This window comes from Hyperoodon ampullatus (assembly GCF_949752795.1).
Source record: "Hyperoodon ampullatus genome assembly, chromosome: 2".
NCBI classification, from domain to species: domain Eukaryota; kingdom Metazoa; phylum Chordata; class Mammalia; order Artiodactyla; family Ziphiidae; genus Hyperoodon; species Hyperoodon ampullatus.
In genome coordinates, this window is record NC_136915.1 from 89,267,595 (window position 1) to 89,515,261 (window position 247,667).

Here is a 247,667-nt window from a genome sequence, read left to right on the forward strand (position 1 = left end):
TTACCAGTTTCTTCAAAAACTAAATGCAACTATCATACTATCATAGAGAAATTGCACTCTTAGGCATTTAACTCAGAGAAATTGAAGACTCACATTCACATTAAACCTGTGCATGAATGTTTGTAGCAGTTTTGTTCATAATAGCCCCAAACTGGAAATAACACATGGCACTTTGTGCACTGAAATTATACACTTGGGCATTTTAGTTATTTGTTCCATGTCCTTCTCTCCAACTAAAAATTGACATGTTTGAGAGGTCCTATCTACCTGTGAGATATAGTATAGAGTATGAAAGGATGACAACTCTGGAACCAGACCGTGTGGGTCAGATCCTAATGTGGTAGCTGACTGGACTTGTGAAATTATTTGATTTCTCTGTGTCTTTATTTCCTCACCTGTTCCTGGCACATAGTAAGCTCTCACCACATACACTTGGCTTTTGGCACTTGGCCCAGAGCCTGAGAAAGAGTAAGTGCTTTAATAAACGTTTTTTGAATGAATGAATAAGACAGTGAATGAATGAATGATCACGGTCTTAAAATATTTTCCCCACAACTGTTTAAACTGTTGCCCTTTCACTATTACTATAAATCTAATCAAGGCCTTTATCATGTCTTCTTATACTAATATAATAAACTTCGGCATAATAAATGAGATCATGTTTAAGATACTTAGCCCAATACCTGACACAAAATCAATACTCAATAATTATAGCCATAATTAGGTTACTAAAGAACTGTGGAATCCTTCACAATTTTACTACAGGGAATCATTCTCTACTTGTTCTAAGAATAAAGTAAATCTCTTAGCATAACATTTAAGGCCTTACAATCTGATTTTAACCTAGTTTCATGTACCAACAAAGTGCTCAATAAATAATAGCTATAATTATATTTACTATCTTTCTCACTAGGTTATTTACCACATTCTAGAGTCAAATCCCACCAAATTTCTATTTCCTGAAGAAGCCATAGCTCTATCTGAAATGTATTTTCTCTCTTCCTTATCTGACAAATATTTTCTCTTTAGTAAAGCTTCCATGCCATCATCTATCTCTACCCAAACCCCACCCATCCATCTATCCATACCCCATCCAATGTCTAAACCTGTCTTCAAGCATTCATTTATTATTTATCTTTTTACACCCGGGGGCCAGCACAGTGCCTGGCACACAGTAATGCTTATTAATGTTTGGTAAATTGGATTGAGGAAGAGAGGGAAAAGTGCTAAAGCCACCAGTTTTCCAAACTCCTGAAACCTGCACTGGTTTCTTTGGAATGGAAGCATGATAACTGAGTGCCATGTGCAATGTTTGGTAAAGTGCTTCAGTTTCTAAGAAGGAGGCTGTTTACTTTTAAGATGTCATAAAAAGTTGCCACATGAATCTCCTAGGAAACCCTGAGGGTGTGTCTCTAAGAAGTGTATCTAAGCTGAGTGTGAAAGGAGGCCGCGCGGTTCTGACCCCTTCTCTCCCTCATTCTCTGCCCCCCACCCCATCCAGGAGCAGTCCTCCAGGCACCGTAGCCCATGCTGTCAAAGCTCTCAAGCACACATATCTGGGTCCACATTCCCACTGTGTCCTTTCCACCTCTTTTAGCAACCTTCCCATCAAAAATTCCAATTCCTAGGGTCCTAGTCTCAGCTATTTTAAATGATACTAATACCTTGATGACTAACAACTCACAGTTTTTCCTCAACATATATCCGTGTCACATCATTTGAGCACTTGAATATTTTGAGGTAATTCCTGGTTTGATTTCACAAATCCCAGCCAGGAATTTTACCTCTTCCTTCAAATTACTGCCACCAAATAGACAGTGCCAGTGATGAGAATATAAGCTTTACAGAACACTGAGCCCAACTTTGTATAAACGTGACTTCATTTCAAAAATTAAGGACATCTACCTAAAAATTATATTCATTATATAATTGAATCAAATAATTCTGAGAGCAAAAATACCACTTTTGAGGTATATGAATCTACCAAACACTTTTATTTACTTAATTTTCTGTGTAGTAAAACTTTCTGACAAGATTTTGGAAAATGTTTCTAAATAGATTTTTCCAACAGATTTTTTTCCACACCTTTAATGAGCTAGTTCTTTTTGTAAATTAACAATTAGTCTCTGACCAAAATTGGTCTACAAAGAATTAGTGCTCTTTCCCCAGCTGGTTTTTACCTTTAATCACTGTTTCACACTGACTCCTTATTTTACTAAATCTTCATCTCTCCACTACTCAGGTAATAGAAATATAACTGAATTTTAAAATCTACGCCTTTGTTTTCTCTTTCCTTATATAATCTATATCATATCCGATCATATAAACACATTTTCTAATTGCAACCTCAGCTAGCTCCACAGATCCCCCCACCTTTTAACATAGAACTTCCAGCCCCAGGCAAACTCCATGTTCCCAAACTCCCACCCACCTAAGGCTGATGATCTACAGGTAACTGGGGTTTCTGAGATGATCTATGGAGGCTTGTAAAACAATGCTTCTCTCCTACTTGGGTTAATCTCTAAGGTTAGGAATCTTCAGAGGTGTTCCTCAAACTTCAATGTTTATATTTCAGTGAAACAAATTTTTCTATTTTTACTTATTCTCTTTCCCTGTCAAAAGACAAACAATACACTTTTATGTTCAGAATCATTTTTCATCTTCAATGTCTAATGCTTTATGGCTCAGCCAAGCATAGTGTCTGGCTCTTTTTGCTTTTAGAATGAAGTTTCCACCCAGACCTGTTCAGCCCGTACAAACAGTTCTGTGAACTGCCCCAGTGTCACATCAGACATCAGCCACAGTGCCTGAGCCCTGAAAGGAGCAAAGCCCAGGTTCAAGTGATTCCCCACTAGGGGAATTAAAACTAGGGCAAAAATGTGTTGTATTAGACCCTCTTATAGATTCTTTCTGTTTAAAAGAGAACATCTGAAAATGATAACACCTTAACCTAAATAAACAAACGCCTTAGAGCAAAACTTCCAACAAGAAGGCAACAGGTCAGGAGATATTTTTAGAGATTTCTGTCAAATCATACTCTAAACAGGATCACAGAGGTAGCCTCCCCCCATCCCCAAAACAAACAAAAAAAAAATCCAGGCCTTTCTTGCTCACACACAGGATGGCACTTGATGCACATTCCAACCTACCAGACAGCCTCTAGCCCTGGGTCCTAAGTAGCCCAGACTGTATTCTTTCCCATCTCTGAAAAACTCAGGTATGTACACTCAGACATGGCCAGCTGCCACCAAAGAGAGAAGCTTCACATAGGTTTATTGTGGGAATTTTCAGATCCAAAAACAACCTGACATTTAAGTTCTGCCACTAATTAAAACCCACTGTTTTTCAGGGGGTTACCTCAAGTTTCTTTCATTTCCATCCAAGCTTTCTTTTTGAAATAAGTCATTTCCCACCTGACTGTTTTTGTTTTCTATCTGTGCAGATTTGTGAAAAATATTTCCTCTAGATTTATTTTAGGTTTAAAGCCAGCTAAGGCTGCTCTCTATCCTACTGTGGGAAGGCTTCTTCTCAAAGCGTATAGACAGTGGTTGGTCATGCAGCTGTTACACTGAGCATCTGCTCAATGTGGGGGAGGGAGAAATGGGGGTATTGACAGTTATAGAGCGTTATACTGGGTTCTTTACACAGACGGGAAAGCCTCACGACTTTCTTTGAGCCTAAGTAGTATTGCCTTCATATCACAGATGGAGAAATCGAGGCACCAAGAGGCAAAGTAATATGCTTAAGGTCATACAGCTCTTACTGCACAGAGACTGGGTTTAAGCCCAGGTCTGTCAAACTCCAGATCCTATTCCTTTTCCCTATACCAAAAGCCTTCCATGAATCAGAAAGAGAGTTCCACAGATGGTTCTCTCTGCACCAGGCAGGGCCCTGCCTTTAAATTTAGCGTTTCATTTCCCAACATACTTTTTTTTTTTTTTTTTTGCGGTACGCGGGCCTCTCACCGCTGCGGCCTCTCCCGCCGCGGAGCACAGGCTCCGGACGCGCAGGCCCAGCGGCCATGGCTCACGGGTCCAGCCTCTCCGCAACACGAGGGATCCTCCCGGACCCGGGCGCGAACCCGCGACCCCTGCATCGGTAGGCGGACTCCCAATCCCTGCACCACCAGGGAAACCCTCCCAACACACCTTTTAATGAACGTTCTGGTGTTCACCATGATACGGGAATATTTCTGCCTTGTCTTTGTCTCCAAATAGATGTCTCCATTATTTTGTCTCATTTGTGTATTTTTTGTATCTCAGAGGTGCACAGTCCTAGAATTAGTGCATACTTTCTTACAAAGTCCTAGGCTGTAAATGTACTGTCTTTCCTATAGACTACTCATTAGGATGAAATTACTTGGGAACATTTAGCCAAATTACAGTATTACTGAGGTATGAAATTAAGCTGAAAGGTTTAAATCTGCAATCTCAAAAACTCTTGCTTCTTGTTTATAGGGTTACCTTCTTCTGTTAGTTGTAAAAGTTTTTTGATATAAGATGATTTTAGCACGACTGATTGGAAAAATGGTGAGCCGTAAAATCTATAACAGTTTGATAAGCTGCAGTGAAATAGACAACTAATGTTAATATAAATTGGTAAATACCAATCAGACATATTAGGTGAAGGTTACACAGAGTCAAATATTTGTATAGAACATGCCTAGAACTCCAAGTGTTTAACTTTCCCTTTAAAATACTCGCCTGAATTTTGATTTGTGTGGGAAGCTTTACTAAAGAATTCTACAAAGAAATACTTAACAAGTGAGGTCAGCTTAGTTCAATATCTGTGAAAAGAATGAAATGTGTATACAAGAATATAAATCCTTGAGTCAACACCACCAAAAGAAAACACAGCAGCTATGTGTAAATGAAACTAGATGATTTCGAAATCCTAAAGAAATTTGCAACATTATTACCTGGTTACAATAGCCGACATGAGCATCCTGCATATAAAGGGCAAAGTGGCCAAGGTCTTGATTGCATGCCACCTGCTTTGGGTTGATCCTCATTTAAAGGATTGAGCTCTATAAGCAAATAAAATGATTTAAATTCCACTTTTAAATATTTTCTCTCTTTTCCTTACACTCAGAGCAGATCTGTGGTATATCAGCACACCCGTTCTCAGTAAAAACAGGCTCCAATTTTTTCAGTCCTGTCCTTTAGAAAATGTTTAACCATTTGTTTATAAACATAGTACAAATGCTATAATGTCTAAAATTATTTTAAACTGTTTAGTGTATTATATATGTCATTCCTTAATAATTCTAGGATGTTATTTCAATCGAAATGTTTTAGCACATACCCCTCTATAGTTGCCAGATAACATTGCAGTATAAATCTTTCTAAAGCTTTGCAACTTGCAGGCATTGGTTCATTTGCTGCTTTGGCAGAGCTAACAAACATTCTCTAATTTTATTATTCCATTTCCTTTTCAATGATCCAATGCCTTTTATATTTTTTCATTTTTATATTATGATACAGAAATTCAACTGACATTCAGCATGTACTTAATTCTAACCTTGAAAAATCCATAAAGCAAGTAAATGATGAGACTGACAAGCATTCTGTACCTTACCATGAATTCTGACTTTCTTTGGAAGGCAGCAGAGAGGGATATATACCAAATCAGTACAAGAAAACCATGACAAATTAACTGATGATAGTGAGAATTTTCCAGTTTTTTAAAAGGTATCAACCTTTAACAATGTAAGACTGTAATAAACTTCGAATAAAAGCTGAAAGCATTTTCCTATCTCTATCCATTATAAACTCGGACTATATCCGGTCTGGGGAACTTGACCTTTACGCTACCACAAAGTGTAATCTCTAGCGGCCAATCCTCAAACAAGCATGGTGGACTCCTAATAATGAACAGGAAATCCGGCATTCAACTTGGTGCCCAAACCCCTGCCCAGATCTCTAATATTCATTAACCTTGAGTCCAAGCACCATTTAGGAAACTTCCGTCCCACTGGAAATTTTGAGATAACCCAGAACTGGGAAGAACGTTGTGAGAGAACCCAACAGACAACTCTGAAGAGGAAATCAGTTTCACAATTGAACTATCAAACTCAGGCAAATTGAGACGAGTGACAGCTTTAACAGAGGAGAAATATCAAGAGAAAATCCCAGTGAGAAGAGGAATAAGTGTGCCATGGGAAGGCAAGCAGAAAGTGGAAAAGGGGAGTAAGAAACTAAAAGGAAAACGAGGTGAACAAGGCCAAATCCGAGAACTTTGTAGGAGGTAGGAGGGCAGGGAATCCTGTCTCCCAACTTTCAGAAAGCCATTTCTCACCCCAGCTTTCTCACACACACGTGCACACAAACACACACCACACACTCTAAGAAGGTTAGATTACCAAAGAGGGTTGATTACAATAATCCACACTGAGATGCTCGGCTAAGCACAGAAAAGTGGCAAGAAAAGATCCTTGCCCTGCCCAGTGAGGCCGGGTGGGTGGTGGAGATGGGGAGATCAGGACAAAGGGATGAACTGGTAGGGGAGCTTGAAAGGGTACCAGAATGCCGTCAGCATCTTCTTATCTAGCATCTGCCTCATAAGCATGTGGCTCAACATAACTGTAGGAGGGAAAGCTGTGTGCAGGTGAAGACGTCTGTTTGGGGCAGTGCTGTTCCCCTCCCCTCCTCCAGTTTATATCAAGAGAGATAGGCTAATAGAGATCTCTCTTTCTAAAGCCTTACTCAGACTTTTAAGCAAATCTGCCAAGTACTTATTAATATTGCTTTGGTAACATAAAAGCTACAGTTGATATACTCCCAATTTATCCTAAATGAGGAGGGTGTCAGCACCCTCCTACCTGAGGAAAAAATGACAGCCAAACTATAGTTCAATAACCTCCCACCAATAAATGCAGATTTTAATGCAAATTAGGGGAAAACTTCCTTAGAAAACACAATCAAAAATAAAATAGATTGCCTTTCATGAGACAGAGATCTTCACTACTTCTTCGAGCAGAATCTGGTAAATCATGAGAGAAGATTCATGAATCAGGCAGTTCAATGAAATCAAGTGTATGTATGTGCGCGTGCTCACGCACAAGTGCCCAGAGAAAGAAAGATAGAAACGTGGCAAAATGTTAGCAATTATTGAATCTAGGTGGAAAATATAAGAATCTTTACTGTGTTTTCACCTTTTCTGTATGTTTAAAAATTTTATAATAAAACGTTGAGAAAAAAAAACCTATGCAAACTTATATGCATAACCTGAGCATTCCCAGTCAAATTATTATATTATACCATAAGTGTTGTTTTGTGACCTTTTTCACCAAGTGTAACATGGATATTCCTCCATATCAATCAATGTATGTGTATAGTATTATTTGCAAAAGTAGTCCATTGTATGGCTTTGCTTTAACTTTTTAAAACTAATTCTCAATTACAGATATTTAGGTGGTTTCCATTTGTTGTTATGTTAAATAAAGCAGCAATGTACATTTTACATACACGTCTTTGCTTGTATGTGATTATTTCTTTATCTAATCCCCGAAAGTAGAAATACAGAGTCAAAGAATGCACATTTTTACATTTTGAGACAGTGGTTGCAAGATTACTCTTCATACAATTTGTACCATTATATATTCCCTCCCACAGTGCATGAGAGGGCCCGTTTCCTCACAGTCTTGCCTAACGCTGGTTATTACCAATTTTTAAAAATATTTTCTATTGATAAGATGGTAAGCATTCTTTTTTTTTTTGCGGTACGCGGGCCTCTAACTATTGTGGCCTCTCCCGTTGCGGAGCACAGGCTCCGGACGTGCAGGCTCAGCAGCCATGGCTCACGGGCTCAGCTGCTCTGCGGCATGTGGGATCTTCCCGGACCGGGGCACAAACCCGTGTCCCCTGCATCGGCAGGCGGACTCTCAACCACTGCGCCACCAGGGAGGCCCCTAAGCATTCTTTTAATCTGCATTTATGTCATCATTGGTGACTTTAAATTTTATTTCATATGTTTATTGGCCATTTGTAATTTTCTTTTGTTTTTCTCCTGGGGTATCCACAATTTCCTTATTGATTTTATAAACCTCTTTTATTATACTGATTCTATAAACCTCATATAATAAAGCCATGTATTTTTGTCTTTCAACTTTGCTTATAGTGTGACTTCCCTGGTGGTCCAGTGGGTAAGACCCCGTGCACCCAGTGCAGGGGGCCTAGGTTCAATCGCTGGTTGGGGAACTAGATCCCACATGCATGCTGCAACTAAGAAGTCCGCATGCCGCAACTAAAGATCCTGCGTGCTGCAACTAAGACCTGGCACAACCAAAATAAATAAATAAATAACTTTGCTTATAGTGCTTTCTATCATGGAGCTATTTTCACGTAACCAATCTATGAATTTTCCTTTGGATTTGGCTTTAGATGTCACTTTTAGGGAATGTCCTTCCCTATGCCTAGATTATGAAAATCTTTCCTATATGTTTTCCACTATCATTATGCTTTTTCTTTTTACATTTAAATTATAATCTATTTGGAATTTAAATTGACATTAAATAGCCAGACTTTTTGTTTTGTTCTGGTTTTCCCCAAACTGAGTAGAATAAGTACTTTTCTTCATGACTCCATGTCTTTCCCAAGTGTCATTCACCAGTACCTCAGGATTATTAATTCTGCATCCTAATTCAATTTACTCTCTACTCCCAAGTTTCTTACCAATTATAGCCATTAGAATTCAGAAAGTACTACTGACACAGATATTCATGCAGTGATATTTCAGGACATACATACACATTTCTGAAGTTCTGAAAAATCACTTTAAAACCACACAAGTCCCCCTAAAGTATCAGCTTTCCTGCCACCCCACTGGCAGGAAATGTGCTAAGGGTCTCAGCTCAATTAAGAAGTGAGTGAAGTAAAACGTAACATTTCTAGCAGTCTTGAGAGTTTATCAAAGTCTCCAGGTCACAGAGAAGGACTGAATTTTCTCCCAGGCCACTGTTTCTTCACTTGCTCTACACATGTGACAAGTCAGAGTGTAGCATTTTCTTACAAAGGCTTTTCAGGTATCCTTTGATCATAGATCTGACGTTAGAAAGACAGGGAAACCTGAAGCCAACGGTAAAGAAAAGGAATCTGTCCCACTGTTTTTATTCATGTTTATCTATAAAGGTTTCCTTCTCACTCAGAGATAACTGTGAGTCTGGAGTCTCTCCGTGTGTTTGGCAGAAATGAGGTGAGAAGAGGCATGTTTCTTTTTCTACAGAATAAAGTAGAAGGCCCTTTCCTTTTTTTTTTTTTTCATAAAATGGTTAATGAAGTACTATAAAAATAGATTTCCATGAATCAGGCAGAATAAACTCAATGTGTTTGCTATTTCCAAATCAAAATGTCTCCGTTTTCTCTCTCATCTGAAGCCAATAATCACAGTGTTTCACATCAATGAATTTGTTTTCTTTTGAACCAGCTACTTTAAGCCTAAGATTAAAAATTGCTCTGTGAGTGTTAATCACAATTTTATTTCATCTCTTCCAAGCAGGTCATAACCTGTCCCTCCAACAATACCACCCTCTCCACCAGTTTCTCTGGGGAAACGGACATCATTCTTGCATATGCTAGTCTTTTTTTTCATTTTTTCCCAGTCACTGGAATAAGGGTGAAGTCATCTGGTTAAACAGGTTTATTTTTTCCCAATCAAGAAAAATCAGGCCAGCCCCTTCTGTAAGATAACACTGTGAGAGCTGTGGTCATTTAGAGATCTATTACTGAGCATGTGACCTATGAAACAACCAGAAGGCACTAGAAATGTTGCCCCATTCTACTCACCTGTTCGATGATGTAAGCAAGTACTAAGTCTGTGAAACTTAAGTGCTTACCTTCTATAGTCTAGTTGCATTCATGAAGTTCACCATTTGAGGATAGGAAAATTAGCATAAAATAGAATATCTATGATTATTTTTTGAAATGTAAGCTATCAGCCAGTCCACCACTCCCTCTGCACCTGAACTGTTTTTCTCACTTTGGGTTTTGCCTAAACAGTGTCGGTCCAGATCATACTGAAATATTGGCAGAGCTACACAAGACAGTTGGGAGGTACCATACCTTTTGAAAAGGTATGATTTAGTCATGTGGAATCCACCCTGTTTCAGGTAGGGAGCTTGCAAGCATCGGCATGACTCCTTGTGCTGGTCTGCCAGACTCTACTACTATGTTTTGAAAGCACTTCCTCCAACTGCTGCTGAATTGGCAGGGTAGACCTCGTGTGGATCAGTTTTTCCATTCTCTCAGTCCTACTTAAGCATGGTGATCTGTTGTCTGTCAACCTTCTATTCTAGACCAGGCCCTGCCCTTGGCCTGCTGAGAAATCTGGGAGCTGTTAGAAAAGAGAGAGCCCTGTTAATGGTGTGGACCATAAAGCCAGACATCTGAGCCTTCCCCACCTCTCCAGCCACATACCACTGGCTCTCAATCAGCCATAGGCAGGGGCAGAGCAGAGGGTATGTGATCATTTGGTTTGTGTAAACCATATTCCTTTACTGAATCCTCACTTGTCTCCTCACATATCCTGTGCACATGTGATATGTGCACAGGATATGTGATAGCCAGAATCCCTCTGTTCTTCATGAAGCTCAGGGATCATCTCTCTAGACCCAACTCAGAGCTATCAATGACATCTCATGAGCTGTCCTCTTGATCCATGCCAAAGAAGGAATATTATTTTAATCACCTTCCAAATAGAAAGTAAAATCACCCATTGTTTATTGAGCACCAGCTCTTTGCCCAGCATCATCTAGAACACTCAAGATAGTACAATTGTAGTATAAGGCATGATCCCTGTCTTCAAGCTACTTCAAATTCTATTAAAGAGACAAGACCACACCTGGAGCCATGTGAGAAAAACAAGTAGTGATAAATTAAATATTATGTTTTGGCCTTAGTAATATGGGATATGGAAATTTCAAGTAGAAGAGATATGAGTGAGATGAAAGTGTTGGGGAATACATCATGAAGGAAGTTGATCTCAAAAGATGAATTGATAGTATTTTGCTTTGTAGAGAAAATCAGGAAGTAGGAAAACCAAGTGCATCATAATGAAAAGCTTTTGATGTTTTCAAGGGATAATTGAATAGGGAGTGACTATTGCCAAAGAATATATTTTAATAACAGGAAGAGTTACCATGGGTGCTTACTATGTGTAAGGTACATAGGATATTGTCATATATGACATAATGTGTAATGGCATTTAATCTACACAATAAACTCAGATACTATTGTTAGTCTCATTTAAAAGACAATTTAACTAAATTTTAAGGTGGCTAAGTAGTTTGCTCAGCATCAGAGTAAGCAGCAGTGCTAAGATTCAAACAGTTCTACTGGACTCCAGAACCAAGACCTTGACCAGCTTCACCCAGACCTCATGCTGTACTATTATCACCCAGGAGAGGACAATGCTTGAACACTAGGTGGTCACAAAATTCCCAGTCAGAGCCCACGTTGCTCAAGGTTCCTAAAACCTCCATCCCTGAGTGATATTAGTTTAGAGTGATAAACTAAACTATGATAAACCCATGATAGCAGTCTGCCTAAGGAGAGCACCAGACTACTTGGCCATGTGTTTTCATAATAAACAGACTGCAGTGCCCTGTTGGTGAAGAATCTGGATGCTGGGGCCTACAAGGTTATAGTGCTCCTCCTTACAGTCCAAAGTAGTCCCAGAATTTTCAACCTAGCCTTACGTAATTGGAAATCAAAAAAATCCCTTGCCTTGTGTATGGACAACACTTACAGTCGTCTCCCCTGACCCCCAGGGATAAGCTCCAAGACCCCCAGGGGATGCCCAAAACCTCAGGTAGTACCAAACCCTAAATAGACTGTTTTTTCCTGTACATACATACCTATGACAAAGTTTAATTTATAAATTAAGTACACTAAGAGATTAACAACAGTAGCTAATAATAAAATAGAACAATTATAATAATATACTGTGATAAAAGTTATGTAAATGTGGTGTCTCTCTCTCTCTCTCTCTCTCTCTCAAAATATCTTACTGTACAAATATAATGCCTGTTCCATCTTAACTAAGCATTTATCACATTCTGCCGCCATAACTTTTGCAGTCTGAGCTGCAACAGGAAAACTAAATTTCTTTTTCCATCTTCACAATTTCACAGATAGAAGATTCATTCTTATTGTAGATCTCAGCAACCTCAAAGTCAAATTTTTTTCCTTTCCTTGTTAAGTCAAGAACTTTCCCCTTTTCACTTAAAGGAAGCACCTTCTGGCTTCTCTTTGGCATATCCAAATTGCCAGCATCCCTACTCTTGTAGTTTGGGGCCATATTTAAGTAAAGTAAGTGTTACTTGAACACAAGCACTGCGATACTGCGACAGTGAATCTGATAACCAAGACAGCTACTGAGTGACTAACAGCCAGATAACTTATACAGCTGGATACATCGGACCAAGGGGTAATTCACTTCCTGGGGAAGAAAGGAGTGGGACAGCATGAGGTTTCATCATGCAACTCAGAATGGCATGCAACTGTTTATTTCTGGAATTTTTCACTTAATATTTTCAGTCCATGATTGACCATAGGTAACTGAAACTGGGGAAAGCAAAGTTACAGATAAGTGGGGTAATTACTGTACTTAAGTCTCTACCACAACCTTACAGATTTTTTGGCCTGACTTAGAACAGATGCGAATACTTCAGGCCCACCTACTTGTGTCTAAGCCCAAAGATCTCTCAACAGCTCTACTATGGGGCAGAACCCTGGCACCATCCACTACCTAAGCCATCTTTTACATAAACTTCAGTAATGCCCACCATGAATCCATGTGAGTCTTCTCTTAATATCCAAGTCATAGTACAGTAATTTGTTCATTTATTCAATATATACTTATTAAGTGCCCACCATACACTAGTCCCTGTTCTGCCACACAAGTGGTAACAGAAAGGATTCTTTTTCATTTTTTCCCTTCTTGTCCTTCTTTATCCTCCTCCCTAGAGGTTAGTTGCCTAAACTAATAACATTAAAGTTATGCTATGAAAGGTGATCAGTATTTAGTAAGATTTATTGTTGGCTTGCAGGAGTAGCAATCTAATGACTACAAGGCTATATCTTAGGTTTCCTAGAGCTGAACCAAACATGTAACCCACTGGCCTCAAATATATCTTGATGGGAGCAGGATGGAGCCAGGAATGTTGGCAGAGGGATATAAAAGGAAGGTGGAGAATTGGGGGAACAGATAGAAGAGGAGATTTCCAGGGTCCACCTGTTTTAGTTATCTATTGCTACATAAAAATTTACCCCCAAAACTTTGTGACTTTAAACAATAATAATCAATTATTATCTCTCAGGGTTTCTGTGGATAAGTAACACACAGGGCACAGTAGGGAAATGGCTTGTTTCTATTCATGGTGTCTGAACCTCTCCCTCAAAGGTTGGGAGACTCAAAGGCCAGGGGATAGAACACCATCCTGTGGCTTTTCCATGTGGCCTTGTCTTCCTCACAACTGGTGGCTAGGTTCCATGAGCAAGTGTCCTGACAGAAAGATAGAGGAGAGAGAAAAAGGAAAGGCAGAAGCTGTATCTTTTTTATGAGATGGCCTCAGAAGTCACAAACATCACTTCTGTCATACTTGATCAGAACCTAGATTCACAGAATGGGGACCTAAGATCCACCTCTTGGGAGACCCATCTCTAGGTAGTGTAAGTCACACTATAAAAAGAGCATATGGAATTGAATAAACCTATTTGTATGACCATCTTTATAAAATACAATCTACAATACCACCTACAGGTAAATCTGAGTGGACTACTAGATGATACAATGTGTATGGTGACTACAAGTTTTTGCGCTCTCCCCTAAACTCTAATGATGTTGGGCATTTCTTGGCAGTAGACTGTACTAACACACCTTTCCACATGCTGTAGAATAGTGTTATTGTGCTGGATCTTCCTATTATCAACATCATTAAGCTGGAAACCAAGGTCCTCAGAATCCTCTCTCGTATGGTTCCAGAACAGAGTTGGCCAAAAGAGAAACTTGCGTGGGATTTGGTAGGCAGAACTGAAGCAGTGGTTATTACTCTGTGAAAGCCACTGAGGTGAGATGTAGTGATGGACAGAGTTACCCCACAGGTCCCAGCTTGCCTTTGCTCTCCTCCACCAGGCATCCAGGTCTTCTTCCTCTGCCTCGTGCCCACCACCAGGTATTTGGTTGTGGACCACAGAGGCAGCAGCTGTACAGATCAGCAGCTTTCCATAGACATTACACAAGTTCTCAGTCCTGCTTCAATGGCTGGACATACATAGATTCTCAGATTTTTTCCCTACAACGCCAACTTCTCCACCTGTGTAAGTGCCTTGAGAGGAAATCGTCACTTGTCTTATTCTCCAACTCCCTCTTTTTTTTTTTTTTTTTTTTGCGTTACGCGGGCCTCTTCACGGCCGCGGCCTCTCCCCTTGCGGAGCACAGGCTCCGGACGCACAGGCCCAGCGGCCATGGCCCACGGGCCCAGCTGCTCCGCGGCATGCGGGACCCTCCCGGATCGGGGCACAAACCCGCGTCCCCTGCATCGGCAGGCGGACTCCCAACCACTGCGCCACCAGGGAAGCCCCAACTCCCTCTTTTTGAAGTTCATTCCCTCAGCTCCTCTTACAGTTTTTTTTTAAGTCTAATTTCTACAATAAACCCCTGATTTGATAACACTCATAGTGGCTCTGTTTCTCTGCCTGGACCCTGACTAATACAGTTCATATGCTAAATTCATGGGAGTATCTAGGTCAGTGATAGCAGCAAATCCACATCCTTCCTGTTTAGATAATGTGAACACTGGAACACAGAAAGAGCCCAAGCCAAGAAGTGGAGGTGACATTAAGCCTAATAAACAGCCCTCTGGATAAGGCCGTCAGGTTCTGCACCTCTAGCTCCAGGACAGCCACAGGTAGAGAGAGGTAGTGCTCCTTTGGGGTTTTTTTTTGGGGGGGGAGGGGGTTCTGTTAATAATGCCTGCATTCTAGGACTTGAGGCCCTATAAAACTAGGAAATATATAGAATCATGAAGAGAGGAAGCGTTTCTTTTTTTAAAAATTTTTTTTATTAGTTTCTGCTTTATAACAAAGTGAATCAGTCATACATATACATCTGTTCCCATATCCCTTCCCTCATGCATCTCCCTCCCTCCCACCCTCCCCATCCCACCCCTCTAGGCGGTCACAAAGCACCGAGCTGATCTCCCTGTGCTCTGCGGCTGCTTCCCACTATCCATCTACCTTACGTTTGGTAGTGTATATATGTCCATGCCTCTCTTTCGCTTTGTCACGGCTTACCCTTCCCCCTCCCCATATCCTCAAGTCCATTCTCAAGTAGGTCTGTGTCTTTATTCCCGTTTTACCCCTAGGTTCTTCATGACATTTTTTTTTTAATTCCATATATATGTGTTAGCATATGGTATTTGTCTTTCTCTTTCTGACTTACTTCACTCTGTATGACACACTCTAGGTCTATCTACCTCATTACAAATAGTTCAGTTTCATTTCTTTTTATGGCTGAGTAATATTCCATTGTATATATGTGCCACATCTTCTTTATCCATTCATCCGATGATGGACACTTAGGTTGTTTCCATCTCCGGGCTATTGTGAATAGAGCTGCAATGAACATTTTGGTACATGTCTCTTTTTGAATTATGGTTTTCTCAGGGTTTATGCCTAGTAGTGGGATTGCTGGGTCATATGGTAGTTCTATTTGTAGTTTTTTAAGGAACCTCCATACTGTTCTCCATAGTGGCTGTACCAATTCACATTCCCACCAGCAGTGCAAGAGTGTTCCCTTTTCTCCACACCCTCTCCAGCATTTATTGTTTCTAGATTTCTTGATGATGGCCATTCTGACTGGTGTGAGATGATATCTCATTGTAGTTTTGATTTGCATTTCTCTGTAAGGCCAGAAACTATCAAACTCTTAGAGGAAAACATAGGCAGAACACTCTATGACATAAATCACAGCAAGATCCTTTTGGACCCATCTCCTAGAGAAATGGAAATAAAAGCAAAGATAAACAAATGGGACCTAATGAAACTTAAAAGCTTTTGAACAGCAAAGGAAACCATAAACAAGACCAAAAGACAACCCTCAGAATGGGAGAAAATATTTGCAAATGAAGCAACTGACAAAGGATTAATCTCCAAAATTTATAAACAGCTCATGCAGCTCAATAGCAAAAAAACAAACAACCCAATCCAAAAATGGGCAGAAGACTTAAATAGGCATTTCTCCAAAGAAGATATACAGACTGCCAACAAACACATGAAGGAAGCGTTTCTTGACAATGGACTAATCTACAACAACACTGTCACTCATCAGCTGTGAGTCCTGAAGGTCACAAAAGCCAAGCTTAGTTCACATGGTCTTCTAGTACCCAAGTAGAACAGCACACTCCAGACCTTAAGGGAATGACCTGCCTAACAAAACAAGGACAACAGTGAGTGTCTGTTAGAAAGAGCTTCCTCTATAATACAAAGAAAACAGAAACAGAAGGGCTTCTGTTCCCTTAGGAGAGGACATGCTTCCCTTAGTTTTCCTACCTTCCATATCTGGTTCCACTTCTTCAAGCTGTACCTCTTTGATCCCTGCCAGCAGGCATCAGCTAAGCTGCCACCTTCCAGACACCCACTGAGCACTCTGTACAACTATCCCTCTTTATGGGAATAGAGCAAGTGTCTACCACTCACTCAGACCTCAGTCCAGGACCAGAGGAGTTTGTGTCTTAGCCCTTCACCTATAGGAATAGAACTGCTTTTCTTCACTGCAAAACGTCATGTCAAAACCAAATGTCAAATAGATGGCTAGTGGGAAGCAGCCACATAGCACAGGGAGATCAGCTCAGTGCTTTGTGACCACCTAGAGGGATGGGACATGGAGGGTGAGAGGGAGACGCAAGAGGGAGGAGATATGGGGATATATGTATATGTATAGCTGATTCACTTTGTTATAAAGCAGAAACTAACACACCATTGTAAAGCAATTATACTACAATAAAGATGTTAAAAATAAAGTGCCTAATTAAGAACAACAACAACAAAAAAAAAAACCAAGACTCGGTTTTAGATTTCCTGAAAGAATGAGTAGAGCACCCAGGAAGGGGCTACATTAGTGAAACCCTAACACATTAAGCAATATGTTTTTCTAGCCCAGTCAGAGCTGTCGGGAGAAGTGAAGAGCCTTTTACACAACAACCTCAGCCTCCATGTCTTTTCCCCAAAGCCTCTTTGATTGCTTTTGGCTGCCAGGTTACTCTGTCTGCTTAGTTGGTTCTTGATATACTAGGTACTCAGTAGAATCTGAGTACCTAGGGGTATGCAATCAAAAAGAGATCTGACCATACTGTTATTTACAAAATTAGCTTAACAGCATCATCTTATCAACAATCAACAATGGGCTGAGTGCAGGTGGCATTTATTAAATGAAACTATTTATGAAAGTAATAGTGTATCTTAGAGTCAGTCCTGTCAGAGGAATTAGAACAAGAGAACATCAAGGACAAATCACAAGTATTCAAGCCTTCTACCATTAATGTGCTTCCACTGCCCTCCAGAACATCCTTCCAAGTCACATGTGATCTGAAGCAACTAACGTCAAAATCAGACAATATCACCTTGAAACCCTTGCTAACTGAATGCATTGGAAATCCAGTGCTACAACAATACATACTCAAATGATAAGTTAAATGAAAAATCTGCTTAAGTTTTCTTCATGTATGTAAAGCATCAAGTAGTGATTTTACACGACCAAAGATGAGATACAGACAGGAGAAGGAGAGAAATTCACAGACAAGAACAGTAGTTCTCAGCTGGGTGTGATCTTGACCCCAGGGTATATTTGACGAGATCTGAAGATATTTTTGGTCATCACAACTGGAAGGAAGGGGGATGCTGCCACTGGCATCTAGTTGATAGAGGCCAAGGATGCTGCTAAATATTTTACAATCCATACAACATCCCCCCTCCCACTAACAAATAATTATCTGGCCCAAAATATTAATAAGTCTTAGGTGGGAAAATCCTGGACTAGAGCCACCAAAAATCAACCTAAATTCTTTTCAGCAACCATGAATTTTAAATATAGTGTACCATTCATCTAAGTTCACACTTTGAGCCCCCTTCATCCTCCTTAAGCTCGTGTTCCAACCACAGCCAGTAGTGCTGAGGTTGCTAGATGAAACAAACATCATGGAAATGTCTAAAGTTTTTGAAAAGGTTATTGAGGCAATAGCATCCATTAAAATAAAGAGAGAAATTTTGAAATAAGTTCAGAGAAATAAAACAAGGGAGTGTGAAATGAATGTATTAAAATCTTAGAAATGACAAATATCACCATTGATATTTAAAAACTCAAACATGATAAAGTCTAGGCAGCACAGAAAAGTATTAAGTTAGCATATAATACTGGAAAACTCACCAAAATTCAGAATAGCACGATGAAAAGCCTTTTTTAATATGAAAGAGTAGTTAAAATACAAAGTACAAATTAACTAACAGTAGTTCCAGGAAGGGTATTAGAAGGAATGATGTTGATGCAATACTCAAAGACAGAGTAGATAAAATGGCTTAAAATATGAAGAAGATGATGAGTGCTCATTAAAAGAGCACTCTAGGGCTTCCCTGGTGGCGCAGTGGTTGAGGGTCCACCTGCCGATGCAGGGGACACGGGTTCGTGCCCCGGTCCAGGAAGATCCCACATGCCGCGGAGCGGCTGGGCCCGTGAGCCATGGCTGCTGAGCCTGCGCGTCCGGAGCCTGTGCTCCGCAACGGGAGAGGCCACAACAGTGAGAGGCCCAAGTACCGAAAAAAAAAAAAATCTAGGTAAAAGCAGAATAAACAAAGAGAAATCTGCACCTAGACACATCATCAGAGTAAATCAGCAGAATATCAATACGTAAAGAGAAATCTTTTAAGAACTACCAGGGGAAAGGAGAGGATACCTAAAAAGTAATGACAATAAACATGTTTCTTAATGTTTTTCATTGTCAGTAGATTTCTCATCAGTAGCAATAGATGCCAGAAAATAATGTAATGATACCCTCTAAAACCTTAGGGAAAATAATGCCTAACTTAAAATTCTATACTCAGCCAAAGTATCTTTCAAGTGTAGAAGCAAAATAAAAGTAATTTCAGACATAATAAGAATACCCATAGACTCTATATAAACAAGGATCGCTGTGTGTATAGAGAGACAAAGGTGTTTACATGTGTAATGTACATGTAAAATTATATATAATCACATATACTGTATAAAACACATATTCATTGCATGTATATATGTGTGTGTATATATATATATATATATATAATTTTAGCTTCTAAACCAGGAGAGGAACAAAAAGAGAGAGTATGTATAAAATTCTGTCACAAGAAGAAAGAAAGAAAGAAAGAAAGAAAGAAAGAAAGAAAGAAAGAAAGAAAGAAAGAAAGAAAGAAAATAGAGAAAGGGAAGGAAGGAGGGAGGGAGAGAGGGAGGGGCAAAGGGAAAGGATGATAACTAGAAAACACAACTGAGATAGTACAAAAAAATCCAAATGTACTGATAATCATAATAAATGTAAAAAAGAGTAAACCACCTATTAAATAACAGAGATTATCAAGAAAAAATATATAGTTTACAAGAAACACATTAAAATAAAAGTACACAGAAAGTTTGGAAATAAAGGACTGGAAAAGATATATCATGAGCATTCAACAGAATGCTCATGTTTCAAACATCAGTTTCAATTTCCTTCTCCGTAAAATAGCAATAATGATGTATCATAATGCTGGTCTCCCAAGATTGTTGTGAAGATTAGATGACATAATGTTCAAGTGTGTAGCACAGGCCTGATACATAATAAATACTCAAACTCTGTTGGATTTAAATCTCTCATCCTGAAACAGTGTGCTGAGAGCTCCCAAACCAGTTAAAGACTGTTCCTCCTCTTACAGACAGACGCCTTATCCTGGGAGCCAGCACCACCCTTTTCTGAGCTGGTGACATCAGCTTCTGGAGCACTTTATTATTTCCATACTGGGAAATTAGCAGCTTCGATTCAGGAATAAAGAGTCTGTATTAGGTATTAATGCCTACCAGGGTAAGGTATTCAGGGAATTTCACAGGTGCATCAGGAAGATACAGAGACTAAAATCAGAGCTCCAGCACCCTGGGATTCTGAAGGGAAATATGTGTGTTTTCTTTACATTACATTCTCATCAGTGTTTAATATTCCTGGAAAATGAGTACACTTGAAGAAATTACTTCCATGACTGAAAAAAGCTCTAAAAAGAGATCTGACCATACTGTTATTTACAAAATGGGGTAAAATCCTAAAATCCTGCTGGATGAAAAAATATAAAATGTAAAATATTATTATAGCTTTTAGAATTTTCAAACAGCAATACCTTAAATTCAAAACAGTGGCTTATAATTTAGCCTGTTTCAATTTATAATCTTCAGCATAACAGTCCCATAATAATAACATTCAGCTACCCTTGAAGGGCAAAATTTGACCACAAATATAAGGTGGAGTTTGGTTTTGACTTTAAATCATATGAAAGTTACACCTGCTTAGATAGAAGGGGTACCAGCCCTTTTGATAGCTTTTTCTATTTGTTGCTTTGTTTTTTCTTTCTTATCTTCTGAAAGGTTCCAAACCAGATACTTTCTTTCACTATCATGTTTAGCAAGAAAATATTTTCCAGCACTTTCTCCCAACCCAGTGTCTAAGCAGCTGCCACTCTGAATCAACACTTCCCAAAATCTTGGAGCTAGCGTGCAATGAGATGCTGGCTTTCATACCAAACCTACGTGAAAATTTTAGCAAGACGTCCTCTGCTTCTTTTTGATGCAACAAGGGGAAAAGATAACTTCCCTCCTGGGAACTGGGAAAAGAGTCAATAAAAATCAAAGGAAATCTTTTCAGTGGAAGGAAAAGGAACGCATCACATTTGTAATATCTTCTCTCTTGCTAGACCATAAGCTCCGTGAAGACAGAAACCATGGATAAGCTGGTAATAATAATAATACCTTCAACAGTAAAGTTCTGTAACAGACAGCAGAAAGCACTCTGGATGGTAAAAGAACAAAGAGATTTACTAGGAGGTATCAGGACCTTATAAAATTATTGGAAGTCAATAGATTCTAGACTTTTAGGAAGTCTAGACCCTCAGAATCATTTTTCCTCTGCAGGAAGCTACTAATGCAAGAAGCTGCTAACCACAGGACTACACTACCTCTGTGTCTCAGTCAGAGAAACACAGCCACTAAGAATGATGCAGAATATGGGAGTTCTTGTGGGGATTTTACCTTACACAATTGTGTGAATGTTTCAATGACTTTTTTTTTTTTTTTTTTTTTGCGGTACGCGGGCCTCTCACTGCTGTGGCCTCTCCCATTGTGGAGCACAGGCTCCGGACGCGCAGGCTCAGCGGCCATGGCTCACGGGCCCAGCCGCTCCGCGGCATGTGGGATCTTCCCGGACCGGGGCACGAACCTGTGTTCCCTGCATCGGCAGGTAGACTCTCAACCACTGCGCCACCAGGGAAGCCCGTCAATGACTTTTATATGATTATTGCTCCTATACCTGGTGTTGGAGACTGACCAGCAGGACAAGCAGAGCAAGCAATTAGGAAGGAAAGATGGATGTGAAGTAGAAGAAAACAAGGATAACCTAGAATCTAAGAATGAGATGGAGCCCACGAGAAAAACCAAAACCCACATTTGTCTCTTACCACTTCTAAGCCTCCATCTTCAATAGTAGGGTGTCTTGCAGGAGAAGCTGAAACCCTTTCACATACAAAGCTGGCCCAGGATTTGGAGAAGCTGATGGAGGGGATCTAGAGTTGCTTTGGGCTCAGCTACTGTCCCACACCAACAAGATGAACCAGCAAAAAACCACAACATACACAAACTGCAACAGTGCTACTGCTTCATTTCCACCTTCCAAATTTCATGCAAGATCACATAGCCATGCTAACCCAGAATTATGCAGGGAAGGGAATTCTGAGAAATGCAGTTCAATTTTAGTAAAGTTAACAGAGTACAAATCCACTACACTGTGCCATGAAATGGATGCCCTGTGCCTTCAGTTCAAAGTCAAGACTCAAACAGCTGCATCTGACAGAAAGACTCTAAATCATATATGGCTCCTAAGCTGCAAGGGAGTCTAGGCAATGCAGTTCTTCTAGCATTAAGGAGAGGCATACTAGAAGGAGATTGGAAGAGATGTTGAGCTAGCCAACACATAATGTCAGTTACAGTAACCAACATTTATTGAACCTTGTCTATGTGTTATGTACTTAATATTTTACACTTATTATTATAATTTATTATAAGGCATAAGACTTACATGGTAATGGAGGCTGAGAAGTCCTACTATCTGCCATCTGCAAGCTGGGTATGCAAGAAAGCCCATGGGGTAATCTGAAGGCCTGAGAGCCTGAGAGCTGGAGGACCAATGCTGTAGATTCCCATCTGAGTCTAAAGCCTGAGAACCAGAAGCAGAGAGGACAGGAGAAGATCGATGTCCCAGCTCAATCCATCAGGCAGAGAGTGAATTCAACCTTCCTCTGCCCTTTTGTTCTATTCAGAACATCAGTAGATTGGATGATGCCCACCCACATTGGGGAAGGCCATCTTCTTTACTCAGTTCACCAATTCAAATGTTAATCTTTTCTGGAAACACCCTCACAGACACTTCCAGAAATAATATTTAATCAGAGACTGGGCATCCTGTGGCCCAGTCAATTTGACACCATCACAGAGCCTGATCTGATAAGTGCCAATTAGCAAACCCAGATGGGATTCACTTGGACCAACCCTTCCTTCCCGATTTTTGTAATTGTTCACTTCCCTGACTCTACTGAGTCCCCTCCCATCCCTCTACCTATTCCCTCATTCTCCCTTTAAAATGCCCAGTTACCTCTTTATAAATCGAAGTTGAGTTCATTTCTGGACTCTTTTTCCCCATTGCAATCGTATGTCATTGATTAAAATCTGTCTTTACCGCTTTAACTAGCGCCTGGCTTTATCTTTGACAGTAGTTAAACACTAAAATAAAATGACTTTCAAAACTGCCACCTTAAGAAGAAGAATCATTCCAGTTTTTAAGGACTGTACAAGAAAATCTATGAAGGGCAAAAAGGAAAAGGAGAAGGAGATGATAAAGAAAGCCATACTGGTTATTTTGACTTTAAATTGTGTAACACCACTAAGCTTATAATGGAAATTTTGATGCTAATAAATGTGAATCTTTTTGAACTCCTCTGGAATGGAGAATATTAACATTGCCTCAGAAGTAAATACAGAGAACCACTGCAAGCCTTCCTTCCTACATTTATCCACTCAACAAATTCTACTGAGTACCTAGTATATCAAGAACCAACTAAGCAGACAGAGTAACCTGGCAGCCAAAAGCAATATAGAAATTAGAAGAACACAAGCCTAATAAAAGAAAACAAAAACAAAACTGGGTCATGCATAATTTATTATTTATTATTATATCTTATTAACATTTATTGAGAACCTAGTAAGTACCAGCACTGTGTTAAGTACATACATATATTATAGAAAGACATGCCCAACCCCAGATCATTTTATCAAATGAAACTATTTCAGCTTCTGAACATTCACTTCCTGTATTCTTTCACGTAGCTTCATACACTATTGTTTCTGTCTTATCAACTAGAAAAAGAACATGGCTGGTTAAATTGTTCCCTTTACTGTATATCAAGTCTGGTACCATTCTGATAAAACCTTGGGTTAATCTAAATTTATCTGACCTGGGAAAGCCCACTAGCACTGTCATCAAATTCAAAAGATGAAGAGCATGAACCCTCCATCCTCCATAGTTAGCTTTCTCAAGGCTATAAAATCTTCATTCTTCTTGCTGGACCATGTTCCTAGGAATGACACCATCGCTGCCAGTTTTCTGGAATGACCAGCTGCCCAGGCCCATTGGAGGCCAGGCAGCTGCACTAATCTCCTGCGGTTTCTAACGCCAGAGGGCCACGCTGGGGTATGGACCAGCTTTGCCATGCAGGATCCTCCACTCCCACAACTGTATCTCTGGCTGCCATTCTGAGGACCAGCAATTCTTTAAAGTTACTTTTCTGGTTGCCCTAAAGACTCTCTTCCCAATACCTTTTCTTTGTATTGGTTGAAAAGCATTGATATGAGGGATAAAACAAGAGGGCCACTTGCTCAGGTTCCTGGGCCTTCCAAGTTAACTAAGTTCTAAATCCAAACATGAGAATCTTAAGCAAAATCCAGCACAGAGGTCAACAGTCCTTACTGTATTGATCTTGCTGTCATGTTAGTAGGTACTATGACACAGAAAGCTTTTCAACATCACTACTTCCTTGTCTAATGGGGAAGAATTCCCTTGGAAATATCAAACAACACAATATTTGAATTAGTACTGCCAAAATGAGGACACTTAGCAATCTTTAGTGGCTTGGAGGAATTTGATTTACCTGAAGAATAAAAGTAGATTTAAATTTAAAAATTTTTTCTAAAGAAGAGTTGGTATCAGACTGCCAAGTCCTTGGAGACCAAGAGAAACATATTGAGGACTGCGGTCTGAAAAAGAGAGAATTCATAGAAGAAACTCTTGGGGATGAAGAAAACAGTGACTGCAGAGAAAAGATCAATCCAATCCTGCAGCTTCAAAGACGATAGCAAACCAAGGCGAATTCTGAGAGGGAAATATGAGAAACTTCATCATAAAAATGACTGAACTTGAAGACGTCAAGGGGAGGGGAAGCAGAGAAACTAGTTCAAAAGAAACTGAGCTTTTCTCCACAGAGAAAGCACACAGTTTTTTGGAGAGGTCCAAAATTTCACATGGAAAAGGTTAGTATTATTGTTTGTTCTTTCCTATCGCAGCAGCCTAGCTGGAAAGCAATAGAGTCAGCTAGAAAAACACAATGCAGGCTTCTGTGCTAGGGGAAGTGGAAAAAAAAAAAAGAGGTCCAAGGTTGCCTCCTTCTTACCCACTCTTGAGGCACATTTTCATACCATTGTTGGACTTTGCAGTTTTCCTCTGGTTGCCATGGCATCAGAGAGACAAATGCCTTGCTTCCATTTTAAAGCTGCATTCCCTTACAAACAAAATTGTTTCTATTTGAGAGTATTCTCACCCTCACACTCCATCAAAGCTGCTTTCAAAAGAATGTATCTTTTTAAAAATATGGATGAAAATTCATTGCATTCTTCTGATTAGGGAAGAAATATATAGTTCTTTTTTAAGAACTAGAAAATGCAGAAAAATATTTTTTAAATGAAGTTAAATGACCATATGAGATCTTCACCTACAGGTGACCAATGGCTCACATTTGGGCATATTTATTTCAGGTCTTTCCTCTATGTAGATATGTTTTTTATTTTATATATTCTGAAATTGCAACCCTATTAACATATACAGTTGTGCATGCTTCTTTTTCTTCCCTTTATATCCTATGGATGCACTCTTCTAAAGCAGGGTTATAAAATCCAGAGATGGTCTTACAGAGCTTTGGCATTTTTCTCATTTGCATCTTACATATTTTTATCTAAAGAAAAATTTAATGAGACAGCAGTCTCATTTACAATTAGCAATTATTTAGCCCATTCATTCTTGCAAAACAGGTCAAGATTACCAGGCTAGTCCCCTAAACCAGGAAACTGGACTCTGAAGGGTATAGAAACCCCAATGAAGAAGTGTGCTATAGTGGAAACTGTATCAGTTTTGAATCAAATAAACGTGGTTTCAAATCTAAACCCTGCAATTTAGTAGATGTATGACCTTGAACATGTTATTATAATTCCCTAAATCTCAATTTCCTTATCTCTAATAATTTGGATTGAAAAACTATGCAACCACAGGACTGCAGTAAGAATTAAATGAGATGAAATATGGGGGGAAATGCTTTACATCGTGCCTGACATAGAGTAGATGCCTGGTAAATATTGATACCCTTCTTTCAATGGCAACCTGAGACGAACTGAAAACTTTACTTCAGAATTACACCATTTCTGTAAGCAGTGGTGTTTATGTTGTTTGTTATATGAGTGATTAGTGATTCTATGTTGTTTTTCTACATTAACAAACATTCTTGGTTAACCCTGCCTCCATTCTTCTCTCAGTAGAAGTTATGCAATGTAAAAAGTTTTCTAATGAAACCTAAGAGTCAGGAAGAAGAGGAATGTTCATATTTCCAACAAGTTTCTTTTTCTGAGTTCCCAGCTCAGTAGAGGAAACGAGATAATCTGTGTACCACCAAAACCAAAAGAGAAAAAAAGACTTCCCCTGTTCACTGTTAAGAAAGCTCCTTAACTATTCTACCAGGACTCTCAGAATCAAGATTAAAAAGAAAAAGAAAAAAAAAAAGATGTTTCCACACGTTTCATATCAATAGAAGGATGTTGAAATTGTTCTGGTAAACAGAGTAAGGAAGCAAAAACCTCATTAGAACCTAACTGTTTTATAATTAACCTACTGAAAGCAGATGCGATCAGAAGTTTGCTCAAGAGATTTTTGAAGATTAAGAGATTAAATTAAACCAATTATTTACTAAACCTCCTGAAAATATATAGCAGGCACCAAAAAACGTTCTCATTTTTTAATATTGCTAGGATTGGTCTACGTCCTAATAAATAGTAAAAGTGTGATTATTTTTTTCTTTTGGATATTATATTTATTTATTTAGCATGTTTCAAAGTAACTAAAATGAAAACCACGTGTATAGGTAAATCAATGTAACATTGGAAACAAATAATTCATATCCCATATTTATATTCACTCTAAGTACAAACTACTACTACTAGAAGATTGATGATTAGATAGATAGATAGATAGCAAAATACTACTTCTGAACCATTTTTTAAAATTAGTATTTAGATATATATCTGCCCTAGGCTGCTGAGATACTCTGTAAGTTCCTGTAAGTCAGTGTCATTTTACAAATGAGGAAAACGCTACACAGAAGTTTTGTGATTTGGCTAATGATTTAAAGGCTTGAAAACCAAAAAAATACAAATTAAAGACTTGAAAATGAAAATTGATGTGTTTGGATTTTTTCCTGGGACGGCTATGAGTTATTGATAGTTTTTGACCATGAAGGTTATATCATCCCTAGGATGTTTTAGGAAGATAATTCAGAAAGTAGATTGCAGAATAAACTCAAGGAGGGAGAAATTAGTGACAGGAAGGTAAAATAGAAGACTAATGAAATTATTCAGCAAAAGAGTAATTTTAAAAAGAGTGTTATATGACAGGTTTGCTTCCACTAAAAATGGTTTTGTTTGTTTTGGTTTGGGTTTTGGATTTTTTGTTTTTTGTCTCCCCTATCCCATTAGAAATTCCTTTTCTATTGTCTCTTTTTCTTTAGAGGAAATCTGGCCACTGTCCCACCCCCTTCCTTCCCCAGTGCATTCTTGGAAACTCCTGCCTTGTGACATCTTATTACCACTTTAGATTCCAGCCTCTGGTTCTAAAAATTCTCTGTCTGTAACTAAAGGAGCAGATTTCATGATTGGGCATAATGTTTCATATTCACCCCTCCAACTTTTCCACTTGAAGTACACACAAGTTTGGGCCCCTCAGAGAAGCTGCCTCCATGTACAGCCATTGACTATAAGTCCTTCGTGAGATTACATCTCAGCAAAAGAGACAGAGAATGTCTGTCATCCAGCATTCCCAAATAAGTCTTGACTTTTAACCCACAGGATCCTTCAAACTGAGATGGGTTTCTTTGCAGTGAGAAATCACAAATCTACAAAAAGTGTTTCCTTTTAAAATACCATTCCTGAGGGTTTTGAGAGCTAAGGTAGGCTGGCTAGGCTTGGCAAGAGTAGAGTCTGTGATTTAAGTGCTGCATTTCAAGGCCCAGCCTTATTATGAAGGGAACAAGATTTCTCATTCTTTTGAGGTGAGCTGCCTGCCTAAGGGAATATAAGTTGGTTTTTTTTTTTTTTTCCTTTTTCACTATGAGAATATCTTTCTTCTTTGGGATACATGTTTTTACTTGAAATAAACTGACAAAATCGGAATCTTGATGATGGAAAAGGAAAATATAATGATGTTTATTTTTATGTGATCAATAAGTAAACCTTCACTGAACTAATTAAAAGCCAAGAAAATGCCACATATTTGACAAAGCTCGCTGACTTTTTTTTTTTTTTTTCAATTTGGCTGCGTTGGGTCTTCATTGTTGCGCGTGGCTTTCTCTAGTTGCAGTGAGTGGGGGCTACTCTATGTTGCGGTGCACGGGCTTCTTATCACGGTGGATTCTCTTGTTGCGGAGCTACTACTGTTCAGTAGTTGTGGCACACAGGCTCAGTAGTTGTGGCTCACGGGCTTAGTTGCTCCCCAGCATGTGGGATCTTCATGGACCAGGGCTCAAACCCACGTCCCCTGCATTGGCAGGCAGATTCTTAACCACTGCGCCACCAGGGAACCCCTGACTTTTTAAATTGAAAGATATTTTTAAGAATGTATCGGCTAACTCTTCATTTTGTATATGAAAAAGGGAAACAGCTCTCCACTTGGTAAGGGCATAATTCCTTGGTGAACAAAGTATACTAAACTAAAGTACATCCCCAAATTTATCTGATAAAAAATCTTTTAAAATACCTGGCAAATCATTCAGAGTTTAGGGATTATCCCATATGAAAAATATTCAATAGGAGTATTACTTTTGGACTAATATGGTTTCTATGTTACAGTATCCAGCTAGCATGTCATACTTATTAACTTCAATATAGGAGTTAAAAATATTTTTTAAACCTCTGGCACTTTCTCAAAGTGCTTATCAAATTATAGTTGAACACAGCCTTCCCTGGTGATCCAGTGGTTGAGACACCATGCTTCCAATGCAGGGGGTGTATGTTTGATCCCTGGTTGGGGTACTAAGATCCCACATACCATGTGGCCTAAATAAATAAATAAATAAATAAATTTTTTAAACTATATTTGAACTCACCTATTGTCTCTATCCTTCACTAAACTGTAAGCTTGGGGAGGACAAGGACAACGTCTGACTTGTTCATCATTATTATTTCACTTACCAGAGATTATAGCTTTCAGTAGCTCCTTGTTGAATAAATTAATTAAACAACCAATTAATCAATTAAGATTTTTAACATCAGGGTTATTTTTTAAGTAAACCTTTTAGTTTTTAATAATTTTAGGTTCACAGAAAAATTGCAAAGACAGTACAGAGAATTCCAGTATGTCCTTATCCAATTTCAGTTTGCCCTGATGTTATCATCTGACCGTGGTATATTTCTCAAAACTAAGAAGCTAGAATCGGTGCATTACTATGACATAAACTCCAGACTTTTGTCAGATTTCAATAAATTTTCCCATTATTGTTCTTTTTCTATTCCAGAACCTGATACAGGGTACCACATTGTATGTAGGCTGCATGTCACCTTAGTGTGACAGTTTCTCAGTCTTTCCTTATTTTTCATGACCTTGAGAGTTGTAAAGAGTACTGGTTATGTATTTTGTAGAGCATCCTTAGAATTAGTTTTGTCCAATGTTTTTCTCATGATTAGTTGGAGCTTATGGGTTTTTGGAAAGAAAACTGCAGAGGTGAAGCACCCTTCTCATTATATCATATCAAGGATACATGATATGCACGTGACAACACTGGTGATGTTAACCTTGGTCATGCAGTTGAGATAGTGTTTGCCAGACTTCTCCACAATAAAGTTACTATTCTTCCCATTCCCTACTCTGCCCTTTGGAAGTAAGTCAGTAAGTCCAACCACACTCAAAAAGTGGAGCAGGGAAGTACTACATAAATTATTTGGAATTCTTCTGTTAGGAAGATTTATCTCTTCTCCCTTATTTACTTTTTTATTCAATCTTTTATGTATATCACTATAAAGGTATGTATATTTTATATTTCATATTATAATCCTATATTATGATTTATTTTGCTACTCAAATTATTCTTGTTTGGACTATGGGCATTCCTTCAGTTTAGTTCCTTCGACATGCTCCATCCTTTAATTTTGAGAACATTTCCTTACTCTTTAGTACTACAAGATGCTCCAGGCTCATCTTGTATTTTCCCTAACCAGCCCTAGAGTCAACCATTTTTCCAAGGACCCCTAGTTGCTTTTATAGCAAAAAGATATTTAGAAATCAAGATCTGTGCACTGAGAGTGCTTGTTTCTCCTGAGATGTCATTGCTTCTAGAATCTCAGTGGACTCTGTCTCAGAGTCCACTGAGACAGAGCTAGGTGATATATGTATATGAACCTAGGTGATATATGTATATGAACCTAAACATACACACATCTAAAATTTTTTGGTATTAATCCATCTGTGTGTATATTAAGCCACATATGAGTTCATACTGATGTCTTCAACTCTAATCCAGTATAACAGGGCTCATTCTAGCTTTCCCCTCTTGCTTGCCTGTAAACTTCCACTGCAACAGTGAGAAACATGGTACCCACCATCCACCATCCATTTACTTATTTGTGCATTCCCATTGTAAATGTAAAGCAGTTTCATAATTATTAACTTATACTCCATGAGAAACAAATTTACCAACTAGAATACAGTGTTCATATATAGTTCTTTTGGTCTTCACCCTTACAGTTTTCAGTCAAAACACTGTTTTTCAACTTAGCTCTTTTCCTCCTACACCCTTTAGTGCAGTTATGTTGTACATTTATCCTATAGTTAGAATCACAGGCCAAAGTCTGCATTCCACCTTGGGATATCTAATATCTTCACTGACTTTTTTAGTTTGCATACATCTAGGTTCACTATATGTGATATGCACTTCTATAGATTGTGACAAATGCATAGAGTTATGTATCCACCATCTCAGTGCCATATGGGATAATTCTATTACCCTAAATTATATTTAGGGTAGAATAATAATAATTCAATTACCTGTGCATCCCCTTTGTGGCCAACCACTTCTAGACCAATGCCTGGCAACCCCTGATCTGTTTTGTCTCTGTAGTTTTACTCTTCCAGAATGTCATATGAATGGAATGATACAATATGAAGCCTTTGTGACCTGGTTTCTTTCACTTAGTAAAAGAAGATTCATTTTTCTGATGAAAGACATCTTGGTTAAATCCAATCTCTAGTGAATAGAAATAAAGCCTCTATAAACATTTATTTATAGGTTTGTGTTTGAATAGAGGTTTCAATTCAGTTGGGAAATACCTAGGAATGTGAATACAGAGTCATATTGTAAATCTGTTTCACTTTATGAGAAACTGCCAAACTGTCTTATAGGGACCTTTTAAAATAGTATAATACAGAATAAAAATAATTGTTAAACCAGTTCAGCTATAAAATTAGCTTGTAGCATTAATAGTTTATTATTGGGAAAGTGGCCAAGATGGTAGAGTAGGAAAACCCTTAGCTCACTTCCTCCCATGTGCACACCAAAATTACAACCATTTACAGAGCAACTATCAATGAGAGCAACCTGAAGATTAGCAGAAAAGATCTTTTACAACTAAGCTATAAAGAAGAAACTACAATGAGACGGATAGGAGGGGCAGAGACATGGTGTAATCAAGACCTGCAATCCCAGGTAGGCAACACAGAAAGGGAAGGAATAGCACAATCACAGAAGTCCTCCCCATGGAGGAAGGGGTCCAAGCCCCACACTGGGCTCCTCAGCCCAGGAGTCTTGCACTGGAAGAATGTCTGGCTTCGAAGGACAGCTGGGCTTGCTTTCAGGAGACCCAGAGGGCTATAGGAAACAGAGACTCCACTCTTAAAGAGTGCACACAAAATCTCACACACTCCAAGACCCAGGACAGAAACAGTAGTTTGAAAGGAGTCTGGCTCAGACCCACTTGCTAATCTTAAAAGAGCCTCCCAGAGAGGCAGGAAGCAACTGGGATTCACCCAGGGACCTAGATGATGATGACAGCCACTTGAGGGAGCTCAGTGTACCATAAGGACTCTGGGGCTAGCAAGCGCCACTTTGGGGTCCTCCCTCTAACTTATTAGCACTGCGATGTGGCCACCCCACCCACCAGCCAGTCAGCACTTGTCCTGGGACCCCCCCAAAGTGAAGCAGTCAGTCACATGGGGACAAAACCCCACCCACCAGCAGGCCAGCCCTATCCCCAGACCTGGCCTCACCCACCAGCAGGGGGAAGCAGCCTCAGAACCTCCCTGGCCCCAGCCCCACGCCAGAGAGATATGGTATATATATATATAATGGAATATTATAATATATATATCATGGAATATTATTCAGACATCAAAAAGAATGAAATCTTGCCATTTGCGAAAACATGTGGACCTAGGGGGGTATTATGCTAAATGAAATAAGTCAGACTGAGAAAGTCAAATACCATATGATTTCACTAATATGTAAGATCTAAAAAACAAAACAAACAAACATAACGAAACAGAAACAGAGTCACAGTTACAAAAAACAGTTACAAAAAACAAACAGGTAGTTGCCAGAAGGTAGAAGGGTGGGGGGAAGAAAAATAGGTGAAGGATATTAAGAGGTAAAAACTTCCAGTTAGAAAATAAATGAGTCATGGGCATGAAATGGACAGTGTGGGGAATACAGTCAATAATGATGTAATATTTTTGTATGGTGACAGACGGTAACTAGACTTATCGTGGTGATCATTTTGAAATGCATGGAAATACTGATTCACTAAGACGTGCACCAGGAACTAACATAGTGTTGTGGGTCAATTATACTTCAAAAACACAGACAAACTCATAGAAAGAGATCAGATTTGTGGTACCAGAAGTTGGGGGTGGGGAAGGGGGAACTGGATGAAGGTGGTCAACAGGTACAAACTTCCAGTTATAAGATAAATAAGTATACTAGGGATGTAATGTTCAATGTGATAAATATAATTACCACAGCTGTATGTAATATATGAAAGTTGTTGAGAGCAAACCCTGAGTTCTCATCATAGGGAAAAATTATTTTTTCTATTTCTTTACTTTGGTGTCTATAGAAGATGATGGATGTTCACTAAACTTACTGTGATAGTCATTTCATGATGTATATAAATCAAATCACTATGCTGTACACCTTAATTTACACAGCACTGTACACCAATATAGCTTAACAAAAGTGGAAAAATAGTTTATTACCATAATTTTAAAAACCATTCTAGTTAAAAGCTCATCTAAAAATGTCTACAACTACTGGTGACTGGAGGACCTCAAGCCAATTATGTGCAGCTAACATTATCTGTAAATAGTGTTGTATTACTTAAATATAAAAACTACCAGGTTAGGACTTCCGGGGAAGATGGCGGAGGAGTAAGACGCGGAGATCACCTTCCTCCCCACAGATACACCAGAGGTACATCTACATGTGGAACAACTCCTGCGGAGCACCTACTGAACGCTGGCAGAAGACCTCAGACCTCCCAAAAGGCAAGAAACTCCCCACGTACCTGGGTAGGGCAAAGCGGAGAGATTCCTGCACAGAGGAGAGGATCGGTGCAGACCAGCACTCACCAGCCCGAGAGGCTTTTCTGCTCGCCCGCCGGGGGGCGGGGCGGGGCTGGGAGTTGGGGCTCGGGCTTCGGTCGGAGCGCAGAGAGAGGACTGGGGTTGGCGGTGTGAACACAGCCTGAAGGGGCTAGTGCGCCACAGCTAGCCGGGAGGGAGTCCGGGGAAGAGTCTGGACCTGCCGAAGAGGCAAGAGAATTTTTCTTCCCTCTTTGTTTCCTGGTGCGAGGAGAGGGGATTAAGAGCGCTGCTTAAAGGAGCTCCAGAGACGGGCGCGAGCCACGGCTAAAAGCACGGACCCCAGAGACGGGCGTGGGATGCTGGGGCTGCTGCTGCTGCCGCCAAGAGGCCTGTGTGTGAGCGCAGGTCGCTGTCCACGCCCCCCTTCCAGGGAGCCTGTGCAGCCTGCCACTGCCGGGGTCCGGGGATCCAGGGACGGCTTACCCGGGAGAGCGCAAGGCATGCCTCGGGCTGGTGCAACGTCACGCTGGCCTCTGCCGCCACAGGCTCGCCCCGCACTCCGTGCCCCTCCCTCCCCACGGCCTGAGTGAGCCAGAGTCCCCTAAGCGGCTGTTCCTTTAACTCCGTCCTGTCTTAGCAAAGAACAGACGCCCTCCGGCAACCTACATGCAGAGGCGGGGCCAAATCCAAAGCTGAGACCCGGGAGCTGTGAGAACAAAGAAGAGAAAGGGAAATGTCTCCCAGCAGCCTCAGAAGCAGGGGATTAAAGCTCCACAATCAACTTGATGTACCCTGCATCTGTGGAATACCTGAATAGACAACGAGTCATCCCAGATTGAGGAGGTGGACTTTGAGAGCAAGATTTATGATTTTTTCCCCTTTTCCTCTTTTCGTGTGTGTGTATCTGTATGCTTCTGTGTGAGATTTCATCTGTATAGCTTTGCTTCCACCATTTGTCCTAGGGTTCTATCTGTCCGGGTTTTTTTTTAATTTTTTCTTAATAATTATTTTTTATTTTAATAACTTTATTACATTTTATCATACTTTATTTTATTTTACTTTATCTTCTTTCTTTCTTTTTGTCCTTCTTTCCCTCCTTCCTTCCCTCCTTCCTCCCTCCCTCCCTACCTCCCTACCTCTTTTCTTTCTTCCTTTCTTTCTTTCTTTCATTCTTTCTTTCTACTCCTACTAATTTTTCTTTCTACTTTTTCTCCCTTTTATTCTGAGCCATGTGGATGCAAGGCTCTTGCTGCTGAACACAGGAGGCAGTGCTGTGCCTCTCAGGTGGGAGAGCCAACCTCAGGACACTGGTCCACAAGAGACCTCCCAGCTCCACATAATATCAAATGGCAAAAATCTCCCAGAGATCTCCATCTCAACACCAGCACCCAGCTTCACTCAACGACCAGCAAGCTACAGTGCTGGACACCCTATGCCAAACAACTAGCAAGACAGGAACACAACCCCACCCATTAGCAGAGAGGCTGCCTAAAATCATAATAAGTCCACAGACACCACAAAACACACCACCAGACGTGGACCTGCCCAACAGAAAGGCAAAATCCAGCCTCATCCACACGAACACAGGCACTAGTCCCCTCCACCAGGAAGCCTACACAACCCACTGAACCAACCTTAGCCACTGGGGACAGACACCAAAAACAACAGGAACTACGAACCTGCAGATTGCAAAAAGGAGACCCCAAACACAGTAAGTTAAGCAAAATGAGAAGACAGAAAAACACACAGCAGGTGAACGAGCAAGATAAAAACCCACCAGACCTAATAAATGAAGAGGAAATAGGCAGTCTACCTGAAAAAGAATTCAGAATACTGATAGTAGAGATTATCCAAAATCATGGAAATAGAATAGAGAAAATGCAAGAAACATTTAACAAGGACCTAGAAGTACTAAAGATGAAACAAGCAATGATGAACAACACAATAAATGAAATTAAAAATACTCTAGATGGGATAAATAGCAGAATAACTGAGTGACGTGGAAGATAAAAGAGTGGAAATAACTACTGCAGAGCAGAGTAAAGAAAAAAGAATGAAAAGAACTGAGGACAGTCTCACAGACCTCTGGGACAACATTAAATGCACCAACATTCGAATTACAGGGGTTCCAGAAGAAGAAGAGAAAAAGAAAGGGACTGAGAAAATATTTGAACAGATTATAGTTGAAAACTTCCCTAATATGGGAAAGGAAAGAGTTAATCAAGTCCTGTAGGCACACAGATCCCATATAGAATAAATTCAAGGAGAAATATGCCAAGATACATATTAATCAAACTGTCAAAAATTAAATACAAAGAAAACATATTAAAAGCAGCAAGGGAAAAATAACACACAAGGGAATCCCCATTAGATTAACAGCTGATCTTTCAACAGAAAATCTGCAATACAGAAGGGACAGGCAGGACATATTTAAAGTAATGAAGGAGAAAAACCTGAAAACAAGATTACTCTACCCAGCAAGGATCTCATTCAGATTTGATGGAGAAATTAAAACCTTTACAGACAAGCAAAAGCTGAGAGAGTTCAGCACCACCAAACCAGCTTTACAACAAATGCTAAAGGAACTTCTCTAGGCAAGAAACACAACAGAAGGAAAAGACCTACAATAATGAACCCAAAACAATTAAGAAAATGGGAAGAGGAACATACATATTGATAATTACCTTAAATGTAAATGGATTAAATGCTCCCACCCAAAGACACAGATTGGCTGAATGGATACAAAAACAAGACCCATATATATGCTGTCTACTAGAGACCCACTTCAGACCTAGAGACACATACAGACTGAAAGTAAGGGGATGGAAAAAGATATTCCATGCAAATGGAAACCAAAAGAAAGCTGGAGTAGCAATTCTCATATCAGACAAAATAGACTTTAAACTAAAGACTATTAGAAGAGACAAAGAAGGACTCTACATAATGATCAAGGGATCGATCCAAGAAGAAGATATAACAATTGTAAATATTTATGCACCCAACATAGGAGCACCTCAATACATAAGGCAAATACTAACAGACATAAAAGGGGAAATCGACAGTAACACACTCATAGTAGGGGACTTTAACACCCCACTTTCACCAATGGACAGATCATCCAAAATGAAAATAAATCAGGAAACACAAGCTTTAAATGATACATTAAACAAGATGGACTTAATTGATATTTGTAGGGCATTCCATCCAAAGACAACAGAATACACATTTTTCTCAAGTGCTCATGGAACATTCTCCAGGATAGATCATATCTTGGGTCACAAATCAAGCCTTGGTAAATTTAAGAAAATTGAAATTTTATCAAGTATCCTTTCCAACCAAAATGCTATGAGACTAGATATCAATTACAGGAAAAGAGCTGTAAAAAATACAAACACATGGAGGCTAAACAATACACTACTTAATAATGCAGTGACCACTGAAGAAATCAAAGAGGAAATTAAAAAATACCTAGAAACAAATGACAGTGGAGACACGATGACCCAAAACCTTTGGGATGCAGCAAAAGCAGTTCTAAGAGGGAAGTTTATACCAATACAATCCAACCTTAAGAAACAGGAAACATCTCGAATAAACAACCTGACCTTGCACCTAAAGCAACTAGAGAAAGAGGAACAAAAATAACCCAAAGTTAGCAGAAGGAAAGAAATCATAAAACTCAGATTAGAAATAAATGAAAAAGAAGGAAACGATAGCAAAGATCAATAAAACTAAAAGCTGGTTCTTTGAGAAGATAAACAGAATTGATAAACCATTAGCCAGACTCATCAAGAAAAAAAGGGAGGAGACTCAAATCAATAGAATTAGAAATGAAAAAGGAGAAGTAACAACTGACACTGGAGAAATACAAAAGATCGTGAGAGACTACTACATGAAACTCTATGCCAATAAAATGGACAACCTGGAAGAAATGGACAAATTCTTAGAAAAGCACAACCTGCCAAGACTGAATCAGGAAGAAATAGAAAATATGAACAGACCAATCACAAGCACTGAAATTGAAACTGTGATTAAAAATCTTCCAACAAACAAAAGCCCAGGACCAGATGGCTTCACAGGTGAATTCTATCAAACATTTAGACAAGAGCTAACACCTATCCTTCTCAAACTCTTCCAAAAAACAGCAGAGGGAGGAACACTCCCAAACTCATCCTACGAGGCCACCATCACCTTGATACAAAAACCAGACAAGGATGTCACAAAGAAGGAAAACTACAGGCCATTATCACTGATGAACATAGATGCAAAAATCCTCAACAAAATACTAGCAAACAGAATCCAACAGCACATTAAAAGGATCATACACCATGATCAAGTGGGGTTTATTCCAGGAATGCAAGGATGCTTCAATATATGCAAATCAATCAATGTGATACACCATATTAACAAATTGAAGGAGAAAAACCATATGATCATCTCAATAGATGCAGAGAAAGCTTTCAACAAAATTCAACACGCATTTATGATAAAAACCCTACAGAAAGTAGGCATAGAAGGAACTTCCCTCAACATAATAAAGGCCATATATGACAAACCCACAGCCAACATCGTCCTCAATGGTGAAAAACTGAAAGCATTTCCACTAAGATCAGGAACAAGACAAGGTTGCCCACTCTCACCACTCTTATTCAACATAGTTTTGGAAGTTTTAGCCACAGCAATCAGAGAAGAAAAGGAAATAAAAGGAATCCAAATTCGAAAAGAAGAAGTAAAGCTGTCACTGTTTGCAGATGACATGATACTATACATAAGATTCCTAAAGATGCTACCAGAAAACTACTAGGGCTAATCAATGACTTTGGTAAAGTAGCAGGATACAAAATTAATGCACAGAAGTCTCTTGCATTCCTATACACTACTGATGAAAAATCTGAAAGAGAAATTAAGGAAACACTCCCATTTACCACTGCAACAAAAAGAATAAAATATCTAGGAATAAACCCACCTAAGGAGACAAAAGACCTGTATGCAGAAAATTATAAGACACTGATGAAAGAAATGAACGATGATACATACAGATGGAGAGATATACCATGTTCTTGGATTGGAAGAGTCAACATTGTGAAAATGACTCTACTACCCAAAGCAATCTACAGATTCAATGCAATCCTTATCAAACTACCACTGGCATTTGTCACAGAACTAGAACAAAAAATTTCAAAATTTGTATGGAAACACAAAGGTCCCCGAATAACCAAAGCAATCTTGAGAACGAAAAACGGATCTGGAGGAATCAGGCTACCTGACTTCAGACTATACTACAATGCTACAGTAATCAAGACAGTATGGTACTGGCACAGAGACAGGAATATAGATCAATGGAACAGGATAGAAAGCCCAGAGATAAACCCACACACATATGGTCACCTTATCTTTGATAAAGGAGGCAGGAATGTACAGTGGAGATAGGACAGCCTCTTCAATAAGTGGTGCTGGGAAAACTGGACAGGGACATGTAAAAGTATGAGATTAGATCACTCCCTAACACCATACTCAAAAATAAGCTCAAAATGGATTAAAGACCTAAATGTAAGCCCAGACACTATCAAACTCTTAGAGGAAAATATAGGCAGAACACTCTATGACATAAATCACAGCAAGATCCTTTTTGACACACCTCCTAGAGAAATGGAAATAAAAACAAAAATAAACAAATGGGACCTAATGAAACTTCAAAGCTTTTGCACAGCGAAAGAAACCCTAAACAAGACCAAAAGACAACCCTCAGAATGGGAGAAAATATTTGCAAATGAAGCAACTGACAAAGGATTAATCTCCAAAATTTATAAGCAGCTCATGCAGCTCAATAACAAAAAAACAAACAACCCAATCCAAAAATGGGCAGAAGACCTAAATAGACATTTCTCCAAAGAAGATATACAGACTGCCAACAAACACATGAAAGAATGCTCAACATCATTAATCATTAGAGAAATGCAAATCAAAACTATAGTGAGATATCATCTCACACCAGTAGAATGTACATCATCAAAAAATCTAGAAACAATAAATGCTGGAGAGGGTGTGGAGAAAAGGGAACACTCTTGCACTGCTGGTGGGAATGTGAATGGGTACAGCCACTATGGAGAACAGTATGGAGGTTCCTTAAAAAACTACAAATAGAACTACTATATGACACAGCAATCCCTCTGCTGGGCATATACCCTGAGTAAACCATAATTCAAAAAGAGTCATGTACCAAATTGTTCATTGCAGCTCTATTTACAATAGCCCAGAGGTGGAAACAACCTAAGTGTCCATCATCGGATGAATGGATAAAGAAGATGTGGCACATATATACAATGGAATATTACTCAGCCATAAAAAGAAATGAAATTGAGCTATTTGTAATGAGGTGTATAGACCTAGAGTCTGTCATACAGAGTAAAGTAAGTCAGAATGAGAAAGACAAATACCGTATGCTAACCCATATATATGGAATTTAAGGGGAAAAAAATGTCGCGAAGGACCTAGGGGTAAAACAGTAATAAAGACACAGACCTACTTGAGAATGGACTTGAGGATATGGGGAGGGGGAAGGGTAAGCTGTGACAAAGCGAGAGAGAGGCATGGACATATATACACTACCAAATGTAAGGTAGATAGCTAGTGGGAAGCAGCCCCATAGCACACGGAGATCAGATCGGTGCTTTGTGACCACCTGGAGGGGTGGGATAGGGAGGGTGGGAGGAAGGGAGACGCAAGAGGGAAGGGATATGGGAACAGATGTATATGTATAACTGATTCACTTTGTTGTAAAGCAGAAACGAATACACCATTGTGAATCAATTATACTCCAATAAAGTTGTAAAAAAAGAAAAAGAGCACATTGCTAGGCGATGGAGAGAAAATGCAGAATGATGGCACTCACAAGGTCTAGGGTCCCCTTTTCAAAGGATAAGAGGCTTTCCCCACCCCTGTTTATTCTTTTCCAGAAAAGCTTAGCCTCCTTTTTTTAAAAAATAAATTTATTTATTTATTTAAAACAAAAAAACAAAAAAACTACCAGGTTAAACGATCTTTGTCTTGAGTATGTTTGAAGCCAATGTAGCTAATTCATAAAGACAAACTAATTTCAGTTGAAGAATGTGGTAATTCTCTAGAAAGCTTATTAAAATTCTATAAATATTAATGAGCAGCTTGATTGTTCTACTTTAAAGCATCATACCTCTCAAAGATGAGAGCCCTAGACTATTAATTTTAAGAAAAACTAAAAGAAGATCTCAGAATTATCAATGAAGCCCTTCTTTTGTAGATCATATATCTTACATGGCACTTTTCCATTGACCTCCTGATTTATGTAAATTATTCCTAAAATATTTGGAAGTTATTCTTATATCATCCTCAATCTTCTTTAAGCCCAACCACACACTTTAAGATTTTTCTAAATCTGTTTGATGAAATATAAGCTAAGTTGTCATTTCTTCGAAAGGCAAGACTGTTTCTTTTGTTTATTTACTTTAACCTACAGCTCCAGAAAGTCCAAGGACAAGTAAGCAGGCATTTTCAAATACTCAGCTGTGTAATTTACATGCAACCTACATTTTGTCCTCTCCCTCAAAGGGAGAAGATGAAAAAAATAGTAGATTATCAATATAAATAAAACATATTGTCATGTTCCTATTACCTCCTTTGTTCATGAAGTCAACATGCAGTTTCTGAACAGCTGAGCTAATTATGGACTCCAATTCTAAATGTATTTATTAAAATACATTTCTCCCACTCTTGTCTTCTCCCACCAAGAAAATGACAAAATTGTAGACCTAACCACTCTAGAACTTGTCTGTGCCTATAAATTTTATGCAGACTAAAACTTTTAAAATTTTAATGGAACTTTGCCTTTCACCCCACAACCATATTAATGGGAATAATCTTTCAATCTTTATATCAAGCTATCTTCAATGTAGATCAATAAAAACAACTGAGAGAGGTCATTACTTCTCTGAGTTCAGGATCCAGGACCAATTTCAGAGGCGTGCAACCTTGTGCAATCACAAAGCCTCCACACTTACAGAGGCCCCACATTTGGTTTAATGCTCTGCTGTCTCTGTCTTGAAATTCTTAATGATTTTTGAATTATTAAGAGGCCCCTCATTTTCATTTTGCACTGAACCCTGAAAATTATGTAACCAGTCCTGTCAAAATCATATTTTAATCACTAATCAAGACACTGCAAGGGCATTCTTCAGAATTGTACATACTTTTTCCTTCTACCAGAATCTATCTTTAGGGTAGTAGTCTCCTGAATCAGCCAACTTGGTTCTGCAAAGACTACAGTTCTATAAATTCCTCTCTCCTTAGTCGTCAGGGATGAGGGTAGGGTAGGGGAAAAGTGGGGAGGGGTGTTAGAGTCAAAAAGCTTCTTTGCAGTGTTTATATTTAGACTGGACCTTTCTAATGGTCCAGATTAAGGAAGAGGCTTCTGATTTAAGGAGCTACATCTGGCAGTCTGTGGTGCGATGGATGAGATTTGGCATTAGTAGATTTTGGTGTGAATCTCATATTCACCGCTCAGCAGAAGTTATTTAAACACTAAGGCTCAGTTGGTTTTGTTCTGTTTTTTTAATAGTAGAGATAATGATAACTCTGTGAATTTTTGTAAAGTTAGAAAAAAACATGGTTTATACTCAATATTATTGTGGAACTATCCTGTCTATAATAATACACACCCTTGGGTGATTAAGACTTTAAAGACTCCTGTTTTTGGACCATTCTCTCTTCCGGGTTCTTTTCTACTTTGTCGTGTTGCCATCAAAATTCATCACACGTATTTATATCCTAGCTGAAAAACACAAAGGCATTGAGAATAGGTTCCAGCACAGAGGTTCTTTACACTTGGCAGACGTTTTATTAAATTGCTTGGAAATGAATAAAAACAGATAGGGAAGTGCATCAAAAACCACCTTTATTCACAATTTTTCAAGAATTGACCTAGCTGCCTCACCAAAGCCCTATAAATCTACACCTCTCCCACTTGCACTGATTGCTCTGAGTTTCTCCTTCTGCTCACTATTTAAGATAGTAGAAATAGAGGTTTTTTCAATCTAAGTTTTGCTTATAAATCTTTACTTCTCCTTGGGAAAAAATTAACTATATTTGAATTCATCATCTTTCCTGGGAATACTAAATAACATGGTTTACTCCATTTAAAATATATAAATTTTCAATGTCTGGATACTGAAAAAATCAGGTTAAAAAATGTTTCATGCTATTATCATCACCAAATGATGTAACTAAATTCCAAAAAGATGACTTCACAGAGGACATTCAATGTCAAAAGTGTCCAGAGCTATTTATAATTAAGTTTCAGTTGACGAAGTTCATAAGTAAACAATCTAGATGCTTTAACAAATTCCACCATCAAAACTTACCCTGCCACAGTTGCTTAAGCACTGAAACTTTGACTCAATGGCTTTCATTGTCTGTGCCTGGTTGTTGACATTGGCCCTTGAGAGGAAATTATATTAAACAACGGACTGGTGTGCCAAGGGGCACAGCCTTAGAGCCAACCCTCTCAACCTATCTCAAAAAGTTCAGTTCACTTAAAACCTGTTAGAAGATGTTTGTCCTGTAAGACTCTGATCAAGATTCTGAAGCTACAATAGGTTGTTTCAAACTACTTTGCAAATTTGTTCATTTCTAATATGACCGTGTATTAGTTCCAGGAAGAAACACATCAATCCTGTTACTTAAAAAACCTGTTTTCCATTAGAATTGTCATTGAATTTTAGACTTAGTACCTCTGGAATTATCTCATCCATCACCTTTATTTTACAGTCCAGAAAACAAAGACCAGAAAATTTAAGTGACTTGCTCAAATCTTGCAACATGTCAATTGCAGATTTGGAGCTAGAACTTGTCTTCTGATTCCTGGGACTAGTGTTCTTTTCATTAGGAAGTGAAGCCGCTCTAAAGTTTAATATACCTGCCTGTGTCCTTTGCTAAAAAACTGCCTCTTGCTCATTTGCATAAGAATCTACTCATGAAGCAAGAGCCTCAAATATAGATGACAATCTCAGATACAATAAGGATAAACATTCTTCCCCAGATGGGACCTTCAAGATGGTGGATGAGTAAGACATGGAGATCACGTTCCTCCACACAAATACATCAAAAATACAACTACATGTGGAACAACTTCTACAGAACACCTACAGAATGCTGGCAGAAGAGCTCAGACTTCCCAGAAGGGTCTTGGCGCTCCAGACTGGTGTCAGGCCTAAGGCTCTGAAGTTGGAGAGCCTAGTTCAGGACATTGGAGCACCAGAGACCTCCCAGCCCCGTTTAATATTAATTGGCAAGAGCTCTTCAAAAGATCTCAACACTAAGACCCAGCTCCACCCAATGGCCAGCAAGCTTTAGTGCTGGATACCCATGCCAAACAACTAGCAAGACAGGAACACAATGCCACCCATTAGCAGACAGGCTGCCTAAAATCATATTAAGTTCACACACACCCCAAAACTCACCACCGGACACAGCCCTGCCCACCAGAAAGACAAGATTCAACACCACACTCCAGAACACAGGCACCAATACCCTCCACCAGGAAGCCTTCACAAGCCACTGAACCAACCTCACCCACTGGGGGCAGACACCAAAAACAATAGGAACTATGAACCTGCAGGCTGCAAAAAGGAGACACCAAACACATTAAGCAAAATGGGAAGACAGAGAAATACACAGCAGATGAAGGAGCAAGTAAAAACCCACCAAAATGAAATAAATGAAGAGGAAATAGGTAGTCTACCTGAAAAAGAATTCAGAATAATGATAGTAAAGATGATACAAAATCTTGGAAATAGAATGGAGAAAATACAAGAAACAATTAACAAGGATCTAGAAGAACGAAAGAGCAAACAAACAGTGATGAACAACACAATAAATGAAATTAAAAATTCTCTAGAAGGGATCAATAGCAGAAAAACTGAGGCAGAAGAACGGATAAGTGACCTGGAAGATAAAATGGTGGAAATAACTACTGCAGAGCAGAATAAAGAAAAAAGAATGAAAAGAAATGAAGACAGTCTCAGAGACTTCTGGTACAATATTAAGTGCACCAACAATCGAATTATAGGGGTCTCAGAAGAAGAACAGAAAAAGGGACTGAGAAAATATTTGAAGAGATTATAGTTGAAAACTTCCATAACATGGGAAAGGAAACATTAAATCAAGTCCAGGAAGTGCAGAGAGTCCCATACAAGATAAATCCAAGGAGAAACATGCCAAGACACATATTAATCAAACTATCAAAAATTAAATACAAAGAAAAATATTAAAAGCAGCAAGGGAAAAGCAACAAATACCATACAAGGGAATCCTCATAAGGTTAACAGATGATTGTTCAGCAGAAACTCTGCAATCCAGAAGGGAGTGGCAGGACAGATTTAATGGGATGAAAGGGAAAAACCTACAACCAAGATTACTCTACCCAGCAAGGATCTCATTCAGATTCGATGGAGAAATTAAAACCTTTAGAGACAAGCAAAAGTTAAGAGAATTCAGCACTACCAAACCAGCTTTGCAACATATGCTAAAGGAACTTCTCTAGGTGGGAAACACAAGAGAAAGAAAAGACCAAGAAAAACAAACCCAAAACAATTAAGACAACAGTAATAGGAATATATATATCAATAATTACCTTAAATGTAAATGGATTAAATGCTCCAACCGAAAGAAACAGACTGGCTGAATGGATACAAAAACAAGACATGTATATATGCTGTCTACAAGACCCACTTAGGACCTAGGGACACATACAGACTGAAAGTGAGGGAATGGAAAAAGATATTCCATGCAAATGGAAATCAAAAGAAAGCTGGAGTAGCAATTTTCAAATCAGACAAAATAGACTTTAAAATAAGGACTATTACAGGGCTTCCCTGGTGGTGCAGTGGTTGAGAGTCCGCCTGCTGATGCAGAGGACACAGGTTCATGCCCCAGTCCGGGAAGATCCCACATGCCGTAGAGCAACTAGACCCGTGAGCCATGGCCACTGAGACTGCGCATCCGGAGCCTGTGCTCCACAACGGGAGAGGCCACAACAGTGAGAGGCCCGTGTACCACAAAAAAAATAAAATAAAATAAAGACTATTACAAGAGACAAAGAAGAACACTACATAATGATCAAGGGATCAATCCAAGAAGAAGATATAACAATTGTAAATATTTATGCATGCAACATAGGAGCAGCTCAATACATGCAGCAAATGCTAACAGCCATAAAAGGAGAAATTGACAGTAACACAACAATATTAGGGGACTTAACACCCCACTTTCACCAATGGACATCCAAAATGAAAATAAAAAAGGAAACACAAGCTTTAAATAAGTATAAAACAAGATGGAATTAATTGATATTTACAGTACATTCCATCCAAAAACAGCAGAATACACTTTCTTCACAACTGCTCATGGAACATTCTCCAGGATAGATCACATCTTAGGTCAAAAATCAGGTCTTGGTAAATTTAAGAAAATTGAAATCATAACAAGTATCTTTTCTGACCACAACACTATAAGACTAGATATGAATTACAGGAAAACAACTGTAAAAAATACAAACACATGGAGGCTACACAATATGCTACTACATAACCAAGAGATCACTGAAGAAATCATAGAGGAAATCAAAAAATACATAGAAACAAATGACAATGAAAACATGATGACCCAAAACCTATGGGATGCAGCAAAAGCAGTTCTAAGAGGGAAATTTATAGCAATACAATCCTACCTCAAGAAACAAGAAAAATCTCAAACAACCTAACCTTACACCTAAAGCAATTAGAGAAAGCAAAACAAAAAACAAACCCTCAAAGTTAGCAGAAGGAAAGAAATCATAAAGATCATATTAGAAATAAATGAAAAAGAAATGAAGGAAATGATAGCAAAGATCAATAAAACTAAAACCTGGTTCTTTGAGAATATAAACAAAATTGATAAACGACTAGCCAGCCTCATCAAGGAAAAAAGGGAGAAAATTCAAATCAAGAGAAATAGAAATGAAAAGGGGAAATAACAACTGACACTGCAGAAATACAAAGGATCATGAGAGATTACTACAAACAACTATATGATGATAAAATGGACAACCTAGAAGAAATGGACAAATTCTTAGAAAGATACAACCTTCCAAGACTGAACCAAGAAGAAATAGAAAATATAAACAGACCAATCACAAGCACTGAAATTGAAACTGTGATTAAAAATCTTCCAACAAACAAAAGCCCAGGACCAGATGGCTTCACGGGCAAATTCTATCAAACATTTAGAGAAGAGCTAACACCTATCCTTCTCAAACTCTTCCAAAGTAGAGCGGAGGGAGGAATACTCCCCAACTCATTCTACGAGGCCACCATCACCGTGATACCAAAACCAGACAAATATACCACAAAAAAAAGAAAACTACAGACCAATATCACTGATGAACATAGATGAAAAATCCTCAACAAAATACTAGCAAACAGAATCCAACAGCACATTAAAAGGATCATACACCATGATCAAGTGGGGTTTATCCCAGGAAGGTAAGGATGCTTCAATATATGCAAATCAATCAAGGTGATACAGCATAGTAACAAACTGAAGCATAAAAACCATCTGATAATCTCAATACATGCAGAAAAAGCTTTCAACAAAATTCAACACCTATTTATGATAAAAACCCTACAGAAAGTAGGCACAGAGGGAACTTACCTCAACATAATAAAGGCCATATATGACAAACCCACCGCCAACATCGTTCTCAATGGTGAAAAACTGAAACCATTTCCTCTAAGATCAGGACCAAGACAAGGTTGTACACTCTCACCACTATTATTCAACATAGTTTTGGAAGGTTTAGGCACAGCAATCAGAGAAGAAAAAGAAATAAAAAGAATGCAAATCGGAAAAGAAGTAAAGCTGTCACTGTTTGCAGATGACATGGTACTATATAGAGAGAATCCTAAAGATGCTACCAGAAAACTACTAGGGCTAATCAATGAATTTGGTCAAGTAGCAGGATACAAAATTAATGCACAGAAATCTCTTACATTCCTATACACTAATGATGAAAAATCTGAAAGAGAAATTAAGGAATCACTCCCACTTACCACTGCAACAAAAAGAATAAAATATCTAGGAATAAACCTACCTAAGGAGACAAAAGACCTGTATGCAGAAAATTATAAGACACTGATGAAAGAAATGAAAGGTGATACAAATAGATGGAGAGATATACCATGCTCCTGGATTGGAAGAATCAATATTGTGAAAATGACTCTACTACCCAAAGCAATCTACAGATTCAATGCAATCCCTATCAAACTACCACTGGCATTTTTCACAGAACTAGAACAAAAAATTTCACAAATTGTATGGAAACACAAAAGACCCAGAATAACCAAAGCAATCTTGAGAACAAAAAATGGAGCGGGAGGAATCAGGCTCCCTGACTTCAGACTATACTACAAAGCTACAGTAATCAAGACAGTATGGTACTGGCACAGAGACAAGGTAGAGAACAGGCAAGTGTAGCGGATTTGTACCATGTCAATTTAAGTAAATTTCCAAGAATTCCCTTCCCTACACAGCACAGATGAGTTTGCATGACATTTGAAAGGTGAAAAAGAAAGAGCAGTCATCTTCCTTTTGTGCTGTGAAGGTCAGTGCCAGGCTCAGGGCACTGCTGCAGCTGCTGGGCATTGTCCTTCTGTGCTGCCCCCCAGATTGGCAGCAGCCAAGCACACTTCTCCAACTCCTGCTAGATCTCCTTCTTCAGCTTCTCCAAATCCTGGGCCAGGTGCATGTTTAGCTCTGCGACAAAAGGTGCCAGCTTCTCTTGCAGTATATGCCCATCACCAAGGTTAAAGGCTTAGCGTCAGGAAGTCAGTGAGGATCTGTCTTTAGAACCATTTCATGCTTTCAGCCCTCCCCAACTGCCTGTCCTGCAAACTTTGGGTTCCATTACCAGACAAAGAAACAGAAACCTCATATAAATTGTGTCATCAACTCCCACAACTGCATAAGGTCAAATTTCTAAAATAAAACCCTTTATAGTGTGTGTGTGTGCTGATTTTTATATACTAAGGGATATAGAGGTAGATATAGATTATATAGACAAGAGAGAGACAGAGAGAGAGAGAATGGTTCTCTGATCAAACCCTAAGTGATACAGATTTAAGTACCTGGAAATGGGATGCTACTGCAACAAAATGTAAAACATGGGAGAGTGGCTTGAGATGAGGTGACATGTAGAAACTGGAAGGATCTTGAGAAAAATGTTAATGAGAGCCTAAGGGACTTGGAAGGTACTGCTAAATGAAAGCCTGATATGTTTCAAGGAGGCTTTCAATGAGGGTTTCAAAGAAAGTGAGTAAATGGATAAACTGTGGTTCATCCAGACAATGGAATATTATCCCACAGTTTTAGAAAATGAGTTATCAAACCATAGAAAGACATGGAGGAATCTTAAATGCATATTACTAAGTGAAAGAAGCTAAATCCAAAAAAGCTACATATGGTATGATTCCACGTGTATAACATTCTGGAAAAGGCAAAACTATGGAGAAGGTAAAAAGATCAGTGGTTGCCAGAAGTTAGAGGGAAAGGAGGGACACATAGACTAAGCACAGAGGACTTTGGGGCAGTGAAACTCCACTGACTGATACAATAGTGGTGGATAAATGTTATTATACACTTGTCAAAACCCACAGAATATACAACACCAAGAGTGAATCCTAATGTACACTATGAACTTTGACTAATAACATGTCAGTGTAGGTTCATCAATTGTAACAAATGTATCACATGGTGGAGGATGCTGATAGTGGGGAAGTGGTGCCTCTGTGGGGACAGTGGGGACATGGGAACTCTCTGTACTTTCTGTACAACTTTTCTGTGATCCTAAAATTGTTTAAAAAATAAAGTCCAGTTTAGAAAGAAGAAAAAAAAGAAAAGGAAAGGTGGAAAATGTTACTGAAAGCTGGGGAAAAGAGTATCTTTGTTATGGAGTGGCAGGAAATTTAGTAGTCTGCTGTCCACAGTGATGGGCAAAGTAGAAGATGTACCTGATGAACTAGATGATCTAGCTAAGGAGATTTCCAGGCAGGGTGCTAAAAGTGCCACCTTGCTTCTTTTTGCCCCTCATAGTAAAATGTAAAAGGAGAGATGAGCTGACAAACAACAGTTAAGTGTATAAAGAAGCCAAGACTTGCTGAGTTCAAAAATGAAACCTTCTCATTCTCAGCCCTGCCAAGCTTCTCAAATTAAGAACTGACTTCAGAACAAAGATCAAATACAGTGAAGAATGATAAGATCCTTTCTTAAGACCTTAGAAAGATCTAAGGTGGTACCTGAGAAAACTATTCAGTCAGACTTAGACCTTCTAAGGTCTAAGCCTCACAAATTCACTCCTTTAAACAAAAATCCCTCTAAGACCCTTCAAGGTGATGTCTCTCAGTAGCCTCACAGGAAGATCCAGGTGAAGAGAGGCCTGTCTTGAAAAGATATGTATGTGTTCCTTTTGTCTAACAGAGTGGATTATAAATTGATTCACTAAAAACCCACAAAATTTTAAAAAGAATTATGTCTTCTTGGATTTAAAGGACTGACACAGTACAAAATGAGGGCTTTGGATCCCTGAACTACTATGGGCAAGAAGCAGGTTGAGAAAACCACTCGGGTGCAAATACTGGCCATCTCTTATAAAAAAGGAAGGAAGACTCAGACAGTAAAATCAAGAGCCCAGAGTCTTGGAGAATCCTTCCCAGGCAGTAGAGTTGAGCACTCATCAAGGAATTGGCAATGTGTGCCTGGCTATCTGCCAAACTGCCATAGACCACTGGCTCTGTGTGTTTCCTGTTTTCTCCCCTTTTGAAGAGTTTGGATGCTACTATCCTGTGTTTTCTTAATGACTGTTGGGTACGGGGCACTGTAGGGGACAGAAACTTGTTCACAGGTTTCCAGATCTAGAGGAACAATGTTCAAGGTGTGCCCAGATATGACTTAGATGTTGCAGTTTTGGTCTTTGAGCTGATATTGCAATGGCATGAGTTTTGGGGGTCTTGTGGACTGGGATCAGTATATTTCTCTTTTTTTTCACATCTTTATTGGAGTATAATTGCTTTACAATGCTGTGTTAGTTTCTGCTGTACAACAAAGTGAATCAGCTATATGTATACATACATCCCCATATCTCCTCCATCTTGAGCCTCCCTCCCACCCTCCCTATCCCACCCCTCTAGGTCGTCACAAAGCATCGAGTTGATCTCCCTGTGCTATGCAGCAGCTTCCCACTAGCCATCAGTATATTTCCACTAGGGACCAGAAGGTGGACTATGGTGACCAGTCTCAAAGATGGCCTCTGATGATGCTCACCTCCACATATTCAGGCCTTGCATAGCCACCCCCATTATAAAGAATAATGTCTGTCCCTGTGTGACCACTACAATATGGCAGAAGTAACGGTGTGTGACTTCTAAGACTAGGTCATATAAAGCATTTCAGCTTCTATGGTGTTCTCTTCATTCATTTGCACTGGGGGAAGCCAACTGTCACAATGTAGGAGACCAGAATATGCCTCCCCAAAATATGCCTCTTTGCCATAAGAATTATTTGGGTAAACAGTAGACACAGGAGAAGCTCTAAAACAGAATAAAATTTATCCTTCTTTAAGAGAAGTTTATATTTTTAAAGAAAATCACAATTTGTAAAGACATCTCCCTATTTGTACCAGGAAGAAAAGGATACTCTAAATGGCAAAAGACTTGTCAGTGGAGAAGACACTTACATTTGCATAAAAACCTTACCCTTGCTTACTGTGCTTTTCCTTCCCTCCCATAACTTGCCTGCCCAACACCCTTTTTCTTTGTTTTAGCTGAAGATGGTGCATAAGCCCCAATCCTAACCACCTCTTTGAATTACTCACCCCTAAATTTCTCCCATGTATATATGAGATATTGAATGAGTTCAGAATAAGCCTTCCCCAAATGTGCCACTTTGGCATGTAGACTATTTTGAGCTGAAAGGAATCAAGACCCAGCAGACTCAAGAAAAAATTTACCTCTCCTTAACCACCTAAAAGAATTTAGATGGGGGCCTAACCCAGAAATAGAGTTATTACCAGAGGGAACTTCTTATCTGAATGACCTATCTAGATGGCAAGACAAACATCTAATTACCAAACACCTGCTTTTCTTATTGTCCTGTGAATTGGCCTCCTCCCCTTTGAAGCTCCAGGCCCCTATCCTGTTCCTTATCTCAAGAGGACATATTAGCCTCAAAGGCCAGACCTGCCCTTAGGTCTCATTGTCTTTGGGGGTCCCTGTATATATGTGATTAAATTTGTTTTTCTCCTATTAATCTCTCTTATGTCAATTTGATTTTTAGAACAGCCAAAGAACCTAGACAGGTAGGAGAAAAAAAATTTTCTCCCCAATAATATACATGTTAATAAACTTCTGTTTGTTTTTCTCTTGTTAATCTGTCTTTTGTTACAGGGGAACCAGCCTAGAACTTAGAAGCTGATAGCACATCTCTGATATGGCTTAGAACTTAGATGGAAAAGAGATTTTCCTCCTCTACAATACCATGAGGAAACTCAAGCAGCCCCATGGAGAGGCTCACGTGGAGAGGAACTGAGGTGCATGGGCGACAGCCATGTGACTAAACCATCTTCCAGCCCCTGTTAAACCCTCACATGATGGGAGCCACACCTGACATCTGATTGCAGTGTCATGAGATGCTCCTAAATTCCATAAAACAATGAGAAATAATAAATGATTACTTCATGGCATTACATTTTTGAGTGATTTGTTATGCAGCAATAGAGAAAAATACAGCAAAACTGGACATGAAGGAGATCAGCAGGGGAAAGACTTGAAGGTGATTGATAGCACACCTCTGGTGTGATGCTGACAACAGGGGCCAGGCTGCATGAGAAAACAAATGTTGCTTAGAAGGAAGGTCATGGTTTTCACCGAGAAGTTTAAAATGAAGACTAAGTATGCTAAGATATTCTGCCATCCCTAATAAAGGTACTGGAATGGCATAAATTCCTGCATTAGAAAAGTATGGTTGCATAACAGTTACTCACTTTAAAAAGACTTTATGAGCAAATATTCTTAATAATTTACATGTGTTTGGTCTTTGCACACTTACTTTCACATACCCTATCATGTTTCATTTTCACAGTAACCCGTCAGATAGCGACCATTAACTCCATTTTATAGATGAAGAAGCTGAGGCTTGAAAAAGTCACCTAAGGTCACAATCAGGAAATGGCAGAGCCAGGACTGAAATCCAGGTCTTCTGACTCAATGCATAGCTTTCCTCCCTTTGATCAAAGTTGCCACATGGAGAATACAAAAGAAATGTTAGTCCTGTAGTCCTATCCTCTCAGAATGTAAAGCTTTGTTAAAAAGAAAAGACATAAATATGCAAAGTAGGTAATTAATGATAACTAGCACTTTATTCTCGTGAAAACAAAGGAACAATGTGGATAGCAAAGGCAACAGGACTTTAGATAGGGAAGAGATTTGCTGGCACTAGAGAAAAACTTCACAAAGAGCAGGGGGTTTTAGTGGAGGAGTTTAATATGGATAGTGAGAGGGGAGAAGTTATTCCTTTTGAAGGTACAGAAGAAATCCTGAGCAAAGCTTCAAGTCGGAAGCACAGCATATTTCAGAAACAGAAATGAGACGACATGACTTACAATGGTTTTACTTAACAATTTTTCAACTTCATGATGGTGCAAAAGTGATACACATTCAGTAGAAGCCATATTTCAAATTGTGAAATCTTGATCTTTTCCCACGCTAGCCATATGCAGTAGATACTCCCTTCTGATGCTTGGCAGTCATCAAGCCACAGTTGCTGGTCAGCCCACGATCATGAGAATAAACAACCAACACACTTAACCACCATTCTGTACCCATACAACCATTCTGTTTCTCACTTTCAGTACCTTATTCAATAAATTTCATGATATATTAACATTTTACTATGAAATAGGTTTTGTGTTGGATTATTTATCTAAGGGTAGTCTAATATGAATGTTCTGAGTACATTTAAGGTAAACTAGGTTAAGCTATGATGTTTGGTAGCTTAGATGTATTAAATTCATTTTCAACTTACAGTATTTTAGTTGACGATGCATTTATCAGTACATAACCCCATCATAAATTGAGGAAGATCTGTACTTGTATTCAACAGAAGGTCCATGTTGGATCCCAAAAGAACAACTAGAGGTGAAGTACATTGGTGGCTGATGTGAGGAATTTAAGTTTGATGCCATATGTAATGGGAAGTCACTGGAGATTTCTGGACAAGGCAGTGACCCATAGAAATGGATATTTATAGAGATAAGACCCTCTTCCAGCCTCTGGCATAAATATAGTCACACTTCCTTTACCTTTCCAACTTGTTGCTAGAAACTGTATCTGCCCTAGCAGGAAGTCTAGCATCTCTCTCCTAAAAATGGCAACCCATCCTAACCCTGAATTGTCCAAGAATTCTAAGGGCTTTCACAATTCAATTCAGGGATCATTTGTTCTTCTAAATGCTAAGAGAAGAAGAGAATGAAAAAGCCCATTAGTCCACTAGCACCATAGCTTGGTTCACTGTCAGAGTCCCTGCACTATCTAAAAGACACTACCCACTGCTAAGGTGACATGTTTACTGGACCAGATCTCAGTCATGGCCGAGTCATAGTGCTTCCCCACCCTTACATCTCAAACTTATATTTCTTTAATCCTCACATGCTTAGCCATTGTCCCCAGAACAGAACCTTGTGCCAGGGCAACTAGATCCAAAGGGTCATCCACCACATGATTTTCAGAATCAATCTCCCCTCCTTTAACTCTTGGTCCATGTATTAAACCCAGAGCACTAGCCATTCAGCCCTTCCATTGAGGTGTTGCTAATAGGACTTAGCTCACTGGGTTGTTCTGAAAATTGTGAAGAATTCACACCATCTGGGGCAAAGCAAGTTCTCACTAATTGTTATTACCACTATTATTTTACATTCACAAATACATCTCAAAGGGTGGAAAACTTCTTAGAGATACAGGCTAAGCATATTGTTGCTTTCAAAATGATTTCTAGCTCTTGCTAGCACCTTAGAACCAGAATTTGGTCACTATCCCTTTCCCATAGCAAAAACTGAGCACTGTCAAGAGGCAAATATTCAGTCTAGGCAGTTATTAAAAGTGAGAATGGATGAATCAGGATTTCCAATCCACACTAAGCTACATGTGTTATAAATAGGCCTTTTCTGATGGAGTGAGCAAGTCAGGGCAAGGCAACTTTTGTCAAGAAAAAGAAAAGAATTGTGTTTTTAAAAAAAGTTCTAGTGTTGTAGAATGAGGGATGGAATCACAAAGGATAAAATACAACTAATATACTATATGTATTTTCTGTGCCGCCACTTTAACATACAAATCCCCTTTCTAACCCTGTGTTCTAAACTTCGCTCAAGTTCTGCCTGTTAGTGTACATCAGTGAAACTCTAAACTCCTAAAAGAGTATGGCAAGTATCTCTGCCATTAAGAACCATAAACGGGACTCGGATGAAGCAAATTTCCTCAAAGAAATCTTGATGGGTGAGCATTCAGGGCTACAATGCTGTGCTGTACACGCTGCCTTTCAAACAGGCCTCCTTTATTTGTAAAGTACCATCTCATCCCTAGCAGTAATGATTCAACAAGCCTACTTCCTGAGGATTAACCATTTGGGGGCGGGGAGGATTTTAGGAACTAGGGGATCCTTCTCCTCCTCCTCAGGAAATGCCAGGCCCTTTAACAGCTATGACCTAAGTGGATGCTGCCAAAGTCATTTCAGCTCTAATTAACCTCAACTCCCCACTTTTACCCTTGGGCTGAAACCATAGTTTAACTAAAAATCTATATTCCAAATTCTTTCCCCGCTGCCTTCCAATTTCATTCTGTATCACAGAGACAGCTCTATTTAGTGTTGAGAAACCTTAATCTAGATCATCACTTCTCTTTTATTAAGACTTTATTTGCCTTCATTGGGGCTCTTTAGTGACACATCACGACTATTTTCTTTATAATATTTCACCGGGTTTCAGTAATAAAGCTTCCTTAGTAATGAAGAAAACAATACTATAATCAAGCGTGACTGTGGCTATCTGCCAGTCCTACAGAAACAAAGAAGAAAGCTCTGGAAAAGAACATGAAACTTAATGAGTTTGCTCTGCAGGTAGTGTGCTGAATTCCCCTAAGCCCTCGCTCTGAGAGTATTTTCCTGCCTGTGTCGCGGGTGCCAGCACCTGTTCCTCTTTCCTCTCCCCCGTGGCTCCACAGGGCTCACTGTGGATTCATGTGTCTGAGGCTGTCTGTCCTCACACCCTCTGGGGACAGTGACTGACCAGCTACAAAGCAGGGATGACTGACAAGAGATGGAAGGCCCCCTGTTTCAGAAGGTGTTTAAATTCCAGGGGAATATCTGTGAGCTGAAAAGGAAATGCTGGGGGGCCAGCACCTGATAAGCAACTGATCACGCTCTCGATGTCATCATTATGGTGTGTCATCTAAGCGACAGGATTGGAATAGTTAGACTCCCTGGAACCAGAGGGTTAGATCCAGGCAAAATTACCTTGGCTTTTCATCAGGGTAATGACTGTAATCTTTTGCATTCCCCAGAGTGCTTTATAGTCAAGGATCTTAGAGTTTGTTAATAATTAATCTCAGCAGAGGCCAGTGTGTTTCGGGATGGACAATAACTCTCACTCACTTCTTTCTAGTCCATAGTGTGCTCTCACGTGGACTGCTTGCAAGGACTGAGACTAGAAAACTATCATAGTGCTAGCAATATTACACCTTTTAATAAATGATTCTATCGAGGACTCAGTGGTCCATGCTGAGTCCAAAAGTGGAGAAGCACATGCAGAGCGGCTGTGAAACAATGCCTTTACCAAGAGTGGGAAACACACCAGCATCTTTCCACCAAACTGCCCAGCAGTCCCAGTTAGGAGCTTGAAATCCAAGCACCTGGAAACTGGGCCTGAGACTGATCTGTCTTCTATGAAATGTGCTATTGGCAGAATACTAGTTTAGGTCCAAATAATATTCCTTAGAGAGAGAGATAACAAAACAAAAAGGATAATTCCACAAACATGGTAAAAATGGAAGTTTTCTCAAGAAAGTTTATAATCAGTAGTTTTCATTGTGCCCAGAAAAGAGAGGATCATAGAATCACAGGATTTTAGGGCAGGAAGAGATCTTGGATGTCATCTAGACCAATTTCCTTATTTTACCAAAACAAAACTGTAGACTAGATTTTTTCCCCCAGCAATCAGTCCGTTAAGAACAGGTTTCCACTGAAGGGGAAGGAGCCAGGTAGGGACAGGAAATAAGAATTTCCTGAGGAGGGCAGAGCTCTGTGGTATTGCCCATGACCAAACTGGCCATGAGGATTAAGATGCTGAAAGGGGAAATAAGAATGCTGGAAGGGCAAATACAGGAAAACCAAAACCAGCATCATTTCGTTTCCCAAATTCTACTAGACTGTCCTTGAATGTACCCTGGAAGGTTACAAACAAAAATGAGGATCCCAGGTCTCAAGTGAATTCAACAAATTATAATCCAATGTCAAATAAAATTGCCACATGCATTTCTGGGGTGCCTTGAAGGTACTCCATTGGGGTACTCCAATAGGGACTTCCCTGGTGGTCCAGTGGTAAAGAATCCACCTTACAATGCAGGGGACGTGGGTTCAATCCCTGGTCAGGGAACTAAGATCCCACATGCTGCAGGACAGCTAAGCCCGCGTGCCACAACTACTGAGCTCGTGCACCTCAACTAGAGAGCCCGCATGCTACAAACTACAGAGACCATGCACGCTGGAGCCCCCACGTCACAACTAGAGAAGAGAAAGCCGGTGCGCCACAACTAGAGAGAAGCCCACGCCACAATGATAGATCCCGCATGCCTCAACGAAGATTCCGTGTGCCGGAACTAAGACCCAACACAGCCAAAAATAAATTTAAAAAATAAAAAAATAAATAATAAATAAATAAATTTTTAAAAGTGGCAATAACAACATGCCTTTTGCCAAATATAGACCTTACCCTATGTTCCATCATAATAATGTTAAATAAGATATGAATGAATAGAAAATTAATGAAACTGTGAGGCAGAGTCCTACGAGCTTTCCACAGATTTCCTTACAAATTTCGGTTAATAAAATATATAACTAAAACTCTGTACTGTTTGACAATTAAAGACTGCCATTTCCCAAACTCTTTGACAATGCTGTAGTCTCACACTGCTTCTAAAAATTCCTTTCACAGTTGCCTCTATAGAAGTTTATGTACTGCACTATTCTTAGCTCTCAGCTAGGTCTCAGCAGTTGGAGAATTCCGGGGAGTCCTCAACGCCAAATTCCAGGACACAAAGCTAATATCATGGCTTCAAACTTCTCTTTTTAAAACGAATGATTTTAGGTTTTAGTTATCAAAAGAATGTTGTTTTTAAATATAATGTAGGCTAAAACAAATATTTTTCTATAGCAAACTCAAAATAGCAACCATTTCAATGAAACCTTATGACAGGAGTGGCAATGGGGGTGATAAATATAAGTAGGTATACTTATATATATATCTTTTAAAAATAAGTTTCAGATTTAATATATGATTCAAGTACCAAACTTTCAAAGAAAATTGATATTTCACACAGAGCAATCTGATTGTTAAATTTATTAGGCTATACTGGATGCATTTCTCTACTTCTCAGATTAATTCATTGATCAAATATTAATTGAGCACCTAAATGCTTATGAATAAAACAGACAAAAATCCCAGACTTCATGGAGCTCACATTGTAGTGGAAAGAGACAGACAGTAAAAAATAAACATTAAAAAACAGCAGGGCTTTCCTGGTGGCACAGTGGTTGAGAGCCCGCCTGCCGATTCAGGGGACACGGGTTCGTGCCCCTGTCCGGGAAGATCCCACATGCCGCGGAGCGGCTGGGCCCATGAGTCATGGCCGCTGAGCCTGCGCGTCCTGAGCCTGTGCTCCGCAACAGGAGAGGCCACAACAGTGAGAGGCCCGCGTACCGCAAAAACTAATAATAATTAATTAATTAAAATAAAAAACAGCAAATTATATATATATTGTATATTAGAAGGTGGCAAACACTATACAAAAACTAGAACAGGGTGAGACAACCAGGGTGGAGATGCTATACAATTTTATTTTTTATTTTTTATTTTTTTGCGGTACACGGGCCTCTCACTGTTGGGGCCTCTCCCGTTGCGGAGCACAGGCTCAGCGGCCATGGCTCACGGGCCCAGCCGCTCCGCGGCATGTGGAATCTTCCCGGACCGGGGCACGAACCTGTGTCCCCTGCATCGGCAGGCGGACTCTCAACCACTGCACCACCAGGGAAGCCCTATTTTTTTAATACAATTTTAAATAGGGTGACTCAGGTGTACATAATTGAGAAGGTGATGTTTGAAAGGTTTTCAGCAATTGACAGAGCTGGCCATGTGGGTTTCTAGGGGAAGATGATTCCAGGCAGAGGCCCAGGCAGAGGCCCATGCAAAGGTCCTGAGGTAGAGCACATCAGCTTTGTGAGTAGGAAGGGAAAAGCAATAGAAGACGAGGTCAGAGATTAATAGGGGTCCTTCGTGCAGGGTTGTGTAGGCTGTTACTAGTATTTTGGTTTTACACTGAGGGTTATATGTAGAAAAGTGACATGATCTAACTTAGGCTTTACAAGTATCAATCCTTGTTGAAACAAATGATAAGAAGCAAGGATGGAAGCAGGGAGACCAATTAGGGGGTGAGAGACAATAGTGGGCTTGTACCAGGGTGCTAATGATAGAGATGATAAGAATTGATCAGATAAAGCACAGAGTTTAAAAGTAGGGCAAATGAGATTTTCTGACTGGCTGTGGGGCAAGAGAGAAAGAGAAGATCAGAGGTACCTCTAGGAACTTGGTTCTGAGCAGTGAAAAGGGTGGTGTTGGCTTCAACTGAGATGGAGACAAGTGGAGAAGAAGTATTGCAGGCATGAGGATCAGACATTCCATTTTGGATATATTGTTTGTGATATTGATTAGCTCTTTTAGTGGAGATTTCAAGAAGGTGGTGGATAGAGGCAATTATTTCAAAGAGTTTTGCTGCAAAGGAAAGCAAAGAAGTAGAGTGGTAACTGGCAAGGATAGTGGAGTCAGTAGAAAGCTTTTGTTTTCATTATTTGTTTCAAGATAGAAAATATAATAAATAACATATTTGTATATTGGTAATAATGTTCCAAGAAAGTGAAAAATTGAGGAAGCAGGAGAAAGAGGGGAGAATTGTTGGGGCAATGATCTTTGGCTGGTAAAAGGTGGGATCTAGCACACAAGTAGAAAGATAGCTTTCACTCTAAGGAGAAACAATAGAAACAAGTGCAGAGGGTGGAGCTAAAGGATGTAGTTGCTGCAGATGGGTAAAAATGGGGGTTGGAGGCTGGAGAATTTTCTTTCAGTTGTGATTGAGGATGATGGAGGAGGTATTTGAGGTTTGAGGAGAGATGTGAAAAAAATTAGCTAGAAAACTGGGAGAGCCAATAGACTAGGGAAACCATTTCCAGGCAACATTAAGGATGAAGTATAAAGCAACAGAGGCCCACCTGAAGTAGACAGTCATCAATTTACAGTGGATAAATCTGTGCAAATTATATAGTGAGGCAAGGTTTTTTGTTTTTCTCTTGTCATGTTCTGATGGATTGGTGTAGGTGTGTAGTAGACAGACAGATGGATTTAGTGGCTTTTGCGAGGAAAAACACTGAAGCAAAAACAGGCAAGGGAATTGAGGGTATATGCACGAGGCTGACTATACTGATTGCAAATGGAATTCAAGCTTGGTCAAGAGTGAAGAGAGGACATCGAGAGGCTGACAGCGAAAAGGCAGTAAGATCAGTGGGTTGCAGATCTAAGTGGAATCAAATTGTTGGAATCATGGTTCTAGAAAGAGGGAGCTAGAAGATAGGAAGTAATGGTCATAGAGTGGGAAGAGATTATGGAGATATTGCAATTATGGGTAATGAAAAGATTCAGAATAATAATCTTTAGCCAGAAAAAAAAAATCATAATAGAGAAGAAAAATAGAATGTGACAGGAAGAAAATGAGAAAGGATTAAACCCAGAACTGTTGAAAGGATCTGCAGCTTTTCAGAAATGACTGCTAAACTGCTTCTTTGGAAATTTTGTGGGTGTGGAGAGAAAAGTGACAGGTGGCAGCCAGTATAAGAAAAAGGCACCGGGAAGACTTCATTTCTCAAAAAGAACTATCTGCAACCATCTCACTAGTTTGAAGCTTACTTGAGTTATAACGCTCCTCTTTTAAAATGCATTTCGTACCTTAGTCACCTACCCCTCAGTATGAATTACGATCATTAGACTGTTCTAATGCTCTCCTAGCTCTGGACTTAGAAATGGGGAAGTGGAAGTTCTGAGTAGAAAAATGAAAAGATGGACTAGAAACTTTGAATGATATTCACATCGACATTATTTTTAATAGCCAAAAAGTGAAAATAACTGAAATATCCTTCGACTGATGAATAGATAAATAAGATATGGTGTGTTCAGACAATGGAATATTATTTGGCCACAGAAAAGTCCTGATATATGCTACAACATGAATGAACCTGAAAAACATTTTGCTTAATAAAAGTCAGAAACAAAAGGCCATATATTGTACACTTCCATTTATTGGAAATGTTCAGAATAGGCAAATCTATACAGACAGAATGTATATTAGTGGTTGCCTACAGCTATGGGTACAAGAAGATTGGGGGTGATGGCAAAGGGGTATGGGTTTCTTTTTGAAGTAATAAAAATGTCCTAAAATTGATTGTGGTGATGGATGAACAACGCTGAATATACTAAAAATCCACTTTAATGGGTAAATTATATGGTATGCGAATTATATCTCCATAAAGCTGTTTTTGAAAAAAAAGAAATTTCAAGTGAGTTTGGGTGGGCTTTGGACAGCTGGAGGACAGCATTATAATAGACTACAGGGAAGAAAAATTTGGAAAACATTAAAAGGAGCTTTATCTTTCCTGGGATTTGACCTAGAGTGCTGTCATACACCATGGGGCCCTCTTAAATCAGCTCTGTTTCCAACTTGGGCCTTCCCAGCAGAGACATGGGCTGACCAAACACCTAGGAGAGTTTTCGGAGAACAGTGTTTAAAGTTCAGTCTCTAAATTCAAGCAGAAAAGGACTGAAAATCTTCATTCTGCTGCAGGTTGTGTGTGTGTGTGTGACTTCGGGCAAGTCTCCTCATCACTCTTGGTCTCAATTTCCAATGGAAATCATAAAACTACCTTTCTTCTAGTATTGTTGTAAGAAGTCAATGAGATAAGGATGGCATAACACTTACTGAAGTAGCTGGCACACAATGACTGCTTAATCATAATAATTCTAAAACTTAAGAAATATAGAGAGAGGTGGCTAGAGATTCCAACAGGTTTGAAGGTGTGTGCTCCAGCACTGCATTTACCCACTTCCAGGCCAGGCAAATTGGAAAGGATGGACATGTGTCCAAGAGAAGTATGTTTTCCCCCTTCCAGTACTTCCCCTTTGGCATATATTCCTGTCTCTGGGTGAACTGTGTCCTTGCTGTCAAGAAGAAATGGTAATGTTGCAGGGGCAGCTATATTTCCACCCAAATACTCAGGCCCAGTGCAAAAGAATTGCTTTATCATCACCTTTTATGAAAAAATCAGGCCCAATGTCATCAAATGGCTTTCATAAGCCTGTAAGAAAAATTCTCCAAAAATATATCTTATGAGCTTGACATTAAGAATTAAATAATATTCTTTTCCATTATGGTTTATGAGATAAACCATAATGGAAAAAAATATTAAAAAGAATATATATATGTATGTATAACTGAATCACTTTTGCTGTACAACAAAAATTAACACAACACTGTAAATCAACTATACTTCAATTTAAAAAATAAGAAAAAGAAAGAAAGAAAGGAAGGAAGGAAGGAAGGAAGAAAGAAAAAAAGAAAGAAAGAAAGGAAGGAAGGAAAGAAAGGAAGGAAGGAAGAAAGGAAGGAAGAAAAAGAATTAAATAAAAATTTACTGCCAGATGATTAAAACATTTTTGGAACTTGCAGATCTCATGTTTTCATGGGCAGACAGATTTCCAAATACATTTGAAACTGCAATTTATTGAGTGGTGTAATAAAAACAGGTATCATGGTCTATGGAGGCACATGTGAGTGAATAATTAGTTCTACAAATCCAGGTAGGCTTCAGAGAGGAAGAGTCCTTTCAGCAGGTCTTGGAAGGGTGAGAAGTTTCAAAGCTGGGGAAGAAAGGAAGGACAGAGTGACTTCATAGGTACATTTCATATGCAGGGACTAGTAAGTAAAATGGAAAGTATGGGAGCAGGTAGATGAGGACAGACTGCAAAGGGCTTTGACTGCTAGGCTGAGGTTCAGACTTTATACTGTAGTTAAAGGAGTCCAGTGAAGTAGTATGATATGATAAGGTCTATGCTTTGAAAGAGAACTGTGGAATGTAACTTAAAAAAAAAAAGATACATCCTTTACAATAGCAACAAAAATATACGGTGCCTAGGAATAAATCTAATAAAGATTTTTCCTAGTTGTCCTCCCGTATCCATTTTTCTTTCTTCCCTGGTAATAGTATCTCTAGCTGAGCACATGGCCAAACAGAATGAAGGCTACCTTCCAGCCTTCCCTGGACAAACAGAAAGTTGAGCGGAGAGGCACTGAAGACCCCAGGGGAAGAAGGATATCCCATGCATATGCCATCTCCCTCCTCCGAGCAAAGGCCAGGCCTTCTATCTGCACTCGGGATCCCAGACTCATCTTTCCAGCAACTTTTCTTCTTTAGCTATCCTTTCTTTCTCTTACAAAATTAATTGCTTACCCTCCATAGGATCATTCCCATTGGCTTACAAATATCTTCCAATATCTACAGTCATGAAAAACAAGAACTTTCTTCTCTCCATACCCACTTCCAGCCACTGCCCTATTTCCCTGCTCCCATAAATCACCAAATTTCTTGAATTTTAGATACATATTTACTCCAATTCCTCATTTTCCATTCTCTCTTTAGCCTATTCTGAACTGTCTTCTGAACTCATGATACTCAGAAGAAAGAAAGCTACCGGAGACTTCCATATTGCCAATTGTGTCATCTTCTAATTTAGCCCCAAAAGCAGCATTTCATGTAGTTGTCTCACTTCCTCATCTTGCACACTTTCTTGCCTTTCCTCCTACTTTTCTGGCTGTTCCTACTCAGCCTCCCTTGATTGCTTCTCCTCCTGTTCCTGGCCTCTCAGTATTGGATTTCCATAGAGCTCAGTCTTGGACATTTTCTTCTTTCTCTACAATCTCTCCCCAAAATGATCTCATCTATTCTTATGGCTTTAAATACTATCTATAAAATATGACGACTCCAAAACTGATTCTCCAGCCCAACCTCTTCTCTGAGATCCTATCTAGTAAATCCTGGTGTATCTACCTCCATGTGGATGTCTTAGATACTTCATATTTATCAAATTTAAAACCACACTCTTAATTTATACACAAAACAAAACAAAAACATACCTGTTTCTCTCTCATTCATTCTCTCTCACCAGGAGTCACTCAAGATAAAATTCTGGATGTTGTCTATGGTGGCCATGGGTGCACCAATCAGACCTCCCTTCAAGAAAACCTGTCTCACAGGGCACTCCTTCAGATCTGTCTCAAAGTTCACTCTGAGGCAATGCTTCCTCCTGGCTGTTCCCAGAATGACTAATGCAGTAGGAGAACTAGAGCCACGCAGTTTTTTGTTTTTTGGTTTTTTCTGCAGTACGCGGGCCTCTCACTGTTGTGGCCTCTCCCGTGGTGGAGCACAGGCTCTGGACGCGCAGGCTCACCGGCCATGGATCACGGGCCCAGCCACTCCACGGCATGTGGGATCTTCTCGGACCGGGGCACGAACCCGTGTCCCCTGCATCGGCAGGCAGACTCTCAACCACTGTGTCACCAGGGAAGCCCAGAGCCAGGCTGTTTTGATGTGGGACTCCTCTAACAAACAACCTTGACCCAGGAACTCTCCATCAGCCTACCTAAGATGCTTTCAAAATTGCACTGAGCTCTGAAGCTCCTTCTATAAAATCCTCTTTCCTTGCCACTCTCCTTTCACAGGTGGCAGACCTGCATCACAGTCCGAAGTCTCTCTGCCATGCTCCCTCTCTAAATATCTGTGAATGAATGAGTCATAAATGAACCATACAGTTAACTACCTGTGCCTCATTCAAATACTATCTTTCATAAACTTTTTAAAGGGTCTCTAAAGTTTTTCTGTTTTGGACCTATATTTTTACTTAATTCCTTAAGAGAGAAAGACCAGGACTGGGTGACCTCCAGGGCAAGCCTCTAGTGGAAATAAACTCATAGCTCTCATTCCTAATGGATGTCTTCTGAAGCATTACAGGAGGGGCCTTGAGGACAGCAACTGACTGATACCCACCAGCAAGGTAAGGCGTAATTGACCAGTACTTCAATATCTCAATATCTATCTACTGGGAGCTATCCGTCTTGAAACATCCACCCCAGGATCCAATTACCCATGTACCTAGTTAAAATGCATAAAGAACAATCAAATCAAGCAAGCTGATTTGACAATGAAGACATAGGGTGGGTTACATTTTCTGAGGAGGCTGGTGGCTCTACCATAGCTGGAATTACTAAATTACTTCTCTTTTCACATAGCTAAATTCTGAAAGGACTGAGATAACTTCTTTTGTCACTTCTTTGATTGAGAAGCCATCAAAAAGACATACCTCTCACACCAACAATGTTGGGATGGGTTTAACTACATAGAATTACTAAAAGAAAAGTGGTTTTTCATTGGAAAAAAAAATCTATTATTGTTCAAAAAAATATGCTCATAGCTAAAGTCTGGCTATTAAAGTCATGAGGCTATTTTTTTAACAAGTATCACCTGTTACCTGGAGGCAGTTTTTCTCTAGTTGTGAGATATTTATGGTAATTATTAAAAGGAAACAAACAAACTCTCCCCTATGGTCAATTTGCAAGCTTATTAAATGTTTCTATGACAACAGCAAAAAGGTTTGGCTAGTTGAGAAAGAGCAAATAAAAATCAAATAATTATTTGCTAAATCTCATAAATCCAGAACTATGAAAAGAGGAATCTAATTCAAAAAGATCCCTGAGTTTTCAACTTGGAACAATTCAAATACTATCTCCTCAGGGAGACCTTCCTTGACTGCTCAGTCTAAATTAGCTAAACGGCCTACCACTGCCACCACCCATAACCAGTAACTTTACTGAAATTCCTGCTTTGTTTTCTCTATGGCACTTAACACTATCTAAAACTGTGGTTACGTGTTTGCTTTTCTCATGTCTATTTTCACCACTGAAATCTAAGGCTCAGGAGAGCAGAGACAGTGTCTATCTGCTCAGAACCCTGTTGCCAGCCTCATGTACAATGCCCAAGTCATGGCAAATATACAATGAATACTGGCTGAGTGCATGAATACAACCATGCCACAACAGTCATTTCTCTAAGGTGTGTAGCATTGAAAAGTTTCACACTGTGAACAGGGTTTTAAATCACAGAAGACCTTCAGTAATCATTTGATTCCCATCAACATGTTTGAACCAAGATTTTGTCATTCCAAGTGATTTATCTTTCCAACCAACCACAGAGGCACCAACACAACACCAGCTGACACACAGGTGATATGCAGACTGTAATTCCCACAAAAGTCTTACTGATTTCAAGCTAGTGCCTCAGGTGAAGGGTTACTTCTTTTCATACATGAGTTGACCACTCAGTAAAACTTTAATGCTTAAGTTTACGTTCCATTTAGACTATGGGAAGTGTTTTCATCCCTAAATATATCATTCAGATTGACCTAAACACTTTGAGGGGCGGTAATTAATAAATATACCTAGACCCATTTGGTTATGTTCCACCTAAGAATAACAATTCTTAGGGAGGTTAAAGGGAGGAAGGAGAAAGGGAAAGGGACAGATGAAATTTATTTAGGTAGTGAGGATACAGGTAATAATCAAGAGCTCTGCACTTTTGGATGAGAGAAAGTAATACTGGCCATGATATGGGATTAATTATGCATGCTGCTTGAATCACAATGTTGGCTATAAGCTTCAAATGTGTTAGCACTCATTGGTTTGGTGGAAAGAACCAAGGGCTATTGGCAGAGACAGGAATAAAAGCTGCAGTAATATTTCTGTAAGAAGCAAGGACTGTCAACTATTATTCTAATACCTTACCAAAGTGACTTTAGAAAAATCTAGTCTCTTTTCAAAAATATTATCTCTGTAGAGTGTTGAATTTACATTTTGATATTGGAATAACCACTATGTACTAAAAGATCTTCCCCAGGCCATACCCATCCTAGAGAGCCAGGGAGACCATCAAGGATATAGTAGCCATTGCAATTATCTTTGATGCTGGAGCCCCCAGCCCATGAGAGCACTCCACTCCTAAAAGTCTAGGTCTTTCCCATCCCCTTGGATCCCTGAAGTAGAGAAACACTATACTGAAAAAAAGAAGGAAGGGAGGGAGGGAGGGAGGGAGGAAGGAACCAGAGGCAGTGGTTTGGGCTATGGTAAATACAAAACAAAAACAAAATTAACCGTGAATCAGCTAACATTTAGGACTTCTCTGTAGGAGTCAAATATTTCTCCTAAATAGAGAAGTCAGTGGGCTGCCATGTGATATCTATTCAATCAGCTAGAATATTTTGCTCTTTAGTATAATGAAACTTGTAAATAAAGCTAAACTCTGGATTGGTTCCCAAGGGGAAGATCATGCAGTTTGCTTTGGTGGAATGTCAAGACATAAGGGGAAAAAGTGATCATCAATAAACAAATGCACAGAACTGAATCACCAGATTCTTTTTTGTAGACAAACCCTCTTTATTTTGAGCCCTATGTTAGGAAGTCTCTTCTCCTCATTATAAATAACTTGGCATTTAGGGACTACCATTTGTACTGACGTATAAGAGCCTCTCTGTACATTTCACCCACTGTGTACCCATGGCATACCATTTGTTTGCATTTCATTTGTCAGCATATGCATTTGTACTTGGTAGATTTGTGGAAAGAGGGAGAAGACCCAGCAATCACACAAAACTTGATACAAAATTGAAAGTGTTTACATTGCACTGTTGGAAGTGAGCTGACTGCTTTCAATAGCTCCAGGAAACATAATACTTACTTCATTAGGCCATCATAAAATGCATTTCTGGCTTCTTCACACACACACAGATTTGGTAAATTCAAACAAAGGAAAATGGATCTGCCCACACCCCAAAATGATGTGATTTTTATTTCATTCATACCCATTTCTGAAAGGGATATGTAATTAAAAGAGGGAGATAAGAATACAGCCTGATAAAAATCAAATGTCAAATGGGCAAACCATAGTAAGTTAATAAAGCCTTGGACAAAATTAACCAGAGATAGTCATCTGGCTTGACTTTTCTTTCCCAACTGAATTACTATTCTTTCCCTATTCAGGGGCTGCCTTTAGAGGGCTGGTCACTATTGTGGTACCATATTGGCTTAGGATTTCATTTTTAACAATTCCAATGTCTATCAGGAACAGAGTGGACTGCTCTTTGGAATTTCACTTAGAAGGAAATTTTTAGCTAAATTATTAAATTTCTCTTCCAAAAATATTTTTATATTATCAGATTAAAATTAGATATAAATACATTGTAAATCAACATACTTCAATAATAAATTTTAAAATAAAATTAGCTATATACAAAGGAATATTTTTGTTGCTGAGATTTTTTTTTAAACAGTGGGTGTTGGACGACCGATGTGGGTATAAAGTGGCAGCTATCTTTGACACTATTTGGACTATACTCTAGAACTTCACATTTCACAGGAAATAAGGACTCTAATTAACCTCCAGCTCTAAGGGAGTTCCTGCAAATCTGTTTGTGGCAACTATATTTCTTGGAACTTAGTGTTCTCTTAAATTCTCACCCCACCTACACCACTGCATGACTGCATACTGCAATTCTCTTGGTCTTTGCCCTGGGCGGGCATTAAGCAATCTAACTCTTACAGTTAGAATCTCACCAGAGAGAAGAGGAGAGGGGAAAGGAGAGAGGAGAGAAGGGAGGTGGGGGGAGGAGAGGAAAGGATCTAATGATGACAGATCAAATCACAAAATAACGATTTTTCATACTATGCTAAAATAGAGTAAAAGTTCTAAATGAAAATGTTTGGGGTTTTTTTGGTTTTGTTTTGTTTAGGTTCTTTTTTAAAGCTCTAACGCATGCAATAATCGCTGGCCCTTACAAAACATCCATCTCTCCAAAGAGAGACCGATTAAATATTTTAGAAGTAAACTTTCAGTTGGCATCTTTCAAAACACTTATTTCTAAAAATCTTCAGGTTAGAATTGCTATTGTCTGGGATCCAATGTCATTAGGCTAAACCTCAGAGCCTTCACTCTCAATAGTAAAATGGACTGAAGGGTAGACACACTGACAGCTGGCTTATTTCTTGCTTTGCCACGTAAATCTTCTTTAACATAACGCTCGCACCCTAGCTTTCAGGGTGATGGCTCTACTAGGGGCCAATCTAATTGGATAAGCTTCTAGCATATTTCCATAATAACAAAGAATCAGACCAAGACTTCCAAGATTTCCACAGACAGTCGAATGGAAGGACTGCTGGACAGAAAATGCTAACATTTAATGAACTGGCTCCCTGCCCCAATCAATCAGTCCATCTAAGCCTCAGTTTCCCCATGTTGGAAATGAACCCATCTGATAGCTCCTTGGTTCACACAGAAGGATGAGACTCTGATCTTTCTCCTGAACAAGTCAATCACGATATTAGGTTATATGTGTAGAAAGATGCATTCAGCAAATGTGAAAGCACTGAAAAAAATAATAATGTGCCTGCAAGATTTAATAGACCTGTCTAAGAAACTGACTTGTACAATAACAAGTTAACTAAAAATAACAGTTGCCATTTATTAAGCAACTATTATGTTCCATTATCACCTTTACCTAAATATTCATTTGACTGGTCAAAAAATTTTATGAGAACTATAATTACTATCAGTTTATACCTGAAGAAACAGACTCTCTGAGACTGATTTTTCCAAGTTCACTCACCTAGTAAGTGGAAGAGTTGGAAAATAAGCCCATGTCTCTCTGATACAAAACCACCTATATTTATTAACTTTCTAATTAAGAAATCAAGATTTTGATATATGTGAATTAGTTAAGGACATTAACAAATATATATGTAGACAAACACATTTATATGTGTGTATATATGTATACATACATATAGTCTGTTTTTTGGGGGGTTTTTTAACGTATTTATTGGAGTATAATTGCTTTACAATGGTGTGTTAGTTTCTGCTGTATAACATAGTGAATCAGCCATACATATACATATATCCCCATATCTCCTCCCTCTTGCATCTCCCTCCCACCCTCCCTATCCCACCTCTTTAGGTGGACACAAAGCACTAAGCTGATCTCCCTGTGCTATGCAGCTGCTTCCCACTAGCTATCTATTTTACATTTGGTAGTGTATATATGTCCATGCCACTCTCTCACTTCATCCCAGCTTACCCTCACCCCTCCCCATGTCCTCAAGTCCATTGTCCTGCTCCTAGGTTCTTCAGAACCTTTTTTTTTAGATTCCATATATATGTGTTAGCATACGGTATTTGTTTTTCTCTTTCTGACTTACTTCACTCTGTATGACAGACTCTAGGTCCATCCACCTCACTACAAATAACTCAATTTCATTTCTTTTTATGGCTGAGTAATATTCCATTGTATATATGTGCCACATCTTCTTTATCCATTCATCTGTCAATGGACACTTAGGTTGCTTCCATGTCCTGGCTATTGTAAATAAATTTGCAGTGAACACTGTGGTACATGACTCTTTTTGAATTATGGTTTTCTCCGGGTATATGCCCAGTAGTGGGATTGCTGGGTCATACATACATATAGTCTTTGAATACCACATACCTTACATAATAAACTCAGGACTTATAAGCCTGTATGTGGACAGCTTGGTAAGTCAGTCATTCTATCATCTGCTAAGGAATGCGTATCTGGGGAGAATATTCAGTTTATCTAGGATGATCTAGAAAATCAGGGACTGTGACTGTACTGTTTCCCCTTTGCTTCCCCACCCTCCAACCTGACTCATTCTCTTGATTAATTAACTCCTAATTGTCCAAATCTAAAAGATTCAGACACTTGGCTCAGCTGTCATCTCTGCTAGGATGACTTAGTTGAACTCTGGTTTTCCCTCTGCCCTGAGTCTGACTTTAGTGACTAGCACTTTTCACACAGGGTTTACTTGTCTTCTATCTCCTGTCTTCTCCACTGAAAAGAGCTCATTGTCTTATTCATTTCTGTCTCTAGCACATAGCACAATGTCAGTTGCATAGTCAGATGTTTGACCAACGTGTGATGTATGGATAGATGAATGAACAAATGATCAGAACGCAGGGTACTTGGGCTCCCATGTAGTACTGACACCCCTTTACAATTCCATACCCAATTCCATAATTTCATTCCTGTGATGGCCAAACTGTTCCCTGAAACTTCTCAGGGAATACAGGTGTTTGAGATTTAAATATGAGAACCAGGAATCCCCAAGTCTAAATTCAAGAGTCTAGCAGAATTAAGGAATAAGTGACTCCTTTATGGGGAGGATAGCTCCTCAATGATCAGTTTCAACTTCTCTATTTGCATATATGATCCCAATACATATATAAGGTTATTTATTTTGCTATACCAACAAAACCTGAGATTCAAACTTAAGTAGAAAATAAAAAGGGAATGTGAAAATTTTAGTAAATACAAGGGGCCCCACTCAATATTTCTTTGTGCAAATCTAGGGCAAAAAAAATCCAACTACTCAAATGTTAAAACTTACAGTTACTCTTTAAACTAAAATCACAAATTTGAGGAGAAAAATACAAAATAATTTTTCAAAACAAGAAACAAAGAAAGTTCAAACTTTTCAAGTTTAAAAAGCAGCTGAGTACACACAGAGGCAAACTGGACAATTTAAATATCCAGTTGAGTATGTGTAGTATCGCATATTGTGGACACCATTCAAAATACTCGACTTCAGGAACATTCTTGATCCAAATATTTTAAATTTTGAATTGACTGACTGAAAACGAAAGCATCAAGTGAAGGTATCACAGTGGAACAGCATTTTTGAAAACACCCAAACCCCAAAACAATGCCAAGGGAAGGGCAGCTTCCTTACACTACTAACAAAGGCAGGAAAATGCATAAGGCAAACGGTCCTCACCAAATGCTCTAACTCAAAAAAAGTACATTTAAAGTTCAGCTTAGATGGTCCTTTCATCCTCTCTATGGTACACACTATACACGGGTATGAAAGCCACTAGGTTTGGAGTGAGTGGTGATTTGATAGAGGAGAATTCATTGTGCTCAGGCACCTATAGTCCTTGATCTTGCTGGAATGATAATTGTAGACTCCTTAGACTCTGAAGTTTTTCAGAGTTTTTGGTGAGGAAGATCACAAAGGTAAAGTGCCATTCCCATCTCATCATATCAAGGGTATGTACTCTCAAGATGACTTATCACTGGTGATGTTGACATCAATGCTAACATTTTTACGATGCTGATTACCTTCATGTCCATTTGTAAACTGAGTCAGAGGAAACTAAAATATAAGATCCTAAATGTGTTAAACATTAACTTCGCATTTTATGTGCACATGAGAAAAGAAATAAATTATGGAGCACTTGCACTTTGTTTGATGGGTGTTTGGGGGGATTTTTTTGCTATGTATGTTTCATTTGTTAATAGGTAATTTTTTGCCTGTGGCTATTTTTGATAGGCTATTATATAACTGAGGCTGAGTTCAGAAAACAACTGCTTCCTTCATCTCCAAAAAGTCCAACAATTGGTTTAGTTAAATATTCTTTTCCACTAAGTTAAGCAGTTGTTTGAATCCTAGGAAACTCAGCCTGAAAGAACTATAAGTTGTTCAAAGAGAAAGCAGCATGCTTATCCATACACACACTTTAAATATCTGCTAGTAAAATTTTTTTTTGATACTGGTATACCTCTGGAATACTTCACTTACCAAAAAGCTGTAGTCTCATTTTTAAACAAATCCCTAAAGAAAAATGGTTATAGATTGTGTGCAGTCTTAAAAAATCAATTCCACAACTTACCAAAATGACCAAGTTGGTTCCTCATGCATAATGTGTTATTCTAGGCATGTAATAATATATGTCGTTAAACCTGGTACTATTGTGTCTCATTCCAACTGAGGAAGAATAGAGGTAGGATGATATAGTGGACTGTGGTGGAGCTTTGGGACAAGACAATCCCAGATTTAAAATCCTGGTCTTATTGCTTGTGGTCATTGTGGTCAGGGGAAGCCTCACTGAGAAGGTGACATCTTGGCAAAGACCAAAAAAAAGGTGAGGGAATGAGCCATGCAGGTATTTGGGGTAAGTGAGTTCTTAAGATCCTAGGGCAGAAGGGGAGTCTAAGCTGTAGGTACAAAAAAATGCAGTCTTGGCATATAAATGGCATTAGAATGAGATGAAATGAGATCTCTAGGGAGTGAGGAGAGAATAATAGAGAAGAAATGAGCACCAACAACTGAACCCTGGTGTTCAGGTTGGGGAAAAGAGAAGGAACCAGCAAAGAAGGCTAAGAAGGAGAGACTAGTGAGGTGGGAATAAAATCAAGAGTGCATATCATGGCGGCCAAGTGAAGAAAGAAGGAAAGAGGAATCAACTCTGCCCAGTGCCGTGAACAGTTCAAGTAAGATGAGCACATGCACCATAGACGGTCTTGAAGCCTATTGCATTTTCCCCATTTAGCTTCTAAACCATAAATCTTAAATTACCGAACAAAGAAATAGGCATATTGTCAACCCAGCTATATAAACCAGTATATATACCAGTATCAGGAATATAAATATAATATAAACCAGTATCAGGAATCTCTTGGAATTTATGTGATCACCCCATTTACATATCTGTCTGTTACTTGCTTATAGCAATTAAATACCATCCCATACTAGAGAAGGAAAGGATGTGAAAGTAAGAGTTAAGGGCAACAAGAATAGAGACAGACTGGTTATCACATAAGAAATCTGAGAATCAGGATATTTTTAATGATTCTTTCAGAGATATAGAGGTTTCAAAAAACAGTTTGGTGATCATAGGGATACAATTATGGAACTAGATATGAAATTGTAAAGGGGTGTCACTACTACATGGGAGCCCAAGTACCCTGAGTTCTGATCATTTGTTCATTCATCTATCCACACTTCACACGTTATTTAAACATCTACTGACTATGAGAAGGAAACTCTCTCTTTAGGCAGACACCATTTCTGGCCTCCAGAAGTCTGAGAAGTCATAAAGAAAGAAGGGAAGAAAGAGAGAACAAGAGAGAGAAGGGTCAGAGAGTGATCACCCACTTTTTTAATGGGATCTGGCTTCAGAAAGGCTCTAGAAAATATCTTCACATTATTTACTTCCTACCCTTGGTTTCCTTCAATGTTCTTCCTGCCATTATTTTATTTGGATTTTATTTCTCTGTGGTTTGCAATCCAAAATCTCTAATCTAAGGCTCTATTTTGTCTGTAATTTGGAACCTATCAAATTCTCATGCTTCTGTCTAATTTAACCCTCTTACTGAAATTTCTTTTGGATTTCTCCCTTATAAATCATTCCCATCGCCATCATCCTTGGGTTTTTAAATATTTGTATTAGCACCTTAAGTACTACTCCACTTACTTTGTCCTACTTATTCATTTACTCCTTGGCCTCCGGGCTCACACCTGGTTTGAAAAAAGCCTGGGAACCCTTCCTTTTACAGAACATAGGCAATTTTTTAGGCTCTATCCACAAGCACTCATATTTCATACTTCCTACCTTCCTAAAAGACCTTCCTACCTAATCTTTCCCTCTTCCTATATGTTCTGAAAAGAGTTGACAGTTTTATTCTTCTGAAATATGAAATTGATCTTTCTTCTCCCACTACCCTAATTCACTTTCCCTGAACATCAAATTCTATGTATGGATATATATTTCTATCAGTGTTTCTATCTAATTCTCCTCTCTGCCCCAGGTAAGGACAATTTCCTTTCTGGTCTTTGAATACATTGTACTCCCCTCCCTCTGACACTTAGAAATGACTTCTCTGCTTTTAAGTTCTGCTTTCTCCCTGTAGTAGCTTTCCTGCAACTCACATTAATTTCTATCTTCTTCAACTTATTTTGCACTTACTTTTTGTGCCATACACCACTATTACTAACCATGCTATACTATCCTGGTCTCAATTAGTGCAATAGTTAGCACTACGTTTTATCAGAATACAGTGACAGTTTGTTTACTATTCTTTTGTCCTCTAATTGTTTCAAGCCTATGTCTTACTTCTCCAACCAGAAAGCAAATTCATTTTAAGAAAACGCACTGTCTCAGAAGCTCTTATGTCTCTTAACTCCTAATATAAGGTCAGGTAATGGACTGTAACTTTTAACTCTTACCATCCTCATTTACATTGGTTGGCAAACAACAAAATATTTAGTAAAATTACTTTAATAAGATAATTGAGAGCAGATAGAGCTCTACTGTGTGTTTTACAATGACTGAATTTGGTCATAAATATATATTTAACATTGAATAAATACTAGTTCACTAGATTATGCTGCCTTGTGGACCATAATTCTAGATATTTTGTGATCCTACTTATTACCAGAGATAAAATAAATTTTATAAATCCAGATGAGCCATCTTTCCTTAACTCCAAACTCATATATCCAATTGTCTATTCAACATTTCCACATGATGACTAATCCACTTGTCCAACACTCAGCACTTGGTATCCACCCCCTTCCTCAAAAAAAATTATTTCACAACTTCTGTATCTCAATTGATGGCAACTTCCATTTGCTCAGTCCAAGGGTCTTAGAGTTATCATGAATCCTCTTTTTCTCTCAAACTCCATATCCAATCTCAGGAAATACTGTGAGTTCTACTTTAAAATATATCCACAGTTTAACCAGTTCCCACTACCCTCATTGTACCACTTTGGCTCAAGCTACCATCATTTCTCAGCTGAATTACTGCTGTAGCATCCTACCTAGTTTCCCTACTTCCATCCTTGCAAAACATGCTAGGTCATGTTACTTCTCTGCTCAGAACACCTCAATGGCTTCTTACCCCACACAGAGTAAAAGCCAAAGTCCTTACAATGGCCTAACAAGACCCGTTCATGGACCAAGACTAGTTACAATTCCAATCACATCTCCTGTTATGCTTCCCTTCAGTCCCAGCTGTCTAACCATACTGGCCTTGCTCCTAAAACATGCTACATAAGAGTCCACCCAAGGCCCTTTGCACAGGCTTTCCCTGATCGGCTCTTCCCACTGATATCCTCATGGCTAAGTCTCACCCCTCCTTCAAGGCCTTGTTTCAAATGCTCCTCTCTCATTGAGGCTACCTTAAGGGCCCAATTCTAAACTGCAACTTGCCACCCATTAGAGATCTTTATTCTCCTCCCTTGCTGTATTTTCTTTCCACAGCATTTATCACTGTGGCTGTCATGAGAATGTGCTGCTCAGACATCCAACTATGGGAATAAAATCGACCAGTGGTCCCAGCTGTTGTACTCTGAAATCCATCCCTGTATTTGCATCAAGACCGTGCCTTTCAGGGGTTACTCCCAGCCATTGATTGAGTCTAGCAGGAATGCTAAAATAGGCTCATTCCTCAGAGACACAGGACCTCTCTGGTAGCTGACTTTGGCTCCAGCACTCTCTGATGGCCTTGCCGATCCTCCTTACACTGCACTGCAGGTTGGGCTGTTTTCACCCAACTTTCCCTCCCTCTTGCCTTCAGTCTGGTCAAATATGCACCATGGTCTGACCACTCTCCCAGACCTTCCCAGCTCCAGCCCTTGCTGCCTACCTCCCCATTTTCTCCCATACTGTCATTCTCCTAATAAAATCAAACACATTTAATCCATCTTGGCATTTGTTTTTCAAAAGGACTCAGACCAACATAGTCATCTTCTCACCTCCTATATTTTGCTTGTTTATTACATTTATCTTTTACTGCCTACTAGAATATAAGTTCCAGCAGAGCAGGAATTTTGTTTAGCCATGTATCTCAAACATCTAGCACAGTACCTGACACATCATAGGTGCTCAACAAATATGTGCAGAATAAATGGATAACAAATGCTGAAAATTAGCAATTATTAGTATTATCATCTAAATAAATGAATAAACACATGATGATCCCAGTCAGTTATTACATTTTTGCTCCCTCCTAAATTCCCTGATTCTCTTATTTAATCTAGTCCTCCCCTTACACTAGAAAACACTTGGGTTTTCCCATTACAGAAATGAGATTTAAGAGGTAAATTGGTTTTAGGAAAAGATCCAGACTAATAATTGGATGGCTGCCATCTGTTCTGAGCAGCAACTATGCAATTCTGACTGAGATATTTATCACTACCACTCTCTTGTCTTTAATTTCAGCCAGGATCTGCAGATAAACAAAATCAAAAAGTTTAAAGGTTTGATCTTTTAAGCTTAAATATCCATCCAATAGCAATCAAGCTTGGCCCACACCTGGTCAATTCTTCCATTCTCTAGTCTCCCTAAATGTCCCTTGAGGATGTATGAGTAAAGACAAACTACACTCATGTACGACTTCAGACTGTGGAAACTGGTGAGTTTCACCTTAGGGTTCTATGGTAGGGTGACTTTAAATGACAATATGGGGAAATCTTTTCTCACTAGGGCCACAAAGCTTACCCGGAGGAGATCCCCACAGAGTTCTAACTAAGGGGTTTATACCCAGCTCTAAGTGTTCTGGGAGCTAGATGGAGGAGGAGGCTGGGGGCCCAACTCTTTCTCATAACGACTGATGTAACCTTCAGCCTGTGTTTCACCTTGCCCTGTTTCTTGGGCAGAACTGATGAATGGCTATTAGAAAGTCCAGGTTCCAATCCTGGCATTGCTACTTATTACCGGTGTGACAAATTACCTCTTTGAGCCTCAGTTCCCTCATTTTTAAAATAGGGCTAATATCTGCCAGCACCTTGTAAGATAAATCCAATGTAAAGCATTTGCCTATAGAGAGTACTGAACAAATGCTAGCCATTATTATTACTGATATCAATAATGCAAAGGAAATTAGAACATCTGTTCAATGTTTGGTGTGTCCTTTTAATCTCTTCAACTGAATGTTGATATGAAGGTGCTTGATAGCATCTAAACATGTAACAATGAGGTAGATGGTAATTAGGATTTATTACATCAAAATTTAATTAAAGAAATGGTAGGGAAAAGAAAACAAAGTCAGTCATAAAGCTTCCCAGACTCTGCTTTGACCTAAGAGTTTCACTGGGCTTGACTTCTTCTTTCTAAAGGGCCAGGAAATACTCACATGGTGTTGGACTACATGAGTTACAGAATGTCTCATCACACTTTCAAAGTCTCATTCCTTTCTCTTGCATAACTGGTGAGGTCAAGATGGGCAACTTCCTGAGTGTCATTGCTGAATAGGATCCAAGAAAGAACTGCATTCCATAGAAATCCAAGACAAGAAATAAGGGAGGGTGGTACTTGACATTTAAACCACACTGAACACAGCTGGTGGACCAAGTTCTTAACAGAGTCATGTTAATGCCTTTGATTTCTCCACGACCTAAAGATTCCAAAATTTGAAACAAACTGCTGAAGTAGGAGGGGAAGGGAAAGGCAAGGGCAGCCTGATGTAAATTTACCACTATATTAAATTCTAAAGTTACTCTAGAATTTTGTATTCTTATCTAAATGCAATTAAAGGAAGAAAGGCAAGCAAGTGACTTGACCCAGTCAAGGTAAGGCTTTGTCTTTGCAACTCTGGAGGACAGTACAGGTAAACAACTTTGTACAAATACACACAGACCCACAGATGCAGAGATTTGGTTGTGTGTGGCTAGAGCAGAGGCTGATTAAGCATTCAGTGCATGGGCTTCTAGTGCTACTCCTAGAAAAGAATGAATTGGGTAAGAAACAGTTAATAAGAAAATGTGCCTTGCTAACTGTGCACATTACAACAAAGAGCTGGCAGCTCCTGAAGGAAAAGGGCTTGTACGGCTGCCGTTCAAACTTGTCAGTCAGCCCGTGCTAGCAGCCTCAGCGTCTGCTTCCCCAGCATATCCTCATTACATGTGTCTGGCCTGATCTGTACATCTGCTCAGAGACACTCCTGCCGAGTCGGGGATTTCTGCTTTTCTCCACCGCTGCCAAAGCGGATTTCTCCCTGCTTCTCTGTCACCTTCACTCCTCTCCCCAAGGAGGCTCCTGCTTTATGGTAGTTTTGGACTTCCCTCACTGGCTGCCTGTCCTTGACTTCTAGAATGGAAGAAGCTGAGCTGGTGAAGGAGAGACTCCAGGCCATCACAGTAAGTTTTGCATACAGTTATAACTCATGGAGAAGGTTGCTCATACGAACAACAGACGCGTTGCTATCTGCCCCGGCCGCTGAGCCCCATAAGTGGAAAAACAGAACTGTCACCTTTCATGGACGACGGGTCTCTGCCACTCTCTTAACCCTGGTGACCCTCTGTAACTCTTGGTTTTCCGAACCTGAGTACAGGGCAAATGTTCTTGATTTCCACAAAAACTGTGCCTATGTTTTAAATAGCAGTCAGAAGCTTTTAAGGCAGTTTGGTTAACCTTCTATGTACCTTAAAAAAATGCAGATTTTCCTTAAATTTATATTCGACAAACAATAGATCAAAAAACAGATCCCTAACTTGGAAACTTTTTTAAACAATTAATTCACCAAAAAGTTAAAATATTTTAAAAGGAGGAGAGAAAAAGAAATAAAACAAATGACTTGAAACTTTTTATTTGTAGTTGTGGAAGTCTGTCCAGAAAGCCTAACAAAATTAAAATGAATGTTGTCGTACTTAAGCTAAGCATTAAACAAGAGAAAAGTAGGTAAAAGCATGTATCAGATTAATTCTAAGATATCAGTTTCCAGCAGAGTCACAAACTGAATAAGATCCTGATAAAGGAATGCAATGCATGCAATGCAATGGATTTGGAAAATATTTCGTTAATACCGGGAAGGAGGATAGTGCATTTTTTATGTTTGTTCTGGGAAAGAGTCAAAGTGTGAAATGAATTACTTTCATTAAATGATCCAGCTTTTTTTTTTTTAATTTTCCAAAATCCTCTATTTGGCAGTAACCTGGAAATCTCTGGCACGATCACTTATCATTAGCTACAATTTATAATTTTTTTAAAGAAAAAACACTTTGGAAATCAACATCCCAATTTTTCAGCATTTTCTGCCACTGAAATTAACCGTCAGGAGTACTTTTTAAAAACTGATGCATAATATCACAGATGCGGATTTATTAATTTCAATGTATATTGGACATTACTATCTATAAAAATAACTCTTCATTGCCTTGTGAAAAGAAAACTGATGCAAAATCAGGGTGGGTAGAAAGATATTACTCTTTGCTCTTCAAAGTCCCACAGCATAAATTATTACTATGCTAAGCCCAATTTAAAATTTTTATTAGAAGGATACAATGGTTCAGTTCCACCCAGAAAGATGCAATAACTTGAAATATTTTCTCAGCCAATGGTTAGGAACCAAAAATCCACAGATAAAATTGGCACTTTTCCATAAGACAGTGTTCTCGAAATGTCCAACTTCTAATTAGTACATTTTCCTTTCAGAAAACCTTGGTTTGGATTATTGTTTGTTTTGCTTTGTTCTTTTTTGTTGTTAAACTCAGCCACCATTTCAGCTGTCCTGCTTTAAGGGACAGGAACTGGCCCTGCTCTGTTGTTTTTGGCGTGGGCCTTTTAGGTTACAGCTGTTGTCTAAAGGTTACTGTATTAGACTGTGTGAGTTGTGTGGGCACAAGCTCCGCTTTTCCTGATGCTTCCATCTCCTAATTAACTAAATTAAATCATGTATCCAATGAAATCCACAAGTAGCCCCTTGTTCCACATTTTCCTTTTTGAATCACAGCCCACCCTTGCTTCCACCCTTTTTACACCCAGTGCACCTTACAACTCGTACTAAAGCAGCATGTGTTCTAAAGGTATGACTGCATACAGTTATTCAGGAAAACTAGGAATTTTCACTGAGGGCTCCAAATGCAAATAGAGCTAGAACAAAAGTCATAATGCCTTAAATGCCTTACAAGCAGACAAGAGAATAAATAGGTTCCTGAATATACTGGTGTGTGTTTTTATGATCATTTAAAAAATAAAATAACAACTACTTTTTGGAATATTTCATTAGCTTAACCATATCCCATTAGAAAGAATTAAGCAAATCTCCAAAGTAAAATCACAAAGTAATTCTATTTTGGAAGTAAGATACTTGTATAAAGATTGTAGAGAAAAAATTGAGAAGAGTTTGTGGGAGCAAATCTCCAATAGTGTATACCTCACCAGACTAAGTCCAGTCACATTGGTCACCACCTAAAAGGAAAAAATGGAGCAGTGGTGTGTCCATGGAAACAACACATCCACTCATCTCCCTCCTCGGACACCCTGGGAAATGCCAGCTTTCTCCACCCTTGCCTTACGCAGGAAGCCACCTCAGCTATTGCCCTTCCCCCTGGGGAAATGAAAACACACAGTGTCCAGAGAGTTTGCAGGGATTGTTTCACTTTTGGAAGTACTTAAAATCTTCAAAATCTCTGACCTAGACTAAAACTCAGAGACAATATCCTCATTTTAACTGTTTTCCTCTTATTTCCCTACACTGAAATAATTTTTATATACTTTAAGAACAAAATCATAAGACAATTGCCCAATGTAACCCAACACAGCAACTCATAGGCACTTTGTTAGAAAAAATAAAAAACTTGTGACAGTCTAAGGAAGATCTATTTGATTATTATACTAAAATTCATCCCTCCAATTCCTGGCTGTGAAATGAAATAATCTTCACTGTTATATTTATTCCACATGATTTTGAGCGTCCAAAAAGTCATTATTTCCACTGCAAGGAATTTAAAAAACAAATGTATATGCCTATAACTTGACAGAATCAAGTGCCAGTCTTATTGTTCCTCTTTTTAAAAAATCAGATTAAGCGTAGTAAGTAGATGGAATGTGACACCAGGCTCTCAAACTGAAAACTAAATTATTGTGATGGTGCCATTCATTTCTCATATCAGTAAGTTGAATTTTAGATTAGTCAGAAGTCCTTCTCAAAGACTTTAAGAAGGGGAATTCCCTGGCGGCCCAGTGGTGAGGACTCTGTGTTTTCACTGCTGAGGGGGCGGATTCGATCCCTGGTTGGGCAACTAAGATCCCGTAAGCCACAGGGCAAGGCCAAAAAAAAAAAAAAAAAAAAAAGACTTAAAGAGAATAAAGACAAAATTATGAAAGTACACAGAAATGATTGTTTAAAAGAAGGCACCTCATTTGGGTATACCAAATATGGGTTATATTTTGTACACTTACTCTCATGTTTCTCCTTCATTACTTTATCCATGTACAGGCATACCTTGGAGATACTGCAGGTTTGGTTCTAGGCCACTGCAATAAAGCAAATATCACAAAAAAGTGAGTCACACAAATGTTTTAGTTTCCCAGTAGAGATAAAACTTATGTTTGGACTGTATAACATAATGCAATAGTATTATGTCTAAAAAATAATGTACATACCTTAATTAAAAAAGACCTTATTGGGCTTCCCTGGTGGCGCAGTGGTTGAGAGTCCGCCTGCCGATGCAGGGGACACGGGTTCGTGCCCCGGTCTGGGAAGATCCCACATGCCGCGGAGCGGCTGGGCCCGTGAGCCATGGCCGCTGGGCCTGTGCGTCCGGAGCCTGTGCTCCGCAACGGGAGAGGCCACAACAGTGAGAGGCCCACATAACGCGAAAAAAAAAAAAAAAAGACCTTATTGCTAAAAAATGCTAACCATCATGAGTCTTCAGCGAGTTGTAATCTTTTTGCCATAGTAACATCAAAGATCACTGTCTCAGACAAAGAAATACTGTATGTTTTCACTTATATGTGAAATCTAAAAAATAAAACAAACAAACAATTATAACAAAACAGAAGCAGACTCACAGACACAGAGGAAAAACTAGTGGTTACCAGAGTAGGGGGAGGGGTGAGAGGCAAAATAGGCAAAAGGGATTAAAGGTACAAACTATTAGGTATAAAATAAATAAGTTACAAGGAGGTAATGTATGGCACAGGGAATACAGTCAGTATTTTATAATAAATTTGTATGGAGTGCAATCTATAAAAATATTGAATTGCTAGGTTGTGCACCTGAAACTAATATAATATTGTAAGTCAACTATACTTCAATTAAAAAAAAAGACTGCTCACAATGAAAAAAACCAAACAAAAAGATCACTGATCACAGATCACCATAACAAATATAATAATAATGAAAAAGTTTGAAGCACTGCAACAATCAGCAAAATGTAAAAGTGATCAAATGTTGTTGAAAAAATGGCGCCAATAGACTTGCTCCGTGCCTGGTTGTCACAAACCTTCAAACTGTAAAAAAAAAAAAGAAAAAAGCAGTATTTATGGAACGAAATAAAAGTGAAGCACAATAAAATGAGGTACACCTGTACCAACTCTTCACTTACTAAATTAATGGTCAAAGTATATCTTAGCCAAAGAGTTTAGTTTCCAACTCTAAGTGGAAAACAGGGTACTTCAAACTAATTAAATACTACATTGATTAAAAAGTCTCTTGAGGCTTAAGTTAGTACATAGTGTTTTAACAAATAGCTGATTTTGCTACAAAAGGAGAGCTACTGAAGTAGGGTAGCGATTTGAAACGCGCTTTGAATATCACTGGAACTGACAATACCAATGTCTCCAGTGTTCTCTGGAAGGGTGAGATGAAGGACTGAAAGAGTTATCCCTACAGAGTTCCTCTCTGGAAGCAAACATGGTCCACACCAAAGAATGATGAAAAGGCGCAGGTAAATTTCCCTCAGAAATAGCAAGATACCCTGTGACCAGTAATATCCTATACTGCTCACATCCTCCTCCAACAAGGAACACGTTTTCTTATCTCCACTCCGATGGTGGCATTAGAAAATACTGTTACTAAATAACATGGGGAGACTCAGACTGGAAAACTCTTAGATCTTAAACTGGCTAGAGACCATAGATTCACAAAAATAGTACTGTTTGGGGTGAGGGGGGTGAGCTCAGAAGAATTCTGAGAACTAGAATCAATGTACAGAGAACAAACCAGCTGAGGAGAAAGGGGGTAAGAATAAAGCTGATATTTTTACTCTTTTCAAAGCTTAACCTTTAATGTTAGAAATGCATGTTATCCACTCATTCTCTCATTCCCTTTATTCAATTCATGGTTATTGAGCACTTACTGTGTGCCAAACCTCATGCATTCATATTAAAATAAGTGAAGAAAAGGGAATCAGGAGCATCAGGAGTGGTATGGGATGGGTTGCAATTTGCAGTAGCATGGTCAGGATGGGCCTCATGGAGAGGGTGACATTTGATCATAGATGAAGGAGGTGAGCTTGGTCAAAAGTTAGACAACAGCAATAATCACAAGGACAAGCACCTGCCTAGGACTGACTCCATTTGGTAATAAGCCACTTAAAGGCCTGATGCTGGAATCCGAGCAACAGATTTGCAGGCCAAATCTGCTCATGACGCAGAATTATCAAGAGCTCTCACATTTCCCCGGATCCACTCCCTATTTTGTTCCACTCCCAAGGAATTTTTTCTAGACTTGTAAACATAGGAATGTAGGCGGTTGAAAGCTCTTTACATAAAACAGAAATCTACCCAATACAAAAGACCACTATTAAAACAATAACATAAATACACACAGGTTCTATTAATAGTTACTTCCTCAGTACATGTTTCCTCTCACTAGACACCCCACCTCATCTCGTTCTCTTTTTTTTTCAATATCTGGGATCTTCTAACAGTTAATAAAACAGTTAATGACCTCAAAGCAGGACCTGCTACATAATTTGTGAGGCCCCGTACACGATGAACACGTGGGGATCCCTGTTCAAAAAGTGTTCAGAATTTCAAGGTGGTAACAGCAGAAGTTTAAAAGCATTCAGACTAAGCACTGGGCCCTTCTGAGCATGGTGCCCTCATGTATGACTTCACAGGTCACATGTCCAAGAAGCCCAGGCTGCTGGCCAGGTACATTTTTTTCCCTGTTCATTCTTCCTGTACAAATGAGAGCGTGAAAACAAGTGCAAGCCAGCCTGGATCTTGACAGAAGTTAGACCTTAACATGTGTTTGGATCGCTGTGTTATTTAGAGCTCTAAGGACTCCTTAAAGTAATAATGACTAAAAGGAAGCATAATGAACCATTGTTCCACTGTACCTCGTGGTTAAGACAAAGTTATGGGAAGAGTTCCCAATTTGTCATGAGCATCACAAGACATTCACATAAAGATGGTATGTGGAGATACAGGAATCTCCTAAGTAAAGATGTCCTGTGCCACTATATTCAAACAATAAAGCCTCCGCACAATTTTCCACAGTGCTATACTGAGATTACATGTTTCTTCCAGAGAGGGAAAGGTTTCTTCAAACAAAAGTACTATGCCACATTTCTTTGCCAAACATAATAGCCCACCCACAAAGGAGACCATGTGATGAGGTATAATAATTTTGATAGCTTATTAAGGAAACTGCCTTTTGATAACCAGGGGTGGTTTTTCCAGTGTGCTGCAGAGTGATAATGCTGCTTTGCAAAGCCCTCTACTGACAAGGATCCCCATGAACTTTCTCAACATTACTAGATGGTGAAAAGGAAAAGCTGTGATTAAAACAAACCAGAGAGTTAGTCTAACAAGAGTCTAAACAAGTACAGCATAGTTCAGGCTAAAACCAAAACAGAGCTTCCACTTCCTAATCTAAAGTCTCAAACTACCTAGCTTCTCTTGAAATAAAATAAGAATATTTTAATTTTTAATTTATTTAAATGGCAGTGGTGTCATTCTGGGGAGCTCAAGAAGTTTCCTCACCAGGAACCCTGTGACATGTCTATTTTCCTAAAACACCATAGGAGCAGTTTGAGTGAGATCTGAACTTACGGTTTTTATGTAAAACCCCAGTGAATGGATTCACTCTAACCATTTCAGACATAGAGCCAGGTTATTTTCTGAACCTCTGGCTTCTGTCTTAAGCATCAAGTTTTCAATGTGTAACTGCATCAATGATTGATATGGGGTGATACAACATGTTAAAAGGAGCTACAAGAGCTACTCAAAATCAATCTATGCTAACAAATATAGATATAAAGACATATCCTAAGCACAAGAATTCTGCAATTAAAAATAATAATAACACCAAACTCCCAGTCCATCCCTCCCCCATCCCCCTCTCCCTTGGTAACCACAAGTCTGTTCTCTGTCCATGAGTCTGTTTCTGTTTTGTAAATAAGTTCATTTGTGTCACATTTTAGATTCCACAAATAAGTGATATCCTATGGTATTTGTCTTTCTCTTTCTGACTTACTTTACTTAGTATGATAATATCTAGGTCCATCCATGCTGCTGCAAATGGCATTATTTCATTCCTTTTTATGGCTGAGTAATACTCCAAGGTATATATGTACCACATCTTCTTTATCCTTTCATCTATTGATGGACATTTAGGCTGTTTCCATGTCTTGGCTACTGTGAATAGTGCTGCTATGAACATAGGGGTACATTATCTCTTTGAATTATAGTTTAGGAGTTTGGGGTTAGTAGATGCAAACTATTACATATAGAATGGATAAACAACAAGGTCCTACTGTATAGCACAGGGAACTATATTCAACATCCTGAGATAAACCATAATGGAAAAGAATATTAAAATGAATATATATATATATATAAACTGAATCACTTTTCTGTACAGCAGAAATTAACATAACATTATAAATCAACTGTACTTCAATTTTTTTTGTACTTCAATTTTTTTTAAAAAGACGGAAAAAATAATAACAGTTTGGGGTTTACATATACACATTACTATATATAAAATAGATAACCAACAAGGACCTATTCAGTTATATATATATAATATATATATATATATATATATATATATAACTGAATCACTTTGCTGTACACTTGAAACGAACACATTGTAAATTATACTTCAATTTAAAAAAATAATAATAATAACCTATTCTTGCGTAGCATTTAGACTTTAAAAATAAAAACTTTCACATTCATTATCTGATTTGTCCAAACAGTCCTATGAGTATTTTCAAAAGCAGATGTTGCCATCCCCATTTTATAGGTGAAAAACCTAAGACCAAGGAAAGCTAAGGAATTAGTTAAATAGTAGAAAATGGCAGAGTCTCTGCTCATAACATCACAATAAATTCTAGTAACCTCACCCTTGTTCAGAACTTCCTCTGTTGTTCACTCTTAATAAAGTTTGAAGTGAAGCAAAGAGAAGAATCTATGGAGGTTCTGCTTCACGTAGTCCCCTTTTTTAACCCAAACCAGTCCTTCACACCCTGCAGTCTCCTCTCCTCTTCCCCAGGCTGATAGGAGTAGAAGTGGGAAAGGAAAGAATGTGATGCCATTGCAGAAGCATTTGTTATTGCTTTAACAGGATTGGGACAGAATCATTTTTTGGAGCATCCCATATTCTAAGCCTCGGTTACCTTCTCCCCATCCCACTTCCATTACATAGCCTCTTCCCTTCCAGCCAGGATTTCTTAAGGCAAAGACATGGTTGCATCTCTCACAGCCCCCCAACACTGAGCTCCACACTAGCTGGAGCCCAAAAAACCCATCACGAATAAGTGAATGAGTGAATACCATCAAGCTGAAAGGAGGGAGACAGCTAATGATTGTCTGCCCAGCTAACAGATTTTTTTTTTTTACTGAAGACATAGCCAAGTTTACCATCACCCTTTGATTATTCAGGAGTTTGTTCTGTGTTTGTTGTTTATCCTTGTTTTGTTTTGTTTTGTCACAATTCATTAGAACAAACAGGAAAGTGTAGACAAAGGAATAAAAGAGTAGAACATAAACCAGATTCTATTTAGAGATCTGTCAGAATTTGTTGTAAAGCTGGGAAAGAAGACTAAATTTACTAAATAAAATGAGGTTTAGAAAATTTGTGCTTTTTAGTTCACCCCATAAGTAGTAGTGATAACTACATCCAATTCCCATGGCTAACATAAGAATTAGGGTTTTTCAAAGCTAAATTCAGAAATAATCATAGGACCAGGAGAAAACTTAGGGATTTCTTCATCCACATTCCCATCCCCATTACATCATGCTCAAGTGATGCTCACCCAGTTTCTCCTTGAGCACTTCCAATATCAGGTGGATTAATACCTCCCAAAATACCCTATTCCATTTGAGAACAACTCTCTGTGTTAAGAGTTCTGACATAATGTGCCAGAATCTAGTTTCTTTTAACTGCTTCCCAATCATGACTCTAGCCATTGAAGCTGTACAGCTTTATTTTCTTGCTTTCAATCATTCCTCATATCACAGGCTCATTCTAGACACTCTTTTAAATGTCAGTGTCACTCTTAAAATTTGGTGCTGAGAGTTGAACAGAACACTCTGACCAGTACAGAGACCTTACTGCTATAATTTCCCTTGTTTGGCTAATCGTATTTCTACAGATATATTTGGGAAGTGATAAGGAGTAGTGTAAGGAACATTATCTTTGGAATTATAGAAAATTAGGCTCAATACCAATTCCAACACTAGACCAACTTCATGACTTGGGGAAGCTGATAAACTCTCTGGTCCTCACTTCAGTGTCTCTAAAATTAATAATGAATTAACTTGAAAGCTCAGTATTCAGATACACAATGAATATATAAAAATCAATAGTTTTCTGAAAAACAATAATTAGTCAGAAATTGTAATGTGAAAACATCCCATTCCTGATAGCTACATTTTTTTTAAACTGTTGAAACCTAAAAATAATCCTATTTAGAAAATGTGCAGAATTTATATGAAGAAACCTTTATGTTTTTATACCTACTAAGGAACTGTGCAGGATATATATAGTGAAACTTTACTAAGTGATACAATATATATGTCTAGAGAAGAACACCATTCCTTGAGGTAAAGTTTGAATACAAAAAAAGCTGTCATATATTTTCAAATTTATTTTAAGTTTAATGCAATTCCAATCAAAATCTCTAACAAGGCATTCTTGTTCACTTCTGATGGCACCATGAAATTGTTAAAACAGGATAATTTGGCAATTGGTAAAAGAAAACTCAAAAACTGTTTTACCCTTTGACCAAGAATTTCCTTAACAAGGAAATTTATACTAAGAGAAATAAGAGATGCATACAAGATGGATTCCTAAGATGTTCATAGCATAACAAAATCATTTCTTATAGTATATAGTACAAAAGTGGAAGCAAATTCAACGTCCAAAAATAGGGACTTAGAGAAAAGCAACAAAGGAAAACTTGCCCAATAAAATGTTAAATTATCTCATTGGTGCTACATAGTACGAAAACCTATAACTAAAGACACTATACAAATAACCTAGAGCCAGGTCCTAATGTACATTTTTTTGTGTGTAAATGATAAAAGTTAGTAAATGATAAAATTAGTAAACAAAAAAGTAAACCAATAGGAAAGAATTCTTTGACAAAACTTCAGATTTAGTTTAAAATTTGGGAAAAAAATATTAGACCCTCAGCATTTACCATAAATCAAAATTAAGTAGGCTAGATTTAAGAGTCTTTTTTAACTCTTTAGGAAACTGGAAGAAAATATGGGTGAATAATTACTGTGTCTCAGATAGTAAAAGATATTAAAAACATAAAAGCAATAGGAAAAAACTTTCAGTACTTCTAGGAACACCATAAATAAAATTTAAAGGCAAATAGGAAAAATTATTTACAACTAGTATGGCAAACAAAAGGTTACTATTCCTAATTCAAAGAGTTCTTACAAATTGTTGATTAACTAATTAATAGGCTTTACCCAAAAATAGGTAGCCATCACAAACAGGAAATTTTTAAAAATAAATAATACAAATAGCCAAGAAAATTATGAAAAATATTTGACCACACTAATATCAGAAATCTGATTAAGACATCAAAATAAGACACTATTTTTGCTCTACTTATATTGCTAAAGGATCTTTTACTTATAATATTCCTAATTAGAGTGAGGTAATGGACACTGTTTTGCAGAAATATAAGTTAAAATAACTTTTCATTGAAGTCCTTTTACCAATCTGCATCAAGAATTTTTAAAACATCCCTACCCCTTGATGAGCTAACTAAATTCTAGGGACCAATAGTGAGGAAATAGTCAGACAAAAGTGGTCAAAATTTTACAAATAAGGAACTTTATCATACAACTACTTATAACAGCAAAAGATTGAAAACAACCTAAAAGGCAGAAAAAGGGAGACTGATTAAGCAAATTACAATATTCTGAATAAAATTCAATATTTTTATTAATAAAATTCAATTAAATGAGAAATGCTCATGACACAATATTAAGTGCAAAAGGTGGAATGCAAAACTGTGTGTATGGGCCTCCTTGCGTGGTTTGCACATGTGTGTTTGTATAAATTTGCATATCTGTGTTTTGGGTATACTGAAAAAATATTGGAATAAAATGCACCAAAATGTACATAGTAGTTATTTCTAAAGTAGTGGGAGTATAGGAGATTTTTATATTTTTCTTTAAAGTCGTCTAGATTTTTCAACTGTTCTACAATTAACATATCCTATAAGTTTCATAGTGTACATTTATTAATAATAAAATTAATCATTAATTTGGGTCCATTTTTCCTACCAGACAAGATGTTTGAAATCTTGGCTTGGTCATCTTCTATTTCATTGGTTCCCAAACCTGGCTGTTCATTAAAGTCGCCTGGAGCAGCTTCTAGCAACAAGTCTTCCAGTGCACACCCACTTCACTCTTGAAATTCTGGTTCAGAAAATTAGCTCAGTATGTTTATATTTACTTTTTTATTGGGCTTAGTTTGTTTTTTTTGTGTTTTTTTTATACAGCAGGTTCTTATTAGTCATCAATTTTATACACATCAGTGTATACATGTCAATCCCAATCCCCAATTCAGCACACCACCATCCCCACCCCACCGCGGTTTTCCCCCCTTGGTGACCATACGTTTGTTCTCTACATCTATGTCTCAACTTCTGCCCTGCAAACCGGTTCATCTGTACCCTTTTTCTAGGTTCCACATACAATCATTAATATACTATATTTGTTTTTCTCTTTCTGACTTACTTCACTCTATATGACAGTCTCTACATCCATCCACATCTCAACAAATGACTCAATTTCGTTCCTTTTTATGGCTGAGTAATATTCCATTGTATATATGTACCACAACTTCTTTATCCATTTGTCTGTCGATGAGCATTTAGGTTGCTTCCATGACCTGCCTAACGTAAAAAGTGCTCCAATGAACATTGGGATGCACGTGACTTTTTGAATTACGGTTTTCTCTGGGTATATGCCCAGGAGTGGGATTACTGGATCATATGGTAATTCTATTTTTAGGTCTTTAAGGAACCTCCATACTGTTCTCCATAGTGGCTCTATCAATTTACATTACCACCAACAGTGCAAGAGGGTTCCCTTTTCTCCACACTCTCTCCAGCATTTGTTGTTTGTAGATTTTCTGATGATGCCCATTCTAACTGGTGTGAGGTGATACCTCATTGTACTTTTGATTTGCATTTCTCTAATAATTAGTGATGTTGAGCAGCTTTTCATGTTCTTCTTGGCCATCTGTATGTCTTCTTTGGAGAAATGTCTATTTAGGTCCTCTGCCCATTTTTGGATTGGGTTGTTTGTTTCTTTAATATTGAGCTGCATGAGCTCTTTTTTTTTTTTTTTTTTTTTTTTTTTTGCTGTACACGGGCCTCTCACTGCTGTGGCCTCTCCTGTTGCAGAGCACAGGCTCCAGATGTGCAGGCTCAACGCCATGGCCCACGGGCCCAGCCACTCCGTGGCATGTGGGATCTTCCCGGACCGGGGCATGAACCCATGTCCCCTGCATCGGCAGGCAGACTCTCAACCACTGCGTCACCAGGGAAGCCCCTGCATGAGCTCTTCATATATTTTGGAGATTAATCCTTTGTCCATTGATTCGTTTGAAAATATTTTCTCCCATTCTGAGGGTTGTCTTTCCATCTTGTTTATGGTGTCCTTTGCTGTGCAATAGCTTTGAAGTTTCATTAGGTCACATTTGTTTATTTTTGTTTTTATTTCCAGTACTCTAGGAGGTGGATCAAAAAAGGTCTTGCTGTGACTTATGTCAAAGAGTGTTCTTCCTATGTTTTCCTCTAAGAGTTTTATATTGTCCTGTCTCACATTTAGGTCTTTAATCCATTTTGAGTTTATTTTTGTGTATGGTGTTAGAGAGTGTTCTAATTTCATTCTTTTATGTGTAGCTGTCCAGTTTTCCCAGCACCACTTATTGAAGAGACTGTCTTTTCTCCATTGTATATCTTTGCCTCCTTTGTCATAGATTAGTTGACCATAGGTGCATGGGTTTACCTCTGGGTTTTCTATCTTGTTCCATTGATCTATGTTTCTGTTTTTGTGCCAGTGCCATATTGTCTTGATGACCGTAGCTTTGTAGTATAGTCTGAAGTCAGGGAATCTGATTCTTCCAGCTCCATTTTTTTCCCTCAAGACTGCTTTGCCTATTCGGGGTCTTTTGTGTCTCCATACAGATTTTAAGATTATTTGTTCTAGTTCCATAAAACATGCCAATGGTAATTTGATAGGGATTGGGTTGAATCTGTAGATTGCTTTGGGTAGTATAGTCATTTTCACAATATTGATTCTTCCAATCCAAGAACATGGTATATCTCTCCATCTGTTGGTATCATCTTTAATTTCTTTCATCAGTGTCTTATAGTTTTCTGCATACAGGTCTTTTGTCTCCCTAGGTAGGTTTATTCCTAGGTATTTTATTCTTTTTTTGCAAGGGTAAATGGGAGTGTTTCCTTAATTTCTCTTTCAGATTTTTCATCATTAGTGTATAGGAATGCAAGAGATTTCTGTGCATTAATTTCGTATCCTGAAAATTTACCAAATTCATTGATTAAATCTAGTAGTTTTCTGGTGGCATTTTTAGGATTCTCTATGTATAGTATCATGTCATCTGCAAAGAGTGACAGTTTTACTTCTTCTTTTCCAATTTGTATTCCTTTTATTTCTTTTACTTCTCTGATTGCCATGGTTAGAAGTTTCAAGACTATATTGAATAAGAGTGGTGAGAGTGGACATCCTTGTCTTGTTCCTGACCTTAGAAGAAATGCTTTCAGTTTTTAACCATTGAGAATGATGTTTCCTGTGGGTTTGTCATATATGGTATTTATTATGTGGAGGTAGGTTCCTTGTATACCCACTTTCTGGAGAGTTTTTATCATAAATGGGTGTTGAATTTTGTCAAAAGCTTTTTCTGCATCTATTGAGATGATCATATGGTTTTTATTCTTCAATTTGTTAGTATGGTGTATCACATTGATTGATTTGCATATATTGAAGAATCCTTGCATCCCTGAGATAAATCCCACTTGATCATGGTGTATGATCCTTTTAATGTGTTGTTGGATTCTGTTTACTAGTATTTTGTTGAGGATTTTTGCATCTATATTCATCAGTGATATTGGTCTGTAATTTTCTTTTTTTGGAGTAGCTTTGTCTGGTTTTGGTATCAAGGTGATGGTGGCCTCATAGAATGAGTTTGGGAGTGTTCCTTCCTCTGCAATTTTTTGGAAGAGTTTGAGAAGGATGGGTGTTAGCTCTTCTCTAAATGTTTGGTAGAATTCACCTGTGAAGCCATCTGGTCCTGGACTTTTATTTATTGGAAGGGTTTTAATCACAGTTTCAATTTCATTACTTGTGATTGGTCTGTTCATATTTTCTGTTTCTTCCTGGTTCAGTCTTGGAAGGTTATACCTTTCTAAGAATTTGTCCATTTCTTCCAGGTTGTCCATTTTATTGGCATAGAGTTGCTTGTAGTAGTCTCTTAGGATTCTTTGTATTTCTGTGGTGTCTGTCTTAACTTCCCCTTTTTCATTCCTAATTTTATTGATTTGAGTCCTCTCCCTCTTTTTCTTGATGAGTCTGGCTAATGGTTTATCAATTTTGTTTAGCTTCTCAAAGAAACAGCTTTTAGTTTTATTAACCTTTGCTATTGTTTTCTTTCTATTTCATTTATTTCTGCTCTGATCTTTATGATTTCTTTCCTTCTGCTAACTTTGGGTTTTGTTTGTTCTTCATTCTCTAGTTCCTTTAGGTGTAAGGTTAGATTCTGTATTTGAGATATTCCTTGTTTCTTGAGGTAGGCTAGTATAGCTATAAACTTCCCTCTTAAAACTGCTTTTGCTGCATTCCATAGGTTTTGGATCATCATGTTTTCATTGTCATTTGTCTCTAGGTATTTTTTGACTTCCTCTTTGATTTCTTCAGTGATCTCTTGGTTATTTAGTAACGTATTGTTTAGCCTCCATTTGTTTGTATATTTTATTTTTTTCCCTGTAATTCATTTCTAATCTCATAGCATTGTAGTCAGAAAAGATGCTTGATATGATTTCAATTTTGTTAAATTTATTGATGCTTGATTTGTGACCCAAGATGTGATTTATCCTGGAGAATATTCTGTGCACACTTGAGAAGAAAATGTAGTCTTCTGTTTTTGGATGGAATGTCCTATAAATATCAATTAAATCTATCTGGTCTATTGTGTCATTTAAAGCTTCTCTTTCTTTATTTATTTTCATTTTGGATGACCTGTCCAGTGGTGTAAGTGAGGTGTTAAAGTCCCCCACTATTATCGTGTTACTGTCGATTTCCTCTTTTATAGCTGTGAGCAGTTGCCTTATGTATTGAGGTGCTCCTATGTTGGGTACATATATATTTATAATTATTATATCTTCTTCTTGGATTGATCCCTTGATCGTTATGTAGTGTTCTTCCTTGTCTCTTGTAACATTCTTTATTTTAAAGTCTTTTTTCTGATATGAGTATTGCTACTCCAGCTTTCTTTTGATTTCCATTTGCATGGAATATGTTTTTCCATCCCCTCACTTTCAGTCTGTACGTGTCCTTAGGTCTGAAGTGGGTCTCTTGTAGACAGCATATATATGGGTCTTGTTTTTGTATCCATTCAGCGAGCCCGTGTCTTTTGGTTGGAGCATTTAATCCATTTACATTTAAGGTAATTATCAATATGCATGTTCCTATTGCCATTTTCTTAATTTTTCTGGGTTTGGTTTTGTAGGTCCTTTTGTTCTCTTGTGTTTCCCACTTAGAGAAGTTCCTTTAGCATTTGTTATAGAGCTGGTTTGGTGGTGCTGAATTCTCCTAGCTTTTGCTTGTCTGTAAAGCTTTTGATTTCTCCATCAAATCTGAATGAGATCCTTGCCAGGTAGAGTAATCTTGGTTGTAGGTTCTTCCCTTTCATCACTTTAAGTATATCATGCCACTCCCTTCTGGCTTGTAGAGTTTCTGCTGAGAAATCAGCTGTTAACCTTATGGGAGGTCCCTTGTGTGTTATTTGTCATTTTTCCCTTGGTACTTTCAATAATTTTTCTTTGTCTTTAATTTTTGCCAGTTTGATTACTATGTGTCTTGGCATGTTTCTCCTTAGGTTTATCCTGTGTGGGACTTGCTGCGCTTCCTGGACTTGGATGGCTATTTCCTTTCCCATGTTAGGGAAGTTTTCAACTATAATCTCTTCAAATATTTTCTCTGGTCCTTTCTCTCTCTCTCTTCTCCTTCTGGGACCCCTATAATGTGAATGTTGTTGCATTTAATGTTGTCCCAGAGGTCTCTTAGGCTGACTTCATTTCTTTTCATTCTTTTTTCTTTATTCTGTTCTGTAGCAGTGAATTCCACCATTCTGTCTTCCAGGTCACTTATCCGTTCTTCTGCCTCAGTTATTCTGCTATTGATTCCTTCTAGTGTAGTTTTCTTTTCAGTTAATTGTATTGTTCATCTCTGTCTTTTTTTTCTTTAATTCTTCTAGGTCTTTGTTAGACATTTCTTGCATCTTCTCGATCTTTGCCTCCATTCTTTTTCCGAGGTCCTGGATCATCTTCACTATCATTATTCTGAATTCTTTTTCTGGAAGGTTGCCTATCTCCACTTCATTTAGTTGTTTTTCTGGGGTTTCTGTCTTGTTCCTTCATCTGGTACATAGCCCTCTGCCCTTTCATCTTGTCTATCTTTCTGTGAATGTGGTTTTTGTTCCATAGGCTGCAGGATTGTCATTCTTCTTGCTTCTGTTGTCTGCCCTCTGGTAGGGGCTTAGTTTTATTTTTCTATCCCTTATAGGGCATTGTTTTTTTAAAAAAACACGTTAAGACAATCACTTTCAAATAAATATTCCTCTCTGTTCACATTTACACAAATTTCCAAGAGAAAAATAATAAGAAATTTTGTCAAAAGTCATACTAAAACCAAGATATACTGAATTCCCATGATCTAGAATCCTGTGCTCCTCAGTTTCTTTACCTCCATAAGGGGGATAAACGTGGTCCCTACTTCCTAGAGACTTGGGGAAATTTAAATAAATTGATACATTTAAGTGCTCTAAGTAGTTCCTGACACATAAAAAGCTCTCAATAAATGTTAGCTATTGTTACAACCGTCATAATCGTCATCATCAGCAGATCTTAAAAAATTAAGCAAAAGAAATAGTCTTCAATGCTTTGTTTTTAATAACTGAATGCTACCTCTTAGACATTCTTTGTCTAAATACAAGACTATTTAATAATTCATTCTACAACTTTGCCAGGTATTAACCAATACATTCACCAGTCATTAAATATTCATAATTCACCTTTTTCTCTCTTCAAAAAACTGGGTCATTTGCCACTTTCAGCCTTCTGGTGCCTCTTCACTTCACCCAAGATTCCAAGACTACTTGATAATATTTTCCTGTCGCGTCTATAAATTTTTCTGCTCCCTGAAATGAAACCCATCGGAGTCTGAGCAGTTCTGTCTTTGGTGCTTTATATCCTCTTGGGCTTTGATTTCCCTTTAAGCATATTTGTTCTACCCTTTCCAGGATCAAGATTATTCTCCTTAATCAAAAAAAAAATGGAAGTAAAATAGGAGTGAATTAGTTCTAGTTTATCTCTGACATGTTGATATTACACTCTGTATCTCAGCAGTAGTCTTTTTGCTCTCAACATAACTTAAATATTGAATATATATATATATATTTACTTGTACACACATGCTTTTTGTGTCCTCAGTGTTTTTCACATGCTTCACATCTTGTCACCCTGAATTTGTACCTTATTTACATATTTGTACATATTTGTACTTATTTCAAATGGGTACCACCTGTTTATCTGTATTCTTGGTTTCACGAGCTTTGGGGAAGCTCCCAGTGATATTAAGCTATTTAGTTTGGTTTTGTTTAGTTCTCTTTTCTTTTTACTTGAGATCATTTTTTAATTATGTATCAGTATTTCCATTCGTAAACTGCCCATGCTTCATGATCTATCTTCCTTCTTAAAATGTTTGCCTCTTTTTCAAGAAATTTTTAAAATAATTTTTCAAGAATTTTTTTCAAGAATTAAAAAAATCTATTTGCATTGAAATGTAGTAAACCTCTAACTACACTCAGGATTCAATTCTAGGAGCATTGTGTTAGCACATCCCTTTCCTTCAAGGTTATCATTATATGCATTTCACCAGGAAGTTTTGCGTTGTTGGTAGTATTTAAATCCAAATAGTAGCTTCTATTATTGTTCTTTTGAGACCTTAAACAGTGAAAATATCAGCAAAGGTAGTCAAGAAGTTACAAGATACTTCTATCAGAATGAATCTGAAACCATTTGCCTAATTGAATTCACCAAGTTCTATTATCAGTAATGTCTAATTAATCCCAAAATAAATTTCCATATGGGTTTCCTTCCTCCAATACCTCTTAAATGTAGGTGTTTCACGAAGGCTCTGTCTTTAGCTCTCCTTTACATAAATATGTCTCTTGTCATGCTCTGATGTAGTCTCCTGGCCTCAGCTATCCCTTCCAAAACTCTGGCATCTTTATCTCTAGCTCTGACTTCCCTTCTGATCTACCTCCATCCAACATTTCAACTACCTGCCAGATTACTCCACCAGGTTGTGCCAAAGACACCTCAACCTTGGTGTGAATCACCATCTTCCCTCCCAAACTCCCTTTCTTCTCCTGAATTTCCTATTTCTATTAGTGATTCTGTTCTCCTCTCAGTTTACCTGGATATAAAAGCCTTATACCCCATTTGACCTCTTCCTCTCCTGCATCCATATGTCATCAGTTGCCAAGTCCTGCTAATTTTAACTCCTTGGTGTCTCTGGCATCCACACCCTCTGTTACCTCTTGTTCAAGCTCTCTTGATCTTATGTATGAGCTGTAGCCTAACTGATTATCCCTTTCAAGTTGTCCTCCTTCAGTATCTATAAATCAGGCCATTTTAAACTTCTTAAAACATGGTTTTGGAGCTTCCCTGGTGGTGCAGTGGTTGAGAGTCCGCCTGCTGATGCAGGGGCCAGGTTCGTGCCCCGGTCCGGGAAGATCCCACATGCTGTGGAGTGGCTAGGCCCGTAAGCCATGGCCTCTGAGCCTGCGCGTCCGGAGCCTGGGCTCCGCAACGGGAGAGGTCACAACAGTGAGAGGCCCGCATACCGCAAAAACAAAACAAAACAAAACAAAAAAAAAACATGGTTTTAACTCTATTATACCTCTCCCTCTGAAAACCTTTCATTGTTCCCTATCTCAATATGTAAATAAATTCTAAACTCCTTTCTCTGCCTTTTAGTATTCTCTATTAAGGATTTATCCTCATCTCATTTTCTTATTTCATTTCCCACTACTCTCTGTATGACAACTCGGATTCCAGACTTGCTATTCCAAATAATGTCCCAATTTTCTACAACAGGCCTTTGCTCACAATGAGCTCTAGGGGTGAATGCCCTTCCTCCCTACCCCCAGCCCTCCAGCAACTACCCAACATACTCTATTTGGATGCTACTTGAAAGCCTCTCATAACCAGATCATCTAGAAACAACCACTCCCTTTCGCCCCTCAACTCTCACAAGACCTCACTTGTGCCTTAGTAATGACATTTATCACTTTATTTCTTAGACTATAGTTCCTTGCACAAATGATTTTCCTTCTTAAAGACAATGTAACTTCCTTGGTGAAAGTATCTACTTCTGAATAATTTTCAAACATAGCACAACCCTTAACATCACCTTAGCATAGCATTTATATAGAAGTCCTTAAGTGCTGAATAAATTAAAAATTAAATAACTCAGGATCAATCCTGCCTTCTTGATAGATTCAAACATTTTAGAATATTAGCTAATCATTAATCAATAATATCTCTAAAATACTCACACTCCTAAGTATTGTGCTTACTTTTATCAAGTATGTGATTGTAGTAATATCAGTGAATCATAGATGGTCACAATAGCTTTATAGTTGTACAAGTTTACTAAATTAATTTTCAAAACAATTAAGAGCTAGGCTTTTACAGAATTGGAATCTGTGGGTGTCAGCTGCTAAAATATTCCAAGTCAGACAGCTGAAAATCTAGGCAATTGTTCAGTGAACAAAACGTCTTTACTACTTGAACACTGAAGAAGTAAACAGGACTTCTCTGGTGGCGCAGTGGTTAAGAATCCGCCTGCTAATGCAAGGGACACAGGCTTGAACCCTGGTCGGGGAAGATCCCACATGCCGAGCAACTAAGCCCGTGCGCCACAACTACTGAGCCTATGCTCTAGAGCCAGCAAGCCACAACTACTGAAGCCTGCGCGTCTAGAGCCTGTGCTCGGCAACAAGAGAAGCCACCGCAATGAGAAGCCTGCGCACCGCAACGAAGAGTAGCTCCCGCTCACCGCAACTAGAGAAAGCCCGCGCATAGTGACGAAGACCCTATGCAGTCAAAAATAAATAAATTTATTTTTTAAAAAAGAAGTAAACAGAAATATATGTTATTACAAAGTGAGAGAGTGGCATGGACATATATACACTACCAAATGTAAAATCAATAGCTAGTGGGAAGCAGCCACTTAGCACCGGGAGATCAGCTCGGTGCTTTGTGTCCACATAGAGGGGTGGGATAGGGAGGGTGGGAGGGAGACGCAAGAGGGAGGAGATATGAGGATATACGTATATGTATAGCTGATTCACTTTGTTATAAAGCAGAAACTAACACACCACTGTAGAGCAATTATGCTCCAATAAAGATGTTGAAAAAAAAAGAAATATATGTTCTTCATAATGGTTAACATTAATAAATATCTGACGTGCTGGATTATGACAGGTGTATATAGAGATGCTCAAGCTTCTGGGGAAATTCTGGGAAGCAGATGGCATTTCACATCCATTTATTCCATGATAATTGGGAAGGAAGTAGCTGGCTATGATAAGTTTCGGTATACTAGCAATAGAACTACATGTAAAACTTATAATTTATTCTGTCATAATGAAACTAAATTGTTGTCATATATTTTTCAGTAATGCTTATAGATCTTTATGAAATTTGGCAAAAGGATAATAACTTGCTGCTGATGAATATCTTATGAGGAAAAGTACTTCTATCTTAAAATAGAGTCATGCCCATAACATTATAAAATTACCTTCTTAACTACCTAGACTGATATGAGAGAGGCATCACGTTACCTCTGAGTGACAAAACATTGGTATTCCTTAGCAACCCTTCGATAAGCATCGTGTTGCCAAAACACTTAGATGCCCTGCCTCTACCCACAGCTTTCATTACCTTATTACTAACCTCAGATGAAACAAACAACCCAAACTGGTTACCGGCAGTGGTGGGGAAGCATTGCTGGGTTCAGCAGTCACGGTCACACATAAATAACGTGCTCTTTTCTATGGGCTGTCCACGGAGAGAGATGGGCGGTTGCATGCCAGCACGCAGGGAACTAAAAATGTGCTCCTTTCTAATGAGGGGCCCTCCTCCGGCGTTGGTTGTGCTGGCCTCCAGACCTCAGTACTTCCCGATAGACAGGGCAATGGGGAAGATGTGAGAAGCGGGACTAATTTCCCACTCAAGGAAATGGTATAGTGAATTGGCTAAGAGGCTGAACTCAGATTGCCTGGCTTCAAATCCTGGTTCTTCCACTTACTAGTTGTGGGAACCTGGACTGGTTAGTTAATCTCCGGAAATTTCCATTTCCTCTTCTATAAAATGAAAATACTACAATATCTCTTTGTTATCATGACTATTAAGTGTAATATTATTATATCTCTGTTATTATGACTGTTAAGTTAAATAGTGCCTGAAAAATACTTACCAAAATGTTTGGCACAATAAGGTTAAAATATTACCAATATTTGCTCGGTAACAGTTTTTTGTTGTTTTTTTTTTTTGCGGTACGTGGGCCTCTCACTGCTGTGGCCTCTCCCGTTGTGGAGCACAGGCTCCGGACGCACAGGCTCAGCGGCCACGGCTCACGGGCCTAGCCGCTCCGCGGCATGTGGGATCTTCCCGGACCGGGGCACGAACCCGTGTCCCCTGCATCGGCAGGCGGACTCTCAACCACTGCACCACCAGGGAAGCCCTCGGTAACAGTTTTGAGATATAATGGAGAACTGACTCACAGAGGTCTTCATAGTTTTTATTCCTAATGACCAGATTTCAGCCAAACAAACAAGTGAATCTGAATATCAATGCTTGTTGCCTAGCTCTTTTTTTTTTCAAAAGAGCTGTTTATGAAAGTTAAAAAACAATACAGATGAGGTCATATACACTTCTTACACACAAAGAGAAACATTACATAAATTTGGACAGCAATGTATGTTCAAATGAATGCTGTTACATTCAACAAATATACCTGAATTTATACATCAAAAAGGAGATTTACCTTCAAAGGAGTCACATCAGGAAGCCATGCACTTGTTTCAATAATGCTGCCAAATATTTTTGGAACTCTTCCTTCTAAATTACCTCCTGAGCCTGCTTCAAATTCTTTTAGATGTCTTCATTGGAAACAAATGTTTACCTTTGGGAGTTTTCAATTTTGAAAGCAGATTTAAAAACAACTCATAAATAAGATGGAGGATAATGTAACCTCTGGTCAAAAAATAAGGAAATAAGGGCCTTTTTCATGGCTTGTAAAATGTCTCAAACAACTCCAGACAGGGAATCTCTAAAACATTTCAGACCAATGGAACCATTATCAGAATTAGTGTGTTGCTTTCTGTGTGATTAACAGATTACGTGTTTACTTACTTAATTGTATTAAACAAATACTTGTAGAGCACTATGTGTCAAGCACTGTTCTAGGAGCCTTTGCATATATTAGCTAATTTAATGCTCATCTTATGAGGTAGATGCCCTTATTACTTCCATTTTACAGATGAGGTAATGAGGCACAAAGTGAAGGATTTTGTCCCAGGACACACAGCTAGTTAATGGCAGAGCCAGAAATTGAAACCAGGCTTTCTATATAGTATACAGGCTATATTTCTAAAAAGTACAACTTCTGTGTATCGATAGTTATGCTATCTGGGATTTTAAGGTATTGCAATTTAAACTTGGTGAAAGATACTATACTTCTCCATGAATTTTTTTAACCTCTGCTAGAAGCCCTCTTAGTGTTAACATGCATTATCTGATCCCTCTTTTTTCTCTCTCTCTCTGCCCATAGCAAGGTTTACAGGAGGAAACAGTCTCACTTTCTAGTTTCCTCATGTTCTAACGCTCTGTAGGCTATCCTGTTTTCCCACATAAGCAGATCTTTTACCCAGTAGTTTCTTCAGCTTTATGCCAGGAACAGTCCCTCTCCTCACAGTGTTTCTTCATGCCTATTTCAAAACTCCCTCCTTAAAATTCACATTTTCCATTGCATCTCTAAGGAGCTCAATCTTGTTAGACTTAATGGGGAAGATAGAAAAGATGAGGGGGGAAGGAAAGACATTAAAATATTTTTAAATTCTCTTTGAAAAAGCACCTTATATCATTTTCCATCAGTAAAATGCTTTGAATGTCTCACTTTGCTCTCATTTGCCTTGAAATAGGAGTTTCCAAAGCAGCTTCATACCAATGCCAAGAGCATACCACTGGCCAGCCATTCGATAATGACAGCTTCCCCAAGGAAACATACTTAAGCAAATTGAAAAAAAATAGATTATGCTGGAACACTTTTTATTTCAGGATAAAAGAAAAATACAGGAAGAAATCTCACGAAAGCGTTTGAAAATAGAGGAAGAAAAACTAAAGCATCAGCATTTGAAGGTAACTTATGACTTTAATTTCATTTCAATGATTTTGCATTCAAATATTCTAATTGCACTCAAATTTCAGTAGTAAAGATGCTTTAGGAAGGAAAAAAATTCCAACAGTTATACTAACACCCTAATAACCATAAGGGAAGCCAATAAGCTAGTAATATTTGCATATGAGACTAATACCTCCTGGCAAACATGTGGAAAATTGAAAACATGGTTTTATTACTTTTATCCTTTATTACTGAATTTCCTCACTTTCTTGGGTAACCTTGAGAATTCAGTCTTGATAGTTTGGCCCTGAATACAGTCTTGCTTAACATCCCTTGGGAGAGGATCCAGCTGGGAAGTCCCTTTTGAAATCAATGAAAAGCCAGCCCTTACCCAGGGCCTGCAAAGCAGATAGTGTCTGGCCTGCTCAAGGATGCTCGTATTTAAAAGCTCAGTGCAATGAATTCAATGTTGTTTGAGTGTGGTTCGAGGTTCTGTTTTATTTTGTTTTGACAGAACATGAGATCATAACCAAAAATAAACCTCCATTTTTAAAATCAGACTTTACATCTTTCATGGGTGTGGTCATTTTGTAATTTAAGCACACTGAGTCTCACATTTTATTATGTAGCTTAGTCACAGGGTGCAACCAAATGACGAACAGGAGCTCCTTGTGAACAGGCCCAAGCAGGAAACTACTTACCTGGCAGGGCTTCTATCGATAGATGTAATAAATCCCTCAGTGAAACAATGCCGCACACTCGTGGGGTCTATAATCTTTTGGTAAACTTGTTGAATTCAGCTATATCCATCTTTCTGATGGATCAAGTAACCACCTCTTGAGAGAAAAAAGACACAGTTTAGGATTCCAATTAGCCTCAGTTCTCTGGATTCTGTTTGCTTCTTTGCTCCTATACAAGTTGACATTTCCAATGTTTGATGAATAATTTCAATGTGTAGTCAGCCTGCTATCCTTACAGTTTGTCACACTGAATTTACATGAATAGGAGACATAGCCAAGAAATGCAGTGTGTACTCCCAGAAAAATCAATGAAATAACAAATTTTACCAAGTCATTTTGATACAAGTCAAATGAAGTCAAAAGTAAGTCTACAACAGTTTTTGAGATAGGCAATTTCTAACTCCAAAATCACTCTCTCTCTCTCTCTCTCTCTCCCCCTCTCTCTCTCTTTCACACACAAACATACACACACACACACACAATTTGGATCTCACAGTGAACTAATTACTGCTTCTGAGTAATTGCTATCCTTGCAGAATGAGTAGCCAAACAACATTAGAGTTCACAGTAGGAGAAAAGTTTTATATATCCTCTCTGTTCATTCTAGGAAGTAAGTTTCACACAGGAAAATTCTAACACACTGAGAGGTCCATTTCTGAGGTGACACCTCATTTCAATACTTAACAAAAACAGTCCGAAAACTAATATATACTGTTCCCTATAGGTTTGCTTTCTGGATCCCAGAAGACCTCTTCTAATCCAATCCAGTCAAAGCATGTATCATGCTTTGGACTGCAGTACACAGTTGTGCAGATGGTATACTGCGTAAAGTTACCTGAGAGAGGGGGATGCTGAAATCCTGCCCATACTCCCTTGGAACGGTGCACTCTGGCACAGGGCTGCTTCTGTCTGGAGGACACAGTTTCTTTCTCTCTGCACAAAAGTGCTGTCCACCTTCCCAAGCTGTGCACTGACCTGAAGGAGTAGGAGTGGGGAACTGTACCTTTTCCTAATTTGCATATTAATGCCTTAGAGATTAGCAGTGGCCTTGAGAGTTGTAGCCCTTCTGCTTGCAACCTAGTGGGAAATTCAAGGCTAAGTAAATAATTAGTACACGTTAAAGGATGATATTTTTAAATTTAAGCATAAGTGTAAACATTAGTAATTCTTTAATCTGGGGTGGTCAAAAAAGTTTCTGTTAAAGGTGTGGGATTTAACCTGAGTCTTCACTGATAAGTAGAAAACCTTCAGTCAATAAACATTTATTAAGCACCTATTATGTGCAAGGTACTATGCTGGACATTACGAATATAAAATAAGTTTGATCTGTGCCCTTAAATGGTAACTGACACATAAACTTATAATGACATTTATACTGTGATGAACACTATATTCAAGGCATCAACTGCAAAGGGAACATAGAGGAGAGAATGGCTGTTTCAGTAAGTACATTCTTCCAAGTCCTGCAGAAAATGGTTGGCTATTCCAACAGCAACTAGGCACAATTCCAAAACAGGGTTCAAAAATGTGCAGAAGTGTTCTAAAAATTGATTCCAAAATATCTTCACCAAGTCAAAAAAGCTCTGTTGTCTTCTGCAATTACCAGCCTTTCTTTTTATTTTCTTCTTCATCCATTTGTCTCCATTCCAGTGACTATCCTCACCACTTTCCGGATCGCAAATTATTTCATTACATGTCAATGACTCACTTTAAACAACACAAACGTAAATATTTACAAAGTGCTCCTTCTGTGTGAGCAGTACACACACTTCAAGATAGTTGTGGTAACTCACTCTAACATCCTTTAGCTCTGGAAGCTGACATTCATACCAATGACATCCTGGAAAGGGAGTTTCCACGGCCATTAACAGCATTCTTACATTCAAACATTCTGAGACTTGTCCACTCTTGATCTTTTTGCCTAGTACTCAACCCAGAAAACTTTTCTGGACGTCCATTTAAATCATGGTATGAAAAACTAATTTATTCTTAACGTCTCCTGTAACTGCTGTGCAGAATATAGAAGTGCTTCAGGAAAACCTTTCCCTAAAAAACTTCCAAAAAATCTTCTACCTGCGTATCACTTATATTTTTATTTAGTTACTATGGCTTTTGATTCTGAATGTCATTGTTGTGAAATAGATTTTATTCTATTCCTCAATCTCATAGACCAAAGCATAAGTCTAAACTGTGACATAAAAGCAAAATAACTGTCTTGTGGTTACCACAATATGTGATTATACCATGTCATTCTGATTGCACGTCCAAATTATATATTTTATATTTAGAGGCAAAAAGTTCTCTGCCAGAGTTAAATGACAATTCCTGAACTATGAACAAAGCTTATAGGGCTAAAATTAAAATTATTCTTAGTCCTAACCAGACTAAGAACCAAGAATGAAGCCCCAAGATAACTTATGTCACAGGAGCCATTCTCCACCCTCTACAACTCAGCATCATAAGACCATCCCATCTGAGTGTCTCTTACAGTGATACGGATGTAATTAACTGAAACTATCCTTGTAGGTGGTTTGTAAGAACTGTAATTTACTTTGATGGATGTCATCTATATTCTTTACTGTGCATTAGCTATCATCATATTCCATCAAATAAAAATAAACCAAAATCAAGGTAAATTCTTAAATGCTGATATATTGAGATTTTCTTGGCATATTATCAAGAAATAAATCTTGACCTTTATTAATAATATTTACTGTGTCTGTGGGAACACATTTTTACAAACAACTGAACAGCTATAACTAAGGGAAAAGATAATATTGTGGGAAGGAATCTGGCTACAAACTGGAATAATACAAACTGCTTTTATGGGGTGTGTTGTCCACATGCAATTTCTTGAAACTCTGAAAAAAACCAACACAAATATGATGATCTGGGTTGAGATAATTACTGACTTAATCTAGTGGTGTTCAAACTGTGTCCTGTGCACTTTTAGGCTTCCAGGCCCCCTCATTGCTTCAACTAGAGCAGGCCACATTTCATCTATTCTACAAGTTGTAATCCCAAATAACATTTATTTGTAATCAGTGTAATATTCTTAATGATTTGAAAAAAAATTGCCTTAGTTAAAATAAACTTCCTTTGGTAATTATCTAGCCCAATCAACCTTATTTAAATTTATTTTAAATTCAGAGGTATTTACATTCCAGTTGTATTAATTCTGTTTTAAAAAAACAAGCATGTTTTTTAAAAAAGACAAATATTCCTCTTACTTGCTTTCATTCTAATCATGGTGTTAGAGAGAGAAGTGTCAAAAAAATAAGGAAAATTCCCATTCTTCTCTCCTCACCATTTTAGAAACAGTAAATTCCCAGGAAATAATTACTGAACAAATAATTTACAAAGGTAGATAGATATATAGTGACAGTACTTTTCTTCAGGAAGAAAAGAAGAAACTCAAACACTTTGAAAATAATATCGAACAGTTCTCCCCTGAGACACAGACAGGATGCTAGCTAAAGCCCCCTGAAGTTTACAGGTCTTCTTCATTTGCTTTGTCTTCTTAGGCTCAAGTCCAGGAATGTAATTATTTCATGCAAATTCGAGGGGATTTTTTTTCCACCTAATGAAACATAAATCTTTTTTGTTTTATTAAAGTTGACAAAAATTCAACTCACAAATATTTAGACAGATCAGTGAATTTTATGTATCATATGATTGGGATGAGTAGGGAGCTGCACGTAAAGGATATCTAGAACCAAGGAGGCTCTCAGAAGAAAGAAGGGGTACTGGGTGGGCAAAACAATAAATGCCAACCACAGAGCCTAAGACTGTCATTGAATTAGTTTAAGATACAATAGTAATCTCTTGTTTTGCCCACCATTCCAATTAATCCCACAAAAGATTTTTTTTTTGGAGGGGTCACTATGTACTGTCACTGGGATGAATAGCAAATGGCTTCAAGGAGCTTGTTACTTTGACACAAGATATACACCCATCAACCCAACAAATCATAGAAAGGCATCATCATGACGAGGTCCCTACATGACTGTTAAAAATACAGTAAACATACAGTATAGGTAAACATACACTGCTGTGTGATTCTGAAGAAGGAGAGTTCCCTAGGGGTGAAGTGAGGCTGGGGGGGGTGGGGGAAGATGCAGAGGTAGGACAGAGATCTTCATAGAGAAGGAGGACCTGAACTAGACCTTAGGATATACATAGGATTCAGATACATAAACCCTGGCTTTAGAAGGGGGTCAAGAAGGGTGCAAAGTAGGAAACTATCAGATTTATTCAGGCAAGACAGTGAGAGAAAACAATTTCTCTTTAATATTTCCACTATTGAAATTAATAAGATTTGAAAGCATTCAGATTTTAGAATTTTCAATTGATATAAGAACATATATTTATGTTTCCTGACATCAGAAAAAGGCCTTGAGGGAGAAATGGCTTCTAGATGGAATCAGCAGTGGAAAAGAACAGGAAGAGATGAAGAAACAAAATCAACAAGACCAGCACCAGATCCAGGTTCTAGAACAAAGTATCCTCAGGTATGGCCCTCTCTGAGATACTCCACAACTACCTTTATTTTGACTTTGTCCCATGTTGAATGTACAAAGGCCATTCTCCTTTTTAGGGGCACAATCAGATCTTCCATTTGGATTTCTAAGACTAAGAAAACACACCAGAAAGCAACAACAGAAATCTTGCTGTAAAGGTCCCCAAAACATAGCAACAAGAGACTCATTTTTAAAATACGTATGGGTGACTTACCCATAGCTCTCTGAGCCCATTTCCTCATCTACAAAATGGTAGTAACAATATCTATCTTTCAGAGTTGTTGAACAGATTAATAAATGCATGTGCTAAACTACTAGCACCTACCTGGTATTTGGCAGAGAGCAAAAGCAGTTCTTCACTGCCTCAACCTCCTCTCTCATCTTAGGACAGGTGACAGTTATAAGGGTGTGTGTGTACTCTCCCCCCATCACACCTCTTCCCAGGCCCTCCTTAGCCTCAGCCATGATATTTTGGAAGAGAAGACACTATAGGACTACTTCACTAACATTTTCTCTCTTCTACTTCTCTGATTGGTCACAGGGGTTGACTTCACTTCTCAGTGTCCTTTCCTGACCATCATACACAATTAGTACAGACTCAGCAACATCGGATATAGCAAGTAAAGTTTTTTAATTGCCTTGGCTTAAAATGAGGTGTTGGACCTGAAAAAAGTTGGAAAGCTCAAATATAAGATAGGATTATTAATATTATCACAAAGTATAGATAGCACAGAAGAAAAAGATGTGAGAAATGTCAGAATCATTTTCTAGCCCACACATGGAAAAAAGATGGAATTTTTTGTGGTATAATAATGACAATAATTTAAAGCCTACACATCTTTGAAACATAGGTAACTTTCAAAGCCTCACTCACTGCAAATTTGTTATCTTTTGTGAGGACCATAGGAAAGACCGGGAAGATAAAAATATCCAATAGCTGTGCTATGACCACATTTTGTCCATACTCACCACACTATGTAAACAGATTGCATTAGGCCTTAAATTGACAACATGGGGAAAAAAAACTTTCTTTTTTTCAACTAATTTTTATTTTACTAGCTTAATTTCATACACTTGTATATTTAATAGCTAAAATCATTGACTGCTCATTCTTATTTAGATGTTTTTAAATTAACCATTCTTTTGAAGTTATATTTTATAACTGAAATGTTTATATTTATAAACTCCTCAATTGTTTGTTCAAAGATATGAACTGCTGATGAATGGCAGATAGTAAATACTTTTAAAATAACTCAATAAATCAACTCTACAGTTTGGAAAACTTGATTATTCATAAGGCATCCCTTAGCAAAAGCTTCCTAACAAAGTCTGGTTTAGCTGAAGATTGCTTTCCTCACCCTTCCACACACAATCCTTATCTCTCAAGGAGCTCTGAATTTAATCCCTGTAAACCCTTGCCCTGCACAGACACCTCCTTTCTTCCCCTCAGAGCCCCTTCTTTGGAGTCTTTCCACATACTGAACACCTACAACTTTCTCTGCATCTGATGATAAATGAAGTAGTTACATATACTCAAAGTCCATCAACGAGTTTGGGCTGCTTTCTGGGTAATCCAAGAGAATTTACTAGGACTATACAGATTGCTTTCAGGCCTTGCCTGAATGCTCTGAGAATCACATAAGCTTCTAGTAGTTTTGGTAGTGGCTTGCCTAGTTAGAGCTCCTATGTGATGAAAGAGAGAGAAAAAGAGGGAGGGAGGGAGGAAGGAAGGAAGGGACAAAGGGAGGAAGAAAGAAGAACAAAAACAAGGAAGAGGAAGAAGAGGAGAAGTAGGAGGGAGAGGAGGAAACCTATTTGCTGAGCCGTATTATGCACCAGGCACTTTGCATATATCATCCCATTTAATCTTCATAACCCTATAAGGCAGGTGTTATGATCTTCAATTTTTGCAGAGAGATTAAAGAATTCACACTGTTAGGAAGTGGCAGATCAGAGACTACTTAATTTGACTATCCAATGCTGCCTATAAAATAATGGCACACGGCAACCTCTGTGGACTGAAAAGTCATTATCTTGTAAGAAGTCTTTGAAGCATGTTCTGTCCCTTGGTTTTGCTTTCTCCAAACAGCCTTTACCACAATCAAGATCTTCTTCCACTTGCAATTAATGTCTTTGTTAAACTACCAATTAAATGTCTATTCATTACCCAATTTCTGGCATCTCACTACGACTTTATTTTAGATCTTTAGGATGTCATTAACCCATCAGTGCTCCTTTATTAACACCAAACGATTTTAATCCCCAAATATAAATAATAATAACAGTAATGGTTCATTTTTAAATGGCCTTGTGCAGTTTACAAAGCACTTTCACTTCCATTAAGTCATTCATTACAGCAACCCTAAAAGAAAGCATCAACACCTCCATTTCATAGATGAAGAAATACGCTTCAAGAGGATAAGGGACTTCATTAAGATCACAGAGCCAGTAAAGGATAGATTTGGGTCTCAAAGTGAGTCAAATTCAGTGCTCTCCAGCTGTAAAATTAATAGAGAGCTATAGGTGTAAATGCTCTGGGACTAGAAAAATACCTGACACCTAACAGCAAACTACATTGTTTAAGGAGTAGTCCTAAAAAGATGTATTTGCAAAGAGCTAGTAAAGAATTTGCACCATCATGACCCATAAAGGCATGTTTATCTCATTAAAAATGTGCAGGGAACAGAACATTCTAAAGCAACATATGGAGACAAAAAATAACTGTGCCTTGTCAGTATTAAGCAGCCTCCACTACTGCCTAGCATTATAGAAATCACGTTGCCAAAGCAGCTTTATCTGATAACTGAACATTTTTTCCTCAGATGTTTCTAAAGCTGCTAAATAATCAGGTACATGTTTTTCAATTCATTCTTTTTCAGAAACAACTACCCACGGTGCTTAAGAAGCTTTTATTACCAGCTAAATACAGTGCATTTTCCTGTAAGCTCTGAATGGCAACCAAGCCAACTGATGAGGTTGAAGTAGGCAGAGCCATCCTCCTTCCCTAAGCAGAGAAAGTATCCTAATCCCTGAATGTGATTTATCACCCTACTTAGGTGCCTGCTCAAGGGTAACATTTGCCATCTGCCAGGCCTCTCAGCTACAGGATAAGATTTTAATAGGCACATCAAAATAGAAATGTTGCTATTACCTCAGAGTCTGCAGCAAGGCCAGACTGCCCATGAAGTTTGAATTCCTTTTACTTCCACAGTTTCATGCGATGAACTGAAAAAGCATGGTCTTTGGCATTCAAATCCCTGTTCTGCCGACCATAGTTCATAAGCCTAGCCATGTTCTTTCATCTCTTTGGGCCTCAATTTCCTTGTCTGTAATAGTGGACCATCATAAGCCACTTCAAGGGACTGGGATGAGTGAAACAACTTCATGAGTGCCTGACACATGGTAGGTGTTCAGAAAACATTAAATACGATTTCTTATAAGGAATCAAAAATAATTAAAAGAAGGACACTGCCTAGAGCTTTATCTGGAGATTTTAATCTTTTGGCTAAGATCTCTCATTTCTTTATGCTAGTACAAAGAATCTTTTTCTTTGAGTAATCTGAGGTTATCCCCCAACTAAGATTCTTTCCACATGGAAAATAATTGATGGATTTTCTTTATGGTTTGAAGACTAAAATGTTAATAATATCAGTTAATTTTTACAGAGCATTTGTTGTATACCAGGCACTGTACTAAACACTTCATATATATTATTTCGTGAATTCTCACAACCATCTTATGAGGGAGATAACATTTAACAGGTGAGAAAACTGACATTTATAGAGGCTAATTTGCCCTACGTCATACAGCTAAAAAATTAAGAGCCAGAATTTAAAATCGAATTAAAAGTCCTAAGCATAAAAATAAATTGTGTCTTGGATCCATAGCAAAATTTTACAAAAGTTAAATCCTATAAAAGCTATCCTCTACAGCATTTTAAATTTCCAATCCATGCTATAATTTCACTCTTATATGCATCATTTTATAGAGACATTCATGTGACTCTTTATCATATTAAAAACACTCAGAGTTTCCCTGACTCACACATAACCTTTAAGTAAAGTATGTCTTCATATTTATCCTCTCATTTTTCCTTTCAAAGAGAGGCAACATTTCAGAAACTAAGTGGGTTTCCATAGTTATTTTTTCTGAGTCACATGTTAGCTCTGGAACAATATTAGTGAGCACTTTGACTTGTGCCCTGATTAATACCTTAGGAGAAAATATTCCCAGGGGGAAAACTGTATTGAACATCTTCTGAATCACTTTGCTGAAATTAGAGTTTCAATTTGTCTCCCAAATGAGCCCTGCTCTTAGTGTGGCCACTGAACCCTTTACTTCCTGATTGTAGGCACAGGTGAAAATCCAGCACTGACTTCTCAATCCAAATATCCATGTGCACAGATTTATAGGCTGAATTAGAAATCCTGTTCTATCACTTCTGCTGCTTTCCTCCATCCAATACCTACAGTCAAAAGACACCCCAAGCACCCTAAGAAGTGTCCAAGGGAGCTATGTCATTCACTTGCTAGGTTCCTCTTTGCTATCTAGCTACCCTGCAGTTCTCCATGACTCCCTCTGCCAAACGGCCTTGCATCAAGCTCCCTTCCAGATACTTGCTACTTTTTGTACTGCGTCCAAAGACCTCTGACTTCAATTGGAGCACACAGAGTGCCTGAAAGAAATGTCATAAGCTTAAAATGCAAAAGGTTAACTGCCAAGGAGAATGATGCAAATACACTGCATTCCCTTTGAGAAGGATTATCTACTTCTGATTAAATGTTCCCTAGTAAGAATTTTTTTTAATATTCCAAAGTACCCTTCTGACCTTCTGCCTTTCTTTAATGCACTTTCATTCATCTCCAAATAGGCAGAAACTGCCTTCCACGTATCATACTCAGGGGAAGGTGCATGTGAAGCTTGGATTTCTATGTGATTGTATGTCATGAGAAAAGCTGGATAGTGGGCTGTTATAGCAGCTATAGCTAACTCACATCACTTAAGGGAAATCCCTCCCCAAGTGGAGATGGACAACTAGAAAATGCACTCTGCTCAACAGCATGTAGAGCAATAAACTACTCAGTTAACTCAAAAGATAGCAGGCAAGATTCAATTTCAAAAAGGAACCCAAAGTGCTGATGTAGAAATATAAAGGTTAAATGACTTTGTCGCTGGTTATGGTTTATCAAAGTTTAGCTCATTATTATTTCTATCCAAGTTTAACCACTACCTAATGTTCTTATCTACCTGTACAAGCCAATTGTACCTTAGTGAAAATAATGTCTCATCAAACACAGTGGCACATGCTGCATGGAAAATATCACAGGCTAAATGTTTCTGTCTTCCTGCTCTAACCCAACCAGCCACATCTAACATCACATTGCATGGAGATAGACAAGCTGCTCTTCTGTGACAACATAAGAGAAGATAAAGGGGGAAAAGGCAAAAAGGGAGAAAAAAACCCCACCATTTGTTTCTTCTTAAATTTGCTGTTGCCTAGAAACACACAAGAAATTATTCTGAGGCAATTATCTGAGTCAAAATCATTCCAAGCATGTTTTTCACTGTCCGTATTTGACTAACTGGTTTACCAGATTTGTAATAGTTCATCTGTGGTTATTTTTAATTTCCCAGATATTCTGATTATTTTTAATTCAGGAGCTTTTTTAATTTAACAAAAAGAGCTAAGTTAACCAAACTTCCAGCATAAGGAAAGGGGGGAAATTTATCTCCCCCCCCCCACAAAAAAATACAATTCCTAGCACATAGTAGGAATATCTATGACTACATAGCTTAATAAATGAATGAATGATGGATGGATGGATGGATGAATGGACTTGAAAATACCACATATTTAAGGAGACCAGATGAAGATTAGACAGTGATTTGAATGTTAATAAACTACAAAGGAATGTCTTGAAATTTTTTTAAAAATAAAAAATAAACACCCAACTATCTTGAGTCAAGGGCAAAGTTACGTGGCTATAGTGCCCCTGGTTTTTGAGGCAATTGTTGATAGCATGTTTTACCATCTCATCATTTTACTTTCTCACTTTTCTCCTTCTTCCTATGCTCTTTTATTTCCTTATCCCTGCCTTCCAGCATTCTCTCTTGCTCATACCTGCCAATCTCGTTTATATGTTAGTAGAAATAAGGATTAAATGGTTAACTAGAATAAACACTCCCCCACCACAATGGTAAGCTGAAAGGTAGATTAGAATAACCTCTGAGAGTCCTCTCCTCACCCGACTGCAATTCAGTAACAACAGCTATCCTTTACAGAGTATATATTATGTACTAAGCATTATTTTGAGAATGACAGTTCTCTGAGGGGAGTCTAATTAGCCTTGTTTTACACATACAGACACTAAAGCACAGAAAGCTATGAACCTTTTAACAACTGACCTATAAGTCACACACAGATCTTTCTGACTCCAGACCCTTTCCATCATGCTTCACCCTGCTTATTTTTGATTCATTTCAATGAACATTTATTAAGAACCTGCCTCATATGAGTCTGTTCTTCTAGAGGAGATTTAAGAATCATAAACTCCTCAAAGCAAATTTTTATTTGTTTACCTCTCTTTACATCCTTTAACTTTTCAATGTACTTTTACATTAAATATCTCATTCAAAACAATATTCGGTAACTTGAAACACAAGTTTAAGGCCGTTAACAGGGATGTCATAGATCTTTGGCTATATTGGCATGAGTAAAGAAGGAAAAAAGGAACAACTGAACAATCCAGAAAGTGGGAGGAGAGTTTGTTTCAGTGATCCATCTTCCAGGTGGCGGTCATGTTCAAAAGCAGAGACTCATTGTGTTAGAGAAAGGTCTGTGCTGCCATAGGGCCTTGGCTTCCCCATTCCCCAGGAGAGTCCCCAGACACTAAATTTATAGCTCAGAAAACTTCCACACCACCCTCCTTGCAATGCATCTTTTGTCTGACATAAAGCAAATGTCACTTAGTTCATTTAGACCACCCCAGGCTAACTGGCCTTTGTTGGTTATTCTGTGTTATACTGAGGTTGGAATTTATATTTTTGGTGTTCAAATAATAAGAGTCCTGTTCTTGGCATCAAATATGAACAATTAACACTAGGCACAAAGTCAAAATGAAGTGGATAGGAAGTAGAAAATATAGTGGCTGCTCTATAATACTGTTAGACATAAATGTTAAGGGTTACAAGACACTAAGTCAGTAATTATTTCTGAATGGAGGGAGTCACTGGCTGTATACATCACTGAATATGTTTTGTCATTTCATAATATGGTTACAAGTAGTATATTCACTAAAAATAGTTTTCCCCTACAATTTTTTTTTTAAAGAAAAAAAAGCTTTCCAAAATCATGGGTAAGCATATCTGCAGTTAACTTGCCATGACCTGGCTACGACAGTATTTGAAGGTCACTGGCAAAACATCTGAGAAGCCCATAACTAACCAATTTGCTATATCACACCAACCTCCTGGGTGTACGTTTATTTGTGTTCATTTGAAAATCACGTTTGTAACTTGCACATAAAAATAGCTTATTCTCTGAAAACCGGTTTGGATTCTTGTTTTTCATGGCAAATGCATACCTTAATTTACAAAATATTATTCTGAATGAGAGGGTTTGGTTTTCTACTAAATCACTCTCTTGAATGCCTACCAGGCAGTTTCAAATCATGATAGTATTGTCTGCCCATAAGATAATTGTTAATATTTACAGTTATATTAAGAGATGTGTAAAATCTGCTCACATGTAACTATAAATTATTCAGCTCTTCTAAACATCTGCTCTGTTCCCAATTATCAGAGCAAACTGGCACTTGTTTCAATGTCACTCTTGGGCCAGCTCTCTGCTTCTAGTTATCATGAAGCTACTGTGCTGTATTGCTTGTCCTGTTCTTCAGTGCTCAGGGTTAGAGGCAGTAGATCTGACTCGGGGCAAACTTAGTGTTTGCTGTATGCCAAATGCCCTTTAATTCTCTGGCAGGCTTACTCATGGCATGTGATTATTTGCGCTTGTGGGTTAGAGCTTTCTTATGATATATGCTCTTTGGCAAGGGCCGATTGAAAGGCAATTCTTGTCCTATGTCCATGCATAGGAGCATTCTTCATCTTTTTTGATATACTTTTATTTCAGTTTGGTGAAAAAATGTGTCTGACATGTAGTAGGTGCTTAATAAAAGTTTGTTAAATGTTTGATGAAAGTTATTGGACCCCAACTTTAAAAATAAAACAAAACAACCTACCTTCTACCTGATTACATACTCCCAATTTTATTTGGAAAATATAGTTTGACATTCCCATTGGCCACATTATCTGTAAAAGTAAAATATCTATAACATCTGACCCATTAGTAATAATGTATCTGCCCATTACATGTGATCAACACACAACAGTCAATAATACCTAATTAAAGTCATCAACTATGTGTATTCAATAGTATCCATTGCAATTTCAGAGCAAATTTTTTAGATGTTATGATTAAAAAATAAAATGACTCCCTTTTTTCATTGCAAACCTTAGCCGTTCAATATTAACTAGCTTATGTCAACACAAACGATGTCAGGTTTGATATATCATTTAGAAACATGTAAATTCTTTAACCACTCGGAGCAAAAACTGATTTATTATTCTATTGTTACTGGTGAACTTCCTGAAGTGCAAGATACTAATAATTAATTCTGCAAATCTACAAAAAAAATTATGAAAAAATTTCATAAAATTTGTCACACCAAGACTCATCTTCCATAAGGTTATACAATAATTAACATACTGGATTTTTTGCTTTAAAAGCCTCCAGAAGAACAGTGGCTTAAACAAGATTAGAAAGGTTCATTTTCCTCCTACACATAACAATCCTAGCTGGGAGAAATTCAAGGGAGGGGAGCAGCAACATTACATGAGATGATCAAGAGACCCTGTTTCTTGCTGTGTTATTGCTTTGCTACCCCCTAAGGGATGCCCTTGGTTGTAAGGTTAAAGGCAGCTGACCATCACCACATCCTCATTTCAGCTTAGGAAGGGGAAGATAAATGGAGGGCAAACAGCTCTAGTTTAAGGATATCACCTGAAAATTGCAGAGGTTATGCTTGCTAATACCCTATTGGCCAGAATTTAGTCACATGACATCATTTCAATGCAAATAAGACTGGGAAACAGTAGTCTGTAGGAGGGCAGCAGGGAGACACATAAAACTCAGGGAGTTCTATTACTAAAAAGAACAGGAGGAATGGATTTGGGGAGAAATCAGTGGGTTGTCAAAGCAAACTAGCATATTCTTTCTTTAATTAAATAGACATCGTTTATTAAATCACATTTATTAAATAGACACTATCCCCATAAATGTTATGAAAATTCTAATAATGCTAGAGCACTGCTTTTTGTGTTCTGTCTAGAACAGTATTTTAAAGGACAGGTGTGTTTCTTTTTTTTTTTTGGAGTGGAGCACATTTTATTTTATTTTGTTTTATTTTTGGGGGGGGTGTTATACATGTTTATTATCTTTTTTTTAACCTCTTTATTGGAGTATAATTGCTCCACAATGGTGTGCCAGTTTCTGCTTTATAAAAAAGTGAATCAGCGATACATACACGTATATCCCCACATCTCCTCCCTCCTGAGTCTCCCTCCCACCCTCCCTATCCCACCTCTCTAGGTGTTTCTGATGCTATATTAGCACCATGCTTGCTCTAAAATCATTGATATCAAGGTTGAAGATCAAATCCAAAAATGGACCCGGTAGATTTTCTCTTTCACTGGAGTTGTCAGAGAGGGCCCTCCTCTCCCTAGAAAACTGAGGAAGAGAAAGGAGTAACTAATCATTATTTAGGAATTCCTCTATGTCAAGCCCTGTGCTAGACACTTACAAACATTATCTCATTTACCCCCTTAAAAAAAACCCTTTGTGAATATTATTCCTCAAATGAGAAAACTGAAGCTTGGAGGGAGTCAATAATTATGCCAAGTGAGTTAGCTTTGATATGAGCTTACTTTCTGTTTCCATGGGTAGAGCTGGGGAAAAAAAAGTGGACCTCCCCCAACAAAAAAAAACCCTCACAAAACATAGGTAAACCACCAGCCACCTCCTGTTCTCCCAAGATTCAGTGGGGAAGAAAAGAAAGAATCTCTGGCCCAAGGGAAGAGTCAGGGATTACAACTGCTTACAACTCCATGTTGAATTCAACACCCTGTTGGAGGCAAACATATCTGAGAGCCTGTAAGTCCCAAAAAGAAGCTGGGTCCTTCTTTGTCTAGCCTGGGGTGGGCTTGGAGAGGTGGTCCTAGCACTTCCATCAACTGGTCTCAGAGGTACATCAATAGTGTCACAGCCTGGGTCTAAGACCTGCTGACTCAGGCCATCCCAGAGAAGTGGCCATTTGGCACTCTCTTTATGTAGTGCTGGCTTTTAACAAGAGAGCTTGAGTTACCAAGACATAAGTGTTAATTCATCAGTCCTTTCAACGTATATAGCTAAAGCCAGTCATAAATTTAATTTCAAACATAGCATTGGTGGTTACATTCAAATTGTGGAGTTGTAATCAAATTGTATAACCAGCTTTATATTTAAGACCTAAAGCTTCCATTATTTTGAACAATAATCTTGTGTCCAAGCAAAGAAAATCTCTCTATAAAGTAGCACTAGGTTAGAAAACCTCAGACTGTTTGAAAAAGACTATGCTAAGAACTCCTACCAAAAACCAAAGCAGCCAAAGAGAAAAATGACAAAGCCTGGACTTTAATCCTGGTCATACTGACTAGACCACTAAGCAGAGAAATTCTCAGCACAAAAAAATCACTCTAATGAAGATCAGAAGAGAAATATTAGCTTTACAGGTAATGAGTCAGCACTGTTACATTGTGGTAGACCCCAGCTAGCATGTCAATCTTCACTTTATTATCATAGAAAGTAAAAAAAATCCTTTTGTACTGTTGAGCAAGTGAATGTTGTTTGTAAGTTCATAAGAATCCATTTTTTAAAGTTTTGTTCCCATGGTGGCTAATCAGCAAGGAGTTCAGAGCTCAGGCTCTATTGGCAGAGACTTGATTTCAAATTCCATCCTGTCACAGGCTACCTGTAAGCCTCTGGACCAGTTTTCTTTCTAGGTGCCCAGTTTGCTCACCTGTTGAAGGGAACTAATAACAGTACTCATGGGGGTTGTTGTGAGGACTAATTAGGCCAGTGCCTGGTACGGTGTAAATACGCAGTACATATTAAATGTTGTTATAATCGCTAACAAGTGAAGTACTGTAAGGTAGGGTATAAACTTTTGAATTTTTTTCTCCTGATTTCTCATTTGTTTGGCGCCTAATAGCAAACCCCGTCAGGTTGTTAATACTTGTTAATGCCACCAAAAACTGAAAGAGATAAATGGACCCTTAGCAGCAGAAAAATTGCCTTCTGAAATAACCCTTTCTTGGCGCATGCAGCATTAATGTGCTGTCCTTTTTCTAAGACAATAACTTGCGTGTTGGAATTGGATTGGGGATATTATCTCATGATGATTAAGGAAAATTATTACTAGAACAGTGCATGAAATGAAAGCTACCTGCTTTCAACTAGGGAGCTCTTGTAAATAACCCTCTTTTTCTCCAGCAAATAAGCAAGGAGAAGAAAGATTCCAATAATGGATAGCATTACAAATCCTTTTTCATGTACTTTGCTTATCTAAATTGGCACATGATGCCTGCTCACCATCTCTCAGAAACTGAGAGAGGTACTAACTCATCCATCAGACCCCGCCTAACAGCCCAGGAGGCACCAGGAAGGATATTTCTCTTTCTCTGCTGCCTGTTTCTCACCAAACTGAATCAGCATTTCTAGGAGCTTAATTCCCATTCGGGAAGGTAATACCTTCTAGAGGTGGGGGTGGTAGCACTTATGGAAATTCTAACCCATCAGCTGAGAGATAAGTAGGTGAAAGTTAGAGAGTTATCCCCCAGCGACCTACCCGAAGCTTTCCAAGTAAAACAAATTTAGTTTTACATATGCATGTATATACACATAAATTTATATTTTTATATGTAAAACTAAAATTTTATATATGCACACACAAAAATACAGACATACATATATACATATATGTGTATACATGAATGTACCTACACACACATACAGATATATAGTTATATATTTCCCCAATTCTTCACTTACACTTGCTAAATTTTCTCTCCACCCAAAACCTTTGGAAAAGGATTGGATATGAGGCCCTAATTTAAGCCCTGCATTTTTTGGTTTTGTTTTCTTTTGGACTGCACCACACGGCTTGTGGGATCTTAGTTCCCCAACCAGGTATTGAACCTGGGCACTCAGCAGTGAGAGCACGGAGTCTTAACCACTGGACCGCCAGGGAATTCCCTGCATTTTTGGAGCTTCAAATCAGGGCTAAGTATACTCTCAGTTATGAATGGTCACTGAGCCAAGAAATAAATATATATTTATATATAGAGAGAGAGTGATTTGAAAATCAACTGAACCCAAATGATAATTTTAAATAAAAATAGGATGATCAAATTCTATTCAAAAAATAATAATTTTGGATTCTATATTAAGCTAAATGGAAGAGAGAAATAATGAGGAAAAAGTAAAAATATACCAGAGGTAGATATATCAAAATCCCTTGTAAAGCATGTATCAAGCACCTGTACTACACCAGGCACTGTATTAGGTGCCCAGCATTTCTCCACTTCAGCACTATTGACAGTTTGAACCAGACAAGTCTTTGTTGTGGGGGACTGTGCCGTGCATTCAGAATGTTTAGCAGCAGCCCCAGCCTCTACCCACTAGATGCCAGTAGCACTTCTCAAGCTGTGATAACCAAAAATGTGTCCAGACGTTGCCAAATGACCTCAGAGAAGAAACTGCCATCAGTTGAGACCCACTGTACTAACTATACAAAGATAGTACCTGCCTACCAGTTGTAATTTTTGTTTTATGTTCCTTAAGAATCCTCATTCCCCCAAAACTTGATACATCATATGGTATAGAGGTTGTGAGGCCTCTTCTTCTACTGCTGGGCTACCACAGTGCCTGCCCCTCTGAGTTCTGGTCTTTTGAGGGAGTAGGCTAGAGAGAAGCCAGTTCCTTATCTTCAATTACTATTTCCTAGGTCTCCCATTACTTCCACTGACATTCTAATCTTTTAGAAATCTCTGTCAGAACAAAAAACGTCTAACGTTTTTCTCTTAATAATATTTATGTTATCCACAAATAATATACAGAAGTATCAAATCAACATATAAAAATAGCATATTGAAGTGAGAATTTTAAGAAATGTTCTATATCTGTAAGCATCTCCTGGCAGAATTTTGCAATTCTAAGTAATTAGCACTAAGATACTTCCTTATTAACCTATTTAATGGAGAGTTGTTTGTAATTGTTATAAAGAAGAGAAAAGGGGTGTGTGTTTGTTTCTATTTGGTTTTCACAAACATATCATGATGTGTCATTTGACGACAACCTCATATTAATTCAGCTTTCACTGAGGACTTGAAAACCTTCAAAAACATTCATTAGCAGATACTCTGATGAGGTTAGCAGGCTTTCAACCTCATATTCTTACCATATTAGTCTAAAGATATTCATGAGAACTACATGACATTACGTTACGCATGGGCCTCTCTACAGAGGAAAACAACTACCAATACCAGTGCATTTCATACTTCCCTGAGATGTAATTGCCCAGGCAGATCAAGAGCTCTATCTCTGTGCCCCAGGAATAGAAAAGGGCAGAGACAGAAGGAAACTAGCATTTGCCAAGTGTTCGCTATTTCTTTTATTTTATTCCTTATTAAGTCCTACGAAGTAGATAACATTGCCCAGACCTCTAAATGCTTAATTGCCCCAGGATTCAGTCCTTGGAATCTCTAACTTTTTAGGAAATCTTGTCCACTCCTATGGCTATAAATACCAACTCCCAACTTTATATCTTCAAACCCAGACTTCACTGAGCTCCCAACTTTTATATCTGTCCTCTCCATATCACCATTTGACTGTCTCACATTTAACACTTCCCCACCAAGCTCCTTCCTTCTCCTTCCCAGTTTAGCTTGGTCAATTGCATTCACATTTTTTCAATTATTCAGATTACAAACATTGGAATCACCTTTGACATCTCTCTTTCTCTCACTTCTCATATGTAATCTATGGACATAACCTGGCAGCTCTTCCTTTGAAATATTTCCAGAATCCAATCACTTCTCACTCTTCTACCAGCAAGGACCCTGGATTAAGCCATCTTCATCCGAATTATTTCAACAACTGAGACCTCCATGTTTGTCCCCCTCCAGTCTATTTTCAACACCGCGGCCAATGTAACTGTTTAAATTTCATGTCTTGGCATGTTTCTCCTCTGCTCAGAATTCCCAGAGGCTCCCCAAAGGCCTTATCATGCAGAAGGCCCCCTATGATCTGGTGGCTACCCCCTCTCTGACTTTATTTCTCACCACTCACCTCCTTATTCCCTTGCCTCTCATTTCAAGTTTTGAAATTATTCTTCCCTCTCTATGAAGCACACTCTCCCGACACCCTTGTGTGTCCCTCCCTCATTTCCTTCAATCTCTACTCAAATGACACATTGTCAGAAAGACTCCCCATCACCACACTCTGTAAAATAGAGCCCCCTCCCCAGGCACTCTCCATCTCCCTTATTCTTCTGTTTATAGTCCTTATGCTACTTTTTTCATGGAAACATTTTTCTTCATAAATAAATGTATATATGTGTGCATACACACATATTTGTTTATTATGTATATATATTTGCATATATGTGTGTTTATAAGTATATATATGAGATGTATATACGGATATATCCGTATATGTATATATATAAAGTCCAGGGCTAGATTTGATCCTGGGTCATACACACACAACATTTACAGGAGTTGGCAAATCTAGCCCTGGCCTACTTTTTATATAGCCATGAGCTAGAAATTGAATTTGTTTTATATTATTAAAATGTTATAAAAGGGAAAATATGAAAGATGAATATGCAACAGAAACCAAATGTGGCCTGCAAAGCCTAAAGTATTTACTATTTGCCAGCCCCTGTGTTAGTGTGTTGTCCACTAGAATGTAAACTTCTTGAGGACAGGAACTCTGTTTTGTTCACTGTTATAACCCAGCAAATAGGATAGTGTCTGGTATAAAGTAGATGCTAAACAAACATTTTGAATGAATGAATGAAGACAATGAGACTTAGCAAGGTCTGGTGACTTGTCTAGGGTCACCCAGGAACTTGACAGATGAACCAGAGTTCAAACCCAGGTCCGCCTGTTTCCACAGCTGGATCCTGAGGTCCCAGAGCTTTATACAGCAATGACTTGAACCTTCTTGTTTTCTACCCAAAAGCCCCTCATTAGACTGTCTCTAACATGCTGTCAGGTAAAGGACCCTGCAGAACAGGACATGGAATAGACATGGTGTATTGCAGAAAACCTTTGATAATTATACCATAATAATATTTACATCTGATATCAATTATATGTAATGTGCTTTCAAATACATCACTGCTTCTTAGCTTCACCGTGTTTCTGTATGAAGTAAGGCAGGTGCTATATTCTCATTGTACATGTTACAAAACTGAGTTTCAGGCAAGTTAAAAGAATTGGCTCTCACAAGTAGTGAGTAGCAGAAACAGAATAACCCAGATATATCACTTTCAGTACAGAACTTTCTACTGTACCAACCAACATATATCCCCACAACTCTACTGATGGGCAAATGTGCTCCATGGATGTGGAGGGAATTTAATAGAATGGCGTCACATCTCAGTAACTTCTAAGAAACCAGAGGTACTGCATTTTACTTGGAGTTCTATGATATGCAAGAAAACCTCCTCAGCTATAAACAGCCAACTACCAACAGCTAGAGGCAGGAGGAAAGTCAGAATTTTGAATCGAAAGCAATAAGTAGGAGAATGATCTGCTTGACCACAGCTTGGACTCTTTATTGGTGTGACAGTAGCACAGGAATTTTGAGCTGCCAGATGCATGACCATCTCAAAGAAGGAAGTCAAAAAAACTGACAATTATTTTAGCTGACACTAATACCCACAGCTGTCATCTCCTGAACTAGCTGCTATATCTAAGCAGCCATCCTTTGAGGCAGCTGATTTGAGAGCTTGGAGTATTTGGCTGAGAAACTACATGTGTTTCATGGCTGCCCAGGGCCAACTTTACTAACTTTGTGAATGCTAGTGGTTGTGTGTTTTTATCCAGGATAGAGGTCATGATGCCACACCCTGGAATTAACTTGAATCTGACATGCAGCTCTAAACTAGTCTAGATACCAGCTCAGAAAGCAACAATCTAATTTCAAATGTCTGTTTCTGTCCCTATGAGTTCCCTTATACTTTGTCAGGTCATGTGATAACATTTTTTTTTCTAGGAAAGGTAGTCTCCATAAACAGCAGCAGCTGAGGCCACTGTACTAGATTTTGTCCATTTCTCACCTCTTCACTCTACTCTGTATAATATGGTACAACTTTTAGAGAACTGTGAAATTAAAATGAAGTGTCATTCTCAATGTTAAGATATGCAGGGTTTTTAAGTGTTAAATAGCTATGATTTTAAATCAAATTTAATAATTATAATGTTACAAAGTGTTGCTTGGCTAGAAAACCAAATTATAATGTTTTCTCCAAACAATTTATATGAAAACTTGTGTAAGAAAAATTAGCAATCTACAGGATAATGACAGATGGACCATTCCTTTTGGTCCAACTTTAAACTTAAGTCTCTTTGTAAAAGAAATCTCTGTTTCATGTGGAAGTAACATTAGTAGTTGCAATGAAGAAAATGGGACCAAGGGTCAAATATTTTACCTAAGAATCCCCTTTGTCAAAAATAAAAAATAAAAAACTTTAATTGAAAATTGTTAAGCCAAAGTCAGGTATTGGATATCTTCTATGTACTTAATGTGATGTTTGGTGTGATGCTAAGTTCTTAGAAGGTATCTGTATACTTACATTCAATATTCCAAGTAAAGTTTGTATATGGGGAATATATATTTGAGAGCTCTGTATTTGTACTGTCTTAAGTAATATAAAGTATATCTTTTTGTTCAGACTTGAGAAAGACATCCAAGATCTTGAAAAAGCCGAACTGCAAATCTCAACCAATGAAGAGGCAATTTTAAAGAAACTAAAATCAGTTGAGAGGACAACAGAAGACATAATACGGGTAGGCATTAGCTAATTTTAAAACTGAATCCCTCCCAAAGTGATTCCACAAATAGTATATAATTCTTCAAAATATATCCATATTTAGAATTTATTTTTTATACTGTATTAATCATGGAGAATTCTTTTTTCTTATAGTCTGTGAAGGTGGAAAAGGAAGAAACATCAGGAGGTATGTTTTTGAGCAGTCTATGCTATGTCTAACTGAGATATTTTTTGACAAGCCCACTGAAATTTTTCCCTTTATGGTAAATATATTCTAAATATATTTTAAATTAATATTGATTTTACAGAGTCAATTGAAGACATCTATGCTAATATCCCTGACCTTCCAAAATCCTACATACCTTCCAGATTAAGGAAGGAAAGAAATGAAGGAATAGAAGATGATGAACAAAATAGAAAAGGTATACGAAAAATCTGTCTTCAATGGTAGGTTCTCAAATTCAGATTTTACAACATCAAATATTAGCAACTTGCTGTGACATTCTATCCTTCCAGGTTAAGCAATGGCCCATTTTACAAAGTTCCATGAGGTATGTGAGTCACTTACAAAGGTAGGGATAATGAGGTTACAATATTTATTCCACGCATTTCATTCCCCAGCAAACTAGGTAAGAACAGGGAAGATAAAGGCCTGAAGGAGACAAGAAGCTCTTAAAGCAAAGCTCCCCTGCTCAAAAATGTCTCTCCCAACATATTCCATGTAGTAGACACTAGAATAAAATGAAATGAAATGAATGAAGTGAAAATATTCCCCTTGAGAAGGCTCGGCATTATTTACCCCCATGTGGGAATGATTTGCATGACACTAACACTTCAAAGCCCCAGGGAAAATGAAGGCTTGTATTGGGGCAGAGAGGAAACCTTTGAATTTTAGAGCGAAAAGAGAAGCTACACTCTATCTGCAGGAAGTAGTCATTCATTCATTCATTCATTCATTCATTCAACAAATATTCAGTGAACCCCCTACTCTATGCCAAGCTCAGTTCTCACACTAAGAATTCAATAATGAATAAAACACAAAAAAATCTTTGCCCTCATAGAGCTGACATTCTAAAGGAGAAAATAGATTAAAAATTAGGTGAACAAATAAAATATATCATATTAGGAAGTGAAAATGCTAAAGAGAAGAATAAAACAGAGAAGAGGGATAGGGCAAGTGTGGGAGAAGGTGTTGCAGTTTTATTTGGGTAGCCAGGGAAGGCCAAGAACCACTGGGCTACGGAGGAGAGATGACATGCAAGATGCATTCAAAGAGGAAGGCAAGAGCACACAATAAAGCAGGCAGTACAACGTTGTAATTTTGCCCAAGATTCCATTAGCTTTGCTCTGCCAGTTAAAATCACAGCCCTCAGGATCTTGCCAGGGACATGAAGCAGATTTCAACTTCCCTAAAATCAACCAGTTCTCCCCAGTTCAGTTGTTTTAGTATAACTGATATTGCTCTATTTTTAGCCCTTCTTAAAAATGGGAGTGAAAATGAAAAGAAACATAAGGCAAAATGAGAAGCATGTGATTCTAGCCTACTCCCTCCCCCTTCTATACCAGTTCTACATTTAACAACCTCCCAGTTGGGAAAATTTTAGAACACTCCTCTCTAATTTCAACAGGCTGCTGGCCTGTGCAGCAAGGCTGTAACAATAAAATATACAGTGCTTGGCCTCTTATCTACAGTAATGCACAGAGTGACATATTCTTCCTCACTAAAAAAAAGATCTGATTCCTGAGCAATGTAAGAATGTAAATCTGTTGTGTTGGATTTATTCATTAGAAAGGGGATATCTTTTTGTTCCCCAATGAAAATCCTTACCGTTAGGAACCATCAGTTTCTCTTCTCCAATCAGCTTCTCTTCTTCAGTCCTTTCCATTTTTTCAGTAATTTCATACATCCTTATATAAAAACCCATGTCATTAAACTATTAGTCATTATATCATTAATGAATAAAATCAAAATTTAAAAAGACATCTCATAAAAGAACACAAAGGGGATACTTAATATAAAAATAAACACTGTGGGGCTTCCCTGGTGGCGCAGTGGTTGAGAGTCCGCTTGCCGATGCCGGGGACACGGGTTCGTGCCTTGGTCCGGGAAGATCCCACATGCCACAGAGTGGCTAGGCCTGTGAGCCATGACCACTGAGCCTGCGCGTCCGGAGCCTGTGCTCCGCAACGGGAGAGGCCACAGCAGTGAGAGACCCACGTACCGCAAGAAAAAGAATAATAATAAAAAAAATAATAAACACTGTGAAAGCTAGCTAGTTTACAAGAGAAAAAGTTAACTAAATCAGGGATCAAATTTGTCTCTCAACAGCTTTGTATGCCATGGAAATCAAAGTTGAAAAAGACTTGAAGACCGGAGAAAGCACAGTCCTGTCTTCAATACCTCTCCCATCAGATGACTTTAAAGGTACAGGGATAAAAGTTTATGACGATGGGCAAAAGTCAGTATATGCAGTAAGCTCTAATCACAGTGCAGCATACAACGGCACCGATGGCCTGGCACCAGTTGAAGTAGAGGAACTTTTAAGACAAGCTTCAGAGAGAAATTCTAAATCCCCAACAGAGTATCATGAGCCTGTATATGCCAATCCATTTTGCAGACCTACAACTCCACAGAGAGAGAAGGTAACTCCTGGACCAAACTTTCAAGGAAGGATAAAGATTAAAGCTAATGGACTGGGTAATGATGTGAATAGATCCGCACGCAACATGGACAATGGACTTTCAGAGGAGAGCGTCAACAGCTTCAATCACATCAGTCCCGTTCGGCCAATACCTCAACCCCGATCAATGACTCAACAAGCAGAGGAGACACCTCACACCCAGCAAAAGAGGCTGATGACTCCTTGGGAAGAATCAAATGTAATGCAGGACAGGTATGCTCCCTCTCCAAAGGCGGGACTGAGTCCCAGTGAAGCACTAGTTGGGAAGTCAAAACGCCAGGGTTCTTCACCTACTTGCCAGGAGGATGAGGAAGACATTAGATATAATATTGTTCATTCCCTGCCTTCTGACATGGATGAGAAAGAACCCGTGACGATGATTTTCATGGGTTATCAGCAGGCAGAAGACAATGAGGAAGAAAAGAAGCTTCTGACGGGATATGACGGGGTCATCCATGCTGAGCTGGTTGTGATTGATGATGAGGAGGAGGGTGAAGGAGAAGCTGAGAAGCTATCCTACCATCCCATAGCCCCCTACAGTCAGGTTTTCCAGCCTGCCAAACCAACACCACTTCCAAGAAAGAGATCAGAAGTTAATCCCCATGAAAACACAAACCATAAATCTCCCCACAAAAATTCCATATCCCTGAAAGAGCAAGAAGAAAGCTTAGGCAGCCCTGTCCACCATTCTCCACTTGACGTTCAGATAGCAGGAGATGGGACTGAGGATCCCTCCTTAACAGGTAACAAAAATGACAAGGTTTGTCACTGCTGTCTAGTCCTGTGATAATCTTCTCTTTGTGTTGTTACCAAACCCTCATGCTTTCAGCTTTTTTTGACCACTTCATAAACTAATACATGCTAAGATTTTTTTATTAATGCTGATATGAACTGTTATCATCATAAGCAAAGTGATTAAGTCACTTCAAAAGATAAAGAAAGTGAAACAAAAATTTGTTGCCTTATTTGGGTACTGCATTGATTGACCTTAGTAACTTGAAATTCATCTTCTGGCATAGTATGGGTGTGAATGTATTTGAATTACTATCATGTTGGATCATGAATATTAGATCTTTTCCCATAAGAATCGAAGCCAGCTCTTCTTTTGTGTCTCTCTGTGATTTAAACTTCCTACATAAGTTAACAAATTGCCTTAATTTTGCAAGGAAAAACAAATTTTATTTTCAATGTGATATTTTATTACTTTGTTATATCTTGTTTCTCTATACTTTTATAATTTTATTAACTTTATTTCCTTAATTTTTCTACATTTTAAAAAAGAATATCAGTTTATTCTACATTATCTATAACATTTAATGTCACATAATCTTCCCTAACTTAGAAATTTTATTTTTTTATTTTCTAAATATTTTCATTCCACATATTCTCATTCTCTGTAAAGTTTTAGAGCTATCTAGCTTTTCTAGCATTGAATAGAAAATAACACTTTTTCTATAAAACTGATAGCTCATCAATTTTAGATTCTTTATTATCACTTGAATATTGTATTCTACTTATTTATAAACAATAAATATGAATATGATAAAATTAATTATAATAGCTGATAAAATTAATTATAATAGCTAAAGACATAAATCAAATTACCCAACATACGTACTAGATCTGTGAAAGGAGCAGTAATTTTAAATGTTCTAATAGAAGAATTTTCATTAAAAAGCAATAACTATTGAGTCCCAGCTAATCCAGCAATCAAACAACCTGATAATTCTACAGAACTTTTGGTAGTACCTGCACCATTCAGGAAGGATTCTTCCTCTGCAACCAAGAAACCCAGTCTTAGGTTGCCAATTAACATGATAAAATGGACCTCTTCCATTTTTTAAGTAGTTAATTAGACATACCTATCGTAAATTTAATTATCTGAAGAATTTCTAAGCTTTTGGTAAGTGCGCACTTATATTATCTTCCTAAATCAGAGTTGAATGGTGTGTCCCCACAACGGAAACCTGATAAAACTAAAAGCTCCTTTCTGTCATGAGAATGATCAAACTTTGCAGCTTAAATTCATTTTTTAAACAACAACAGCGAAGACTTAGAAAAGAGGAGCATGCTGTTTATGGTCAAGAGCAGTGACATTACACACTATAAAACCTCCCGTTTTTTAACTTGGATGTTAGCCAGCTCCTCCCGAACACCCTTATTCCTTCTCCCTTACCCATGTCAACACATATATCCCAGAGAAAAAGACAGGAAGTGACTAATGTTTCCAGACAACACTAATCATGCCACTGAACTAAAATAATGAAAACAGGAAGACCTTTTCCAGACAAAGTAACAATACAAATGTTGTACTATCAATCAAATCATCTTATAAACAGAATGCTCCAAATTCCTTGCCTTCTGTTATGATATCATTTTACATTCCCGTTTTCCAATTCACCACGTGGATTACAGAACTGATATTTTTAATGGGTTTTTTAAAATAAGTATATCATATTGACATATGCCCTCAGGGTACGTCCATATTCATAGAATATATAGCCACCTATGCATTTCAATTTCACAAGCACCAACTAGGTTGAGCTTCTCCCTCTAAACGCCTCTCCCCCAAAAAAATGCATATTGATACTTGAAAATCCACCATTTCAGTCCATTCCTTTATTTATGGTATAGGTGCCCTACTAAATATAAATATTCCTAGTAGGCATAATAGTTAATAAGTGTAAGTCTCTTTTCTCTTAGTGTAAATGCTGTTATCAAAACCTGACCTAATAGCAATTTTTAACTTGGAAAAGAACATGAAGGAGGAAGAAAGATGGAAAAAGGTGGAGCCTGGAGACCCTAAAGATCAGATTTTTTAGCCAAAACTTTGAAAAGGATAAGACACAACAAGAAAATTTAGGCAAATTTATGTCCATTTATTTATGTATCAATAAATATAACAGGATCATGTTCAAAGTATCTGGCTCAATGCCAGATGCATCCAACGAGTGGCCCCTGTAAGCTTTTACTGGGACTCCCCTACTATCCCCACCAACCAGACAGTTGACTCCCTTTTGTAATCCTCACCAACCTACTTTTGTACTTCTTTTAGCTCTGTTCTCCCCTCTTACAGATGTCAGTGGCATTTCAGGATGAAGAGGTAGGGAAACTCAGCTCCGGGGGATTCAAAAGCTATTGGTGCCAAAATTGCTAACCTGTGGCAACCATTAGAAGCCAAGGGATACCGAGAGTAAGGAGGCAAGCTCTCTTCCCTCAAGTTAAAACCAGTCAAGACTATGCGTATGAATTGCTATGAGGAGAGGAGATAGAGAACAGAGAAGAACAGAAAGGAGAAGTAAAAAGGAGAGCTGATGACTCAGGTCTTTTAGCTGCTACACCAAGGGGCCTTCCCATTGCCAAAAACTGTGTCCCCACGCATCTACTTGGAACTCACACCATCTACTTACCGTAGGCCTAAAGAAAGGAAGAGCAGACTCTAACAATCTAGAATTCTTTTTTCCCCCTTAAGAAACGGGACAGTGAGTTACTGGATTACCCCACTCCGGAGGATGCAGACATCCAAGATGTCCTTTAAGAACTTCACTGAAAATCCACAGCACACTGGCTATGCCTGATTTACTGAATCTAAGTTAAGGAGTAGCTGTAGGGAGGAGGATTTTGCCCCAGCCTTAAAAGAGACCTTCAAAAGTCCCTTAAGATGAACGTTTCCTCTGCTTTCGTTTTTGGTATGGGCAAGATAGAGGTCCAAAAATCCCAAAGTAAAACCTATAAAGACTTGCCTTCTGCCTTCTTGCTGTGGAAGCACAGTCCTATCCTTCAGTTTCACCATCCGACATCTCCCAGCAATCAACACCATCCTCCTGGCTACAGAGCAAAGGAAATTCTCTCAGCTCATCCTGAATTCAAGGGAATATTCTTGATCCTGCCACTGGAAATAATCATTTCCCTTAAAATTCCAAGGGAAATAAAGCTCTTTGACTTCATTTAAATGAAAACATTCATATAAGTAGAGTGAAAATAAAAATGACCATGGCCTTCTTACAATATTAGATCCCCAACCTTCTCGTATTTGTGAAAAAGAGCTTCTTAGAAATAGGGTCATTTCATTTGTTGATAGACATCTAATATATGGCTGTGAAATAAGAAAACATGATTTCCCTTTTTGATTTTTTTTAATTAAACAAAATTTTGCAAACAGTTAAATGGCTGGTTCTTGGGCCATATTACATATGATTGTAATGATCAGTGCCTTGAAAGCATCTCTCAACTTTTGGAACATGACTGAGACAGCTATACTCTTAAATATTAATGGCATGATACCAGAACATCAGAGAAATGTTATGAATTTTAAATCTACATTTTTAAAATGGTTTCTACATCCAATATACCATTAGCAGTGAAATATTCTTAAAAAGATAAATTTGCCCTTTGAAAGTACTTATAACATATCTTGACAAAGACATTTTATCATGACTTCAACTCCTAAATACTGGTTCGTAATGTTTCGTTATTAAAAAAATTTGTTCTTGCCATTCTATACCCAAGGATGAAGCCCCTTGGGATAACCAAGTTTGATGAGTTAAAAGATAACCCAACCATCATGAATTAAGGTTTATGTCAATGCTTTTTTCTCTTTAGTAGTACATAGCTCAGAAATATGCACAAAACAGTCATTAACCCATAGCTGTTTATCTATGGCTAATAGTGATACTGTGCACTAATCCTGTATTTACTCAATTTATGCTGTGTTTGCTCTTTTAATTTTTATAGAAATAGGTTCCTTCTAGTTCTGAACCTGCTTCTTCCCTAAGTTAACCATAGCTTATTATTTCTACTATCTTTTTATGCTACTAAAACAATGCTCACATTGTTGGATAAAATCATCTGAGGTATGTTTCAAACTTTCCTGCAATCTATGTAATGGTCATTTAGAGTGAAAAGTAAAGCTTTTTTTCCCATAACTCTCTCTCTATTTTTTCTTTATTTTGCAGCCTTAAGGATGAGAATGGCAAAGCTGGGGAAAAAAGTTATCTGAGAGGTGTACCATCTATGTAAACACCCTTTGAAGAAGAAACTAAGAAACATTTGCAAATTTCTCTTCCGGATATTTTGTTTCTTTTTCCTGAGATACAAAAAATTATAATTATACCCATTTTAAGCCATGTGAATAAGCAGTAGTCATTATTTGAAACAAATTCCAAAAAAGCTGGGGAGAACAAACTCTTAACTTTTCCAGTTACTTGACATGATTCAGTGGGGGGGAAACCAACATATTTTTATTGTATTGATACCAAAGCATTTCTAATAATAGCTTGTTAAATTTAAGAATAAAGTTATTTAAAATAGCCCGACTATATTTTATTAACTGACCTTGTAATTTTGCTGACACAAAGATTGAAAGATCAAAGGAAGCCACTGCACCTCATCACAGAAATATTCATCTTCAACTCTGACAAGTAAACATGCCATCCCAAGTCAACAAGGCTCTAAGACAACTACATCCTCCTGCTAAGGACCAATTCAATTGAGACTTAAAAGTCTTTGCATACATTTTAAAGGTGCATGCAATAATTATCCTCATATTTGGGGACTGGATTTGTATTATCTTAATAGCATACATGACTTTACAGTTGATAACCAATATGTTCAGTCTTCTTGAAATACCATCTTTTCTTTCATTCAGTTCAATGTGAATTCCAGGGTACAATGACTGATTATGACCCAAGACTGTTGGATGGAGGACTTCCCAAATTCTCAACACAAATCTGATCTAATGTTTGACCAATTCTTGTAAACAAGTTAGAATCCTAATATTAAAACATAATAAGAAAGTGTACAACATTTCATTCCTAAGTATTCTTGCCAGGATGTTAAATCATGATTTGAAGGAGAATACTCCCATACCAATTATTTCCTGCCTTACCTTGTTATACTGCCCTCCATCCAACACCCTCAAAATCCACTCAAATACATCTTCCCCTGGATCGTGCCAGTGCTAATTACCCAGGTCCTGACAAGTCTTTCAGTGAATGGTCTGTTTTCTCTTGGGAAAACACTGAATTGCCCTGGTGAGACCATGATGAAATTATCTTAGCTACTAGTGTGGAGGCAATGAGAAGTAAAAGAAGCAGATCCTGATGAGGGCAAGCATTACCTGGAGAGCATCAGCCTCAGATGAGTTGTCTGCAAGGGGAAGTTGTTCTCTAGGAGGAAAGAGCTCCTCTGCTGGCCTGGAATGTTCCAGGAAATCTGGAAGGTCAAATTTCAGAAGCACTTTAATACAAACACCCCATCCCAGGTCCAAGGGTCCCATTCCTTCCTTTTCATGCTTCTGACTTTAGCATAAGTGACTTGTCAAATCTGCACATTCTTTTGTAGCTCTGCCATCCTTGTGATTAAATCACTGGGTTTGGGTTTGGGTTTTTGAACACAAAAGTTTATTAGAACACTGCCTGGCACCTAGTAAGTGATCAATAAGCAAATGAATGAATAAGTGGTTCAGAAGGGGAAAGATGTAGTCTGCAAGGGGAGGCTGTGTAACACCAGTTGGGTTCAAGCAACATAAGCCTGAATCTGTCTGTCAGATCATGAGGCATGGACCAGGGCTTGTATGCAGAAGTGGCCCAGCATGGCCAGAAGGTGTGGGAAGTGGGAACTGGTCTTTTGCCTGGGGGTAAAGCAGGCGCTGCTGCAGAATTGGCTGCCAGGTGGGCAGAATGGGGTCTGAGTGCAAAGCTGGAGCCGGTCAGTCAGGGCTGCTGAGGTGAGTCTGGACCATCCACACACCAATCCACTGGCTCCTGTGCTCAGGGAAAAGGAAGGAAAGATGGAAAATGGAAGTGAGGTGCCTTCTTGCTGCTATTGCCATGCAGCATCCCTCCAGTACCCTCTACTGGCAAAGGCTAACATTGCTCCAGCTGGCAAAGAAGAAATGTTTGCATCACAAAGCAGGGCAAAGAAGGGTGGATTTGGAGATGAAGCATTAAATGATGAAGATAAAGATGAAGCATTAAACTGGCACTGTCCATTCATTTTTCTACCCAGCTTCCGTGTTTATCTTTCTACATACTGTTGACCATTCAAGCAACTAAAAGACAACTGTTTCCATCTAATAAGATGCAGCTATCCTTTAATAAAAAAAGATCTCACCTTCTCCCCCAAATGAGGAGACACACACTCCCGAGTTATGCTACCCATAGCTAACTATATTCAACATTAAAGAACAGTTTTAGATTAAGAGAAAAATCCAAAAGATAATACAAAGTTCCCATATACTCCACACCCAGTTTCCCCTATTATTAACATCTTACATTAGTGTGGTACATTTGTTATAATTAATGAACCAATAGTGATACATTATTATCAATTAAGGTCTTATAGTTTATTCACATTTCCTCAGTTTTTACCTAATGTCCTTTTTTCAGTTGCAGGATCTCATACAGAAAACCACATTACTTTTAGTTGTCATGTATTCTTAGGCTCCACTTGGCTGTGACTGCTTTTCAGACTTTCCTTGTTTTTGACAATCTTGACAGTTTTGAAAATTACTGGCTAAGTATTGTGTAAGATGTCCCTCTATTGCAAATTGTCTGATGTTTCTTTCATGATTAGACTGAGGTCATTAGTTTGGGAAAGGAAGACAAAAGAGGTAAATTGCCATTTTCATCACATCATATTAAGGGTACATACTTTCAACATGAAAGTACATACTGTTAATGTTGACCTTGATAACCTGGCTGATATAGTTTAGTCAGATTACTTCACTGTAAAATTATTCTTTTTTGCTGTATGCTTTGGCAAGAACTCACTATGCACAGCCCATACTTAAGGAGTAGGGAGTTAGGCTCACTCTCCTTGAGGATAGAGTATCTACATCAACTATTTCAAATTCTTCTGCACAGGAGATTTGTCTATTCTCCCCCATTTGTTTATTCAATCATTAATTTAAATCAGTGTAGACTCATGGGTGTTTACACTACACTTGAGTTATAATCCAACACAATTTGTTGCTCAAATAGCTCCAGCTCTGGCCACTGCAAGCTCTTTGTTTGTTCCTATGCACCTTTGACATACACCCATAAATGTTTTGAACATGAAATTACTTTCCATTTCATCAGATCTTCTTTAGTTTCTTTCAATAATGCGTTGTATTTTTCATTGTACAAGTCTTACATCTCCTTAAATTTATCCCTCTTTTATTCTGTTTGATGGTTGTGAATGAAATTGTTTCTTAACTTCACTTTTGATTGTTTTTGCTAGTGTTTAGAAATGCAATTGATTTTTTTTGTATATTGATTTTGTATACTATAACTTTGCTGAACTTGTTTATTTCTTCTAGTAGTTGTTTACTGGATTCCCTAGGGTTTTCTACGTATAAGATTATGTCATCTATGAAAAGTGATGGTTTTATTTCTTCCTTTACAATCTGGTTGTCTTTTATTTCTTTTTCTTGCTTAACTGCCCTTGCTAAAACCTCTAATACAATGTTGATGCAAAGTGGTGATGACACTCTTGTTTTCGATCTTAGGGTGAAAGTGTTCACTTATTTACCATTAAATGTGATGATAACTATCAGCTTTTCCTACATGTCTTTATCAGGTTGAGGAAATCCCCTTCTTTTCCACATTTGTTGAGTATTTTTACCATGAATGGGTGCCTCTCTTTAATTCTGTCAACTTTTTCTTCATGTCTTTTGGAGTCTGTTATTAGGCACATTCATATTTATCACTGCAATGTGTTCTCTTTTTTAAAATTAATTTATTTATTTTTGGCTGTGTTGGGTCTTTGTTGCTGCACATGGGCTTTCTCTAATTGCGGCAAGCAAGGGCTACTCTCCATTGCAGTGCACAGGCTTCTTATTGTGGTGGCTTCTCTTGTTGCGGAGCACAGGCCCTAGGCACGTGGGCATCAGTAGTTGTGGCTTACGGGCTCTAGAGTGCAGGCTCAGTAGTTGTGGCACACGGGCTTAGTTGTTCTGCGGCATGTGGGATCTTCCCAGACCAGGGATCAAACCCTTGTTCCCTGCATTGGCAGGCGGATTCTTAACCACTGCACCACCAGGGAAGTCCTTGTCCCTTTACATTTAAATCATGTCATGGGTTTTACTTTTTTATCCATCTGACATTCTCTGCCTTTTATTTGGAGTATTTAGTCTACTAATGTTTAATATAATCATTAATATGGCTGAGTTTTGGCCTATTTTATTATTTGTTCTCTCTTTACCTCCTCTGTTTTCTTGCTCCTTTATTTTTCTTTTCTTGCTTTTTAAATTAAATTACTTAAATAATTTTAAGATTTCATGCTATTTTTTCTACTGGCTTTATATATATATGTCTTATTTTTTGTTTTCTGTAGGAATTACAATATACATTTTTAATTTTTCACATTAGAACTTTTCACTTAGAACTAACATTGTATAATGTTATATAAAATGCAGATGTCTTTCAACTATGCAAGTCTATTATCTCTTGACATCCTTTATGCTAACTTGTTATATGTATTACATCTGCATACATTATAAACCCCACAAAACAATGTAGACTTTTTTTTTGCTTTGAACAGACATATTTATTATAAATAATTTAAGTTGTAAAAGTCCAAAGAGGTTTTATTATTTACCAGTTATTTACCATTTTGAGTGTTCTTCATTCTTTCCCCGGGATCCAACTATCATTTCTCTTCAGCCTGAAGAACTTCCTTTTGCCTCTTGTAGTGCAACAAAGTCTCTTAGATGTCCTTCGACCCAGAATGTCTTCATTTTTGTCTTAATTCTTGAAGGATATTTTTTCCACAAGTATAATTCTTATTGACTTTTTTTCCTCTTTCGGACGTTATTTCACCCTGTCTGGCCTCTATAGATACTTATGGGAAGTAAAATGTTAACCAAATCATCGTTCCTCTGTTTGGAATGCTTAATTTTTCTCCTTTTCCTTTCAAGATTTGCTCTGTATTTTTTGCTTTCAAGACTTTGACAATGATTTGTATAAATAATTGTATAAGCCTGACTGTTCATATTTTCTTGCTTGAGTTGTTTTCCTGCATCATGAATCAGTAAAGTTAGGTCTTTTAGCAAATTTGGGGAGGTTCCAGTCATTATTAACTCAAATTCTCCTCTCTTTCTGAGATAATACCTAAAGATGCTATCATTTAACAGGTCTTGAGATTCTGTTCAATTCTTTCCCCAAATTTTTTCCTTACTCTGTTCAAACATTAGATAATTGATTTATCTCCAAATTCATTGGCTCTTTTCACTGTCATCTCCATTCTGATATTAATTCTCTCCTGAACTCTTTCAAATACTGTATTTTTTCAGCTTTCCAATTTCTATATGGTCTTTTTGTATTGTTTCTATTTCTATATATTTTTATTTATAGCAAGCAAATTTCATTTTATATAGTTGAGAATAATTATAACACATGCTTTAAAATTCTTATCTCCTCAATCTAATCATGTGAGAAATCTCAGAGGTTGGTCTCCATTGATTGTTCTTTCTTTAGAGCAAGGGTTAACAAACTATGGCCCAGAGGCCAAAGTCATCCCACATCTTGTTTTTGTATGGCCCACAAGCTAAAAATGATTTCTCACATTTTTTGAAGGTCGGTTTTAAAAACTGCTTATGCTACAGAGACCATATGTGGGCCACAAAACCTGAAATATTTTCTATCAGTCCCCTTAAAGGAAAAGTTAGCTAACCCCTGCTTTGGAGAATGGGCCAGAGTTTCTTGGTTCTTTTTATGTCAGGTAATTTTGGATTGTCGTCAGTACATCATAAAATAAAATATTGGATTCTCTTATTTTTCACCAATGAATATGGTTTCTTTTGTTTTAGCAGGCAAATAACTATGTTGGACTGCAAACTCTGTTTCTTGTGCTCCAGCTCCAATCTCAAGTCAACTTTTTTTGTTTGGTCTAGCTGCTTTGCACCTGCGTTATGCATGTGAACATATTCAGGGATCAATCAGAGCTATGGGCAAACAGGATTTGGGATGCCCTCTCTAGTGTTTTCCTTTCCAAGAAAGGAACTCCCCTCCCTTCACCCCACTCTCTTGATAGCTGCAGTTGACCAGCCATCAGTCCTCTGGATTTCTAGGCCAGAAACACTGAAGTTCCCCTGCCACCCAACACCACATACACAGTTGACTTCAACTGTCCTGAAACTAAAAACAGTGAAAACAGGGAACTCCAAACCATTTTCCTCCTCTGAGTGTGGACACCTCATCCAAATCTTCCTGCTTCTCATCACTCTCTGGGGCTTTCAGATAGCTGCTTTTTGAAGCTTACTCTAGTTTTCTGAAGGAGAGTCTATTTGGCAGGATCTTAGCCATTACTGGCAGTGGAAATCACATATTTAGAATGTATGGGTTCAGGAAATTCTTATCCACAGAGCTTGATTACCATGTCTGAGTACCTGATTGGGAACCAAAAATTTGTTTATGTTCTTACAAGAAACCCAGAGTACAATACAATTTATTTTATGTGTTTATAAGATATATGAAGAAGATATACTTCTAAAGATAACACAGGGAGATCAGCTTGGTGCTTTGCAACGACCTAGAGGGACAAGATAGGGAGGGTGGGAGGGAGGCTCAAGAGGGAGGGGATATGGGGATATATGTATGCATATGGCTGATTCACTTTGTTGTACAACAGAAAGTAACACAGTATTGTGAAGCAATTATACTCCAATAAAGATCTATTTTAAAAAATAAAATAAAAATTGGGAAAAAAATCACTACTTAAGGTTTTTGGTAAAAAATAAAATAAAATAAATAAATTTTAAAAATTAATAAAATCCATGAAAAACCACTGGAAAAAAATAAAGAAAGAAAAAAATAAAGATATGTTCTAGGAACGGTCTCTCCTCTAAACCAGAGTTATATGACCAGGCATTATATAAAATGACATTAACTTATTTGATAACAAAATAAGAAATTAAGCTGATACGAATTTTAGGGCAAGCAAACCTCCCAGATCTTTCCACCCAAAGATATAATCCAAGAGTAGTAATCAGATAAATATTTGTTTTACTGAGGTAAAATTCACATAACAAAATAATCCTTTTAAAATGGCATTTCTTATATTCACAATGTTGTACAACCACCACCTCTATCTATCAACAAAATATTGTCAGCACCCCAAAATAAAATCTTATGCCCATCATGCAATTACTCCCTATTCCCTCCTCCACTCCCTCCCCTCAAGGCCCTGGCAACCACCACTATGCTGTTGCTATGCATTTACCTATTCTGAATATTTCATATAATCATAGTGTGTTACATTTTGTGTCTGATTCACTTAGCATAATGGTTTTTTTGTTTGTTTATTTGTTTGTTTGCTGTTCCTCTTCTTATTCCAGTCCTTTGATGTCTCTGGTAGCCATGGAGAAGCATAATGTTCTGAAGGTTCATCTATGTGACAGCATGCATCAGTAATTCATATCTTTTTATGGCTGAATAATATTTCATTGTATGTATGTACCACAACTTGCTTATTCATTTATCTGTTGATGGACATGTGGGCTGTTTCCATCATTTGGGTATTGTGAATAGTGTTCCTATAAACATCAAATTTTTAATTTTTTTATTGTGGTACAATATACATAACACAAAATTTTCCACTGTAACTACTTTCAAGGGTACAATTCAGTGCATTAAGTACATACACAGTGTTATGTAAGCATCACCACTATCAATCTCCAGAACAATTTCATCATCCCAAACAGAAATTCTGTACCCATTAAATAACAGCTCCCCATTCCTCCCTCTCCCCGAGTCCTGGGTAATCACCGTTCTACTTTCTATGAATTTGACTAGTCTAGGTACTCCAAGTAAATAAATCATATAATAGCTGTCCTTTCTTGTCTGGCTATTTCACTTAGCATAATGTTTTCAGGGTGAATATCAAATTTTTTATCAAATAAAAACTACACATTCCATAGGTAAAAACTACTAAAGTTTAACACTGTAATCAAAAGCAATGACATCATCAACAACATGTACAAAGCACCTTTTACTGGTACCACTTCCTTCCTTCCTCATAACTACCCTGTGAGATGGGCTTTACAGATGAAGGAATGAGGCTCAGAGAAAATGAATGATTTGCCCAACGACATGAGTCTTATAAATCAGACATGCATGCTCAGGTCTTCCAGCTCCGCTCCCAGACTCCCAGTCTTTTTTATGTACAGGGCTATCTGCCTCCCAGCATACCATTTATAAGGATGGTCAGGAGAGACCTATGTAGAAGGAACAGTCAGGGAAGCCTCCAAAAGCAAGAAGCATTTTTGAGCCAGAACTTAATAAAATAGTTTTTGCTAGAAAGAAGGGAACAGAAAGGGCATTCCAGGCAGGTGACCATCAGTGACCTGGGTGCAGAGATGAGCCTGGTGGGTATTGGGCAAGAAGGAAAGAAGCAGGGGGTGCACAGTGACAGCGTGTAACCTAATCTGATTTGAAAAGAGCTTAGAAGAATCCTTTCTTTCATTCCCATCTACAATGGATTATCTTAAACAAGGACCTTTGTTCTTTTTTTTTTTCCTTGCTTCACCAGAATATACAAATAGAATTTCAGCCAAAAGCTACAGGTCCCCCCTAGGGCTTCCTGGTTGGCATCTGCTGCATCTGTCTTTTCCCACCACAACCTGGACTGGGGCAAGATGTGGAGGGATGAATATCACTTAACACACATTAGAGCCAAAATCCTGATAACAAAGTAGGCACTAAAGTGTTATTCGACAACTTATGCCATAGGCTACCTACGCCCTTATGATTGATTTCCAAAGATAAGAAAATAATAAAAACAAAAATAGCCTCAGTTATGAATGCTACCCCAACCACAACTTTCTAGAATTTGTTTCACTTTTTTTGTTTCAAAAATAAATAGTTACTTTTATTTTACAGAAGAACCCATCTTTAAGAAGAAAACTCATGATTTTGCTATTTGGGGCAACATTGCTGAAAATATAAAGGCATTTCGTTTAACAATTACTCCTATCAAAAGATATCTTTAAAAAAAAAACAGATTGTGGGCTTCCCTGGTGGCGCAGTGGTTGAGAGTCCGCCTGCCGATGCAGGGGACACGGGTTCGTGCCCCAGTCTGGGAAGATCCCACATGCCGCAGAGCTGCTGGGCCCGTGAGCCATGGCCACTGAGCCTGCGCGTACGGAGCCTGTGCTCTGCAATGGGAGAGGCCACAACAGTGAGAGGTCTGCGTACCGCAAAAAAAAAAAAAAAAAAAAAAAAAAAAATTGTTTATTACGAAAACAAGAAAGAAAACTGAGAGGAGCAACGAACAGGCATTTTCAATTTGTAGATGTCAACCATTCTTAAGCAGAAGAATCATAATTTGATATTAATGAAAAGGTTTGTTGGCCTACTAAGGTTAGATGACAAAGACTTCTTTGGACAACTCTGTATATCAATTGATGATATATCAAAATAGTGCCAACAGATGAATCAATGAAAAAGAAAAGTTAAAACAGTTTAGCCTCAGCACTGGAAATCCAGCAAGCTCATGTATTTGAAAACGAAACCCACCAAGGTTCATCTTCTTAAACAAATCTTTCCTTGTCAAATGTATAATATAATTTATTAAGATAATTGTATTAACCTTTAGGCCCCTAATAATTGAAAATTAGAGGAAAATATTTTAGTATACATTTAACTTTCTATACTAAACAAAACGTTTTTAAATAAAAACATTCAAAAGGAAAGTTTAGACTGTAAATAGCCTGGCACTTATAGAACATAAACACAGAAAGTTCACATCTCAAACCCTAAGCTACTTATGATAAACACCTGTATAAAGGACAAAAACATATCATTTTACCCAGTGAAAGATGTAAGATACATCGCTGAGGCTATTATTTATACCAGATAGAATTTAGGTCCTTGGACCAATCAGAAAGAACACCTAAAAAAGTAAAATATGCCTCCCTAAACTTTTTATTTTAAGAATGTAGAGTTTTGCTTGTTTCCTCTGCCTAAAATAGTTATGTTCATTTGTTACAGGGTCACAGGAATGTAAAGGGAAGTATCAAACAACGGTTATAAACAATCATGGTTAGAAAACAAATAGAATTGAAACCAGAAAATAACAACATTGGTCCCTAATTTAAGTTTGTAACCTATAACTGTTAGGCCAAAAAAAAAGACAGAAATTTTTCAAATAAATATTAAGAGTTGGTGAATTTTAAGAGAAATGCCATCCCAAGATATTATCTAAGTACTAAAAATGAATCAGCACAAGTGAACAGTAACAAAGCAGTAGTATTATGGCGCCACCCACTGGCTAGAAGTCCTCATAGCAAACATGAGACCCAGTCATAAAATAGAAATTATTGGAACCGGAAGGGAAATAGCATTGATAATTCTAATTCATTATAGCATCAGGATCTTCTAACAAAACAGAACCACCCATATTATTTTATTACCACAAGGACAAATAATAACTCTTAAATATGTTCACAAGAGTGAATTTTATTAATTTTGAAATGCAAGTCTACAATCTCCAAAGGCTAAGACAACCTCAGAGTCAAAACAATTAGCATATAAAATGCCATTTTAGCTCTGTAGCTGAATATATAAATACACTCTTAATCAGAAGATGCACACTTGCATTTCACTGCTAAGAAAGAAATTATAATATTAATAATATATTTAAATGTTAATGAAATGGTGTTAGCCCTACTTTCACCTTTACCAGCGAAGTAACAAAATACATGAAACAAAGGATATGTCCAAAACACTGGACCGAAAAACATGTTTCCAAAAAATTTTTAAGAAAGGGGGGAAGGGGAAAAAAATCCTAAGAAAGACCATTCAGATAAACTAGTAAAAATAAATGTTTTCTTTAAAGTACCACAGCACCTTTATAGCCCAAAATATATTTACCTTAATACTATCTGTATTTTATCCTATGACATCTTTTTTGTTTTTCCAAACATTTCTTTTCTTACATGCTAACATTCTTAAAATTTCAGCATAAAAAATATTTGAGTCATTTCTCCTCAAGTACAATCTTCCCTTTAAGACTCAGAATAATACATAAAAGCTTGACATCAGTTTATAGCCCACAGGACCCTAGTGAATGTTGATCTCTAAAGACCAGACTTCCAAATTTCTCTTTAGACATGGCCTGGTCTTCCTAATTAGAAGTCATGAATACGCTCCAGCCAGTCTGTACAGGCATCAAGTTTTTTGGCTTAATGATAATTATCACCTGGTCTGCAAAAGCCAAGGTCTTCACTCGCTCATAGATGGTTGATTGCAGATAAGAACATAGTGAGAAAAGTCAAATTCCCACAGACATAAATTGCTAACACTGTCTTTTTAAAAGCATAACCCTGAAAGAAAAAAATTGAGATATGAAAAAAAAGAATAACTATCATTAAGGTTTGTGTCAATAAAGAAGAAAAAAAGACTTACTTCTGCTTCAGCTGCAGTAAATGACTGGAGGATCTGAATTCTATCATCATCCAATATTTCAACTGTCAAGAATAAGAACATAAGTTTGTAAGGCCAGTGGGTATGCAGATAAACTAATTCTCAAAAAAAAAAAACCTGATTTATAGCGTTTGCTGATTTCCAGAATGTTCATTCTCCCATTTCAAGTGACCAAATGTTGCAAACTTCTTGAATACTTAAGGCTCTCACAAATTAGGTCAAGCTAGCTACAGCATACATTTGTTAAAAGACTTTCTCCTAGTCAATAAACACCATACCAAACTCCCAACAATCCAAGTTTTAAGTACATATGCATTTTAAGTAGCAAGCCATAATCTAGCGATCAAAAGTCCTTTGAGACTCAAAACCCATACAATATTGTAAATCAACTATACTTCAATTAAAAACAAACAAAAAAAGACTCAAATCCTATGTATGTGACCCTATCAAGAACCAAAAATTGGTAGGACAGATATTTAGTACTCAGTTCCTAAAAGCTGCCCAGGCTCCTAGATTCACAGCACACACACTAGACAACAAACAGGTTTTGTTTTTAGAAGGCCACCTTTACTTATTTGAGGGGCTGAGAACTAGATAGGACACAAAAGACAGTCAGACTAGAAATAAAGCTAAAATGTCACTGATTCTCTACTAATCTCTTCTAATGGCTACAGGTATCTTACCCTGCCTAGAGGTGAGACCAAAACAGACCTTGCCACTAGAGAGCGCCGGCAAAATAAATCCTTCCTATCTAGCGCGCTGGTTAGCTAGCTACATACGATGTATAGGGCAACCTAAGTGACAGCACACAGGAAGTTTGTCAAATAGGTAAAATTTGTCTGCAGCTTTGTCCTGTGTTGACCATGGACATCTCTTCTTCCTCCATCTCACGGGTCTCTCAGCTCCAGGCATTCAGGGCTCTCAGTACATTCTAGCCCCAAGTCAGACCAGCATGAAAAGTAAAAAGTACCTACAAAGAAGGCCTCTTCCCTAAAACCTCTTTCCCTTGCATTTTACTCACTGATTCTAATACTAATGAATATAAAAAACAAACGCAGAAATTTTCCACTATTTTTACCACAGACTGAGTAATCAAAACAGAAACTTTTAGTAAGCTACCATGTAAGGGTCAACCATTAGTGTCAAGAAACATTAATTATATTCCAACAGTTTGTATAAAAGTGATTCTACATAACACTGCTCTTTCAGGTTACCTTTTCTAGAGAGTCGGTAAGTGTGTACCTCCAGAACAATCTCTGTCCCAACATGCCAGGCTACAAATCCAATCATTGCATAGGTTTTCCATGGCCTGGGAAGATTCAATCCTGGTAAATCCATTCCCAGGAACATTGCTGCCACTACATTCATAAGGAATAAATACATATACTCAAATGCAATTCAAGAGGTAACTGTGTATGCATGTATACATGTGTGTTAATTATATCAAGTAAAATATACTAGAAGAGTTTATGATATCAATTAGATTAATATTTAAGACCAAATAGTTAATTTAGTCTTTTTTTATTTTAACACCAGAAAGGCTAAGATGGGAAATTATAATTACAATCTACCAATTGTTAAAAAAGAGGTACCCGGGCCTCCCTGGTGGCTCAGTGGTTGAGAGTCCGCCTGCCGATGCAGGGGATACGGGTTCGGGCCCCGGTCTGGGAGGATCCCATATGCCGCGGAGCGGCTGGGCCCGTGAGCCATGGCCGCTGGGCCTGCGCGTCCGGAGCCTGTGCTCCGCAACGGGAGAGGCCACAATAGTGAGAGGCCCGCATACCGCAAAAAAAAAAAAAAAAGAGGTACCCAAATTTTTCAAAATGTTTTAAGTCTGCAACATAGGAAGGGAGAAACGTATGGAAACCATTTCTGATTATACCTCCCCTTCCATGAATTTCTATAGACTGTAGAAATGTGAGGGTAGGAGGTGTCAGCTTAGGTATTTATTACATAAAACATCAAAGTACACTGGATAATCATACTTGACTTTTGAAAAACACCTTTCCCTGGAAGGTACCATCCCCATGGAGAAAACCTGGAGGCAGAGGGCTGGGACCCCGGAGCCCACTTCAGCCCAACCCACGACTGACCCTCAAGTTGAGCTGCTTAAATGTTTGGTCATCAGCATAGCTTATTCTGCTGGCATAGACAAATGCTAAAAAAAAGTCTCAAAAGGAGAGTTTTAAAGTCATTTTAAAAACCTTGAAACTGAAATAATGGCTTAAATAGTTACCTCTAGAAATTACTTTCTGGATTTCAATGTTTGACTGATTTCTCCTCAACAGCCAATTACTCCAATTACTAATGCATCTAAAAATCATTTAAGCCAAATTACAACTTGCAATATAAACAACCTGCAATTATATATGAATAAGTAGCATCACAATTACTTACCTGCTATTATTCTAGCTGCTGTTCCCATACTCCAATGAGTCCAGTTAAACACTTGCCTTCTACCAAATAAAGAACCAGTCAGTATTCTTAAAAGTGATGGAACTACAATTAATTCCCAAGAGAATAAAAAGCATGTAATTTCCCTATTGCCTAGGAATTAGATATCTGAAATACATTTTAAAACCTTTTAAAGTAAGTATAATTTATCACTGAATTTTATAAAATGCAAAAAAGGAATTGGTTTCCCAACTAATGACATCTACATTAAAAGCATTTATAAATAAAGACTTAAGTACCTTGGGTCATGTAAATGTGGTCTGAAGGCTGCCGAAAGAAGCTGAAGAACTGCTGAACTCATCACTATACAACCAAGGTATGGGTGATAACCTGCATGCTGAACAAAGTTATATCATTTTAATGGTCTCAATCTTGCCCATCGATTAAACCCTCAAGTTAAAAATAATACACACAGATGTATTCTTAGCGTTTTTCTGTAGCTTTAAACATTTAATAATGATAGTTATAATAACAGGCACCATTCACTGAGTGTCTATACCAGGCACATACTTTATATACATTATCACTAATGTTCACTATGATGCTTGACAGTTAGTTATCAATATCCCACTTCTACAAATGGGGGAACTGAGGCTCAGAGATATCAAGTAACGCATCCAAGGTCACACAGTGTGTATATGGTTGTGGTGGAATCCATGCACAGAATGCTGCCTCTTCCCACCAGGATGTTAGAGGACCACCAACACCAGCACAGCCATCTGAAGCCCACCTAGGACTAGTTAGTATCTGCATGTCAGGAACAATCAACCCAGTGTATTTTAATTACTTGTTCAGACCTCTATGTTTCCCAGAGCTGAAGGTTCTACTTGACGCCTTGTAACCCATATGCTTAACAGAGCCTTAGTCACTCAATAAATGTTTGCTGATCAAGAGAATAACCTGCACAACCACTGTATTAAAATCTCATCTCCTCTGTTCAGAACGAAGGTCTAAGCCAAGAAAAATCATCAACACAATACCTCAACAGTTTCGGCTACACTCCTCCCTCAGTGATGTGTGCCTGCTGAAAACAGCAGACAGTTGGATTAGACCACTTTACACAATTATTTCATTTAAAAACTTAAGAGAAGAATTAAGAAGATGCTCTAATACATTACACGTTTAAATAGAGGGATATCACAGTCTGTTGTCACTGACTCCCATGCTTGGGAAGGCTCTAAAACCTGTGATCTAGAACAAGGACATAGTGGTTTCCAAGCCAAGATAGGAAGCTTTTGCAAATTAGGAACTAAAAGTTGACAGAAGAGCACTATAAAACTTTCAAGCCATGGACTCAGTTATACACAGATAAGTTATAACCTGGACCCTGGAGATGGAAAAGTGCCTCTCTCTAATAAAAAACAGTAACAGCAGCAACAAAATTCTTATATATTTAGAATGTGCCGGGACTATTCTAAGTGCTTTCAGTTAATTAACTCTCAACCCTCAGAAAGCCTATAAGATAGATACTCTACTATCCCCACTTGAGTAAACTGAGGGACAGAAAAGTTAAGCAACTTGCCCAGGGTGTCCCAAGTAACAAATGATGACATGAGGATTCGAATCCAAGCAGTCTGGCTGTACAACTGTGCTCTTAACCTTTTTACTACCATAGTCATAAACTGCAAAGACTACAAACTACAAAGTTTACAAAATAAGTATTATGCTTGTCCAAGTACCTGGATAAAATAAAGTTTCAATATCTTGAGTCATATCAGAAAATCTTCATAATTTCCTTTAAAAAAAATAGGTTGACCATGGAGGTTCCTTAAAAAACTGAAAATAGAGCTACCATATCATCCAGCAATCTCACTCCTGGGCATATATCCAGAGAACACCATAATTCGAAAAGATATATACACCCCAGTGTTCACAGCAGCACTATTTACAATAGCCAGGACATGGACGCAATCTAAATGTCCATCAACAGAGGAATGGATAAAGAAGATGTGATACATATATACAATGGAATATTACTCAGCCATAAAAAGGAACGAAATAACACCATTTGCAGCAACATGGATGGACCTAGAGATTGTCATACTGAGTGAAATAAGTCAGAGAAAGACAAATATCATATGATATTGCTTATATGCGGAATCTAAAAAAAGGGTACAGATGGACTTATCTACAAAACAGAAATAGAGTTACAGATGTAGAAGATAAACTTACAGTTACCAGGGGTTGGGGGAGGAGGGATAAACTGGAAGATTGGGATTGACATATACACACTACTATATATAAAATAAATTAATAAGGATCTATGTAGAGCACAGGGAACTCTACTCAGTACTCTGTAATGGCCTATATGGGAAAAGAATCTAAAAAAGAGTGGATATATGTATATGTGTAACAGATTCAATTTGCTGTACACCTGAAACTAATACAACATTATAAACCAACTATACCCCAGTAAAAATTTTTTGAAAAAATAGGTTGACCAATCTATAAACTACCTAAAAAGCAGAAAGGAGGTTTCCTAATAATATTGTGACCCAAGAGTCATCAATCTTAGGCCTTGTAGCAACAGCCCAAACTGAAATATTAAATTTTAATATCAAATTCTGACTGGCTCTTAAACTAGAAGAGTATAATGGAAGCACAGGCTCTGACCTTAGGTACATCTCCAATTCTCAATAAGCCTCATTCATTCATTCCACAAATATTTACTGAATATTTCATGTACCAGAATCTGTTCTGGGTGTTAGAGATACATTAGCAAACATACCAGTAAATATCCTGCCTTCTCATGGAGTTCACATACTAGTGTGAGAAGACAGACGAAGAAAAGATATAATATTTAAGAAAATTATCTGAAACGACATAAGGTAAAGATTGCTTCAGGAAAAAATGAAGCAGAGCAGGGCTCTTTGAGAAGCTATTATTTGAGCAAAGACTTGAAGAAGGTAAGGCAGTAGAGGAGGCATGACCAAGGCAGAAGGAAAAATCTTTGCAAAGACTATAAAGCAGAATAAATAAATAAATTAATTTTTTAAAAAAAGACTATAAAGCAGGAGCATACCTAGCATTAGCCCAGTGTGAAATGAAATGAGCTATTGGATGAGAAAAAGAGCAGATCAATTCAGAGAGTAACTGGGAGCCAATCATGGAGGACTTCGGCTTTAACTTTGAGAAAAACTGAGAGGCATTAGAGAAACCAGTTTGGGGCACAGGAATGACATCATCTGATTTACATTTTTTAAAAATCACTCTGCTTCTTGGTTGAAAACAGATTGTACATGGGCAAGGGTTGAAGTAGAGAGACCAATAAGGTGCCGACTGCAAAGAAGTCCAGGCAAAAGATGATGGTGGCTCGAACCCACATAGTAGTACCAGTGATGGTGAAAAGTGTTGTATTTGACATGTAAAGCCAATGGGATTTCCTGAAGGATTTGATATGGGGTGTTAGAGCAGAGTTAAGAATAATTCCAATGTTTTGGCCTAAGAAGGGAACTGCAAACGACTAATATGGGGATGGCAGCACATGGAGCAAGACTGGGAGGAGAGGTCAGGAATTCCGTTTGAGATGCCTTAGACATGCAAGTTGAGTTCCTGAGTAGACAGCTGTTTGTGTGAGTCTCAATCAGGGTAGAGGTCTAAGCTGGAGATACACATTTGAGAATAAGCCTCAGTTTCTTCATTTGTGACATGGGATTATTATCAATAACAACTTCATTTGAGGTTTAAATTTGATAACACACGTAAAGCACTTAGCACAGTTTGCTCAGTAGGAATGCAACTAATGTTAGCTTAGTAATAGTCATAGTATTAGTTAGAGAAAACCAGTTACAGTGTTCATGTTCCTCAGATATCATGATTTCAATTTTTACCATTCTATAGCAAGAAAATTTATTAAAGCTATATAGTGTATATTTAAATTTTGAGGCAGTCTAAAAATACATTCCATTACCAAGTAATCTGCACTTACATTCTCACTTCATCCCTGACCACCAACCATGTGAAATAGTCATCAGATGATTCAAAAAGGAAGGAAAGAGGGATACATGCGGAAATATCTTTTTACCCATCATCTGAGAATAAAACAGCAATCTCCTTTGGCACCAAAATAAATTTTAAACATATAAATAGAATAAAAACATTCTGTTTAAGATCTACTTACCCAATTCCAGCCTCCTCTGTAAATAAAAGGCAGAAGAAAAGCAATAAAAGTGAGGGCAAAAGTAGTAAGCATGAGCATTCGATGTACCTGCAAGGATGAAATGACAAATGAGAAGAGAGTTAACTACATAAGAGAAAGGAGTTTACATCACTATGAAGATCATGGGATGAGATTCACAGAAGGCATGCATTCAGTTGACACCTAGCCACAATTTGTGGTCAGTTAAAAACAAAAATCTTACTATTCCACTGAACTTTAAAGAAAAGCCTAAGCTGCCAACCTCATCATTCTAAATCATCTGCCAAGACTTCACCTGCACAGAACAGCAGGAATGGATATATCACACACACAGAGCACTTATTGCCAAGTCCATCATTTTATTCCAAACACATTTATTAAGTTCCAACACCAAGCACAGTGCTTGGATACAATGAAACTGCAAGGAAACAGAAAGTACTGTTCCCTGGGGAGTCTGGGATTTAATTGAGCAGATAAGAGAAACATATTTGAAATGTGTAATTCATTATCCAAATGAGGAGAATACCAAGAGTGAAAATGGGCACTGTTAGTTGATTATGTGAGGATAACTGGTGCAAACCAAAACTATCCCAGAGAATGTAGGACATATAATCACTACATATACAGATATATAGATAGATAGATAGATATATACACACACACACACACACAGACATATATGGGGGGTGTGTGCATACATATATACACACATCACCAGAAAGTAGAACATATACTCACCCTATATACATATAGACACCATAGTTTTAAAGACAGTGGAGGATTTGAATTGGTAAAGAGGAGACATAAAGAGTTTTCCAGTTGGGAATATCCACATGAGAAGAGGGGAGAGAGAGAGAGAGCAATCAAAGGCAGAGACAGGAGCAAGGCATGTAGCAGTCATTACTGAGAACAAATAAAACAGATTAACACTGCCAGCCAAAAGTGAGAAACAATTTTAGATAAGGTAAATCTTAAAAGCTACAAATTTATATAAAGTTTCAAGGAATACCTCTTATAAAGTCAAAACTGTTCTAATAAGCAGTATTTTTTTTCTATAAGCAGACATGTACATTCTATCTCAACACATAGTCATTGATCTTCCACTATATGTGCAAATATCTATACTCCATGACAAATGAAAGATAAAGGTTTGTTTTGTTTTGTTTTGAGGGGTATTTATTGAATCTTGCTCATGTTTCTATTAAAAGACTGCCTCCTCATCCCACGGGAAGGGACAGCATTAAAAAGGACACTTTATTTTCTCTTCTCACCCACACAGGAGATACATGATCTTGACTGGTGAGCTAGGGACGACCTAACATTCACTGGCCCATCAACCAGAGGACAGACCACTGCTTTGCAACATAGTAAGCACCCACTATTTCTTTCTTCTTCTCTGCTGCCTTCCTCAACCCATCTGTACTCAGTGCAGTGGGTAAATGTTCTTCTAGTGTCTTCTTCTGCAACTAGACATGTAACTCAAGATCATTTGGGACCCAAAATCCATGTTCCAAAGAAACGCACATGGCACTGATACATTCTCCAATCCAGCCTGCCCCTTCATAGAGCTGTCTTTATTTTTATTTCCATCAAGTACCTTGTGTCTATTCTCAGTTGGTTAGGAAACCAAAGAGCAAAAAGAAATTATGAGGATTCCAAAATTACAACTATAACCATACATACACAAAAAAATCCGCTTACTTCATGTGTTTCCATGTTGCAATGTTCAAATAATATGGAAATTGCATTAACCTTTTTCTCCACCTACCTGAAACCAAGCTGCATCCCCAAATAAAGCCTTTGACCAAACAGGTTTGAAGAACCGGGCAATCAGTACACCTACGCTAACTGTAGTCATCCATGCCACAAACATTAAGGCACCTACAGGTGAGAAAATGCAATGGTTGACAACACAGTCTAATTAAGCTGTCTCTTAAATGACCAAGCCAAATGCGTAGAAAATGTAAATAGCCAACAAAAATACATTCAGCTGACATAAACATAACCTGAATATCAATACTTTTACCACCACCACTATTACTTCTAATAGCTAACACTTCCAAAGCTCTTATTTCGTGCCAGGCACTGTCTCTAAGTGTTTTATGTGTATTAATCTAATTGATCTTTACAACAATTCCTCTAAAGTATAATTATTATTCCAGTTTTGCTGTATGGAGAAGGAAAGCACAGAGAAGTTAAGTAACTTGCCCAAGGTTACTAAGTTGGAATTTGAACCCAGGCTGGTTTGAATAACTGTGCTCTTAATCATTATACTGTCTGAAGTTATACAGCCTTTCTGAAGTTATCTCAGAATCTTCTCACATTTCACTCCAAAAAATAATGGAAAACAAACAGGCATGTTATTTCTGAATCCAATTACTGTTCAACTAGAGCTACTGGTAGAAGCAAAATAGCAACAATAAAGATAGTTTCAAGCTTTATTTAAACTCTCACTAGAATGGATAACTCTGGAGAATATAAAGGAAATATACCAATTAAGGAAAGTTCCCACCAATACTAATACATTACAATAGTATAGTATAGTATACACTTACACTATTTCCCTATTTTTCAATCCCGTTTTTCAATAATCAACTGGACTACTTTTCAAATGGAATCAACTTTCACTTGTAGAACCAGAGTACATCAGAGCCTTATTTCTAGGCTACTGCTCTTCCAACTTGGTTCCCTTCATCACTTTAAGTATATAATATCTAAGTATAGCACTGAGTACTTTGTATACCCTCAAATATTTGTACATTGATCAGTTCTTCAACAAAAAAATTGTATTTTTGAAACCAAACTACTATTATAATTAAACAATCACAATCACAAACCACTCTTTTATTAGCAATTTTTAATAAATGGTATAATTAATGTCTCATAAAAGTTAAATTAATTAACCCAATGATACTCAATCCTGGCTGCAATTAGAGATGATTATCGTACTTTTTTAAAATTACAAATGTCTTAAAAGCTCCTCTGGTGATTTTAATGTGCAGTCAGGGTTAAAACTACTGAATTATCCGTACTCTCTATTTTTAATAAAAATTATCAAACATTAAAATAGATAATGCTACCTGCAAATGTTATTGTTTATGTTACCTGCAAATGTTATTGATTTAAGAACGTTTGCTAAATTATGCCTGCTACCATTCTCAATCTAGCCAGCACTAAATTTATTCCACAAAGTATATTCCACAGAGTAGTAATAATAATCCACATGTAACTTACCATGAGCCTTCAGAAGGAGTAAAGAATGGGATCCTCCTATGTTCTCTGGATAGCCTGTCACATTGTATTTTTCATATGTAATCAAAGGTTGCTGAGAATGCTTATGAATCCGACCTGAAATTTAAAAAAAAAAAAGGAAGAAGAAGATGAATTACTTTCTCAGGAGAGAAGGAATGGAGAGACAATGGCATGGCATGGAAACAAAATTTCTTAAGGTAATAAAAAATAAATAAATTTCAATAGAGATGATATATATATACTATTATATATTGATATTATATTAATACACATATATTAATATAATATAAATATATGTAGTATTAGTATATAATATAATAATATTCATTATGTATAAAATTAAATCTGTGCTTGTATACAATTATTCCAGTTAGTCTGTGTATATGGGTATGTATGGGTGTGTGTTCATTCTGGGGATCTATCTTACAGAAGTATTTACTTTTTAACCAAAGGTACATCTATAAGCATGTTAATAGATACTTTCTTTTTACACTGGCTAAAAAAAAATTTAAACAAGCTAAATGACCATCCTTAGGAGAATGAGTAAATAAATTATGGAAAATACATTATTTTTAGAATACAATGCAAGTGTCAAAAAGAATAAAAATAATTAAGAAATTTGATATGAGATATATATGAATCTTTGTTTCAAACAAATAAGTATTAGACCACAGACTACACCTCAATGATTTCCAAAAGGAAACATTTATATAGGTTATATTATCTATCTAAAATGCAACAAATTAACAACAGAAAGCTAGGAAAAAATGGTCCAGCTAGATATTTTAAAAACTCCTCTTCTAAATAACCCTTGGGTTAAATAGGAAATCAAAACTAAAATCACAAGTCTTCTTAAAATGAATAACAATGAAGGCACTTCATATCAAAACACATGTGATGTAATTAAGGTACTATTCAAAGGAAGTTTTTAATCATCTTAAAAGCATTTCCTTAAAAAAATATAAAAAGACTTTAAAGTATTGAAATAATCATTTAATTCAAGATGTGTTTAAAACAAAATATAACCCAGAAAACCAAAAAGGAGGATTGATTAAAAATTAAGGTAGAAATTAACAAACTAGTAAGTCTAAAAATGAGAAAAATCAATTCTGTAAAAGGCCAATAAAATCGATTGATTTTTTGACAATCTGACCACAAGATAAAAAGAAATATCACAAACAGTATTAGAAATGAAAACAGTGACATAGCTGCTGATATAGAACATATTCTTTAAAATTATGTGAAAATGCTATATACAACTTTAAGTCAGCCAAAAATATTTCAAAATCTAAATAAAATGGATGAATTTCTGAGGAAATCTAGAATTACAAAAATTGATCAAAGTAGTAGTAACTCTGGAGAATTATAACAATAAAAATTTATTTTATTAGTCAAATATTTCCATTCCTAAAGTCTCAGGCTGTATGTGGATGAGTTCTATCATACCATTTAAAAATTTTTTTAACTTTAAAAATTCATATTTGGCTTCCCTGGTGGCGCAGTGGTTGAGAGTCTGCCTGCCGATGCAGGGGACACGGGTTCATGCCCCGGCCCGGGAGGATCCCACATGCTGTGGAACGGCTGGGCCCGTGAGCCATGGCCGCTGAGCCTGCGCATCCGGAGCCTGTGCTCCACAATGGGTGAGGCCACAACAGTGAGAGGCCCGTGTACCGCAAAAAAAAAAAAAAAAAAAAAGTTCATATTTATTTAAACCCTTCTTGAGTTCTTTCTATGAGATTATTATAACACTGAAACCGGAGCCGGAGGAAGATGGCGGAAGAGTAAGACGCGGAGATCACCTTCCTCCCCACAGATACATCAGAAATTCATCTACACGTGGAACAACTCCAACAGAACACCTACTGAACGCTGACAGAAGACCTCAGACCCCCCAAAAGGCAAGAAACTCCCCACATACCTGGGTAGGTCAAAAGAAAAAAAGAATAAACAGAGACAATAGGATATGGACGGGACCTGCACCAGTGGGAGGGAGCCGTGAAGGAGGGAAGGTTTCTACACACTACGAGCCCCTTCGAGGGCGGAGACTGCAGGTGGCGGAGGGGGAAAGCTTCGGAGTAGCAGAGGAGAGCACAGCAACAGGGGTGTGGAGGGCAAAGCAGAGAGATTTTGGCACAGAGGATCGGTGCCCTCAGGCACACACCAGCCCGAGAGACTTGTCTGCTCGGCCGCCAGGGCGGGCGGGGCTGGGAGCTGAGGCTCGGGTATCGGCTTTCAGTCGGAGCGCAGGGAGAGGTCTGGGGCTGGCGGCAGGAAGAGAGCCTGAAGGGGTTAGTGCTAGCCCGGAGGGAGTCCGGGGAAAGGGTCTGGAGCTAACGGAGAGGCAAGAGACTTTTTTCCCTTTTGTTGCCTGGTGCGCGAGGAGAGGGCATTCCCCTCCCTCCCCTCTGCCTGAGTGAGCCAGAGCCCCCGAATCAGCGGCTCCTTTAAACCCGTCCTGTCTGAGCGAAGAACGGACGCCCTCCGGCGACCTACGCGCAGAGGCGGGGCCAGGTCCAAGGCTGAGACCCGGGAGCTGTGAGAGCAGAGACAGGGAAATCTCTCTGTGCAGCCTCCGAGGCAGCGGATTAAAGCTCCACGGTCCATTTGATGTGCCCTGCGTCTGTGGAGTGCATGAATGGACAGCGAATCATCCCAAATTGAGGAAGTGGACTTTGAGGACAAGATTTAAGACTTTCCCCCCTTCTTTTTTCCTCTTTTTACAACGAATTATCTCAAATTAAGGAGGTGGACTTAGCAAGATTTCAGACTTTTCGCCCTTTTCCTCTTTTTACAACGAATTATCCCAAATCGAGGAGGTGGACTTGGAGAGCAAGATTTTTGATTTTTCCCCCTGCTCTCTTTTTGTGAATGTGTATGTGTAATCTTCTGTGTAAGATTCTCTCTGTATAGCTTTGCTTCCACCATATGTCCCAGGGTTCTTTCGGTCCGTGTTTTTTTTCAATAATTGCTTTTTAATTTTAATAACGCTACTATATTTCATACTTTATTCTATTTTACTTTACCTGCTCTTTCTTTTTTTCCTCCCTTCCCTTCCTCCCTCCCTCCCTCCGCTCCTCCTTTCCTTCTTTCTTTTTCTTTCCTCCATCCCTCCCTCCCTCCCACCCTTCTTCTTTCCACTTTCTTTTTCTTTCCTTCCTCCCTCCCTCCCTCCTGTCTTTCTTTCTTTCTTTCCTTCCTCCCTCCCTCCCTTTCTTCTTCCATTCACTCTTCCTTTTGCTTTCATTCCTCCCTCCCTCCCTCCTTTCTTTCCTTTCTTTCCATCCTTCCTCCCTCCCTCCTTTATTTCTTTCTTCCTTCCTTCCTTACTTCCCTTCTTCCTTTCTTTCAATCTCTCTTTCTTTCTTCTACTAATTATTTCTTTCTACTTTTTCTCACTGTTATTCTGAGCCGGGTGGATGAAAGGCTCTTGGTGCTGCAGCCAGGAGTTAGTGCTGTGCCTCTGAAGTGGGAGACCCAACTTCAGGACACGGGTCCACAAGAGACCTCCCAGCTCCACATAATATCAAGCAGCGAAAATCTCCCAGGGATCTCCATCTCAACACCAGCACCCAGCTTCAGTCAACGACCAGCAAGCTACAGTGCTGGTCACCCTATGCCAAGCAACTAGCAAGGGAGGAACACAACCCCACCCATTAGCAGAGAGGATACCTAAAAACATAATAAGGCCACAGGCACCCCAAAACACACCACCAGACGTGGACCTGTCCACCAGAAAGACAAGATCGAGCTTCAACCACCAGAACACAGGCATTAGTCCCCCCCACCAGGAAGCCTACACAACCTACTGAAACAACCTTAGCCACGGGGGACAGACACCAAAAACAACGGGAACTACGAATCTGCAGCCTGCAAAAAGGAGACCCCAAACACAGTAACATAAGCAAAATGAGAAAGCAGAAAAACACACAGCAGGTGAAGGAGCAAGATAAAAACCTACCAGACCTAACAAATGAAGAGGTAATAGGCAGTCTACCTGAAAAAGAATTCAGAATAATGATAGTAAAGCTGATCCAAGATTCTATTTCCCAGATCCAAAATCTTGGAAATAGAATAGACAATATGCAAGAAACAGTTAACAAGGACCTAGAAGAACTAAAGATGAATCAAGCATCGATTAAAAACACAATAAATGAAATGAAAAATACTCTAGATGGGATCAATAGCAGAATAACTGAGGCAGAAGAACGGATAAGTGAGGTGGAAGATAAAATAGTGGAAATAACTGATGCAGAGAAAAATAAAGAAAAAAGAATGAAAAGAACAGAGGACAGTCTCAGAGACCTCTGGGACAACATTAAACGCACCAACATTCGAATTATAGGGGTTCCAGAAGAAGAAGAGAAAAAGAAAGGAACTGAGAAAATATTTGAAGAGATTATAGTTGAAAACTTCCCTAATATGGGAAAGGAAATAGTTAATCAAGTCCAGGAGGCACAGAGAGTCCCATACAGAATAAATCCAAGAAGAAATACGCCAAGACACATATTAATCAAACTGTCAAAAATTAAACACAAAGAAATCATATTAAAAGCAGCAAGGGAAAAACAACAAATAACACACAAGGGAATCCCCATCAGGTTAACAGCTGATCTCTCAGCAGAAACTCTACAAGCCAGAAGGGAGTGGCAGGACATAATTAAAGTGATGAAGGAGAGAAACCTGCAACCAAGATTACTCTACCCAGCAAGGATCTCATTCAGATTCGATGGAGAAATTAAAACGTTTACAGACAAGCAAAAGCTGAGAGAGTTCAGCACCACCAAACCAGCTTTACAACAAATGCTAAAGGAACTTCTCTAGGCAAGAAACACAACAGAAGGACTATACCTACAATAACGAACCCAAAGCCATTAAGGAAATGGGAATAGGAACATACATATCAATAATTACCTTAAATGTAAATGGACTAAATGCTCCCACCAAAAGACACAGAGTGGCTGAATGGATACAAAAACAAGACCCATATATATGCTGTCTACAAGAGACCCACTTCAGACCTAGAGACACATACAGATTGAAAGTAAGGGGATGGAAAAAGATATTCCATGCAAATGGAAATCAAAAGAAAGCTGGAGTAGCAATTCTTATATCAGACAAAATAGACTTTAAAATAAAGACTATTAGAAGAGACAAAGGAGGACACTACATAACGATAAAGGGATCGATCCAAGAAGAAGATATAACAATTGTAAATATTTATGCACCCAACATAGGAGCACCTCAATACATAAGGCAAATACTAACAGCCATAAAAGGGGAAATCGACAGTAACACAATCATAGTAGGGGACTTTAACACCCCACTTTCACCAATGGACAGATCATCCAAAATGAAAATAAATAAGGAAACACAAGCTTTAAATGATACATTAAACAAGATGGACTTAATTGATATTTATAGGACATTCCACCCAAAAACAACAGAATACACATTTTTCTCAAGTGCTCATGGAACATTCTCCAGGATAGATCATATCTTGGGTCACAAATCAAGCCTTGGTAAATTTAAGAAAATTGAAATTGTATCAAGTATCTTTTCCGACCACAATGCTATGAGACTAGACATCAATTACAGGAAAAGAGCTGTAAAAAATACAAACACATGGAGGCTAAACAATACACTACTCAATAATGAAGTGATCACTGAAGAAATCAAAGAGGAAATTAAGAAATACTTAGAAACAAATGACAATGGAGACACGACGACCCAAAACCTATGGGACGCAGCAAAAGCAGTTCTAAGGGGGAAGTTTATAGCAATACAATCCCACCTTAAGAAACAGGAAACATTTCGAGTAAACAACCTGACCCTGCACCTAAAGCAATTAGAGAAAGAAGAACAAAAAACCCCCAAAGTTAGCAGAAGGAAAGAAATCATAAAGATCAGATCAGAAATAAATGAAAAAGAAATGAAGGAAACGATAGCAAAGATCAACCAAACTAAAAGCTGGTTCTTTGAGAAGATAAACAAAATTGACAAACCATTAGCCAGACTCATCAAGAAAAGAAGGGAGAAGACTCAAATCAGTAGAATTAGAAATGAAAAAGGAGAAGTAACAACTGACACTGCAGAAATACAAAAGATCATGAGAGATTACTATAAGCAACTCTATGCCAATAAAATGGACAACCTGGAAGAAATGGACAAATTCTTAGAAATGCACAACCTGCCAAGACTGAATCAGGAAGAAATAGAAAATATGAATAGACCAATCACAAGCACTGAAATTGAAACTGTGATTAAAAATCTTCCATCAAACAAAAGCCCAGGACCAGATGGCTTCACAGGCGAATTCTATCAAACATTTAGAGAAGAGCTAACACCCATCCTTCTCAAACTCTTCCAAACAATATCAGAGGAAGGAACACTCCCAAACTCATTCTACGAGGCCACCATCACCTTGATACCAAAACCAGGCAAGGATGTCACAAAGAAAGAAAACTACAGGCCAATATCACTGATGAACATAGATGCAAAAATGCTCAACAAAATACTAGCAAACAGAATCCAACAGCACATTAAAAGGATCATACACCATGATCAAGTGGGGTTTATTCCAGGAATGCAAGGATTCTTCAATATACGCAAATCAATCAATGTGATACACCATATTAACAAGTTGAAGGAGAAAAACCATATGATCATCTCAATAGATGCAGAGAAAGCTTTCGACAAAATTCAACACCCATTTATGATAAAAACCCTGCAGAAAGTAGGCATAGAGGGAACTTTCCTCAACATAATAAAGGCCATATATGACAAACCCACAGCCAACATTGTCCTCAATGGTGAAAAACTGAAACCATTTCCACTAAGATCAGGAACAAGACAAGGCTGCCCACTCTCACCACTCTTATTCAACATAGTTTTGGAAGTTTTAGCCACAGCAATCAGAGAAGAAAAGGAAATAAAAGGAATCCAAATTGGAAAAGAAGAAGTAAAGCTGTCACTGTTTGCAGATGACATGATACTATACATAGAGAATCCTAAAGATGCTACCGAAAAACTACTAGAGCTAATCAATGAATTTGGTAAAGTTGCAGGATACAAAATTAATGCACAGAAATCTCTGGCATTCCTGTACACTAATGATGAAAAATCTGAAAGTGAAATCAAGGAAACACTCCCATTTACCATTGCAACAAAAAGAATAAAATATCTAGGAATAAACCTACCTAAGGAGACAAAAGACCTGTATGCAGAAAATTATAAGACACTGATGAAAGAAATTAAAGATGATATAAATAGATGGAGAGATATACCATGCTCCTGGATTGGAAGAATCAATATTGTGAAAATGACTCTACTACCCAAAGCAATCTACAGATTCAATGCAATCCCTATCAAACTACCACTGGCATTTTTCACAGAAGTAGAACAAAAAATTTCAAAATTTGTTTGGAAAAACAAAAGACCCCGAATAGCCAAAGCAATCTTGAGAACGAAAAACGGAGCTGGAGGAATCAGGCTGCCTGACTTCAGACTATACTACAAAGCTACAGTAATTAAGACAGTGTGGTACTGGCATAAAAACAGAAAGATAGATCAGTGGATCAGGATAGAAAGCCCAGAGATAAACCCACGCACATATGGCCAACTTATCTTTGATAAAGGAGGCAGGAATGTACAGTGGAGAAAGGACAGCCTCTTCAATAAGTGTTGCTGGGAAAACTGGACAGGGACATGTAAAAGTATGAGATTAGATCATTCCCTAACACCATACACAAAAATAAGCTCAAAATGGATTAAAGACCTAAATGTAAGGCCAGAAACTATCAAACTCTTAGAGGAAAACATAGGTAGAACACTCTATGACATAAATCACAGCAAGATCCTTTTGGACCCACCTCCTAGAGAAATGGAACTAAGAACAAAGATAAACAAATGGGACCTAATGAAACTTCAAAGCTTTTGCACAGCAAAGGAAACCATAAACAAGACCAAAAGACAACCCTCAGAATGGGAGAAAATATTTGCAAATGAAGCAACTGACAAAGGATTAATCTCCAAAATTTATAAACAGCTCATGCAGCTCAATAGCAAAAAAACAAACAACCCAATCCAAAAATGGGCAGAAGACTTAAATAGGCATTTCTCCAAAGAGGATATACAGACTGCCAACAAACACATGAAAGAATGCTCAACATCATTAATCATTAGAGAAATGCAAATCAAAACTACAATGAGATATCATCTCACACCAGTCAGAATGGCCATCATCAAGAAATCTAGAAACAATAAATGCTGGAGAGGGTGTGGAGAAAAGGGAACACTCGGGCCTCCCTGGTGGCGCAGTGGTTGAGAGTCCGCCTGCCGATGCAGGGGATACGGGTTCGTGCCCCGGTCTGGGAGGATCCCATATGCCGCGGAGCGGCTGGGCCCGTGAGCCATGGCTGCTGAGCCTGCGCATCCGGAGCCTGTGCTCCGCAACGGGAGAGGCCACAACAGTGAGAGGCCCGCATACCACAAAAAAAAAAAAAAAAAAAAAAAAAAAAAAAAAAAGGGAACACTCTTGCACTGCTGGTGGGAATGTGAATTGGTACAGCCACTATGGAGAACAGTATGGAGGTTCCTTAAAAAACTAAAAATAGAACTACCATATGACCCAGCAATCCCACTACTAGGCATATACCCTGAGAAAACCATAATTCAAAAAGAGACATGTACCAAAATGTTCATTGCAGCTCTATTCACAATAGCCCGGAGCTGGAAACAACCTAAGTGTCCATCATCGGATGAATGGATAAAGAAGATGTGGCACATATATACAATGGAATATTACTCAGCCATAAAAAGAAACGAAACTGAGCTATTTGTAATGAGGTGGATAGACCTAGAGTCTGTCATACAGAGTGAAGTAAGTCAGAAAGAGAAAGACAAATACCGTATGCTAACACATATATATGGAATTTAAAAAAAAAAAAAAATGTCATGAAGAACCTAGGGGTAAAACGGGAATAAAGACACAGACCTACTTGAGAATGGACTTGAGGATATGGGGAAGGGGAAGGGTAAGCTGTGACAAAGGGAAAGAGAGGCATGGACATATATACACTACCAAACGTAAGGTAGATAGATAGTGGGAAGCAGCCGCAGAGCACAGGGAGATCAGCTCGGTGCTTTGTGACCGCCTGGAGGGGTGGGATGGGGAGGGTGGGAGGGAGGGAGATGCATGAGGGAGGGGATGTGGGAACAGATGTATATGTATGACTGATTCACTTTGTTATAAAGCAGAAACTAATAAAAAAAAAAAAAAAAATTTAAAAAAAAAAAAAAAAAAAAAAAAACACTGAAACCAAAATGAAGCCAACATGCACACAAACGCACAGAATCCTATGACCATACACCAAAATCATTTATGAATATAGATGTGAAAAGCTTAAATAAAATATTGGTGAATTAAATCAATTATGCAATAATAAGAATAATAAGACATGACTTTCATCCCAGGAAAGTGAGGACTGTTCACCATTCAGAAATCTACAAAAGTAATGATAAACATCAGCACACATCCATGACATGAACTCTTTGTAACATTAGGAACAGAATATTTCCTAAACACAATAAAATATATCCACCAGAAAAATACAACAAATACGACACGACACTGAATATCAGAAGCATTCCCATCAAAATCAGGGATAAGATAAGAATACTTGCCATATCACCACTGCCATTCCACATTTTTCTGGGAGAAGTAAGCAAAGCAGTGAGACAAGGAAAGAAAGAAAATGAGGGCTACTATGCCTGTCATTATTTGCACAAGATATGATGTTTCATCTAGAAAATCCAAGACCATCAACTGGAAAACTAGGGGGCTACATTCAAGATAAGCATTCAAAAATCAGTAACTTTCCAATACACCAAAAAATTTAGAATATGTAAGAAAAAATAATCCCATTCACAATAGTTTGTATTAGAAATCTATAAAATACATAGGAACAAAGTAACAAAAATAAATAAGCCCTACAGGAAGATATGAAAAAAACCACAGGATCTGAATAAATGGAATATCCCAGTATATTCCTGGATAGGAAGACTCAAGGACATTGATTATTCCACAAATTAATCTAAAATTTCATTTCAATTCCAGTCATAACTCCAATAGGATTTTTAATGAAATTTGATAAATCATTTCTGAATTTTATCTAGAAGAGCCGATACACAAGGAAGAGGCAAGAATTCCTGAATTCCTGAAAAAGAAGGCTAGGAGGGGTATCATGCTTTATCAAAATTCACAACCTATTATTAAGGTATAGTCATTTCAACCAGTGCAGTAATAGACAAACAGATCACTGGAAGAATAAACTATAAACAATTTGATTTACTGAAAGATTTTTAGCGTATGATAAAAAGGCTTTTGAAACAGTAGAGATAAAATGGACTATTCAAAAACTGGTGTTTGGACACCAGGTTATTCATTTGGTGAACTATTATATCATGGCTTGTTATTACAGAGAAGATCACAGATAAAGCAGAAAATGAGAAGAGTTTTATATCATGAACACCTAGAGACCTGTGTCAAGAAGAAAGAGACAATAACTATCAGAAGCTACAAAAATGTCAAAAAGAAAAGAATGAAAAAAACTATTGAAAATGACAAGAAACGCACTGAAGAATCTAAAAATACTGTATTAGTAGAGTGGTAGTGATAAAAACCAGACCACATTCCTGACAGCCTGAGAGTCAAGTTGGAAGAAAAGTGTTTTTAAACTCTGATTCACCATGGAGCCATGAGCTAAGATGAACTTAACCTTCATTAAAGCAGAAGTCCATTAAAATTTTGAAGTTCCACTGTATGGCTCCATTATAATTTAGGCGTTATGCTCTAAGGAACGTTGGGTTCATGTGTAGTACAGGGCTCTACAGTATTATTCCTAAATTGTCAAAATAACAGGTCATGTGATAACAGGGTCTCTACTTCATTAATTATTTAAATTGGTAGATTTCCAAATTGGGAATTACTTATTCACCCAAGTGAGTTCTATCTTTCAGTTCAAACACTCAGCATTTCACATGACTGATTATTTCATGATAGGATAAAGTCAGCTTTCTGGGGGCAAAACAGCAGTTAGAAAAAGGTTTTAAATTGGTTTTACTAAATATGACAGTACTTTCAACTCTCAATTATCTTTAGTTTGCTTCTGACCCCTCTTCCTAGGTGACTTCTCCCATTGTGGGCCATTTCTCAACATTTTCTTTTTAAAGGAAAATACATATCTTGTTTCTTTTCATTGATCAGGTCTGTAAATGTGTGCTGAAAAAAAATCAAAGTTTATTTATAAACAGAATAATTTACTCACAGAGAAGGTTTTTCCTCACTGACTTTGTGTAATGCATTAATTCCATATGTCACCAATGGATTTCACCAGCCTTGTTTACAAGGGAATCGGGTAAAAATGTATACTATTTTGTTTGCTGCATTTAGTAGACATGAATGTTTAATAGTTATTAAATTGTGGTATAAAGAAATGTGACAATATTCAGGTATCTGCTTTCTGAACGTTTCAAATTCCAATCTATGAGCATTGTTGACACCCAGAGAAGAGAATAAAATTACCTGTGAAAGGGTGAAAAAAAAACTCAGCAGTTAGAAAAAGAATAGAAAGATAATTATGTGCTAGCTTACAGCAAAAATAAGGATAACATGGAAAATTAGCAGAAAATGAAAACCTGAAAAGTTATCTGAAATCTGAAAATGTTAAGCAATTTCCCCTGTATTTTAGTTTTGATCATTTTTGCTGAATCACTTTTGCATATTTGGATGAAGAAAGTAGTTAATTTTTCTATTTTTACTAATAATGTAGCATCCTTCAGAGCTTGGCATAGTCTTTAAGAATCATCTGAATCATCTGACTCACCATGGTGTTCCCTCTGACCTTCAGTCTGCCAGTAAACAGTGCCTCCTGAGCATCAGGTTTGCCCAGGACGACCTCATTCTACATTAACATGGGTTACAGAGATTATATGATTGCTTTGAAAAATGGTTTCAACCTCACAAAGTCTCACTGCTTTTAAGCAGTGCGCAGCATATAAATGATCCACATACATATGACTAGATAACAGAAGCGACAGTTGATTTATGTGGTAACTGTACTTTGTTCCCCAATACAAGGGAACTAGAAAGTGAATTCCCTGAAGCGGTAACGTTTAGATGTGGGGTTTTTTTGTTTTTTTGTTGCTTTGCACTCCACCAGTTAAAAAAAAAAATTGGGGGCTTCCCTTGTGATGCAGTGGTTAAGAATCCGCCTGCCAACACAGGGGACACAGGTTTGATCCCTGGTCCGGGGATATCCCACATACCGTGGAGCAGCTAAGCCCGAGCGCCACAACTACTGAGCCTGTGCTCTAGAGTCCACGAGCCACAACTACTGAGCCCACATGCCACGACTACTGAAGCCCGCGTGCCTAGAGCCTGTGCTCCACAGCAAGAGAAGCCATGACAATGAGAAGCCCGCACACCGCAAAGAAGAGTAGTCCCCTCTCGCCGCAACTAAAGAAAGCCCACGTGCAGCAACAAAGACCCAACATGGTCAAAAAAAACAAAATAAATAAATTTTTAAAAAAACAAAAATGAGTCTGTGACATATGTATATTTTTGTTAATAAACGTATTTATGTACTATTGTTTTAACACATTATGAACACTATTAAAATAGAAAATTTTAGTGAGATAAAATAAATCTAAGAAAAAAGTTCTGGTATTGTTTTCTATATCCCCTGGACTACATTACAATACGTACACCTTCGTTGGAAGAACATTGTCCTAGAGCAGTAAGTTATCGAACCACAGTATACAGAACAATTACCTGAAATGCTTGTTAAAATGTGGATTCCAAGCACAAACAACAGAGATTCCGTGAGTGTGGGATGGAGCTCAGGAACCTGCCTTTTGAGCAGTCATTCCAAATGGTTCTGAAGCAGGTTATTTGAGCCCCATGTTTTGGGAAACACCACAAAAGACAAGGTAGAGATTCTCCCTACCATGCCACGAGCACAGCAACACCAGCAGGAAAGGGAGATAAAACAGTGCTCTATTCTGCACATGAATCGTCCACGAACTAGGTTTTTCCAGGAAAATGTTAGAACTATTACTTAACATATTGTTTCTATCAGAAAATGCATTCCAAGTTCTACAATGCTGGCCTAAGAAGAAATTTTTGGCATCACCATACACCTAAAACCACACATAATTTATTGCACAACAGAATTCACCCATTTAAATGACTGCTTTTCTTTTAAAGTATTTTAAAGTACAAATGCAAACTGTTAAAATCTCCTAGCAATTTGTCATCCATTCAAGTCAGTAATCATTTATGGAGCACCTATAACATGTTGGGCACAAAAGGAAGCAGTTTGATATGATGAAAAGGGCACAACTCTTGTAACTGCAACAGAGTTGGGTTTAATTCCTGACTCTGCTACTTGTTTGATTTTGAACAAGTTACTTCACCGCTCTAGGCTCCAGTTCTCTTATCTCTACAATGGGCAACATAATATCTATTTACAAAGTTTCTGTGGGAAATAAATGAGATATATGTAATATACAATAAGTGATAGCTGCAATAATAACAATAAGACAATAAACTGCATTTTAGTAATATTTGTTTAAAAATGCAAATATTTGACCTACTCCTTAAAAATTCGTTTCCTACATTTCCCATGTTAGAAAGTGAAACACCTGGGCTCTGAGGTCAAAGAGTTTAGGTTCAAATTCCAACTCTACCATTTACTTGTCTGGGCAAATGACTTAACCTCCCTAAGCCTGTTTCCTGCCAGATAAAATAAGGTTAATAATAGTACATATCTTATGTAGGTTTCTATGAAGATAAAAATGAAAACCTTAATGATAGTGCTGAGCCAGCAACTGGCACTCATTAAGTACTAAGCAATTTTTGCTCATTATTATCATTTAACCAGGAAATTATTTCCAGCTACATTTGCTGTTGCTGGTGCAAGTAAGAATACATGATTTGACTAAGATAACCAAACATATCATCCACAACTAAAGCTGCAAATATTCCTAAATTTTCTCTAACACTGAGTTGATATTTTGTCCTGCTTTAAAACCTTTTGAATCCCTACTTTACTTATAGTACAAAATTTAAACCACATGATAGACTATAAACTACTATATATAAAATAGATAAACAACAAGGTCCTACAGCATAGCACAGGGAACTGTATTCAATATCTTGTAACAAACTATAATGGAAAAGAATCTGAAAATGTATATATATCTGAATCACTTTGCTATACACCAAAAACTAACACAACATTGTAAATCAACTATACTTCAATTAAAAGTAAACCACATGAGGGCTTCCCTGGTGGCACAGTGGTTAAGAGTCTGCCTGCCGATGCAGGGGACATGGGTTTGTGCCCCAGTCCGGGAAGATCCCACATGCCGGGGAGAGGCTGGGCTCGTTAGCCATGGCCACTGAGCCTGCGCGTCCAGAGCCTGTGCTCCACAACGGGAGAGGCCACAACAGTGAGAGGCCCGCGTACCACAAAAATAAATAAATAAATAAACCACATGATAGAATACGCAAGGCTTTTCACAGTTCTGCCTGTACCACATTTCTGTTCCTCCTCCTCCTTTACCTCACCCCCATCCTTCCATTCTATATGCTCAGCTTTTCACCATTTTCAAAATAGGCCATATGCTCAAAGTTTGGAGGTAGTATTATCTCCAGGGAGATAAGGCACTAAATATTACACTACCCTGGCATTTCCTGCAGTTCTTCAGAATATCATTAGCCAAGACCTTAAATAAAATCTAATTATTCTTATCAATATGTGTTGCAGCACCTACCAGGGCAGTCTTAAGTATAAACTAAACATTCAAACTCATAAAACTACCTTAGGCTACACTTGGCATCAGGCTGATTGAGAAAGATGTGGGACAGGAAACACAGCACACCTGCAGGGCACCATGAGGCATTCTTTTTCAAAGGGAGGTCCTGTGGAAGCTTACTCAGCTGTCCTGGAGCTATTCTCTTTACCCCTCTCTACCTCCCTGGAGAAAGCTCAGGTCCAAGGCGATGAGATTCATACTGGATAGGGCATCCACAAGAGCCAATATCTCCTGCAATAACCCCAAAGTCCTGCTTCTAGTATCCCTGCAAAGGATCTTCCAATGTCACTGCACTCAGGGAAGCCCAAAGACATGGCTTCTTACTAGATATTTACAGTTACTCCTGGTCCAAATGCAGTCTATCAGCCAGAAATCACTTTTATCATAAGCAGATTGCCTTATAACCCAGTAAACACTACCTTTACCTAGTTTCGAGGGGAACAAAGCTAGAAGGTCAACCAAAGTCAAATTGTCAGTCAAAAATGGAAGAGGGTTTAATAACTCTTTACTCACAAATGTATATTTTAAAAAAGAGCAATTACCATAGTCTCTCCAAAAAAGGAGGGAAAGGAATAAAGTGAGTGAAAAAAACTTAAAAAGGTAGTTTTTTATCAATATACTTACCATCATCAGCTGCACCATCTGCTAGAAATATGTAGTAGCTTGCATTTAGATCAAATCTATTCTTAACCCCAGGAAGGGTAATGTTTCTTCTGAAAGAACACTGCATAACACCATCCGCCAACCTCCAAGCCATATCCTCAAGAGGATCCTGCAAACACATACAATAGGCCTTCTCAGCACTCTCCAAAGATTTGCTAAAAATAAGATATGATCAAAATCCTGACCTGTTCAATTTCCTTTCCCTAAGTTCCCCTGTGCATGTTTTGTCTGCAGTGTCATTGTTTTCCCTCTTCCTCTTTGAAGAGTATAAGAAACATATTCTCCCAGTTTATTTGTCTTTATCCCACTTGGCAAAGATAGTATTTTTACTACCTAGGATAGAAACTTTGGCAGATGTACTAACTTCATCTGGCCACTAATATACAATCAACAACACTGAAGAAACACTTAGCAAGTAATACTCTAGTGGCCAAAATGCAACATGCAACTGGGGAGAAGTTCCAACCCCACGAGAAAGCTATGCAGAGAACATAACATGTCATTAGATGATAGCTACTGCTCCATCAGAGCTCATTTGCTTGTCAGTTGTCATGTGAAAATGACACTTCTCTACCAGAAATAGGCCATCTTTGGCACAGGTGCCAACAACAGGCTCTTAAGACAATTGCCCAAGGCACTGAACCAGTACCTACCATATGTGCACCTCTTTCTCACCAATCAAGTAATTCTGTGTCACTTACATAAGCCTCTTAAAAATCTGTCTGTAAGTTTTTGAAAAGGGGCTGATGCTTTGACCCTCTTAATAAACCATAAAATATTTTTTGTAAGATGCATTAAAAAAAGGATTTAAGTAACACAAGCAAGAATTCATCTTTTCCTCAAAGAGAAACTTTTCTTATCCTTTCTAAAGCATAGAAAAGGGGCACAGTATCTGTAGTTAATACTGTACTATATACTGGAAATTTGCTAAGAGAGTAGATTTCAGGTGCTCTTATCACAAAGAAAAAGTAACTATGTGAGGCAATGGATACATTTATTAGCTTTACTCTAGTAATCATTTCACTATGTAGAAGGATATCAAAACATCATGTTGTACACCTTAAATATATACAATTTACATATATATATGTTAAAAATAAAACGCAGAAAGGCTTCTCCCAGATTATAATAAGAGAGGAACCCTGCTGCCAGGCCCCTGCTTGGTCTCTGCTGCTAACTGCAGGTTTGGAAGCTATCTTGCAGCATAGCCATGCCACTGTCAGCCACATAGCCAGAAGGTGGACGGGCCAGATGGAGATTCTCAGAATTTTCACACCTACCCTGGAGTCCATTACAGGGTGACTTCGCCCTGTCAGATGGGAAGGTTGTATGTGTACAGTCTGATCTTCAAGAATACACACATAAGCATCATCATCACCCTGAAAAACAATTGCAAATGAGAACAGGTTCAAGGGAATTTCATTTCTTTAAAAAAAAAAAAAGTCTCTGAGGCTTCCCTGGTGGTCCAGGGGTAAAGAATCCGGCTTCCAATGCAGGGGATGTGGGTTCAATCCCTCGTCAGGGAACTAAGATCTCACATGCCACAGGGCAACTAAGCCCACGCGCCAGAACTACTGAGCTTGTGCGCCTCAACGAGAGAGCCCACGTGCCAGGGCCCACACGCTCTGGAGCCCGTGTGCCACAACTAGAGAAAGAAAACCCTCATGCCATAACTAGAGAGAAGCTCACACGCTGCAACTACAGAGAGAAGCCTTCGAGCCACAACGAGGACCCAACGCATCCAAAAAAATAAAAAAGTCCCTAATGTTATCAAATAGTATTTGATGCTTTTAAAACATAATTTACTGACTCAATCTTAAAACGATACCACAAATTCTAAAGAATTGGCTGTCTGATATATTAATTAAAAATGACTGTTATCATGCAAAAGCAATAAAATTTCAGTGTATTAAAATAGACATATAACATGGTTATATGCCCATAACCCATCACCAATTGAACACCACTGTTAATGCTTTTGTATATATTCATCCAAACCTATTTGTATTTATAACCTATTTTTCTCCCCAAATGGGAAAATATAAAGTTTTGTTACCTTTTTCACTGAACTTTTCATAAACATTGCTCTGGATATTTATTTGTAAATAAATGTGCTACAATTTTCATAACTGTAAGTGCACTGCATTATATTGGATTTTGGGGGGTAACTTTTAAGATGTAAGATACTATAATCAAATATTGCTAATATTGTACACACTTAATAGATTTACTACTGCATATTGAAACCACAATATCTGAGCTCAAGGGGGCATTCCTTGTCAGTCTAATTCTTATCTATCCTTTAATCTCCAACATTCCTTAGCTCTAAAAATTAAATCTAATTTAAAGTGACTATCGGAGGGCAGACTGCATCTTTAAAGCACATTTAAGTCATGGTACAAAAGAATAATCTGGATTTTAAATTCTTGTGTATAGTTTTGGTTCCTTCATCTATTCTAAATTCCTCTCCATAAACTATCTAACAAGGTCTTTTATGTGCTTTAGTCACTAAACTCCTTAAACAAGATCCAAGACTAACCAGTTATGATTTAAATTTTGCTATAAATACCAATGATATTCTAACACGTTTTAAATTTATTTTTTAAAGTTCCAGTTTTAACTCTCAAGTACATAACCTTAGCAAAGAAATTATTCCCTGTTACACATCTTATATTCAAATCAGAATTAGTGCAACTCAAGATAAGAAACTTGTAGTTGTCATAATTTAAACCGCTACACACTACAGCTCACAGACCAACTTCAGCCTGATGCCTGTTTTTGTACAGGCCACAGGCTGAGGATGGTGCTTACATATCTAAATGTTTCTTTTTTAATTAAAAGAATAATATTTCATGACAAGTAAAAATATATTAAATCCAAATTTCAGTGTTTATAAATAAAGTTTTATTGGAATACAGCCACCAACTTACGGATAATCTACAGCTGCTTTAGCGCTATCACACCAGAATTGAGTAGCTGCAACAGAGACCATATGGCCCACAAATTCCAAAGTGGTTGCTATCTGGACCTCTGCAGAAAAAGTTGGCTGATCTCTGATTTAAACAAACAATGTGTGTTTTCTAGAATGTTTATCATCAATGAGGTGTAGGAATTTTCTTGTTATTTAAAACAAAATTTAATATAACAAAATGGTTGATTTTGAGGCAAACTGATGATAAGAAGTCAACTGAGTCATTAAGGCAGACCTCCCAAATACTGGAGAGGATGACAGCGATGGAGAAGAGGTAACTCTCAATTCTCACTACTCTACAATGAGGGTAAGAGAAGGTGCTATGACAACCTTAGGCTCCAGGCAGCTGTAGAAACCCCAGATTTGGAGCATGGAAGGACACACATGAGAAGCTTCAACCAAATCCCTGAATTGGACAGAACTTCTTACCCCCGTTTGTTCCTCTCATTCCAGCATTTAGAATGCACTCTATGAGAAAATATCATGTGGAGGAAATAAAGATGACAACATAGTTCTTACAATCAAAGACTATGTTTTAATAGAGGAGACAGTTAAAATAGTACATGAAATATGATAAAACAGAGATTTAACCACAGTAGTATGGAAAGACAAATTAGGTAGGGCCAAAGGATTGAAAAGGCTTATCAGAAAAGATAGCATTAACTAGGCCTTAGAGAATAAAAAATATATGTGGATAAGGTAGAGCTGTGATTAAGGGAAAAGTTTTTCAAACTGAGGAACTTCTAGGACCAAAGATATAGAAATATAAAAAATATAGAGAAACTTTAGGAAACAGGTAGTTTTGTGAGCTAAAACATATACAGGGTAAGGCCAGAAATGGACTTTGAAGAGTTTTGAAACTATGCTAAAGAAAAAAATATTTTCCTATAACTACTAAAGGTTCACCTTACCTACTAAAGGCTTCTGGGGCTAGGATTGAGATTACCTTAAATGTGGTCAAAAACCACATTAACCTGAGTCTATTGTAAAAATTGTGGGACACTCTATAAAACAACTGGACTAAAAGAAAAAAGGTAGGGTATCCATTCTAAAGTAAAGGAGATTAAAGAGATATATCAGTAAAATGCATTGAGTGATAACTGATTAGTCTGTATCAGAAATTTTTAAAATATACATATACATATGACTTTACTGGGATAATTGGGGAAATCTGAATATAGGCTCTATTGCATAAAATTATTATATTATATATTGTGATAGCGATCTTATAGATAATTGTAGGAGAATATCCTTCTTGGGAAACACATGCTGCAAACTAGACTTAAAATGTCATGATATCTGCAACTTAATTTTCAAATAGTTCAGGGAAAAAATGTGTGTTAATACACAGTGAATAAGTCAATCTACACATACACTCACATACATACACACGGAGAGAGAGAGAGAGAGGGAGAAAGAGAGAGAGAAAACAACAAATGTAGGTGAAGGGCTTACTGGTGTTCATCGTACTAGTCTCTCAACTTTCATGTAGGTTTAAAGCTTTTCAAAACAAAAAGTTGGGGTGCGTGAGAGAAAGAAGCACCTGAAAGGTAAATAAAAAAGAAGAATCTAGGGCTTCCCTGGTGGCGCAGTGGTTGAGAGTCCGCCTGCCGATGCAGGGGATGCGGGTTCGTGCCCTGGTCCGGGAAGATCCCACACGCTGCGGAGCGGCTGAGCCCGTGAGCCATGGCCGCTAAGCCTGCGTGTCCGGAGCCTGTGCTCCGCAACGGGAGAGGCCACAACAGTGAGAGGTCCGCGTACCTCAGGAAAAAAAAAAAAAAGAATCTAAATCACAAACGAAGTTTCCTTGAACACCAGAGAAGATGGCGGCAGCAATGAATGAGATAGTTCATAAATTGCCCCAGACAGTATCTGAAAAGCAGCAAGAAATCGATAATAGTAGTTGCTTTTTTACTATTGTTGTTGATCATCAAAAATGGGAAACACAAAAGGACAGCAGGAGGGTAGATAATAAATTCAGTTTTACAGATGATGGTCTGTGTTGTCCAGAGCACTCAGCTGGAAGGGATCACCCAGCAGCTGGAAATTCCAATCTGGACACACACAAGAGAGGTCAGGACTGGGAACGTTCTGGAATTTGAGTGTTGAGAAATTATGTATAGAATAAGACAACCCTGGGCAGGGGAAGGCAGAGGACGGAAGCTAATGTCATGTATATACTTGAATACTCTATCTCATATAGCAAAATATCTGAGATGAGGAAGAGGTGTATACTTTGAATTTCAGTTAAAATTCAGATATTAGCAAGTCACTGCTAGCAAAAATATGGATAGTTGTACTTTCACCAATTTTAATGATGAGGTCTAATACCAAAACAACTGCTATCATTAATTTATAAACTAAATTGAAAAAGGTATAATTTAGTTTATCTAGTCAGTATTCATAACATCAGATACCTTCAGCCAGTATTTAAATTTACATTACATACTGATAAGAAATAGCAGGTCAAAAAAATATCCTAAAAATTTTAAAATAATCAAAAATAGAAACAACCACTTTAAAAACATTTTTGATGATGATTTATTTTACCCCCAATTTAGGCAAACAGGTGTACAGATGATTTTAATCATCAAATAGGATTTCTCTGTAAATCAACTGCACCTGCATAATTAAGTCTTTTTTATAAACATTGTTGATGAGTACTATACTAGAAACATAAGATTTCTAAGTAAGATAAATATATCTTGAATTAGAGATAAAGGTTTTTGTGTCATCTATGCCTACAACTTAGAAATAACTGGTCTACTTGCAGGCTCCTCATCACAACATTCACTGCAACAATACTGTCTTTTCCTCTGGCTGACAGATGTTATGTTACCAGAAAAGGAAATGTGTTAGTATATGTTTGCATGAAGTTTGGCTACAAAGTGACTAGAATATTTTCAATGAAGTGACTAGAACACATATCTAAATATGTACCCTACCTTAGACATGCACCTTAATGAAGCTACATACTTATTCCAACAAGGCTACCATTGTTAACCCTTGCTGGATTCATCTTCAGAGTTTCCTTCAGAGCCAGTTCCATTCACACAACAAGCCACCAACTTTCCTTATTGCTTTACAATCACATTTTATTTTTAACCCAGCCCCCTTATGCACCTTAGGCATAAGGTTCATTTTTGCCAGAATTGAGAATACCCAAAAGGATACGCTGTAGGTCTAAAGGTAATTACAAAAGGGAAATGGGCAAAATGTTTTGAACAATTGCAACATCATTTGAACAAGTATAAAATTTCCCATAAAAGCAACTTTAAAAAGGAAAGGGTCATAATTTATATGTTCTTTTTAGAAGCCGATGACATGTCTTCTATCTCATAGGTTTAAGGTATACCCTTTGTTGAATGAAAAAAGATAATGAGTGCATTCTGGAACTATATAGTAAAATATACAGGTCATATCATATATTGCAATGACATCCCCCTAAAACTGCAATATTTGCAGCCAGCGTAACAAGGACTTCCATGATTAGAGTGCACTTTGAAGGAAAATATTTGTTCTTCTATCACAGATTCTCAGAGTTCCTTTTCTCTTTTATTGAAATAATGATTTCCTTAAAAAGTGATGTTAAGTTTAAAACCTGACAGGAAGAAAACTCTCAAGAAAAGACTCCTTGCATTTGCTAATGTGGAAGTAAAAAGCCTTCTCCATTTGTAGCCATCCCCCTCCACAGCCAGCTCTGCTGGAACGGGACTGTCACATGTCCTGGCCTTTACACCCTTCTCCCCTCTCCCTGGGAAATCAGAACGCTAATGCAGAACTCTGCTCTTCCACACCACAGCACAAGGCTGCCACCTACAGAATCTTTTAATCCATTCAGCACTACCCAAGGAGAGGGAAAATCAGGTGAAAATAAATGCTGCCTTCTGTAGACCTGGTAAAGAATCCATTTATGCCTGGACATGCCAGGTTTAATTTTCTGTTTGGGAAATGTGCCGATGATGGGGGGCAAGAAGATCAGCAACCCATGCTGTCGTTGCTGGCCACTTGAGAAAACTAGGAGTTGAAAAGCATCACAAACAACATGAGATTTTATGCAGAGCAACTTTTTCTTAACTGCACTTCCTGTTTATCACAGAGATAGACAGACAGAGGTAGACAGATAAAGTGGCAAATCCACTGGAAATACAACTAACTTTCCTAAAATCCTAACTTTCCTCAGGACAGCCTTGTTCTTAGAGGTATGTAATTGCCAACTCAAAGCTGCTTAACTTAGAATCTAAGTTAGTTTCTCTGCCCTCCCTTCCCATTCCTCCCTTAAGTAAGATAATTTGACTCTGGAACAAACAGCTAAACTGCTACTGATGAGAGCTCACCCCAGTGACCCTCGTTTCATTACCACTTACGTAAGTGAGAGGTACAAACCATCCATCGGTCGTGAGAAAATGCAAAGGATAAATAGCCTTTACTGGGACCACTCATTTCAACCATCACTGACTTGGCATCTCGTGTGAAGGACAAGAAGACACAGGCAAGCTCTTTCTCTGGGTCACAGTTCAAAGGACTCCTAATACAGAACTTCTTGTTCCCACAATCTGAAGCACTGAACTAGAAAAATGACAGGGGAAAAAAGTCAATTATCAAACAGGCAGTTCATTTCCAATGACAGAAGAGCTACTACTTTGAAGTATGGGTTTTAATAAGAATACATTTTCATAATAAGGATTCAAGCAAGGGAACAAAGACACATCCCAAATTAGAAATTATCAAAGCAGTAGTTAGGTTGTGAACTTTTAAACTTAATTAATTTTAATTAAACTTTAGAAGACACAACATTAATTGGACTGTAATTATGCATGAGTATTAAAATCCCTTTAATACACAAAATAATTCATGTTAATTATGTTCTGGAGCAAAGTTTCTGGTAAATTTTGAGAATTTCTTAGGGAATACTTACGTTCACATTGACATTCTTGCCTAAAGGGTATCCTCTAGTTTTCAGAGATGGAATTTTTAAAAGCAAACAAACAAACCCTTAGCAAGTTTTATATTTAGATCCTGGACTCTGCTTCTAGAATTCAGGTTCAAATTTGACATTAAGATAATGTAAGAAAAAATGATTACTCCTATATATACCACCACTCCAAATAATAGTAAGAACAATTTAGTGGGGGAGAAACAAAAATAATCTACAATGATTTAATTCAGAGCTTCCTGGTATGGCAAATAAGAAAGAGTATTGAAAAATGTCAGCTCTACAATCTGACAGGGCAAACAAGCAGTTATCTTGTGTTAGAATGAGCTGTGACACGACATTTCAGAACAGAGCTAAACATTACTTTAAGTAACTAGATTTAATGGGAACTGTACAAAAAAACTCATTTCTTCTTCTACTCTACCAATACTTCTGGCCACCAAGTGGGTGTGGCTATTTCCCACACTAAGCAATTCTGCAGTTCTTTGGAGACATCAAGCTGTGTGTCCTACAATTCAATTCTGTTCTGATACTATCTACCTGAAGTTAGTGTCAGATCCCACAAGTGAAGGGCTCAGTCCCACAAGACTGCACCCACTTCAGATGCCAATTACAGATACCAATCACAAGCCCCAGGTTGTCACCTGTACTTCTGAATGGTCGGCCATAAATTGGAGGTTTCCAGCACCTAATCCTCAAGTTGGATAATTTAATAAAATGGCTCACAGAACTCAGGAAAATAGTTTACTTAGTAGGTTACCAGTTTATTACATTGATAAAAAGATAACAACCCAGGAACAGCCAGATGGAAGAGATGTGTAAAGCAAGGTATGTAAGGAAGGGGCACAGAACTTCTGAGGCACCTCCTTCCCAGCACCTCCATGTGGTCAGGAACCCAGGAGCTCTCTGAAACCCATATTTCTGGAATAATTATGGAGGCTCCATCACGTGGGCATGATGGATTTTTAAATCAATCAGCCTCTCTCCCTTTTCTGGAGAATGGGGGGAGGGGGCCTGAAAGCTGAAAGCTTCTAATCATGGCTTGGTTTTTTGGTGACCAGCCCCCATATGGGAGCCCACCAAGAGTCACCTCATTAGAACAAAAGATGCTCCCATCATCCAGGAAATTCCAAGGGATTTAACAGCTCTGTATCAGGAACTGGGGTCAAAGGCCAAATATTAACAGAAACCAGGCAGAGACTGTTTTATTTTTTTCCTTATTATTTCACAGGAACTTAAAGAGAAATCCTAGTAGATTGAAGAGAACAAGCCACGAGGAACTAGGAACCATGGGTTTTGATCTCTGCTCTCCCCTTTACTCCATCACGTTTGCTAAAGAACTTACTCTCTCAGGGTCTCTTTACCTTTAAATGTGCAGCAGTGACCCTGAGGTCTCTCCTAGTTCTCTACAAATGCCATCATCCTGTGACTCTGAATGAACCTCTCTATAATTAGAGATTATAACCTTGGTGCAGAGATACAATCAAAAGCTCCAACAAGCGCTAAAGCCTTTTATATGAATTTATGGAAAGATAATAATCCTGTCAACAGATTCCTACTGGGAAGCTCAGGTCCAAACTGACTGTGGACTCCCCTAAACTAGCTTTTAAATAAATAAACATTAACACTAAATAAACTGAGAACTAGTGCAAATAATAGATCGAATTGCTAGGTCAAACAATAGTTCATAATAATATAATCAAATGGCTCATCATATATTGCATAATGTAGAAAAGAAGGAAAACAAAATGAGACACTGTATAGGAGTACAAGAGCTTTATTTAGTATGAAGAAAAAAAGTTATAAAAAGACAAGAAAGGGAAGGAAGAGAAAAAAATGAACTAATAGTTACTGAATATCTATTAAGTACAAAGCCATTAGAAACCTTATATACATTCCAATGTTTAGTTCTCATAGTAATACTGTGTAACAGCTAGATATTATTTCTCATTTTACAGGCTAAGAAACTGAGACTTTAGGAATTAAGTAATTTTTCCAAAGTCAAACAGAAATTAGACAAATCAGGATTCAGGCCCAAATTTGTTCTTGCAACTGTAATAACCTACTTTAAGACATTTTTTCATTATATTTACTTCTGAATTGATAAGTATAATTTATCAGAATTGCTTTCAGTAAAACCTTTCTAATGTTTCTAATATGCATCACCCTTTCTAAGGTATGTTTTTTTAACGGTAATTCTTTTGAATCAGAGGGCTTAAATGGAATTCTAGCTGATAAGCTTGCAAAAGAGTTTCTGTGGTTCAACACACAGAATTCCCCAGTACTCATTGATCTTAATGAAATAAGATCGAAGAGTTATATCACCATTTCAAGATTCTCCTCCAAATCTTATCTCAATTTAGCTTAAGCTTTAAGTTCCCTCTCCATGTGTGATATTTGGCTGTGTTTGTTTTGTTTTGTTTTGTTTTGTTTTGTGGTACACGGACCTCTCACTGTTGTGGCCTCTCCCGTTGCGGAGCACAGGCTCCGGACGCGCAGGCTCAGCGGCCATGGCTCACGGGCCCAGCCGCTCTGCGGCATGTGGGATCCTCCCGGACCGGGGCACGAACCCGCATCCCCTGCATCAGCAGGTGGACTCTCAAGCACTGCGTCACCAGGGAAGCCCTGTTTTTGTTTTTGTTTTTGTTTTTTTTTTAAATGGAAGAAAGCTGCTGCTTCAGATTTACTTTCAAATGAAAACATATCCACTGCTAGTATAGACTACATGTGAATGTCATAACCACACTTTGAACATGCAGGGTCTTACACTCCTCTTATTCTAACCTATAAATCATAATGTTACAATGAAAACTTTCTCCTGATTTCCAGAAGGGAATTCAAAAACTTGCTACCACAACCCAGGACAGCTACTTCTCTACACACGTTCCCAAGCACAGAACCACAATTTCTAAGGAAGCTGTTCCTTTAGATTGCATTTGGTGAAACCATAAAAATGTTACTTACTGATTTGGTTAAATGGGAGACTGGAAGTAATGTTGGCATAGGTGCTATTGTAGCTTTAGATGTTGTAAAAGGAAGGACATTTGGTTGTGAAATTATAGGACCAGGAATCTTCACCCAGTAGATTTTGTACTTCTCAACAACTGTGGCTCTGAAATGCAATACCAGCGAGAGTGAGATTAGACAGAACCATGATTGTGGCCCACCATAATCAAATCGAAAAAAAAAAGTAATGAACTAGGGACATACCACTTAATACAGGTATACCTTGGAGATATTGCAGGTTCGGTTCCAGACCACCACAATAAAGTGAATATCACAATAAAGTGAGTAACAGAATTTGGGGGTTTCCCAGTGCATATAAAAGTTATGTTTACACTATACTGTAGTCTATTAAGTGTGCAATAGCACTATATCTAAAAAAAAACACAAATGAATATACCTTAATTTTAAAATACGTTATTGCTAAAAAATACTAACCATCATCTGAGCCTTCAGCAAATTATAGTAGTAACATCAAAGATCACTGATCACAGATCACCATAAGAAATATAATAATGATGAAAAAGTTTTGAAATATTACAGCAATTACCAAACTGTGGCACAGAGACACAAGGTGAGCAAATGCTGTTGGGAAAATGGTGCCCACAGACCCACTCAATGCAGGGTTGCCACAAATCAATTTGTAAAAAGACAATATCTGTGAAGCCAAATAACGCAAAGCACAATAAAACAAGGATGCCTGTAATACCTGACAGAATTTCGTGTGAGGCAAATCTCTAATGACTCTCTTCCACTTCATCACCAAATGAATTTTAATTACTCTCTCTCTCTCTCTTTCTTCTCTTACTTGTCTGTTCTCTGGGCATATTCACAGCAACCAGGAATGTCAGACCCCGGGACTAAAGTGCACAGATTTCCACTCCTGACATAAGAGAACATACTATTACTACACTTTCCATAATGGTCAAATTATTCCAAAAGCCATGTGTAACAGGCAGCTACAGCAGAAAGCTATATAGAGGCTGCATAAGCAACCATCAGTTCTTACTGGGGTCATATCCCCTTTCTCACATTCCACTCAACACACAGGTGCAAAGCTGCATTACTGTGTGCCGGTGACCTGTGCACAAAGTGAAGCAGAAAATAGTGACAGGCCAGGAAAGCAATTCTCCCTTTAAAATATGTCTATAACACCACTCAGGAATCATTATATGGCTTTATGACATTCCATTTCCCCCTTGCATGTAAGACTAAGAGAGAAGTACTATTCTAATTCTACTGAATTTCATAATTCTGAGGAGCACATATGATCTTACTTTTTTGAAAATCTAATCTGCGAGTTGTGACACTGCAAAAAAAATGTCACCCAAATTTCAGGACTGCTTTTTTTTCATATTCTCATACTGATACAGGAACAAATCTAAAAAAAAGTATTAGTCCATATACCATATAGACTCAAGTATTAATTGATGGCTCTTATTAGTGTGAAGGCACTACAACACTTCATTCACTCAACAAATGTCTATTAAGTGTCTATTAGGTCCTTGGTCCTGTGCTAAGTGCTCTGTATGTATGCTGAAAAAAGAAACAAACAAAAAAGCAAAACAGCCACTTACATCAGTAAGGTGGTGTCATTACTACACCACACCGCTGCCATACAGGTGAATGTCCAATAGGTATAAAAAAAGATACAGACTATCATTATTTCAATTATACTAGTTACAGAGTTGTAAACTTTTCTACTCACAGAAACTTTATTTGATTTGGGGCCCTGCTTGGAGCATTCCAATAGACTTTAATTTCTGTTTTTTTGGATGGACTTGTGTGACTCACAGCTGATCCCTGAAATAAAATGGAAAAGAACTACCATTCAGACACTCAATAGCTCAACATAGCTGGAACTACAGCCATTTTGCAAAGTAATTTACCATTGCATGACCTTGGCATTGTGGTAAAGACTATTTTATTTAGAACAGGGACTCAGGTGCTCAATAAATACATGTTGATTGATTGACACCAAATTAGCAGCCGGCTCTATGAATAAACTAGAGTCAGCAAAAATTTAAGAACTGAAGAGAGTTATGAATACTGGGTGTATTGATGCTATATAAAGACTGCTCATTATTTCATTTATACTGTAAGTTTCTTTTTTTATTAATAGATGCAAACAGAATGCAGAAGATTCATCAAAAGAAAAAATTCCTGCCTCCAAATATGCAATATTATATTTTAGTAATTCCTTTCTCTTGAACAATCTTGTTTCCCACATTCATTCACCTGGCAAATTCCTATGCATTCTTTGAGATCTAGCTGAGATCATCTCCTCTCTCTCAATTCCCTCTAGCCTGTGTGCAGCACCTCTGCTATGCTTCTCACCCACCCTGTGTATGGTTCTAATCTAAGTCATCATACTATTCCACTTATGTGTCTGTCCTATATCCATACGTTCTACTTATGTGCCATGTAGCATATGTCCATATGCTTTACTTATGTGTAAGGCTATGAGCTCTTCAAAGAACAAGTCCTGTTCATCACCATATCCCATGCAGGAAAGTTCCTGGTATAATAAATGTTCATTAAATTAATTAATTACAAAAATTAGACCTCTGTTCCACTCTAGAACTCTATCTTCAATATTAACATCTTTTGAAATTCAATACAATAAGAGTCAATACTATATAAAATATCAAAAGCCATAAACTCTTCAAGCTACAACCCTACCTTTTCTAGGATGTTGTATAAAAACATCTTGCCAGTAGAAAAATTAGGAGGAAAGTTTGATCAACATGAATGTACTCAGATGTCTGCAATGCATGGGTACTGTCATTGCTTATCTTGCAAACACCACCTTGTAGTGAAAAGACCCATGGAAACTGACAGAAATCAGTTTCAAACTAAACACAAACCTGTATATCTTCACAGGTCAGAAGCTGTGACACTTGACTGTCAATCAGTGTGAAGGAGCCAATAGGAGGGCCACTCAAATTCTCAGCATCACGTGCTTCTAAGAGAAAGCCTTTAAATGGTGGCCCTGACAAAGTAACTAAGAAACAAACAAAAAGATAAGTTAAGAGTTTAGCAACATCCCCCAAAAAATACTGTTTAAAGGAGGTACATCACCAAATCGGGTGTATATATAGAAAGCTACTCCAGGAGAGAAAATAGTAGAAATCATCCTATAGTCAAAGAAATTCTAAACCGTGTTCCACAGGACATTATTCCATGAGATGTGATAGCCATTCCACAGGGAAGAAAAGGTAGGTTATGGTCAGAGTGTGGTCCATGGGGCCAAAGTAGTTTGAAAAATGCTGGTTGAAAGTAAATACTTCTGTCTTTACTGCAAACGTCTCAGGCCCTTTAACATTCTACTGTGCAGTATGAAACTCTAAGAAATATAATATATATAACAGAGTGTTCCAAATTTATTTTTCCATATACCCTTTTTGCTAGAGCGTATCTATTAATATTCTACATTTCTAAAGTTGCAGAAAATAGAATTTATAAAATGCTGTTATAGATACATCCTTAATAGACTATTAAGTTTCAGCCTACCTTTTGCCAGAATTAGGGAAACACAAGAGATTATATTATGTCAAGAAGGATAAGGGTTTAACATCTTAAGCCAGATAAAATAAGCTTTATTTTATGTATTTCTATTGAGTAAATAGTACTGTTAATGAAGATATATTAAATAATGACAAAAACATATTTTCAAACCTATTCTGGGGAATTCCCTGGCAATCCAGTGGTTAGACTTGGTGCTTTCGCTGCCAGGGCCGAGTTCATCGCTGGTCAGGGAACTAAGACCCCGCAGGCCATGTGGTGCGTCCAAAAAAAAAAAACACCTATTCTGAATGGATAGTAAATATACTACTTAAGTAATATAGTCATCTGTAGTAGTTAAACACAAAAATGAGAAGTATAAGATCATGGTATCTTATAAAAGCAGATGAACAGATTAAATGAAACTGTATAAATCCAACAGTAATAAAGATTCAATGTACAGTAAAAAAGTGAAATTCAAAATGTAAATAGTTAATACCAGCACAGTACCTTTGATCTGATCTCCTGGCCAGAATGTCATCTGACTCACTAAGATGTGGCAAGTGGGATCAGACTGTGGAGTATGACCATGTTTAGGAATCATTCCACGGCATGACTTCGTTACTTTTCCATTGGGATAATTAGCCACAGAACTAACGAGCAACAGAAGTATGAAGGCACCAAGGGTAAATCCAGGAACTGCCATCTCAAAAAGAAGATTAAAAGCACATTATTTTTAAAGGTAATTAAAATATAAATGCTTTCACATCACAGGATAGTAAGTTCTAGACAACTATTTACTTTCAATAGTCAGTTAACCACATTCTCAAAAATATGTACTATAAAGAATGTGATATGTGAAGTTTGTCCTGGATTTGAATCTCATCTCTACCAATTACCAACTGTGAAACTTTAAGTAAGTCACTTAAGTCTCATTCCTTACCCGAAAAATAAGGAAACGAAAACCCTCCTTTCAAAACTGTTTTAATAAAATTTAGACACAGCCAAAGGTCTGGCAACGAAGATAATAAATGTTAGTTTTCATTAGCATGATGGGGAAATAATAAAATAATCCAGTAAAAGCAAAAGGTTTTGCTCCACTTCATCCTAGAAAGCTTAAAGAACAAATAAGAAATGTTTCTTCTGGATTTAAATATCATCACCTGAATAAATCTCTGATATGATTTCTCCCAACTTCCCATTAAACTAATCATGGTGACAATTTAATTTGCAACACTGAAAACTGAGGCTAACAACCAATTGCAAGAGACAGTATTTCTATTACCTATAGCCCCAAATACTTCTGAATTAAGAAACATGATTGTTAACCCAGGCAATTTTCTTCTCTCATCCAGTTTATCGGCCTCTTACCATCTGCCTAACAGAAAACCAGTCCCACCCTTGTCTAGCTCACTTTGTGCATATATGCAGAACCTGCAAATCATAGTATTTAACAAGGCTAGAGGTAGATGGGCAGGGACATGTTATATGGCAGTAAAGTCCACACGGTGGACAGGCTGCAGATGGGAAGAGCTCAAGAGGCAGTTCATTCTCCACAGAAATGGGCGTTTTCTATACATGGTCATAGACAAAAATAAAAGCACCCTTAGAATCACTAGAACAAATTATCCTTTTATAGTCATGTAAATTATAAACCCCACATTGGACCAGAGCTAAACTATAGAAATTCCTGCTAGACACCAGAAATTGTGCTAGAGCTATACTCTTTAACCAGCCCTGCACATTACACCAGTAGCTACCAAGTAGATAGCTTTGGGTCCAACTCTATACCCCTATCTTTCATCAAACATTGATGCTAGATAGAATTGTTTTCATTTAAAGATAAGCAAAAGGAACAAATGAACCAATCAAGAGCTTCTGAAAAATTCTATATCATAAGAGCAGCATAAGATTTCTCTGTAGACTCAGAGGAAAAGCATAATCCTGAAAATAGTTAATTACTATAGGAAAAAATATTTAAGAAAATAACTGCTAAAGAATGGAGCAATAGAAAATCTTCTGTTCAAACATGGTTTCCAGGTCCTTTCGTTAGGGGCAGACCTGATTTTAGGACCATACAAGGTTTACTGGAGAGGATCAAGGTCATTATTATTTTATTTATTTTTTTTTTTTTGCGGTACGCGGGCCTCTCACTGTTGTGGCCTCTCCCGTTGCAGAGCACAGGCTCCGGACGCGCAGGCTCAGCGGCCATGGCTCACGGGCCCAGCCGCCCCGCGGCATGCGGGATCCTCCCGGACCAGGGCACGAACCCGTGTCCCCTGCATCAGCAGGTGGACCCCCAACCACTGCGCCACCAGGGAAGCCCCAAGGTCATTATTTTAACCACGTGATCTTGGTCAAGTTATTACGAAAATTAAATGCAGAAATGTGCCTCACTTAAAGAATGGTACAGTGGGAAGAGTTAGTTTGGTTTAACAAATATTTATTTGGCACTGACTTCCTGCCAGGTGAAAATGGAAACAAGACTTTATTTCTAGTCTCTGCTATGCATTAAGTAGCTGAATAACATCAGTCAGGTCACTTAATCTCTGTCTTAGTTTCTTCATTTGCAAAATATAACAGATGAACTGTAATAAATTCAGGGCAATACTAACATTATGATTTTAGTATAAAGCAAAGTGGAAAAGCATACTGGGAATTATTAGAGCATGAAGTATAAGATGGGAAAGGGAAGTGACAAAGACACCACTACCTGTCATTCATTAGAAATATATCACAAACAAGGTCAGCGAGAGAAGTAGACAACAATAATTTCTTTGTCCTTAGTCAGATACTGACCACTCAAGGTAAAGTTCTATTTTCATAACAATGGCCAATGATGGTTTCCCAGTTAACGATTCAGGGAAACTTTTTCAAATGAATACATTAATTCATTAGGCAATCTATGCCAACAGATTGCATAGTTATGAAAAGGAATAGAGTTATATGTGGAAACATTTAAGCTAAAATTATGGAATGTGGATATGAGCTATTATATTACGAGATCATTCTTCAAGCACTGGAAAAACTTGTATGATTTTTGTATTTTGTATGATTTTGTATGACTTTTACAGGTATGTAAAATTTTGTATGATTTTTGCAGGTTTTTAATATTTTGTATGATTTTTACAGGTTTTTAATATTTACATTCTACCATGAGTATAATATAGAGAAATAAAAGAAAAGATATCATAACTTGCATTTTGTCATCCCAGGACAAAGACAGACTTATTAGTTTAAAAGGTTAAAAGAGAGGTTATCCTGATTCTCTAACTGAAATATCACCAAACCTGATGAGATTTATACAGTTTTCTTTCTTGCCTGAAAGACAGGCACTTAGTAAAAAGGTATAACGACTGCCTTTACCATGCTCTACATACATCTCACATGAAGATAAAACTTCAAAACGAGTGTATTCTTTATTATCTGAATACCAGATATTGATAGGCCACTCAATATGCTATTACTGAACTAGGCCCAGTTAACAGTAGCCAGAAGTCTCCAGGCCACCTGTCTTACTAGTCTGTTATGGTCCAGGAAATGGTTCCCTCTTGTTGCTTCTTCCCACAACTAGAGTTACACTATTACAATCATTGATCTTATAGTACTATATATTTGGTCAATTGTTTCAGGTTTCCTAATCATCATTAAATTTATCTGATGTTCAGCCACACGTTGGTAATGCAAGAAACAATAATCGTGTAAAATAGGCAGAACACAAATAATACAGCTAGTAACATTAATAAGGTCATAAGTAAGTATTTAAGCTAAGAACTTCCATTAGGTGTAGCCCAGTATCTCCCCAGGTCACCTGACCAGTTTGTTTTACACCAATCACTATCTTTAAGGGAAATAATATATTGGCATCATACATAAAGTTCACCAAAGATGTCTGCATGTACAAGGTGTGTGATGGGTAATCAACTCCTACTGGATTGAGAAAGGAATGTTATTTTTCAAGGAGTTACATGACTGGTGCCAGAAGAAAAATCGATCTTTATGGTTGAGCAGGTATTTCCGCCTTTGGGGAAGTCTGGTTAACCCATAATACAGATGCATAGTACACACTAGGTGGGAGGGAGGTGGCCAAAAGGGCAGAGAAAAAATATTATGTTTAAATTTTTCTTGTATTGCCTTAAAATGTGAATATTTATTTCATCATAACCATAATATACAAACACTGCAATCCCTAAAGCACTTGAATGCTCCATTCAAAATTTCCATCAAGTACATACTACAAACAGTGTATAAAGTAAATAACTACTTCTTATTCAATATTGTTTTTATTTTATTACTAAAACTACAATGGCATTATATTCTTTTACTTTGTTATAAGTATAAAATTTTCAATTAACTTATGAGTTAAACATGCTTTTGTTTCTGGGCTTTTGGCCTAGAGACAGAACCACCATTGATAATATTGCTTCCATTAAAAAACAGAATTGAAATTCCAAGTTGAATTAAAAGTTAATTTTGGGACACAGCACATGTGTAATTTCAGCATTTCATCTAGGATCTGGGGCAAACCTGGTAGGCCTGTAACCAAAACCTAGAGGGACTGGGGTTAGAGGTACAAATAGATGTCCACTTGTACAGTGAGAGAATTAGGCAGAAAGTTTTAGAAAAGTAGGTAGAACCAGAGAAGGATAAGGAGGTTGATAAAATCAGAAAAGTTAAGACTAAGCACAAGAGATATACAGAAAGCAATGAAATTTCTATAACAATAAGAAAGGAAAGGATTACAGTTTTACTACGGGGGGCGGGGAAGAAAGGGGCCATAGTGTGAATAAGAAGAAAAAGAAACAGACATTTGGTGAGAAACTGGTAGACAGTACATCTAATGTAATCCTTACAACAAGCAGATATTATCATCATTTTAGAGATGAAGAAACTGAGACCAGGGAGTGTACCCGAAACCATGTACACTTTTAGGATTAGAACCTAAATCTAACTCCAACATTCTCATTCTCTTCCCTCCACATCATTGCTCCCTCCTTGGAGAGAGAAGGATGTGGAAAGTAAACAGGTGCAGCAAGGATCCAAATTTCACAATGAACAGTGTGAGTGGGGGCATGCTGTGACAAACGTGAAATCTAAATTAGCCTACTTAATTCAGAATGTCAGGTCCACTCTATGAGTCTGAGAAGGTAGAGACTTCATTCATAGAACTAAAGCTCCTGAAAGAATGGATATAAAAACAAGTAGTACAATGCTTAAAAACACTAAGTTGCCAATAAATGGTAATTGCCATTATTTATAATCACTAGCAACTTTCTGCATCACCAGTATGTGCTAATTTCTTCTGAACACTATTGTGGTTAAACAACGGAGGTTTCCATATATTTCTTTCATCTGCATTTAACTTGTTCAAGCCTTCTGAAATATTTCAGAAAATTTGATCCCCTTCTTTCCAGCAATTTACTTTACATTCATAGAAAATTTCCACATCAAGAGTTAAATTGACTTTGATAGCTGGATCTCAAATTATAGGGAAATTGAAAAACAGGTCAAGTATTTCCACTTCCCCAGATAAAGATGTTTCAGACTCCATTTTCACAGCAGGAAGTACAGAGAAAAATGATTTTTTTAATTAACAATTGGAGTTATGACATTTTCAGTAAAGATTCTAAAAAAAATAGAGCATAAAAAATGGCACAATGAGGGCTTCCCTGGTGGCGCAGCGGCTGAGAGTCTGCCTGCTGATGCAGGGGACACGGGTTCGTGCCCTGTTCCCGGAAGATCCCACATGCCGCGGAGCGGCTGGGCTCGTGAGCCACGGCCACTGAGCCTGCGTGTCCGGAGCCTGTGCTCCGCAACGGGAGAGGCCGTGGCAGTAAGAGGCCCGCGTACCGAAAAAAAAAAAAAAAAAAAAAAGGCACAATGAGATCTGTCAGATCTGACAACCTAAAATGGTTGAAAAGAATTCTGAAAAGAATTTAGAGTTTAAGTAAAAGGAAAGGTAGAGGAAACCACTGAAGAAACAGGAATTGGGAGCTCTCTGACATAATTCTGATTCATCTAATCACAGCATCATCAGAAAGCAACTTTTCCACTTTATTCATTCTCTGGAAAAATGATTGGAAGCAAATATCTTATTACACACAGAGCTTTCATCTGGATCATTCCACATGGCCCTCACAATAGTCCTGTCCTAAAAACAATATTAGGTGCTAAGTGGAATGGTCCCTTCTCTAAAGACACAAAACTAATAGATGAAACAAAAGCAAATACCATTAATCTATCATTTAAATGATGTTACTATTTATTGAATGCCTGTTCTATTCTAGTCAACATAGTAGGTGCTTCACACGTATGAACTCTAATCCCTGGAAAAAACAAAAACTTTTTTTGTTGCATGGAAATTGAAGCTCACAGAGGTTATTTAAAAAAAAAAAAAAAAAAACTACTGCCTAAGATCCCATAGGGACAGAACAGGAAAAAACTGCATTTTATTATGGCGATTGAGGGGTAAAGGAGAATATGACAGAAGCGCTAAGGACTCACAACATATCAGGCATCATGTCAAGGACTTAGCACACATTCCTCAAAACAACCCAGGAAGGTGTGAGGGGTATTATCCCCAGTATGTAAAACAGGGCACTGATTAAGATTCTTGCCAAAGTCACAGCTAATGAGTGGTGAAAAGTATGATCTCCAGTCTAGTCTGTGAGGTTTTAACCACTAAGTCATCCACACCTTCAAATCAGACACTAAAAGCTTACACAGTAATCCCACAGGAAAAGGGATTCAGAATGAGCACAATTTGGGAGCAATAAAAGAAGTAGAGATAGAAAGAGCAAAGTGAGAATGGACTTTGGAGGGCAGTGAACAATAGCCTAACTAGGTCCAAGGTCAAATGTTAGAAACAGTCGTTACAAAAAATACTATAGCTTTCTGCTCGTGGACGCCGCCGAGTAAGCATCGTTGACGTCTCCCCCACCCCCCTCCACTGCTGTCACGTCTAAGTCAGAGTCACCCAAAGAGCCCGAACAGCTGCGGAAGCTCTTCATTGGAGGTTTTAGCTTTGAAACAACCAATGAGAGTCTGAGGAGCCATTTTGAGCAGTGGCGAACGCTCACAGATTGTGTGGAAATGAGGGATCCAAACACCAAACACTCCAGAGGCTTCGGGTTTGTCACATATGCCACTGTGGAGGAGGTGGATGCGGCCATGAATGCAAGGCCACACAAGGTGGATGGAAGAGTTGTGGAACCAAAGAGGGCCGTCTCAAGAGAAGATTCTCAAAGACCTGGTGCCCACTTAACTGTGAAAAAGATTTTTGTTGGTGGCATTAAAGAAGACACTGAAGAACACCATCTAAGAGATTATTTTGAACAGTATGGGAAAATTGAAGTGATTGAAATCATGACTGATCGAGGCAGTGGCAAAAATAGAGGCTTTGCTTTCGTAACCTTTGATGACCATGGCTCTGCAAACAAGATTGTCATTCAGAAATACCACACTGTGAATGGCCACAACTGTGAAGTAAGGAAAGCCCTATCTAAGCAAGAGATGGCTAGTGCCTCATCCAGCCAAAGAGGTCGAAGTGGTTCTGGAAACTTTGGTGGTGGCCGTGGAGGTGGTTTTGGTGGGAATGACAACTTTGGTCATGGAGGAAACTTCAGTGGTCAAGGTGGCTTTGGTGGCAGCCGCGGTGGTGGTGGATATGGTGGCAGTGGGGATGGCTATAATGGATTTGGTAATGATGGAAGCAATTTTGGAGGTGGTGGAAGCTACAATGATTTTGGCAGTTACAACAATCAATCTTCAAATTTTGGACCCATGAAAGGAGGAAACTTTGGAGGCAGAAGTTCTGGCCCCTATGGTGGTGGAGGCCAATACTTTGCCAAACCCCGAAACCAAGGTGGCTATGGTGGTTCCAGCAGCAGCAGTAGCTATGGCAGTGGCAGAAGGTTTTGATTACTGCCAGGAAACAAAGCTTAGCAGGAGAGGAGAGCCAGAGAAGTGACAAGGAAGCTACAGGTTACAACAGATTTGTGAACTCAGCCAAGCACAGTGGTGGCAGGGCCTAGCTGCTACAAAGAAGACATGTTTTAGACAATACTCATGTGTATGGGCAAAAAAAACTCAAGGACTGTATTTGTGACTAATTGTATAATAGGTTATTTTAGTTTCTGTTCTGTGGAAAGTGTAAAGCATTCCAACAAAGGGTTTTAATGTAGATTTTTTTCCCACCCATTCTGTTGATTGCTAAATGTAATAGTCTGATCATGACGCTGAATAAATGTGTCTTTTTTTTTAAAAAGAAAAAAAAATACTATAAATCTGGTCCCTCTTCATGACCCTTACATGAAGATATCCATCCCCAAGACTGTTTTCCTTGACCCCCACATTTCTCTACAGGCTATCCCTTCCATAGCCTCAATTATCACCCCTGAAGAATATTTCCCAAATCTTTCAATTGCCCCCAACCCGCATGTCCACAGTGCTTCAACTCAAATTTCCAACTATACATAGATTTCTGTTTGGATAACATTAAGCTCAATTTTTCTGAAAAGAAATTCATTATTTTTTCCTCCAAACTAGTTCTTGAATCTGACTTTCCTATTTTGACGGTGGCCTATCAACATATTTCTAGTCAACAAGATTTGAAACCCAGGGACTTCGCTGGTGGCGCAGTGGTTGGGAGTCTGCATGCCAATGCAGGGGACACAGGTTCGAGCCCTGGTCCGGGAAGATCCCAAATGCTGCAGAGCAACTAGGCCCGTGCACCACGACTACTGAGCCTGCGCTCCAGAGCCCACGAGCCACAACTACTGAGCCCACGTGCCTCAACTACTGAGGCCCACGCACCTAGAGCCCATGCTCTGCAATCGGAGAGGCCACTGCAGTAAGAAGCCCGCCCACCACAAGAAAGAGTAGCCGCCGCTCGCTGCAGCTAGAGAGACCCCATGTGCAGCAGCGAAGACCCAACGCAGCCAAAAATTAACTAATTAAAAAAAAAAGATTTGAAACCCCAAATTCTCAAGATTTGACTCCAAACACTCTTTGGGACCCCAATTTCCAAATAAGCTCAGCAGATTCGACCTCCACCCTTCCGGACACCTACTTATCCCTTCTGTTTCTCTCTTCTACCTTCCATTCCCTCTATTACATCTGTCTGCAGTTTTCCATTCCGACACCACCTTCAAGCACAAAGCCTTCATTATCTGTCACCCAGATTCATGAAATACTCTCAATTGGCCTCCCTGTTTCTGTATCTCCATTTGAATCCTACACAACACCACAAGATCATTTTCCTAAGGCACAATTCTCATCATATCACTCCGCTCACCAAAAACCTTCAACAGCTTCCCTGGAATTATTCAATTAAAGACAAAAGCATTAGGCATTTAATGTGTATTCAGCCCAATCCATGTTCTATCAACAATGTACCATTTGTACTTATTTCTGGAACAAGTACCTCACTTTTTTTCCTCCCCATGTTCTGTCTTCTAACTGGGACCTCCATTATGCCATCCATCAAATTCCTACCCATGTAAAAACAGATATATGTTAAATGGGAAAAAAAATAGATACAGAAAATATCTGAACACTGTGCTTAAACTGTTAAAAATAAAGGTACATTGCCTATCATTTCATGTAAAATGCAAAAGACTGATAATATCCAATATAAGCAAGCATGTGGAGAAATAAGTGTGCTCATACACTGAAGAGTGTAAATTGCTGCAATATTTTTGGAGGAAATTTGACAATTTCCTACTAAACTAAAATATGTTTAATCTTTGACTGAGGAATTTCACTTCTAGGAATTTATCCTATAAAAAACCCCACACAACGAACAGCACAGGGAATACAGTCAACATTTTATAATAACTTTGTATGGAGTATATTCTATAAAAATGTGAATTACTATGTTGTACACCTGAAACTAATATAATATTGTAAGTCAACAATACTTCAATTTAAAAAAAAGAAAGAAAGAAAGAAAAAGAAACCCCCGACAATTATGCAAGGATTATTTGTAATAGCAAAAATTTAAGACAATTTAGGTGGTTACAAAAATATACTATGCTATACCCAAACTCTAAAATACTGTGCACGCACTACTACAGATAACCAACAAGGATCTATATATAGCACAGAGAACTATATTCAATATTTTGTAATAACCTATAAGGGAAAAGAATCTGAAAAAGAATAGACATATACATATGTGTGCGTGTAAGTGTGTGTGTATATATATATCTGAATCACTTTGCTCTACACCTGAAATTAACACATCATTGTAAATCAACTATACTTTAATAAAAACAATTTAAAAATAAAATACCATGTACCCATTTAAAAGAATGAAATAGAGTAGACAATGACCGAAATAACAGCTAATAATTACTGACTGCTTTCTAAGAGCTAGGCATTCTTTTAAGTTCTTTACGAGTGTTAACTCTTTTCAGAAAAGCTTAGGACATGAATCTGCATGTACTTAGGTGGAAACATGCTCCTGCCACAATGAGGAATGAAAACAAGCAAACTACAAAATGATACGTAATGTACCAAGTGCATATAAAAGAAAAGGGAAAAGAAAAAACACCATGCTTTAAACATTCTCAATAGTGGTTACCCCCTAGGAAAGTGTTTTCAATATGGGAAAAGAAGTGGACTTCTTCTTTTTAATCCTCTTTGAATTTTGCATATTTTTTAAAGCATGTAGTGCTTTGTAATTTAAAAAACACTACAAGACATGCATATTTGAAGACTGTAAAGAAACACATTAAATTAACTGTAAGGTGTTCAGATTTTTTTCTTTTTTCTATTTTCAAACATTCTGTATTACTTTTACTGTTATTGTCATTCAAGGTCCATTTAAAATGCTATCAACTACTCTGTCCTATGAGACAGTGTGTGGTAAGGACTTTGAAATCACATAGACAGACCTAGGTTTGAATCCAGCAGGTACCACCTTAAATGACTGACCTTGGGCAAATTATTTAATCTCACTGGGCCTAAAATTTCTCATTTTGTTAGAGACAGTGCTACCAATATCGAGGGATTTATGTGAAGATTAAATGAAATAACATCTACGAAACATTTAGCACAGTGCCCACCATAAAGGTCTTCCACTAAAATCCTTTCTTCCTTGGAATTTTGCCTAATTCCGCCAACTTTAACCAGTCTCTTCTGGGACGCTCCAAAAGCTTTGGTATTTTTGCTAATAAAAAATTTTATCACATTTTTCGGCCACAACTGGTTGACTTGTCTTAAGGCAAATTTCTGAAGGCAGCAAAGGCATCCTACTCCTTGATTTCCTTTCACAATGACTAGCAGACAACCTTGAAAACAGCACTCAACGCAATGCACTACAATGTGATTTCCAGGGAATCTTACATTACCTAAGTGGACAGGTGTGAAACAGAAGGTACAGCCAGCAAAAAGAATCCACATACTAGCTTATTAAAAGACTTAGTAGAACTCATCCCTTTAAACAAAAGCATCCTTTAAAAAGTCTAGCTCGTTGTTTTCAGTAAATCAATAGACCAAATTTTAGCCTCCCACTTCTCCACTATCGAAGTAAACATTCAAATCTTTCTACTTTTTCTTTAATTCAGAGAAAAAAGAAAATATCTGAACTAAGAAGTTTAGCTTTATAAAGAAATACTTCTAATAATACATTTACAAACGGAAAACTCCCCTTTGCCCTTAGGGCAGCACAAGACGTAAAAAAATTAAGGGCGGAGGTAACACCTAGTCACCTCAGAGCGTCTCTGAAATTCTAAAGGCACACCAGAGGTGGGGGTGAGGGGAGCTAAGATTTCTAAATTAAAAGACACTTTAAAAGCCAAATAGGGTTCTAAGTAACCTCCATATAGGTAATTACGCCATTAGCTTTAGATAAAAAGGGAGTTTCCGTTGCTTAAAATTAAAAACAAAAACATAAAAACACTGATGCATGAATAAAGTCAATGCTTTTCATGATCCCAGACACGTCTCTACTTACAATCACCCTTTTCACGGGCTTAAAGCTCCGTAGTCAAAGTCACGTGACTTATCATTAATCGAACTCATTCGTGAGCACTCATTAGCTCAACACAAGCTCGCAAGGTCCAGAACACACTTTGTTAATAAAGTATCCATCCTGCGTCGCCGACCGCCCGGGTCAGCACGCGCCTGCTCTCTCAGTACTGTCACCGAGCTGGATTCAATTTGTAAGCGCTTTGCGAAGAGCTCGGACATAAAGAAAACAGGAGACACTTACCTCGAGAAGCAAAGGCAGCCTATCCAACTTCCGGTTTTGTTACAACTTATATCTCATTTCAGCAGCTGGGTGGAGCCAGTTTACCCATAAAGAGAAGAGAACGTTTCCCAAACTGAACCGCAAAACTGGATTTGCAAGACCAGTGCTAGTCTTAGGACTCAGTTTCTGAGAATTAACCATTCTATTTTACACAAAGGAACACTTTTTTCCAGCTAATAATTGTTTCACTGAGAAAATTAAGTTCTTGTCTTTTACTATAAAACCATTTGAAAATACAACCTGTTCTATATAATGCTAAGTAAAGACAAACCAAAGAACCTGTTTGTGCTTAGGTTAGTGTTGCCAAATTTAGCAAATTAATGTATAGGATGTTAAATTAGAATTTCAGATAAACAACAAATCATTCATTAACATAAGTATTGTCCTATGCAATATTGGGGATATACTTATATTAAAAAGTGATTCATTGTTTTCCTGAAATTCAAATTTACTTTCTATTTTATCTAGCCCTATCTAGAGAATAACAGTAATTAGCAAACTATTCCAATTAACTACAAAAGGTGTAATAGAATCAGACTGCATAGAAATGAAGCCTTTGAAAGTGTAAAGAAAAGAATTCTTTTATTATGCAAAATTTACCTTGGAATTTAGGAGTTTTGTTTGTTTTTGTTTCTTTTTAAGCCTTTAATCATTGTTTTTCCAAGATTCTTTTTGCAAAAAAAAAAAAAAAAAATTCAGGGCTAGGAAAAGATAATGTTCTGAAAATATTAAACACTTCAGACCATGACTAACATGTGCAGACTGGAAAATAGACTTTGTCACAGACGCCGTGACCTGTGATCACTGGTTGGCAATCACACTAGTAAATTCTCTAGAACCATTTCAAAAGGGGAGAAAAGTAGGGAAAGAACACCATCACTTTAATCTTTCTCTTTAGGAACTTGTCACGAGTAACAAAAGCCCCCTTTACAGGATTTTAGAGAGAAGCTTTAAATAAAGAAGATGCAGCTCTGGTTTTCTATCCTAAAGCTGCTTGGAACGTGAATGAATTTAAACTAAGTCAGTTGATCTTCAGTCCTTCTATATAAAGCACCAAGTGGTGACATAACTTTCTCTAGTTTTAGTTAGACTCTTTCCAGGAATAGTCCCCAGTGGACACTTTACATGCCCAAAGCATGATAAAAAGTCTATAAAACAAATAATTCTTAGAATATACTATCATAATCTTTAATCCTAAAGTACAGTAGAAAAAACTGAATGGAGAGGCTTAGCACTATCTAAAACTACCCTTTCCAGGCCTGTCATTTCCCTGAAAGTCCCCAGTTATAATTCCACTTATCATTCCCTCCCATAAGTTCACCTCTATGGGGCTCTTCATCAGCTACTTGTCAGCTGCCAGAAAGGAAACCCAATTTATTAAAGTCTTCAATGGACCTTGGACTCTGAGAAGTAGATACTAGCCTATTGGAGCCCGCTCTCATGTCTCTAAATTAGCAGTTCTCAAATTTTTTTGGTTTCAGGACCCCTTTGCAACTCCTAAAAATTATTGCAGCCTCTAAGAGATGTTTGGTTATGGGGGTGATATCTGTCAATATCTATTGTATTAAAAAAATAAAGTGAGAAATATTTAAATACTTATTCACAAATTCCACAAATTTATTTATGGACAAATGACAATAATGAACTCTACATGTTGACATGATATTTTTTACTCTTGCTTTTATAAGTGTTTTTCAAAAATAAGAATTTAGTGAGAAGAGTAGTATTGTTTAAATTTTTACAAATCTCTTCTGTGCCTGGGTTAGTAGAAGACAGCTGAATTCTCATATCTTCTGTATTCAGTCTGTTGCAATATCATATAAGCACATCATGCAGCCACTGGAAAAATCTACTGCATACTCATAAGAGAATGAGAATGAATAAGGCAAATAATGTATAGCAAGAACAATAATAACAATCTATTGAGCTTCTGTTTTGACTGAGGCACATGAATTATCGTATCCAAGTCTCACAAGGACTCTAGGTAAGAGGTATTTGTTATGGACATTCTGCAGCTGAGAAGGCTAAGGATGTGCCTGGCTAAGTAAATAGCCCAAGGTCAGGCAGAGAAAAGTGACAGACCCGGTTCTAAGCCAGAGCTACTAACTCTCTACACTGTCAAGTGTGAATGAGGGCTGATGGATCAAACTTAAAAACCTTCCTATTATAGTCAGCATTTCATTAAAAATTACATTGAAGTAAAACATCTCCAATTGATTAGACCCTGTCGCAACTCAATAAAACCAAACCCACTGTCTAAAATGGACTCATTCTCACTCAGCTTTTAATTATGGCCATCTCATCCAAATTCATCCCCTCTTCTCTATCTCCACTGCCATCACTCTGGCTTAGGTCCTCATTACTTTTCAACTGGACTATGGTCATTATCTACTAAGTGCCTCCAGTTTCTCATCAACCTAATAAGCCATCCCACATGCTATATTAATCTTTCTAAAGTATAACTCACATCATGTAATTCTACTGCTCAAAAAACCTTCACTTACTACTTATTACTGAATGAATGAATGTCCAGATTCCACAGACAGATGGTAAAATGACATAATATCTGTAAATCACAGTGCCTGACACAGAAGTGTTTAATAAATCATACTTTAAAGAAAAAAATTTTTTTTGATTTGTGAATGAGATGCCCCATCTTCCCAGTGCTTCACAATAAGAAATCGTTTCAAAATTACCCATGAACTTCTAACCAAACTCTGTTCACTAAATCCATATTTCACATGTTCTCTGACAACACAAAGCCATTCTCAGCATTAGATTAGTAGTAGCAACATTCTTCTTCATAATTTTCTTTCTACCAGTTCCAGGTCACTTCACATTATTCTCCTCTAAATACAGCCTACTCTTTAAATTACTCAACATAATGTGACTTCTCTACGATGAATGATCCTGAAGAATATCTGCCACTTCACCCAAACCCTGGCTAAAATTATCTGTGTCTTCAAAAGATAACTAACGTTATTACTGAGACCCAGTTTTGACTTCTCTGGATAAAATTAATCTCTTGAAAAAATCTTTACTTTCACCATAATTTTTTTACCATAAAAAAAATGGAGATGATCTGAAGTCATAAAAGTCTACTCTAATGTAAATACATAGAGGATAACTCTTTGTGGCATAGGACATTGCCTTCTAGTAATTATTTTCAATTGAGATATTTCCTTGTTGTAACACACTGTCCTGCTCATTGTAGAATGTTTAAGCATTCCATTATTCGAGCTATAAAATACAGAAGCCCTGCTCTACCCATTAATAGTGATAATCCAAAAAATGCCACTACACATTTCCAAAGTTGCAGCGGGAAGCAGATATAAGGTATGAGAGTGGATCCACTGTGTAAAGCTGTGATTAGATGAGTCACTCTGGGTCCCAGTGGAATGAAGCATTTTGCTTTTGAAGAAAATAAATACCAACAGGGGAAAGACCTAGAGTATTACCACATTTTAGTTATAGTACTGCTTCTTTAGGTTGACAGGTGAACTCAAAAGAAGCTTGGCTTAAAACGAATGTGAAAAGGCAAAGGAGTGTGGTGAAAAGAGCACTAGATCATTCTAGACAAATCACTTACCTTCTCTGTTTTTGTTACCTCAAGAGTAAAAATGAGACTTCCCTGGTGGTGCAGTGGTTAAGAATCCACCTCCCAATGGGGGACACAGGTTACAGCCCTGGTCCAGGAAGACCCCACATGCCGTGGAGCAACTAAGCCCGTGCACCACAACTACTGAGCCTGTGCTCTAGAGCCCACGAGCCACAACTACGAGCCCATGTGCCACAATTACTGAAGCCTGCGTGCCTAGAGCCTGTGCTCTGCAACAAGAGAAGCCACCGCAATGAGAAACCCGTGCACCACAACGAAGAGTAGCCCCCGCTCGCCGCAACTAGAGAAAACCCACGTGCAGCAACGAAGATCCAAATGCAGCCAAAAATAAATAAATTAATTAATTTTTTTTAAAAATTAAGAAAAGCAAAAGAGTAAAAATGAGGGATTACAACCGGAACCATATATTCTCTAAGGTTTCATGCCAAATTCTGAATGCAGGTTTCTGATGTCCAAGAAGAGACACATAACGGACCAGAAAAATACTAGATTTTTAGGGGAAGGGTCACTTAAAAAAAAAAGAATTATCACAATCATCCAACAAATATTTTGTCAAGTACCTACAGTATGGCAGATATTGTGCTAGGCACTAACCTATATTTGTATAAAGTGGTTCTACATCTACTCTAATATACTGTGATTTCTTAGGTGGATGAGAAAGAAAAGAAAGAAAGAAAGAGAGAGAGAGAGAAAGAAAGAAAGAAAGAAAGAAAGAAAGAAAGGAAGGAAGGAAGGAAGGAAGGAAGAAAGAGAGGGAGGAAGAAAGAAAGGGAGGGAGGAAGAAAGAAAGGGAGGGAGGAAGGAAGGAAGGGAGTGGGAGGGAGGAAGAAAGGGAGGAAGGGAGGGAGGAAGAGGCACAATTACCTGGTAAACCCATGTGCCTACACACACGCAGTCTCCAGAAGCTGGAGAGACAAGGAACAAATTCTCACCTAGAGCCTGTGGAGAGTGTGTGCTTCTGCCAACATCTTGACTTTGGCCCAGTGATATTGATTTCGGACTTTTGGCCTCCAGAACTGTGAGAGAATAAATTTTTGTTGTTTTAGATCCCAAGTTTATGGTAATTTGTGTCAAACAATAATCAGTATTGAGGCTGCAAAGAAAAAAGAGCTTTATTTGGGGTCTTAGGAATTGCAATTTGGGAGACACAGATTCAAGGAAAAGCGAAAGAGTGTTCTGGGGAAGAGAAAGAGTCAGGGGCCCACAAAAACTAAAGCCACATGGCTGCCAAAGAACCGTGACCGCCCCTGATGCAAGTCAGGAAACATCTGTCCTCCAGGAATCATGAGCTGCTCTAGGGCAAGGGCCCAAACAAGCAGACAGGCTGCCAGGAGCCACCCTAGAGTAATGGTCCAGCAAGGATTCTGAGTAGGACAAGAATCAAAAGACCAGATTTCATCCAGGCCAAGATGTACACAAGTCACACCTACTCTATGGCCTCCTGGCTCATTTTAGAGAGCCCTCTTAGCAACACCAACTCCATTTTTATTTTCCTTTTACATTTGTTACAGTAGCCACAGGAAACTTACCAACTCCCCTTTCCAATTTCTTCTTTATTTTTATCAATTAGTGGTACCCATTTTCCTCACCACTCAAACTAAACCTGGAGGACTTTCAACTTTTTTGTCTCTTTCATATTTTATAGCTTAGAGTTTTTCAACTCAGAGCCACAACCCGTTTGTCAGTGGACTGTAAAATCTTTAGTGGTCACAATCAGAAAACTGTTAATGAAATAAAATAGAAAAAAAAATCAGAGAAAATACCTTTATATGATAAGGGTAAATGAATGTTATTTCATGAGCTTTTCTGATCATGAGTAGATATATCCTGGTTTGTGAGATGAAATGTATTTCTTACTGTGGGCAACAGCCCAAAATGTTGAAACCAATTGCTTTTAATTTCCCCAAGTCAATTATCAGTTCCTTCTTTCTCAATATTGTTGGGAATGAAGAAATTTTCCTCTACTCTTCTAGGTTCTTCTGGATGGTCTAAGAATTAAATTGACATGAAACAAAATAACAAGAGAAAATCGAACAAAAGTTTAATAACATGAACACCTGGGAGAGATCCAGGAAAACTGAGTAACTTGCCAAAATGGCCTAAATCCTCACCTTAAGTACCATCTTCAGCTAAAGACAAAAGAGGATGTTGGGGGTAGTAGTTTGGGCAATTTAAAGAGGAGGAAGGTAATTGACATAGAGATGGACAAGTAAATGTTTGGTAAATAAATGTTTGCTGGGCCATGCAGAGACTATGGGACACAGAGTGGACTCTGATCTCTAGGTCCAGCTGAGTCCCCATCCCTCCCCCTCCCCCATCCACACTTATCTCATATCTCTGGTGATAGCTCTATTCTGGGAACAGGCCCTTTATCTAAATTATTTAGGTAGCCAAGGAGAATGTAGAAGAGACACTTCCTGAGTCTTCTGTTTCTTAAAAATAATCAGCTTAAATTTATCCTCATGTCAAAGAGACACATTTAGGGGTGGCAAATTTTGCTCCCCTACAATACTTACATGTAAGCCTTCTTCCCACAGACATTAGACTAACGAGGGCCAAAGGCAAAAACAGAATGTGTAAGAGAAAGGGGACAGGAAAAAAAAAAAAAATAGGCAGTCTGGAAATAGTGAATCTTTTTGTCCATTTTTAGCATAAGCTAATTCACTGATAGCTAACTAAGAGTCCAGTCTGGATGGTGTGCCATTGAACAGGCTGGCTGGAGTCAACGAAGATGATAATTTCAGTAGTTTACGGATTCTCCAGGAAACTTTGATAATCCCTATGGAGCAAACAGGAGCAGCTGTCTCTTTATGATGGCTGCCATGTCTGTCCATTTGTCCCAACTCTGAGAGGCACTTCTGCACTCATCTGATACTCTCCTCCGGTCTCTTACTTCCCATGAGCCAACAGCAGAGCTGAGTACTGATCACATCAGTGATCTAAGTGCTTAGGAGAGTTGCTTAGTAACTAATCACTCCCAGTGCCTTCTCTGGGTCTAAATCTTTAACACACTGTTCTCTGGCCACGTTTGCTCTTCTCTAAATTAAAATGGGATATTTTCTTTTAAGATGTTAAAAATAAGACTCTAAGTTCAGAACACTGAATAAATTTTTGACCTGAATTACTAATTACTTTACCTCTCTGAGAGCAAAGGAAGCAACAACCAGAACTTTATCTCTTGAGTCAATTCTGATCAACAGAGAAATTTTGATGAAACCAAAGATAGAAAACTTGAGGGAAACAGGAAGAAATTGGAAGTGGTGGCATCTATTTGGATGGGAAGATTGGTGGGAAACAGGGGAGGAGCAGGTTTGAAGGGTAGAAACCAAGAGATGAGTGTTGGACATATTAGGTTTTAGATGCTATTAAAATATCCAAGTGGAGATATCTGTTGATATACATGTATGAAGATACACATTTGAGTCATTGGCACTATGGTGTGAGCATGGATGGAAAAAAGAAGAGGTCTAAAGAATAAGCCTCAAGTGCACTAATGTTTAGAAGTTGGGAAGAACAGGCAAGTTCAGTAAAGGAAATTGTGATTGATTGGCCAGTAAAGTAGGAAGATAACTGAGAGAGTGGTGAGTCCCAAAATGTAGAAAGTGGTACCGAAGGTGGATGAGGTCCATCATGTCCAATGTTGCTGAGAGCTTGAATATACTGGAGACTAACAATTGACAAATGAGCATGGCTCTCAGAGTCACCTGTGGACCTCCTGCATCAGAATTACCTACTTATTAAAATGAGATTTCTGGGCCCACCTCAGACCTACTGGACAGACTTTGTAGGAAGGCACTCAGAACTGTGCACTTAAACAAGCACAGGGTTATTCTCACATACCCAAGAGTTGCTGTATTAGAGTTTTTGTCATTGGAATGCTATCAGTCATTTCTCTAGACCCATGGTTCTCAGGCTTTAATATGCATCAGAATCACCTGATGGATTCCTTAAAACACAGATTACTAGAACCCACCTCCAGAGTTTCTGATTCAGGAAGACTGGGGTAAACCTGAAAAATTGCATTTCTAACAAGATTCCTGGCAATGCTAATGCTGTTAGTCTATGGCTACAATTTTAGAACCACTGTACCAATTTTTTTTTAAAAAGGCCCTTTAAAAACAGAGTAAGAATATGTGTGATTCAAAATGTAGCCCCCTTCCCTGGCTAATAAAACTCTAAGATAACATGGTCTTAGAGATAATAAATTTCTCTCAAGTTTTCTCTCTCTCACCATAGCTGGAATTTCTCCTTCTTCAGGGAAGTCTCTGCTTTTAAGGCCTTTTAACATGCTCATCATTGCACCTTGCTCACCAGATATCTAGGACAATCTCCCTTACTGAAAGTCAACTATTATGGACTTGAAGCACATCTACAAAAGACCTTCACAGCAGCATCTAGATTAGCATTTGATGGAATAACTGGGGATTATAACCGAGCAAAGTTGTTGACATCAAACTGCTATATCTAAAATAGTGTTCCTGGGCTTCCCTGGTGGCGCAGTGGTTGAGAGTCCGCCTGCCAATGCAGGGGACACAGGTTCATGCCCCCGGTCCGGGAGGATCCCACATGCCGCGGAGCGGCTGGGCCCGTGAGCCATGGCCACTGAGCCTGCGCGTCCGGAGCCTGTGCTCCACAACGGGAGAGGCCACAACAGTGAGAGGCCCGCGTACCACAAAAATAAATAAATAAATAAATAAAATAAAATAGTGCTCCTTTTAACTCTCTACCCTTACCTTACTTTATCTTCTTATCACTACCTGACATTATGTTTACATATTTATTTCTTTATTTATGTATTGGCTAGCTCATCTGCTGGAATATAAGTTCTGTCAGGGAAAGAATTTTATCTATTGGCTTTGCTTTTAACTACTGTTTGTTCAAATAATCTTCTATTTTGGACATTGTGTTTCATTCTGCTGTTTTATTATTATGAACAACATTAATGTAAATATTCTTGTATATACATACATCCTGGGTCACTTCTTCAATTTAAATGCCATTTTTTGGTTAATTTTTTTCAAGTCATGTTTATAGAAGTATAATTCTACAAAGAGTGAAATTTTCCCTTTTTAGTGTAGAGGTCTGTGATTTCTGACAAACATGCAGTGATGTAACCACCATGATCAAGAAACAGAGCATTCACATCACCTCAAAATGTCCCATTGTGACCCTTTATATTCAACACTTGCCTCACCCCCACCCTAGAAACCACTTGTATTAGTTTGCTAGGACTCCTGTAACAAAGTACCACAAACTCAATTGCTTAAAAAGTAGAAAATCTATGTCTCAAATCCGAAACCAAGTTGTCAGCAGGGTTGGTTCTTTCTGAGGGCAGTGGGGGAGGGATCTGTTCCAGGCCTCTCCCCTTGGTTTATAAATGACTGACTTCTTCCTATGTCTCTTTACATCATATTCCCTCTATATGGCTCTGTGTCCACATTTTCCTTTTTTATAAGGTCACTAGTGATGTTGAATTAAGGCCCACCCTAAAGGCTTCATTTTTAACTTGATTACCTCTGTAACGACACTACTCCAATAAGGTCACATTCTGAGATACTGGAGTTAGGACTTCAACATATGAATTTTGGGGCAACACAATTCAACCTATAGCACCATTGATCTGTTTTCTCTCCTTATAGATTTGTCTTTTCCAGAATATCATATGAATGAAATCATAGCTTCTATGGCCTTTTGCATCTGGTGTCTTTCACTTAGCATAGTGCATTTGAGATTCATCCATGTTGCATGTATCACAAGTTCATTCCTTGTTATTGCTGAGTAATATTCCATTGTATGTATGTACCAGTTTGTTTATCCATTCACCAGCTGAAGGACACTTGAGTTGTTTCCAGTTTGCAGCAATTATAAGCATAGTGACTTATAAGTCTATAAGTCACTATAAACATTCACATACTGGTTTTTGTGTGCACAAATGTTTTCATTCCTCTTGAGTAAATACCTAGATGTGGGATTGTTAGATCATATGGTAAGTGTATGTTTAACTTTATAAGAAACTACTAAATTGTTTTCCAAAGTGACTGCTCCTTTTTTTTCATTCCAACCAATGATATGTGAGGATTTAAATAATAAATAAAATTGTATTTTGTGACATCATTTGGTAATACTTAAGGATATTAATTCAGTATTGCAGAAATGATGGAAGCAAGGGGTATAGTTTTAACTCAGAGGTTATCTGCCTATACCACTCCACCCCATGAAAAACTCTTTGTAAGTAGCCTATTCTGAGAGAGAGAGAGAGAGAGGGATTCTTCTAATTGCAACAAGTTGTTTATACATATTTAGTTCTTAAAAATTTTATCAAAATAAAACATGCAAATAGGTTTTTAAAAACCAAGTAGTACAGAAGCCATATAATGAAAAGCAATCATTCTGTGTTCCTCTGTCCCCTACCATCGGTTCCCTAACCTAGAGGCAAAATCTTTTATATATATCTGCTTTGGTTCTTTTGGTTATTACCATTTTTGTTAATAATATACTCTTCCTACTATTTCTTGATACAATACCTTGAGAGATTCTTTATTAATTTCCTGCCACTCTCCTCTGTTCACTTCTAATCTCTATATGTTCATATCACTATTTTTAGCTCCTCTAATTGGCTACATTTGTGACTTAATATAATATCCAAACTTCTGTCTAATTGTCTCAAATATAGACATTATCCATCAAATTTCTCCTATAGTAGATGAGGATAATAGGACCTCTAGCATTCTATTTATATTCCTTTCCCCATCCCCTCCCATCTCCTGTCAATAACTTGGTCAAGGTGAATAACATATTTACAGTCTATTCTGTAACCCTACTTAGGTCTTCCCTGTTTTGCCTGTAAATTGATTTAAAAATTGAAAACTATAAAGATATCTACATTATGATTATTGATTATTTTAGTATTGTTCACTGAAGAGTCAAGATGGATTTCCTAATTTATGTCTCCAAGTCTTGATCCAAGTGCCACTCAATATGACAATGTACAAAACGGATTCTCTTTTCTTACTTCCCACCCATTGTCAGAAATCAGACTATACTTTGTGTTGCTTCATATTTAGAAGATTGACTTTCCCATACTGTTTAATGTTTCTTTGTTTTGCCTTGGGGTTTCTTAGAATCTTTTTTTTTTCTTGTAGGATAAAGAAGTAAATGCATTCCACCCAATATCTTTAATATCATCCAGTTTCTTATTCATTCCATCTGTTGCTTAGAATCCATATCCATTCAATTTTCCTTTAAATCTGTAGATTTCCTATTTTCGATTGGATTTTAGATTATGAGTTTCTTGTATAGTTGTTTTTTTTTTTTTTTTTTTTTGCGGTACACGGGCCTCTCACTGCTGTGGCCTCTCCCGTTGCAGAGCACAGGCTCCGGACGCGCAGGCTCAGCGGCCATGGCTCAAGGGCCCTGCCGCTCCGTGGCATGTGGGATCTTCCCGGACAGGGGCACGAACCCGTGTCCCCTGCACTGGCAGGCGGACTCCCAACCACTGCGCCACCAGGGAAGCCCTGTATAGTTTTTTTTTTTTGAAGATTTTAATTGTTTTTCCTATCTAAAAAGAATGCATTGTATGCTCTTTGCCATGTCCTAAAGTTCTTACCTTTTTTTTTAATGGATTCAGTAGTTTCTTAAATTTTTCTGAGTATTGAAGGGCTTTATTTTGTTTTCAAATAGCTTCTGTTCTCTGAATTATCTATTTCCCTGAGAATCAGGTTTTTTCTTTCATTATTTTAGTTCCTCTATTTTATATTGTAGGCTTACTGCAAATGACAGGAGGTTCAGCTGCTTATTTCAATTTAAGAATGTGGCAGTGGAAAGTCTGACGAGGCCTCAACAGGAACAACCTCACTCTTCCTCCGGTGTGTGTCTCTCACTCTCACACTACTGCCACACTCACTTCTCACACCAGATGTGTATGCATTTTTCCTCACACCAAGCAATTTCCTGAGACACCATCTAGGTGTCCTACAGTTTAACTGAATTCTGACACTATCTACCTGGAGATAGCATCAGATCCCACAGGTTAAGGGCTCAGTTCTACAAGACTTCCCCCCACCCTCCCACTTCAGATGCCAATCACAAGTCCAGGTTGTTACCTAGGCTTCTGACTGACTGAACTGAAGGTTCCCATAACCCCCTCCTTGGGTTCAATTAATTTACCGGAATGGTCCCCAGAACTCAGGAAAACAGTTTACTTCTAAGATTACCAGTTTATTATAAAAGGACATAACTCAGGAAGAGCCAGATGGAAGAAATGCACAGGGCAAGGTGTGTAGCAAGGGGCACAGAGCTTCCAGGCCCTCTCCAGGCCAGCCACTCTCCCAGGACCACCATGTGTTCACCAGCCCAGAAGTTCCCTGAACCCTGCACTTTTGGGAATGTTTGTGGAGGCTCTATCATGTAGGCATAATCAACCATGATCTCAATTCTCAGCCCCTGTCCTCTCTCTAGAGAATGGGGGTAGAGGGCTGAAAGTTCCAAGCTTCTAATCACAGCTTGGTCTTTCTGGTGACCGGGCCCCCTCCAGGAGCCCATCACATGTCAGCTCATTAGAACAAAACACATTCACAAAAATCCAAGAGATCTCAGTGTCCGCAACCCAGGTCAAACACCAGATATTGGAACAAACGACTGCTTAGGAAATTACAAGGATATTAGGAGCTCTGTGCCAGGACCTGGAGGCAGAGGCCAATGTTCATTGTCTCTATTGTCTCACACCTTTTGTAAGAGGACAGGGCTTACGGTTAGATCGCTTTTGTTTTGGGGTGGGTAACCTATTGGAGAATCAGCCCAGACATCCTACTGGCTCCCAAATACCAAAAAGTTAACCAATAGATCTAAATATGTAGCTGTAGGTGAACTTTGAACATTACTGAAGGCACAAAGCAGATGTAAAGAAACTTCCAGTGGAACCACTAAACCAGGCTGAAGAATGTAAGCAGAAGCTCTGTACAAGCTCCAAGTGGCAGCAGAGTCCTGGAGACAGCCAGGCTTAAAAGAGCTGCTGCCATTGCCACCACAGACCCAGAGTGGCTACCCATTCAATGCTAGGAGCAGAGAGTCATGAGCAGGACCCTCAGAGAGATGAGTTGAGGGGGCAGGAGGCTACCAGGACTCAGAGCTGCCCTTGTGGTACAGGAGCTACATCTTCTTCTTTAGCCTATATTTTTGTGTTCACCCCCTTAACCTCAGCTCCAATAACAGTGCCTGTCACATAAATAGAAGTTGAAAGTCTCCCAAATGCTGAACTCTGAAAACATAATCAAATGTATCTCAGTGAAGAGGAAGAAGCAGCATTTGTGGCACCCACACTAATTTTTCCTCAGTGCTTATTCTTCCCTTCTCCTTTTAGTAATAGATACTCTTCCTCTTTTCAGCGGGGCATATGGCCACTCATCAAGGAAAAACACTTCCCAGCCTCCCCTGCATTTAGGTTACATGATTAAATTCTCTACAGTGGAATGTGAGTGGAGGTGACAGAAGAAACCAAGCCATTGGATGATCTTGAGAAATAAAACCAACAATAGGCCTTGGCTTGCCTGTCTACTATTGTGTAAAAGAAAAATAAAATTATCTCATATTTTGTGCTTTCTGGTACAGCACGTGTGCTTATCCCTTAGCCAATACTGTATTCAAACAACATAATTTGACTACTGAAGGAGCTCTCCAACAATATCAAGTTTGAAACCAATGACTATATAGAAATGGCACCAAAGCCAAAGACTTATGACAGAGAGACTAAAGCCCAGAGTCAACTGAAGTTTTTTAATATGTTAAGAAGATTAATAAGGGCCTACCTGCTAAGGAAAGCTTAAAGTACAAGACTGAGGAAGATAGAATCTCACTAAGAGAGCCAGAGAGTAAATTAAAAAATGGCAGTGGAAAATAGAACTATCAATGCCTATTTTACTTTTTTCTCAATCAAAGAGAATAATCTTGAAAGTGGAGAGATTAAAACAAACATGATCAGAGAGAATAAAATGAACAAGAGAGAGAGATGATGAAGTGCAGCTTCTGCATCTTGGGCCCAAATTACTTCCAGCCACTGATGTCTTCTACCTGAAGCTTTGGTTCTCCCAAGTTTATAAATCAGAGAGCAGGTGTCAAACGCTAGACTCAGAGGTGCCTTAAAAAGACTAGTGAGGGCTTCCCTGGTGGCGCAGTGGTTGAGAGTCCGCCTGCCGATGCAGGGGACACGGGTTCATGCCCCGGTACAGGAAGATCCCACATGACGCAGAGCGGCTGGGCCCGTGAGCCATGGCCGCTGAGCCTGCGCGTCCGGACCCTGTGCTCCGCAACGGGAGAGGCCACAGCAGTGAGAGGCCTGCGTACTGCAAAAAAAAAAAAAAAAAAAAGACGTGAAAATATATCCTTGGGGGTGGAGGGCAAGGCCTTCAAAGGTGTGGAACAAATGGCCTGATTTGTGAGAATTACTCGGATATGAATTCATTTGGTATTTTTTGTTTATTTGTTTATTTGTTTATTGCCTTCTTTACACACACATCATGCATCAATTAACATGTAAACAGAGACATTGTCAGTCTTGTTTTCCACTGTGCCTAGAATAGTGATTAGTACACCCACTGAGAAGGTTGCTTGATTGACTCTCTTCAAGCTTGTTTCTGGCACAGTCATGTTGCTGTTTCTCCCCGCTTAATAAAAAATTTCCGTGACTCCATTCCCCCTGCCCACAACCATCCCAATTTTTTTTTTCTTTTTTTTTTTTGTCTCCCTGTTACAACATAATGCAAGAGTTGCCTATACTCTCTGTATCGGTCTGCTCTGGCTGCCATAGCAAAATACCACAAACTGGGTGGCTTAAACAACAGAACAGTATTTCTCACAGTTCTGGAAGCTGAGAAGTCTAAGATCAAGGTGTCAGCTGATTTGGTTCCCAGTGAGAGCCTTCTTCCTGGTTTGCAGACTGCTGCCTTCTTTCTATGTCCTCACCTGGCCTTACCTCCATGTGTGCACATGGAGAGAGCAATCTCTCTTTCTTTCCCTTCTTATAAAGCCACTAAGCCTATTCTAAGGGCCCCAATCTCATGATCTAATTTAATCCCAATTACCTCCCAAAGCCCCCATCTCCAAATACCATCACACTGAGAGTTAGGGCTTCAACATATGAATTTGGAGAGATACAATCATTAAATCCATAACATTCTACGCCTGGTCCCCTCGAATCCATGTCTTTCTCATATGCAAAATACATTCATTCCATCCCAACAGCCCCAAAGTCTTAATTCATTCCCACATAAGCTCTAAAGTCTAAATCCAAAGCCTCATCTAAATAACGTCTAAATCAGGTAAGTGTGAGTCTCCAGGTATGATACATCCTGAGGCATAATTCTTCTCTAGCTGTGAAGCAAGGTATGTGCTTCCTAAATACAACGCTGGGCCAGGCATAGGAAAGACATTCCCATTCCAAGAGGGAGAAATAATAAAAAGGGAAAGGTGATGGGTCCCAAGCAAGTTCAAAACCTAGCAAGGTAAATTCCATCAGATCTTAAGGCTCTAGAATAATCCTCTTTAGTTCAACACTGTCTTACTTTGTTCTGTGGCTTTGCTGGCAGTGGCGGGGGATGGGGGTTGTCATGCCCACAAGGCTCTGCAGGTGGTCCCAGCCCCATGGCTCCAGAGGGGACTCCTAGTCCCAGGGTTTTATTTGGAGGTCAGAGGCTTTCTGGCCTATTGAGACTGAGGTGGAGGCCCTGCTGATCTCTGAATCACCTTCGGGGTCACTTTTCCCTCTTCCTGAAGAGCAGCACACATTCACAGCCAAACAGCTCTATTGTCCTGTCCCATCAAATCCAGGAAGTCCAAAAGCCTTCCTTCATTTCATCCCATTTCCATCCCATTCAGCTCATACTGGTAGTATTTCTATTTATATAATCCCATAAACCCTTTATCAAGTGAGAGTACAGCCACATCCTTGGTATTCTCTTCAGAACACACTTTCTTGGGAGAGACTTCCGGGTAAGATGGCGGAAGAGTAAGACGCGGAGATCACCTTCCTCCCCACGGATACACCAGAAATACAGCTACACGTGGAACAACTCCTACAGAACACCTACTGAACGCTGGCAGAAGACCCCAGACCTCCCAAAAGGCAAGAAACTCCCCACATACCTGGGTAGGGCAAAGTGGAGAGATTCCCGCACAGAGGATCGGTGCCGAGCGGCACTCAAAAGCCCGAGAGGCTTGTCTGCTCGCCCGCCCGGGCGGGCGGCGCTGGAAGCTGAGGTCAGAGCGCAGGGAGAGGACTGGGGCTGGCGGCGAGAACTCAGCCTGAAGGGGGCTAATGTGCCACAGCTAGCCGAGAGGGAGTCCGGGAAAACTCTGGAGCTGCCGAAGAGGCAAGAGACTTTTTCTTCCCTCTTGCTTTCCTGGTGCGCGAGGAGAGGGGATTAAGAGCGCTGTTTAAAGGGGCTCCACAGACGGGCGCGAGTCACGACTGAAAGCGCAGAGCCCAGTGACGGGCGTGGGACGCTGGGGCTGCTGCTGCCGCCGCCAAGAAGCCTGTGTGCGAGCGCAGGTCACTGTCCACACCACCCTTCCGGGAACCTGTGCAGCCCGCCACTGCCGGGGTTCCGGGATCCAGGGGCGGCTTCCCTGGGAGAACGCACGGCGCGGCGCCTCGGGCTGGTGCAACGTCACGCCGACCTCTGCCGCTGCAGGCTGACCCCGCACTCCGTGCCCCTCCCTCCCGCCCGGCCTGAGTGAGCCAGAGTCCCTGAAGAGGCTGCTCCTTTAACCCTGTCCTGTCTGAGCGAAGAACAGACGCCCTCCGGCGACCTACACGCAGAGGCGGGGCCAGATCCAAAGCTGAGACCCAGGAGCTGTGAGAACAAAGAAGAGAAAGGGAAACCTCTCCCAGCAGCCTCAGAAGCAGCGGATTAAAGCTCCATAATCAACTTGATGTACCCTGCATCTGTGGAATACATGAATAGACAACAAATCATCCCAAATTGAGGAGCCAGGAGTCAGTGCTGTGCCTCTGAGGTGGGAGAGCCAACCTCAGGACACTGGTCCACAAGAGACCTCCCAGCTCCACATAATATCAAACGCCGAAAATCTTCCAGAGATCTCCATCTCAACACCAGCACCCAGCTTCACTCAACGACCAGCAAGCTACAGTGCTGGACACCCTATGCCAAACAACTAGCAAGACAGGAACACAACGCCACCCATTAGCAGAGAGGTGGCCTAAAATCATAAAAAGTCCGCAGACACCCCAAAACACACCACTAGACGTGGACCTGCCCACCAGAAAGACAAGATCCAGCCTCATTCACCAGAACACAGGCACTAGTCCCCTCCACCAGGAAGCCTACACAACCCACTAAACCAACCTTAGCCACTGGGGACAGACACCAAAAACAACAGGAACTACGAACCTGCAGCCTGCAAAAAGGAGACCCCAAACACAGTAACATAAGCAAAATGAGAAGACAGAAAAACACACAGCAGGAGAAGGAGCAAGATAAAAACCCACCAGACCTAACAAATGAAGAGGTAATAGGCAGTCTACCTGAAAAAGAATTCAGAATAATGATGGTAAAGATGATCCAAGATTCTATTTCCCAGATCCAAAATCTTGGAAATAGAATAGACAATATGCAAGAAACAGTTAACAAGGACCTAGAAGAACTAAAGATGAATCAAGCATCGATTAAAAACACAATAAATGAAATGAAAAATACTCTAGATGGGATCAATAGCAGAATAACTGAGGCAGAAGAACGGATAAGTGAGGTGGAAGACAAAATAGTGGAAATAACTGCTGCAGAGCAAAATAAAGAAAAAAGAATGAAAAGAACAGAGGACAGTCTCAGAGACCTCTGGGACAACATTAAACGCACCAACATTCGAATTATAGGGGTTCCAAAAGAAGAAGAGAAAAAGAAAGGGACTGAGAAAATATTTGAAGAGATTATAGTTGAAAACTTCCCTAATATGGGAAAGGAAATAGTTAATCAAGTCCAGGAGGCACAGAGAGTCCCATACAGAATAAATCCAAGGAGAAATACGCCAAGACACATATTAATCAAACTGTCAAAAATTAAACACAAAGAAATCATATTAAAAGCAGCAAGGCAAAAACAACAAGTAACACACAAGGGAATCCCCATCAGGATAACAGCTGATCTCTCAGCAGAAACTCTACAAGCCAGAAGGGAGTGGCAGGACATAATTAAAGTGATGAAGGAGAAAAACCCGCAACCAAGACTACTCTACCCAGCAAGGATCTCATTCAGATTTGATGGAGAAATTAAAACCTTTACAGACAAGCAAAAGCTGAGAGAGTTCAGCACCACCAAACCAGCTTTACAACAAATGCTAAAGGAACTTCTCTAGGCAAGAAACACAACAGAAGGAAAAGACCTACAATAACGAACCCAAAACAATTAAGAAAATGGGAATAGGAACATACATATCGATAATTACCTTAAATGTAAATGGACTAAATGCTCCCACCAAAAGACACAGATTGGCTGAATGGATACAAAAATAAGACCCATATATATGCTGTCTACAAGAGACCCACTTCAGACCTAGAGACACATACAGACTGAAAGTAAGGGGATGGAAAAAGATATTCCATGCAAATGGAAACCAAAAGAAAGCTGGAGTAGCAATTCTCATATCAGACAAAATAGACTTTAAAATAAAGACTACTAGAAGAGACAAAGAAGGACACTACATAATGATCAAGGGATCAATCGAAGAAGAAGATATAACAATTGTAAATATTTATGCACCCAACATAGGAGCACCTCAATACATAAGGCAAATACTAACAGCCATAAAAGGAGAAATCGACAGTAACACAATCATAGTAGGGGACTTTAACACCCCACTTTCACCAATGGACAGATCATCCAAAATGAAAATAAATAAGGAAACACAAGCTATAAATGATACATTAAACAAGATGGACTTAATTGATATTTATAGGGCATTCCATCCAAAAAACAACAGAATACACATTTTTCTCAAGTGCTCATGGAACATTCTCCAGGATAGATCATATCTTGGGTCACAAATGAAGCCTTGGTAAATTTAAGAAAATTGAAATTGTATCAAGTATCTTTTCCGACCACAATGCTATGAGACTAGATATCAATTACAGGAAAAGAGCTGTAAAAAATACAAACACATGGAGGCTAAACAATACACTACTTAATAACGAAGTGATCACTGAAGAAATCAAAGAGGAAATTAAAAAATACCTAGAAACAAATGACAATGGAGACACGACGACCCAAAACCTATGGGATGCAGCAAAAGCAGTTCTAAGAGGGAAGTTTATAGCAATACAATCCCACCTTAAGAAACAGGAAACATCTCGAATAAACAACCTAACCTTGCACCTAAAGCAATTAGAGAAAGAAGAAAAAAAACATCCCAAAGTTAGCAGAAGGAAAGAAATCATAAAAATCAGATCAGAAATAAATGAAAAAGAAATGAAGGAAACGATAGCAAAGATCAATAAAACTAAAAGCTGGTTCTTTGAGAAGATAAACAAAATTGATAAACCATTAGCCAGACTCATCAAGAAAAAAAGGGAGAAGACTCAAATCAATAGAATTAGAAATGAAAAAGGAGAAGTAACAACTGACACTGCAGAAATACAAAAGATCATGAGAGATTACTACAAGCAACTCTATGCCAATAAAATGGACAACCTGGAAGAAATGGACAAATTCTTAGAAATGCACAACCTGCCAAGACTGAATCAGGAAGAAATAGAAAATATGAACAGACCAATCACAAGCACTGAAATTGAAACTGTGATAAAAAAATCTTCCAACAAACAAAAGCCCAGGACCAGATGGCTTCACAGGCGAATTCTATCAAACATTTAGAGAAGAGCTAACACCTATCCTTCTCAAACTCTTCCAAAATATAGCAGAGGGAGGAACACTCCCAAACTCATTCTACGAGGCCACCATCACCTTGATACCAAAACCAGACAAGGATGTCACAAAGAAAGAAAACTACAGGCCAATATCACTGAGGAACATAGATGCAAAAATCCTCAACAAAATACTAGCAAACAGAATCCAACAGCACATTAAAAGGATCATACACCATGATCAAGTGGGGTTTATTCCAGGAATGCAAGGATTCTTCAATATACGCAAATCAATCAACGTGATACACCATATTAACAAATTGAAGGAGAAAAACCATATGATCATCTCAATAGATGCAGAGAAAGCTTTCGACAAAATTCAACACCCATTTATGATAAAAACCCTGCAGAAAGTAGGCATAGAGGGAACTTTCCTCAACATAATAAAGGCCATATATAACAAACCCACAGCCAGCATCATCCTCAATGGTGAAAAACTGAAACCATTTCCACTAAGGTCAGGAACAAGACAAGGTTGCCCACTCTCACCACTCTTATTCAACATAGTTTTGGAAGTTTTAGCCACAGCAATCAGAGAAGAAAAGGAAATAAAAGGAATCCAAATCGGAAAAGAAGAAGTAAAGCTGTCACTGTTTGCAGATGACATGATACTATACATAGAGAATCCTAAAGATGCTACCAGAAAACTACTAGAGCTAATCAATGAATTTGGTAAAGTTGCAGGATACAAAATTAATGCACAGAAATCTCTGGCATTCCTATATACTAATGATGAAAAATCTGAAAGTGAAATCAAGGAAACACTCCCATTTACCATTGCAACAAAAAGAATAAAATATCTAGGAATAAACCTACCTAAGGAGACAAAAGACCTGTATGCAGAAAATTATAAGACACTGATGAAAGAAATTAAAGATGATACAAATAGATGGAGAGATGTACCATGTTCTTGGATTGGAAGACTCAACATTGTGAAAATGACTCTACTACCCAAAGCAATCTACAGATTCAATGCAATCCCTATCAAACTACCACTGGCATTTTTCACAGAACTAGAGCAAAAAATTTCACAATTTGTATGGAAACACAAAAGACCCCGAATAGCCAAAGCAATCTTGAGAACGAAAAATGGAGCTGGAGGAATCAGGCTCCCTGACTTCAGACTATACTACAAAGTTACAGTAATCAAGACAGTATGGTACTGGCACAAAAACAGAAAGATAGATCAATGGAACAGGATAGAAAGCCCAGAGATAAACCCACGGACATATGGTCACCTTATCTTTGATAAAGGAGGCAGGAATGTACAGTGGAGAAAGGACAGTCTCTTCAATAAGTGGTGCTGGGAAAACTGGATAGGGACATGTAAAAGTATGAGATTAGATCACTCCCTAACACCATACACAAAAATAAGCTCAAAATGGATTAAAGACCTAAATGTAAGGCCAGACACTATCAAACTCTTAGAGGAAAACAGGCAGAACACTCTATGACATAAATCACAGCAAGATCCTTTTTGACCCACCTCCTAGAGAAATGGAAATAAAGACAAAAATAAACACATGGGACCTAATGAAACTTAAAAGCTTTTGCACAGCAAAGGAAACCATAAACAAGACAAAAAGACAACCCTCAGAATGGGAGAAAATATTTGCAAATGAAGCAACTGACAAAGGATTAATCTCCAAAATTTATAAGCAGCTCATGCAGCTCAATAACAAAAAACAAACAGCCCAATCCAAAAATGGGCAGAAGACCTAAATAGACATTTCTCCACAGAAGATATACAGACTGCCGACAAACACATGAAAGGATGCTCAACATCTTTACTCATTAGAGAAATGCAAATCAAAACTACAATGAGATATCATCTCACACCAGTCAGAATGGCCATAAAAAAATCTAGAAACAATAAATGCTGGAGAGGGTGTGGAAAAAAGGGAACACTCTTGCACTGCTGGTGGGAATGTGAATTGGTACAGCCACTATGGAGAACGGTATGGAGGTTCCTTAAAAAACTACAAATAGAACTACCATATGACCCAGCAATCCCACTACTGGGCATATACCCTGAGAAAACCAGAATTCAAAAAGAGACATGTACCAAAATGTTCATAGCAGCCCTATTTACAATAGCCCAGAGATGGAAACAACCTAAGTGTCCATCATCAGATGAATGGGTAAAGAAGATGTGGCACATATATACAATGGAATATTACTCAGCTATAAAAAGAAATGAAATTGAGCTATTTGTAATGAGGTGGATGGACCTAGAGTCTGTCATACAGAGTGAAGTAAGTCAGAAAGAGAAAGACAAATACTGTATGCTGACACATATATATGGAATTTAAGAAAAAAAAATGTCATGAAGAACATAGGGGTAAGACAGGAATAAAGACACAGACCTACTAGAGAATGGACTTGAGGATATGGGGAGGGGGAAGGGTAAGCTGTGACAAAGTGAAAGAGCGGCATGGACATATATACACTACCAAACGTACGGTAGATAGCTAGTGGGAAGCAGCCGCATAGCACAGGGAGATCAGCTCGGTGCTTTGTGACCGCCTGGAGGGGTGGGATAGGGAGGGTGGGAGGGAGACGCAAAAGGGAGGGGATATGGGAACATATGTATATGTATAACTGATTAAATTTGTTATAAAGCAAAATAAATAAATTAATTAATTTTAAAAAAAAAGAACACACTTTCTCATTTTTTGCAATATGGATAGGCCAAGAATTTTCCAAATCTTTATGTTCTGATTCCTTTTTGCTTAACAATCCCTTCTTCAATTCATATCTGTCCTCCCACGTTTTACTATAAGCTGTCAGGAGAAACCAAGGCATTCCTTCAACACTATGCCTAGAAATCTCCTTAATTTGTGAAATAAAATTCATATTTATGGCAAGACAATAAAAATTTAAACATAAAAATTCTTCTCTGCCCTTTGGCCTCCCCTCTCCTTGCATTGTGTATCCTCATTATGCATTGACCAAACCTCCCCCATCAGCAGGAATACCTGCTCAACCATAAATAGCAACATTCGCCTAGTATCAAGACAACTCCTTGGGACTTCCCTGGTGGCACAGTGGATAGGACTCCATGCTTCCAATGCAGAGGTCCTGGGTTCAGTCTCTGGTCAGGGAACTAGATCCCACATGCATGCTGCAACAAGAGTTCACATGCCACAACTGAGGAGCCCACGGCAGCAACTAAGGAGCCGTGGAGCTGCAACTAAGGAGCCCACTTGCCACAACTAAGACCTGGTGCAACGAAATAGATAAATAAATAGATATTAAAAAAAAAAAAAGACAACTCCTTAAAAGATAACAATCCTTCTTGATCTTGTAAAGGGTCACATGACCCACCACGATGGCACTTAAAACTGGATTACATAAGCTGTCAATAATACGTCATTTAACATACAGCCCGCTGTCTCAAAAAACTTATATAAACTGTGTCTTGACTTCTAAAGGGTGAAAAGGTTCTCAGAGCATCCTGAAATGGTCTTCCTGGGTTATAATCCTCAAATTTGGTTTGAATAGAATTTTCCAATTCCTTCTTAGATCAACTGATTAATTTTTTGTCAGCAGTTAAACGTCCAATTTCATTGCTCAAAAGGTCTACCTTTCACAAATCTAAAATACAACACAAATGAACATATCTATGAAACAGAAACAGACTCACAGACATAGAGAATAGACTTGTGGTTGCCAAGGGGCAGGGGGAGTAGGGGAGGGAAGGATTGGGAGTTTAGGATTAGCAGATGCAAACTAGTTTATATAGAATGGATAAACAACACGGTCCTACTGTATAGACAGGGAACTATATTCAATATCCTGTGACAAACCATAATGGAAAAGAATATGAAAAAGAATATATATATGTATAACTGAATCACTTTGCTGTACAGCAGAAATTAACACAACATTGTAAATCAACTATACATTAATAAAATTTTTTTTAAGTTCTACCTTCCACAGAGCACTAAAACAGGAACACAATTCATCAAGTTCTTTACCACTTTATGCTAAGGATCACCTTTCCTCCAGATTCCAAAAATATGTTCTTCAGTTCTATCTGAGACCTCAACAGAATCACCTTTAATATTTGTATTTCTAGCATGAACCTCAAAATTCTTCCAGCTTTTACTCATTACCCAATTCCAAATTCACTTCCACATGTTTAAGTGTTTGTTACAGCAACTCCTCGCTTCTCAGTACAAAAACCTGTATCAGTCTCTGCAGAGAAACAGAACCAATAAGCTGTATATATTTATATATATATATATAGTGACTCAATTCCTTATAATAAAACTCTTTATACTTCCTTTATTTTTATATTTAATTTTAAAATTTTGTATATTTTTAAAATTTTATGTATATGAAGAGATTTATTATAAAGAACTGAGTCACACGATTATGGAGGCTGAGAAGTCCCAAGTTGGGCAGTCAGCAAGCTGGAGAACTAAGAGAGTCAATGACACCATTCCAGTCTGAGTTCAAGTCTGAAGGCAGGAGAACACTGACATTCTAGCCCAAAGACAGGCAAAGAGAGACTCTTCTCTTACTCAGACTTTTATTCTATTCAGGCCTTCAATGCATTCGATGAGACCCACTTTGAAGAAGGCAATCTGCTTTTCTCAGTCTACCAATTCAAATGTTAATCTCATCCAGAAACACCCTCACAGACACACACAGAATAATGTTTAACCAAATATCTAGGCACCCTGTGGTTCAGTCAAGTTAACACATAACACTAACCATCACACTCCCTGACTCCAGCTCTTCTCGTCCCATTCTCAGTTAAGCCCACCCCAACAAGCTTCTGTCCTCAGCACTTCATGGAAACTACTTTTGTCAAGGTCACAGTGTCCTCTGCTCAGCTAAGTCCATCTTCCTCATCTAGTTTGACATATTAGAAGGATTTGACATGGTGACCACCCCTCTTCCTTGATATATTCCATTTGACTCCCAGGACAGCACACTGTAGTTTTGATTTGCATTTCTCTAATGATTAATGATGTTGAGCATTCTTTCATGTGTTTGTTGGCAATCTGTATATCTTCTTTGGAGAAATGTCTATTTAGTTCTTCTGCCCATTTTTGGATTGGGTTGTTTGTTTTTTCTGATATTGAGCTGCATGAGCTGCTGGTAAATTTTGGAGATTAATCCTTTGTCAGTTGCTTCATTTTCAAATATTTTCTCCCATTCTGAGGGTTGTCTTTTTGTCTTGTTTATGGTTTCCTTTGCTGTGCAAAAGCTTTTAAGTTTCATTAGGTCCCATGTGTTTATTTTTGTCTTTATTTCCATTTCTCTAGGAGGTGGGTCAAAAAGGATCTTGCTGTGATTTATGTCATAGAGTGTTCTGCCTATGTTTTCCTCTAAGAGTTTGATAGTGTCTGGCCTTACATTTAGGTCTTTAATCCATTTTGAGTTTATTTTTGTGTATGGTGTTAGGGAGTGTTCTAATGTCATACTTTTACATGTAACTGTCCAGTTTTCCCAGCACCACTTATTGAAGTGGCTGTCTTTTCTCCACTGTATATTCATGCCTCCTTTATCAAAGATAAGGTGACCACATGTGCATGGATTTATCTCTGGGCTTTCTATCCTGTTCCATTGATCTATATTTCTGTTTTTGTGCCAGTACCATACTGTATTGATTACTGTAGATTTGTAGTATAGTCTAAAGTCAGGGAGCCTGATTCCTCCAGCTCCATTTTTGTTTCTCAAGATTGCTTTGGCTATTCAGGGTCTTTTATTTTCCATACAAATTGTGAATTTTTTTGTTCTAGTGCTGTGAAAAATGCCAGTGGTAGTTTCATAGGGATTGCATTGAATCAGTAGATTGCTTTGGGTAGTAGAGTCATTTTCACAATGTTGATTCTTCCACTCCAAAAACATGGTATACCTGTCTATCTATTTGTATCATCTTTAATTTCTTTCATCAGTATCTTATAATTTTCTGCATAGAGGTCTTTTGTCTCCTTAGGTAGGTTTATTCCTGGATATTTTATTCTTTTCATTGCAGTGGTAAATGGGAGTGTTTTCTTAATTTCACTTTCAGATTTTTCATCATTAGTGTATAAGAATGACAGAGATTTCTGTGCATTAATTGTGCATCCTGCTACTTTACCAAATTCATTGATTAGCTCTAGTAGTTTTCTGGTAGCACCATTAGGATTCTCTATGTATAGTATCATGTCATCTGCAAACAGTGACAGCTTTACTTCTTCTTTTCCGATTTGGATTCCTTTTATTTCTTTTTCTTCTCTGATTGCTGTGGCTAAAACTTCCAAAACTATGTTGAATAAGAGTGGTGAGAGTGGGCAACCTTGTCTTGTTCCTGATCTTAGTGGAAATGGTTTCAGTTTTTCACCACTGAGGATGATGTTGGCTGTGGGTTTGTCATATATGGCCTTTATTATGTTGAGGAAAGTTCCCTCTATGCCTACTTTCTGCAGGGTTTTTATCATAAATGGGTGTTGAATTTTGTCAAAAGCTTTCTCTGCATCAACTGAGATGATCATATGGTTTTTCTCCTTCAATTTGTTAATATGGTGTATCACATTGATTGATTTGCATATATTGAAGAATCCTTGCATTCCTGAGATAAGGCCCACTTGATCATGGTGCATGATTCTTTTAATGTGCTGTTGGATTCTGTTTGCCAGTATTTTGTTGAGGATTTTTGCATCTATGTTCATCAGTGATATAGGCCTGTAGTTTTCTTTCTTTGTGACATCTTTGTCTGGTTTTGGTATCAGGGTGATGGTGGCCCCGTAGAATGAGTTTGGGAGTGTTCCTCCCTCTGCTATATTTTGGAAGAGTTTGAGAAGGATATGTGTTAGCTCTTGTCTAAATGTTTGATAGAATTCGCCTGTGAAGCCATCTGGTCCTGGGCTTTTGTTTGTTGGAAGATTTTTAATCACAGTTTCAATTTCAGTGCTTGTGATTGGTCTGTTCTTATTTTCTATTTCTTCCTGGTTCAGTCTTCGAAGGTTGTGCATTTCTAAGAATTTGTCCATTTCTCCCAGGTTGTCCATTTTATTGGCATATAGGTGCTTGTAGTAATCTCTCATGATCCTTTGTATTTCTGCAGTGTCAGTTGTTACTTCTCCTTTTTCATTTCTAATTCTATTGATTTGAGTCTTCTCCCTTTTTTTCTTGATGAGTCTGGCTAATGGTTTATCAATTCTGTTTATCTTCTCAAAGAACCAGCTTTTAGTTTTATTGATCTTTGCTATTGTTTTCTTCATTTCTTTTTCATTTATTTCTGACCTGATCTGATGTTTATGATTTCTTTCCTTCTTCTAACTTTGGGGGTTTTTTGCTCTTCTTTCTCCAATTGCTTTAGGTGTAAGGTTAGGTTGTTTATTTGAGATGTTTCTTGTTTCTTAAGGTAGGATTGTATTGCTATAAACTTCCCTCTTCAGACTGCTTTTGCTTCATCCCATAGGTTTCGGGTCGTTGTATTTTCATTGTCATTTGTTTCTAGGTATTTTTTGATTTCCTCTTTGATTTTTTCAGTGACCTCTTGGTTATTAAGTAGTGTATTGTTTAGCCTCCATGTGTTTGTATTTTTTACAGATTTTTTTCCTGTAATTGATATCTAGTCTCATAGCATTGTGGTTGGAAAAGATACTTGATACAATTTCAACTTTCTTAAATTTACCCAGGTTTGATATGTGACCCAAGATATGATCTATCCTTGAGAATGTTCCATAAGCACTTGAGAAGAATGTGTATTCTGTTGTTTTTGGATGGAATGTCCTATAATTATCAATTAAGTCCATCTTGTTTAATGTATCATTTAAAGCTTGTGTTTCCTTATTTATTTTCATTTTGGATGATCTGTCCATTGGTGAAAGTGGGGTGTTAAAGTCCCCTACTATGATTGTGTTACTGTCGATTTCTCCTTTTATGGCTGTTAGTATTTGCCTTATGTATTGAGGTGCTCCTATGTTGGGTGCATAAATATTTACAATTGTTATATCTTCTTCTTCGATTGATCCCTTGATCATTATGTAGTGTCTTTCTTTGTCTCTTGTAATAGTCTTTGTTTTAAAGTCTATTTTGTCTGATATGAGAATTGTTACTCCAGCTTTCTTTTCATTTTCATTTGCATGGAATATCTTTTTCCATCTCCTCACTTTCAGTCTGTATGTGTCCCTAAGTCTGAAGTGGGTCTCTTGTAGACAGCATATATATGGCTCTTGTTTTTGTATCCATTCAGCCAGTCTATGTCTTTTGGTTGGAGCGTTTAATCCATTTACATTTAAGGTAATTATTGACATGTATGTTTCTATTACCATTTTCTTAATTGTTTTGTGTTTGTTATTGTAGGTCTTTTCCTTCTCTCGTGTTTCCTGCCTAGAGAAGTTCCTTTAGCATTTGTTGTAAAGCTGGTTTGGTGGTGCTGAATTCTCTTAGCTTTTTCTTGTCTGTAAAGGTTTTAATTTCTCCCTCAAATCTGAATGAGATCTTTGCTGGGTAGTGTAATCTTGGTTGTAGGTTTTTCCCCTTCATCACTCAAATCTGTCCTGCCACTCCCTTCTGGCTTGCAGAGTTTCTGCTGAAAGATCAGCTGTTAACCTTATGGGGATTCCCTTTTATGTTATTTGTTGTTTTTCCCTTGCTTTTAATATTTTGTATTTAATTTTTGATAATCTGATTAATATGTGTCTTGGCATTTTTCTCCTTGGATTTATGCTGTATGGGACTCTCTGTGCTTCCTGGACTTGATTAACTATTTCCTTTCCCATATTAGGGAAGTTTCCAACTATAATCTCTCCAAATATTTTCTCAGTCCCTTTCTTTTTCTCTTCTTCTTCTGGGACCCCTATAATTCGAATGTTGGTGCATTTAATGTTGTCCCAGAGGTCTCTAAGACTGTTCTCAATTCTTTTCATTCTTTTTTCTTTATTCTGCTCTGCAGTAGTTATTTCCACTATTTTATCTTCCAGGTCACTTATCCGTTCTTCTGACTGAGTTATTCTGCTATTGATCCCTTCTAGAGAATTTTTAATTTCATTTATTGTGTTGTCATCACTGTTTGTTTGCTCTTTAGTTCTTCTAGGTCCTTGTTAAACATTTCTTATATTTTCTCCATTCTATTTCCAAGATTTTGGATCATCTTTACTATCATTGTTCTGAATTCTTTTTCAGGTAGACTGCCTATTTCCTCTTCATTTGTTAGGTCTGGTGGGTTTTTGCCTTGCTCCTCATCTGCTGTGTGCCCATGACCTCTTAATGTTGGGATACCTTAGGCTTCAGTTCTTGGACATCTCCTCACCTTACAGTCTTTCCATTGGAGATTCTATTCCATCTCATGAGTATAAACACATCTCTATGTCCACAATTCTTAAAGTTACATCTTTAGCTCTAACCTCTCTGCCGAACTCTCAGTTCATATGTTCTATGATCTCTAATAGACATCTCAACCTCAGCATGTCCACAATTGAACTCTTACTATCTCCCACCTTCAGACATGCTCTATTCACAGCCTTTTCCACCTCAAAAGATAACTTTCATCTTACGTGATTTCCATGTGGCATTGAATACTATGGGTCACTCCAGTTCTCTAGATGTTTTCTTAGCTACTGTGACTCCACCTTCTCCTAGTTTTCCTCTGATGGCCCAGGCATCCTGAACTTAGCCTCCTCCATGGACTTCTATCTATACTCTTAAAGTTTAGGACTTAAACATTAAGCTTCCTCAGACTCCCACACACAAATCTGTTGCAGGAAACAAATCTGTTCCAGGGCCCAAGAATGGGTTCTTGTCTAACCCCAGAAATGTATTGTCTGAGGAGATACACATTCTGGCAAGAGAATTTATTGGGAAGGGGGCACCCGGGAGGAGAGCAGGAGTGTAAGCAAGCTCAGGAGAAATGCTCTGCCACGTGGCTTGCAGGTGGGTTTTATGGTGATGGGGTTAGTTTCCAGGTTGTCTCTGGCCAATCATTCTGACTCAGGGTCCTTCCCGGTGGTGTGTACATCGCTCAGCCAAGATGGATGCCAGTGAGAAGGATTCTGGGAGGTTGATAGGACATACAGACTGGTGTCTCCTCTCTCCTTTTGACCCTTCCCGAATTCTTCTGGTTGGTGATAGCTTGTTAGTTCCACATTCCTTACCAGAACCTCCTGTTGTAAGATATCTCATGCAAGCGGTTACTATCATACCTGGCCAGGGTGGGCAGTTTCAGTCAGTGGTTCCCCTAACAAATCTATTTTTCCAAATACCCATTATCCAAGCTAGAAACCTGATGCTCATCATAGTCTCCTTTCACTTATCCTCTACATTTTATTGATCATCAAATCAATACTATCCTACCTTCAAAATATTGTTCATATGCTTCCATGTTTTTCTACCCCCTCTATCTTAATTCAGGCCCTCATTGCTTCTTGCCTCCTAGCTGGTCCCCCTGCCTCCAGTCTTGTACCCCTCTAAATCCATCTACTACACTGGTTTGTATGTATTTTTCTAAAGTATAAATCATTATATCATTTCCTTGATTACAATCTTTTCCTGTTTAAAATATTTTCCATATTGAAAATCTTCTGTTTTCACTATCAAGACCAAGCTCTATAGCATAACACTCAAAGCCCTCTAGAATATGATTTCTGCTTACCTCTCTGGCATAATCTGCTACTTAGACACACTCTTTGCACTCACCATTGAAAACTCTTTGCAGTGCCCCACAGCCAAGCTTGTTTCAATTATGCTGAAAATATAATATAGTACTTTCTGAGTTTATGTTTATGTAAGCCTCTATACCAGAGCTAAATAAATACTGGTTTTCAAGAAGAGATATAAATTAAATTCTAGAAACTGCAGAGCTAGATGACAAGCCTCTAGAAAAATTTAGAATGGATAAACTAAAAGATGTTTTATGAGACCAAATGCTAATCACTAGGGGCAGCTTAGATTAATAAATAATTGATTACTACAGGTTAACTTCTTTTATATTTATCAGATTGGCTTATCAGAGGCATGCCTTTGACATAGCATAATTGGCTCTACAATAACATAGATGAAATTTAGTGTACTTATAAAAAAACTCGAGGTTGTATTTTGGGATCAAGTTAATGGTCTATAATGAAAGGGAGTCATTCCCTGTCCCTACCCTTGCCTTTTAGCACCACTTTCCTACCCATAGTCAAGTGTTTCATGGGGTATGAAACATTTTTTAAATTAAGAATAAAGTTTAATATCAATCTAATAACTATAACCACAATAGTGTAATACATCTTGAAGTTGACAAATTATCTGACAAGCTGTGAGCTCTCAGCTTTAAGCCAAGTTGTGCCACTGCTGGATTTAAGCCTGTCCAAGCTTGTTTGGGGAGTGACATAGGCAGAACCCATGGAGCTCTCTTTGTGTGAGGAGCTCAGGTATTACTTGAGAGAGAAATTTTCCCAAAGGAATCAGGCAAAACAAGCTGATTCGGTAACAGAGCTTTGGTGGGAAGAGAAGGATAATTCTGAGCACAGAGTGGTGATGGTCAATTATATTTACTGCCAAGAACAATCTCCAAGGACTTATATTGCAGTCCTGTGAAGGGGGGAGTAATGTAAGCAAAACCAAAGAACTGTGTACTCACTATCTATTGTCATACAACAAATTAGCACACATTTAGTGTCTAAAAACAACACACATGTATCATCTCACAGAATCTGGGCATAGTTTAACCAGGTCCTCTGTTTCAGGGTCTCTCATGATGCTGCAATCAAGGTTTCTGGCATCTCATCTGAAAGCTCAACTGAAGAGGGATCTGCTCCCAATTTCACATGCTTGTTAGCAGGATTCAATGATCTATGTCCTGTTGGGCTGGGGACCTCAGTTTCTTGCCTGCTGACAGCCAGTAGCTGCTCTCAGTTCCTTTTCACTGGGCCTCCCATACGTGGATGCTTGCTTCATGCATGCAAGCCCAGAAGGCAGTCAGAGGAGTCTCCTAGCAACATGGAAGTTTTAGTGCTATGTAATGTAAGTATGGAAGTGACACCCCATCACCTCTGCCATAGTCTGTTGGTTGGAAGCTAGACACAGATCCCACCCACAGTAAAGGTAAAATGGTTACATGGCATCAATACCAGGAAACAGATAATTGGGGATCATTTTAGAGTTTCTCTGCCTCAAACTGATTTATCAAAAACTCAAAGTCATTGAGGTATCAGCAGCATGACTTTAGTACTGCTTTAACACAGTGCTACAAAAGAGAAGAGTATTTAATGATGGAACCTCATTGTGAGTCTGAAAGGACAGGGAACCTAGAGGGGACTTAGGAGACAATCTGAGGTGAAGAGCACTAAAACACACTTAAAATTCTTTGTATTTTGGCTTAGGACAAGCCTTTACGGGAAAATACTCACTTGAATTCAATAAATGTAAATACCCACACGGTGGCAGTAGATGCCAGAAAATTCTAGGTAATTATAAGCCAGTGAGGTACAGAAGAGCAAATTTATCTTCCTATTGGCAACCCATGTTTTCCTTTTTGTCTAATGCTTCTTTCTGAGAAGACTCAAGAATTTCTGGGTCCTCTTCAGATGGATGTGATAAGGGATTGTCTCCTTCTTTCTTTATGTATATTCTGCCACAGTCTCCTCAAGCCCCATAAGTCTGGGATATTCCAGAGAGACTCCCTCAGAAATCTCTAGACTAGAAATAGGCACCAGTCTCTATATTCATGTTTGCCCCAAATTCCAGAGGGTACAAGCCAAGTTCTCCTAATAATTTCATCACCATACTTCCATGACAGCTCCAGGGGAGACCTACGTGTTCTGTGACTCAGTAAGCATCCAACTGAGAATTAAATGCCCCTCTCCTGCTTCTTGCAGGCTTAATGATCTTTTCAATTAACTGTCTTAATGCTCTCCTGGATAGATCTGATAGATTCAACCCTTGGGAAAATGGTTGGGGGAAGAAATGAAAAGAACAATGATTCTGGAGTCATGGTCAGTTTGAATAGACTCCTTTTCTATAAGAATAGCATGAGGGAAGTGAGATTGCCTATCCTCATAAATCAGCTACTGCTGGTGCTCCAGCTCCTAGGCAGCCCTAAAGCAAGGGATTTAGCCCCAGTTATGCAGGGAAAACTTCTGAATTGAAGACAGGTACCTCCAGGGCAGACGTCAACAAGACAGCGTCAAGGTGGTATGGATCAATCCCAACCTCACTCTCACTTGCTCCTAAGTACTGATAATAAGTACACAAGGATTTCTGGACAAATAAAAGGAGGGTCCGCGTATCGTTTCCCTTGAGGGAAACGGACCAGAACTGCTGCCAGTATAGGCCTGCAGAGCCAGAACTGCTGCCAGTATAGGCCTGTAGAGCCTCATGTTCTGTTCTATATCACTTATGGGAGCTATTTCCACCCCAAATTATAAAAACGTTAGCCTCAATTACTTTTTTAAATATTAGGGTTTGTAAAGAAGATTTCACAACTGAAAATAAGTGAGCCAATGCAATGTTCTTCACACCCTCAGGCAGTCTCCATCCATTTGATGCAGCTGTCTGCTGAAATATGCCAACCGGGCAGTTAAAAATAGATGGCAGCTCCCTTAAAGGAGTTGCATGATTGATTTCTATAGCCTTCCATATTTATTTGTCTAGATCAGTTGTCTCCAAATGTTTTTTCCTGTATACATGTAAAAGAAATTTGAAAAACTATGTATCCTTCACGAATATTTTAAGTTGACCATCTAATGTTTTTTAATATGTTTAAAAGTTTATTTATCCTTGGGTTAATATTACCTTATTACTAGAATGAGTCAGGATTTAGCTATTCCTGTTTTTCATTTATATTTATAGCACTAAAAAATCTTATTTTTATACATAAGTAGATGAGAATGAAAGTTTTGTTAGTAAAATTTTAAATATATTAAGCATATATTTTGCATCTGATAATTAGAACAATATATTAACATCAGAGAGGGAGAACTTGATTTAATAAAGCTGGTTTTCTGAAGTTTAGGGTACTATATCATAGGTGACTTTTTTTTTAAATTTTGTTCTACATTCCTTATATATTAGTATAGGTCCTACTTTTTTAAGAGCATGGAAAGGAATGATGAGAAAAACAGAAAGACAAAGAGGAAGAGAAATAGAAAAAGGATCAGGTCCAAGGATGGTTTCAGGTTTTGTTAGCCTGAAGCTTATATAACATGAGGTGCAGACCCCTTTTAAAAAAGAAGACAACATTATAAATTTAAAAAATTAGGTGGAAAAGTAAATATTTATGTAACATGAGAATAAAATCATGACAAATTATGCATTTTAAAAGGACGATAAATTCCACAAACATCATATAACCTAGAAAAGTATAACAATATCAATAACAATATTAATTAATATCTCTATAACAATTTTTCTACACTTTCTGGCTCAATACTTTTAATCATCTCTTCAAATGACAATGCCTTTTTATACCATTTTCTATGGGAAAAAGATAATCGAGATTTTTCTTCAACATAGTTTGTACATTTTATCATTGATAGTTTAGAAAAGCTACTTTCTGTTTCATTGTTAGTGGAAGTTACTGGTTAAGCCACATCCACAATTTCCTCCCAGTTTCTTTCTCAGGAGGTGCTTCTTGCCAGGGCAAGCCCTTAGAGACTCTAGCCCTTTGACTGGCCAGGCTAAAGCTCTGGCATGGGGGTCACAGCCCTGGGGACAGCTCTGCCAGGTCTCCTTGACCCCCCTTCTCACTTACCACGTGAGAGTGCTGCTCTGATATGACTCCCTCAAGAGTAACTCATTATTTGATAATAGTGAGAATATGAAAGAGGTAAGTTAGTCAAACAACAAAAACAATTGTCACTGCACCAACTGTCCCACGCTATTGAATCTGGAACATCCCCCAAAGGGTCAAACTACCCCTTTACTAATGCCGTGCCTCACACTTACTAGACATTCATATTAGGCAGGAAAAGACAATGGTCTACGAAAAGTTTATGATTATAAGAGGCTTCTCCAATACCAATATGTTGATTGTTCCTCTGAAGATTCTGCACCCCAGGGTGATGCATCATAGAAGATTTGGGTGGATAAGAGGTATTTCTTTTGAAAAGTTGGGAAATGGTAACTGTAAAAGAGAATTTGGGCAAGGGAAAAGGAGAAACAGCATTAATATATATTCTCTGGTTGCTGGATATATTATTCTCAAAGGCTATACTGTTCTCTGATTCGAGCCAACATTGATACTGTTACTCCCATTATTCAAACCTTCTGTGTCTTTTCTATTTTATCTGCTTAATCTATCATTAATTTTGTGATATATGTTGAAATAGTCTACTGTAATTATAGATTTATCAGTTTCTCCCTGTAGTTCTATCCACTTTTGCTTTGTAAATATTGAGTATGTTTTATTAGGTATACACAAGTTTAATATTGTTATATGTTTCTGGTGAATTGAATCTTATTCTAGCATTTATCCCATTATATTAATTACTAGTTTATTTGCATGTTTTTCCATTAGAATGCTGGCCTATTGAGAAAGGTCAATGTTTGACCCATGAGTGAATACCTGCTACCACTATTATAGCTCAGGCTCTGATTACCTCTTTCCTGACTATTAATATAGCCTCCTAACCAGACCAGTACTAAACTGCCAATTTCAGCCCCTTGAAGTTTCTGTAGATTAATATTCTTTGAGAACAGCTCTGATCATATTACTCCTTTTTAAAACAGTGGGTTCCTATTGCTCACGGAATAAAGTACAAACTTCATAACTCATCATTCAAATTTCTCAGTGACCTGAAATTCACTCATTTTCTCCTCACATACTAGAAAACCAATCAAACTGAAATCATCACTAGCCTTACACAGATCCTACATCCCTTCTGCTTTCCATATATAATATTGAGATCATGGTATAATTTCCCTTTGCACTCTGCAAGTTCAAACCCTTTAAAGTCAATTTCAAAAGCCTCTTCTGAAAGTTTTTGGCATATTCACTCCAATAAAAATATTCTCTCCTTCTTTTGAATGATGTTATGGACTGAATGTTTGTGTTTTCTCAAAAATTCAAATGTTGAAGCCCCAAATGCCAATGTGACTATTTAGAGACAGAGCCTGTGAGGAAGTGATAAAGGTTAAATGAGATCGTAAGGGTAGGGCCCTAATCTGACAGGGCTGGTACCCTTATAAGGAAGAAACCCCAGAGCTCTCTCTCTCCACCATGTGAAGACACAGTGAGAAGATAGCTGTCTGCAAACAAAGGGAAGAGCTCTCACCAGGAATAAAATCAGTTGGCACCTTGATCTTAGACTGCCCAGCCTCCAGAACTGTGAGAAATACATTTCTGTTGTTTAAGCCACCCAGTCTGTGGTATTTTGTCATGACAGCCTGAGCTGACTAACACAAATGACAACATACTACTTTATCAATATCTCTTCTTGGGTTTAGATTTTTTCCATTGAACTATCATTGCTCATGTGGCATGGTTTTTCTCAGTTATTAATGTCTAATAATTAATAATGAGTCAAAGAACCCAGCAACCTCCATACCAAATAAATAATCTCATATGCATGCTTGCAGAACCAGGTTTACTTGTCAGATTTATATTTATTTGGTATCTTGTCATCAAAAACTTGAGTCCTTAAAAGTTTGTTTACAAGATCTTATGCGATATTTTAAAAACTAAAATGATTCTTTGTTACATAATCCTTAACCTCCGAGACTAAGATGTTTGTTTTCAAGGTTTGTTATGAAAAATTATGTCTACTTCTTATGTATTTAATATAGGAATTTGAATATATTCTTCAAATATAAAATATGTGAGTAATATTTTTAACTCAAAGGCTCTGATTTCGCTGATTGTGTTAGAATGAATTCACCCAGCATAAAATATTGTTTGAATTCTCCTAGAATTAAAAAAGAACCTATTTCCCTTCTAGCATAGGTTGTGCAAGTAAAAACAGTGAATGACTATAGTAGAATTATTTTTAAAAACACAATGCAGAATCTCTACTTTTTCATCTATACAAATGTGCTTTGTATTTATATGGCATTTCTTTTTCCCAAACTCTTTAATTTATACATTACTGACAGTTACTGCATGCCTGCAATGTGTCATGAACTGTGTTGGCACTGAGCAAAAAAAAATGAGCAAAAAAGTAGAAGATTTGTGACCACCTAGAGGGGTGGGATAGGGAGTGTGGGAGGGAGACACAAGAGGGAGGAGATATGGTGATACATGTATATGTATAGCTGATTCACTTTGTTATAAAGCAGAAACTAACACAGCATTGTAAAGCAATTATACTCCAATAAAGATGTTTTTTAAAAAAAGGTTATGCTAATCTTCCTTAAATTCCTTAGAAATAAATAAAATTATAAGAGAAACTGATATTTCTACATAACCATTAATGGGATTAGAAACTGGAATAACTTTTTGGTAGATGTGACAACTGTGATAATACATGTGTATCTAATTCTATGAGCAATTTGACTTTTAGGAATTTATCCTGCAAATAAACTTTCACAAAATGGGGGGGGGGGTGGAAGAGACAGATTATAATTAAATTTTTAAAATTACAACCAATATTTACATAGTGCTTACTATGTTCCAGGCCCTGTTCTAAGCATTGTATATACACTAAATCATTTAAGACTCACAACAACCCTTAAAATAGGTTCTATTAATATCCCCATGTTAAAGATAAGGAAACTGAGGCACCAAGAATTTAAGACCCAAGATTCCAAGCCAAGCAGTCTTGGTTTGAAAACCCTTGCTCAACTGTACTCACCTCACTAATCACACAAGTAAATGCAAAACTGCTACTGTACTATGCAGTAAGAAAGAGATATACAAAGGCCATTAAAGGCCTCCATAATGGGGAGTGGGAGCTGGTCAGGAAGAACAAGGAAGGCTCCCTGAGGAAGTCTGCTTGAGTTGAGGTTGGAAGAATAGGTTAAGTTGCAGAGATGGGTGAGAGGAGTCTTCCTGGCAGAGAGAGCAACAAATAAAATAGCCCTGTGGTAGAGCATGAACAAAGGACTGAACCACAGCTAGTTGCCTCAAGCAGAAACACAGGAGGGATGATGATGGAGGATGAGATTGGGGAGGGTAGAGAGCTATGAGAGGTAAGGGTGGAGGCAGATCATTTAGGCCCACCTAGGCCAATTTAAAGAATTTCACTCATCTTTATCTATGTTATTCTGATTAAGAGCTAGTTTTCTACTTCAAAAGGTAGAGCTAGAAGCAGATTTTTTGTTTCCTGTAAAAGAGAAGGCTGTCACATAAAGACTCACAAGCTATGGATAAGCTATTGTATCCAGCTTTTTGTTGTTGCTGGTGGTGGGAGGGTTGACCTGTTCACCATACTGAGGCTAGTTCATCAAAGCTTGACGCACAAGTATAAATGTGAATATTAAAGCTCTGCACGGGGATGAGAGTCTCCAGAAAAAGAGCAGAGTAGAAGAGAGTGCCAACATTTAATTGTCAATTGGCACAACATTTAATTGTCAATTGGCAGAGGATGAGCCTAAAAAGATTTAAAGAAAGAGAAAAAGAAGGGGTTTGGGGGAGAGGAGAGAGGGAGAGAGAAGGAAAGAAAGAAGAGTGAAAGAGAGAAAGGAAGGAAAACAGGAAGGAAGGAAGAAAAAAGAACAATCTGAGAGGTAAAAGGAAAATCAAAAGAGTGTTGTCAATAGAGGCAAGAGAAAAATGTTACAAGGCAGGAGATGTTAACAATTTCAGATACTACTGAGCTACCAAGTCAGATAAGAAATGAGATTTAGCATCATGAAAGTCATTGGTAACCTAACAGGGGCCATGGGAATAGGGCAACAATTCTCAACCAGAGGCAATTTTGCTTTGCAGGGGTCATTTGGTAATGCCTGAAAACATTTTTGGTTGTCACAGCTGCAGGGAGAGAGCTGCTACAGGTATCTAGTGAATAAAGACCAGGGATGCTGCTAAACATCCTAAAATGTGCAGGACAGTGTCGCAAATATAAAACATTGGCCTAAAATGCCAGTAGTGCCAAGGTTAAGAAATCCTGAGATGGAGCAATGTAGGCAGAAGTTAGATTGGAAAAGGCTTAGAAATGACTAGGCGGAAAGAAATAGAAACCATTTTTTAAAAATTTGAACAGAGGAAATAGGGCAGTAACTAGAAGGGAATGAAGAAATCTAGAGAAAATTTCTCTCTCTCTTCCCTTTCCTCTCTTTCTTTCTCTTAATTGGGAGATACTTGATCCTGTTTTTAAAAGCTCCAACTGAAGAGAGTTTGAATATTCAGACAAAAGATAATCCATAATTTCAGGTACCTTAGAAGGTGGGAGTGAGTAAAATAAAAGTACCAGAGGAGGGTTTAGCCTTAGCAAAAATAATTACACCCATACTGTAACCGAAGGAAACTAGAATAGTATGGACAGATAATGGGACAGGTGATGCAGTTCTCATTTAAGGGCCTCTATTTTCTCTATAAAATAAAAATCAATATCATATTCTGAGAATCATGGGTGATGAGAGGAAGAAGGTTTGAAGAAGCCTGAAAATAATCATTATGGAAAGTGGGAGAGAGCTTGACTGACAATCATTACAGGATTGCTGTACAGTTTGAAGTTACTTTAATTACTTTTTTGTACTATCAATAGGCCCTATTGTGTAACTCTCTCCAGCAGTGCTTGGCTGCTCAGGCACAGATGCAGAGAACGCAGACAGTTGGTTTATCTATGGTTGCAGTCCTTGGCAGATGTCACAAAGAAGACAGAAGGGGAAGTTTAAGCTATTAGCAACAGTATTATTGAACAGTACATCATGGAATCTTTCTGGACAAAGACAGATGTGAATAAGGGAGACATATGGATGAGAAGAAAATGCATGAGTTAACAGTCATCAATAGGAGGACATTTTATCCAAGGCAAAATGGGAATATGGCAGTGACTTCAATCTATTCTACAAATATACAAACTGAGGTGTGAACTCTCCCAAAGCAGGGTATGCAGAACAAAGCCTTGATTATCATCAATAGATGTGCTGTGTAAGATGGGTCCCCTGAGGTTCACCAGAGCTCTGGGTGAATTTCACAATATCATATTAAAGAATATGCTTTATCAAGGAAACTCAAGGAGTCAGCAACAAGAAAAGTCACAGGTCCCTTGATTTTCCCATTTTTCCCATGAGGAAGTATGCAGGGTCCCTGGCCATCTGATGGACACTTGGTCCAGTATTCTAGGGTAGATCCCCCACCTCACTGTTGCTCTCCTTTCTTACAGGGCAAGCATGATGGCAACCTTAATCCGAAGAGATAAGCACACAACATAAATGTTAGGCAGTCTGGACTGCATGCAATATATTTAAAGGGAGTAACTGTGAAAGCTAGCTGCCCAGCACCCGAGGACAGTGGAGATCATAGAAAGCTGTAATTCCTGCAAGAGGGTAAAATAATGCCATCAGTCTAATAGGAAGCTGAGTTCAAGTGTGGCTTCTCGCACTGGTTGAAGGGTGATTCCTGGTTCCAGATAGCCCAGTGCTTCGGTAACCAAGAGTGAGCGCTCGGGGTTACTTTCAGACAATCCTGCCCCTTGTGCCATGAAATTTTATACATTATTCAACAAATGACATTTACAATAGCTTGTTGTAAATATATTTCAGCAGACTTCTCTCACTTTATTTCTTCAACATCCTGTGTGCTTTTTAAAGAAAAGGAAGAAACAGAGGATATGGTTGCAAAGTGAAGAGAGGTCTTATGAAACAAACCATAATGTTGTTGGCACTTATCAACTAAAAATGTTTAAGTGTAACTTATAGAGAATATTTCTAAATGTGATTTCTGATACATACACAAAAATAATATACATATAAATACCTAAATTTCATAATGGCAACATATTCCATGAGGGGTTTTTCCTTTTATAACAAAGATGGGGGAAAAAAAAACAAAGCTAAGAAAACAGAGAAGAGAAAATGTCCAATAAAGATTTTCTTTAATTGGTTTAGAGTTCTAGAATAAAATAACAGAATGTTTATCACTAAGACACAGAAAGTATAGCTACTGCCAAGAGACATGAAATTTCTGAGGTCCAAGATTTCTGTGATATGAAAAGTTAAACAAAACAAATAGTTGAACACAGCAGAGAAAGCTACCAAGTAGTCCTTTTTGTGGTTTCATTTTATTTTACTCTAAAGCTACTTAAAAATAAGCAATATTGATATTAGTGGCAACTCACATTTATGATTGAATTTGGCAGTAAACAGAACCTCATTACCTCAATGTTATTGAGAGAGATGCCGTGGGAAAAAGTCTTCAAGTTGATCAGAGAGAGAATATGTCCCCTGGAAGCTAGAAGTGATGGTTTGTCTCCAAAAACAAAAATCATCAAGTGAAAAGAGGTGAAAAATATGGGGAATGCAAAAGAAAAAGTCCCTTCTCTGACAAAACAAGGAAGAGACAGCATAGGGCACACAATGTCACAGGTTTAGAATTTAAGAAACAACCAAATTGGCTAGCTGATAGCCTACAGATTCCAGAAGAGTAGGAAGTAGAGTGTGCCTAAAAATAGAGGTTTAGGAAGGCATGACGTTGAGCCACAAAGGTATAATTAGTGCTTCTTAAACTTGAATGTGCTTACAAATCACCTGGAGATCTTGATAAAATGCACTCTGATTTAGTAGGCCTAGCATTAGGCTTGAGATTCTGCTTTTCTAACAAGCTCCCAAGAGATACCAATGCTGCTTGTCCTTGGATCACACTTTGAATAGCAAAGCATCACAATGATGACACCGACTTAATGTAGCATCCTGGGAACCCAAATAGAAACTTTCCACATATTTGTTCAGCCATAGAAATGTACAGACCTTCACAAGACTAGGAAATTAGTGACATGGAGAAAGAAGAGTCTATTAACTTTACATGTGAGTCATTGAATTAATTTTTGCTTTATGCTGACCAAACTTTTTTTTAAATTTATTTATTTTTTGGTTGTGATGTGTCTTTGTTGCTGTGCACGGGCTTTCTCTAGTTGCAGTGAGCGGGAGCTACTCTTCGTTGGGGTGTGCGGGCTTCTCATTGTGGTGGCTTCTCTTATTGCAGAGCATGGGGTCTATGCGCGCACGATGCAGTAGTTGTGGGCTCTTGGGCTCTAGAGCACAGGCTCAGTAGTTGTGGCACACAGGCTTAGTTGCTCCATGGCATGTGGGAGCTTCTCGGACCAGGGATTGAACCCGTGTCCCCTGCACTGGCAGGCGGATTCTCAACCACTGTGCCACCAGGGAAGTCCTATGCTAACCAAACTTATTAACATAAACCTGTCATGAGAATACCTGTGCTATTTTTCAGATAATCCCAGAAGCACTGATAAAGCAATATATGGTCACCTGTCAACGTTCTATGAAAATACACATGGGACTTATTATAAAAGACAGTAGCACCCATTTTACATGGAAACTTCACAGGTGTAAATCTGTGGACTTATGTGAGCAGAGCATCTCACTTAACTGTCACGTAAAGCACATGCTTTATAAGTTGAACCATGTGTTCAGGTGCCAAAGAGCACTGTTTCTTGCCCCTGCCCACTTGAGCTCTGTCCAGCAGAGAGGACTAAAGACATCTGACCAGCAGATTGAGCCCTGCTAATGAGAATACCTGGAATATGTCAAAGCATCTACAATTAGCCTATTTTCCTTTTGTTTCACTTCTGGGGTGACATTCCCCAGCCTATTAAATAGCAGCAGTCTCCTCCCCAAACATCATGCCCAATTCTCACTATGTTTCCCCAATCTTTTAGATCTGAGCAGCTATGCCAGTCCTGATTTGTGTTCTAATTCTGCAGCTAAGACTGGAACCTGGCAAAAAATCCTAGACAATATGGCTTCTGGGGGCCCTGATATTATGCTTAAGTCCTTGTGACCCTTCCCCACTTCTTCACTGTAGATCTGTCTGTGGTCCAACTCTACCCCCAATAACAAAAATCCTGACATTTGACTAAAAGTATTATAATTAAGGCTATTTTTACCATAGCTTACCCAGTCAAATTGAATCCTTGCCTATTTATGCCATCCTGGACAGGATTCATGGCATCTCTGAAATTGTACTGTTTTATTCTACAAAAAAAATAGCAGTGTACTCTAATATGTTCCCTCTGTTTGTATGTAGTCCATAATACTTGTGACTGCACCTAGAAATTAAAAAAACTTAAAAATTAGTTCCCTCTACCACTGACTAGCCAGACTGTATTACACAAGTCACTTTACATTTCAAGACACCATTTTTCTTATCTATAACATGGAGTTAGTTACTATCTTGTCTTCTTTGCAAAATTGTTGTGAAGATTAAATGAAATTATGAATGTTGCAATACTTTGAAAATCTGTAAAGTACTGTATAAGTATCAAATATTATCACTGATATTGCAAGTTTAATTTAGTAGATGAATAAATGACTTTTAAAAGCAATTTTTCCAAGCCTGGATTAATAAGTGACAGTTAACATCACATTCTGCTGGGATTTCCCTGGTGGTCCAGTGGCTAAGACTCCACATTCCCAATGCAGGGGGCCCAGGTTCAATCCCTGGTCAGGGAACTAGATCCCACATGCCTCAACTAAGACCCGGTGCAGCCAAATAAATAAGTTAATTAAATATTTTTGAATCTGCCTCTTGAACCCAAAGGACTAAAGGGACAACTTGATCTGTGGTTATGCTGCCAAATAAAATGCAACCAACTTATATGGGTTTAAGTACTCCTCTAGGTACTGACTAATAAAACATAACTACTGAACTTGTAGATGTCACAGTATCCTGTGGTTCACTAATTCTTTGTAGGAAAGCAAATTCTGTATTTCCATAATTTCTATTTTTTCTATTTTTGATATTATAAACCAATTAAATAATTATAAGATATCAAAAGGCAATTAGATTGTGGGCTTCCCTGGTGGTGCAGTGGTTGAGAGTCCGCCTGCCGATGCAGGGGACACGGGTTCGTGCCCCGGTCCGGCGGGATCCCGCATGCCGTGGAGCGGCTGGGCCCGTGGGCCATGGCCGCTGGGCCTGCGCATCCGGAGCCTGTGCTCCGCAGCGGAAGAGGCCACAGCGGTGAGAGGCCCGCGTACCGCCAAAAAAAAAAAAACAAAGAACGTTGTTTGACATCTTGATTTTAATGTTACTATTAAGATATAACATGAAGGAATCAGAAACCACCTTAAATTTTCATTACTTTTAAAATTGTTATTTTAAAATATTAAAAAAAAATCAATAAGCCTTGGGAAGGAGAGAAAGAAAAGTCAAGATGGGACCTAGAGAATATGTTAAATGAATATGATATGATTTATCAGTTCAAAGGCTAAATATTGAATCTGTTCCGAACTTAGTATATTTCATATATTTGTACTTCAAAAATACCATTATTATCAAATTTAAGCCTCACTTTTTTCTTTTTAAAAGAAGTTTTATTTCATTTATTTATTTTAAAATATCAATTACTCTATGTATTTATTTATTTTCAGACCTAAAGCAGGTATACTTTGTTATCCATTTTTCCTTCCAGTTTCAACGAGATATAATTAACATAAAGCACTGTATAAGTTTAAGTTGTACAACATAATGATTTGACTTGCATGCATCATGAAATGATTACCACAATAAGTTTAGTGAACATCCATCATTCTATATAGACGCAAAAGAAAAAAAAATTTTTTTCCCTGTGATGAGATCTCTTAGGATTTACTCTCTCAACCACTTTCATCCTTCCCCCAACACCCTCCCCTGCTCCCCACTGCCTCTGGTAACCACAAATCCAGTCTTTTCCTGAGTTTGCTCGTTTGTTTTTTTGTTTGTTTTCAAAGTATAATTGACTTACAATGCTATATTAGTTCTTGGTGCACAACATAGTGATTCTCAGTTATTTTTAAAAAGTAAATTTTACTATGTTTGAATCTCTAACTAAATTCTTTCCAGTAATATATTTTTAAAAAAGTGAAAACTTATTAGTATTTTTCTATAATCAAAGAAGCAATCATTTGCCTTGACAGGACATGTTACCTATGTTCATGGAATAAACTTTCCAAAGTGCTGATTAATTTAGTCTTAAAGTTTTGCTGATTATCCACTATGCTGCATTCATGATATACAAGCCCTCTATCACTGTGTAAGCAGGAAAATGACTCCCACAGTCACTGTAAATTGAGAAGAGGGCTTTTTTTAAACCTTAGGCAATTAAAATAGATTGGCCTTTGTAGTTATACCATTGACCTTTCATCAGAATTTACTTGATCATCAGCGAAATACTTGGGTCAAGTGTTCTGCTAAATTAGGTTATGTTGGTCATCAAATTGAGAGTCTATAAAGCAGGTATCACTCATAGATTATACTTCATCTAATTTTATTTTTACACAGTGTACTATGTGATGCTTTTTATAACATAAAGCCTACTTTGAAAAGTCAGTCAAAGTACTTCTATTTTCCAATTCTGGCTGTATATTACAATTTGTACATCTACCCTCAGACAGGCTATCAACTTAACTTTTTAGAATTAAATAATGCATGAGCCTATACAGCTTTGGAATAAGAAAATAATCAATAGTGACACGGTTAAAAAAAAAAAAGTACAATCCTCTCTTAATACCAAAATCTAAATATTTCAATTCAACAATACTAAGTCAAATTAAAATGCACAATTGCTCACTTTTGCACTATTTGCAGAACTTGGATACTTTCATATTTATACTCCACAATAAATTAACACTATGAAAGTTACTGAGTCTGATGCAATCTCTCTTGGGGAAAGGAGAGGGAAGAAATGGCAAGGGGAATACCGTTGTTCTTTGATACCCTCCAAGATGTTTTATTAAGTGTTTACTATACAACAATCTCCAGTTCCAGGTAACTGGGGATAAGGGGAAAAGATATTTTCTCCCCTCAAGAACTCACTCTCTGGGTGAGACAGACCTAAGACTGTTATTGTCAGGATATTTTATGCATTCTTCCATTTTGAAAGCTTTGTTTTGAGAAATTTGTTTGTTTTCCACCATTTGAGCTGGGCTGTGTCTTTCCACCATGAAATCTAATTCATAACTGAGAAAAAATGTAAACTTAACCAAAATTAATAATAATAATTAATTAATAAGAAGAATACTACTTTTGAAAAGATAGTAAATGCAGCATTGTTAGCACCATGCTAGCCATGGGCTTATTATAGTGTCATGAGAAACAGCAAATTCAAGCCCCGTGGCCTTTCCTATGACATTTCAAAAGGGAAAAGGAAATGCATATTCTTAAAAAGAAATAAAGGATCACCTCAATTGGTGCAGGAAAAAAGCATTTGACAAAATTCAGCATCCTTTTATTTAAAAATTCAACAAACTAGGAATAGAAGAAAACTGCCTCAACAAATAAAAGCCATGTATGAAAAAACCACAGCAAAATCATACTCAGTGGTGAAAGACTGAAAGCTTTTCCTCTAAAATCAAGAGCAAGGCAAAGATGCCCACTTTCATCACTTTTATTCAACATAGTACTAGTACTAGTCAAAGCAATTAGGTAGGTTAAACAAATAAATAAGTAAATGGTATCCAAATAGAAAAGGAAGAAGTAAAATTATCTCTGTTCACAGATGTTATGATCTTATAGTAGAAAACCCTAAAGATTCCATGTACACACACAAAAAAGCAATTACAACTAATAAACAAATGCAGCAAAGCAGCAGGATAAAAGTCAACACACAAAAAATAAGTTGCATTTCTATACTCTAACAATGAACATCTGAAAAGAAAAAAACAACTCCATTTGCAATACTATCAAAAAGAATAAATAATTAGGAATTAACTTAACCAAAGAGATAACAGGATTGTGCAATGAAAACTACAAAATATTGCTAAAAGAAATTAAAGACATAAACAGAAAAATAACCTATGTTCATGGATTGGAAGGCTTAATATTGTTAAATGTCAGTACCACCTAAAGTGATACACAGATATAATACAATCTTTATCAAAACCCAATGACTTTTTTTTTTTGCAGAAATACAAAAATCTATCATAAAATTCATATGGAATGTCAAGGAACCCCAAGTAGCCAAAACAATTTGAAAAAGAACAAAATTGGAGGACTCACACTTCCTGACTTCAAAACCTACTACAAAGCTACAGTAATCAAAATAGTATGGTAATGGAATAAAGATAGATATATACATCAATGGAATAGAGTAGGGAGCCCAGAAATAGACCTTCATATATATGGTCAAATGTTTTTTGACAAGGGTGACAAGACCATTCAGTGAGGAAAGGACAGTCTTTCCAACAAATGATGCTGGGAAAACTATATACCCATATCCAAAAGAATGAAGTTAGACTCTTAACTAATACTACATACAAACACTAATTCAAATTGGATCAAAGATGTAAATGTAAAAGTATATAACTATTAAGTGTACATATAAATATATATATAAACTACAACTATAGTTTATATAACTATAAACTATAGAACTACAAAACCCTTAGAAGAAAACATGGGCATAAAGTTCATGATATTGGATTTGGCAGTGATTTCTTGGATATGACACAAAAGGAACAGATAATAAAAGCAAAAAACAGACAAATTGGACCTCATGAAAATTAAAACTCCTGTGCATCAAAGGACACAATCAACAGAGTAAAAAGGCAATCCATGCAATGGGAGAAAATATTTGCATATCTATATCTGATAAGGGATTACAACCCAGAATGTATAGAGACCCCAACAACAAAAAACCAAACAATTCAATTCAAAAACTGGCAAAGGACTTGAATAGACAGTTCTTCAGAGAAGATATACAAATGGTCAATAAGCACATGCAAATATGCTCAACATCACTACTCATTAGGGAAGTGCAAATCAAAATCACAATGATGTACCACCTCACACCCAACAGGATCACTGCTATCAAAAAAACAAACAAAAAAAAAAACCCAAGACAAACAAACCAAAAAAAGACAGAAAATAACAAGTGTTGGCATGGATGCAAACAAACTGGAACACTTATGCACTGTTCATGGGAATGTAAAATGGTAAAGCTGCTGAGGAAAACAGTATGATGTTTCCTCAAAACTAAAAAATAGACTTACCATATGATCCAGCAATTCCACCTCTTAGTACATACCCAAAAGAATGGAAAGCAGGACCTTGAAGAGATATTGGTACGCCCATGTTCCCAGCAGAGGTGTAATCACTCCAACAAAGACTTATGGATGGATGCTTTGGGCCTTGGACCAGGCTGAGAATATTTCATATATTCAAAGGAGTCTGTAGTGAAAGTAAGATTTCAAGGAAGGCTGAGATAGCAGGAAGGGCCTCTAGGCTCTGACCAAGCCAAGAAAGAATGACCAAGAAATTACCAGCTACATACATCAGTAGCTTTTGCCAACAGGATAACCAAGAATAAGATGAGACAGACATACTTCAGGTGATGCCAGTCCCTGCACAATGACCAGTTCAGGGTCATAGAGTTCAACTCCCACAGTGCAACAAGTTCATGTGAGACCCTGCTCTGTGTGCCAGACACCATCTCAGAAGTAAGCAGAGGAAGGGGGGTTGAAACCATAAAACAATGATTTCAAAGAGACAGAGTTAAAGAGGTTACTTAAATAACTGGATCAGAATTAGTTTTAAAACAGACTAAATTTTTTTTTGTTTGTTTTCCATGCCTACCTAGCAGTTGGGGAATGGTAAAGAGATCAGAGCAGTTTGTAAGAATAAAGTATATATGGAAACAACCTAAGTGTCCATCAATGGATGAAGGGATAAAGAAGATATGGTATATATATACAATGGTATATTCTTCAGCCATGAGAAAGAAGGAAATCCTGCCATTTGCAACAATGTCGATGGACTTTGAGGTCATTATGCTGAGAGAAAGACAACTACTGTATGGTATCGCTTATATGTAGAATCTAAAAAAGCTGAACTTGTAAAAACAGAGAGTAGAATGGTGGTTACCAGGGGCTGGGGGAAGGGGGAATTGGAGAAATACTGTTTAAGGGTACAAACTTGCAACCAGTAGATAAATCCTGGAGATCTAATGCACAGCACAGGGGTTATAGACAACAATACTGTGTTATAAACTTCAAAGTTGCTGCGAGACTAGATCTTAATTGTTCCCATCACAAAAAAGAAATGAATAAAATATGGACTGTAGTTAAGAATAATGTATCAATATTGGTTCACTAATTGTAACAAATGCATCTTACTATGTTAGCAATAGGGGAACATATTGAAACATAGAAACTGGGTATGAAGTAGTCAGGAACTCTGTACTTTCTTTGCAACTATTTTCTTAACTCTAAACTATTCTAAAATATAAAATGTATTAAAAAAATTTTAAAGAATAAAGTATGGTTTTCTTATTGTATCTAAAAAGTGTAAATTGCTTTACAACTTGCCATCCAGAGGCAGAAAACACATACCCTGTCTAAGGGACCCCAGTGGGAAAGGGAGAAAAGGGTAAAGGCAGTTATCATACAACATAACACAACAAAGGATCATAGATCGGGAGCATCTACTCCAGACCCATGGGAGGGAGGGGAAGGCAGGGTAACTGAAGGAACTGTCCTGAGATGACTCTGCCTTAAATTAGCTAGAAAATCCATAGAAGCAAGAAAGCAAACTCACTGTTGACACATCCATAGATAAAGTAAGCAACATCCAACTTTAATTTATAAAAACTTTATTGATTACCAGGCCATGGGGATAATGTTAGTGCCCTCAGATTTAGAGTTTACTGAACAGAATCACTGAGAATGCAATTGAAATCACATTCTTCCACTATCTGACATTAAGCAAGTTACTTAAACTTGGGGACTCAGTTTCCTTATCTTTAAGTTGGGGGTAATGACAGTGTTGTTTTGGGAATTAAATTAGTACATGTAATGGGCTTAGAACAGTGCCTAGTACCTCCTAGATGCTCATTAAATATTACTTGTTATTAGCTATTTATAGGGCATATATTCGTTTTCAAAACATCTTATATATTTTATTTTTGCATATCCTTGGAAGAAAGATTACAGTTTAGGAATTGGGCACAAAAGAGGTTAAATGACTTGCATAAATGCCTGAAGAAGAATGCCTTTCCCTAATTCTGTTTTCTTTAAAGAAAGAGCTTCCCTAAACAAACTCCTGGCTTCTCTTTGCTTTTTAACTCACTCCATTCCTGGGGAGACAGAGTGACTTAGCCGGTTGATGAATTTGGGAAGAATAACTGGGTGAGCTTGGCTCACCTCTGCCCTTCTTCCCTTTGGGAATAAACATGAAGCGAGCGTGATTACCCCAGTCCTTTGTGACTTGAAGGGAAAGTTGGCCAGTTCTGAAGTTTAGTTTTAGCAAGCTCATTTGGCTGACAGATATAAAGCCGTAGTCTCCCGTTTGTTTTGTTTGTTTGTTTGTTTGGCAAGCGAATCATTGATTGATTCACCTCTAAGCTTTCTGACAGAAAACTGTGAGATGTTTGTGAAACATCTCTCAGTGCAGTCAAGCATGTTACATAATCAGTTCTTTTTTTTTTTTTTTCCCTTGGAGACATTCCTCCTGAGCCTTCCATCCCCCTGCTCCAAACTGTACTGCTTTCTAATAATTAAAGTAAAAAATAAAGTACCATGCAAACTGTGTCAGAGACTACTGGTTATCTGCCAAAATCCATTCTTTCTTTCTGTAATAACAGAACCCGTGTTTTGGCTAGTCTCACTGCTGACTAGATAAAGGTTGCATTTGCATGTACCTTGTGACTAAGTACTGGCTAGTGAGATGCAAGTGGAAATGTGTGGTATTTCCAGGAATTCTTAAAGGTAGGAAAATCACCCTTCTTCTCCTCTTCCTCCATTCTGTTCCCTGAATGTGGATATGATAGCTGGAGCTCTGGCAGCCTTATTGTACTATGATGAGTTCCACATAATAAGAGCAAGGAAGCTGTGAACTAGACAGAGTCTGGCTTCCTGATGATCGTTACAGAGCTGCCATGCCAGCTCTGAATTGCTCACCTCACCTATGGACTTTTATATGAGAGAAAAATAAACTCATCTCTAGTTTAAGCCACTGTTGTTTTGTTTTTTTCTGTCATATGCAGCTGTAGTCACCCAGACAAACATAGGAAATTAACTTCAAGGTCCTCTTCCTTGTCCTTTCTCCTCAACCAGACTGCCTACTCTAAACCCTCCTATATGGAAACTCTGCAGCCACTATTTTAACAGAAAGTTAAATTTACTTGCAAGGGAAAATGATTTAGCATTAAATTGGAGACCAAAGAACTTTTTAAAGATCTAAGAATAAAGAAAAGATCACCACTAAAAATGCCCTCTTGAAGTTCCTCCTATCATGGTTTCCAAGCATTCCACGCACTGCTTTGGGCTAATTTGTTATATCAATGTTTAGGAATTCTTTAATGACTTTTCCTACATTAGCTCTAAGAGCCCAAGATCTTTTGTTCTAATAGAAATACAACTATATTTCCCTCTATATATGTACATCTCAATAAATTTTCAAACAAATATTTACTATATAACAACTAACACTTACTTCATTCTTAGTCTCCACCCTTTCTCAGTTTTGTATAATTTAGGCTGAAAACTTGGGCTCTGACTTTGCTCTTTGAATTCGCCTTTATACTTCATGGAGTAAGAGACTTTCGGTGATGTCTTTTGTCTCTGCCATGCCCTGGAATCCTCTTCATCTACTCTGTCTGACGGCCATCTTTCACCCAGCAAAGACAACTAGTCATCACCCCTTCTTTCTTTTTTTAAAATTATTTATTTATTTATTTATTTATTTTATTTATTTAAGCTGTGCCGGGTCTTTGTTGCGGCATGAGGGACCTTTAGGTGCGGCATGTGGACTCTTAGTTGTGGCATGCATGTGGGATCTAGTTCCCCCACCAGGGATCAAACTCAGTCCCCCTGCATTGGGAGCACGGAGTCTCATCCACTGGAC

General features: G+C 38.1%; 3 protein-coding genes across 3 annotated transcripts; 2 read left to right on the plus strand and 1 right to left on the minus strand.

Annotated features, from left to right (window-relative positions):
• The first annotated feature begins 78,740 nt into the window (after positions 1 to 78,740).
• On the plus strand, positions 78,741 to 133,111 carry PALMD (palmdelphin). The gene is made up of 8 exons (XM_079728425.1): positions 78,741 to 78,920; positions 102,642 to 102,722; positions 107,832 to 107,956; positions 125,023 to 125,137; positions 125,275 to 125,308; positions 125,430 to 125,543; positions 127,451 to 128,545; positions 132,758 to 133,111. Exons 1-8 carry the CDS (start codon positions 78,876 to 78,878, stop codon positions 132,799 to 132,801), a joined length of 1,653 nt encoding a protein of 550 aa, XP_079584551.1. The 5' UTR covers positions 78,741 to 78,875; the 3' UTR covers positions 132,802 to 133,111.
• A 10,904-nt stretch (positions 133,112 to 144,015) lies between these two features.
• On the minus strand, positions 144,016 to 193,490 carry FRRS1 (ferric chelate reductase 1; the record flags this gene model as incomplete). Its single annotated transcript, XM_079725194.1, has 16 exons — positions 144,016 to 144,108; positions 144,191 to 144,252; positions 145,423 to 145,566; positions 146,606 to 146,664; positions 146,902 to 146,999; positions 150,783 to 150,869; positions 152,569 to 152,681; positions 154,035 to 154,148; positions 169,554 to 169,701; positions 170,873 to 170,971; positions 176,950 to 177,132; positions 180,464 to 180,611; positions 182,211 to 182,305; positions 183,370 to 183,506; positions 184,517 to 184,712; positions 193,431 to 193,490. The coding sequence occupies 16 exons, from the start codon at positions 193,488 to 193,490 to the stop codon at positions 144,016 to 144,018; spliced, it is 1,836 nt and encodes a 611-aa protein (XP_079581320.1).
• Positions 191,084 to 191,959, plus strand: LOC307048996 (heterogeneous nuclear ribonucleoprotein A1-like). The gene has a single exon (XM_079698306.1). It carries the CDS (start codon positions 191,099 to 191,101, stop codon positions 191,924 to 191,926), a length of 828 nt encoding a protein of 275 aa, XP_079554432.1. The 5' UTR covers positions 191,084 to 191,098; the 3' UTR covers positions 191,927 to 191,959.
• Positions 193,491 to 247,667: the final 54,177 nt, after the last annotated feature.

Excerpts from the sequence above, each read along its gene's own strand:
- PALMD (XM_079728425.1), top strand. The coding sequence starts at position 78,876 with ATGGAAGAAGCTGAGCTGGTGAAGGAGAGACTCCAGGCCATCACA. Across the intron at positions 125,309-125,429 it reads AAAGGAAGAAACATCAGGAG|AGTCAATTGAAGACATCTAT; the intron begins GTATGTTTTTGA and ends TTGATTTTACAG. Across the intron at positions 128,546-132,757 it reads TGAGGATCCCTCCTTAACAG|CCTTAAGGATGAGAATGGCA; the intron begins GTAACAAAAATG and ends TTTATTTTGCAG.
- LOC307048996 (XM_079698306.1), top strand. The coding sequence starts at position 191,099 with ATGAGGGATCCAAACACCAAACACTCCAGAGGCTTCGGGTTTGTCACA.